Source organism: Schistocerca serialis, chromosome 7 (genome assembly GCF_023864345.2).
Source record: "Schistocerca serialis cubense isolate TAMUIC-IGC-003099 chromosome 7, iqSchSeri2.2, whole genome shotgun sequence".
In the NCBI taxonomy this organism is placed as follows: domain Eukaryota; kingdom Metazoa; phylum Arthropoda; class Insecta; order Orthoptera; family Acrididae; genus Schistocerca; species Schistocerca serialis.
The window spans coordinates 521,602,882-521,891,239 of record NC_064644.1 but is presented as its reverse complement, the minus strand read 5'-3'; the positions used below and the strand labels follow the sequence as shown (position 1 = coordinate 521,891,239).

General features: G+C 41.1%; 1 protein-coding gene and 1 pseudogene across 15 annotated transcripts; one reads left to right on the top strand and one right to left on the bottom strand.

Annotated features, from left to right (window-relative positions):
* Positions 1-83,233: 83,233 nt before the first annotated feature.
* LOC126413427 (5S ribosomal RNA) lies at positions 83,234-83,351 on the bottom strand (annotated as a pseudogene).
* A 14,439-nt stretch (positions 83,352-97,790) lies between these two features.
* On the top strand, positions 97,791-288,120 carry LOC126412831 (cytoplasmic dynein 1 intermediate chain-like). Of its 15 annotated transcripts, none has more exons than XM_050082662.1 (15): positions 97,791-97,951; positions 126,152-126,256; positions 128,510-128,730; positions 183,433-183,548; positions 196,578-196,610; positions 223,346-223,411; positions 233,058-233,105; positions 244,227-244,385; positions 246,744-246,900; positions 248,320-248,574; positions 249,579-249,696; positions 249,863-250,094; positions 260,413-260,738; positions 273,294-273,419; positions 286,957-288,120. In XM_050082662.1, exons 2-15 carry the CDS (start codon positions 126,158-126,160, stop codon positions 287,107-287,109), a joined length of 2,109 nt encoding a protein of 702 aa, XP_049938619.1. In that variant the 5' UTR covers positions 97,791-97,951; positions 126,152-126,157; the 3' UTR covers positions 287,110-288,120. The 15 variants fall into 15 exon arrangements, with proteins under 15 accessions (XP_049938619.1, XP_049938624.1, XP_049938618.1 ...); XM_050082667.1 differs by lacking the exon at positions 223,346-223,411 and adding an exon at positions 197,556-197,576; XM_050082661.1 differs by having other exon boundaries at positions 196,548-196,610.
* Positions 288,121-288,358: the final 238 nt, after the last annotated feature.

The window sequence follows — 288,358 nt, the reverse complement described above, 5'->3', positions numbered from 1 at the left end:
CGGCGATGAGGACGAAGATGTGCAGAACAAATGGAAAAAATTCAAAGGCATCGTTCAAAATGACCTAGACAAATTTGTTCCGAGTAACGTTTTACGGGATGGGAAAGATCCACCGTGGTTTAATAGCCGTGTTAGAAAAGCGCTACGTAAACAAAAAGCATTTCATCTCAGATTCAAAAGAAGTAAAAATCTATCCGACAAACGAAAGCTGAACGAAGCGAAAATGAGCGTAAGGAGAGCAGTGAGAGAAGCGTTCAACGAATTTGAAAGTAAGACGTTGTCAACCGACATGAGTAAAAACCCTAAGAGATTTTGATCGTATGTAAAATCAGTAAGAGGGTCAAATCATCTATTCATTCTCTCAGCGACCATACCGGCACCGAAACGGAAGATAACAGAGAGAAGGCCGAAGTACTGAATTCGGTCTTCTGAAGTGGCTTCACCGCGGAAGATCATAACACTGTCCCTCCTTTCAATCGTCGTGCGAAGGTCGATGTGGCAGATATTGATATAACCGATGGCGGAATTGAAAAGCAGTTACAATCACTTACTGGTGGAAAGGCTTCACGACCAGATGTGATACCTATAAGATTCTATAAAAATTATGCGAACGAACTTGCTCCCCATCTAGCAGTAATTTATCGTAGATCGCTTGAGCAACGAAAGGTACCTAACGACTGGAAAAAAGTGGAGGTCATTCCCGTTTCTAAGAGAGGCTGTAAGGCAGATCCACACAATTATACACCTATATCGTTGACGCAAATCTGTTGTAGAATCAACATGGATTCCGCAAACAGAGATCCTGCGAAACTCATCTCGCTTTGTTCCTCCATGAGATCCACAATGCAGTGGACAACGGCGCTCAGGTTGATGCCGTGTTCCTTGATTTCAGTAAGGCATTTGACACCGTCCCGCATTGCCGTTTAATGAAAAAAAAAACGAGACTCAGAGCATCAGAACAGACTTGCGATTGTATTCAAGACTTTCTTGCAGATAGAACTCAACACGTCGTTCTTAACGGAACTAAATCAACAGATCTAAAGGTAATACCCGGAGTAACACAGGGAAGTGTGGTACGGCCGTTGCTGTTTATAGTATATATAAATGATCTAGTAGAAAGCGCCGGATCCTCTTTAAGGCTGTTCGCAGATGATGCAGTTGTCTACACGAAAGTAGCAACTCCAGAAGACAGTAAGAATTTGCAGATCGACCTGCAGAGAATTGATGAATGGTGCAGGCTCTGGCAGTTGACCCTGAACGGAAATACGTGTAACATATTGCGCATACATGGGAAAAGAAATTCACTACTGTACAGCTACACTATTGATGATAAACAGCTGGAGGCAGTGTCTAACATAAAATATCCAGGCGTAACTATCCAGAGCGAACTTAAGTGGAATGACCATATAAAGCAGATAGTGGGAAAAGCAGACACCAGACTCAGATTCATCGGAAGAATCTTAAGGAAATGCAACTCATACACAAAAGAAGTGGCTTATAAGGCACTTGTTCCCCCGATTCTTGAGTATTGTTCATCTATCTGGGATCCCTACCAGATAGGACTGATATAGAGAAGATCCAACGAAGAGCGGTGCGTTTCGGCAAGGGATCGTTTAGCTGGAGAGAGAGCGTTACGGAGATGCTAAACAAACACCACTGGCAGACATTACAAGAGAGGCGTTGTGCATCACGGAGAGATTTACTATTGAAATTTCGGGACAGCACTTTTTCAGGAGGAGTCGGACAACGTATCACTTCCCCGCACATATATCTCGCGTATTGACCATGAGGAGAAAATTTGAGAAATTAGAGCCAATACAGAGACTTACCGACAATTATTCTTCCCACGCACTTTTCGCGAGTGGAACAAGGCTGGAGGGATCAGATATTGGTACCGAAAGTACCCTCCGCCACACACCATTAGGAGGCTTGCGGAGTATAACGTAAATGTAGACGAATTATATACAAGTATATTACCACTGTTAGCAAAACACTACACAAAGTGCACTTCAAAGGATATGTCTTGAAGTTAGCGTCAGATTGAATAATCAGACTTAACGAACATATATCTCAACTGCTGTGCTGTAAATGCAGTTAAAGTAATACAAAATTAGTTGTTGTGATAGATATGTTAAATCTGTGTTCCGAAGCAAATCGTATCGTCAGTACCCACTGAAATGAAAGGCAGTGTTCAGGATATACCGGGTGATCAAAAAATCAGTATAAATTTGAAAACTTAATAAACCGCGGAATAATGTAGATAGAGAGGTAAAAATTGAGACACATGCTTGGAATGACATGGGGTTTTATTAGAACCAAAAATAAAACACCTCATATTGCTAGACGCGTGAAAGATCTCTTGCACGCGTCATTTGGTGATGATCGTGTGCTCAGCCGCTACTTTCGTCATGCTTGGCCTCCCAGGTCCCCAGACCTCAGTCCGTGCGATTATTGGCTTTGGGGTTACCTGAAGTCGCAAGTGTATTGTGATCGACCGACATCTCTAGCGATGCTGAAAGACAACATCCGACGCCAATGCCTCATCATAACTCTGGACATGCTTTACAGTGCTGTTCACAACATTATTCCTCGACTACAGCTACTGTTGAGGAATGATGGTGGACATATTGAGCATTTCCTGTAAAGAACATCATCTTTGCTTTGTCTTACTTTGTTATGCTAATTATTGCTATTCTGATCAGATGAAGCGCCATCTGTCGGACATTTTTTGAAATTTTGTATTTTTTTGGTTCTAATAAAACCCCATGTCATTCCAAGCATGTGTGTCAATTTGTACCTCTCTATCTACATTATTCCGTGATTTACTCAGTTTTCAAATTTACACTGACTTTTTGATCACCCGGTATGTGTTAAAATTAGTTTAATATTCAGATCATTGGAATAATTCCTTCACTGTTATGGATTTTACTGAACAGTAGTTATTTGAATGAATAAGTGTTGGCCGGCCGCTGTGGCCAAGCGGTTCTATGCGCTTCAGTGCGGAACCGCGCTGCTGCTACGTCGAAGGTTCGAATCCTGCCTCGGGCATGGATGTGTGATGTCCTTAGGTTAGTTAGGTTTAAGTGGTTCTACGTCTAGGGGACTGATGACGTCAGATGTTGTCCCATAGTGCTTAGAACCATTTGAATAAGTGTTGGACTCTTATTCACGTGAGTTTTACGTGGTTAGTGCCGTCACAACTTGACTGAGGATAGGATGGCGTTAAGGTCTTTACACTGACATCAAAACTAGCGTTTTAAAATCACTTATATCGTGTCAAGTGACAAACAAATTGAACCACTTGGCGTATCACAGTTCTATACGTCTTTTCTAAACTGAGGCAACTTACGTCTGATGATTGTATAGTATAAAGAAGTAAAAAAAGTTACATTTGTCGGATTACAATTCTATCCGATTCAGCTAGAATTAGGGAGTTCCATCTGATAGCAGCAAATATGTCTCCCTATCAATTCCTGAGCATCAACGTGTCTACGGTGACCGACACGTTGGTGTTTGAAACTTCCTGGCAGATTAAAACTGTGTGCCGGACCAAGACTCGAACTCGGGACCTTTGCCTTTCGCGGGCAAGTGCTCTACCATCTGAGCTACCCAAGCACGACTCACGCCCCGACCTCACAGCTTTACTTCTGCCAGTACCTCGTCTCCTACCTTCCAAACTTTACAGAAGCTCTCCTGCGTTTACTTGCTACTGTAAGTTCATATCTTTTCAACAGTATAATGCAATTTATCACATTACTTTCTGACTGCGGTTCACTTTCGAGGCATTCGCTCTATCTCGCACGATATGTCTCTCATCAAAAAACTGCCGAAAGCCGAGATGCTGGCCGTCATCGACGTCGGAGGTAGGCTGGGGTACAAGGGTACACGTGGTTTCAAGAACACCTGACACAGTAATGATTAAAGAAGCTGCAGGTAGGGATCCTCCAGAACCAAAACCACACAGACAAAGCTGCTTACTGCACACATTGGCTAAAGTCCATGAGAAGACACTCTCTGTAACCATCTTCAGGTTCACAAAGAAATTTATGGCTTAATCAACACCAATTCGAGATTAGACTGTCAAAATGTATTAATGACAGTATACCTCAGGCTTTCCAAATAGTAGAATAAACAACATAGAAGAATACAGTTATGATTCTCGTAGGCCATTGCTACCACCTTTGACAATCATTGGTGACCAGCAATGTGTACACGACTTCGAGAACTACACGTACCTGAATTCCTGTACAGTAGTATCTGAGACTATTGTAGGAACAGACTGATAGAATGGCAAAAGAATAATTGCAAAGAAATCAAAAAGATTACCAAGGGATATCCACAAAGCTCCATCTCCGGACCGATCTTCTGAGATATCACAATCAATCCTCTCTGGTATTTAACTGATGGAGACGAACCGTCTATAGTGGATCGTCGTGTACGCCGACGACCTGTTAGTTAGTGGTGATGTGTGCCCACACAACAACAATGTTGGAGAACAAGACCAGTGGGATGCTAAACACAATTAGAACACTAGTGCAACCCGACCAAATTCCCTATTGCAGAACAAAATTTGGCACACACATTGCTCACAGGTACGCTACAAATATACCCAGCGGTTAAGATTGACAACACAAAAATAAAACGAGTAGTAACGCAAAACAGTGAGGTACACATTGATGAACGAAATAGCTTCAATGAACACGTATGACTGATCGCGAACAAAAGTACTTTATAAGCTCGTGAAGTTCGATTCTGCACGCGTAAGAATGTACCACCGTGCACTCTTGGAGTCAATACTGAGTTTTACAGCTACTACAAGGACGCACAGCCTCGCTCTCGCCCTGGGCTGGAACTCTGTCAGGCAGGGACAGACGACTGTGCCACTAAGGCTACGTCTACGATGCAACTTCGCTGCTGGTACATCGCATCTCGCTGCTAACCGGTAGCGTTGTTGCATTTGTGCCGAAGACTCGTTGCTCGCTGTTTGCCGTGAGCAGTAATTACGGTGCAGCTGCTCGCGTAGATAGCAGGCAAATACGACACTGCTGGAGTGACCTCGAAGCAGCCAATCACGGCCCTAGGTTTCAGGACACACAGAGATAAGCGCAGGGCGAAACACAAATCAAGTTGATATCATCGTCTGGCGAGGATCGTAGCGAGAAATGCTGAGAGCAGCGATGGTACAGGTTTGTTTCTTCATCGTCAGGCCTTGCCAAAGAGCACAGAGGTGGCAGCATAAATGCAACCTTTGTTTCGTAACCTAATATGAACTGATATACACCGAAGAGCCAAAGAAACAGGTACACCTGTCTAATATCGTCTAGTGCCCCCGCGAGCATGCAGAAGTGCCGCAACACGACGTGGCATGAACTCCACTAATGTCTGAAGTAGTGCTGGAGGGAATTGACACCATGAATCCCGTACAGCTGTCCATAAATCCGTGAGAGTACGAGTTGGTGCAGATCTCTTCGGAACAGCACGTTGCAAGGCATCCAAGATATGCTCAATAATGTTCGCGTCTGCGGTGTTTGTTGACCAGCGGAAGTGTTTGAACTCAGGTGTTCCTAGAGCCACTCTGTAGCAACACTGGACGCGTGGGGTGTCGCACTGTCCTGCTGGAATTGCCCAAGTCCGTCGGAATGCACAATGGATATGAATGGATGTATGTCATCAGACAGGATGCTTACGTACGTGTCACCCGTCACAGTCGTACCTAGACGTATCACGGGACCCATAGCAACCTAACTACACACGCCCCACATCATTACAGAGTCCCCACCAGCTTGAACAGTCTTCACAAGGTGGGTACATGGATCTGTGAGGTTGTCTCCATATCCGTACATTTCCATCCGCTCGATACAATTTGAAACGAAAGTCGTCCGACCAGGCAACTTGTTCCCAGTCATCAACAGTCCACTGTCAGTGTTGACGGGCCTAGGCGAGGGTTCAAAATGGTTCAAATGGCTCTGAGCACTATGGGATTCAACTGCTGAGGTCATTAGTCCCCTAGAACTTAGAACTAGTTAAACCTAACTAACCTAAGGACATCACAAACATCCATGCCAGAGGCAGGATTCGAACCTGCGACCGTAGCGGTCTTGCGGTTCCAGACTGCAGCGCCTTTAACCGCACGGCCGCTTCGGCCGGCTCTAGGGGTAAAGCTTTGTGCCGTGCAGTCATCACGGATACAACAGTGGGCCTTCGACTCCGAAAGCCCATGTCGATGACGTTTCGTTGAGTGGTTCACACGCTGTCACTTTCTGATGGCCCTACATTGAAATCTGCACCAGTTTGCGGAAGTGTTGCACTTCCGTCCCGCTGAACGATTTTCTTCAATCGTTGTTGGTCCCATTCTTGCAGGAGCGATGTCGGAGATTTGATGTTTTACCGGATTCTTGATATTCACGGTACGCTCGTGAAATGGTCGTACGGGAAAATCCCCACTTCATCGCTGCCTCGGAGATGCCGTGTCCCATCGTTCGTGCGCCGACTATAACACCACGTTCAAACTCACTTAAATCTTGATAACTTGCATTGTAGGAGCAGCAACCGATCTAACAACTGCGCCAGACACTTGTTCTCTTATACTGGCGTTACCGACCGCAGCGCCGTATTCTGCCTGTTTACATATCTCTGTATTTGAATACGCATGCCTATACCAGTTTCTTTGGCACTCCCGTGTATATAACATTTGTTAACATTACAGGAATAGAACCTAACTGGCGATTTACTCGAATATATTTACTTATTTTTCATCAGTCTTCTGACTCGTTTCGGTAGGACGACGACGGTTCAATTCCGCGTCCGGACATCTTGATTTAGGTTTTCCGTGATTTCCCTAAAGCGCTCCAGGCAAATGCCGGGATGGTTCGTTTGAAAGGGTACGGCCGACTTCCTTCCTCGTCCTCCCCTAACCCGATGAGACCGACGACCCTGCAGTTTGGTCTTTTCCCCCAAACAACCCAACCCTCTTCTGACTCGTGTGATGCGACCAGCCACGAATTCCTCTCCTGTAACAACCATTTCATCTCAGAGTAGTACTTGCAGCCTATTTCCTCAATGATTTGCTGGATGTGTTCCAATCTCTGCCTTCCTCTACAGTTTTTTTTACCCTTTACAGCTCTCTCTAATACCATGTAAGTTATTCCCTGCTATCTTAACAGATGTCCTACCACTCTGTACCTTCTTTTTGTCAGTGATTTACATATATTCCTTTCTTTCCTCTCCTGTTCTATACAGAAACTCCTCATTCCTTATCAGTGCATCTAATTTTCAACACTTGTCTGTAGCACCACATCTCAAATGCTTCGATTCTCTTCTGTTCCGGTTTTCCCAGAGTCCATGTTTCAACGCCATACAATGCTGTGCACCAAACGTACAGTCTTAGAAATTTCTTCCACAAATTAGGGCCTGTGTTTGATACTAGAAGACTTCTCTTGACCAAGGATGCCCTTTTCGCCAGTGCTAGTCTGCTTTTGATGTCCACCTTGTTCCGTCCATCGTGGGTTCTTTTACACTTTACTTCACATCCTTGTGAGCGTCAATCCTAATGTTAAGTTTCTCACTGTTCTCACTTCCGCTGCTTCTCATCACTTCCGTCTTTCTTCGATTTACTCTCGATCCATATCCTGTACTCAGTAGACCATTCCATTCAGTAGATCTTGTAATTCTTCTCCATTTTCATTCAGGATAGCAATTTCATCAGTAGATCTTATCATTGACGTCCTTTCACTTTGAATTTTAATTCCACTCCTGAACTCTTCTTTTACTTGTATCACTGCTTCGACGTATACGCTGACCAGTAGGGGAGAAAGACTATATCCCTGTCATACACCCTCGAGTTTTACCGAAGGGAAATGCTCATTTGGGTATTAGTAACTAGGGTATGACCACTTATCGATGCCGGGCTTGAAGTACAACAGCAAGCCCTCTTACGCGGGTGATGTAGTGGTAGGGACAACTATTTCTGATCTTCCCTATCTTCTTTTTGCTATCTTCTTAAAGTTTAAGACACGTTTGCAATTCGCTACTTCTAATTTCGTGTATATATGAGTACACAGATTTCCGGTAAAACAAACAGTAATGGAGTGGACAAAAGAATTCCACACAGCCCCACGTCCAAGCGGGTGACAGTGCCTGTGGTCTCAAACGAGTGGCACAAGTTTCTTGCATGTTGAGGGCCGTGAGTACCAGCAGAGAGGACTGTGTGCAACACTGCGACCTGAGTAAGCTTTATCAAATGGCAGGCCCTACTTGTCAAAATGCAACTTTCAGGAAAAAAGTATCTAGTGATCATGTTAGTGCTCTCTCAGCAGATAGGAACTTAAGTAAATTCAGAATTACAATTAAAAAGTTTTATAATTGTTATTTAATAAATATTCTAAATACCACGGATTGTTACAGTGTATCTGCACATTAGTATTTCGTGTCAAGCCGTAAATTGTGATGGTTAATTTCAGATGAGATTTCTCGGGAATTTCGTCTGATTAACGTATATTTCATAGACGCTTTTTCCATTTGACGTAGTTGGCTCCACACTATATTTCAAGCACTATATTTCCTGGCAACCAACACAGCATGTCTGTTCATGTGATACATAGATGGACGACATAGTAGTTACTAAGACGTCTGCCTGGTATACCTGCAGAACTTGAATTCTCTGTTTAATTTTGCATTTATCTCATTTTCTTTCCGTCCACATGCAGTAAAAAAAAATTAACAGACGGTAGCACATGGCTTGGAACCACGAAGGACTTCGGTCAGAAGTTAGGCAGTTTAATATTCGACTTACGTCTTCTATAATTAAATGACGATGCGAGAGCAAGTATAAATATTTTTGAAGCTAAGGACAGTGAACAAATTTTGTGCCAGTGAGATGAGTTGTTTAATTTTCCTTCGTCATTCTCAGCAAAGTTCCGAGATTTCATGTCTGTGTGTGTCTTTATTTAACACAAGAACTTACTGCATCTTTTGAAAGATTTTAGTAATAATTACTGTTTCTATTAACTAATTAGGAATGTTGCTGCCATGCTGCAGCAGATGATATGATTTCTTTCTCTCAGCGCGTAAATATATCGATGTGTTTATGACCTTAATCTTTCTGACGCTTAAGCAGTTGTAAGTAGTTACTTCCTTAGTTTCAACTTGTCCTAAGGTATTGACAGATGTGTCTCGTTTTCTAACGGGGAATCTAACCATACATGTGGACAATTTCGCATGTAGATTAGATACCACCTGAAATGACTTGGGCGGCCCTTGTTAGCTAATCAGTTTCATAATTTATTGCATTGTCAGAGATTCATTTGAAGTTAAGGTTACAACACTCCGTATAAGCAAGCACCACTTTATATCTGAAAGGCCCGTGAAATTAAGGGATCAGTCGCTGCTGTTGTCAGAAGACGACGTGGAATTTTACTGAGTTGAATGTCTGTGGAGACGAAGAAGGGAAGCTGCATGTCGACGCCACAACGCGTCTCAGACGCCACCCTCTTCAGACCAGGACGGCTGAGAAAAGAAACACTGGTCCTTGTTGTGAGTGCAATGTAAATGATAAACTGCGGCCAGAGTTAACGCAGTGGTCCCTAGAGAGCAGTTACATGACTCGTAAATCACGCAATGCACAGCACTCGCTGTAACGCATAAATAACATTAAAACGGTCAGCTGGAGAGAAATATGCGAGATGAAAAATGGTTACCTGGTGGTAACCCAACATTTACAAGTGCATTCTATGACAGCTGAATTAGTGCTAATACGTTTTCCGTTGCAGAATGACAAAATCTGAAATAGTAATTACTTCCTCTTTTTTCTCCAGATATACGACTTAAAAACGACCGCCTCCAGTGACTGGCTTTTGTGTCTGGTTCTACCACCCTTGGTCCCTCGTTGTGCACTACAGTGGTTGTGTGGTGGAAGCTGTTGTGACTGTGAAGATATGGGTGTTTGAAATGGTGATGGCCACCCGAATATCTTCTATCTCTTTCGCATGAATATAATTCTTCTATAAAGTATTTGAGACTGTACGAATTTTCTCGAATGTTAACTAATATCTTCTAATGTTCTAGAAACGGCACGTATCGAACTGATCCGCACTCCGAGAAAATCACCTGAACCGATGAGATGTGTAACGTGGTGAAAACAGAGGAACAACTCAGTGGAAGAGTGTATACGCTTATAGGGAGAAACTACGTAAAGAAAGAGAGGATGAGTGATCCAGCAAATATAGAAAAATAAAATCGACGAATGCAAAATAGATACTGCCTTACCATAGCAGTGTCCATGCGGGCGAAGAGGTTTGTGTGTTCTATGCCGGGTGTAGCGTAGCTGCTGAGGGAGTCTGCCAAGACGGGCAGGTCTCAGCAGATGAGCCAGACGAAGTACGTCCCACAATGCCACATCTCTTGTCTCATCTCTTTCCATAGTCCTTTTCCCTGACACCCTAGGACCCAACGGCGAAGCGGAGGAGATAGAACTGTTTCACACCTGAGATTCCCGACTGTCGCATACCAGACAAACTATGTGTGAGGGCGCTGCTCTACTGTCCTTGAGCTCGCGACTGTTTGTTGCAGTTCTGGCGTCTGAGATCACATGACTCATACCCGTGTGCTGTAATGAATGGTTACAGAATCGTAGTGACTTTGCTATTTGCTCGCAGGTTGATATCCACCATAAACAATGCCAATTTCTCCTGCCATTTTCCTGAAAGTCTGGCGGCGTTGGGAAAAGGACGGCGGTAGCACGCTTGAGTGAGGCTGCAAACTACTACTGTGGACTTGCACGCTGGTGGCAGGTATGAGACGGCCGCCTTCCTGAGAATGTGTGTGACTATTCTGACATATTGTCCTGCGCCTGCGACTGGGCAGGTCTATTGAGGAAGCATCGTCAACCCTGATTGTGGAAGGCCTTAGAAAAAGTGGGTAGTCGCACTTATATCTGTCTGGGATTACGCACCGAGGAGGTCACTCTTAATTTGTGGTCGAAAACAAAGAAAGAACAACACACTGTGATATTAGACAGTAGAATATCAGGATTCTTCGTGACTTGAATGGTAACTGCCCAGAAAGAAGAACAGCTCTCGTCGCACACGAACTAGCTGGATTTGATATAGGCGTTGCTGACTTAAGCGAAACCAGACTATGGGGTGAAGAACACATCAGTGAGGCTAGTTTGGGTACACCTATTTCAAGAAAGGATAGGATGCAGGAGAACCACTCACCCTTGGTGCAGGATTTGCAGCAAAAACAAAAATAGTGAAACAACACCGATTAACGCCTATTGCTGACAATGAAAGATTTATAATTCTTCCAATCCCCCTCGCTGGAGATAGCTTCGTCACCCTCGTCTGTGCCTATGCTCCCACTTTAGACAGCGAGCATAATAATGAGTTCTACCATCAACTGAGTGATGTTCTCGTGGAACCGCGTGACCGCTACGGTCGCAGGTTCGAATCCTGCCTCTGGCATGGATGTGTGTGATGTCCTTAGGTTAGTTAGGTTTAAGTAGTTCTAAGTTCTAGGGGACTGATGACCACAGATGTTAAGTCCCATAGTGCTCAGAGCCATTTGAACCATTTTTTTGATGTTCTCGTCATGATACTTACTGAAGATAATTGTTGTTACTTGGCGATTTCAGTGGCATAGTGGGAAAAGATAATCGTTTTTGGTGAAACATTATTAATAATCAAGATGTTGAAAATTGCACTGCAATGGTCTGCTGCATCTGGGTCTCTGTGCTGAGCATGAGCTTTTTACGCTGAGATGACAAAAGTCATGGGACACCTAATATCGTGTCGGATCTCCTTTTTTCCGCCCTAGTGCAACAACTCGACGTGGTGCGGACTCACCAAGCCGCTGGAAGTCCCCTCAACAAGTATTGAGTCGTACTTCCTCTGCTACCCGCCATAACTGGGAAAGTGATGCCGGTGCAGGATTTTGTCCACGAACTGACCTCTCGATTATATCCCATAAATGTTGCACGCGATTCATGTGGGGCGATGTGTGTGACGAAATCATTCGCTCGAATTGTCGAGAAAGTTCTTCAAACCAATCGCTAACAATTTTGGCCCAATGAGACGGAGCATTGCCATCCATCATAATTCAATCGTTGTTTGGGAACGAATTCCATGAATGTCTGCAAATGGTCTCCAAGTAACCGAACATGGACCAGAGGATCCAGCTCATTCCATGTAAACGCAGCCCACATCATTATGGAGCCACCACTAGCTTGGACAGTGCCATGTTGACAACCCGTATCCATGTCTTTGTGGGGCCTGCGCCACACTCGAACGCTACCACCAGTTCTTACCAACTGAAATCGGGATTCATCTGACCAAGTCACGGTTTTCCAGTCGTCTAGGGTCCAACCGATATGGACACGAGCCCAGGAGAGGCGCTGCAGGCGATATCGTGCTGTTAGCAAAGGCACTCTCGTCGGTCGTCTGCCAAATTTCGTCGCACTGTCGTAACAGACGCGTTCGTCTTACGTCCCACATCGATTTCTGAGTTATTTCGCGCAATGTTGCTTCTCTGTTGGCACTGACAACTCTATGCAAACGCCGCTTCTCTCGTTCGTTGAGTGAATGCCGTCGGCCGTTGTCTGTGGTGAGAGGTAATGCCTCAAATTTGGTATTCTCGGTATACTCTTGAGAATGTGAATTCCCTTGTGGTGGTCAGTCCACCCTAATCAGGCAACTGCTGTTGAGCGGGAAGGCCGAGCCACACAAGCAACATTCACAGTTTATAACAACAACACTTTTATTAAAGTTTTCTTTAGGAAATAAAATTTTATCTTTAAAATTTTTATGATAGTGTAAGTTAGCAAAGAATCCTACCAAGCACGGGCAAGCGCCCTATTCAAACAACAACATTAATCTTTAAACAGGCATTAAGTGATTCGCAAGTTAAATTCTGTACACAGTAAAGTTCGCAAAAGGAGACTACAATAATGAGATAAAGTTTAACCAATCATGGATATCACAAATTTTTTTTAAATAAAATACTGACAGATACACCCCTTCGTGACAGATTTTCAAAACAGGTGACGTCACATAGGCACGGGCTAATTCAAGTAGCAGAAACGTGGGGGGAGGGGGGGGGGGCACTGGACACACACCAGAGGCGGTCAGACCCAGAACCCACAGCAAGCGGGCGAGCTGGACAGGGTACCGCACGCAGTACACTATAACACACTGGAAAAAAGGTCTTAGAGCCCGTGGTACTACACAGTTTCAGAGAAATGGTGGGGGGGGGGGGGGGGGGGGGAGAAACGGCAAACATTAATTCCTCAAACGTATAATAACTACGATGTATAAAATAATAGCCTATTTCACGAACATTGAAATAAAATAGTCAAGAGTGAATCAATAACTAATGCCCTTGACGTAACCTTAAAGGTTACCAAGTCAGCTTAGAAATTTAAACTGCGCTAGTAGGTTAACATATGCTCACTGAAACTGGGGAGCTCATTTAAATTACCGCTTAACAGGATACTGATAAACTTAAACAGTAGAGTAAGACTACCATTTCACTGTTTACGAGTGAACAAGTAATGCAATTAGATAACACAGAACGTACAGATTCAATGTTAAGCCTGTGCTTTGAACCAACTATAACAACGTATACGTAGCTCAGTGTATCAGGAAAAATATTACAGTTTCACCATACTGGCTTATGCCGTCCGTCACTCCGAACAGCAATAGCACCAATTAATACACCTCGCTTACTCGGACTGTATCAAATCACAAAATCCAGATAAACCTTTAACCTAACACAATAACACGTGTTTACTTAAACAGCACTAAATAGAGGGGACCTTTTGGTTGGCAAGACAACAGTTTCCAGTCATGGTGCCGATACTTAGGAAGCAAGGATCAGTATAAAATGCGCACCAAAACTATGGCTCAATTCTCACCAAATATTTTATGAGTGTGGCCGAGTCCAGTTCCCCACTACAGGCCAGGTTCGGTCTTGCAGACGTGTCAGACACACCGCAACCTCTGCGTCTTGCCCCGGCCCGCTCAACCACGCTCCCCCTGATTCCCCAGCGCCGCGCGGCTCCCCGGCTGACCCTCTCTAGCGCCACACGCCCGTAGCGGCAAAAGCCACGTAAGACGGCCGAACCCAAAGACCACACAATGCCGACCCGATCGATCAATCGATACGAGCCGGCACGGCTCATCCCTAACGATTTCCAAAACGGAATGTCCCATGTGTTTATCTCCAACTACCATTCTGCGTCCAGTGTCTGTTAAGTCCCGTGGTGAGGCCACAATCACGGCCGGAAGCTTTTCACATGAAGCACCGGAGTGCATATGACAGCTCTGCCAATGCACTGTCCTTTCATACTTTGTGTACGCGATACTACCGCCATTTGTATATGAGCGTATCGATATCCTATGTCTTCAAAAAATGGTTCAAATGGCTCTGAGCACTATGGGACTCAACTGCTGAGGTCATTAGTCCCCTAGAACTTAGAACTACTTAAACCTAACTAACCTAAGGACATCACAAACATCCATGCCCGAGGCAGGATTCGAACCTGCGACCGTAGCGGTCTTACGGTTCCAGACTGCAGCGCCTTTAACCGCACGGCCACTTTGGCCGGCGTATCCTATGTCTTCTCAGTGTATCAGCAACACACAATTTCGCTTACATAATCGTTATAAGGCTACATGGATGCATCTGCGCTCCAAACCCAGGCATCTCATTGGCTATTTCATCACACTGCAGCGTGACAAGTCCTCATCACAAAACCGGCTCGAAATATTTACGGTTGCTAGACTGGTCACAGACTGCTGTTTAGCCATATGAGGATCCTTATCCATCGTAAACCACGATCCTGCTCCTCAAACCCTACCAGCAGAAAATTCAACTTCAACAGCCTGCAGAATGAAGCTGTTCGCTCCCTCTTGAAATACATACTTTTAGATCGAGTTGACGCAACAGATGTTAAACAGGAACCGACCATTTTAAAAAAACAACATCAAAAATACTGCTGAAGAGCTCACTGGTTTCGACTTAAAGAAAACTAATGACTGGTTTGATGACAATAATGAAATGATTAAGAATCTCATAAGTGTTAAGAGGGATGCCTAACCTTGCTCGAGGTCCAGACTCCAAAGAAGAGAAACACGCTTTCAAGGGATAAAGCAAAAATGTCAAACAAATAAGAATAATCAGGAACAACTGATGGCAACCAAAAGTAAGGAACTCCAGTCTGTCAGATGCCAGGTACTCGTGGAGTTGGTTGGTTGGGTTGTTTGGGGAAGGAGACCAGACAGCGAGGTCATCGGTCTCATTGGGTTAGGGAAGGACGGGGAAGGAAGTCGGCCGTGCCCTTTCAAAGGAACCATCCCGGCATTTGCCTGGAGCGATTTAGGGAAATCACGGAAAACCTAAATCAGGATGGCCGGACGCGGGATTGAACCGTCGTCCGAGTCCAGTGTCTAACCACTGCACCACCTCGCTCGGTCGGTACTCCTGGAGTGTTTACGTTGGAATGAAAGAAATAAATGGACATGTTCATTCCTGATTAAGAACCCTAACAGTCGCCGATAGAACGACCAGGCTCACTGACGGTCAGGACGTCTTGAATCAGCGGGAAAGCACTTTAGCTCTCTGACTGATATTTCATTAATTCAGCAAGGCTCTAGGTAGTATGAAACCTAGAAAGGCACCGAGATCTGATAACATCCCCCTCAAGATCATTCAGATTGGTGGGTTGCCTCTAAAAACCAGACTCTTCTTCCTGTTTCTTCTAATGTGGGAAATCTGCAAGGTGCCAGCTGGCATGAAGAACTCCGCAGCTGTCATCATCTTTTAAAAAGGCGACCGAGGCATATGTGGTAATTAGCGTGGCATATTCCTGCTCTCCGTGGCTGGTAAAATTCTAGCTAGAATGCTGCTGAATCGCCACCAGACTCTTTCCGAGACTGTACTTCTTGAATCTCAGTGCGGATTTCGCCCCTCCAGGAGAACGATTGATATGATCTTCCGTGTACGACAACTGCAGGAGAAGTGCAGGGCGCAACACATTCCTTTACTGTTTGTGTTCTATGACCTAGAAAAGGGTTTTGAAACAGTGCCCCGACAAGCTATGTGGAAAGTCTTGAAAGGTTTTGGTTGCCCTGAACACTATGTTCGACTGACACGTCCATGATGACATGTCCTGGCAAGTACTATACCAGAATGAAAGATCTGACGAATTTCCTACTACTGATGGGCCCAAACAAGGATATGTTCTCGCGCCAGCGTTGTTCGCTCTGCATCTTGCAACTATGATTTATGAGACATCTCTGTAAACAATGCAGGAACAGTACTCACATACAGATTTGTCGGAGGGTCATTTAATCAGTCCAGAATGCTTTCTAAAAGGTTCACAAGTCTCACTTAGGAATTGTGGTACCCTGACGACAATTCTTCTTCAGCTCACACACCCGCAGAGCTTCAGCTGCCCGTAAACTGTTTCAGTACCGCATACAAACGGATTGGCCTCACCACCAACATCCAACAAACAAGGATACTCGCACAGCCAGCTCCCGGAGCAGCCTTCCCAGATTCCAATATCTCTATTTCCAGCGCACCTTTGGAACTAGTAGATCACTGCCTCTATCTAGGAACTATATGACCAACTAACTGTTCATCGCAAAAGAACGTGGAGAACAATATTCATGCTACACATGTTGCTTCTAGACGTCTCCCACAGCGGGTCTTCGTGAATAAAGATGCGAATCCTATGAACCAAACTGGTGGTGTTGCTTCTATGGTTGCGAAACCTGGACGCTATATTGCCGTGTACTTCGGAAACTAGAACATTATGAACATCAAATGGAATGACTATGTAACAAACGCTACTGTTCTTGAGAAGACAAAGATGTACAGTACAGAAGACACCGATATTAGTCCCAACTTATATGGACAGGACATGTCCAGAGGATGCAAAACAACAGACTTCTTCAACAAACTTTGTGCGGTTAAGTGAGCACAGGAAGAAGCCCCAGTGGTACTCCTCTGAAGCGCTATAAGGTTCGATCGTGACTGTTCTTCTGACCATAGCTGTGAACTGTTTAAAACAGTGGTTTCAAATGAACGGAGACGTTGAGCTGTTGGACTTGCCTCCCAAAGGTGCTGTCCTCAGTCCCATGGAGGCACTCGATACTCATAAGGTGTAGCAGACCAGCACCAACAACCGAGACAGCGCTGCCCAAAATAGTTCATGATGCATGGGAAGAGTTGACACAGAATAACAGATTCGTCCGGAAACTTGTTACCTCTATTCAACTGCAGCTAGATGCAGTTGTAGAGGAGGACGGAAAAACAAAGCACCAGGATACGCATCCGTGTGATTTCCTACATCGACAATTAGCTAGTGCAGAGAAGTCTTGTGAGGATCACAATCAGACCTCGTGCTGCAAGCATTCGGAGAACATGGTGTTACTACGAATGTCAAGAAATCTGATTTAGGTGCAGTGAGATAAAATTCCTGGGTCATGAGAGTGTCAGCCACAGACATTTCTCCAGATGTGGACAACCTGTGACAGTTCATAAGTACATGACACCGGCATCGAGAAAGTTAAGAGATTTCTATGTCTCGTGACCTTCTAAAGAAAATTCATTGATCGCAGTGTAAAAGTTCCCCAATGCGCAAATTGATGGGAAAAACCAAACCTTGCGAATGGGGTGCACAAGCACAGCAGGATTTTACCACCCTTAAGGACGCGCTCACTGTCTTGATGCTTCCTGATTTAGAGTAAATATTTCGTCATCCGTCTGATAAGTCACGCATGGGCATCGATCTTCTTTTGTTTCAAGAGACAGAGGAGGAGGGATTTATGAGGTAACACGTCAGTCTTCACGAGCCTGGTCCTGAACAAAATTTGAAAAGAATTATTCAGCGACCTTGAATGTGCTTCTATAGGCAAGACCAAAGGGTATTCCAACCACAAGGCACTTCATTCTTTTATGACAGTGAAATTTTCTCACAGGAGGCTAGCTTGCTGGTCATTTTTCCTGCAGGAATTCCAGTTTTCTATCCACTGCCTGCCCAGCAAGGAGAATATTATTGTGATGCGTTATCATGCAAACCTGTGCGTCTGATACAGTGTGATAATAATAAGTCAATGAAAATCATTTTAATGTTATGTATTTACAGCAGGTACCCTTTAAAAACTTTATAGCCTCGGTTCTCATCAACCTTAGTCATGGTCAGGATCAAGACCCGATATGGAAGAACGTGAAAGCGAAGTGGAGGCATATACATCCATAGGTTCTATATTGTCCATGACAGAATACTCTTTCGAAAGTGATGTGTGAGGGACGGCGGCTAGGTAGTGTGTATTCCAGAAGAATTTATGCGCACGTTAATTTGGTATAAGCGTCTCATCAGCGCCCACTTTGGACTCTACAAATGCTATCCAAAGTCGAGACAGGAGGAGTACTTTCCCAATATGGAGAAGTGTATCGATTGTGGGCAGTCTTTCCGGCTTGCTTGTCAAAGGGCAAAGTCGTCAGTGGTGACATATAGGAGTCCAGTGTTGTCTATTGAACCCAAAAACTTGAAACAAGTCACCACAACAGGATTTTGTAAGAAAATAAAACACTTACAGCCGTCTTTATGATGTCGTTTATAGTGTGGCTACCGGTTTCGGTTCTTCAGTGCACCATCTTCAGACCATAGGTGATGCTAAAGGGGTTAACACCATTCGTACATGTGATGTATCAGTGATCAACATAACTGGTTTATGCAGACTACCTGTGACTATGAAGTTGTCTCTCCAACTATCAACTATCAACTGAGCTAAGAGTTAATGAGTTCTTAGTTGATGGTAGGAGAGACATCACAGTTACAGGTAATCTGCGTAAACCAATTGTGTTAACCACTGAACGTCGTGTAAACGGATGGTATTAACCCCTTTAGCATCACCTAAGGTCTGAAGATGGTCCTTTGAACCTCCAAAAGTGGTAGCAGTGCAATAAATGACATCATAAGGACGCCTGTTGGTTTTTCATTTTCTTAAAATAGTGAACGGCTGAAGTCCCCCAGACCTCCGATCACAAGGATGGACATACAAAAACAGGATTTTGTGGTTGAAGTCGTAAGGGTGGAGAAAATGATATCCAGTAATAGGACCCAATTCAGATCGTCACTTTGGCAAAATATATTGCTTAGAAAGAAGATAACTTCTGTTTTCATATCACACTACTTCTAATCCGAATGAGTTTGTTATTAAAGAAATAGTGAAACCAAGTCTACTTTGTTGCAATTGCCAGCACCACCCGTGGGACATACGCCCAAAAGAATTTCAGTGAATCATGAATAACTTGCCACAAGAGTCTACAGGTGAAGCTCCCGTGTAAACATTAAAGAATAAAGATTCTACAGACAGGATTAAAGTATTAGTAAGGTTCCCAGCCGTTCGCAAAACTAGACAGGTGGTTGTGGTTAAGGCAGTCCTGGGACACATTAACAAGAGCATAGGGCGAGATAGAGCGGACCAATGCAAAAAATAACACTGCACGTCAGTCAAAATGTACTAGTTCGGAACTTTAGGCTGTCAAGTACCTTTGCAGCAACTTTTTAAATTTAATTAGAGGGCCACTTAGCGTGTGGCGGGAAGGATATGATATTATAGCAGAATTACGCACTCTGCAAACCAAGAAGACAATGGGTAATCATAATACCACTAATCCGAAGGTCGTCAGAGAAACATTAAATGTTGGCTGAACGTAAATGGCGTAGAAATCAAGTCGTGGTTAACGTTAATTCAATGTTTCTTTCGTACAGGCTAAGTATTTCACTCCTTGCGTCATTCGTATCTGTAATTCTGTTCGTGTGCTCCTGCGTATGGCCGTGATAGGTTGCCCAGTCATTCCAACTGCAAAAAGTTCACTGTGGAAGTTGAGTCGTCGTGAGTTATGGAAAGGAAAAACGAGTAATTAGTAGGCAATCTGAAGATGATGTGTCTGAAAGAGTTTAAGCTAACTGCAAGGGGGGTTGTGCTGTCCATTTTTTGTGCCGCATGTCATGGAGACATGTTGGGCTGCATCGAGGAATATTATTGAAAGACTGCTTCTTGAGAGTTTCAAGTTTTTAAGGTGTTAATGATGACTACACGAAGATATTAAACTATCTTGGAAGGATGAGTGGCATGACCTTAATGTCCTAATGTCCTCTCTCGAGTAAGACCGCTGTCTACGTCTAACTTGATGAGCCAATAACAAAGATTGTAAATGAACTAGCATGAAATTAGAGAAAGGTATAGTACTTAAACCGTGGTAATTTGTATCAGTACTCCCACAGCCTTTTCCTAGCTTAGATTCACTAATTTGTTAGTTTTTTGGTTCTTTTGTCTTTTTGCTGATGTCTATTGTGGTTCAGATGATTACCCACGAATGTAAGGAATTGCTTGAATATCACGAAAACGCGAATCATGCTCTCCTTCAGAAAATCAAAATAGATCCACTTGCCTTAACGGAACGTGCAGGGTGACATAAATAATTGAAGGCCATGTAGGAAGACCACCAACACCAAGTGGTAAAACTGCAGGTTTGACACATGCCTGTAGTTGAGGAGTGCACCTGGTAAGGTACATTTGTAGCAAAGGCATGGAATATGTGACTCTAGTATGGTAGGGGGTGAAACAGGTAATGGAGGCTGTGTCCTCAGTCACTACATCATGATTTGCTTAGTTACTAACAATGGAAGCGATGTATGTCCAAATGTGCATGCGGATGTCAAAAACGGTAGAGGGACTTCCATCAAAATCCTTTCCTCAACCCCTCTGCTTACCTTAAGACAACAAGCGAAATTGTTATGATTTTACTTGCTTGTGTGTCTTTCGTAGTTATTTATTGATAACTGAGCATTTGTAATATTTAAATAACGTGCTTAACAACGCAGAGGTAATACCTTGTATATTTCGTGTTCGTGTACGTGGGCACATTCCTTTCTTTTAACTGAAGATCTTGTCCAGTCATGATTACATTTTTATCATATCAATAATGGAACAGTAAACTGATTATTTGCACTTACCTTGTGTTATTAGTGAGCTACTAAAGTAATTTCATTCATTTTATCGAACTGTTTTTCTAGAGTACATCGCTCAACAATAATTTCCTTGTTCGTACTCTCCTTATGCTAGCGATAAGACCTTTAAGTAACTGTTTTCATTTAATGAATGAAAATGGGTACTTTGCTTTAGTTCTACAGAATTACTTTTATTATATTAACTGGTTTTCGGCTTATGGAAAAGATGTTATACATCTAGATTGAGGCAGAAGCGTACAATAAATAAAGTGTTTGACAGTGTGGTGATAATCCAATGCAAAAAGTAAAAAGTTGAACAGTAAATAAATATAAAGGCAGTAAACAGGAAAAAAAATGGCTCTGAGCACTATGCGACTTAACTTCTGGGGTCATCAGTCGCCTAGAACTTAGAACTAATTAAACCTAACTAACCTAAGGACATCACACACATCCATGCCCGAGGCAGGATTCGAACCTGTGACCGTAGCGGTCGGTCAGCTCCAGACTGCAGCGCCTAGAACCGCATGGCCACTCCGGCCGGCCTAAACAGGAAAAACTTTAACACGAAACTGGAACAGAAAGCCTACGTAACAGTTTATATTAATAAACAAAACTAATAAAGTAAAATAAAATTACTATTTGACAAGGCTACATCAGGAGGTATAAAACATGGTGACTGATGCACAAACCAATTAAAAGAAAGAATTATCGATGTATCAGTATTAGGAACATATGCAATATCAATAAGATAAACAGAAATGAATAAATGTAGGAAAATGGAGGAATGTGAGGGAACATACAGTAAATGCCTTCTTTGATAGTAAGGTGGTAGTCCATTTTAAACAGCAAAAAGTTGAACAATATACAAATATAAATGAAGCAAACAGGAAAAACATTAGCACTATACTCTAAATTACACGTATGTAACAGATTGCATTAAATAAATGAAACAAGCAAACTAAAAACTGTACTGGATGAGACAACTTCAGTAGGTATTAAACATGGAAAGTAATAAAATAAGTGAAAGGAAAACTTAACAAATACGAGTACAGTCTTTATGGATTACATAGACAATTTCGATCAAATATAGAACTCAACGAATACAGGAAAATGGCAGAACGTGTAGAAACAGGATTATGTCAAGTTCAGGAAAGGGGAAGTATAATGATGTGTCTGATTATTTAAGATTAGATATATTACATATGGACTGTGAGCAAGACGTTTGTTAACTTCCAGTGCTTCCAGCAGATTGCGTTTTTGGCCTTTGTTTGCTAATTGAAGAACGTGGGATTCTGGTTGGCAGTTGTGACCCTCACGCAGTACATGCTCAGCAAATGTAGAGTCAAAGTTCTGCAACCTCCATCTGCGTTCATGTTCAGCCAGCCTAGTTGTTATGTCTCTGCCTGACTGACCACTGTGAAATGTGTCACAATCAGAACCGGTAATTTTGTACATCCCATTGTTGGCTAATAACTGGGTCTAATTTTTGCTATTGAAAATACACTGGACTGTGGTGTTCTTGACATAGTAGGAAACCCTATACTTGGAGGATTTCTGAGTTTTTGCAACAATCTGCGATACCTCCCCTAGATACACCACTTCTTGCAGACAGTGAAAGGGTCAGCAGATGGAGCATGGAGGAGGGGTATAATTTTCAGTTTTTGTTTCCTAGGCAAGATGTGATCAGTCATAACTGGATTGTAGTCATTTTTTGAGGCAAGAACTTACTTTTTTATTGCCTCAATCAATGGCTACAATCCAGTCCTGATTGACCACATCTTCGCTCACAGTCCACCATTTTCCTGCATTTATTCATTTCTGTTTATGTGATCGATATTGTTTAAGTTCCTCATATACTGTGTAGTTACATTTATAATTCTTTCTTTCAACTGGTTTGTGTATCACTCTCCATGTTTTGTACCTTTTGAAGTAGCCGTTTCAACTACTCATTTTATTTTGTTTTATTGGTTTTGTTTATTAATGTGAACTATTTTTCAGCCTTCTTGTTCCACTTTTTTGTTAAACTTTTTTCTGTTTACACACTTTATATTTATTTACTGTTCAACATTTTTCTTTTAACCATGCATTACCACCACACTGTCAAAGACGTTATTCACTATACGCTTCTGCTTCAATCTAGATGTGTAACGTCTTTTCCATTGCCGTTTAGAAACATTGTAACTTCTTTGCCGACAATGGTAAATGTCTGAAGACGGTCTTGTAAGCCGAAACCAGTTAACACAATAAAAGTAATATTGTAGAACAAAAACAAACTAGCACTTATCATTTATCATAGTGTTGTTCTACCAACAGAAGATTCCGGTAACATATTTTCATTTACGTTACTATTTTTGTGTTAGGGGCCAATTGAACCAACAACAGCGCAAATTAAAGAAACTTCCTCGGTTTTGTTATTAAGCATGTCATATGTCTGTGAGCGAGAATGGTCTCCACTGCAATTTTGTCATGTTTGTAAATAACTGTTGCATGTGTACCTCGCTGGGGGAGTGTGGATCGTGACATGGGCGGGTCAATGGGGGAGGGGGTGGGGTGTTGTAGGATACACGAAACCAAATTCTGCTGCACAACGGAATAAGTGACCACCCTAAACGAACATGCATATTAACTGACAACGAAGATTATACCGTGCAACGTAAAACGTCTTGTTTAAAGAAATATTAATACGAGTGGCCGAATTAAGTATGAATCAAATGGGTGCCACAACATTCTTGTAGACGTATCAATGGGAGGACGAATCTTCTAGCTAAGAATGGGAACAAATGGACACTACAACAAATAGATTTATCGCCTTTTAACATGAAGGATACTCATCGACATCTTAAAAAGAACCATTAACAATCTAACAAGGGAATACAACTCAGCTTCGCACAGATGAGTATGCAGGATGAAATTCGGTTACGGTAATAATTCGTGGGCGTTGCCAGTGACAGGGTAAATTGTTAATTAGATGCAGAAAGTACACAGACAGATAGGAGAGAAGCACATGAGATTGCCGAAAACGCTTATTGAGAGCAACATGCCAGATGCATGACTTTGGGCTCAATGGCTCTGAGCACTATGGGACAACATCTGAGATCATCAGTCCCCTAGAACTTAGAACTAGTTAAACCTAACTAACCTAAGGACATCACACACATCCATGCGCGAGGCAGGATTCGAACCTGCGACCGTAGCGGTGTACTTTGCCAGGGAGTGAAACGATGTGTTTACTCTTCCATGATCTAAACCGAAGTGTTCACAACAGCATCAAAAGAAGTGTCTTCTCCAAAAGCCATCTGAAACTCGACTGTCCTGCTATTACAACTTGAAATCGCTGCCAATGAGCACAGAGATTCCGAATTCCAACGTGAAAAACACGTAACTGCGTTAAACAGTCTCCTACTTCTTTCTGTCTCTTTATACGTCAGTCAAACGCTCAGAGGTGGGCAGCCAGATCCATGAGATTTCTCTCACTCCATACATGATTCTGAACTAGACAAATGAAAAACTCTGCCTATAGGTAGAGCGCGAAACTGAGGGCTCTCCCGAAAAATAAAAATTACCCAATGAAAAGGCAGTATTCTGAAAATTTGAACTAGACCTTACTCTAAGTCAGGGCTTCCCAACCTTTTCAGCTGGCGGACCCCTTCTTCAGTCGAAAATCCATGGTGGACCCCTAGTCAGTCAAGAGCACAGTAACTTTAGATTTCACAGCGAAACCCTTGGGAACTGAAAGCTTGTTAACGCAATTGCCATGTTCCCAATGACCCCCTCCCCCCCCCCCCCCCTCCGAAGTATCAATAGTCATTGCTTTACAGATGGATGAAAACAACTTGAAATTAACGATCCGATTTGAATTCCCACTGTATCCAGACACTTACTAGTGGATTTACTCCCTTTGTTCAATACACTATAGCCTGATTAAAATTACTTGGTAATTGATATTTCACACGTTGGAGCTGCCTTCCTCCAAGAGCAATTAAAGTTACGTCCAAACTGTTCGCTGTTGACAAGCTCCTACTGTTCACTTCTACTGTTTGGCTACTGTTGTGTAAGTAAGGAGCATGCATATTTCGTAACAGTCGTGTGTGTGTGTGTGTGTGTGTGTGTGTGTGTGTGTGTGTGTGTGTGTGTGGTTTTTCGTGAAATCCGAAGAAAAGCTCAAATGTATGTCAGGTCTATGGGACTTAACTCATGAGCTCATCAGTCCCTACTCTTACACTTTACTAACTTAAGTTTAACTTCCGCTAAGGACAAAACACACACACACACACACACACACACACACACACACACACACACACATGCCCGAGGGAGGACTCGAACCTAAGACGTGAGCGGCCACGCAATCCACGACGACATGGCGCCTTAGACTGCTCGGCCATTTCGCGCAGCTGTGAAGAAAAGAGGCAGACCCATCATTCGGGATACAAACACATCACGAAAGAAAAGAGGCCAAGGAATTGCCTTTGAAGGCCTATTGTGATATCTATTGTGCAATGTGTGGGAATACATTCATCCAGTTTACATGCGTTTCCAAAACCGGATTTCGTAAGCCGATGTCCCAGTTCCTCTTTTGGTTGGTCAGGTAAACACTTAATAATCGATTCTGGAAATTGCTTTTATAAAGCCGTTTTGCAGTTCCACAATCGATTTTCGTGCCCACGTAAACAGCTCGGAAAGTCTAGTTATTTTTACGTCTTTGCGTATCTACTGAACGGCAGCTGTCGGTCCATAGCCAGCAGCTAGCACGCGGCGTTGCAACAGTGTACTGTCAGTTGGTAGCTGGCAACTGGCGGGCGGCGTGGCAACACTTTAGCCATAGCTGACAACTTCAACTACTACTTGCACACTATATTGTGACACTCAGCCTCAACTGTAAACAAATTAGGAAAAGGAGGCAAAGCATTTCACAGGACGTAAGACTTTTTTTCTCAAAGGAAACATTTCTGGCAGAGAAGGTTTACCTTTTACAAGGTGGCACGTGAAAAGTCCTCATTTGTTTACGCTCGCAGCAGTTGCACAATATAGTGTCAGAGTAATAGCAAGTAATTGTAATTCAAGTACAGGCAGGCCATATTTTTAACTGAGAGGACGTAATATATTATAAAGAAAAGAAATTAGCTTTAGAGATCATTTTAATTTTCGTAACAAATAAATCAATGCCAGCAGAATTCAATTAATAATTATTTTGTGAATGATAGAAGACAGAAACTAAATTCCTACAGAGTTATAGTTCAGGTACGTTCACTGAGCATCTACAAAGAAAAATGATTTCTTCTTTACTATAGTTGAGTCTGTAGGAATAATAATGGAATCCTAATGTGATGGTTGAGGGTGCTTCTGGTGACACAATTATGAAAAGTTGGATTCAGTTCTTGACAACTGGAGACAGATGTCTGGTTCCGCATCTAGATAGCTTCGGTACTTAGTTTTGTGGGCAGCATAGATCGAGAATACAGATTTCACATGTATGTTGTGGCAAACGGATGAAGTACACGTTTTGCCTTTTCAACAAGGATTTAGTATTTCTTGTTATCCAAACGGATCCAAAAGTGTGAGTAACCGTCAATGTCAAAACTTGATTTCAAGGTAGGGTCTGTGGCAATTTCTATCAACAACTCAAATTCATTTGATGATAGAATGTTCGGCTTTTAGGATACAGTGAATGGGTTGACTACCCATTCGTATTTCTGCAGCTACTCATCTTCAGATGTTGGGAAATAATGCTCGAACAATCACATCAAGCTTCGGAGAAGTTCCAGGATTTGATGAAACAAATTCTTCCCAAGCGCCAATGTTTTGTTTTTCAAAAACTCTTTGAGAAGAGGAAAACACTCGACCTCCCCCTCCTCGACACTCTCTGCCCAAAACTTGATTTTCCTCTTGAATGCTCGAACTTTGTCAATAGCAGTGACCTTTGTTTCACTTTGTCCTTGGAGTGAAATATTCATTTCGTTCATTTTGGAGAAAATATCTGACGAATAGGCGAGTATACGTTGCCAATTTTCGTCTTTAATAAGGTCTCCTAATTTGGTGTTATGCTCCAAAAGGAAAGCTAAGACTTCCAATCTGAATTCGTACAACCGAGAGAGTGCATTCCCACGTGAGGGCCACCTGACTTCTGTGTGGAGAAGCAGGGAACGAGGGAGGTTTCCCATAAGTTCACACAGTATTGTGAAAAGTCTTGACTTCAACGGCCTTGATTTTATGCAGTTAATGTTTTGAATGGATTCGTCTAAAACTTTCTTGAACGAAACAGGCACTTGTTTCGTAGCTAAAGTGTATCTGTGGAGAGCACAATGACTACTGCTGCAATTCTTGGCGTTTTCTTTTATTTTCGTTATTGCTCCGACTATAGCATCTGTCATAGCTTTTGCACCATCTGTGCACACATCTATGCAATTAGACGACGAAACTTCGTTAGTCCTTAAAAAATCATCCAATAGACAGAATATTTCAGCACCTGTTGTATTGGCAGGTAGGGGTCTGCACAATAAGAGGTCCTCCTCAAAACATCCAGAATGTTCATAACGGACAAAAGCCAATAAAATCGCTAATTCTGCAACATCTACCTGCAGAGAAAATGACTTGTGTTGGATACGAGAAACAAGAGTGTCTTTGACATCTTTTGGCATGTCAACTAAGCGTCTCTTGACGGTATTGTTTGATAATGGCACCGAAGATACAAGTTTTACTACCATTTCGTCTAGCATGCAAGAAACAAGATCATTAACACACGGCTTTATGAGATTTTCTGCAATGGTATGAGCTTTGCCTGTTTTTTCCAATCGATAACTAACCAAGAAAGCAACTTTTAATGAATTTTCATTAATTGTTTTTGTATGAGTTTTCATGCAATGTTGAGAAGCATCTACTTCAGCACTCTTCCTTTTGAAAAAATCAATGTCTTTAGCATGGAAATCCGGCTGAGTACCTTCAAAATGACGGCGCAATTTAACTGGAACCATTGAACTGTTCGGAAGGACGAGCTTTACCCTTCTTTGTCTCCATACAGCCCAGCTTTCGCTGTACTTACGCTTTAAATAGCTTTCGTTGTACTTGCGCTTTTTGGTTATTCCACTTCCACAGGATATTGCAACCAGTGGAGTACTTGCAGCGTTTTCACATAATAAATCCGGCTGTGGAGCTTTTGTGATTGTTCTCCCTTTGTTCGTCCTCCCTCCTCATTCATTTGAACTGGAAACTTCCCTTGTTGTGAAGGCGATGGAGAAACTGCACCCTTCTTCAATGATCCTGACTTCAGCCACTGATCCATGTTAGAAGTAATACACTGGTCAGCGACTTCTGAAATAGGTAGTGCACTGACAAAGCAAGTTTAACATTTAACGATGCCTGGGACCGCATACGTGCCAGCGAGCGATGTGATTGGTCGACAAAGCTCGCTCCGCGCATGCGTAAAGGGTTTCAGCGCATATAGCGCCGTGAGCCGGCGCACAAACGACACTCGTATTGTTGCGAAACAATCAATCAGAGAAGCCGCATTCTCCGGCACGAAACTGTGTATACGTTCTCACTTAGGAACCGCAAAGGCTGCTTGGGGATCACACGAAAAAAAAATAGTGATGAATTTGATTTTCACATTTTTATTCAGTAATTTTACTCATTATTTTACACGATTTGGTGAAAGGTGGCCGCGGACCCCATAGAAAGAGCCGGCGGACCCCTAAGGGGTCCGCAGACCACACGCTGGGAAGCCCTGCTCTAAGTGATCGTCACGAATACTCAGACACCGTAACGGAAGTAACATCTGCCTAGAGGTCTCTTATCTGACTGAAAGGCTTTTGCAATGAATTCCATGTTTCCTTCGATATAGGACTGTGTGTTCGCTACTTGTCTTGGATAGTGACCTGGGGAAAAGAAAAGGTCAGCCACACTACCTGCGACCAGGTAGTTGCCCAGAGTGCAACAGTTTTACAGTGACATTTTCCTCTTAAAAGTATTCTTATATCACGCATACAAATTGTGGGATTTCGAGTCTTCAAAATCTTCACCAACTACATAATAAAGGCAGAATTACAAACACGGTCTCGTAAACTGACATACGGCCGGGAGAGCGGTGTGCTGACCACGTGCCCCTCCATATCCGCATCGACTGATGCCTGTGGGCTGAGGATAACACGGTTGCCGGTCGTTACCGTTGGGTCTTCGTGGCCTGTTTAGGCGGAGATTTTTTATTAGAAGAACAAACAATAAAACCGTTACGTGCGACATCATTCACGATAGTAAGTGGAGGTGGGCCACAGAGCGATGTGGTCACTATCATCCTAGGAAAGCAGGACAGGAGCAGAAATGATTAGAGAACAAGATAATGCAGTAAAGATTTACTTAACTTGCATTTCTCCAGCTGTACAAAGACTCATTACAAAAAATGCAGCAAGAAACTGAGCCCAGCTTTAAATGTTAACAAGGAAGAGGCCCTCTGAACAAAAGTACGAATGACTGTTTTGGAGCCATGATTCGGCGACGTCTGCATAGCATCGCGTATCAAAGAGGCTCCAAGTACAAAAGGGCTTTATGTCTGCCGCTGACTGTCCTTTATTGTGGCGGCAAAGGGCACTCGTAGTACAGAGCCACTAGAGGTGTGGCCAGAGGGCACGTAGGGTCCGTCGAATTCTGCCTGACCGCTATTGGTGTTTGATGGAAACTTGCAAATCCGTTCCAAGTTCGACACCTGTAGAGTGACATCTACATGTGATACCACACAAAAGAAAGCAGCCCCCAGCAATGCTGACCCACATTTGTAATTACAGAACAGTCTTACTGATCGACTACTTGATAAAGGGATTTTGTAACAAATAAATCAATGCCAACAGAATTCAATTAATAATTATTTTGTGAATGATAGAAGACAGAAACAAAATTCCTACAGAGTTATAGTTCAGGTATGTTCACTGAGCATCTACAAAGAAAAATGATTTCTTCTTTACTATAGTTGAGTCTGTAGGAATAATAATGGAATCCTAATGTGATGGTTGAGGGTGCTTCTGGTGACACAATTATGAAAAGTTGGATTCAGTTCTTGACAACTGGAGACAGATGTCTGGTTCCGCATCTAGATAGCTTCGGTACTTAGTTTTGTGGGCAGCATAGATCGAGAATACAGATTTCACATGTATGTTGTGGCAAACGGATGAAGTACACGTTTTGCCTTTTCAACAAGGATTTAGTATTTCTTGTTATCCAAACGGATCCAAAAGTGTGAGTAACCGTCAATGTCAAAACTTGATTTCAAGGTAGGGTCTGTGGCAATTTCTATCAACAACTCATATTCATTTGATGATAGAATGTTCGGCCTTTTGGATACAGTGAATGGGTTGACTACCCATTCGTATTTCTGCAGCTACTCATCTTCAGATGTTGGGAAATAATGCTCGAACAATCACATCAAGCTTCGGAGAAGTTCCAGGATTTGATGAAACAAATTCTTCCCAAGCGCCAATGTTTTGTTTTTCAAAAACTCTTTGAGAAGAGGAAAACACTCGACCTCCCCCTCCTCGACACTCTGCCCAAAATACGATTTTCCTCTTCAATGCTCGAACTTTGTCAATAGCAGTGACCTTTGTTTCACTTTGTCCTTGGAGTGAAATATTCATTTCGTTCATTTTGGAGAAAATATCTGACGTATAGGCGAGTATACGTTGCCAATTTTCGTCTTTAATAAGGTCTGCTAATTTGGTGTTATGCTCCAAAAGGAAAGCTAAGACTTCCAATCTGAATTCGTACAACCGAGAGAGTGCATTCCCACATGAGGGCCACCTGACTTCTGTGTGGAGAAGCAGGGAACGAGGGAGGTTTCCCATAAGTTCACACAGTATTGTGAAACGTCTTGACTTCAACGGCCTTGATTTTATGTAGTTAATGTTTTGAATGGATTCATCTAAAACTTTCTTGAACGAAACAGGCACTTGTTTCGTAGCTAAAGTGTATCTGTGGAGAGCACAATGACTACTGCTGCAATTCTTGGCGTTTTCTTTTATTTTCGTTATTGCTCCGACTATAGCACCTGTCATAGCTTTTGCACCATCTGTGCACACATCTATGCAATTAGACGACGAAACTTCGTTAGTCCTTAAAAAATCATCCAATAGACAGAATATTTCAGCACCTGTTGTATTGGCAGGTAGTGGTCTGCACAATAAGAGGTCCTCCTCAAAACATCCAGAATGTTCATAACGGACAAAAGCCAATAAAATCGCTAATTCTGCAACATCTACCTGCAGAGAAAATGACTTGTGTTGGATACGAGAAACAAGAGTCTTTCACATCTTTTGGCATGTCAACTAAGCGTCTCTTGACGGTATTGTTTGATAATGGCACCGAAGATACAAGTTTTACTACCTTTTCGTCTAGCATGCAAGAAACAAGATCATTAACACACGGCTTTATGAGATTTTCTGCAATGGTATGAGCTTTGCCTGTTTTTTCCAATCGATAACTAACCAAGAAAGAAACTTTTAATGAATTTTCATTAATTGTTTTGTATGAGTTTTCATGCAATGTTGAGAAGCATCTACTTCAGCACTCTTCCTTTTGAAAAAATCAATGTCTTTAGCATGGAAATCCGGCTGAGTACCTTCAAAATGACGGCGCAATTTAACTGGAACCATTGAACTGTTCGGAATGACGAGCTTTACCCTTCTTTGTCTCCATACAGCCCAGCTTTCGCTGTACTTACGCTTTAAATAGCTTTCGTTGTACTTGCGCTTTTTGATTATTCCACTTCCACAGGATATTGCAACCAGTGGAGTACTTGCAGCGTTTTCACATAATAAATCCGGCTGTGGAGCTTTTGTTATTGTTCTCCCTTTGTTCGTCCTCCCTCCTCATTCATTTGAACTGGAAACTTCCCTTGTTGTGAAGGCGATGGAGAAACTGCACCCTTCTTCAATGATCCTGACTTCAGCCACTGATCCATGTTAGAAGTAATATACTGGTCAGCGACTTCTGAAATAGGTAGTGCACTGACAAAGCAAGTTTAACATTTAACAATGCCTGGGACCGCATACGTGCCAGCGAGCGCTGTGATTGGTCGACAAAGCTCGCTCTGCGCATGCGTAAAGGGTTTCAGCGCATCTAGCGCCGTGAGCCGGCGCACAAACGACCCCCGTATTGTTGCGAAACAATCAATCAGAGAAGCCGCATTCTCCGGCAAGAAACTGTGTATACATTCTCACTTAGGAACCGCAAAGGCTGCTTGGGGATCACACGAAAAAAAATAGTGATGAATTTGATTTTCACATTTTTATTCAGTAATTTTACTCATTATTTTACACGATTTGGTGAAAGGTGGCCGCGGACCCCATAGAAAGAGCCGGCGGACCCCTAAGGGGTCCGCAGACCACACGCTGGGAAGCCCTGCTCTAAGTGATCGTCACGAATACTCAGACACCGTAACGGAAGTAACATCTGCCTAGAGGTCTCTTATCTGACTGAAAGGCTTTTGCAATGAATTCCATGTTTCCTTCGATATAGGACTGTGTGTTCGCTACTTGTCTTGGATAGTGACCTGGGGAAAAGAAAAGGTCAGCCACACTACCTGCGACCAGGTAGTTGCCCAGAGTGCAACAGTTTTACAGTGACATTTTCCTCTTAAAAGTATTCTTATATCACGCATACAAATTGTGGGATTTCGAGTCTTCAAAATCTTCACCAACTACATAATAAAGGCAGAATTACAAACACGGTCTCGTAAACTGACATACGGCCGGGAGAGCGGTGTGCTGACCACGTGCCCCTCCATATCCGCATCGACTGATGCCTGTGGGCTGAGGATAACACGGTTGCCGGTCGTTACCGTTGGGTCTTCGTGGCCTGTTTAGGCGGAGATTTTTTATTAGAAGAACAAACAATAAAACCGTTACGTGCGACATCATTCACGATAGTAAGTGGAGGTGGGCCACAGAGCGGTGTGGTCACTATCATCCTAGGAAAGCAGGACAGGAGCAGAAATGATTAGAGAACAAGATAATGCAGTAAAGATTTACTTAACTTGCATTTCTCCAGCTGTACAAAGACTCATTACAAAAAATGCAGCAAGAAACTGAGCCCAGCTTTAAATGTTAACAAGGAAGAGGCCCTCTGAACAAAAGTACGAATGACTGTTTTGGAGCCATGATTCGGCGACGTCTGCGTAGCATCGCGTATCAAAGAGGCTCCAAGTACAAAAGGGCTTTATGTCTGCCGCTGACTGTCCTTTATTGTGGCGGCAAAGGGCACTCGTAGTACAGAGCCACTAGAGGTGTGGCCAGAGGGCACGTAGGGTCCGTCGAATTCTGCCTGACCGCTATTGGTGTTTGATGGAAACTTGCAAATCCGTTCCAAGTTCGACACCTGTAGAGTGACATCTACATGTGATACCACACAAAAGAAAGCAGCCCCCAGCAATGCTGACCCACATTTGTAATTACAGAACAGTCTTACTGATCGACTACTTGATAAAGGGATTTTGTAACAAATAAATCAATGCCAACAGAATTCAATTAATAATTATTTTGTGAATGATAGAAGACAGAAACAAAATTCCTACAGAGTTATAGTTCAGGTATGTTCACTGAGCATCTACAAAGAAAAATGATTTCTTCTTTACTATAGTTGAGTCTGTAGGAATAATAATGGAATCCTAATGTGATGGTTGAGGGTGCTTCTGGTGACACAATTATGAAAAGTTGGATTCAGTTCTTGACAACTGGAGACAGATGTCTGGTTCCGCATCTAGATAGCTTCGGTACTTAGTTTTGTGGGCAGCATAGATCGAGAATACAGATTTCACATGTATGTTGTGGCAAACGGATGAAGTACACGTTTTGCCTTTTCAACAAGGATTTAGTATTTCTTGTTATCCAAACGGATCCAAAAGTGTGAGTAACCGTCAATGTCAAAACTTGATTTCAAGGTAGGGTCTGTGGCAATTTCTATCAACAACTCATATTCATTTGATGATAGAATGTTCGGCCTTTTGGATACAGTGAATGGGTTGACTTCCCATTCGTATTTCTGCAGCTACTCATCTTCAGATGTTGGGAAATAATGCTTGAACAATCACATCAAGCTTCGGAGAAGTTCCAGGATTTGATGAAACAAATTCTTCCCAAGCGCCAATGTTTTGTTTTTCAAAAACTCTTTGAGAAGAGGAAAACACTCGACCTCCCCCTCCTCGACACTCTGCCCAAAATACGATTTTCCTCTTCAATGCTCGAACTTTGTCAATAGCAGTGACCTTTGTTTCACTTTGTCCTTGGAGTGAAATATTCATTTCGTTCATTTTGGAGAAAATATCTGACGTATAGGCGAGTATACGTTGCCAATTTTCGTCTTTAATAAGGTCTGCTAATTTGGTGTTATGCTCCAAAAGGAAAGCTAAGACTTCCAATCTGAATTCGTACAACCGAGAGAGTGCATTCCCACATGAGGGCCACCTGACTTCTGTGTGGAGAAGCAGGGAACGAGGGAGGTTTCCCATAAGTTCACACAGTATTGTGAAAAGTCTTGACTTCAACGGCCTTGATTTTATGTAGTTAATGTTTTGAATGGATTCGTCTAAAACTTTCTTGAACGAAACAGGCACTTGTTTCGTAGCTAAAGTGTATCTGTGGAGAGCACAATGACTACTGCTGCAATTCTTGGCGTTTTCTTTTATTTTCGTTATTGCTCCGACTATAGCACCTGTCATAGCTTTTGCACCATCTGTGCACACATCTATGCAATTAGACGACGAAACTTCGTTAGTCCTTAAAAAATCATCCTATAGACAGAATATTTCAGCACCTGTTGTATTGGCAGGTAGTGGTCTGCACAATAAGAGGTCCTCCTCAAAACATCCAGAATGTTCATAACGGACAAAAGCCAATAAAATCGCTAATTCTGCAACATCTACCTGCAGAGAAAATGACTTGTGTTGGATACGAGAAACAAGAGTGTCTTTCACATCTTTTGGCATGTCAACTAAGCGTCTCTTGACGGTATTGTTTGATAATGGCACCGAAGATACAAGTTTTACTACCTTTTCGTCTAGCATGCAAGAAACAAGATCATTAACACACGGCTTTATGAGATTTTCTGCAATGGTATGAGCTTTGCCTGTTTTTTCCAATCGATAACTAACCAAGAAAGAAACTTTTAATGAATTTTCATTAATTGTTTTGTATGAGTTTTCATGCAATGTTGAGAAGCATCTACTTCAGCACTCTTCCTTTTGAAAAAATCAATGTCTTTAGCATGGAAATCCGGCTGAGTACCTTCAAAATGACGGCGCAATTTAACTGGAACCATTGAACTGTTCGGAATGACGAGCTTTACCCTTCTTTGTCTCCATACAGCCCAGCTTTCGCTGTACTTACGCTTTAAATAGCTTTCGTTGTACTTGCGCTTTTTGGTTATTCCACTTCCACAGGATATTGCAACCAGTGGAGTACTTCCAGCGTTTTCACATAATAAATCCGGCTGTGGAGCTTTTGTGATTGTTCTCCCTTTGTTCGTCCTCCCTCCTCATTCATTTGAACTGGAAACTTCCCTTGTTGTGAAGGCGATGGAGAAACTGCACCCTTCTTCAATGATCCTGACTTCAGCCACTGATCCATGTTAGAAGTAATACACTGGTCAGCGACTTCTGAAATAGGTAGTGCACTGACAAAGCAAGTTTAACATTTAACGATGCCTGGGACCGCATACATGCCAGCGAGCGATGTGATTGGTCGACAAAGCTCGCTCCGCGCATGCGTAAAGGGTTTCAGCGCATATAGCGCTGTGAGCCGGCGCACAAACGACCCTCGTATTGTTGCGAAACAATCAATCAGAGAAGCCGCATTCTCCGGCACGAAACTGTGTATACGTTCTCACTTAGGAACCGCAAAGGCTGCTTGGGGATCACACGAAAAAAAAATAGTGATGAATTTGATTTTCACATTTTTATTCAGTAATTTTACTCATTATTTTACACGATTTGGTGAAAGGTGGCCGCGGACCCCATAGAAAGAGCCGGCGGACCCCTAAGGGGTCCGCGGACCACACGCTGGGAAGCCCTGCTCTAAGTGATCGTCACGAATACTCAGACACCGTAACGGAAGTAACATCTGCCTAGAGGTCTCTTATCTGACTGAAAGGCTTTTGCAATGAATTCCATGTTTCCTTCGATATAGGACTGTGTGTTCGCTACTTGTCTTGGATAGTGACCTGGGGAAAAGAAAAGGTCAGCCACACTACCTGCGACCAGGTAGTTGCCCAGAGTGCAACAGTTTTACAGTGACATTTTCCTCTTAAAAGTATTCTTATATCACGCATACAAATTGTGGGATTTCGAGTCTTCAAAATCTTCACCAACTACATAATAAAGGCAGAATTACAAACACGGTCTCGTAAACTGACATACGGCCGGGAGAGCGGTGTGCTGACCACGTGCCCCTCCATATCCGCATCGACTGATGCCTGTGGGCTGAGGATAACACGGTTGCCGGTCGTTACCGTTGGGTCTTCGTGGCCTGTTTAGGCGGAGATTTTTTATTAGAAGAACAAACAATAAAACCGTTACGTGCGACATCATTCACGATAGTAAGTGGAGGTGGGCCACAGAGCGGTGTGGTCACTATCATCCTAGGAAAGCAGGACAGGAGCAGAAATGATTAGAGAACAAGATAATGCAGTAAAGATTTACTTAACTTGCATTTCTCCAGCTGTACAAAGACTCATTACAAAAAATGCAGCAAGAAACTGAGCCCAGCTTTAAATGTTAACAAGGAAGAGGCCCTCTGAACAAAAGTACGAATGACTGTTTTGGAGCCATGATTCGGCGACGTCTGCGTAGCATCGCGTATCAAAGAGGCTCCAAGTACAAAAGGGCTTTATGTCTGCCGCTGACTGTCCTTTATTGTGGCGGCAAAGGGCACTCGTAGTACAGAGCCACTAGAGGTGTGGCCAGAGGGCACGTAGGGTCCGTCGAATTCTGCCTGACCGCTATTGGTGTTTGATGGAAACTTGCAAATCCGTTCCAAGTTCGACACCTGTAGAGTGACATCTACATGTGATACCACACAAAAGAAAGCAGCCCCCAGCAATGCTGACCCACATTTGTAATTACAGAACAGTCTTACTGATCGACTACTTGATAAAGGGATTTTGTAACAAATAAATCAATGCCAACAGAATTCAATTAATAATTATTTTGTGAATGATAGAAGACAGAAACAAAATTCCTACAGAGTTATCGTTCAGGTACGTTCACTGAGCATCTACAAAGAAAAATGATTTCTTCTTTACTATAGTTGAGTCTGTAGGAATAATAATGGAATCCTAATGTGATGGTTGAGGGTGCTTCTGGTGACACAATTATGAAAAGTTGGATTCAGTTCTTGACAACTGGAGACAGATGTCTGGTTCCGCATCTAGATAGCTTCGGTACTTAGTTTTGTGGGCAGCATAGATCGAGAATACAGATTTCACATGTATGTTGTGGCAAACGGATGAAGTACACGTTTTGCCTTTTCAACAAGGATTTAGTATTTCTTGTTATCCAAACGGATCCAAAAGTGTGAGTAACCGTCAATGTCAAAACTTGATTTCAAGGTAGGGTCTGTGGCAATTTCTATCAACAACTCATATTCATTTGATGATAGAATGTTCGGCCTTTTGGATACAGTGAATGGGTTGACTTCCCATTCGTATTTCTGCAGCTACTCATCTTCAGATGTTGGGAAATAATGCTTGAACAATCACATCAAGCTTCGGAGAAGTTCCAGGATTTGATGAAACAAATTCTTCCCAAGCGCCAATGTTTTGTTTTTCAAAAACTCTTTGAGAAGAGGAAAACACTCGACCTCCCCCTCCTCGACACTCTGCCCAAAATACGATTTTCCTCTTCAATGCTCGAACTTTGTCAATAGCAGTGACCTTTGTTTCACTTTGTCCTTGGAGTGAAATATTCATTTCGTTCATTTTGGAGAAAATATCTGACGTATAGGCGAGTATACGTTGCCAATTTTCGTCTTTAATAAGGTCTGCTAATTTGGTGTTATGCTCCAAAAGGAAAGCTAAGACTTCCAATCTGAAATCGTACAACCGAGAGAGTGCATTCCCACATGAGGGCCACCTGACTTCTGTGTGGAGAAGCAGGGAACGAGGGAGGTTTCCCATAAGTTCACACAGTATTGTGAAAAGTCTTGACTTCAACGGCCTTGATTTTATGTAGTTAATGTTTTGAATGGATTCGTCTAAAACTTTCTTGAACGAAACAGGCACTTGTTTCGTAGCTAAAGTGTATCTGTGGAGAGCACAATGACTACTGCTGCAATTCTTGGCGTTTTCTTTTATTTTCGTTATTGCTCCGACTATAGCACCTGTCATAGCTTTTGCACCATCTGTGCACACATCTATGCAATTAGACGACGAAACTTCGTTAGTCCTTAAAAAATCATCCAATAGACAGAATATTTCAGCACCTGTTGTATTGGCAGGTAGTGGTCTGCACAATAAGAGGTCCTCCTCAAAACATCCAGAATGTTCATAACGGACAAAAGCCAATAAAATCGCTAATTCTGCAACATCTACCTGCAGAGAAAATGACTTGTGTTGGATACGAGAAACAAGAGTGTCTTTCACATCTTTTGGCATGTCAACTAAGCGTCTCTTGACGGTATTGTTTGATAATGGCACCGAAGATACAAGTTTTACTACCTTTTCGTCTAGCATGCAAGAAACAAGATCATTAACACACGGCTTTATGAGATTTTCTGCAATGGTATGAGCTTTGCCTGTTTTTTCCAATCGATAACTAACCAAGAAAGAAACTTTTAATGAATTTTCATTAATTGTTTTGTATGAGTTTTCATGCAATGTTGAGAAGCATCTACTTCAGCACTCTTCCTTTTGAAAAAATCAATGTCTTTAGCATGGAAATCCGGCTGAGTACCTTCAAAATGACGGCGCAATTTAACTGGAACCATTGAACTGTTTGGAATGACGAGCTTTACCCTTCTTTGTCTCCATACAGCCCAGCTTTCGCTGTACTTACGCTTTAAATAGCTTTCGTTGTACTTGCGCTTTTTGGTTATTCCACTTCCACAGGATATTGCAACCAGTGGAGTACTTGCAGCGTTTTCACATAATAAATCCGGCTGTGGAGCTTTTGTGATTGTTCTCCCTTTGTTCGTCCTCCCTCCTCATTCATTTGAACTGGAAACTTCCCTTGTTGTGAAGGCGATGGAGAAACTGCACCCTTCTTCAATGATCCTGACTTCAGCCACTGATCCATGTTAGAAGTAATACACTGGTCAGCGACTTCTGAAATAGGTAGTGCACTGACAAAGCAAGTTTAACATTTAACGATGCCTGGGACCGCATACATGCCAGCGAGCGATGTGATTGGTCGACAAAGCTCGCTCCGCGCATGCGTAAAGGGTTTCAGCGCATATAGCGCTGTGAGCCGGCGCACAAACGACCCTCGTATTGTTGCGAAACAATCAATCAGAGAAGCCGCATTCTCCGGCACGAAACTGTGTATACGTTCTCACTTAGGAACCGCAAAGGCTGCTTGGGGATCACACGAAAAAAAAATAGTGATGAATTTGATTTTCACATTTTTATTCAGTAATTTTACTCATTATTTTACACGATTTGGTGAAAGGTGGCCGCGGACCCCATAGAAAGAGCCGGCGGACCCCTAAGGGGTCCGCGGACCACACGCTGGGAAGCCCTGCTCTAAGTGATCGTCACGAATACTCAGACACCGTAACGGAAGTAACATCTGCCTAGAGGTCTCTTATCTGACTGAAAGGCTTTTGCAATGAATTCCATGTTTCCTTCGATATAGGACTGTGTTTTCGCTACTTGTCTTGGATAGTGACCTGGGGAAAAGAAAAGGTCAGCCACACTACCTGCGACCAGGTAGTTGCCCAGAGTGCAACAGTTTTACAGTGACATTTTCCTCTTAAAAGTATTCTTATATCACGCATACAAATTGTGGGATTTCGAGTCTTCAAAATCTTCACCAACTACATAATAAAGGCAGAATTACAAACACGGTCTCGTAAACTGACATACGGCCGGGAGAGCGGTGTGCTGACCACGTGCCCCTCCATATCCGCATCGACTGATGCCTGTGGGCTGAGGATAACACGGTTGCCGGTCGTTACCGTTGGGTCTTCGTGGCCTGTTTAGGCGGAGATTTTTTATTAGAAGAACAAACAATAAAACCTTACGTGCGACATCATTCACGATAGTAAGTGGAGGTGGGCCACAGAGCGGTGTGGTCACTATCATCCTAGGAAAGCAGGACAGGAGCAGAAATGATTAGAGAACAAGATAATGCAGTAAAGATTTACTTAACTTGCATTTCTCCAGCTGTACAAAGACTCATTACAAAAAATGCAGCAAGAAACTGAGCCCAGCTTTAAATGTTAACAAGGAAGAGGCCCTCTGAACAAAAGTACGAATGACTGTTTTGGAGCCATGATTCGGCGACGTCTGCATAGCATCGCGTATCAAAGAGGCTCCAAGTACAAAAGGGCTTTATGTCTGCCGCTGACTGTCCTTTATTGTGGCGGCAAAGGGCACTCGTAGTACAGAGCCACTAGAGGTGTGGCCAGAGGGCACGTAGGGTCCGTCGAATTCTGCCTGACCGCTATTGGTGTTTGATGGAAACTTGCAAATCCGTTCCAAGTTCGACACCTGTAGAGTGACATCTACATGTGATACCACACAAAAGAAAGCAGCCCCCAGCAATGCTGACCCACATTTGTAATTACAGAACAGTCTTACTGATCGACTACTTGATAAAGGGAATTTGTATATCATGCTCTGAAATATGTCAGTGGACAGTTTCAGAGAAAATGGCCAAGTTACAAATGGCACTGTTGGTGTTGGGGTGGTGGCTTCTGACAGAGACAGATGGCGTCTGCCTGCCCTACCTGTGCTACTACTAACTGCTGCAGCGCCTGGTCCGTCCCTCGGGATGGGCCGGATTTACTTATTAATGGCCTAACATCTGTCAACATCGCCTGCCACCAGGCCAGCTGTTAGCCGAATGAAGGGGAAGTTGTCTCGGAGCACGTTCGCCGACTGCCCCCGATACCTGTTGGGCATTCAGTGTTTCTATACACGACCAGAACTAAGCCCTTCAATCACCCGTTTACAGCACGTGCCATCGACACTTACCAGTCCCAAGCAGCCCGTCTACATACTCTACTGGCCATTAAAATTGCTACACCAAGAAGAAATGCAGATGATAAACGGGTATTCATTGGACAAATATATTATACTAGAACTGACATGTGATTACATTTTCACGAAATTTGGGTGCATAGATTCTGATAAATCAGTACCATCTGGCCGTAATAACGGTCTTGATACGCCGGGGCATTGAGTCAAACAGAGCTTGGACGGCGTGTACAGGTACAGCTGCCCATGCAGCTTCAACACGATACCACAGCTCATCGAGAGTAGTGACTGGAGTATTGTGACGAGCCAGCTGTTGCCCACCATTGGCCAGACGTTTTCAATTGGTGAGAGATGTAGATCTAGGGGTAGCGTCTTTGATTCATAATCAAAACGTCTTCGGTCCCGGGTTCGATCTCCGCCACTGCCTAAATTTTGATAAATAATGAGCATTGGCGGCCGAAGACTTCCGGCATAAGAAGTCAGCCTCATTCTGCCAACGGCCTTGTCAAAGTGGGCGGAGGAGCGGATATAGGTTCAGGGCACTCTCTTTTCCTAGGGGTGGGAGATTGCCCCTAAAGGCGGAAGAATCAGCAATGATCAACGACATGAGGATGCAGAAGGCAATGGAAACCACTGCATTAAACACACGTAACGTGTATCCACAGGACATGTGGCCTGTAATTGAAGAAGTGTCATGACGATCTCTCCATTGGCAAAAGATTCCGGAATAGTCCCCCATTCGGATCTCCGAGAGGGGACTGCCAAGGGGGACGTTACCATGAGAAAAAGATTGAATAATCAACGAAAGGATAACGTTCTACGAGTCGGGGCTTGGAATGTCAGAAGCTTGAACGTGGTAGGGAAACTAGAAAATCTTAAAAGGGAAATGCAAAGGCTCAATCTAGATATAGTAGGGGTCAGTGAAGTGAAGTGGAAGGAAGACAAAGATTTCTGGTCAGATGAGTATCGGGTAATATCAACAGCAGCAGAAAATGGTATAACAGGTGTAGGATTCGTTATGAATAGGAAGGTAGGGCAGAGGGCGTGTTAACTGTGAACAGTTCAGTGACCGGGTTGTTCTAATCAGAATCGAGAGCAGACCAACACCGACAACGATAGTTCAGATATACATGCCAACGTCGCAAGCTGAAGATGAACAGATAGAGAAAGTGTATAAGAATATTGAAAGGGTAATGCAGTATGTAAAGGGGGGACGAAAATCTAATAGTCATGGACGACTGGAATGCAGTTGCAGGGGAAGGAGTAGAAGAAAAGGTTACAGGAGAGTATGGGCTTGGGACAAGGAATGAAAGAGGAGAAAGACTAATTGAGTTCTGTAACAGGTTTCAGCTAGTAATAGCGAATACCCTGTTCAAGAATCACAAGAGGAGGAGGTATACTTTTAAAAGGCCGGGAGATACGCGAAGATTTCAATTAGATTACATCATGGTCAGATAGAGATTCCGAAATCAGATACTGGATTGTAAGGCGTACCCAGGAGCAGATATAGACTCAGATCACAATATAGTAGTGATGAAGAGTAGGCTGAAGTTCAAGACATTAGTCAGGAAGAATCAATACGCAAAGAAGTGGGATACGGAAGTACTAAGGAATGACGAGATACGTTTGAAGTTCTCTAACGCTATAGATACAGCAATAAGGAATAGCGAAGTAGGCAGTACAGTTTAAGAGGCATGGACATCTCTAAAAAATGCCATCACAGAAGTTGGGAAGGAAAACATAGGTACAAAGAAGGTAGCTGCGAAGAAACCATGGGTAACAGAAGAAATACTTCAGTTGATTGATGAAAGGAGGAAGTACAAACATGTTCCGGGAAAATCAGGAATACAGAAATACAAGTCGCTGAGGAATGAAATAAATAGGAAGTGCAGGGAAGCTAAGACGAAATGGCTGCAGGAAAAATGTGAAGACATCGAAAAAGATATGATTGTCGGAAGGACAGACTCAGCATACAGGAAAGTCAAAACATTAAAAGCAACGGTGGTGACATTAAGAGTGCAACGGGAATCCCACTGTTAAATGCAGAGGAGAGAGCAGATAGGTGGAAAGAATACATTGGAAGCCTCTATGAGGGTGAAGATTTGTCTGATGTGATAGAAGAAGAAACAGGAGTCGATTTAGAAGAGATAGGGGATCCAGTATTAGAATCGGAATTTAAAAGAGCTTTGGAGGACTTACGGTCAAATAAGGCAGAAGGGATAGATAACATTCCATCAGAATTTCTAAAATCATTGGGGGAAGTGGCAACAAAACGACTATTCACGTTGGTGTGTAGAATATATGAGTCTGGCGACATACCATCTGACTTTCGGAAAAGAATCATCCACACAATTCCAAAGACGGCAAGAGCTGACAAGTGCGAGAATTATCGCACAATCAGCTTAACAGCTCATGCATCGAAGCTGCTTACAAGAATAATATACAGAAGAATGGAAAAGAAAATTGAGAATGCGCTAGATGACGATCAGTTTGGCTTTAGGAAAAGTAAAGGGACGGGAGGGGCAATTCTGACGTTACGGCTAATAATGGAAGCAAGGCTAAAGAAAAATCAAGACACTTTCATAGGATTTGTCGACCTGGAAAAAGCGTTCGACAATATAAAATGGTGCAAGCTGTTCGAGATTCTGAAAAGTAGGGATAAGCTATAGGGAGGGAATATGTACAACAACCAAGAGGGAATAATAAGAGTGGACGATCAAGAACGAAGTGCTCGTATTAAGAAGGGTGTAAGACAAAGCTGTAGCCTTTCGCCCCTACTCTTCAATCTGTATATCGAGGAAGCAATGATGGAAATAAAAGAAAGGTTCAGGAGTGGAATTAAAATACAAGGTGAAAGGATATCAATGATACGATTCGCTGATGACATTGCTATCCTGAGTGAAAGTGAAGAAGAATTAAACGATCTGCTGAACGGAATGAACAGTCTAATGAGTACACAGTATGGTTTGAGAGTAAATCGGAGAAAGACGAAGGTAATGAGAAGTAGTAGAAATGAGAACAGCGAGAAACTTAACATCAGGATTGATGGTCACGAAGTCAATGAAGTTAAGGAATTCTGCTACCTAGGCAGTAAAATAACCAATGACGGACGGAGCAAGGAGGACATCAAAAGCAGACTCGCTATGGCAAAAAAGGCATTTCTGGCCAAGAGAAGTCTACTAATATCAAATACCGGCCTTAATTTGAGGAAGAAATTTCTGAGGATGTACGTCTGGAGTACAGCATTGTATGGTAGTGAAACATGGACTGTGGGAAAACCGGAACAGAAGAGAATCGAAGCATTTGAGATGTGGTGCTATACACGAATGTTGAAAATTAGGTGGACTGATAAGGTAAGGAATGAGGAGGTTCTACGCAGAATCGGAGAGGAAAGGAATATGTGGAAAACACTGATAAGGAGAAGGGACAGGATGATAGGACATCTGCTAAGACATGAGGGATTGATTTCCATGGTACTAGAGGGAGCTGTAGAGGGCAAAAACTGTAGAGGAAGACAGAGATTGGAATACGTAAAGCAAATACACTCCTGGAAATTGAAATAAGAACACCATGAATTCATTGTCCCAGGAAGGGGAAACTTTATTGACACATTCCTGGGGTCAGATACATCACATGATCACACTGACAGACCCACAGGCACATAGACACAGGCAACAGAGCATGCACAATGTCGGCACTAGTACAGTGTATATCCACCTTTCGCAGCAATGCAGGCTGCTATTCTCCCATGGACACGATCGTAGAGATGCTGGATGTAGTCCTGTGGAACGGCTTGCCATGCCATTTCCACCTGGCGCCTCAGTTGGACCAGAGTTCGTGCTGGACGTGCAGACCGCGGGAGACGACGCTTCATCCAGTCCCAAACATGCTCAATGGGGGACAGATCCGGAGATCTTGCTGGCCAGGGTAGTTGACTTACACCTTCTAGAGCACGTTGGGTGGCACGGGATACATGCGGACGTGCATTGTCCTGTTGGAACAGCAAGTTCCCTTGCCGGTCTAGGAATGGTAGAACGATGGGTTCGATGACGGTTTGGATGTACCGTGCACTATTCAGTGTCCCCTCGACGATCACCAGTGGTGTACGGCCAGTGTAGGAGATCGCTCCCCACACCATGATGCCGGGTGTTGGCCCTGTGTGCCTCGGTCGTATGCAGTCCTGATTGTGGCGCTCACCTGCACGGCGCCAAACACGCATACGACCATCATTGGCACCAAGGCAGAAGCGACTCTCATCGCTGAAGACAACACGTCTCCATTCGTCCCTCCATTCACGCCTGTCGCGACACCACTGGAGGCGGGCTGCACGATGTTGGGGCGTGAGCGGAAGACGGCCTAACGGTGTGCGGGACCGTAGCCCAGCTTCATGGAGACGGTTGCGAATGGTCCTCGCCGATACCCCAGGAGCAACAGTGTCCCTAATTTGCTGGGAAGTGGCGGTGCGGTCCCCTACGGCACTGCGTAGGATCCTACAGTCTTGGCGTGCATCCGTGCGTCGCTGCGGTCCGGTCCCAGGTCGACGGGCACGTGCACCTTCCGCCGACCACTGGCGACAACATCGATGTACTGTGGAGACCTCACGCCCCACGTGTTGAGCAATTCGGCGGTACGTCCACCCGGCCTCCCGCATGCCCACTATACGCCCTCGCTCAAAGTCCGTCAACTGCACATACGGTTCACGTCCACGCTGTCGCGGCATGCTACCAGTGTTAAAGACTACGATGGAGCTCCGTATGCCACGGCAAACTGGCTGACACTGACGGCGGCAGTGCACAAATGCTGCGCAGCTAGCGTCATTCGACGGCCAACACCGCGGTTCCTGGTGTGTCCGCTGTGCCGTGCGTGTGATCATTCCTTGTACAGCCCTCTCGCAGTGTCCGGAGCAAGTATGGTGGGTCTGACACACCGGTGTCAATGTGTTCTTTTTTCCATTTCCAGGAGTGTAATTGAGGACGTAGGTTGCAAGTGCTACTCTGAGATGAAGAGGTTAGCACAGGAAAGGAATCCGTGGCGGGCCGCATCAAACCAGTCAGTAGGCTGATGACAAAAAAAAAAAAAAAAAAAAAAAGAAAAAAAAAGAAAAGAAAAAAGAGAGAGAGATGTGGAGAATGTGCTGGCCAGGGATGCAGTCGAACACTTTCTGTATCTAGAAAGGCCCGTAAAGGACCTGCAACATGCGGTCGTGTATTATCCTGCCGAAATGTAGGGTTTCGCAGGGATCGAATGAAGGGTAGAGCCACGGGTCATGACACATCTGAAATGTAAGGTCCATTGTTCAAAGTGCTGTCAATGTGAACAAGAGGTGACCGAGACGTGTAACCAATGGCACCCCATACCATCACGCCGGGTGATACGCCAGTATGGCGATGACGAATACATGCTTCCAATGTGCGTTCACCGCGATGTCGCCAAACACGGATGCAACCATCATGATGCTGTCAACAGAACCTGGATTCATCCGAAAAAATGACGTTTTGCCATTCGTGCACCCAGGTTCGTCGTTGAGTACACCATCGCAGGCGCTCCTGTCTGTGATCCAGCGTCAAGGGTAACCACAGCCATTGTCTCCGAGCTGATGGTCCATGCTGCAGTAAACGTCGTCGAACTGTTCGTGCAGATGGTTGTTGTCTTGCAAACGTCCCCATCTCTTGACTCAAGGATCGAGACGTGGTTGCACGATCCGTTACAACCATGTGGATAAGATGCCTGTCATCTCGACTGCTAGTGATACTAGGCCGTTGGGATCCAGCACGGCGTTCCGTATTACCCTGCTGAACCCACCGATTCCATATTCTGCTAACAATCATTGGGTCCCGACCAACGCGAGCAGCAATGTCGCGATACGATAAACCGCAATCGCGATAGGCTACAGTCCGATCTTTATCAAAGTCGGAAACGTGATGGTAGCATCACAACAACGTTTTGTTTGTGTATGAGAAATCGGTTGGAAACTTTCCTCATGTCAGCACGTTATTGGTGTCGCCACCGGCGCCAACCTTGTGTGAATGCTCTGAAAAGCTAATCATTTGCTTATCACAGCATCTTCTTCTTGTCGGTTAAAATTTCGGGTCTGTAGCACGTCATCTTCGTAGTGTGTAATTTTAATGGCCAATAGTGTATTTAACTTGTCATGCAACTGTGTGTCTCCCCGAACTGACTCAAATAAACAGGTTTGTGTCTGGTATTCACCGACACAGCTAAAGACATTTTGTGACTTTTCTCTTTTGAACAGTTCTAAGAGGCTTCTCTGAATCAATGTTAAGGTACCTTCTCCCAGCCATTAGGTCACTTTGATTCAAGTTTATGTTTGATATACGAGAACAAATAGGTCAGCCTCGACGCCTTTTGCTGCTTCCTCGCAGAGCAACAATATTTTTGCCTTGTAGAAGTAGAGTTAACTTCACAGCAGCATTGACATTAGGACTCTTATACTTGCCAGTAAGGCATGCTGTCGGAAACAATTGGTGATTCTGATCTTTACTATTAGTACAGATGTGTCACACTATGGACAGCAGTAAGCGCGATGATAATACATATGAGTGACACCATCTTGAGGAAAGGGATATTGTGGGTTCTGGACAGAGAACTTGTGGGAATTTGATGAGGCTTGGTGGATATGCTGTTGAGGTGTGCTATGGGCGAACTATACAAGGTAGCATGTAAGGCGTAATTTAAAATTTCAAGTCCAACTTAAGAATGGACTGTACTACACGAACCCCACTTATGTACTATCATGCTCTTCCCCAGCTACGAGACCTGCTTCAACTACCCTTTTGTCACATCAGTAACTGAAGTAATGTGCTACAGAATAATTGTGATGAGGTTATGTGTGTAACTGAGTATCTAGACTTTGCATGTGTCTTTTAAGGAGCAGCATGCCCAGGTCCATCACTACTTTAGTTTCTAAGTGCTATGTTTATCATGTCAATTTATTCTTATGTAGCCCCTTATCTTAACCCTTATGAGTAGCTGTGGAGACAATACCTTGACCACTTATTCCATACTTCTTGCTTTGCTTATCTGTGAACTCATTTGTGTGTCTTATATATTTTTGGTTTGAAGTTTTTCAATATTATTTTGTGTTTGTCCATCTCAGGTATTTTTTATGTCATTGTATCCAAATCAGTCACTTGACCGAGCATTTCTAAATGCCCAGTAGTTGACATCAGTATTTATCATCTGAATGTTTGTTATAGTCGTTTTGTATTTTTATGTTTGTTGCACAATATCCACACAACATAGCTATTCACGAGCATACTGCCCTGATGATAGTGAGTTCCTATTTGCTATTTTTGTGATTTTTACTGTTCTTATCATCAAGCTATAACTTTTCGTGTGCTTTCCACTCAGTTTGAGATTTGTCTGGCAGTCACTCTCATGTTTTGTTTAAAGTCATTAGGCTCCTGCTACTATTTCTATCTTTACAACCACTCAGTAATTTACACTTGAACAGTGCTCTGAGATGTGTGTGTGTGTGTGTGTGTGTGTGTGTGTGTGTGTGTGTGTGTGTGTGTGTGTGTGTGTGTGAATATTGTGTGTAAAATGGAATATAACTTCCTCTAATAGAAAATTAAGGCAACGGCCTTGCCGCAGTGGATACACCGGTTCCCGTCAGATCACCGAAGTTAAGCGCCGTTGGCCATGGCCGACACTTGGATGGGTGACCGTCCACCCGCCATGCGCTGTTGCCATTTTCCGGGGTGCACTCAGCCTCATGATGCCAATTGAGGAGCTACTCGACCGAATAGTAGCGACTTCGGTCAAGAATACCATCATAACGACTGGGAGAGTGGTGTGCTGACCCCACGCCCCTCCTATCCGCATCCTCCTCTGAGGATGACACGGCGGTCAGATCGTCCCGGTAGGCCACTCGTGGCCTGAAGACGGAGTGCTTTTTTTTAATGGAAAATTAAGAACTGCCCCACCTTTCTTTCCCTTAAGCACTCAAATTTTGCGTAGTTGACATTTATAGAGTTCTGTCTGTTCTTGTCTCAATATTAAAGGCAAGCCCATACCATACTATTCTGCTTTAGCCCAGGAGTGATATGAGGGTGTTGTAATCCCTTCTTACATATAATTATTTTATTGGCTTTGACCTATTCCTTGCTCTTCTATGTAGCATTTCAAAACTGGATTTTTTTCCTTTTGCTGACTACTGCCGTTAGGTCGCTTGTTCGAACACAAATAGTGAATCACATGCCGTGTTGAGCTCGCACTTCTGGTAAAAATTCAATTTTTAGTCTCGTGCGCTGTAACTGATTAGTTCTCAACTGCCTCTCCATGCAGCATCGGAGGAAGAATGCCAGAGATGTGGCCACTTTAAAGACACTGTTGTTCCGGTCGTCGGTGGAGATTATCATGAACTAAGAGCACCACTAGTTTAGACCATTTGCGATGCGGTTTCCGTATGGAATCAGTGTTGATGGCGTCAGCATCGTTTGTTGATGGTGTCATCATCGTTATTACCTGCCCCTTTTTTTCTAGTGAAACGTGTTATGCTAATTTTGCATGTGAATTTTTGATGAGGATTCCAACAATGCATTTTATAAGCCGAGGGCTCGTTCGTTAGGTCATCCTGCCCACCCCCCCACGTGCTAATGGCAGGTTTCAGAGCGCAGCTGCAGCTCCTTCCTAGCTTTCAATTTATCGGTTACATGAATTTCATTTCTATTCCAAATGTATTCGAGTGAATCATTATAGCAACAGGTTACAGTTGTGTAAACCGATTATCCCACGTGTGTCCCTCTTGTTCGCATCTCTGCCTTCCGCAGGTGGTGTGTGGTACAGTCTTACAGATCTCCGAGCTATTTTCTTATCGGTAATGCATGCACAGAGGACAAGGCTCCCTCAAGTTCGATTTCCTCGAATTCAGTTACCGCCGGTATGTCCGCCATCTTTCGGTATCTCGTGCAGCTATGTGTAAAAGAGGACTACATTCGCCAAACATCGATTTCTTAGCCGCTCTTCGATCATTTTTTCTTGTTCTAGTATATGAATAATAAATTTGTGGTGATGCTCATTTCTCTCCCTTTTCAGTTCAGAAAATTTAACCCCTATCCATTGAGTAGATCAGTCCCTCTATCCCTGGTGAAACCGTAGATGATTTTCCCTTACTTGAATAAACTCCAGGCTGGTACAAATGGAGGCACGTTTCCCTTGTGAATTGAAATTTAGTCTCAAGTAGGACCCGATTCTCTGTTGTCTATTGCATGTGCGAGAGGGTGAATAACATTTATCTTTTCTCCCCCGTATTCGGAGTGCAGGCGTCTGTATCACACGTCTCTCATACCTAATTCCATTTAATGCGGTGTATGTTAAGTGCTCGACCACATGGTTCTGTTGTAGCTCCATTACGGATCGATTTGGTAGAGGACAGCGGCTACGACAAATGTCATGCAGCACCGGTTAACTTTCACGGATTAGAACACATTTCACAATATACAAAAGAGGATCTCAAAACACGGTAACATATGGATTGACACGTACCAGAACGCACAGCTGTAGTCTCTAGGAACGTGGAAGAGGCCAACGAGGAAGAGCAGGATTATCAACACACAGTGATTAGTGAATAGGAGAAATGACTGATTTTGAAACAATTTGTGATTTACCATTAGGTGGACATCAAGGGATCAGCCGCACATATGACCGACTTCAAAGGTGTAGATCATGGAGAGGTATGAAGAAAGACGTAGAATACATTCAAAATTGTGGGAGTTGTCAGAAGAACAAAATTACACAGAATAAGGTCAAGATGCCCTTAGTGCTGACCGAAATACCTAACCAGCTATCCGCTCTTCGTGATACCGATGTGCTCAGTCCACCTCAGGTATCAGAGAAAGGTAATAGCTAAATCTTAACGTTTCATGATGACGTCACGAAATTCGCTGTAGTAGAGCCTATAGCACAACACGACGCTGGCGCTATAGCGCAGGTCTTAGTACAGAAAATAATGTGCAATTATGGAGTACTATCAGTATTATTGTGCGATCAAGGAAAATTTCTTAAGTGACGTCCTAAAGAGAACTTTTCATTTACTGAAGATTGCACGTACCATCCCCAGACGAAGAGAGCACACAAAAGAACACACCGATCTCCAACAGAATAGCAATGTCATTCTTTCGAAACGAAACAAGAAAACTAACACACTGCATTCATAGACTGGTTTCAAACTATTAGAATCATATTTCGGGAGTGTATGTAATGTTATTGGGCTTCTACAGTGATATCCAGTCAAAGTACTTTATAACTATGATGATTATGTAAGGAAAAGAATTTCGGTTACTATGACTGCAAGCATAACCCTAAGGAATTTAAAGCAGGAGACAATGTATTATTACATGACAACGTGCGAGATAGGGTCTTTCTCCTTGTAAAGACTCAAGAATCGAATGTAGTGCTCAAATTAATGAATAAGAAGTTCGTAACAGTGCATGCAGACAGATTAAAGGAGTTCTTTTAACTTTAGACATGGAATGCTGTGATAAAATCACCTTGATTTACGAAATATATTGGCAAGAAAAAAATCGTAAGACCAAAAAAATAATTAACGAGGAACAATGAAACTTTGCGAAAACATTTGTCAAGGTAACATATTTAAGTGTTTACATAGCAAGATCAGAGGTTAATTTAAGCGCGAGTAAGCACATTCAAAAGAGATTTGAGTAAACACGAGATTAAGGGGAACAGGTTACAAATAGCGGCGTGCGTTGACAATTTCGTTCAAGGGGTATAGAAATACCATATGGTACAATTGTGGCCATTAGTGAGGAGGTTGTAGAGAGTAAAGTAGCAAGGCCAAAACAGGTTAAAAGAAAGAAAAACAAGCAATTATCAGTAACGAAGGTTGCGCTATAGCACTTTCGTTAAGGGATCAGTTAAAGAAGAGGTTGGCACATTTGCCAATGGCACAGCGAAATCTTTTATACGCAGTTTTAGAGGCGTATACGTGGTTGTTTGAGGAAACGCAGTACTTGCCAGCTACTGACTTTATACAGTACGAAATTCCCACAGGAGACGCAAGATCAATCGCGCAGAAAGGATATCGAATGTCATTCCACCTACAGTCTGTTGTTGAAGGTACTATTCAGCAGCAGCTGGCTGCAGGAATAATTCAGCTCTCAGCAAGGTCATGGTCGAGTCCTAGTGTTGTTGCATGGGGATCACAAACAACACCTGACTTGACCTTCGTTACAGCGGGAGCAACAGTAGACGTGCTCAAAGCGCAAAGAAGGGTACTACCAAAGTTCCTTAGAAGCCAACACCGACCTGTGATCGTCGTAGTGGGACAGTCAATTCCTGTCGTACAAAGCCCTCCAATCCCAAGACGGAATCTAAAACAGGCTGACTGGGAGACATTTCGGACTCTCACAGAGAGAACAGTGAACCGTATTCCTCCACTACCAGAGAACTATGAGCGGTTCTCTATTCTGATATATAAATCTGCACTGCAATTATCCCACGCGGTGCGAGGAAAGAATATACTCCGTGCTGGACGAGAGAGTGTGAATCATTATTGGAAGAATACCGGGAGATGGAAAACTATGAGGTTGCGGAACAACTGGTTCAAACAGTGAACGAAGGACGCAGGTGTAGATGGATGGAAACGATGGAGAGCATGGATTTCACCCATTCTAGCCGCAAGAGCTGCTAAGAAGGTTAGAAGGAGCTACAACCCTACACAGACCACAGACGAGAATGACACCCACCCAGATAGCGTTGCACATAAAACAGACCTCGAAAATCCATCTAACAACATCTGAAAAGAAAGACTTCGATTGTATGATAAAAGAGGTAACGGGAAACAAACAGGAGAATACAGATCTGATAAAAGGTGTAGAGTTTCAAGAGATCAATAACGTACTGACAGGAGTGAAGGCTGGAAAAGCAGGAGGAGTAGATGGAATCCTACCAGAATTCCTTAAAAATCTAGGACCAGCAGGAAGAAACTGGCAAGCAAAACTCTTCTCTGAGTGCATCAAGCAGAACAAAATACCTCCTATATGGAAAGAAGTCAAGGTAGTCGCTCTCCTGAAACCAGGCAAGACTGGGGAAAACCCCAAACATTTTAGACCAATTTCTATTTCATGTGTTGTGTATAAATTATTTGAGAGAATTCTGATGACCAGACTCTCCCCATAAATAGAACCCTTCCTGCCAATGGAGCAAGTAGGTTTTAGGCCTAAAAGAAATTGTTGTGATCAAGTCCTTGCCCTCACAACCTTGATCGAAAAGGGCTATCAGGATAAGAAGAAAACTGCCGTTGTCCTGTTGAATCTAACTTCAGCTTATGATACAGTGTGGAGGGATGGCCTACTTTATAAACTGCTATAAAAAATTCAGAGCAGCCTGACCTATAAACTTATGAAGAACACTCTAACTGGAAGAAAAATTACAGTAGCTCTTAATGGCAAAACTACCAGATGTGTAGCGCTCAACAAAGGACTCCCACAGGACTCAGTACTGGACCCCTTATTGTTTAACTTGTACACTGCAGATACGCCAGAAACAACGTCCCATAAATTTATATACGCGGACGATGTGGCAATAGCTTATCAAACCAAATATTTTGAAAAAATAGAGCGGAAATTGAACGAAGACCTAAACCTTCACGGCTTCACGTGGCCGAACTTTGGCATGCAATAGTTTAGTGTCAATAGCTTCAAGAAGGCCAAATTATTTTGACTGAAACCTAGGTAAAGAATGGTTTCTATTTGCAACTGAGGCTGACGTGTTATATGTCCACTTACTTATGTTGTTGAAAACTTGTATCCAGCGACCGACCTCTACTTCACTATAGTGGAAAGTTCAATGCAGCGCCGCTTCTCCATGGCGATAACATCTGCTGATTATTAAATAAACCTGGTCATTGTATCCATTCCTCAACCCTGATTACAACCTAGGTCATTTTTGTGTAAAAATTTATATGCTTGATTAGCACGAGATATAAGGTATTAATGGTGTTTCACTTCTTGAAGACTGATGTACAGTTTCTTTTGACATCTGTTATAGACACGAGCGCCATCATTCTGCTTAGTCTTTGTGAGCCTTTAGGCACACTAGCGCTAGCTGCTTCTTATGTAAGTGAAATCTTTTGTAGTCAAACTATCAATCTGTTGGTGCTAGTCATCATATGTATCGTGGGTTTTTAATATGCTACTTGTGATGCGAAAGCTATTTTAGTCACCATTCCTTCGCATTTTTACGTTACTTTTTAACTGCGTGACAATACTATTTAAAATTTTAACGTTTATATTCTGTTTATTATTGTACAGTTATTGTTACTAATCTGCTGTTAATTGTGTTCTAACCTGGTAATCACAAAATTTTTCCCCTGAGGAGCTCAGCATTCGTTTGCTGAGTACGGCCTTGGCGAGCTGCGAGTTCCTGATTTAGGGACTGGTAAGCGCCGCTAGTCCCCTGTCACTGTAAGCTCTGGGCATGCTTGAGCGACCACCTTTCAGTGCATCAATAGACAGCCCAGATGGCGGGGATAGTAAAAGCCTCTATAAAAAATCCCGCGATCTCAAGGTGTGCTGCTCGCTGATGAGATGCACGGCTGTTGAGGTGGAACGATACCTAGGCACGCAGGGCTCTGTCTAAGTGGGACCAGCATAGATCCTTCAAATTCTTCTCTTCTTCCTCCCAGCGGAAAGGGTGGGACGCTTATAGGTACCAACATCCAATCAAACAAGGGGGCTCATGTAGCCAGACTTGATCATTACACAGACTCTGTCAGTACCGACTAACAGAAAGCATTCTGGTGATCAGAATGTGTTTCTTATAATTAAACAGAAAGAGGAGAGTTTTGAAAAAGTTTCACCTTTCTGTATACGGAAAGGTCTAGGGAGAATCTCTGGAAGTTTAAAATCTGTCAAACAGTTGCGGAATGTTGCCCTGTTGATAGAAACATCCAATTCCCAACAAGTGAAGAACATCCTGAAAGCTCAGTACCTCGGGGAATTCGCAATTCAAAGTGAACTGTACAACACCTTAAACTACAGCACAGGTATTGTGACTTGCAGGGATCTGGTTGACATTCCTCAAAAAGGACTGATAGCTGAGTGATCCCAGGAAGGTATCGTTGATGTACAGAACGTAATGAAATAGATGGATGACGATCTCGTGAAATCTGACTCATTTATACAGACTTTCGACAGCTCAAAACTTCCAAAGCATGTCAAGGCTGTTTTCCTTCGTGTCTGCATGTGGCATTATTTTCCTAACCCAATGCACTGTTTACATGCCAGCTCTTTGGGCACACCACCTTAAGTTGGAAGGGGAGCAGCCACTTGTGGCAAGTATGGTAAGACCACCAGTGAAGGTGTTGGTTGTTCATCTCCAAAGTGTGTAAACTGCTCTGGCAATCACCGTGTCTGGAGTAGAGACTGCAGTGTCTTTCTTGAAGAAAGGAAGACACAGGAAATGAAAGTAACTAAATGCATGTCGTATGGAGAGGCCATGCAGCCCCCAAAGTTTACTGCCTCATTTGTGTCTTCTCTTAAACAACCAGATCAGAAGACCGAGGCTGCTACTCAAATGGAGGATGCTAGTTTCAACACTAGCACCTGCGTTTACCAGTGCACTTGTCCTGCTGCAATTCCTTCAAAGCCTACTTTTCCTCCCAAGACATCAGAGAAGTCTGTTGTCACTAATGATGTGGAACTCCCTGCTCCTCCAAAGGTTCAAAGTGGTCTACCATCCAGCACTGCTGTAGTTTTAACTCCCAAGCCCGACCAGAGCAAAAAATCTAAGCGTCCAACACTGACGGGGAAGAAAACAGTCTGACGATGTCATACTCTCTGACGTCTTCCTTGACTCTTCAGTAGAACTAATGGACCTTGATGTCGGACTGAAGCAATTATCTCGCCCCAAGACTGAGCCCCAACCCATTACGAGCTCCCCTCCCCAGCAGAAAGACAGGGTGAAACCGCAACCCTCGTGATAGATGGCTCCCATATTACAGAAGAATGTTAATGGGTTCAGGACACATGTGGACGACCTGAAACAGCTAGTGCAGGAACGCCCCTGTGCCTCTGTTTACAAGAAATACATATTAAGCTACTGATATTCCTGTGCTATGTGGCTATACCCTTCAATGAAAGGATGACCTGACTGGGGACAGACCCAAGGGAGGTGCTGCTGTGTTTGTCAGTAATGTACATCACTTCACTGCTCTCCCACTGGCTACCGACCTGCAAGCAGTTGCTGTCGAAATTCACGGACGTCGGAGGTCCACTGCTTGCTCGATATATCTACCTCTGCGAGATGCACTAGCTTCTGAGGCTCTCATAGATCTTGTGGAACAACTCCCACTACCATTTCTCCTGCTGGGAGACTTCAATTCCCATCATGTTTAGTGGGGCTTGACCTTTAATTGTTCTCAGGGTAGGTTTTGGAGAGTCTGATGCCGTCTCACGGACTGTGCATCCTCAACCCAGGTATTCAAACTCATTTCTATACTGCTACAGGGGTATTCTCGGCCATCGAGCCGGCCGCTGTGGCCGAATGGTTCCAGGAGCTTCAGTCTGGAACCGCGCGACCGCTGCAGTCGCAGGTTCGAATCCTGCCTCGGGAATGGATGTGTGTTATGTCCTTAGGTTAGTTAGGTTTAAGTAGTTCTAAGTTCTAGCTGCTGATGACCTCAGATGTTAAGTCCCATAGTGCTCAGAGCCATTTGAACCATTTTCGGCCATCGACCTCTCTTTCTGGTCTCTAGCCCTCACAGACTCTATTCAATGGCACTTCATTGATGACCTTCATTCCAGTGACTACTTCCCAATCCGCACTGACCTATTGGAGCGTTACCTGAAAAGAAGCCACCAACATGATGGTCAATAGGGCTAATTGGACACTGTTCAGCCAGCTGCCTGTGTTTGAACATCGCAACAGCGTCCAGAAATGGGTGGACCACATCATTATAGTGATCCATCATGCCACTGACTTATCAGTCCTAAATTCTTTGGGTCATCTTAGAAGGCTACCTGTAGCTTGGTGGACATAAGAGTGCCATTCAGCAATCTGGGACTGGTGCGTGGCTCTTCGACGATTTAAATGGCACCCTGCAGCAGACAACCTCATAGCCTTTCGAGTCGCGAGGGCCAAGGCTCGATATGTAATTAAGGTGAGCAAGAAAAGGTCATGGCAACCGCTCCTGGACTCTGTCAACTGTTCCACTTGTTCTACGAAAGTATGGGAAACCATCTGAAGGATTTCCAGTAAACACAGTCGTTTACCAATACAGCAGTGCAGAAACAGTGGTGTCTCCAGACAACGCCCAGAGACAACGCTCAGACGCTGGCAGAGCATTTTTCAAATACGATTGCCTATTCCAGCCAGGATCTGGCGTTTCGACTTTACTGTTGCTGTAAAGAGGGGCAAGTTGGACTGCAGATCCAACAGTTCTGAGGCCTACAACTTCCCTTTTTCTGTGTGGGAGCTGGAATCTGCCCAGTCTAAGACTCGTGACACTGCAACTAGTCACGACCGAATCCGGTACACATGCTTTGACATTTGCTAGCAGTGTGGAAAAAAGCCCTTCTCAACCGTTTTAATCTTATATAGCAGGCCCGTCACTTTCCCAGAGGCAATTTTGATACCTCTCCTCAAACCAGGAAAGGACTGCACATGTCCCAGTAGTTATCCGACGTCTTAACGAGCTGTGTAGCAAAGGCACTGGAGCAAATAGTTAACAGTAGTCTGGTCTGGCTGTTAGAGACCAGGCAACTCCTTAGCCGTTCTTGGTGTGGATCCTGGAGACTTTGGTCCACTGTCGACATTCTGACCCTGCTAGAGGCGACTGTTCAGCAGGGTTTTTCTACATAAACATCATTGTATCAGCATATTGTTCGATATCAGTAAAGCTTACAATGCTACTTGGACACATAGTATTCTTGCACAACTGCATCAGTGGGGCTTCCGTGGCCACCTCCTCATCTTCATACTCTCTTTCCTATCTCAGCAGTCTTTTAGAACCCGAGTTGTTGACACGCTGTTCCATCGTTTTGAACAGAAGAATGGTGTCCCTATGTGCAGTGTTTTTAGTATTATCCTCTTTGCCACAACCATAAAGGGTATTACGCCTACGGTAAGGAGTCCTTTACAGTCCTCCTTATTTGTGGACGATTTTGCTGTTTTCTGTTCCTCCTCCAGCGTTGCAACAACCAGCCGCCATATGCAACTTAATTACGAAGGTTAGAGGAGTGGGCCACACAGATGGGTCTTCAGATTTCTGCAGGTAAGTGAGTATGTGTTCATTTTAATCGTCCTCGTCGTATTTTTAATTTACCTGCCTTGCTTATGAAGGACACCTTTCTACATTTTAGTGACTCGGTGAGGTTCCTGGGCCTCATTTTTGCCTCAACATTGTCGTGGTTCCCACACCTGAGAGACCTGAAAGTCAGAAAACTAAACATCATAAAGCGCCTTATCCACAGGTCTTGGGGATTGGACAGGGCGCGTCTGCTCAGGTTGTATAGGGCTTTCGTGGGTTCGCAGGTTGACTATGGGTGCACGGCGTATGGATCGGTGCGGCCATCTTATTTGAAAATAACTGACGCTGTCCACTATGAAGGGATTCGGCTGACCATGGATGAAGATCAGTCCTATAGCCAGTCTCTGTGCTGAGGCTGGGGAACCGCCACTCGCCGTACGGCGGCAGCTGCTCATGGTGCGTCAGGCATGTAAGTCCCCTCACAGCTCCAACTTCACCCGCGTACCATACTGGTTATCATCTGCCTCTGGAACACCTTTTCTCCAACTGTCCACGAGCCGTAAAGCCTTTTTGCGATCCGTGTGCAGCCTGTGCTGGAGTCACTCGGTGTGGCGCAAGTACGACCCCAAATCCAGAGTTTTAATCGCCTGCCACCCTGCTTGTTGGAGAGGCCCAGAATAATTTTAGATTTTGTGCAGTACAGCAGACATTGCACTCCTGCTTCTTTTTTCCGTATGATTCTGACATTTTATCTGAGCACCACAACTATGCATCTGTCTGTACTGATGGGTCGAAACAAGGGGACTCTGTGGGTTGCTCTGTTGTTTTCCCAGATCGTGTCCTCAAGGTCCGGCTGCCTTGACGCAGATTTATATGCTGCTTTGCGGGCTCTGGAGCAGATGAGACGTTCTTCCGGTGCTAAATCTCTTATCCGTTCCGATTGTCTGAGTGACCACCACTCTCTACAACGTTTGTATTCAGCGGATAAAGTAGTCCAGAATATTCAGGATGTCCTCCTCCAACTACAACGACTGGGGAAGGAGGCGTCTTTCAGCTGGGTACCAGGGCACATGGGTATTGTGGGGAATGAAAAAGTGGATCTAGCTATCAGGGAGGTGGGTCGTGATACTCAGCTATTTCAGTGTGCCATCCCCCCTGCATGCTATCACCTCGCTGTTGAGGTACCAAATCATGCATCGATGGGAAGACGAGTCGCTGGAAGTGATAGAAAATAAGCTCCGTCTTGTAAAATCCACTTCCAGCCACATCGACTGGACGAGGTCCTCCTTATTCGATTAAGCGAAGGCCAGAGCACTATAACGCAAGGCATCTTGCTTCAGCCAAAGGACCGTCGAATGTGTGATGCTAGTGGCGTACAGGTGACAGTGGGTCACTTTTTATTGGACTGTGTTTTATTTTCCGTCTAGCGAGTCGCGGCGGATTTGCCGCCGGATCTGCCCTCTATTTTAGGTAACGTTCAAACTAATGTGGTTCGAGTTTTAAAGTTTTGTGAACTGTCGAATATTCCTCGCAAGATTTAAGGGGAATGGTTTTAATGTGTTCACACGGTGACAACCTCGCCCATGTTTTTTGTAAGTGATCGGCCAGTCACATTTCCCTGTGCCCATCATTTAGCCTTTGTCGTTCTGCTCGTCTTTTCATCTCCCATATAGCTCATTTTAGTATTTCTTCGTTGTCTTGGCGCATATGTTAACATTTTCGCTATTTTATCCACATTAGTTTTCTTAAATGTGTGTAAGGACGCTGATAACCTCGCCGTTGAGAACCCATAGGCTCCAAACACAACAGAAACAACTAAGTTCTTATTCTATACCAATTTTTTTGTAGGACTCTATTGTCCAGAGTTTGCCTAACGATTGCTTTCTGAAGATGGCAAATTAATTTGTGGCAACTAATCAAGAAGTTAATTTAGTAAAAATTTGTGCAGCTGACGACTGATTATTTCTATTCTCATAATGTGCTTCACAGCTGACAGATGAGTGACAGCAATGAATAAAAATACAGTATGACTTAGTCACTGTACACCAAGACTTAATGACAATAACATCCTTTGTTGAAATGACCAGAACTCTGCAAACCTTAATATACAATACACATCCGCTTCAGCTGATATCAGTACTCTACATACCATTATTCAGTTAGGCCTACAACAAAACTCAGTCCTAACTTACTACCAGCAAAGATGTTTTTGCGTACTCTTATTAATATCTATTTCCACTTGATACCATCCATACAAATGATTTATCTCATTTGGGAATTCACTTTATCTCACTATTATTTAGTTAATCTGAAGCGTGAATTTACTTTCAAAACCTTTTCTTAAGAATCTACTTTATTTACTAGCGATTCATCAAGAACATTAACACATTTAATCACACTATGTGTGCGTGGAAGCAGTTGCCAGGGAGTAACTGATGAAATCAAAATGAAATTGCTTTTAACAAATGGGTATTTTATTCCTAAAAGCCTTTTCTTTACAAACAGATTTAAAATTATAAGTAGAAAGCACCCTCTAAATATCAAGTTACAATTTATTCAGAGGTAGAAAGAAACAAATTTTTGAGTGTATGAGCTTTTGGGCTGAGAACCTTGCCGCTCCCTTTTAACACGGCCGTAGTCACGACCGCTCACAACAACCTCTGAAAGACTACACAGGTGCCAATCTGCAACATACCAGATTACCTTAAAGTTTTAACAATTCACATAAGCACACAAACATTGCACCCCGTAGGAGGGATGGAAATGGTACACAACACTAAAATTAAAAGATTAACTTGCCACCGAAGGTGCAACTTGATTTTAACTTCCAAGAAAAGTCTTATGGTGGGTGCCAACTATATGTACTAAAATGACCATTTAAATAAAAGCCCACGAAATGCAATCTTACATAAAATTATACAAGGTTGGCCAAACATGCTCCTCTCAAGATGATAGGCGAGATAAAAACATATTTCAGGAATTAGGCCGTTACATTCCAAGTAATAAATTCGTTAACATACCGAATCCGACAAACATGACAGAGGCAACTATTAACGTACGGCAGATTGACAGGGAGATTACCGAACCCGAACCGCAGGTTGATCTAACCCGCTCCTACTCCACAAGGGAAAAACGGACCACCCAATTCATAAATAACCACCTTCCCGCGGGTGGGCAAACGGAGAAGAATGGTGGGACGACCCCAAAACCAAGCGGCTGGTGACCTCACCAAGAAAACAAGTAGAATTTAACAAGTAAATCAAACAAGATATCACCAACCACTTAACTTCTAATAAACTGCGATTTCTGGCGAAGACCTGGCGCAGCACTCCCAAAATGCTCTCCCGAACCGTCCGCTGCCAGCCGCTTCAACGGACGCAGGGAGGCGCGCCGGTCTCCCGTCTCACGGCGTCGCAGCTCGCACCGGCCAGACCGATGTCGTGGGTTGACTCCCGTTGCTCTCGTGTCGGCCGCGAACCCACTACCCCTCGCTATACGGCGCGGCCCACTGGACTCACTTGGCGACCTCACATGCGCCGACGCTCAAGGCGGACAAGTCATCTCGTGTCTCAGTGCGCGACCGACCAACCGATCGATCCAACCGCCAATGACCGTTGCCTGAGCAACTCGAGCAGACTGGCGTCCTAACGCGCAGACTCAGATGCAGGAAATAAGCCCCCGACCGAGCGACCACTCTTTGAGTCCTCTCACAGCGCCACAAATTCGGACGAGATACAGACTAGCAAGCTGGGGATGAGAGACTGACCCCAGACTGACACCAGACTCACCCAGACTGACCAACTCACGAGCTGATAGCGCCCCTTAAATACACGTGAACAGGCAACCTTTCCCCTTTCTCACCAGAGGGAGACACCAAAGCTGCGACTGCCACAACGGCGTCACCGCCAGAAACGGAGGGCGACTGCTTCACACAACGCGCTGCAGCGCGCTCTTCAAACCAGCAATTTTTACCACGGGTCATAATTACATTTGTCGCGTTCCACTGCCATGCTGCATGCACAGATATTACCAGTTACTTGTACCACTGCGAATTTGAGTGTTACCAGTTACATGCGCTCCTAGTTGCTGTGCCTACAACTCAGAAATACGTTCAAATGGTTCAAATGGCTCTGAGTACTATGGGTCTTAACATCTGAGGTCATCAGTCCCCTAGAACTTAGAACTACTTACACCTAACCAACCTAAGGACATCACACACATCCATGCCCGAGGGTGGATTCGAACCTGCGACGTAGCGGTCGCGCGGTTCCAGACTGAAGCGCCTAGAACCGCTCGGCCACAGCAGCCGACCAGAAATACGTACTCTGGCAAACTTGTGACGTTCTAATACTCGTCAAAGATCGTCAAACGCACGACACCATGCATTTAATGAATTACAATTCTGTATACATAACAGTTACTACATGTGTCCTACATTATCACTCACCACTGGGGTGAGGAACTGCAAACTTGCACTATTCCTAGAGAAAACTCTTAATCCTCCTTACTCTCGTATTGTTCCGACAGTGTACGAACCTTGGTTCGTCCCTATCAGCTTGCTGTATTCCGTTCACCAGCCCACTACAGTGTTTTTGATTTGTTATCAACCCATTGTCACGTCCCAGACATTATAGGTCGCTTTAGTGGAGAGTGGTCTTTTGTTCAACTTCGTGCGATATTATCGCCCCTGCTATTAAGCTCTCAGCACATTTAGTTTATAGGCATAACGTTAGCCTTAGGCCTTCCCTTTTGTACCTACCTGAAGCGCCATCCTTGTCACAACTACATAATTTTCTGACGTTTCGGAACGCGTCTTGGTGTTGCCTCTTAGAATCCATCAATACACTCCTAGCCAAACAGCAGGGACAAATTTCTCTTGATCGTATTACCACACACCTTGCCGAATGGCACACTCAAAATTATTCCAACTGAATGGTCATTCCGAACTTTACGTCTGTGCCTTCAGCTCTACTTGTCATTGGCTTTATTTTATGAATCTTATTGAAATTCGGCTACCGTAAATCGCGTGAGCCAGCAATGCTGATGAATATCGGGGTTAAAAATGTCTCTTCATAGGCATGGCTATCCTTTAGGTTGAGATACGAATTATGTTTCTAGTAATTCAATTCTGCTGCAGGTCTAATCAGACCAGATTTGTCAAGTGAAAACATACATCTATTTGTTAACTTTAAATATCAAGTGTTTACTAACTAACATGAGTTAATCCATTTCTTTTTTTAACCACGCCCTTAATGGCAAACTGTTGTACTTCCGATGATAGTCATTATTACTCTTCTGCCCCCGTTCTATAAAATGTAAACTGCTTGAACCCCGACTGATGCGACTCCCGTCCGTGAGTTTTGCAGACACTGCAGACACCGGTTAGCGACACACTTGCTGCACTAAAGCCATTACACCGGGGCCTCATCACTGCGCACCGACTCAGCTAGAGCCCGGTTGACTGCCGCTACCACGCTCACACCCACGCCTGGGTGACAACCGGCCAATGCGCTAACTCTGACAACGTCGCACATTTGGGAAGTAGCATTTTAAACAAAATTGTTAAGGAAGACGCTTCAAGAAGTAACGCTTGTGAACATGATTTATTGCAGTACTGAAACTCTGTACGGCTTCCCCTAATATGTTTTTAACATTTGATTTACACAGTCCATTAGGGTAAGTCCCCTTTTCTTAAAACATTAAATGTTGACCAACTTCCATGGAGCCACATCAACAGTTATACATTTCTTGATCATCAAAGTTGATGTAAATCAATTAACAATCCGTACATGACTCTCACGGAAGGGGGGAGGTAATTGTGCAGCCCAAAGTGATGTTAAGGGGACCACACCCTGCCTATCTAACCCATGTTAATTTAGGTCAGTATTTGACCGATTTCTGAGAAAACTATTTGATGCAGGACTTTAATATTTGTACTGTATATTACATGATGCTAATAGAGTCAACTGTACTAAAATCTACTTTATAGATTTTATAGTTTTTGAGAAATCCTTTTTTAAATTTATTAACAAAAAATATGAAGTTTTTATGCAGAAAATATTTTTTGTGAACTTCCTAATGGGGGAATATTAATGAATGTAGTACCAGAGGTGGCTTTTTATGTTATGCAGTCTCCGAAAATTTCATTCATTTATCTATGATAGTTTCTGATATAATGAGGCATATATAGTGAAAATTTTAGTTTGCGATAAATTGACTTTAAAGAAAAACTTTTTAAATTTGTTACTTACAGTTAATTAAAACTGTCCTGCTGCATATGATGGCCCTTCTTTGGCCTCTATCAGGTCTTCCATCTTCTTTTTCAACTTCCTGGATGTTTGTCTTGCTTTCTTGGCCATATTAGATGCAGAACTAAATGAGATTTTCACTCTGCAGCGGAGTGTGCGCTGATGTGAAACTTCCTGGGAGTTTAAAACTGTGTGCCGGACCGAGCCTCGAACTCGGGACCTTTGCCTTTCGCGGGCAAGTGCTCTACCATCTGAGCTACCCAAGCACGACTCACGCCCCCTCCTCACACCATTACTTCTGCCTCGTCTCGTTTAAGTTTGGAAGGTAGGAGACGAGGTACTGGCAGAAGTAAATCTGTGAGGACGGGGCATGAGACGTGCTTGGGTAGCTCAGATGGTATCCGGCACGGTAGCTCAGCGTATTCGGTCAGAGGGCTGCGTGCTCTCTGTAATAAAAAAAAAACTGAGTCAAGTCTTCAACGATCAACTTGAACGGATGTCTTGTGACATCCGCCCAGACCAAACGCAACGAACTATATCGAAAAAAAAAAGAAGATAGTAGAACACTTGCCCGCGAAAGGCAAAAGTCCCGAGTTCGAGTCTCGGTCCGGCACACAGTTTTAATCTGCCAGGAAGTTTCAAATGCAGACCTGACTGCATCGGCTATCCCCATTTTACCGCAGTGATGCAGCCCGGTGATCATATTTTCACCAGGATTAATTCCCAGCTTTTTCAATACCCAACACTTACCAATATTACCACAACTGAACGTAATAACAGCATCATGAACTCCTAGTTTCATTGTATGCATGCCTACAAATACAGTTTTAGGAAGGCGGTTCCAAATTGTGCTGTTTAAACATTCATTTGGGTTCTGTTTCTGCCCATGCAAGCATTTCGTTAGAAGGTCAGATGAGCCAAGTCTCAGAAAATAGGTTTAATTGCTGTAATAACAGCAGCAAGAAGAGAATGCTGGTGAGAATAAGATTCTCCACTTGCCTGAGCCCTACTGTATTTGCACCACGAATTTTCTCCTGATGGACACAATCCATGGCATGGCTTATCATCAGTAGAGGACTTATGGAAGAATATGGCCCAAACATCTCTCTTCATTGCCTCCAGATTTTCTTTATTTCTTCTAATTGCCTGCCCGTAGTATACCTGCAAGTTTTCTGTAACAACTACTGGCAATCACACTTGAACAAAACTAACTGTGTGTTAGAAAGCGTGTTGTTTACAAACAGCAGAAACGAAAGAATACCGACCGTTGAGTTCCAAGGATAGGCAACACACTCGGGAGTAAAAACAAAATCCCTAATGTGCAATGTAGGGGATGTAAAGGTCTAAAATATATGCAGAAAAGTGGGTGACAGAAAAGTGGGCGTGGCACATAAACATACGTGGTAGGAAAATGCTCTTTAAATGTTCGAAAAAAAAATTTTCAGCAAAATCCTTTTCAGAGTACTTAAATAAAACCTTGATCCAACGAAATATGATGAAAATCGAAAATCGATTTTTTTCGACCTGAACCACGATGTGGTCCGCTTAAGGGTAAGAAAGAGAATTATTTTCTTTTTCAAGTTTTGCGATATTTTTCTTGTGACTGCCATTGCGTCTCAGTGGCGCTGTGTTACTTACGCGGCTCTGCAGCATTGGGGATGGATCCCACGGTCGGTTCCGCTGAGCTAGGGACCTGTCCACGGAGCTGCTGAGCAAGTAACGCTTTCAGAAGGTTCAAAGCCAACCGATGGCAGAGCAGAGATGGGTCGCGTGGCGTGTGCAGGTTGGCCGGCCACACAGCGGCCGCACCAGCGGATCGCTCTCTTGTCTACCAGACCTCCTACCCTACGGACGTCTCCGCCTGCTGCTCCTATCGAGGGCGGAATCCTCTCCACCACCACGCGCGGTTCTCTCTGCGATCGTAACAGACGATAGATCAGATGTACCCCGTAGAATAGGAGAAGGAGGATAAATCTTCATTTTTTGGGATCTCTCTTTTTCATTCCAAATGCTTAACTGAACAGGATCAGTCCTGTTCAAATAACTTACGGGTTTGCTGCCGGCTCACGTCGTCGACCACCGCCGATATTTCGACAGGAGCACACCCTGTCATCCTCAAGGCACAACTGCAAGGGGAACACAGTGTGCCTGGGAATTTAATACCTCGGTTCACAGAGGTACCACGCACAGGACAAGGACAAGTAACCGATGAGTCAACACACAACCAAAGACAACCAACATCACAAATATCGATAGTGACTAATTAATCAACAGGTGAGGTAGCACTAATTCTGTCCCTCTGTTTTTAGATGAGAGACAGAGCCGGATTCCAAGCAGCATTTAAACAAAATCCACCATCTCTGTTCATAAAGTTGCTTGATAGTTTGATTTCAACAGCTTCCTTAATAACATTATCCCAATAGCTGCACGTGCAAGCCAGAATCTCCATGTTGTTGTATTCCATAGGATGACTGCTGTCAAGGCAATGTTCTGCAATAGCGGCTTTGCTCGGCTGTTGTAAACGTGTGTGACGCTTATGTTCAATACACCGGTCTTCTACAGTCTTGATTGTCTGACCAATATATGACGTACCACAACTGCAAGGAATACGATAGACACCAGCCTTACGCAAACCAAGATCGTCTTTTACGGACTCCAACAGGGCTTTAATCTTAGAAGGTGGTCGACAAACACATTTAACATCATATTTCCGCGAGTGAAAAGAGGAACCAGATCTTTTCACTCGCGTTCCTCTCTCTGATCCGTTGCAGCTAATTGAGGTTAAGTTTGGCGTCGAGTAACAAATTTGTTCCGGCATATGCTGACTTCCACTTACTTTTTATTCAGTGGTCAGTACTACGAACAGACTGATGGAGTTGCAATGGGAAGCCCGCTGTCACCTATTGTGGCCAATTTGTTAATGGAGGACTTTGAGGAACGTGCATTGGAGTCAGCGACCTTGAAACCTGAGTGTTTTTTCAGATATGTAGACGATACTTTTGTTGTTTGGCCTCATGGTAGTGAGAATTTAAACCGGTTTTTGGAACACCTGAATTCAATCCACCCAAATATTCAGTTCACTATGGAGGTGGAAAAGAATGGATGCCTTCCCTTCCTTGATGTGTTGGTCAGAAGGAAGACTGATGGTACGTTGGGACATTCTGTTTATAGGAAGCCTACTCACACTGACTTGTATCTGCGAGCTGATAGTTGTCACCATCCAGCTGAGCGTACCTTGGTTCACAGGGCCCACGTTATCTCAGACCCTGAAAGTTTAGCAGCTGAGCTATTACATCTCGAAGTCACCTTTCGTCAGAATGGTTATAGTGAGAGGCAGATGAAACGTGCGTTGCGCTATCAGTCTTCTGTGCAACGGGCGAGTGATCATAGCAACACAGTGGCACCTAAGTCTACGTCATTTTTGCCTTACGCAGGAAGCATTTACAACAGGCCCTCTTTTGCGGAAATATGATGTGAAATGTGTTTTTCGACCACCTTCTAAGATTAAAGCCCTGTTGGAGTCCGTAAAAGATGATCTTGGTTTGCGTAAGGCTGGTGTCTATCGTATTCCTTGTAGTTGTGGTACGTCGTATATTGGTGAGACAATCAGGACTGTGGAAGACCGGTGTATAGAACATATGCGTCACACACGCTTACAACAGCCGAGGAAAGCCGCTATTGCAGAACATTGCCCTGACACCGGTCATCCTATGGAATACAACAACACGGAGATTATGGCTTGCACGTGCAGCTATTGGGATAGTGTTATTAAGGAAGCTGTTGAAATCAAACTATCAAGCAACTTTATGAACAGAGATGGTGGATTTTGTTTAAATGCTGCTTGGAATCCGGCTCTGTCTCTCATCTAAAAACAGAGGGACAGAATTAGTGCTACCTCACCTGTTGATTAATTAGTCACTATCGATATTTCTGATGTTGGTTGTCTTTGGTTGTGTGTTGACTCATCGGTTACTTGTTCTGTGTGTGGCATCTTCCTTGTTTCTCCTCTGTGAACCGAGGTATTAAATTCCCTTGCACTTTGCTTCCTCCTTGCAGTCGTGCCTTAAGAATGACAAAGTGTGCCCCTGTCGAAATATCGGCGGTGGTCGACGACGTCATTCGGCAGCAAACTTGTAAGTTATTTGAACATTCAATTCGCCGGGAAAAGTTAAGGTCTCACAGGATAAGTCCTGGGTACCCACTCGAGCTCCATAACCTATCCTGACACGTACATAACTTGCTGTGTCCAGCACGTAGACACGTTGCCTGCAGGCGCTCAAGTTGCCTCCTTCTACCCGACACCCGACCGTCACTGGCACCGAGGGAGAGCTAGCTTTCACCAGCAAACACACCAGTCCTCCCCCCTGCCCTCCAACGAGCTCTCGCTTGACACCACTGAAGTCGCAAATGGCGATGGTTTGAGGTGCGTGTAATGCACGCTGTAGGCGTCTGACTCGGAGCTGTCCTTGAAGTAACCGATCTATGCAGTGCAGTGTTTGTTCCAAAGTAGGTAATTTTACCTACTGCACTTTTCACTACGTTTATAAAATATGCGTTAAATTCACCCAGGCCGGCCGGAGTGGCCGTGCAGTTCTGGGCGCTACAGTCTGGAACCGAGCGACCGCTACGGTCGCAGGTTCGAATCCTGCCTCGGGCATGGATGTGTGTGACGTCCTTAGGTTGGTTAGGTTCAATTAGTTCTAAGTTCTAGGCGACTGATGACCACAGAAGTTGAGTCGCATAGTGCTGAGAGCCAGAGCCAAATTCACCCAGACTGCAAGAATTAGGGCATGATGTGGACTTTTGCACGCGTTCGTTAACCAGATCCCATAATGCCTTGCAGTGATTGTGAGTTTCTTCAATAAATGCAGCATTGTAGCACATCTTTCCTTCTTTGCTTTCTCTGCTTCTTTTCACTAAATCCTTTTGGCCTGTAAACAATTGCAGCATAATTGTACTTAATGTCAATATCAGTCCCCTAGAACTTAGAACTACTTAAACCTAACTAACCTAAGGACATCACGCACGTCCATGCCCGAGGCAGGATTCGAACCTGCGACTGTAGCGGTCACGCGGTTCCAGACTGAAGCGCCTTGAACAGCACGGCCACAGCGGCCGGCTCGGGAACGGTACACAGAAATAACAATTAAATTGGCATCAAATTATTTACCTCAATCTTATTGGCACTGTGCTTACTACATGCGTACACAGATACATCACCATAGATAGTACTTTCTCTGCACCACGCATTCAATCACATATACATAATACACTGAGCTGACAAAAGTTATGGGCTAGTGATATTCACATACATAGATGGCGGTAGTATCAAGTACAAAAAGTATAAAAGGGCAGTACATTTGCGAAGCTGTCATTGTACTCAGATGATTCATATGAAAAGGTTAAGACATGATTGTGGGCGTGAGCCGGGAATTAACAGACTTTGTACACGAAATTATTTGGAGCTTGCCGCATGGGACATTCCGTTTCGAAAATCGTTATGGAATTCAATATTCTAAGATCCACAGTGTCAAGAGTGTGCCGAGAATACCAGATTCCAGATATTACCTCTCACCATGGACAACACAGCGGTCGACGGCCTTCACTTAATGACCGACAGCAGCGGCCTTTGCGTAGAATTGTCAGAGCTAACAAGTAAGCAACAATGCGTGAAATAATCGCAGAAATCATGTGGGACGTTCTCGCGTCCGTCGGCCGTCGTAATTTAATATATAATTTATTAGTAACGTTGATTGTTGCCGACTTACGTGGAGGACCTTAATCAAAATGATACTTCTTTTTAATTTTGATATACAATTAAACACTTTTGTGAAATTCTCTTTTTTTTAACAATATTGATCTTCAGTGGAATTAGACTCGCTGAATCTTAAAACATGAGTATATTAGTTGAACAATGGAATAAACTTTTCATATTAATTTCCACGGCTAGTCAGCTCACTTTAAGGCAAAAAATCTTTAGTTATTAATTACAATTGCGGCCCACACACGCGCAAGAGCATTTCTTGTTACCTCCTTCGGCTAGGCGCAAATTGAGACGCGTATAGCACGTGCGACGTGACACGACACTACAGCGTGACACGCACGTGCCGCACGAGTCGCGCGGGTGCAGCGCATATTGCGACGCGTACACCATACTTCGCACGCGCCGACTGGCGATGCTCTGCGCTGACTGAACCGAAGCGCCAGCAACCTGTTATCTTTCACAAACGATTTTACAGAAACTATTTACTGAAAATATATGATTTTTGCCTTACTTGTAGCGTTCTATGTCAGCTTTGTGGCGAAGTGTCCATCGCCTCCCAAATGACCATTCTTACTGTGATGTACTCATTTTAGTAAGACACTTCGCAAAACTCAAAAAGTTTGCAACGAAAATTAGGGGTTGCTATCATTTTGCGTTTGGTGCGTATTACACCATATGTTGCTGCGTATGAAATTTAGCTAACATTCTGAATTTTTGTTTACACTTGGGAAGAGGTCTCTATCTGCCTCCGATCTCGAGAAAATGGATCCCATGTAGCGCGCTCACTTCCGATCTCACGCGAATGATAGCACACAAGGAGGAGAGTGTTTAGCCAACTCTTAAACACACGAAACTTTCTTATCTATGGCGATGTATCAGTACTTATACCTCCCTTTTCATTTATTTCACGCCGGTGACTTCATTTTTTAAGAGTTATCGACAGCTAGTGAAACAAGAGCTTCCTAGTATGAAAACAAACATTCTTTTATGTTACTGAAAACCGGCACTATGAGGTTTCTCTTAAGCTATTGAGCTCTGTGATTGCCAATTACTTGTTTAATGAGGCACCCGTTTCGGAATTCTGTCTCAATAGCTGCTGTGAGATGAGTTTGGCAAATTACACTGTGACAAAGGAAGTACAATTAAACCAGTCACCAAGAGAAATACGGTCGTACCTCACAAACGGTGATGCTTCTTTGAATGAGAAAAGGTTAACAACTCTCACAAAAATAGATTGCCAATTCTGTTGGAATTTTGATGGAATCCCCGTAACCCACTGAACGCCTAGAATGGAAACTTACCAAAGGATTTTATTCCTTCTCTTGATCTGAGCAGTATTAAAATAATGACGAGCGTTCCTTCAGGCGAAATGATAGGCACATGCCATATACTGGTTACTCAACTACTGCTTGCCAAACTGCCAATGAGTGATCGCGTATAAAATAGTTGTTATTGAGAAAAATAAACAATTGATCTGTCGCACAACACAATGGTCAGTGTATTATCAGCAGCGGAGGATAATGCTCGCGACAGGAATGCACAAACTAGACATGTGTGGCCTTGTGAGTTGGAGTTCGAAAAACATTGTCATGAAAGTAGGTCTGGCTTTGTCAGCAGTACATTTCAACAAATTAAATATATCTAATCATAACATTTTTTAAGATATTCCTACTTTCATAATAATACCGACCATTTTCTTCATTTGTATAGCCTGTTGTATAATTAGTTTATTAATGCTGATAATGTGCATACAACAATTGAAATGCTTTTTCTCATCGCGGCGAACCAATTAAAACAATGTTATTTGTGACTGCTTTCCCACTGTTCCTAGCTTGCAGTGGAAATGGGATGTTCACATGCATGAAGTACAGTGTGTCGTATTACTTTATTACATCCATATCAGAGTAACCACAGTGAGATTTCTATACCTCAGATCTTGGACGTTTTTTACCAGGAGCACAAAGGGATCACACTTGTGGAGATCATCCCTTTCTATATTTTTGTAACAGATCGTACAGAAACGCCAGCATATTAAGCAGCGAGAGGATAACCTTGTTTCACTTTTCAGTCTTGCTTCTTAATCACATGATTTTATAATATTCCTTGCTTCCTTATTCAGTACCCTCTGTCCCGTCTTGCAATCTAAAAACATCGCGGAGGCATATGATACAATTCCAGCGGGCAATGGCTCATCGGTTACTGAAGTATGCATTTTTCTTGACAGGAGAAAAACAAAACAAAACAAAACTACACAGATATAAATAACAGAAAGGTATAACGTACTAACGAAGAAAGCCGGAGTATTTAAATGGCGAAAAACGAAACACTACCCAAAGGCAATAAAATTTAGTACACAGTGAGGCAAAATTTATCGTATGGGCAATACTACCACTGCTCATATGCGCCGTTCCGATGTGAGCATATGGCCAGGCTACTTTTCCGCTCCCCGCCTCAAATTCCCACGGTGCTAGCGAGCACGCGCGACGCGAGAAACTGTGCCTCAACCACAACGCCGCGCGACCTGGCGCAGGCGCGTGTCGCGTCCCAGTCGCGTCGCGTCGCAATTTGCGCGGCCCCATTTGAACCTGAGATGTTACAAAAACGCGCGCTGCGCTGCATCGCCCCACACGCGCTATACGCGTCTCAATTTGCGCCTAGCCTGCACCATTGCATTGTAGTCGGGGCATTGTAGTCGGAGTAGCTCTGGCTCTCGGCTGTGGTACTGAAAATAAGAATCTTAAAGCTACGTATTTTCTGCAACGTCGGGCGGCTGTGGATAAAAATGTATATTATGTTAATAGCGGGCGAGTTTTTCGCTTCCACTAATTTTTTATAAGTTAATCACACCACGTAATGGCGTCGTTGGCTGCATCGGCCGCTGCGATTGTTAAACTGTAAATTACTCGAATGCAGGTTAATTCAAAGGAAGGCGGACATGAAATCGGGGTCACCTCTTACAAATTAAAAGTGAACAATGATATTAAATCAATATATTATCTGCTTAATTAGTACAAATACGCTTACATTGGCCAGCACTCGCAAGATGTCCGTCTACACGCAACCAAGACAAGAGAAGAAGTAAAGACGACTAAAAAATTAACAAAAGAGCGTATCTTGTCGTCCCTTTAGATAATTTTGTTATATTTCTTTGCCCTCGAAACTTACACAGAGAAATTATTATAATACGGATACATGAGAAAAATGTATATTATTCAATTTTTGAATGTCTCTTCATTATAAATAGTGTCTTTTAAGTCTTTTCTTATTATTTCGCTGGGGACGCTATAACCTACGACAAACGTATCCGTTAGGAAAGTGCGACGAAATTGGGCGTTAATAGGCTATGGCAGCAGACGACCGATGGGAGTGCCTTTGTTAACAGCACCATATTGATTGCATGCAGTGCCTCTCCTGGGCTCGTGACCATATTGTGGACTGTGTTTACATGGAATGGACTGTGTCCTCTGATCCAGCTGAACCGATCATTAACTAGAAATGGTTATGTTTGACTGCTTGTTCTTAAACAACGATGAAAGATTTATAGAAGACAACGCACCATGACGCGAGCTCACAAATGTTCGCGATTGGTTTGAAGAACATTCTGGACACATGGAGCGAATTATTTGGCCATCCACATCGCCCGACATGAATCCCATCGAACAATTACGGGACACAATCGAGGAGTCAATTCGTGCACAAAATCCTACTCCGGCAACACTTTCGCAATTATGGATGACCAGAGAGATAGCATGGCTCAATATTTCTGCGGTGGACTTCCAACGACTTGTTGAGTCCGTGCTATGTCGAGTTGCTGCACAACGCAGGGCAAGAAGAGCTCCAACACGATATTGAGAAGTATTCCACGATTTTTGTCACCTCAGTGGACATCAGGTCTCATTTCCACGTCAAATAATGTCCTAAGATATGGCACATTTGCGTTGGCTGTGACTAAAATTACATTTTTTTCAGAGGAGACATTCCTTTTTCTTCTGGAGTATTCTTGACCTTGGGAGTTTTATCGCAATGGAACTCCGGGCATCATCGGAATAAAAAACGTCTTATCACAATGTCCTTAGGTCACATATTTTTATCCATTATTTCATCTGTTAACTCGAAATTAACATCAATTTTCATGCTGTTATTTAAGCCCTTCGTTTCCGGTTTTTCACTGTAAATATGTTGTTTTTTTGTAAGCAGTTATTACAGTTTCAGTTGTAATCCCACCTTTTACTTTGCTCCAACTTTTCCATTTTGTAGCACCGTCTTTTACAACAGTTTATTTTCTTTTACTGTGTCTGCAGTGGTTTTAGTCAGTTCGTTTTTTGTTTCGCTACAGTTTTAATTTTTCTGCCTCGCCGCTTGTTGTTCACTTCCTTCGTCTCTATTAGAGATGGGTTGTTCGCGAACTAACGGACCCAATGGGACGAGCAAGGAACGAATTCTAAGGAACGGTCTTTCATAGTTCACTTCGGTCGCGGTTCATAGTTCCCGGGAACGGTAAACGGTCGGTCTCGTTCCCGCAACGGCACGTCGGCCGATCTCGTTCCAGCCTCGGTCCCGTTCCCGTCTGTCTCGGTCTCGGTCTCGCTCGGCCGGACTCGTCCTTCTTCGCGTGGCCACTCGTCGCAGTTCCACTGCCGACTGCTCATAGTTCAGTATCGAGTTGTTTGTCGCTTAGTTCGCTTCGTACGCCCATTCTAGATCTGTTTCAAACCTTTTTTACACTCTGAACTTCTGGTTCTTTTCGTATTCTATTCAGCATCCACGACCGGTAATTAAAATGTATTTTATAGTTACGTAAATTACATAAAAATTACGTGGTATGTAATACATACATCTTTTCAGGTAACAAAACGGCGTATCGGCTTACTTCACTGTTTCGATAAACAGCAGAAAAAATACTTGTAAAAAGGCAATATTTTTTGTTATTACACATGCAAAGGACGTCGGCATGGTACATACGAGTGACCATTTTCCGTCTTTTTTTTGAGCCAGGGTAAAAGATCATGTTCCTTGTTATGGAAGGCCGACGACTTACAACCGAATGCAGCCCGCGCTTCATAATCGAGTGCATGATGTCACATTTTGTAAAGATAATATGTTAACTCCTACAATATTATTTCAGTGGTACAGGGTGGCACACGAAAAATCGGCCTGGAGTACTAGACTGCTCATTGTCGCTTACCAATCGTCATCTATTGTTTCGAAGTTGTTTGCATTACCTTATTTGTTATTTCTTCACTGCCTAATTATTACATGTTTATCTATTCTGCTCGTAGCGGTCAACAAATCGTGCGTAATTGGCGAGCAGTCTGTACTCGGGGCCGGTGTTTCGTGCGCCACCTTATATTATTTCACTGCGATCAGCCACATAACGCTACAGTTGGTTAAACGAGATGTTTTGCAGAATCACGAAAATTACAAGTGTGTGAGAATTCTGTTATGAATAAAAACTCTGTACTTCAGGGGGGAGCATAACCACTCTGCCCCTTCCATCTTCAGTCACCTACGCCACTAATTTTCAATTTTTCATAAGAACCATATATCAACCACAATGAACGGTGAACGAGTAAAAATGAACGGTTCCCAAAAAAGAGCGATCACCAGTGAACTAGTTCCCAAGGATGAACGAGTTTGCCCATCTCTAGTCTCTATTTATGCATTCTGTAGAGTTTACGTCTATCAGCTTGTATACGCCTGTATTTGGTTTGTTTTCAATGATGGCTTTTGTTTCACTGAGGCACTCGTTGTTTATACTTGAGATGGATGTCAATGCATCAATATTTGGTTCTTCACCAACGTTAGTTTTCGTTAGAAAATTACCTCTTGATGGTTTCGCAGGCTGTCTACAACTGTTTTGATTGGTGATAGTGATAGGTGCTGCTTATCTGATGCACTCCAGCCTTGCATTTGGATTTTGCCTCAGATTAGCGATATTTGCGTGTTCAATGTCGGTCGTAATACACGCCACATTATTGTCAACAACTTCTATACATTGTCTTTCCACGTTTCTCGGAGGTTGAGACGCTTCTTCAGTTTGTGGTAACAACATTTGAGACCTATAGTTTATAACAGTTAAAGTATCTACTTTTCGTTTTGTTTGTTTGTCATGACTGGTAAGTTATTCACTATTTTAGTAATGTTACTCACTAACGCAACTAAATCAATGTAATCTTGTCGGCGAGCGCATAAAATTTGGTTATGTTTTTCTGCTTTAGCGCCTTCTGAGATTTCGTCATCTAATCGAATTTTTGAGCATTTTACAACGTATCTTGACTGTTGATGAGGTCTACACATTCAATGTGAAACGATTTACGCATCAGGGACGACAACATACACTAAATTCCTTAGCTCTAACATACTTTCACTGCACGCCATCAAAAGCAGACCAAAAAGCAACACAGAGTCGGATTCCGTATTACCACAATATCTGTCTCCTTAGCCAGTCATACGAGTCCATTTGTGCTCTCTCTTCAACCACCGATATCTGAACAATCTCAGCTTGACCCCATACCGTCTCGCTCTTGCACGTAGCCACTCGTGCGCCTGAGACAGATGACCTCGAGTCCCACGTCACTTCAAACTGATTGTGATATTTAAAGTAAGTACACTGCTTGACAATTGCTAAAGAACAACTGACACTTGCTAAGCAACAATTGCCACCTGTTGCAGAACAGTCGACAATTGCTACGGAACACCCGACGAATGGCTCAAATGGTTCAAATGGCACTGAGCACTATGGGACTCAACATCTTAGGTCATAAGTCCCCTAGAACTTAGAACTACTTAAACCTAACCAACCTAAGGACATCACACACACCCATGCCCGAGGCAGGATTCGAACCTGCGAACGTAGCAGTCCCGCGGTTCCGGACTGCAGCGCCAGAACCGCACGGCCACCGCGGCCGGCACCCGACGAATGATAGTAAAAGGAAGTGTGCAGTATGGGACAGCGAAGCCAGTGCACTCGTCGGTTCATTTAGCACAGTATCTGACGAAGATTGTTGTGGAACCAACTAGTGCGACATTTCGTGTGGCATGACATGTATGCCAAACATCATTCATGTGTTTACGATCGCGGACGAGCAGTTGCACTGCTCGGAGCTGGTCGCAGTGTCACTCCTGTGGCCACAGTAATAGGTGCGTCCAAAGCTGTGATCTCGCCACTGAAAAAGGCCACTGAAGATGAAAGTGCTAGGCAAAAGCATCCCGTTAGCCGTAGACGCGCCGCCACACCGCACAGGGTTATCTGGATCATTTACACAGAATAAGAGTAAGAAACTTAATAAGACACACGTGAATCGATAGTAACAAAGCTGACCTGAATCATATGATATTATCATACAACAAGCTGCATCAAGCGTTCGATGTATTTCATAATAGACTGATTTAATTAGAAGTGTCATTGTCTGCAAGCAGCCAACCTCCTGTGCACAGTTTTCAAGCACAAAAAAGATAGACAGTGGTGTCGTTGTTGAAAGCAGCAGATATATGCATTTGAGATGGCCAAGAGTAAAATATAAATTGACTGGCTACTGATGTTGCATAGAATAGTTTGAGTAATATGTTGTCAGTATTGTTCAAAATTCGTAAACGTATTGACTATTTTCACATACACAGATTATTGGTGTCAGATAATCTTTCTTATTATTAGTAAGATCATCGATATATAATTCTCATACTATCAGGATTTTGTAGACCTTGTATAAAATGTGAGTACTCTCTGGTGAATCAGTACCAAACTATCTACAACCCCACTGGAAAACACTTAGTTCAACAATGTTTTTAGTACTCTCAGGTGTTTTACAAATGAATAAGTTACATTGTTCTGTGTATTTACGTTCACTAATGAGGTATGGAATCAATTTTTGGAGAAACTCGCCTTACAGAGACGGTATTTTCAGAATACAGAAGCATGTTGTAGGAATTATATCTGATGTTAATACTAGGACGTCCTGGAGAAATACCTCTTACTTTGACAACTAGTTCACAATATACCTATATTCTTTCATGTCCTATCTCATTACCAACATTTCTCTTTTCTCGAGAAACAATGAAAAGTAGAAATACAACGCTAAGACCAAACACAACCTACATGAAGGCTTCAAGAAGTTAACATTGGTACAAAAAGGAGCTGTACACATGGGTACCCACATATTCAGTAATCTACCATAACACTTTAAATGCCACATAGATAATGTGGTGGAGATTAAGGCTCAGTTACACGACTTTCTGTTGGATAACTTCTTCTATTCCATGAAACAGTGTCTTCATAGAAACTATCAAATTTAGTGATTTAGTTTATTTCATAATTAGGATTGGCAATGTAATACAACAGCCCTTCTTAAAGTCATTTAATTGTGTTGCACTAAAATTAAATGTAGGTCATCTTTGGCTTTGTGAAAGTAGGATACTAAGATGTAGTGGAACCACTACTGAATGATGTACGACATGGTTATACATGAATTGTTTACTACGTAGAGCGAATTTACAGAGCTTCTATACCCTTATAAAGTCAAGAACGTACTCTAGGGCGGACTGCACCAACGTAGATTAAAAGTTAACTGCGGTTGAGTCAGCTTTTAACCCTGGTCAAAGCCAAATTAGATTGCACGAACGTCAGTTAAAGTTAAGCGCGGAAGTTGGTCATGCTTAATCTTGACCAAGGTCACAGGCTCAATTATCTTGAACTGATCATGGCTAAAATATAGTATGGTGACCGTATAATTGACTCTAACAAATGACTTCAACTGGAAAATGTGTCATCTCTTTTATACTTTTGATCTTTAACGTCCCTCTGGGTCTTAGCGCCTTTTCCCGCTAACATTCCGGTTTTGTGCTCTTGTAACTGTGCTTGTAATAAAAGTGTACACTGCTATCCAGGGTGTTTTCATCAAGCACGCCATTGCATTAAGCAATCATACAGTGCTGATCCTGATCAGAACAATAAATGTTGACGCTACTGGACAATTGAAGGATAAAACGAGAGGATGACGCCAACGGGCTGCCTCCACACCCCAACACCAGTACACGTACCGATGCCCCACAACAACAGCAGCAAAAGAATCTATTATAGCCAACAGCGCAAGGTAGGATAGCACAACCCATGAAATTACCTGCGTGCTGGACGTCCAGACCAGAACTTTAGTTCTTACATGCAGAAAATCGATAATTGTCATATCACACCTAAATGAATAGCAAACAATTATTGCTGAAGTGGTTTTTCCTTCCCGCAGCTACAGGGAATCAAAAAACTGTCTCATAAGAAACTTCATCCCCTCTCTTAAGCTCAGGTTGAAGACGTCGATGGCAGACAACTGTTTACACAACATGTTATCATGTCAACTACTATGTGAACTTCGCCCACTATCAGGGCAAGAGTTAATGCCAGAGTATGCTACAGCTTAAAAGATTTCCTGAAAATATGAGAATTGTTGTGGCTGCAGACAAAAATGTACCTTTGCACGTGCTGGCAAAAAGAGCAAAAGCAATGGCGGCATGCATGGCAGTCAATGCAAGCAACGCTACAGATGGCATTATTTTGGCTAGGGGCCCTGGACTAAGCAAGTCGGAAGTAAGTGAGTGCAGTCGCCCCATATCAAGCGTCATGAGCGAGGTGCAAGCTATTACAACAGGATAGCTAGCAGAAACAGTTCACAGTTCAGCTGCGCAGGTGGTATCACTGCATAACAAACAGCATGGAGGAGAATCTAGGGCCAGCAACGGATGTCATGGAGGTTACATGTAATATGACAAACCATTGCAAACAAACAGACGCTCATGGTCTTGGTTTAAGGAAAATTCGGCGATAAAGCTAGCAAATGCTCCACACCATGTCAGTACCCAAACACATTCTACGACCTCTGAAGGATGCTCCAGGACCTCACTTACAAACATTAAGTCGCCCACAGAAGTAAGTCATTTGTTTTCTTACTGCGTCTTCTGCGCTACGTTTACAGGATATGTGTTCAAACGGTTATGTCCATGGAGTACATCCAAGCATGCAACACAAAAAGATGTTACGTTAATGTCGTCATCTCAGCGTCCGTCAAGCGTACATGTGGCAAACATAATTTCTGAATGGGATATTATGCTGAGCTGACCTCCCAATACCGTGTCGGACCTCCTTTTACCCAGTGTAGTACAGCAACTTGACGTGGCATGGACTCAACAAGTCACTGGATGTCCCCAGCAGAAATATTGAGCCATGCTGTCTCTATAGTCATACATATTTACGAAAGAATTGCCACTGCAGGACTTTGTGCACAAACTGACTTCTCAATTAGGTCCCATAAATGTACAATGGTATTCATGTCAGGTGAACTGGGTGGCCAAATCATTTGCACAAATTGTCCAGAATGTTCTTCAAACCAATTTAAACGATTGAGGCCCAGTGACATGACACATTGTCATCCATAAAAATTCTATCGTCATTTGGAAACATGTAACCAAACATAACCATTTCCAGTGAATGATGGGTTCAGTTGGACCAGAGGACCCAGTCCATTGCATGTGAAAACAACCCATACACCATTATGGAGCAACCACCAGCTTGCACATTGCCTTGTTGACAACTTGGGTCATGGCTTCGTGGAATCTGTACCACACTCGAAACCTACCGTCAGTCCTTACCAACTGAAATTTGGACCCATCTGACTAGGCAACAGTTTCAGTCATCTAGGGTCCAACTGACATGGTCATAAGCCCAGGAAAGGCGCTGCAAGCGATGTTGTGCTGTCAGCAATGGCACTTGAATCAGTCGTCTGCTGCCATAGCACATTAACGCCAATTGTGCCACGATGTCTTAATGGATATGTTCGCTGTACATCCTACACTGATATCTGCAGTTATTTCACTCAGTGTTGTCTATCTATTAGCAATGACACTTATACGCAAATTCCGCTGATCTTGGTCGTTATGTGAAGGCTGTCAGCCACTGTGCTGTCTCTCATAAGAAGTAATGTCTGAAATTTAGTAGTCTTGGCACGCTCTTGACACTTTGGATCTTGGAATATTGGATTCCCTAACGATTTCCGAGATAGAATGTCCGATGCATCTAGGTCTGATTACCATTCTGTGTTCAATGTCAGTTAATTCCCGCCATGCAGCCATAAGCACATCAGAAACTTTTTCACATGAATCATCTGAGTAAAAATGATATCTCTGGCAACATATTGCCTTATTGTACCTTTTGTATGTGAGACTACCGCCATCTGTATGTGTGTGTATCACTATCCTATGACTTCTGTCACTTCAGCATATGTTGCACATACTTGAAGCAACAGACGAGGAGCTAGGCATCTTCGACTCAGTAGCTGGTATAAAAGTAATATGCACAAGGTCCCACCACATCACAGCAACACTAGCTTATGAAAACGTCAGCTTTGAGGAGCTCTTCTTTTATGGACACTATTATGATCTGAGGGTAGGATTCACAACCTTGACGGACCAGGTAAAGTAGCTGTTCGTAATAGATAGTTGCTCTAAAAATAAGTTTTTGGTAGATATGGGATCAGATGTCAATGTCTTAGCTAAAGCATTGTTCCAACTGGACATTTAACAGCAGCAAATAACTCAGTAATCAAAGGGTATGGAAGCAAATCGTTAGTGTTAAATCTTGGCTTTCAAGAGCACATGACATGGAACTTGTTGATATAATCGAGGCAGTTCTAGTCGCTGCTTTTTTGCACAACTTTGACCTTGCAGGAGACATTAAGAGAGGATTACTGCAGAAAGCAAAAGTCATCGCAGTGGACGAATGCGATGAATGGCACAGCATATTACAAAAATTTCGAGGCATCCTATCAAGAGCAAAGGCAGGGACATATGTATGACTCAATACACAACCTTTCATTTTCACCACACAGGGGCAGCAAGTAGCGGACAAACCACGACGTCTCACACATGGAAAATCAGTGGCAGTTAAGCAAGATGTGGAGTGGCACATGCACGAGGGTGTGACAGGGACGTCAGATAGTCAATGGGCGTCGCCTCTATATATGGTCAAGAAACGAGACAGCACATGGAGCTTGTGCAGAAACTATCGACTTTTAAATTCCGGAACTGTCCAGGATAGATACCCTACTCCACATTTCATGGATGTGAACAATTCAATGGCAGGCGTGCATTTTTTCAGTATTATCGATTGCACACAGGTGTATTCACAGGTTCCTCTGAACCCATTGGACACTGACAAAATGGTGGTCACCACAACTTCTGTTTTGTTTGAGTATTGTTACATGTTCTTTGGGCTGACAAACACTGCACAAACATGGTGGCGGTTTAGTCATCAGGTGCTCCATGGCTAGAATTTTATTTTTGCTACATGGATGCCATCCTTATTTTTCCAGAGTCTCGGAAGGAGGAATAAATGTCCCTCACAAAGTTTCTCACAACTCCAAGATGCTGGCATGGTGGACAATTGAGACAAGTGTGTTTTTTGTCAGAACAAAGTAAAGTTCCTCAGTTTTTGAGATATCAGTAAACATGTTAAGTCTACTGACAGATCATATCTCAGCCATACAACAGGTTCTATTCCCTACAACATTCAAAGACTGAAGGCAGTTTCTTAGAATGCTTAGTTATTATCACCGGCGCCTTTCCAAGCACTCCGTCTTCAGGCCACGAGTGACCTACGGGGACCATCCGACCGCCGTGTCATCCTCAGCGGAGGATGCGGATAGGAGGGGCGTGGGGTCAGCATACCGCTCTCCCGGTCGTTATGATGGTATTCTTGACCGAAGCCGCTACTATTCGGTCGAGTAGCTCCTCAATTGGCATCACGAAGCTGAGTGAACCCCGAAAAATGGCAACAGCGCAAGGCAGCCTAGATGGTCACCCATCCAAGTGCCGACCACGCCCGACAGCGCTTAACTTCGGTGATCTCACGGGAACCGGTGTATCCACTACGACAAGGCCGTTGCCTGCGCGTTCCCTAGGCAGCGATGTTATTGGAACCGTTAATAGAATTACTCAAGGCCAAACATACAGCTGGTGCAATAAAGGTTCCTTGGAGCGATGAGCTGGTATTGGCATTCGACAGAGTAAACAAGTATGCTACGAAGACAGTACTGCATGTATGCTATCAGATTAATGCGCCACTAGCCACTATGATAGACGCCAGCCAGAGAGATTGGCATGTGGCATTCAGCCACTTTTCGATTGCACTTGACAGCCTCTCTCGTCTTTATTTTCCCTGTTGCTCACACTCATACAGAAGCCGTTTACATAAACCATGCACTAATAACATCGACCCTCTGCAAGGAAACTCCAAAAAGCCGAAATTCCTCAGACATGCAGATTTTCTTTCACATGTCGCTATGGATGTCCATCACATTAGTGATAGGAAGAACATTATGGCCCATTGCTTATCATGATGATGTGCACATGCAAAAGTGGTAAATTGGAACCACATTGCCCACACACAGACTCTTGACCCAGAATTAAATGAATAGTGGGAAAATGGACGCTCGAGTCTGACACTCAAGTGTGTAAACAAGTTAGTAGAAGATTTAATATTATGGTGTGATGCCACACACAATATGACGTGTTAATTCCCAGAAATTTACGCTGATCAGTTTTCGTGGTGTTCTGTGGCTTTTTACACCCAGGAGTGAGAGCTACAATGCAACTGCTGACGAGGAAGATGGTGTGGCCTGGATGGAATAAAGACAGCCACAAGTGGGCACAACACGTGAGAGACGTCAAAATTACAAGATGAAAAGACACATTGCTGACCCCACAGGAAACATCATCATGCCTCGGCAAAACTTGGTCACATTCATGTGGATTTGGTAGTGCCAGTACCTTACTCATACAGCTACTGCTATTTAGTTACAGGAATGGATCAGTTTACGAGATGACCGAAAGTACTTCTGGTTGCAGATATCACTGCTGCAACAGTGGTCAAGACAGTACTCAGTGAATGAATAGCAAGATTTGGAGCGCTGCACACTATTACAGTTGACAGAGGCAAACAGTCTGAGGCGGCATTATTCTAAGAATTCCTTCAGCTCTGAGGGTGCAACCACATTCATACAGAACGGTGGCGAGATACCATTGTGCTCTGAAGGTGGCATTGATGTGCAGTCAGGATACGTGGGTGGACAATCTACCACTGGTCCTGGTAGGATTGAGATAATCAGTCAACGAAGACTCAGGACACACTTCTGCTCAGTTAGTCTATGGTGATAGCAGAGCTGCTATCTGACCAACTGATAGATCTTTCCGCCACACCGGCAATTTCAGAGTGTGGGCGCCATGTACATGAAACGATCGCTCTGAGCCTCATGGGGGTGACCCATTTTTGTGCATAATGAGTTGCTCAGCTCCTCCTATTTGTGGTTTCACGATGACTCAGTCCATCCTCCACTTACATCGCCTTATACAGGTCCATTTCCAGTTGTACAACGTCGCCTCCTCACGTTCAGGGTACAGCGCAATGACCAGGAGGTGATGGTCTCCATTGAGTGTCTTAAATCGGTGCTCCTGCAAATGGACGAGACAAACACCACTACTAGTAAACATTTTCATTGCGCTCAAATCTTTCTGCCAGTCCGCACATGGCCGACTACCAACAACAGTAGCACCAGCCCAAGCAGTGAATGACAGCCACAGCCACCAGAAGTACCAATGTCGAGTGGTAAAACACCATTTTCCTGACATTCCAGGGGATCTAGGTTTTAAATAAATGGAGGGAGGCTGGTGTGTCGACTGAACAATCACCTGTAACAAATGACTTCACCTGGGAAGTTTGTCATCTCTATTTTATATTTGATGTTATTCTGGGTTTTATCGTCTTTTTCTGTTAATGTTCTGATTTTGTACCCTTGTCACTGGCACTGCATCAAGCTCGCCGTAGCGTTAAGCACTGCTGCAAAAGCAAATACGTGTCGTATTATTATGGCAGATGGCACAGAAGATGATAAATATTTTATCTTGACCACATAAATCGTCACCACAACCATATTAGTGTACTTGTGGAAAGGGTACATCCTTTCGAAGGTTACAGGGACAGGAAATTTGAAGAGACATTTCGTCTTCCAAAAGAAATGTTTGGTGGCTATTAGGTCGAGTCAACGAGAGGTTGGAATTTCTTACTTATCGAAATAATCCTGCCTTGCCCATGAACAGACTTCTTATGAAATTAAGGGCATATGCAACTGGTGCATTAAATATACTCGTAGTTATTGTTGCCAGTACTAATGTACAAAGTAGAACTGTGCAAAGAATAATCGGTGCAGTATCGGTGGTCATAGCAACAATATCGCCACAACACATTAAATTTCCTCTGTGATAGGTAGTTTCAGAGTATTGGGTGGATTTCCTAAAGTCATTGGCACAGAGAATTTCAATGTTACTGCGCAATCATTCTATCAAAAGTGTGTGGTTTTGATACAATTTTTCGAACTTAAATATCAAACAATAACATTTCCAGATACGGCCTTTACACAGTGTATAGCGATTTGGAGAGATGTCTGCCCTGTTGAAGCTGTAGCCTAACAACGAATAAAGTTCATTCACTCTTCAAGACTAGCTTTTTCTCATGGTTTTTGAGGTAACTCGAATTTGACCACTTTGGTAATAAAGAAATATGAGCATTTTAATCAAGTAACCATCAATAGATCAGTGCCAAATAACATATGAAATACGTGAAAAAAATTGATAGCATCATGAGCTGTGACGTGGTAAGTAGCAGGTTTATGTCCACCTCCACCCAATTTTTTTTTTTTTGTCCGCAGTTTCCTAAAAATTCTGAGTCTTTCTTCTTAATGTAATAGTGGTATTACATGGACTAGTCGATGTACATTATTGTAAATAATGCATCTGATGTAATTCTTGTTGCAAAGGCCAGCGTCTCGAATCTTACCACTGTGGGCAGAAATCTTAATGTAACAGTCAGTCTTTGTCAAAAAGTAAGCACAAGTTACACACTGGAAGTTTTTGTTAATGTGGAGCTTCGTGTAAAATATCTATATAGTACCTATCTCTTGGTTTTATGGACCGCCTCGTGTTTGAATCTTGCCAGGAAACATCTTTTTCATTGATGATGGGCTGTTTCGAAAAAATCTCCTCTTCCATTCAAATGAAATTACGAATCGAAACTCGATCTTGAAATCTATGTGATAAAGTATGTTACTTCAGAGCGATGATAGTCAATACAACAATGGAAATATAGGTATTATGCATGTATAAAGTGACATTAGACACTACACATAGTTCAGCTACATTCAGTTTAAAACTGATAACAGGATGAATATTCAATTAAGCTAATGAATAACTTCTACTGCTATATATATCTCTCAGACCGTTGTACATCACTATTTGCAGTTCATGCCATCAATGAGAGTCTTGAATCTCCTTAACACTGCACCAGTCCACTTTCCTTTTTTTGCATTCTAAAATTTTCGCGTTACTGCCAACCAGCTATAAAATCATTTAAGTTTCGAATTTTGAGAAATGTTATTCATAGCGCAATAACTATACCCTTGTTATGATAACAAACTGAAAAGCACACGTAAATACCACAGGCAGTAATTATCATCATCTTTGCATGTATAACAGACGCTTTTCTTGGTAATGCAAGGAGTTAATCAAGGTCAAATTCCAAGTTAAGGCCGATTCACAATGGCCATCACATCACACAACCTAATCTCGCATTAAAACATTCTGCAGTGCATTTCAAATGGCGGCATTCACAACGTAATCTCGCATTAAAACATTCTGCAGTGCATTTAAAATGGCGGCATTCACAATTAGATTAGATTAGATTAGTACTTGTTCCATAGATCATGAATATGACACTTCGTAATGATGTGGAATGTGTCAGGCTAATAAAAGGTGTCTATACAAGATATTACATTACACAAAATATTACATGACACTTAATATTTTTAATTTTTTCTTTTTTTTGTGGGGGTTGGCGAAATTATCCACTTATTATATCCAAAAATTCACCTAATAAGTAGAAGGAGTTGCCATTAAGAAATTCTTTTAATTTACTTTTAAATGCTATATGGCTATCTGTCAGACTTTTGATGCTATTAGGTATGTGACCAAAGGCTTTTGTGACAGCATAATTTACCCCCTTCTGAGCCAAAGTTAGATTTAACCTTGAGTAGTGAAGATCATCCTTTTTCCTAGTGTTGTAGCCATGTACACTGCTATTACTTTTGAATTAGTTTGGATTGTAAATAACAAATTTCATAAGTGAGTATATATATATTGTGAGGCTACAGTGAAGATCTCTAGCTCTTTAAATAAGTGTCTGCAGGATGATCTTGGATGAGCTCCAGCAATTATTCTGATTACTCGCTTTTGTGCAATGAACACTCTTTTACTCAATGATGAGTTACCCCAGAATATGATGCCATAGGAAAGCAGAGAATGAAAATAGGAATGGTAAGTGCATGGGGGCATAATTATTTATTATGAATGCAAATTCTTTTTTAATTTTTAGTAGCTGACTGTCCCGTTACGAAGTCTCGTAAACGGTTGGCCCTGACTAGTTTTAGTATGCAATCTGACTGCATAGAATAACAACAAAGAATGAAAGAAAATTTTCGTTAACACAATTAATTAATTAAGTCCCCAGCAACTATAAAACCTACGAAACCAAAACACAAGTGTAATTGTTCTGTGTGTGGGAGTGTGATTCAATGTACACATCTGGCACAGTTCTTCTTCAATAAGACAAGAAATTTGAAATATAATTTATACTGAAGTAATTAAAAAATATATAAATACTATAATTGCGTAAGGAAACCAGAATTACACTCTAATACAAGAACACAAGCTAGATACTTTGTTGACTGAACCTGTAATGACGCATTATTTAAGACATGGAAATAATGAAAAAAAAGGGAATATTTTACCTTCATATATATTGACGAAAAGCACTCTGATCATTACAATATCTCCATTCGAACAACATCTGCTGTCTAGCCCATCAAACAACTGCATAAAACATAGAACAAGCACTCCCTACTACAACATGTCAACACCGACTCACTACTACCACATCTCAACAAGCACTTCTCGACAAGAACTTTTCACTACAACATCTCAGCAAGCACTGACTACTACGAGTTCTCGACAAGCACTGCCAGTGGAGGCGGCTGAATAATACTCTTTGGCGCAATCTCTGGCACTGTGGCTCAGTGTAGCCACCTTTCATAAGCTAATTTACTCAGATGTATATCGCCAAAATTTGCAATGACCCCAATAGCATAAGTAGCTGAACTCAAACGTTTCAGCAGATCCTCAGTGTGTTTTTTCCAGTTCAACCCCTCATCAATGCATACACCTAGAAATTTTGAATATTCTACCGTAGCTACCGATTTCTGATCGAAGTCTGTATTTATAAATGGTGTCATTCCATTTACTGTGTGGAACTGTATATACTGTGTTTTGTCAAAGTTTAATGAGCCGTCCATCATGTCACATCACATCCACATCAGACAGCTACCCTCTGCAAAGCACCGTGAGATGCATGGCAGATGATATGTCCCACTATGCCAGTTATTATGGTTTCTTCCTGTTCCATTCACATATGGAGTGTGAGAACAACGTCTGAATGTCTCTGTGCGTGCAGTAATTATTCTAATCTTACTTTCATGGTCCGTATGCAAGCGATATGTAGAGGATTGTAGTATATTCCTAGAGTCATCATATAAAGCCAGTTCTTGAAACTTTGTGAATAGATTTTCTCAGAATAATTTACGTCTGTCTTCATGCGTCTGCGCTTCAGTATCTTCGGCGTGTCTGTGACACTCTCCCAAGCATTAAACAAACCTGTGACCATTCGTCCTGCCCTTCTCAGTATACATTTAATATTCCCTGTTAGTCCTGCTTGGTATGGGTCCACACGCCTTAGCAATATTCTAAAACCTGTCACATGAGTGATTTGTAAGCAATCTCCTTTGTAGACTGAATGTACTTCTCCGAGTAGTCTACCAATAAACCAAAGACTACTACCTGCTTTACCCACAACTGAGCCAATGTGGTAACTCCCTTTCTCATCCCTATGAAGCGTTACTCCCACATATTTGTATGAGTTTTCCGATTCCAACAGTGACATTGATATTACAGTCACAGAATACTAAGTTTCTTCGTTCTGTGAAGCACATAATTTAACATTTCTGAATATTTGAAGCAAGTTGACAATCTTTGCACCATTTTGAAATCTTATTTAGATCAGACGTAGTGTTTAGGTGGTTTCTTTCAGAGAGTACTTCATTATAAATAACTACATCATCTGCAAAATGTCTGAGGTTACTATTAATATTGTCTACAAGGTCATTAACATACAACATGAACAGCAAGGGTCCTAATGCGCTTTTGTAGAGCACACCTGAAGTTACTTCTACGTTTACAAAGACTCTCCATCCAAGATAACATGCTACGACCTTCCTTCCAAAAAGTCCTTAATCCAGTCACTGATTTCGCTTTGTACCTAATATATCTGTACTTTTGACAATAGGAGTGGTACTGAGTCACATGCTTTTCTGAAATCAAGAAATTCTGCATCTGCCTGACTACTCTGAGCCAAAGCTCTCAGTACATCGTGTGAGAAAAGTATGAGTGAGGGCTCCACATGACCGATGTTTCTGGCACCCATGCCAGTTGGCAATAAGAAGGTCTTCTGTTCAAGATCCCTCATTATTTTTAAGCTCGGAATATGTTCTAATATTCTAAGAAAAATCAATGTCAAGGATATTGGATGGTAGTTTTGTGAATCACTTCTACTACCCTTCTTGTAGACAGATGTGACCTGTTCCTATTTCCAAGAACTGGGCACAGTTTTTTGTTTGAGGGAACTATGATAGATTACAGTTACAAGAGGGTCTAACTCAGCCACAAATTCCCTATAGAATCTGACAGGGATTCAATAGGGCCCTGTAGCTATGTCCAATTTCAACGATTTCAGCTTCATTTGTCTCGCTACTGATCAGGTGTTTCTCAGCACCACTGACACTATTACTTTTTTCATTCATCTTTTCAGTTGTACAGGGATTAATTTGGGGCAATTCTCCTCAGTGTTTCTTTCTAAAGGAAAATTTGAAAATGGAGTAAAGCATTTCAGCTTTTGCTTTGCTACTCTCAGTTTCAGTTTTTGTCTTATTCGCTAGGGATTGGGAACTTTGGTGCCACTAACAGCATTTTTGTGTGACCATAATTTGTTTGGGTTTTGTGAAACTTCATGGCAATGAAAAGGTTCCTCAGGAAAAAGTTTTGAGGGCTGATATTCTTACAGACATTTCCATATTTTGTTATGTCATATTTTTCGTGCCTGATATCAATTGTTTGTTGTTCATTATTTTTGTCATTTGTTACAAATTGTTTCATTTCGTTCTTTCTTTTGTTAAAATATATAGTTTTCTAATGAATGACAAAAGATTAACGAAGCAGTGAGGTAGCAGTCTGAATTGTACTATGCGAGGGTTCAAATTACTTGTCATCTACTACATTTATAAAGTAGATTTTTGTACATACTGCATTTAATATTTTAAAATGAAACTGACTGCATTACAGCTGCAACTTGAAGTGAAAAGAGAAGTCTGGATAGATTCAGACTGATTAGCAAGTGCAATTTATTTGTATGTCATCAGGCTTTTGTAATGTTTCATAAAAAAAATACACTGAAACCTTAAGACACTGCAGCAATGGAAAAATGATTTGGTTGTGAAGTATACATCAAGTAACATATTAGAGCTGTTTTTTTAAATGTGTGTTGTGGTAGCCTTATTTATTGCTATGTAGCTCTTAGGATTGTGTTTCAAGCAGTTTTTCAGGGATCAATATTTATGGGGTTTCACTAGCTAACCCCAGTACAATTAAGACACTTGAACTATTAAAAGTCAAATACAAGATACAAAGCAAAATTTAAATCTTGAAAGGAAAAGTGTTGAGGGAGATATGACTATTGCACAAAAATTTGCACTGGACTGGCAACTAAACTCAACCTTAAACAAACAAATTTTCATGGGATGTAATGGCACCTCATAGCACTATGTCTTTTAGTAATTCTGGATGCAATTTAATCTAACAAAGGAAAAAAACTGGTGCTTCGACTTCCTAAAATATTTATAAAATGAAGATTACTCTTCCTCGAGCTCCTTGTATATTGTGCGAAATTTCCTGGCTGTACCACATAATGACGTTTTTGAGACCTACACTGTTTTTTGCATTGTCTTGCACTTCTATGTTCCTTCTATACTATATAAGCTATTCCTGGAAGCTGCATGCCATCTGAGTCGAATAGATGTCATTTTTGTACAAATTTGGACTCCAAAATCTGTGTATACAAGTTCATGCATTGTATATGTGCACTTCACGCATCACAAAAATTGAAAATTCCCCTGGAAACAAACGGTTGATGGTGCCGTGATGGACAGTGTAAATTAACATTTAGCTGAACACATTTTGCTACCTCGTGTTTAACATTGATACAGTGCAGAGACAACTTAATCATAAATAAGCCTTAACAATGATCACGGGACCCTCAGATATCTTTTAATCGACGATGGTGCAGTCGGCCACTGTACTTTATTCGTCATAAGCATAAACTTGCTGTAACAGACCAAACATGATGATTTGTAGCAGCTGTAGCACACATACACTGGTGTTACTGCACTCTTGGAAGTAGGTCCTACTAATGTAGTAGGTATCTACTATGTTACTGCACGTTAAACTTTAAGATATTCTAATGTGCTAAGAGCCACTTCCTACCTATGTAGTTTTCATTTTAAAAATCATGTATGGCTGTAGTCTCTATAAACGCTAGTAGTGAAGTGAGTGTCATAGTGTTAATATTTTCTGTGAAAACAGCTGACACTGCTTCCTGCTCTGTAGTAAAAAAGTCCATGGAATACTGTTAAAAATGGCGAGAAGCGGGATGTTCCCATTTTTTTTCACAAATTTACACTTAAAATAACTTCTGAAGTTTTCTAATGATGTTTGCAAAGTAAAGCTAAGATGTAATTGGAAACAATACACTTGGCTTAATTAGTAGTGTTGAAGAATAAAAAGTGGGTATTTTGCACATCACTGGATCGAATCCCAGTTTGATTCTATATTTTTTCGCGTTTTTTTCGTTCAGTTCGAATACTTTCATAACTTAAAAACAAAAATTCTTGAATATATGCTACCTAACAGATATTTAATCATAAATTCAATGAAAAATCCACATCTTCTTCTTTCTGATTTAACAGGGTGAATCACCTAAAAGATGCACCGCAAATATTGCGAAAATGGAAAGCGCTATTGATGTGCGGTTTTCAAGATTGGGCTGGTAGTCAGGACTTGCAATGTTAACCAATAAACGGATTGTAATAATACTTTTTTGAAATGCAGCGATGCCTACTGACATAACACACTCAAAGTAGGGTAAGTTAGAATGTCAGTGGTGTTTTATGCAAGATTCTAGTGTGAGGCATTTACGAAATACCGTATTTTGAAAAGGTTCCATGCTGACACTCGTTTCTACCATTCAACCTGCGTAGTTGCTAGGTATGATGTTGTTATGTTTGCTTACTGTCTACTTGTGTGTAATTGTGTGTTTATTGTATTGTAACTTGCTAGTCACTTAGTGTATGACAGTCCAGGCAGTAGTTCATGAGTTGACAGTGGGAGTTCCCAATACAGAAAAAGCCGACATTCTCATGGTGTGTGAAGAGTGTAGGAAGAATGCAGTTTGTTCCTGTACGATGGATGCAGCAAGATATCCCAATAGAAGTCAACCATCTCAGCAGTTATTTATCAATCTCTAAAACCAGTTCTTTGAAAGTGGTAGTGGAACACCTAGACAACATGACAGAAGGGAACCAGTGACGACAGAAGAAGAGCAAATTAATATCCTTGCTCCTGTTGCAGTTGATACATACATTAGATCCAGCCCAATGACACAAGGAAGTGGCATGGGTTGGGCAAGTGTCCTATGCTTTCTCCATCGACATTTTTCATCTAGAGCTGCATGGAAACGATTATGAGAATCATGTTAACTTCTGTACATGGGCATTAAGGTAAGATACTCCAGATGTATCTTGTTTAGTAATGAAGCCACATTTAGCCGGCCGAAGTGGCCGTGCGGTTAAAGGTGCTGCAGTCTGGAACCGCAAGACCGCTACGGTCGCAGGTTCGAATCCTGCCTCGGGCATGGATGTTTGTGATGTCCTTAGGTTAGTTAGGTTTAACTAGTTCGAAGTCCTAGGGGACTAATGACCTCGGCAGTTGAGTCCCATAGTGCTCAGAGCCATTTGAGCCAAGCCACATTTACCAATCATGGCCAGGTAAACGGCTGAAACATACATTATTGGACTGTTGAAAATCCCCATTGGCTTCGTCAGATGGAATGTCAGCGTCCATGGAATGCCAACATGTGGTGTTGTAAACTATCAGCCATAGGCCCATTTTTATAGAGGAATACTAAACACGTTCAAGTATCACAGCATCCTAACAGACCATCTTCCATGGGCAGTAGAAGACGTTCCTCTTCAGACTGGGACTAACCTGTGGTACCAATGTGCTGGCTGTCCAGCCCACAGTGCACGAAGTACTACAGCATATCTTCACGAATTGTTTCCAAATCGTTGGATTGGACGCAGAGGACATGTACCTCGGCCAACTCATTCCTTGCATTTGACGCCTGTAGACTTTTTTTCTGTAGTGAAAGCTGAAAGAGGCTGTCTACAACGACATACCTACTACACCCAATGGTATGCAACTATGTATTACTGTAGTTTGCTCGGACTTCTCGACTGAATATGCAGCAGTCTTTCCATACCAGGCTGGAAGCGTAAATTGCTGCTGTTGTTGGTCATTTTGTACATAACCTGTGATGGTCAGATGGTCATTTGTGTCATTACTGGCCAGACGCCTCATAACTAAAGTTGTGTTGTTCTTTGGTGTGTGCTACACCAGGTATTGTACAAGTTTTAGTGTGAGAACATCAAAATACGCTATCTCGTAAACGACTCGCGCTACAATCCAATTCAGATGGTTCAAATGGCTCTAAGCACTATGGCACTTAACATCTGAGATCATCAGCCCCTAGACTTAGAACTACTTAAACCTAACTAATGTAAGGACAACACACACATCCATGCCCGAGGCAGGATTCGAACCTGTGACAGTAGAAGCAGCGCGGTTCCGAACTGAAATGCCTAGAACCGCTCTGCCACAGCGGCCGGCGCGCTACAAACCTGCAATAAACACCACTGACATTCTAATTTACTCCATTTTTATACTGGTAATGTCAACAGGCATTGTTTCATTAAAAAATTGTATGTTTGCACAAAAAATACGTTTTCTAAGTATTATTACAATCTGTTGATTGTCTAACAACACAAGTCCCTGATTACGAAACTATTCTGTGAAAATTGCACATCAATAACACTATCCATTTGTGCAATATTTGCAGTGCAAGTTATAGGTGATTAACCCGGGTCTAGTGAAGCAGGGGATACAACCCGTCGGCTTTGACCAATGACGTCATACATTAGTCATAGATAGTAATGTCTTCACTTCGAAGCATAGATAATAAAGCAGTTCTGTGTTCCGGATAAGCGCTATCATCGTACATTAAAATAATTATTCGTAATGATATTGAGGTAATTCGGAATATTAGTTTGTTATTGTAGAACAATTTTTAGTGTCTTATTTTCGTTTATAGGAATGGATTGTCTGTTTGTGGGTATGTAATTTTCGTTACTGTCTGTCTAGGCGAGCTTCGGTTATTAATAGATATTTCCGTGTGATAAGTTCACTTTCCCGTTAGCTTCTTTCACTGTATTTCACTATTTTGACATAGTTCACTGTTTTTTTTTCCTCCAATATGTGTATTTTCGTGTTGTGAAGTACGTAACAGAAATTTCTCGGCTGTCGATCTTCTTTCGTTTCCCAGCAATAGTATGAGTACGACATTTTCGAATGTGTACTTGCTATATTACAGGTGAAACCCCTGACACAACTACAACTTGTATCTCGTCCTTCACTTCGCCTTTACACTGACGACACACCTAAATTTGTATCCCGTCCTTCACTTCACCTTTACACTGACACTATATATGTCAATTGGCGAGCAAGATACAAATGTTGCTTATAGCTATATAGCTCAAGTAACGAATGGGATACTAGCACCGTCCAAGGCAACAAGAAAACTGTACCCCATAGTGAAGTACGGGATACATATTGTACATGTGTCGTCTTCTTGTCTCCGTGTAGTTCAATTGAGGTACAGGTTGCAAATGTAACGTACGTCTATTTCCACCTTTTCGTTACCAGTGTACATATATAGAGGTCAATGGAAGTCTGGTATACATATATTACATACGTAGGTCCTTCTGTCATCAGTAGTTCCTGCTATGTACGTAAGAAAAGACTGTTAGTAATAGCGGAGACGAAATAAACAACACATCTACAATTTGTATCCCGTGTTCCACTTAGGGTTTACTGAAGCGGAGGATACATCGTTCAAGTGAAGAACAGGACAGTAATGCTAGTGAAAACGAAGAAATCGACTTACGACAAACTCCTATTCCGTACTGTACTTAAGCAACACACTTCGAATGAGCTTTCAATTTGTATCCGGTGTTTCATTTACGGTTTAGTGAAGCAGGGGATACATAGTTCAGGTGAACAACAGGACAGCAATGCTTGTTGAAACTAAGAAATCGACGTACGCTGAACTTGTATCCTGTAATGCACTTAAGCAATACAGTTCGAAAGAGTTTCTAGATACAACTGACATACATGTAACGTGATGTATTCTTTGCTAGTAATATATTTCATTCATTTTTTTCCATTGTATTTTGCGGAGAAATGCTAAGATACAAACGCGATATCGTTAACGGGAAAATACTACTGGCTCTTATATATGTGAAGTACAGTTTTTCTCTCTTGCATTCCTTTGTTTCTGAATATTCTTCTCAGCTCTTTCATCTCTGTAATACATGATCTCTGGCCAATTCTGACGTCATTGGTCAAAGCCGATGGGTTGTATCTCCTGCTAAACTAGACCCGATTAACCCTGTATATCACGTGCAAAATTCTAGATTTCATTGCAAATATAAGTTCCTAGTTATCGATATTTTATAAATGATTGTTGCTAAAGATAAACTAAGAAAAGATTACCAATTAAATTTTTAGAACAAGAATGAAAAATGAAGTATCCTTTGTTTGGATTATGTCCATTGTTTTATACCAAAGATGTGATCTCGTACAATCTAGAGTGATAAGCGTTGTAGAAACATGTAAAACAATAATTTTCGCAGCATCGAGCAAACCGTACAAACACTGCATTTTTAAAGTAGCTACTGTACCACTGCAATCTGCACCCAATAGAACTGATCTAGATCCAAGTTACAGATATTGTCGCGATAAATAACAAGACATTTAAGCTGCCAAACTTACTTGAACCAATGCATCAAGCTTCGCACTCATCAAGTCTGAATGTTCAAGGGATGAATAACAGCACTTAATGAAACAAGAGCAGAAAATGTAGCGCTTGGGTGGCTTTATGGATTCTGTTGTTGGTGGCCTCGTTATCAACATAGAAAATGACAGTTCCAGTACTGAAATGGATTCTTCGGATTCGGATATCGAAGAACTTCGGAGATTACCAAATGACTAATTGTCCCTAAGAAGCATATTGCCGAAGTCTTGCCGTATGTTATATCATTCTTCTACTTACAAATTGAATGACATTCCAAGCTATATTATTTCGCTGCTCGTCTGTCTCTGCTTTTTTTTTTCAGGGCTCCTCTCCCTGGGACGTCAGAGAGTTTTCGACCTCTCCATGTTCCCACAACTTTCTCCTTATCCCAGAAGTCTTGTCCAGGATCCATGGAATATAACTAATGTAACATACTGTGGGTTGCTTCATTGATCATTGGTTCCTTTGATCCATGCGAGAGCGTCGAGGAAATACTGAAAAATTTGAACCTGAAAACGCTTGAAGATTGCCGTCAGTGAAAATATATTTAAAAATTATCATATATTTAAAAAGTATTAAGCATCATATCTAGGAACGTACTACAGCCTCCTTCCCCCCCCCCCCCCCCCCCCCCCCCCAAAGAATCCCGTCCATAGATTGCAAAGACGATGTTAGACCATTGACACAGTGCACAGACTTAAGTAATTATTCTTCCCGCACACCTTATGCCAATAGTACAGGGCGAAACGCTCATATGTGTGACAAGGGGAAAAACCTTCAGCCATGCATGTCACAGTGGTTTTCAGCTGTGGCTGTAGATGTAAATTTCCTTGACCTGCCTCAATCGGAAGACCGCAAGTCTATACCTATATACGACACCACATACTGCATGCGTAATCCAAAGATGTTTCCATTACCAAAGATAATGATGTCTTTAGGCCTGGGCGTAGAGTATTGACTTACGAGCGTGACAGGTTGCGAAGTAGGTATATGCACCAAGTTTTTGCGTGGTGTGTTGCAGAAGATATTTGAAACACAAGAAGCAGTTTTTCAATATAACGAACTGGACGACAGGGGTATCTTACTTAAAAAGGTAATATTAATTTCGTTACGGTTCTTTAACAGGCACTGACCGTGATGAGAAATTGTTTGTGACAGATACATCCATAATAATAGCTGTTGTGTCACTGGTGTGAACATCGGGAACCCTCCTGGTGTTTTTTATTTATTCGCATTCCAGTAGATTCAGCTGTGTTATTTTCGAGTGATACTTTCAGGATAAGTGTATCTCGAGGATAGCCAACAGCTTCGAGTGAATACTGCTTCCCTAATACAAAGGCCTATGTCAGTCTTGAAAATCAATTTTCGTATTTTATAGGAAAAATATTCTATTTTATTTGTCGTATACATCATCAACACCTTATGATGTATTTGCCTTTAAAAAAATGCAGAACTGGGTTCATCAATTTATATGGTCTGTGTTATTATTAAAATAACTCTCATTAATTTTTTTTATTTTCAAATTTGTAAAAGCTACTAGTAGCGAAATACGTAGCAACTAATTTTCATTAGAAAAATGTAATTGAGAGGGACTTTGGATAACCATTGATTAGTTTGCAGACCACTGACTCACTGTACAAATAGGTTTTGCAATTCTGTTCGAATTTTCCACAATACTTATATTTCTAAACATGGTAGATTCATTGTTTGTGAGATTAGGAATGTAAAACTTCTGTCAGCATATAGTTTGTAACATTTTATGTAGCTTTTCAAGATGCCGATGCAGACTCTGATTGATTTATTGGATATGAAATGGAGATTAAAGATGAATTTCAGAAAGGTAGGAAACCAAAGAAAATGGGACCTAGATACATTGAATCCAGAGACCGACTGAAATTCTTGAAGTTATCAGAGATAAAACACAGAGAGAGAAATTTATAAAACTGAGCAGAAACCAGATATCAGTAAAAAGATACAATGCGAAAAAATGTTAATACAAAATCCTTGGTTTGGTAACATACTGATCTATAACATACACTTGAGGTCTAGGTTACAATGAAAAACGATAGTTTGGTAGAGTTTTGACAAAGCAGCGTCAAACACTTAAGTTGATCTGGTAGTAGTTGAGAATGTAGTGAGACTATATTGCAGCCTATCCCCCATATTATCCAAATTGTGCACAGAGCAAACAGTGAAGGAGTAGAGGGAGCCAAGGAAAATTTGGGAACGAAATTAAAGTTCATGAAGAATAAATAAGTTTTAAGGCTTTCCAATGACATAATTCTGTCAGTGATGGCAAAGGATTTGGAACATCTGTTGAATGGAATGCATAGGGTCTTGAAGGGAGATTACAAGATAGATTCCATAGTGACTGAAGTTACATTCACGAATCAGTGTTTTATGATGTTGACATGTAGTAAAAAAGTTCCATTAGATTTCCGTATTGTGGAACGATTGAAGTTGATGTGCAGCAGCAGTAAAGTATTCATTTTTAAATTGTTAGGCAGGTTCATCTGACCAGATCTAAACTACCTTCACATTTTCAGGTAGAGTTGACAGTACCTTGCTAATGTATGCAATCATGGTATCTTTGGAATGGGTTATGTTGTCTGAAACAACATCCAATGGGGTGATGAGAACCTGAATGCCACAGTGACAGTGAAAAACTAACTTGTGCTTGTGCCCAGTGTGCACTTTCCACCTCATCTGGATAAACACATGTGTAATTTTCAGCAAAATCATTATGCAGCAATGCAAAGTCTTTAAAATCTTTGCTCAAAACCATTTCTTTTTTGCTGATAACAAGGTGCAAACTGAGCTCTTTTTGTAGCAATGAAGGAGAAACTGAGGAAATGATGTATTTCACTATATCAGCTGTAGAACCTTCTTCTTGGGCTTTAATAATTTTAGAGATGTTTCCTTCCATCTTCCAAACAGACCATAAATACACAAATTCCAGCTCGTCAGTTTTATAGGATGTGTTGAAACTCCACCATTCTGACACGTGTTACATTCATTCTGCCAACAAAGCTCACTGGGTGGCTGGAATATTATTTTTCTTATAAAGGCTACTGATAGGTAATGTTTGTGATATTTACACTAACATAAGTTGTGGGGTAGTTTGCTACTGGTGGCCATACTTCTGCAAACTTAAAATTTCCAATTTGAACTTAAGGGTGTTCCTGTTTGAATGCCTCATGTGTTTCCATGATGGAGATAAGTGACAGATATGAACTGTCTTTCTCATTATTTTCTCTAATCACTGTTGTCCTTCCTGTCAGGTGACTGGTGACTAATGCCATCACAACAGTGGAAACCAGTTACCAAGTCTGTAGTTTCAGAACTGAGGCCTCGATTTTGGGACTGCTGCCATGAGTGGGTCTTTCAGACTTTCCATCTGATGGATTTCCACACACGTCAATGAACAGCTCACAACCACAACTTTGTGTCACGGTGAAGATGGCAAGAAACGATTGGCTTGAGCCATGGCTTTACCTAGAGCACTATGTTTATTTTTGCTAAGTTTTTAATGGGTTGCTGATCTTGCATCTCAATATGTTTTCTAACTCCCCCCTCGTCTTAGCTCTTCTTTCTTCTAATAAGTCATTGCTTATGTTGACTCAACTTTGGAAATTTTTGTTTCTGCTGCTGTTGACTTTTCTAGCATCTTCCAGGTGCTTCTTCATATATAAAACTGTGACTCAGATTACATGACTCACATTACACATTTAATTTTCTGTTTTTACAATATTGGTTGAAATTGAAAAAATTTTAATACTGAAATTAGCTACACATTCACACAAAGAAATAAATTACTGAATGAGGTAAAGTTAGCTCTAACATTCCTCTTAATATAAAAACTTATTTATGTGAAAGTGAATCATGTTACATGAAAGTTCATGCTGTTGCATTATATTAATTATCATAAACTATAATTTACCTACTTCAGTTTTATGCTTTTTATGCTATGTATAAGGGTATGTAACTATAATAAAAATGATATACTAATTCTTACCTGCAAATTAATTGAAACGTAGGTCCAGAATCTCGCCTAATTCAGACTCTAGTCACATGAAAAATAAGTAACATAATAAAAATGGCTACAAATTATTGAGGGAAAGCAATGATGGGCAACAAACTGTTTTTGCCATACAGTAAAAAGTCTAGCCTTTTCAACAATTTGTAAGAAATAGCTAATTTTAAACTTATAAAAAATCATAAGTGTGTCCTACTTTGCATGGTATATCCCAGATGATCAACAAAATTAAAATTAGGTAATGAAACCTGAATTGAATCAGAAGATATTGAAGAGATGACATTAGAAAATGAAACACTAAAGGTAATAGATAAGTTTAGCTATTTGTACAACAAAATAATTGATGATGACTGAAGTGAATAGGATATAAAACACACATGTGACTATAAGCTGCGTTCCTGAAAACAGATTTCAATTAACATTAAACATAAATCAAAGTGGCAGAAAGTATTTTCTAAAGTTCTTTATACAAAGGGTGGAGAAAAATTGTCACACAATTTTTTATCCTGGATAGTTGATGCCAGTAGAAACCAAAATTACTAATGCTATGTGGGTCAACAATGCACAATTTTTAAACTACGGAAACTTGGCGCCATGCAGTCTGATTGGCCACGGGATTGCCCTGTTGCTGGATGCTCTGGACAACGTGGATGCTTTCCTGCTGGAGATCGCAGTGTATCCAAGGCGGCCTGCATGCTCAGTGGTTGTGCGCCAACCTTCCACTCTGGGGGCCTGGAAGTGAATACGCCGGGGTCCTGGTACATCCATTTTAGTTTCTGTTAGTGTGCATACAGAAAGTATTTTACAAATTGTCGGTCCCGAAAAGGACCTTTTTTTGTAGCTACGCCGTTGTTTACTTACAGCAGGTGCTTGAACTGGCAATCCTCTGTCACGACACAACCTTGTTAATGTCAAATCGTGTTCTACCGCATTCGTTAAAAGATTCCTGGCATTGCCCTGATGTGATTGGTGACATGTTGATTGCAATCCATTAATTTTCATGCGCGTTATTGTTGGCTAGTCCATAAAGAAAAACCATATCTCGTTGTTCTTCAGACGAATACTGTGCCACCATGCTTACCGTACGACTAAATTGCAGGAGATGTGTGTGTGCTCCGGATGTCCTTTAATTATTGTTGTTGGTAGTTTAGACCATTTTTATATAAGACATATGTATGTCTAGTGGATATGGTGAGGTTACTGTTCTGGTTAATACTTCTTAAAAATGGCAATTGTGGTGACAGACTGATGTGTAGCATAGCCTGAGATCGAGATTAGAATGGAAGGTGATTGTGATTTGGCGAGACGCCTGTTTTGCTAATATTTTCATTTTGTTAGTGATACCCTCAATCCGGCATTTCTTGTGATTCATACCTCTATGTCGATGTCATTGGTCTGTCAGAATATATCGTGTACGTTATTAACCATATTTTTCCCAAATTGAGATTTTTTGTACTAAACGATAAAAAAATTGGAACGTCAGTGTTTCTAATATTTAGCCTTCTGAATGTAATACAATCACCTTAGTTTGATGGTAAAGAATTAAATACTACTTTTTCCTTGGTTAAATATTTCTTGTGTTCCAGTCTTGGAGTTCGTGTGTGACTCTACTCTACTCGTTGTATTTGGTAAAAGTTACATAGTGGTCCCTCATTGCATTTTATTTTTAGTAGTTCTTGAGTCATATATGTATATAATATCCATAAAAGTACTTTTGGGACTGTCTCGTTGTGTAAATTAGTTTTATGAATTTACATTACAATTTTAGCTTGTATAATGAAAAATACATTAAATATGGCACAGACTTAGACACCAGGCTACGGTACAGATCAGTCTGTTACCAATAACATTTTACATTCTCTAGCTTTGCCAACTCAACCAAATAATCACTTTACAACATAACCTGTAACTCGAACACGCTACACCCTAGTGTGTCACTGGAGCTAATATTTCAGGGCACATCCACTGTCAGTCATTATATGTGCTGTATTTCTGATTACCATCGCTGAAATTTATTGTAGGTTTGACAGTTGTTGTGTAATGTGAGTGAGGGGAAGAGTCAAATTTACAAAACCTTTTCGGCCTGTATCAAATTTTTGAAAAAAAAAAAAATTAAAAAAAAAAGATGAAAATGGGCTAAGAAAGGTCAGTGGAGTTGGAAAAGTAATTAAATAGTACCAAGTGACTGGATTGATAGCAAAAGAATCAGAGGAGTGAAAACGATGTGGAGAATTTCGGTAAACTAAGTAGTTTTCAAAGCCAAGCTTCCAGTTTACCAAAATTGGAAGTTTACAGTCATTGTGTACTACCAATTTTTATTTAGTGGCAGTGAGACATGTATCTGTAATGCAAAAACTACTGTATTTAGTAACTGAGGGTCGCAGTGAAGAGATGTGTCTTGCAAATTGTTCAGAAAGGCAAGAAAACAGCAAAAGTATTGAACAGACTTGAGTGGAAGACATATTTATTGCTGAAATGAAACAAAGTGGAGTTGGGCAGGGCATGTAGTTGATGAATAATGGATTGTTGAAGGGCCAAGAAAGTGTATTTGGTTGAGTCAATGAAATGGAAAAATGGCTGAGGCCGCTACCTAATGGGATATGGGTGGATGATATGAGGAAATATACAGGTACATATGTTGCAGATAATAATGCATGAAGTAGCCCTTAATCATACTGTGGCTTACAATGATGAAAGTATTGACGCATTTGCTCAAGTAAATGTGTCTGTAATGTCATGAAGAACCTACTAGCAAAATTTGTGGATCCAGTGGGATCCCTTCAGCCCCAGCTTTACCACAGAGTTGGTGCTAGAATAGAGAATATCATAAGTCAGTGTATAATCACAGTTATCTAAGAGTAGTTTCTCTTTGTGAAACAGTGTGTATGATAGTTTCAGGAATTAGAAGAGATTGCTCACTGACCTAACCGTATTACTGGCCATGAGTGAAGCATTAACAGAATCGGATAAAGATGTTAAATTATGACAAAATGCAGTGTGTGGAGGAATATGATATGGTGTCTAAGATACTACTGAACTCACATTCAAGAGCAGCACATGTAATGTTTATTTATTTTCCATGTCCATATTAACTAAAAGTTAGTAGATAATTTTACAGTAAATATTAAAGAGAATATCAGTGAATTGGTTCAGTGGTTTTGTAGACCAAATGTGGTAATTATCATCCATCTGTGTCTTCCTTCATTGGTTTCCCTCTTTCCTAGGAATTGGATAATGAATCCAGAGTTCAGTTGTAGTTGCCATTGAAACGGGTCATACGCATTCACTTTCTAGTCCTCCATTAGCGTATCTGATGTATGGAAGCTTTAATCTGTCATTACATGCAAATCTATACAGTGGTATATGCAATTATAATAAAAATATGATGGGGAAATTATCATTCAAGGTCACATAACAGTGAAAAAATGCAAACTCTTCAGTGCTTTTTCAGTTTTGTCAAAATATGAGCTTTCTTTTCTCAGACCTCTAAGGTAGGCAAAATTATTTACAGGGACTTAATTAAACAAAATTTGCTATAAATGTTTGTCTCTGTGATATGGTTCTCCCTGTGATAAGAACAAAACTAATTTTCTCCCCGTGTTCAAGGTATTGACCAGTCTCCACCAACCTCATCATTGATGGGATGTTAAGCTCAGATTTTTCTTCTTATCTACCTTCCTAAAGATGAAATGAAAATGGATGTTTGTGTATTGTTGTATTTATTACAATTTATATTCTCTGTAGTGGCTCGTGCAACATCCAAGTGACCTGCTTGCACTTATAGATCTAAGGAATATGTGTGCCATACGTAAAAAAGTAGATTAATTGTACCAAGAAATGAAATGGTCTTGAGTCCTAAACTGTTTTAAGTATTTTGTAGGTGATATCAATGTGGTTTTTGATTTTATGGTGATAGTGCCCTCCTGCCTGCCCAGAATCTTGATTGTGGCTGCAGTGTAGCTCATGGTCTGTTGCTTTTGGAGGTAACAGTCTGGTCATGAGTAAACAGTCAACAAATGTGGATGTGAAATATAGATACAGATTCACTCATAGAGTAGTCAGAAGGCTATGCAAGCAACATTTGCTTCAAATTTAATGTCGTTCTGCTGAAATCTGAAGCATATTTTGTTACCGCTTCAGTCATTTCTGATATCAAAAAGCATCCATTGTAGCTACACTGGCTTCATATTTTACACGTTTATTTATCAATGTAACTAAAATTATTAAATTTAAAATTATGGTATTATGTAATAGAGAAATCACCAATGAGTGTCTTGGAACATGTGGGGTACATATGTTGTACATCAAAATTTTTAATGTATCTAAAAACACAGATGATGTGACTTACCGAACGAAAGTGCTGGCAGGTCAATAGACACACAAACACACAAACACACAAAATTCAAGCTTTCGCAACAAACTGTTGCCTCATCAGGAAAGAGGGAAGGAGAGGGAAAGACGAAAGGATGTGGGTTTTAAGGGAGAGGGTAAGGAGTCATTCCAATCTCGGGAGCGGAAAGACTTACCTTAGGGGGAAAAAAGGACAGGTATACACTCGCGCGCGCGCGCGCGCGCACACACACACACACACATATCCATCCGCACATACACAGACACAAGCAGACATTTGTAAAGGCAAAGAGTCTGCTTGTGTCTGTGTATGTGCGGATGAATATGTGTGTGTGTGTGTGTGTGTGTGTGCGCGCGCGAGTGTATACCTGTCCTTTTTTCCCCCCAAGGTAAGTCTCTCCGCTCCCGGGATTGGAATGACTCCTTACCCTCTCTCTTAAAACCCACATCCTTTCGTCTTTCCCTCTTTCCTGATGAGGCAACAGTTTGTTGCGAAAGCTTGAATTTTGTGTGTTTGTTTGTGTGTCTATCGACCTGCCAGCACTTTCGTTCGGTAAGTCACATCATCTGTGTTTTTAGATATATTTTTCCCACGTGGAATGTTTCCCTCTATTATATTCAAAATTTTTAATGTCATTGACAACTCTGAAAAGTATTTTGTATTATTTTTGTATTGTAGATTTTGGCAGGCCTTCGTTCTTAACATCCATTTCAGATATTGTTGGTGACTTTTGTTTCAGCAGAAGAGAACTTTATTTTTCCATTGAGAGTATAGAGTCACTTTTTTTTAGTCTCACTGGGCACTTGGCACTTACTCATTATTGCAACTGAACAAATAACACAGCATGAGATGTGCCTATTTTAAGATTTGGCTCTAGTTTTCTAATGCCGTGACAGAGCACTTACGCATGTCATTTGAAACTTGAGTACTTTGTAATTACATACCAGTATCATTAAGCAGGTAGGACATAGTTGATGATCAAATATGTAACTAAACTGTACATTTGAGTTCTAAAATTTTGGGTAAGTATGCATCAATTTGTATGTTACCTGCTAAGACCTTCTTCTGATCAGTTGGAAATTGTCATTTCTCCCCAGATTTGCTGCTGAATTTCAGTAGTGCATTATAGGCATCTCATTATGAAATAATAGTATTTTACTTTTTTATGCCCACTATGTAATTGTCTACATAAGACTACATTTTTGACACCGTTCCAACATTAAATTATAAACAAACTGTGGAATTACACTTTGGTATGCGGATGGAGGTCAGTCTTTTTACAGATGAATCCATGAGTGTCTTTAAGTATATTTGTGTAAATTTTGCACCTATTTCCACGTTTACATTTTCCTGTAGGTATTTTCACTTAGATGCATGTATAGTATAGTGCTGTATGGCATCATACATGCGTAAATAGAAGCAGAACACTGACCGTAATTCTTTTGTGTCAAAATTACTTTCAAGAGTACCAGTTATGGTGAGAGACTGATCTGTAGTACAATGTGAGGTCTAGGTTATGTTAGGTAACAGTGTGGTTACAAAATGGTAAAGCCAAAGTGAATACAAACTCTTCGATGTGGTTACACATATCTGTAGTGTAAGTCGAGATCTAGGTTAAGTTGAAGGGTGATAGTTTGCTTGTGATTTGGTGAAACAGTGTTGAACATTTCAGTTAAACCAGGTTTTTTATCTTTGATAAACCTGAGTCCCAATGCCACAGAATTATATACTATCTTGTAAATATATCAAGTAAGCAGTAAACGTTGTTGGATCTCAGCTGCTTGTTAACTGTGTAATTGTTTATCCCCGTAACACCAAATTTAGTATCAATACTTTGATAATAGTATAGCAATCAGCTAGTTCAAAACTTACAAACATTTGAAATGGCAGTTTTCATTTGTCTAAGACTGGAATATTATCAGCATTAAAGGAAAAATTGAATATGTTCTGCAGATATTTGGATCATCATCATTATGCTGCAGATCTGTCAACATTTAAGTGTAGAATGTCAGGGTAAGAATTGTGATACACACTCTCTTCTTATATTTTTCATGTGCAGTATTTATATAATATATACTAAAATTCTCATTGGAGATGATGTTTTATATAACACATGCATTTATGAATTTGCACAACAATTACTGTTATTGGATGAGGAATTCTGTCTTGTGCAAGACACCTTTAGAGTTTTGCTTTACCCGGACATGTTTCAGCTCATTTAGTGCTGTCTTCAGGGGTCACATTATTTAATTTCTGTAGAATATTTATTAAATATTAACTTTTTGCGAAAACATTTGGTACAGAATATTTACATTTGTGAATGAAGTGGCTGTTGTCAAATATTATACATGGTTTGTTTACAGATCATATTCGAGATATGTATCACTGGGCTGATGCATTTTATGTTTTTTACAAATCTCTAAAGTTCTAGTTTTATAGCTTATTTGGGAAAAGTGGCATTAGTTTACATCCCTTGCATGAAGGCCGGCCGGAATGGCCAAGCAGTTAAAGGCGCTACAGTCTGGAACCGCGTGACCGCTACGGTCGCAGGTTCGAATCCTGCCTCGGGCATGGATGTGTGTGATGTCCTTAGGTTAGTTAGGTTTAAGTAGTTCTAAATTCTAGGGGACTGATGACCTTAGAAGTTAAGTCCCATAGTGCTCAGAGCCATTTGAACCTTGCATGAAGCTATTGGCTACTGAATGTTCATGTTGATAGCTGTAAGCCTGCTACACAAGGAACACAATAACATCAAAGCCATAAGAAACACGCAAAATAACACAACACACATTCATTTTCGTTCAGAAATGCGTAGTAAACAAATATAAAAATTACATTTTGCAGTTTGACGATGACAAGTTGTAGATTGTAATATGTAATAACAATTTTACAGAAAGGAAAGCCACAGAAGAAAGCACAAAAACTACGGAAACGTGTCTGGGTAAAACAAAACTTCAAGAGTGTCTTATGTTAGGCAGATACTTTATCCAGTTTTCTTAGCAAGCATGGAAATAAGAACTGCAACACCACAAGATGATGATTATTATGATTATTTATTTAAAAAATTTTGTTAAATATGGAGCAAATGTTACCAACAATGGACTTGGATCTCAGATAACACTGTTTATCATTTGGTTATCACAGTATTTATTTCATATTCTCAATTATTGGCTTCACCAACTCGCAACCAGATTGTCACCTTCCAAACGATCTCTGACATGGGTTATGCTGACTGTCTTAAAACAAGGTTTTGAAGGATAGCAGCAATACTTAATGCTCTCCAACCAGTAAGATCATTTAAAGAAGCACCTGGGACAGAATTTCTTAAATTCCATGTAGAACTGTATTCATTTTATTACTTCTGAAGATACGTAATGTTTTCCTGAATCTGAAGATAGGTACAAGCACTGTTGTGCTGTACGAGGAATGATCCTGTTGGAGGTGGTATGCCGTTGCTCTCCCCCAACCTTTGAACTGACTTACCCAGCTGGTCATAGGGGGACCCACAGTTTAATGAAAACTATGAAACCTATTGCCTCTTGGCATCTTTGCTGTGTACAAATCATTGTCAGAGGTGATAAAAGATAAGTGACTATGTGAGGATTGAATCGTAGACTTTGATTCATAGTCTATCACTTTCCACTTGGAAAAAATAGCTCGACAAATGGTCTTGACATTTGTAATATTATACTAAACTATAAAAATTTGTTGACTCAGTCCTTCTAATGTGTTGTAAACGATTTTCCCTATATGAACACACAACACACATTATCGTATATGATATTTCAGGCAACTTCCTCATATGAGTGTAATATTTACTACTGCAGCAAAAGAATGTAAAAGTTCAAACCAAAGGCCATAAAGTAAGGAACATGTGTATTGTGCAAACCTTCGTAATTTAAAGACTGGGTACTGTAACTTGTGCAGCTGTGTGCTTGGTTTTCTAGCAGCATTGCTTTACAATCTATGTATAAATTCATTAAAAGAACGCCTTTACTACTGCAGTATGTTACTACTATAATTTATTGCAGACTCGGTGTTCTCTGATTTTGGGCTTTGCATTCGCTACTTTTCCACTTTTTCCACACATTTCTTTGTCCTACTCTATTTTCAAAACTGAAAAGTCTTATTCTCAGTGTAAATACTGTTTCCCAATGTCATTTGTTGCTTGTGTTTGTGATTCAGATGCTAAAACAAGCACTAAAAGGAAATATTTTAACTTTCAAAAAGCTTTTAGGTTATTGACAGTGGTGTGTAGAGTGAACTGATAGGGCATTGTTTGCATGTAATTGTAGTGTTTATTTCTTTTTTTTTACCATGAAAAGTCATAATTTGTGATACTTCATGTTATTTTCCAAAAGTAAAATGCTACAGTGTAACAGACAAAGATTACTTCTGCGTCTCCTTTTTTACCATCTGTCGTTCAGATCCACATGGAACCAACATTTTTTTAAATTTCATTTGTTTACTTTACCTATAAATTGCATCCCTCATTTGGGCTAAGGATTCTTTTGTATGTGCCTGCTGAGTACGGAGCCTCAAGCAATTGCAGTGAGCACAGGTCCCCAAGCTATTGCAGCACCTACTTCCTTCCTTGCAGTGCAAGCTCACATCTCAGACTACCCTTCCTACTTCTATTTCTTTCTCTTGCTGGCAGCTTTTGATATTGACTGGCTATTTCCACAGGTTCCACTTTATTTCATTGACAACTTTGTTCATTTCTCTTGCATCACTTTTTGGAGAAATAAGTTTGGTCCACTTCTGGCTTTCACATCCATGTTCAAATTTTTTGCTGTAATGTGTGGACTGACTATGGAAGAACGTATTAAATAGTGCCCAGTGCCTACAGTGTCAACTACTCTCAGCGCACAGTAACTACGTAGACTCATATATACATTTACAATCCAATGTGGTAGCCAATCTAATGTCCTGGGATCTCATTTACCTTTTAAGTTTAACCCCCTGGCAGTACAGGGATTACACTTGTCTGTGCTGCTATCTCCCAACACATACCAGGAGGAGATGGCCATCTTTCTGGGGCATGAGAACTCCTGGCTGTGGTCATCAGGCTAGATGACCTTTTGCTGCAGTTGGATCCCGTTCTTGTCACCTGGGCCTGTGGAGAGAACCCTTGGTCAGAGTTGGTGGCGTCAGGGTGACATTACGTACATGAAACACATCAATTGAACCAGCACAAGGCCATTTGGATTTGGAGCCGTAGCCTCTGTGTTTCAGGGCTGCTCCAATCTTCATCCAACCCATGCCTACAGCAGACATGCCCTCACTATTTTCGGCCATAAAAAGTTGCAAAGGAGCAGGAGGAGGAGGAGGAGGAGAACAATTGGGAGTAGGCTACTCTGGTGACCCTGGAATTGCCAGACAGGTGCCTTCCGCACTAGTCCCGTGACTAGCCTTCTTGTAGAAGCTGGAATCCCTCCCCTACAATTCCGCCTACAACAGTTGCTTGCATCATACATCGCCCACGTCCATGCCTTGCCCGACCACCCAAACCATTTTCCATCTTCTGCACTCCCCTCCCCACGACAGCGGCCTAGGTCGGGTCTCCCAATTGCGGTCCACATTCATTACCTTCTCTCGTCGTTAAGTCCTTTCCCCTTCCTCCATCCTTCCGGTCCTCTTCTTCTACCCCTGCTTCGTCCCTCCCTTGCTTGCGGCTTTGCTTGGATTTGTCCTGTGACTCCAAGTCCTCCGTTCCACCTGCCAGTCTTTGTCAACAATTCATGGCTCTTTTTGCCTCGTTTTGCAATGCAGATGTAGTCTACACCGATGGTTCTGTGGTCGATGGATGCTCTGGGTTTTCTTTCATCCACGACAATTACATTGAGCAGCATTCCCTACCTTGTGGGAGCAGTGTTCTCACTGCGGAGCTGGATGCTCTTTATTGTGCACTTGCTCACCTTTCCTCCTGTCCTGGGGAGTCATTTGTCACATGCAGTGACTCCGAGTGGATTGCAAGCACTCAACCAGTGTTTCTCGGGACTCTTTGGTGTGCGGTATTCAAGATGCTGTTTTTGCTCTCGCAGAGTGTGGATGTTCAGTGATGTTTGTGTGGACCCCGGGCCACATCGGCATTCCAGGAAACGAATGTGTCGATCGGTTGGCCAAGCAGGCCACCACTTCGCCACCCCTGGAACTTGGTTTCGTGGAAAGAGAGCTCTGGTCAGCCCTACATCGCAAGGTCCGCGATGTCTGGAGTTCTGAATGGTCTGTCTTGAACACGCAAAATAAGCTCCGTATGGTAAAGTCGTCCACGGCCGTATGGAACTCATCCTTGAGGAGCACGTGTAGGGGCTCAGTTGTTCTCTGCCGTCGCTGAATTGGACATACGCAGTTGACCCACAGCTATCTCCTTCGCTGTGAGAACCCGCCCAAGTGTCGCTGTGATGCAGGGCTGACAGTGGTCCATCTTCTGATGGACTGCCCCCTTTTAGCCCCCTTCCGGCAGTCCTTTAATTTACCAGCTGCACTTCCTTTAATTCTAGGTGATGATGCCTCTATAGCTGACTCAGTGTTACGTTTTATCTGTGCAGATGGGTTTTATCACCCACTCTAGTGTGGGCACTCTCGCATGATTTCTCAGGTTACACCCACTCCAGCGATTTTTAATTTTGACGTGGATACCAAAATAGTGTCATTTATGGTAACAAATTGTGTTGGTACCTCTATCAACACTTTCCACCTGGAGGTTCTTCATTTGTAGTTGAGTGGTTGACCTTTTCCCTAATCCATTAACCACTGTAGTCTGTTTTACTCTAGTCAACTATTTGCTCTGCTCCTTTTAAGTGTCCTCTATTTTGTGTTATTGCAGTTTTCATTTTAGCTCTGTACCCCTTGGTGTTCCTTCCCTCTGGGTGCAGAGGTTACACTTTTACTGTATAGGCCTTTTACAAGTATGTGTGTTTGGAACAGGGGACTGATGACCTCGATGTTAAGCTCCCATCAAACCCCAAAACCAATCAACCATGGATTGGAATTTTTATGAATGACAGTCCTCCATGTCCGTCTTTTGCGATTGCGTAGAAGAACGTTCTGGACTGTTTGAGTTAGTGATTTGACCATGCAGATCACTCAATACAAATCCCAGCAAACATTTATGGGACATAATTGAGAGGTCACTTGGTGCACAGAATCCTGCACTGGCAACACTTCTGTAATTATGGGTGGCTATGGAAGTGGCATGGCTCAGTATTTCTACAGGGGATTTCAAACAACTTGCTGATTCCATGCCACATAGTTTCTGCACTACACTGGACACTGGACACTCAATAGGGGATATTCCATGAATTTTGGCACCTCAGTGTGTATGCCTCTTTCTGACAGGTGTTGGCCAGTCTGTAGTCTTCTGGGCTACTAAAGATAAACAACTGTTCCATATCTCATCCTTCTGAGTGATCTTGTATCAAAGCATCATTTCTTACTGAGCATCTTGTGGCCCGCCATCTCACTTCCCGACAGTGTCAGCATCTTTTTCGTACCCGGCTACCTTTGCAGAAACGACAGGTTGACTGCACTCCTCTATATTTCACTCCCCCCCCCCCTTGACAGGTAACTGCTTGTGACTCTTGCCTCATCTCAGGATATGGCCCAAGGCACTGATTCAGTTCATAATCAGATGATCTAGCATCTGAATGTTACTAAAAGGCTTCATCTACTCGGGGTCTTGAATCGTAATTGTCTCGAAGGTGTTTTCCCTTCACAGTGGGGAGATACTATTATTGTCCAAATCCTTAGGCCAGGCAAAAACCCAACATCTGTTGACAGCTAATAATTGATTAGCCTCACCAGTGTTCTCTGCTACTTGCTTGAAAAGATGGTTGTCTGCAGATAATCCTGGGTTCTTGAACTTCGGGGCTTTTCGTCCCGCTATTAGTGTGATTTGCAGGGGTGAGGGTGGGGGATGGGGAGGAATATCCACAACTGACCATTTAGGTAGGTTGGAAATGGCAAGCCGACAGGCGTTTTGTATGCACCAACCCCTCATTGTAGTTTTGTGACCTACATAAAGCATAACACACAGCCTGACACCATCGCATGTTATGTACCTCCATGACAGGCTTTCGAGGCCCCGTACCAATTTTTGTCATTTTTATCCCACCAATTGTTCCAGGTTAACATTGATACTTCACTCAGCATTACGCAGACCACCATGCTGAGTGTCCACATTTCCTATTCACCATCGATGGGCTAGTGACCTCTGTCAGGTCACTGAAGCCATCCCTGCACCGTATATCAATGAGTTTTACATTTGGTATAGCTCCCACTCTGTAGCATTGGCTGAATGCCAGATTCAAGGTATGACTGAACAGCAACTCCTAGGCACCATGCAAAGAACCTCTGCTTGAGCCCTCTGCTGTGGTTTCCAACTGTCTCCTGCAAAAATGTGGGTCATCCATTTGTTGTCATAACACAGTCCATAATGATCTGGAATTCTACTTGTGTAACCAGCACATGGATTTTATTACCCAGTCCTGATGTTTGGGCCTCCTTTTTGATAAAAATCTGACTTGTCTGCCTTACATTAGTCAACTAAAGAGTAGCTGCACACGGAAGCTTAATGCCCTCTGTTCATTGCACACACCTCTTGGACTGCAAAATGTGCTGCTTTGCTCTGTATGTACTAGGTCCCAATCACTGATGGAAGCTTCCCTCTTCAGCTCTGACAATACCAACTGGTGCTCACATAAAAGTGCCATCTGAGAACCTGCCCCTGATCTTTTCACATTCTTTATGTATACAATGGTCGTTGACCCTCTAATACCCCGAATGGGATTACTAATTGGTATGTGCCTCACATGCCTCTGCCGGGACCTCCATCTAACCTCCTTAGAATGTGTTGTTGCTGTTGCACCGCATTTTGAAAGCTTCTATTCTCCTTTTGTCTAAACTGTTTATCCTCCATGTTTTACTTCCATACATGGCTACACTCCAAATACCTTCAGAAAAGACTTTCATCTATATTTGATGTTAAAAAATATCTCTTCTTCAGAAGTGCCTTTCTTGCCATTGCCTGCCCACATTTTGTATCCTCTCTACTTTGGCCATTGTCAGTTATTTTGCTGCCTAAATAGTGAAACTTTCCTACTGCTTTGAGTGTCTTGTTTCCTATCTAATTCACTTAGCATCACCTTATACAATTCTGCTACATTCCATTATCATTTCAGTACACTATCCATTCCATTCAACTGCTCCTCCAAGTCTTTCGTCGTCTCTAACGGAATTGCAGTCTCAATGGCAAACCTCGAAGTTCTTAATTATTCTCCCTGGACTTTAATTCCTACTCCAAATTTTTCTTCGGTTTCCTTTACTGCTTGCTCAGTGTACAGATTGAATAACATCGACAGTAGATTACAACCCTGTCTCACTCCCCTCTCAACCACTGCTTCCCTTTCTTACCCCTTGGCTCGTATAACTGATGTCTGATTTCTACACAAGCTGTAAATAGCCTTTCACAACTTGTATTTTACCTCTGCTATTTTCACAATTTGAAAGACTGTTCCAGCCAATAATGTCAAAAGGTTTCTCTAAGTCTACAAATGCTATAAATGTAGATTTGCCTTTCCTTAACCTATCTCTTAAGATATGTCATGGGGTCAATATTGCCTCATATGTTCCTACATTTCTCCAGAATCCAAACTGATCTTCCCCGAGGTCGGCATCTACCAGTCTTTCCATTCTTGTGTAAAGAATTCGTGTTAGGATTTTGAAACCATGATTTACTAAACTGATAGTTCGGTAATTTTCACACCTGTCGGCAATTGCTTTTTTGGAATTGGAATTATTACATTCTTCTTGAAGACTGAGGGTAACTCGCCTGTTTGATACATCTTGCACATCAGATGGAAGAGTTTTGTCATGGCTGGTGCTCTCAAGGCTATCAATAATTCTGATGGAATGTCATCTACTCCTTGGGTCTTGCTTTGACTTAGAACTCTGAAAGTTCTGTCAAATTCTTCTCATAGTATATCATCTCCCATTTGATCTTCATCTACATCCTCTTTCCTTTCTATAATATTGCTTCACGTTCATCTCTCATGTATAGACCCTCTATATACTGCTTCCACCATTCTCTACCACCTGTGGGTCCGGGGGTTGGAATAGGCCCGAGATATTCGTGCCTGACGTAAGAGGTGACTAAAAGGAGTCTCACACATTTCGGCCTTTATGTGATGGTCCCCTGTAGTGTTTGGCATCCATTCTTCAAAATTTCCTTGAAGAGCGAGCCAGTTGGGGAAGGGCGTTTTACATGGTGTATCTTGTCCATCATGCTCTGAGACCTATCCTTCGTCAATGTGGATCTGTACTTCTGCTCATTCTCAACTGTTGGGCGAGGTCACCCTCCTCGGTGCGTATTTTTCCATCAGCTGTGCAATACTGTTTTCTACACTGACAATGATAATGGACTTGTTTGCTTGGTTGCACCTGATACCCAGCGTGGTAGCCAGTCTGTTGTGGTGGGGCCTCCATGTACCCTGTTGGTTGTAGCCCCTGACCACACACGGATCACTCTGCTGATGACTGTGCCATTAACTCCCCATGTATGCAGCAGAGTAGATGCCCTTCACCCTGGGGCATTCGTACTCCCGGCAATGGCCATCCTGCCAGGTGGCGTTTGCTGCAGCTGGGTGGCGCCCATGGGGAGGGCTCCTGGTCAGAGTGGGGGGCATCAGAGCAGATGCCATGTGATGAAACATAGTACATCCACCCTTGTTGGTGGTCAAACACCAGCAGTCTCTTAAGCATTCACGGGCCCAATTCAACACACAGAAGTACGACCCTAAATCGGTCGCATCCCTGGTCACACCATGAGGGGAAAGTCAGGCTAAGGATGGCAGCAGCACTTATTCGACCTGGTACCACGTATGTTCAAGAACTGATGGGGAATCTTTCATGACAACGAAGTCTCAGTTTTTTGTTCAGCATTTATAGGACAAGTTTGGGGAGGTGGAGGGCTTGTCCAAAATGAGATCTGGGTCTGTCTTGATCAAAACAGCATCCTCTGCCCAGTCACAGGCATTACTTGCTTGTGACAAGCTGGGGGATGGTTCTGTAACCATCACACCCCATAAGAGCTTAAATATGGTCCAGGGTATCATATTTCACAGGGACCTTCTTTTGCAGTCTGACGATGAGCTGCGCACCAATTTAGTGGTGAGGTGTACATTTCATTCAGCATGTCTACTGGGACCCAAGGGATAATAAGTTTGCCACTGGTGCCTTTATCTTGGCCTTAGAGGGTGATACATTACCCGAGAAGGTCAAGGTGATGGTCTACCGGTGTGATGTAAAACCCTGTATCTCTCCCCCAATGCAATGCTTTAAATGGTCGAAGTTCGGTCATAAGTCTTCCTGCTGTACTTCCAGCACCGACATCTTCCTGCTGTACTTCCAGTGCGCCAGTCGAGATTGCGGATGCCCGTCTCATCCCAATACTCCATGTGCCCTGCCTCCCATCTGTGCCAACTGTGGAGAGCACCATTTGCCTTGCTCGCCTGACTGCAGGATTCTCCAGAAACAAAGAAAAATCATGGAGTACAAGACCCTGGACCAACTGACCTACACTGGGACTAAGAAGAAATTTGAATGCCTACATCCTGTGCAAATGACATCGTCTTATGCTGCCGCTACAACAGTTCCAGCCCCATCAGCTCTGTCAACCCCAGTCACCTCTCAGAGCCAGAAGACTACACCTGCCCTCTTGATGGTGGGGGCACTTCCCTACTTGTTGCTCCGGCACCACCTACTTTGGGGGCAACAACCTCCGCCCCCCCTCAACCATCAGGGATATCAGTCCCCACTTCTGCACTGGAGAAGTGTAAGTCTTCTTCGGTCTCTCTCGCTAGGAAGGGGTCTCTTGGGTCACTCCCTTCCCAGGTGTTTCTGCTAGTGGGAAAGATGGCACCCGCCAATGGCTGAAGAGCCCAAAAGCAGCTGGTCATAGAACTTCATGCTCGTCCTCAGTCCTGGAGACTGAATCATTGAAGTCCTCCCAGCCAGGGAAACCCAAGGAGCAGCGAGAGAAATCCAAAAAGATCTCCAAGACAAAGGGAATTGCGGTAGCACCCACTCCACCGCTACCAACAAGCTTTGCATCTGTGGATGAGGTGGAGATCTGGCGTCCACTGAGGACCTAGGTCTCACCGGACCCTCACACAATGGATATACACTGCTCAGGCGATAAGTTGGTGGCAGCAGGTGACCCTGAAGTGTAAATTGCCTCATTGAATGTTCCATGCGTTTCCAGTCTCACGATGACATCATCCTCCAGTGGAATTGCGGCAGTTTTTCCACTGCCTAGCTGAGCTACGGCAACTGGTTAAGCTTTACACCTGCTTTTTGCATTGTCCTTTAGGAAACCTGGTTCCCAGCAATGCGGACCCATGCCCTCCGTGGCTATAAGGGATATTACAGGAACAATAGCGACTATAATAGAGTGTCAGGTGGAGTTTGCATTAATGCCCTAAACTCAGTCTGTAGTGAAACTGTGCCCCTTCAAACCCCTCTTGAAGCAGTGGCTGTCAGAATAAGGACGACGCAAGAAATAACTGTCTGCAATGTATATCTTCCTCCAGATGGTGCAGTACACCTGAATGTATTAGCTGCACTGATTGATCAGCTCCCTAAACCTTCCCTACTTTTAGGAGATTTTAATGCCCATAACCTGTTGTCGGGTGGCACCGTGCTTAATGGCCGAGGCAAAGATGTTGCAACTTAAGTGCCTCAGTTTGACCTCTGCCTCTTAAATACTAGGGCCGTCACACATTTCAGTGTGGCTCATTGTGGTTACTCAGCCATTGATTTATCAATTTGCGGCCCAGGACTTCTCCCATATATCCACTGGAGAGCACATGACAACCTGTGTGGTAGTGACCGCTTCCCCATCTTCCTGTCACTTCCCCGGAGTCAGCCACACAGATGCATGCTCAGATGGGCTTTAAACAAGGTGGACTGGGAAACTTTCACCTCTGCTGTCACCATTGAATCTCCCCCTTAGGGGAATGTTGATGTTATGGTTGAGCAGGTGAGTACAACAATCCTTTCTGCAGCAGAAAATGTGATCCCTCGTTTTTTCGGGTGCCTCCGGTGAAAGGCAGTCCCTTGGTGGTCGCTGAAGCAATTAAGGAGCATCGGTGAGCTCTACAGTGCCAACCCTGGAGCACTTCATAGCCTTTAAACAACTCCGTGCCTGCATTCGCCAACTTATCAGATGACGGAAGCAGGAGTGTTGGTAGAGATACGTCTCGACCATTGGGTACCATACATCGCCTTCCCAAGTCTGGACAAGGATCAAACATGTTTTCGCGTACCAGACCAACAGATGTTCCTGGTGTTAACATAAATGGCATGTTATCTACTGACACACTTTGCCCCGAGCGCTTTGCCCCGAGCGCTTTGCCCCGAGCGCTTTGCCCCGAGCGCTTTGCCCCGAGCGCTTTGCCCCGAGCGCTTTGCCCCGAGCGCTTTGCCCCGAGCGCTTTGCCCCGAGCGCTTTGCCCCGAGCGCTTTGCCCCGAGCGCTTTGCCCCGAGCGCTTTGCCCCGAGCGCTTTGCCCCGAGCGCTTTGCCCCGAGCGCTTTGCCCCGAGCGCTTTGCCCCGAGCGCTTTGCATCGGAGAATTACTCCCCAGCATTTCGCACTCTCAAACTGCGGCTGGAAGGAAAAGTCCTCGTTTACTTCATGGCACAGTGAATCCTATAATAATTTAGAGAGTGGGAGCTCCTCAGTGCCCTTATTCATTGCCTCGACACTACTCCTGGGCCAGATTGAATCCACAGTCAGATGATTAAACGTCTCTCATCTGACTACAAGCGACATCTCCTCATCATCTTCAACCGGATCTGGTGTGATGGCGTCTTTCCATCACAATGGTGGGAGAGCAACATCATTCTGGTGCTCAAATCCAGTAAAAACCCACTTGATGTGGATAGCTATTGGCCCATCAGCCTCGCCAATGTTCTTTGTAAGCTGCTGGAACATATGGTGTGTCAGCGGTTGGGTTGGGTCCTGGAGTCGTGTGCCATGCTGGCTCCATGTCAGAGCAGCTTCTGCCAGGGTCACTCTACCACTGTTAATCTTGTGTCCCCCGAATCTGCCATCTAAACAGTCGTTTCCAGACTCCAACACCTGGTTGCCGTATTTTTTTATTTACATAAAGTGTATGACACTACCTGGCGACACCATATCTTTGCCACATTATATGAGTGGGGTCCTTGAGGCCCACTCCTCAGATTTTTATCCAAAATTTCCTGTTGCTTTATACTTTCAATGTCCAAGTTGGTACCTTTCATAGTTCCCCACATATCCAGGGGAATGGGGTCCTTGAGGGCTTTGTATTGAGTGAATCTCTATTTTTAGTGGCTATTAATGGTCTAGCAGCAGCTGTAGGGCCATCTGTCTCACCTTCTCTGTATGCAGATGACTTTGCATGTTGTACTGCTCCACCAGTACTGGTGTTGCTGAGCAGCACCTGCAGGGAGCCATCAACAAGGCGCAGTCATGGGCTCTAGCCCACGGTTTCCAGTTTTCAGCCGCAAAGTCATGTGTTATGCACTTCTGCGGTGTCTTACCATTCATCCGGAACCAGAACTTTACCTTAATGATGGTCCACTCCCTGTAGTGGAGACATATACATTCTTAGGACTGGTTTTCGATGCACGATTGACTTGACTTCCTCAGCTCCGTGAGCTTAAGTGGAAGTGTTAACAGCACCTAAATGCCCTACGCTGCCTGAGCAAACCAACTTGTGTGCAGAGAGCTCTACACTGCTGCAGCTCTACAGAGCCCTTGTTCAATCCCGCCTTGACTATGGGAGTCTGGTTTCTGGTTTGTCGGTGCCCTCAGCATTGTGTTTATGCTACCCAGTGCACCACTGTGGCGTTTGCATAGCAACAGGAGCTTTTAGCATGAGTTCGGTGACCAGTGTCCTGGTGGAGGCGCCAGAGTCCCTCCATTGCAGGTTAGGCGTGCATAACTGCTGGTCAGTTTTGTTGCACTCGTTCGTAGTTCTTCTGCGCATCCGAATCACCGTCTCCTTTTCCCACCCACGGCGGTTCATCTCCCGCATCGGTCACCCAGTTCAGGGCTTCCAATTGCAGTTCGTGTCCGATCCCTTCTTTCCGAACTGGAGTTCTTGCCTTTACCACCTCTACTTGAGGTTCATTCATGTACACCTCCATAGTGTACACCTAGGCTGCAGCTACTTCTGGAACATTCACATCTCCATAAGGACTCAGTTAACCCCGCAGCTCTCTGCTGCCACTGCCTCTCAATTCTTGACATGTACCGAGGCCGTGAAGTGGTTTACACCGATGGCGCGATGGCTGATGATCATGTTGGCTTCGCATATGTCCATGGAGGACATATTGAACAGCTTTCCTTGCCCGATGGCTGCATTGTTGAACTGCCGAGCTGGTGGCTATATCTCATGCTCTTGAGCACATCCTTTCATACCCGGTGGAGTCATTTCTTCTATGTACTGACTCCTTGAGCAGCCAACAAGCTATCGACTAGTGTTACCCTTGTCATTCTTTGGTAGCGACCATCCAGGAGTCCATCTATGCCCTGGAACAGTCCAGTCATTCAGTGGTGTTTGTCTGGACCCCAGGTCAAGTTGGAATCCCAGGCTACAAACTTGCTGACAGGCTACAAGGAAACCGCTTATGGAGATTGGTTTCTCTGCAACTGATCTGTGTTCAGTACTACGCCGCAAGGTTTTGCGGCTTTGGGATGCAGAGTGGGATAACCTCAGTATGCACAACAAACTTTGTGCCATTAAGGAGACTATGAATGTGTGGAATACCTCTACGCGGGCCTCTCGCAGGGACTGTGTGGTAATCTGTCGGCTCAGCATTGGCCACGCTTGGGTGGCATACGGCTACGTCCTGCGCCATGATGACCCACCTCAGTGTCAGTGCGGCACCTGGCTGACAGTGGCCCATATCTTGGTGAGCTGTTCTTCTTTGGCTGCCCTGCGACGGAGTCTTCAGTTTAGTTTTCGTGCATGTCTTTTGCCCCTTTGTGTTCTCCACTCCAATGCTTTTAGGCTGGATGTTTTAATGCATCGTAGGCTGGATGTTTTAACGTGTCACAGTTTTGCTGGCTTTTCCTTTTTATTCTCGTGGTCGGCCAGCCACGTGTTTCTACTGCTGACAAAGGCCTTCATGGCCGAAAGCTTTAATTGTGTGAATCTTTTTATTGTGCCTATCGCAACTCAGCATCTCCGCTATATGGTGAGTAGCAACTTTCCTTCTCTGGTATTGTTACATTCCATCCTGGATTTTCCATTGTTTGAACTATCACTGAAGTAATAAATGTTCTTAATTTTTTCAATCTTTGTCTTTAAGTATGCTATTAATTTTATTTGAAAGGCATGAACAGCAGTGGTTTCATGATGGAGACAGTTGCTGGCCATACAAATGCTAATACTCTGACATTCTTTGTCCCCAAAATAGACAACAAATGGATGTAATGTGGCCTGCCTATTCTCCCAGTGAAATGCTTGCACAGCATCTTGAACAACAAGTAAAATTCTCATCAAAGTCCATCAATATAATTAATTCATTTTTTGCAAGATTTCTTTTTAGCTGCATACGGTGTAAACTTTGGTGTTTTGACACAAAGTGATGGCTTCTCGAACTGATAATTTTCAAAATTAGTGCCTCCATGAAATTTTCAACAGTAATCTGACATGTCTCTAATGTATCTCTGTCAGTATGGACCCATTGCTTGTATTCTGCTGATTCTTCAGGATTAGTCTTTAAAAGCATCTTCATGAAAAGCCCCTAGTTGCATGTTTCCTGGACATTCCTCACAACCTGACAATGTTGCAGCATACAATCTTTTGATTCCAAACTGCATACAGCTTTTTTTTTTCATCAAATTCCTGTTAGTCAAATTGAATAGATGTTGCTTAAGCCATGATTAATTTGATGAATTGCTCATACACAACTGAATGTGATCCAGAAGCACCAATTGTAGTACACCATTTCGGCCTGAGCTCACAATATTTTGAGAATCTTAGTTGATTTCCATATTGTTTACAATAAGCAATGAACATTTCTTTCAGGTTACAAGGGAGCAGGCGTTTCTGCTTGTGAATCTTTTCCCCATTTATTCTTACTGCAACACAATCCTTTTTGCTGGCACATAAATGAGAAAACTCATAATCTTCAAAAAAGTGAGGACATTTTGTTTTACTTCCACACTGAGCTTTTTTCTTTTCGGTTTGCAGGTGTTGCCAAAATCCCATCTTCCTTCTTTAGTTTCCTAGTCTTCTTCACCATTTTAGTTGAAACAGCAAATTCTTTAGCCGTTTCTTCAATAGTCCAGCTATTTCGGACCAGGGTCAAAATTTGAACTGTACTGCAATTATTTGAAGTCTGAAGCTTAATCTTAAGTTCTTCAATTAAGATGTCCATATCTTTACAGTTTTGGCACTCTTCTGTTTGTATTTGTGCAATATCTACTTGGCTCACACCAACAGCTGTGGCATTACCTTAGTAATGCTGCTTTGGGCTTTCAGAACTTTGCACTTTATGTATCCCATTGAATCCCTTTTGCTGATCCATTGAAGCTTTAATGGTGACTCACAAGTGATGGTAATGAAGTATTAGCAGTAAATGAAGCATCAACAACATCTATATCTTCAGTGGATGATGATTCTTGCTTATCCTGGTGGGATGATTCTTTTTGGGCCACTTCATGTCTACATTAGGTACAAATTTTCTGGCCAGGTTTAAAAACTTCATTAGTCAGTAACTTCAGCCTGTCAGACATTGCAATGGTTACTGGTGTTAAAGCCTTCTTGATTACACGTTTTTCTTTACCAATCAGGTTGCAGCAAGTTTTCTGTAGGAATTAAAATTTTGTCATCATAAGGCATTATGGTAGGGACAAATTTGGGCAACTTCAGTAAAATCAACTCCAGACCTACATTATAGAAGCTCTTTGTCCACTGGTGACTTTTCCTTAACTGATTGTAGTTGACTTTTCCCACAATAGAATGGTGATGACTTATGACAATCAACTCCATCTGATCCACCAAAGTAGCAGACTGCAAGGGTCTCGTGGTTCATTTTATACAATAGTTGATTACCCTATAACAAGCAGTTTTGAAAGCTCATGAATATTCTGGTTTGAAGCATAGCAGATTCAGATTTCTTTGTATAAAAAATATCAAAACATATTGTGTTAGAGCCTACCTTCAGCTACAACGATTATTGATTATTCAAACACTCAGTATACAGCACTAAGAGTGAACAATGTCAACACCAGCAATTACACTGCACAGAAGACTGACACTGCGAAAACTGCCAATAATGAAAGCAGCAATTGAAAGTGGTGATTCAGCAATGTATCACTGCTGCAAGAATATAGCTGTACAAAAATATTGCTGCTTTATAATGCAAATGGAAATTGGCTGACAATGTATATATGCACCATCATGCCTTGTAGGATTGAAACATTCTAAAGCAAGATAGCTTTCCGTCATGATCTTCTAGATCTTATAATCTGAAGAGCATTTTCTAAGGTTTAACTATATTTGTATTCTATACTGGAAAATAATGTAAAAACACTTCTTATTAGCATAGTTACTATCCATAAATCAATGGCAAATCTTACTATAAAAAGACACTACAATTACACTTTTTTTTTAAATTTACTACTTCAAACTGTTAATTTTTGTATTTATTGATAATTCATTTTCCCTACTTTGATAGATATTCTTACTTATGAATATGCAAGATCCAGAAATTAAACAATATAGCTTGGAATGCTTAAGCATGATCTTTCAAGCTGTAGCAAGCAGAAAGGATTGAACAAGACACAGTTGAGATATTGCCTCCCAAATATGCCCTAAAATTTGCACTTAGATAATTTTGACAAACTTTGCAGATGCATATCTTTTCATCTAGGCATCCATTGCTCTTGGAATAGCACGATGAATTTTTTTAGCCACTTTAGAGACTTGTATCTATAAATTAGGTGTGGCTAAATCCCTAATTTTTGCCAAGGTGTGATTCAGCATAAAAAGTTGTCTATGTATATTAAAGCAAATGATCAAATGTCTGCTAGAACTTTTAGAAAAGCTTAGGAAACTTGGCACATTTGCACCTTTGTATGTGATGTGAAGATTAGTAGCCTCTCTTTAAAAGCCCCCAAAAATTCAACCACTGAAGATACTGGGTGAAAGTTGCTATATAACCATCAAAGACAATATAGAACCTTCACACCAAATTTCATTTGATTCGGAGAGGGTCGAGTGGGGATACTTTTTAATATTGGTCTCCTTGGCATGGAATGACCCCGTAGGCTTTTGTGGGATAGTTTACGCCTATCCTCAAGAGTCTTCCAGTTCGGTTCCTTGCAGTATCTCTGTGACACTCTCCCATGGATTAAACAAGCCTGTGACTATTTGTGCTGCCCTTCTCTGTATACGTTCAATATACCCTGTTAGTCCTATCTGGTGTGGGCCCCATAAAGTTGAGCTATATTCTAGAACCGGTGGCACAAGTGATTTGTAATCAGTCTCCTTAGTATATTGATTGCAGTTCCCCAATAGTCTACCAAAAATCTGAAGTCTACCATCTGCTTTATCCATGACTCAGACAATGTGATCAACCCATTTCATATCCCTACAAAGTGTTACTGTAAGGCATTTGTATGAGTTGGCCGATTCCAGCAGTGACTAATTGATGTTGCGGTCATAGGATACTACATTTTGTTGTATTGTGAAGTGCACAATTTCACGTTTCTGAACGTGGAAAGCAATTTGTTAGCCTCTGCATCATTTTGAATTCTTACGAAGAACTCAATGAATATTTATGCAGTTTCTATAACATTGTCTGCGAAGTCATTAATACACTACATGGACAGCAAGGGTCCCAACACACTTCCCCGGGGTGCACCCAAAGTTACTTCTACATCTGATGATGAATCTCCATTGAAGATAACATGCTGTGCTTTCCCTACCAAAAAGTTCTCAATCTAGTCACAAATTTCACTTATTACCCCATGTGATCGTACTTCAGACAGTAAGTGTAGGTGTGGTACTGAGTAAAATGCTTTTCGGAAAACAAGAAGTACAGCACCTACCTGATTGCGCTAATCCAAATCTTTCAGTTTGTCATGGGAGAAAGGTGTGAATTGGGTTTCACATGATAGATGTTTCTGAAATCCATGCTGGTTGGCATTGAGGAGGTCATTCCATTCAAGATAGCTCATTATGTTTGAGCTCGGAATATTTTCTAAGATTCTATAACAAATCGATGTCAAGGATATAGAATGGTAGTTCAATGGATCACTTCCACTACCCATCTTACAGATGGGTGTGACGTGTGCCTTTTTCCGAGAACTGGGCACAGTTTTTTGTTCAAGGGATCTGCAACAGATTACAGTTAGAAGAGGGGCTAACTCAGCCACAGTTCCATATGCTAATGTTGTCTCAAAACATTTTGCTCTATCCCTGAAATGTCATTCTGTTGGTGGCAATAAAGCTGTACATCTCAGTGTACTTCAGACTCCACACCTTGTAGTGATCTCTATAGGTCTTAAGAAGTCTGTAATACTAACTGGCAGCATTATATCCTTGGCAATTGCCACAGTTAAAACTTAGATGTCTTTCAGTCTTCCGATTGTTTTTCAAAATTTTTCCAAATATATTTAGTGAGGCACATCCTGTCTTGATCACTGTGTGATCGAGTATTTGACACTAGTGATCAATTTGGAGTGTCACAGTATTTGAATTAGCCGCCCACACTGTATTCACCCATAATTATGATTTATGTTTGTTGTTTGTACACTTATTGTGTTTTTAGCATACAAAAATAATTGCTGCTATTTGGAAAGTATCTAATTTATTTTATTCTTCTATATTATTTTTTGTTGTAGATCACAATGTCAGATCGTAAGGCGGAACTTGAGAGGAAGAAAGAGAAGCTGAGACTGATACGTGAAGAAAAAGAACGACGTCGGAGAGAAAAGGAACAAAAAGATGTAATTATTTGCTTTTTTTGCCTTTTCTGTTATATTTTTCTTAAACCACGATTCTGAGACATGTTGGAGTATAGTCATTAAAAAAATCAGGACATCTTATTATTGTATTTAAAATACCATGTACCTTTAGTAAATGACGAAGTTCTGAAAATAAATATGTGAAGGTAGTGATGTTAGAAAGGAAGCTTTGTTAAAGTTCATAGTCAATATGTTACTATGTCACATTTTAAAAAAAAAAAAAAAACAAATTTCTGCAAATTCTCATAAATTGTGATCAAGCCATTACAAGTGAACTGTTGTGTTGGTATCACATTAAATATCTCAAATTTGAGGATGAGTTACAACAACACTACTGAAGACAGTTGTTATACTGAAGACGGTTTTTAATAAATAAATGACAGTAAACATATATCCTTTGCACATAAATACAATGAATTCTGATGCTACATTGTTTGTTACTCCAGGCAAAATTATGCTATCACATGCAACACCTAGCGATCTCCTTGCTGCCTTCTTTCAGTGTCCAATATTCTAATAAGGGTATGTGAGTTGGAATTGATATCTTCACAATTTTGTTCATTCACACGAGAATTCCTTTTAAAATAATTCATCATAGATTTGTCCTCATTCTGAATGTCTCTTCCCCTCACCCGCCTGCTTCCAGATTTGTTCAGACAGTGGACTGAGTGAACAGAACATTCTGAAGAGTACTACCAGACTGTGACACAACCGAAAATGATTTCTTGGAGATGAAAATATAAAATGTGAGCAAGTGACTTGACCCACAGCCCAAATCTAAGATGACCTTGGAACACAGACTTTTTTTGTATGGTAGCAAGCGGCAGTAAATTGGGGGTCTGTTTCCCAGCTTGCAGAATGAAAATGGTCATTGAAGTCGTGGGTGTCTGGGCAGTACATTAGGTGCTGAAGCCATGACACGCTATGTTGTTTCTGGGGCCCAAAACAGTGTGAGAGATATACTCTCTTTACTGTTATTTTTTCTCTACAAATGAAACAAATCATTCCATAAAATTTTACTCAGTCTGTCAGCATTATTAGTATTAACAAATTCTCAGAAAATGGTGTAAGCTATTGGGAAGGATGGGTAATATACCAGTACAACATATATGAGCACCAAAAAGGAAAAATAAGAATAGAATACCAAGAATGAGCAGCTCTCATTAAAAAGGATGCAAAACAAGGATGCAGTCTTTATTCTCTACTCCTCAATCTCTACTTCGGAGAAGCAGTGATGAATTTAAAAGAAAGATTCAGGAATGGGATTAAAATTCAAGGTGAAGAGATATCAATGCTAAGATTCACTGATGACCTTACTGTTCTCAATGAAAGTAAGGAGGAATTGCAGGACATAGTAAACGGAATGAACAGTTTACTGAGCACGGAATATGGATTGAGAGTGAAGAAAGATGAGAGTAATGAAGAGTAGCAGAAATAACCTTAGAAACTTGCCATCAATATGGGGACCAGGAGGTAGATGAAGTTAAGAAATGATGCTACCTAGGAAATAATTTAACACTTGATGGAGAGTGCAAGGAGGATATAAAAAGCAGACTAGCACAGACAAGAAGGAATTCCTGGCCAAAAGATGCCTCCTAGTATAGACCATCGGCCTTAATATAATGAAAACATTTGTGAGGATGTATGTTTGGAGCACAGCATTGTTTGGAAGGAATCATGGACACTGGGAAAACCAGAGAAGAAGAGGATAGAAGTGTTTGGGATGTGGTGCTGTAGAAGGGTGTTTAAAATTTAGCGGCCTGATTAGCAGTCCAGGTTCTCTGCAGAATCGGCAAGGAGAGAAACGTGATAAGATGAGGGATCAGAACGACAGAACATGTTAAGACATTGGGGAGTAACTTCCATGGTACTAGAGGGAGCTGTAGAGGGTAAAAACAGTAGGAGAAGACAGGTATTGGAATATGCCTAACAAATAATTGTGGGCATTGGGTTCAGGTGCCTCTGTGACATGAAGTGGTTGGCACAGGAGAGGAATTCAGGAATTCATAAAGAGCTACATCAAACTAGTCAGAAGATGACACTCTTGAGCAGTAAATGAAGCTACATAATATGAAAATATCCTTATTACCTTGTATTCTTTAGTTTTCTCTTTTATGACCTAGTTAACAAGAGTGTCTGGCCTTGATAGCCAGAGACAGTTGTCCGACCTTAAAGATGATGGCTTGCTTTATTGCACTAAAGTAATTCAAGGTGAATTTTTATTTTTTTTCTCAGGTCGAGGAAGCTGCTCTACGGACTGCTGTTGGAGGCCTAGGAATCGAAAAGGACCAACGAAAGGAACTGGATCAAATGTTGTCTTCACTAGGAGTGGCACCTGTCTCTGATGTTCTTTCCAGCCTTTCAAGCATGTCAAGTCTTACTTCTGAAACAGGAGGCTCCAACAATGCTCAAGACTCCTCCCAGCAAAATACAGCACCACCACCCACTTCACACAGGTATATATATATATATATATATATATATATCTCTCTCTCTCTCTCTCTCTCTCTCTCTTTCCTCCCCCCCCCCCCCCCCCCCAACACTTCAGTCCTTAAGTCCCTATAGTTAAACTTTCAGAAACAACAAAGAACTACACTTGCACTAAATTATTGTATAGTACCTACAAGTAAATTACATAAAATTGTTGGTGAAGTACATGGATGACCTGGTATCCCTGTTCATGATCTTTTATAAAAAAGCAGGATTTAGGTCATTTTTCAGATTAAGTTCAGTTGTGTATCTTATATAACAACATTCTGATATACACTGATGAGCCAAAACATTATGACCACCTACTCAAAAGTATGTTGATCCACCACTGTAATGTAATTCAGCATTGATTCTGTGTCTGTGTGCCATGGATTTGACAAGTGTTTCATAGGCTTCCAGAGGTTTGTGGCACCAGATACCTACTCACTTTCCATAATTTTTGGGTGGTTGGTTTGTGGATGTGCCTGATAGCATCCCAGTTTGGTTTCATTGGATTCAGATAAGCTGAATTTGATGCCAAAGACATCAGTGTGAGTTCACTATAATGTTTATCAAATGATAGCAGCACGATTCTGGCCTTGTGGCATGGACAGTTATCATAATGGAAGATGCTATCACTGTTAAGGAACCCCCCAGGGGTCTTGCCACTCTTTTGCAGGTTTGTGCTTGGCTATCATGGGGCCCCAGCCTTTGCAGCACTTTTTCCCTTTCATGCTGTATGTGTATCATCTTGCTATTCTTCTTCCCCTTCCTTGGGAAACATGTCTTGGGGCATTATTGGGAATGTTCTGCATTCTGTGGCTGACCTGCGAACAGTCTTAATTTTCTTTTTGGTTCCCTTCTCCTTTCTTTGTTTCCCTTCTCCTCTCGTTCCTCCACTTTGGCGTTTGAGGATCCTCTTTTTTCTTCTTCCTCCCTGTGCGCTCCTGAAGGCTCTGAAGGTGACTGGGTAACGCATAATTCCCAGCCCTGGGTCGACAGGTAGGGTTCGCACATACCCCCTGGTACAGGCCAGGCCCAGGGAGGGGTGATTGCCTGAGCTGCAACCTTCCAAGATAGGCCATTGGTCCCTCTGTCGGGTGTTTGGGAAGTGTGACCTGAGGTGTGAACAGTCACCATAGGTGGGTGTGCCCGCCTTGTGAATGGGGCCCCAGTTGGAAGCCATTGAAGACACTGGCCGTAATGGGGATTTCCTCCTAATGAGTTAATCATCCTCTCCATCGATGTTGACGTATGAGGCTACTGATTCGAAGACGCTTCCCGCTGCACCGCGGTTCTGTGTGGTATCATGTACTGAAGACGGTTAGTCCTTCACCAGGTCAATCTGTTTATTACTCAGAAAGGTGTTGATGCCATTGCTGGCCCTGTGAAATCCTGCTCTCGTTTACGGAATGGCACTTTGCTTTTGGAGACGGCTTCTGATTCTCAAGTACTACTACTACTACTTTCTACTTCGCTTGTCTACAGCTACCCTGTTCGTGTCGAGGCACATAGAACTTTGAATTCTTCCCGTGGTCTAATTTACACCAGGCTGCTTGACCATCTAACCAAGGCTGAAATACAATCTTCTCTCTGATGATGGGTGACATTGCTGTCCATTGTGTAATGAAAAGGCAGATTCCTCCTTGGTGCCCACCCGCACTCTTTTCCTCACCTTTGGTAGTGTGGTGCTGCCATCCATGATTAAAGCAGGCTATGAAATCATCACAGTCTGGCCATAAATTCCGAATCCAATGCGTTGCTACCAGTGTCATTGGTTCAGTCACACAAGAACGTCTTGTTGACACGCAGCCACATGCATAACCTGTGCCAGGGATGCACACGAGGGCAAATGTCCGCCTCCTTCTCCCCACTGTATCAACTGCAATGGTGGCCATGCCACCTCCTCCCGGGATTGTCCTGTGTATCTAGATGAGCGGGCTGTTCAAGAGATATGGGTAAAGGAAAAAGTGCCTTACCCAGTAGCTCGCAAGTTACTGGCTAGTCGCAAACCCTTTGTTCTTCCATCCTGCACGTATAGTTCAGTTCTTGTTACCCCTCGCTCCATGAAGGACATGGCCACACAGGCGTGCGCCCTCAAATTTGACTCTGAGGTTGTGAAGTCGCCTGGTGTCAAGATAGCATGAAGACTTCCTCCGTCCCTCCAACCAAACAACACCCATGTTTTCCTCTAACCGGAAGAGCTCGAAGAAGTCTGCTAAAGACAAACGGTCGTCTCCTTCACCAACTCGAAGATCCTGCTCAACGGTGTCGCCACATGGTCACTTAGTCCGGTTGGCCTCTGTCTCACTGGTGCGCACCGCCAACCATTTTTCAGCGTCTGACTCCACAGACTGACCACACAAGCACAAGAGGATTTACGACTGCTTCTAGCATCACTGCATCCCCTTGTACTCAGCCTTCAGGAAACAAAATTTCGCCCTCAAGACCACATTGAGCTTTCACATTACTTACCAATTGGTTTTGACCTTGCCCCTGAGGGTGGCATCCCATGTCATGGGGGCATTATGCTGCTCATACAGGGTGACCTTCATAGTCAACCCACCTCCCTGACTACCCGTCTTCAAGCTGTTGTTGTTCGCCTTTTCCTTCCCCACCTGACTTTCTCCCTCTGTACCAATTATGTACCTCCATCCTTCTATGTCACCGGGGCAGAATTCCTTCAGCTTATTGGGCAGCTACCTCCCCCACTTTTTGCTACTCGGTGATTTTAATACACATCATCCTCTTTGGGGTTCTCCCAGGACTTGCCAGAGAGGTGCCCTGTTGGCTGACCTTCTTAACCAACTCAACCTCTTCTGCCTTAACATTGGAGCACCGCTTTCCTTTCTGAGTCTTCGCTCACCTATTCCCATTTGGACCTATCCTTTTGCTTGCCCATCGTCTTGAGTGGCCCGTTCCTGTGTGCTGTCCGTCTGCTGACTTCTACCCCATCCCCCAAATGGCAGCTTACTAAGGCTGACTGGCAGCATTACCCCTCCCTGGCAGCCTTCGCCGAACAAGATTTCCTCAGTTGTGATGACCAGGTGGACTATCTCACCAATGTTATCCTTACTGCTGCAGAATGTTCCATTCCTCGCACTTCCTCTTTACCATCTCATTTCCCAGTCCCTTGGTGGACTGAGGTATGCTGCGACACAATTCGTACACTGATATGTGCCCTCCATGTATTTAACTGCCGCCCTAAGCTGGCAAACTGCATTCATTATAAACAGATAGGTGCAAAGTGTTGTCAAGTTCTTCGGGATAGCAAAAGAGCTAGTTGAATTTCATTCACTAGTTCTTTTAACAGTTCTACACCTTCCTTTGTCGTGTGGGCCAACCTCCAATGGCTCTCTGGAACCAAGGTCCATTCCCCCATTTCTGGCCTGACAGTTGGTGCTGATGTCATCGTGGATCCTGTTGCAATCTCCAGCACCTTGGGCCACTATTTTGCGGAAGTTTAGAGTTCTTCCCACTATCAGCCTGCCTTCATCCATCGGAAACGAGTGGAGGAGGCTTGGGCAATCTCTCAGTTCATCCCGGTCCTCCGCCGCAGGGCCAGATGCTATCCACATTCAGATGTTGCAGTACCTCTCTCTTGCAGACAAGCACTTTCTGCTTAACACATACAACCACATCTGGGCTAAGGGCACATTTCCTGGACCCTGGCATGAAGCCATCATCATACCCATACCTAAGCCCGGTAGAGACAAAAACCTTCCTTCTAGCTACTGCCCAATCTCTTGTACCAGCTGCATTTGCAAGGTGATGGAACGTATGGTATGGTGGTTTCTCCCACCATCTCTACATCTTGGGCCTGTTGCCCTGCCATTCATTGACACTATGAAATCCCTGGGGCTCATGCTCGGTAGGAAACTCTCATAGTCCTCCCATGTCTCTTACCTGGCAGCCCATTGTTCACAGTCTCTGTGTCCTACATGTCCTCAATGGTACTCCTTGGGGTGCCGATTGAACCACCCTCCTCTTTTGGTACTGGTCCTTTGTCCACTCGAAACTCTGTGGGTTCTTTGTTTATGCATCTGCTCTCTCATCCCTCTTACGCTATCTCAACAGTATCCATCATTATGGCATCCATTTAACCACTGGCACCTTTTACACCAGCCCAGTTGAGAGTCTGTATGCTGAAGCTCCTGAACTGCCACTGTCCTACCGCTGTGACTTTCTCCTCAGCAGGTTTGCATGCTGTTTGTCTGCCATGTGTGGCCACCCCTCCTATGCCGCCTCCTTTGATGATTCCTTAGGTGGTCAGTATGGGGCTCATCCCTCTTCTCTGTTACCTCCTGGAGTCTGCTTTCACCACTTGCTATGGTGGCTTAACTTCACGCTACCTGCAACTTTCCCAGTGGGTGTGAACCTTTCATCACCTTGGCTTCTTGAAGAGGCCCATATCAACCTTGGCCTTCATTCACTTCCTAAGGACACTACTCCAGCCTCGATCTATCACCTTCAGTTTCACGACCTTTGCATGGAACTTAGTGATAGTACCTTTGTATACACTGATGGCTCTCGGACTGACCGTGGGTCCAGGTGTGCCTTCGTCATTGGCACCTATGTCGTTTGATATCAGCTTCCGGCACGCTCCTCAAGATTTACAGCAGAGATTTTCACCATGGATTACATCCAGCGACACAGCCTTCCCAATTGTGTCCTCTGCTCAGACTCACTCAGCGCCCTCCAAAGTCTCTGTACGCTGTACACTGCTCATCCCTTAGTGCAGCAGGTCCAGTAAAACTGCACTTGCTCATCCTTGGTGGAGCCAATGTCATGTTTCTGTGGATCCGTGGTCATGTCGGTCTGCCACGAAACGAGGCTGCCGACACTGCTGCCAAGGCTGCAGTCCTCGTACCTCAGCCCGCAAGTACCTCTATTCCCTCCGATGATCTCTGCGTTGCCGTCTGTCAGGAGGTGGTGTCTCTTTGGCATCACCAATGGTCCTCCCTTCACGAGAATAAGCTTCAGCTCATTAAGCCTCTCCCGGTGCCTTGGACGACCTCCTCTCACTCCTCCCGCTGGGAGGAGATTATTTTAACTCAGCTGCATATTGGGCACTGCCTTTTTAGCCATCGTCATTTGCTCAGTGGCGCTGCTCCACCACTTTGTACGCATTGTGCCCAAATTTTAACTGTCCACCACTTCCTGCTGGAATGCCCTTTTTTACATTCTAGCGTGGGTTTTCCATCTGGATTTCTCAGCTGTTTTATCAAATGATGCACAGGCTGTCAACCGCGTTTACTTTTTATCTGCAGAAGCAATATGGCAAAGGCCATTTAATTTTTAGTTTTGGACATCCATTTTTACATGGTGTTTTTGTAAGCCCTTTCTCCACATGCGTTGTTTAGCTGTCTCCTATTCCGTCCATTGGGACTGACATATTGTCGTTTCCCGTGTCTCTGTGTTTCTGTTCTATAGTTTTGACTTGGGCACAAATTACTGCAGTTGTTTTTTGCACACTAAAACAAAACAAAAATGTTGAGGAAGACATCAAGCATAAGGGGTTACAGGCGGTCCCCAGTAATGTTCATGTAGACCACAACTGTCAAGGTGCCTTAAATTACTACTGCATGCCCCATGAAATCCAAGATGAATGTTCCCCATAACATATTATTGGTCCCACCAGCGTGAGTCTCGGGCACACTGCATGTTTCAGGCAGCCATTCTCCTGCATTATGGCATATCTGGACGTGACCATTAATGTGGTTTAACAATAAACAGGACTCATCCAACAAGGTGACACAATACCTTGATTCAGGGTCCCATCTCGATGATCCCGTGCCCACTGTAACCATAATTGATGATGATTTGGGGTCCTCTGCTGCAGAACACCGTGTTCAACACTGTGCACTGATTGCTGTGCTCCAAAATACTTGTGGCTGCACCAGCAGTGTACTCTGTCATCAGTTCTGCTACAGAACATCACCTATCCTGCTTTAGAGAGCAGTTTAGTCTCTGATCTATATGTTCCATGATTAGGTATGGATGCCCAACTTCGTCGGCTACTCATGGTTTCAGCAGTCTTTAACCACTTTCTGTAGATGCTCAAGACAGTAGTACATGAACAGCCAACCAGCTTCACCATTTCCAAGCTGATCACTTCCAGGCACTGTGTCACAACAATCTGCCTTTTATCAAAGTTGCTTAAGTCAGCTGATTTCTGCATTTGCGCCACTTATCATTGCTAGAATGATTCCCCATTCATATCTGCTCAGCTCATATACATCTCTTTGCATATCACTTGCCCTCATTACCACCAGGCAGCATACAACCTTATTTTGGGCAGCGGTCTTTATTTTTCAGCTCATCAGTGTATAAATGAATAATTTGTTTTGTCTTTTAGAAACCACATTCAGAATACATAGGACAATAAATAATCAGAGGAAATAAATCTTAATAAGCTGAAGTCAGTCTCTCTCTCTCTCTCTCTCTCTCTCTCTCTCTCTCTCTCTCTCTCTCTCGCACGCGCACATGTGAAAGCCCACTTTTATTTTGAGTTCTGTCATTAACAAACCTGAAAATGAATTCACTGTACTTTGTTGATCTTGCAATGACACCATCACAGACATAAATAGCAATAAGTAATTTTTCTGTTTTGCACTGGCAGATGTAAATTCAAGGATCTGCTGTTGAACAGATAAATCCAGTTTTCTTCATGAATTGCTGAAACTTATTATTCCAGAAATGAGGTATTGCTTGAGCCCATAAAATGATTCTTTGTTACAATAGACAGAACCTGGCTGTTATTAAAACCTTCTGGTTGAATCATATATATTTATGTGTCAAGATCACAATGCAGAAATGCGGTTCCAAAGTTAAACTGACCAAGCTTAAAGTGTCCTTAAGCTGCAATTACTATTAAGGTACGAATAGCATGATAATGAGCAACAGAAGTTCTAGATTTGCTTATTTTGCTGTTGGCTTCTTTTCGTCTGTGCAATCTTTCACTAATTGTATAAATACCCTTTTTTATTGTGATGTATTGTGCGATTTCAAACATTCTCCAGTGCCATGATAAACTAGTGCTGTTATTGTCAATTGTATGCTTAAAGTAGTTTGTACTCTTTTCAAATTTGTGAGGACAGTTGGCCTATCCTCATTTAAAACAACCTTTCTCTAATTTAATTGTGCAATTATGAGAGAAATATTTTAGTTTCAGTATTTTCGGACACTTACAAAACTATATTTTTGTCAGATAGCTCTGAGTGTTTCAGATATTCGTAGCAAATCAGCATTTATGGTTCACAGTTTAGCCAAAGTATACATCACACCCTGAATTTTATTGTACAGGGTTATTACAAATGATTGAAGCGATTTCATAGCTCTACAATAACTTTATTATTTGAGATATTTTCACAATGCTTTGCACACACATACAAAAACTCAAAAAGTTTTTTTAGGCATTCACAAATGTTCGATATGTGCCCCTTTACTGATTCGGCAGACATCAAGCCGATAATCAAGTTCCTCCCACACTCGGCGCAGCATGTCCCCATCAATGAGTTCGAAAGCATCGTTGCTGCGAGCTCGCAGTTCTGGCACGTTTCTTGGTAGAGGAGGTTTAAACACTGAATCTTTCACATAACCCCACAGAAAGAAATTGCGTGGGGTTAAGTCGGGAGAGCGTGGAGGCCATGACATGAATTGCTGATCATGATCTCCACCACGACCAATCCATCGGTTTTCCAATCTCCTGTTTAAGAAATGCCGAACATCATGATGGAAGTGCGGTGGAGCACCATCCTGTGGTACGTTTAGCTCCCTGCTTGCTTTATTCATTGACTTCCGTTGGCTACGCGTGAAACTTGCCCACACGCGTTCAACCGTTTCTTCGCTCACTGCAGGCCAACTCGTTGATTTCCCCTTACAGAGGCATCCAGAAGCTTTAAACTGCGCATACCATCGCCGAATGGAGTTAGCAGTTGGTGGATCTTTGTTGAACTTCGTCCTGAATTGTCGTTGCACTGTTATGACTCACTGATGTGAGTGCATTTCAAGCACGACATACGCTTTCTCGGCTCCTGTCGCCATTTTGTCTCACTGCGCTCTCGAGCGCTCTGGTGGCAGAAACCTGAAGTGCGGCTACAGCCGAACAAGACTTTGAGTTTTTCTACGTATGTGTAGTGTGTCGTGACCATATGTCAATGAATGGAGCTACAGTGAATTTATGAAATCGCTTCAATCATTTGTAATAGCCCTGTATATAAACGCAAATAAAGATGTGTTTTTGAGAAATTTCATAAGCTACTATTGTCCTTTGCATAATCTAAGAGCAATTTGTAAGTAATTGGCATTTGTGATGTAGTTACTGTAGCAGATTTGCTAAGTAACATTTTGTGTTACATCTAGTATTCCCTTAAAGAGGAGTAGCTCTATATATTATCTGCATTTATTGTATATTAACTCTGTTTTTGAGTTTGCTAAAAATTATAATCAACATAAAAAAATTTTAGGATACACTAATTTTTACCACAGGTTTTTGGGCTCCCTAATATAAATCTTGTTTTGTGTATCTGCTTCAGGTATTATTGAGAATTAAGCACTTTGCTACAAATTGGTGTGTGGGAAGGGCTCCCAAGAGTCATGTACCTGTGATACGTGTATCCTGTCTAATCTGCAGAAGGTACAGAATCTATCATTACCTGTCTGCTTGACTGCAAGTGGCATGTCAGTGGTAAATCTAAATGTCCCGTACAGTGTGGATGGGGACCAGGGAAAACTCATGATGCTATCTCAGTTCCCCTAACCAACAAGTTTGAGGTGCTGTCTTTCACTGAATTGTTTTGTCCTGTGTCAGAGCAAGCAAATGCAGTAGTGTAGGGGTCTATTAATGTCGGCAATTTAAATGTACGGCGAACAATGGTCCACTTAGGGAAATCACAGCAAGGGACACGAAAGGACACTAGGTGCACTCTGTGTGTATGCCTAGGGGGCCTAATTCAACATGTTGAAGAGGCTACTCTGGCAGCCATTGAAAGAACAGGATGCCACCATCTGAAGATTATGGCACACATTGGAACAAATGATGCCTCTCGTCTGGGCTCTGAGGTCATTCTTGGGTCATTCCAGTGACTGGCAGAGAAGGTTGAGAAGACTAGCCTTGCACGTGGAGTTTTAACAAATCTCACGATTTGCAATATTGTCCCCAGAACTGGTTGTGGCCCTTTGGTTCTGAGTGAAGTGAAAGGAGTGAACCAGAGACTTGTAAGGTTCTGTGACAAGCTATGCCGTGACTTCCTGGACTTGGGTGTGGGGTTGAGAAATGTAGGGTTCCCCAAGATAGGTCAGGTGTGCACTACACATCAGAGGCTGCTTCTCACTGTGTGTGTAGGCACACAAGGGCTTTTTAGTTAGATGACTCTCCATCCAATCCTTATCACAATAGCTGTAGGAAAAACAGAAGTATTAGTGTAAGATGGAAAGAAGTGCCTCCCACAGGTGAGAGTATTAAAATCATAATGGTAAACTGCCAAAGCATTCGTAACAAAGTGCCAAAGGTTGAAGCACTCATGAAAAGCTATGAAGCTCACATAATACTAGGTACAGAAAGCTGGCTGAAACCTGAAATTGATAGCAGTGAGATTTTTGAGGAAAATTTAAATGTGTGTCGAAAGGACAGGCAAGTGGGTAATTGGGGTGGTGTATTTGTCACAGTAGACAAGAAACTCAAATCCACCAAGACAGAAGCTGCATGTGAGATTGTTTGGGAAAGACTCAGTATCAGGTGTGGGCATAAAATGATAATTTTATCTTTCTATCGCCACCAGACTCGTTCCTGATTTAACCGAAAACTTTAGAGAAAACCTCAGTTCACTTGTACATATGTTCCCCAGTCATACTGTAATCATCGGTGGCGACTTTAATCATCCAACAGTTAATTGGGGAATATTACAGTTTTGTTAATGGAGGTTCTGATAAGACTTCTGGTGAAACTTGACTAAATGCCATTTCTGAAAATTACCCAGAACAGACAGTTAGGAACCCCACTCATGATAGAAATATATTGTATCTAATGGCAACAAACAGACCTGACATCTTCAAGGATATCTGCATTAAAAGCATCAGTGACCACGATACAGTTGTAGCAACAATGACTACCAAAGTGCAAAGGACAACTGAAACAAGCAGTAAGATATATATGTTCAGTAAACTAGGTAAAAAATCAGTAATGTTGTACCTCAGTTAGGAACTTGAAACTTTCAGCACAGGGTAAGAGCATGTAGATGAACTATGGCTCAGGTTTAAAAGAATAATTGACCATCCATTGAATATATATGTACACAGTGAAACAGTTCATAATGGGAAGGCATCTCCGTGGTATACAGTCTCTGTCAATAAACTTCTAAAGAAACAGAATTACTGCATAATAGATGTAAAACAAGGTGTAGGGCTAAGATAGAGAGGTGCTGAATGAAAAGCATTTGGCTGTCAATAGGGTAATGTGTGTGCATTTAATGACTACTGTAACAGATTGTCAAATGACATTTCACAAGATACAAAGAAATTCTAGTCTTGTGTAAAGGCTGCTAGTGGCACCACAGCTAGTGTTCAGTCCCAAGTGAATGAGAAAGGAACTGAAATTGAGGGTAGCAAAGCAAAAGCTGAAATGCTTAACTCCATTTTCAAGTGTTCCTTTACAAAGGAAAACTCAGGAGAATTGCCCCAATTTAATCCTTGTACTACCAAAAACATGAATGAAATAGGTAATAGTGTTAGTGGTGTTAAGAAATAGCTGAAATTGTTAAAACTGAACAAAGCTCCAGGCCTTGATGGAATCCTTGTCAGATTCAATACTGAATTTGCAAGTGAGTTAGCCCCTCTCGTAACTGTGATCTATCATAGACCCTTGAACAAAAAACTTTATCCAGTTCTTGGAAAAAGGCACAGGTCACACCGGCCTACAAGAAGGGTAGTAGAAGTGATCCACAAAACTACTGACCAGCACCTTTGACATCGATTTGTTGCAAAATCTTAGGACGTATTCCAAGCTCAAAATAATGAGGTATGACTACCTCAGAGCCACCCAGCATGGATTTCGAAAACATTGTTCATATGAATCCCAACTCGCAAGCGTTGGATCAAGGCAACCAGGTAGATGCAGTGTTTCTTAATTTCTGAAAAGTGTTTGACTCAGTACCACACCTACACTTATTGTCAAAAGTATGATCATATCGGGTATCAAGTAAAATTTGTGACTGGATTGAGTACTTTCGGGTAGGAAGAACACAGCATGTTGTCTCGGATGGAGAGTTGTCATCAGACGTACAAGTAACTTTGTGTGTGCCCTGGGAAGTGTGTTGGGACCCTTGCTGGTCATGTTGTGTATTAATGACTCTGCAGACAATATTAATAATAAAGGTGGTTTTTTTTCCGGATAATGCAGTTGTCTTTAATGAAGCACTATCTGATAGAAACAGCATAAATATTCAGTCATATCTTAATAAGGTTTCAAAGTGGCGCATAGATTGGCAACTTGCTGTAAATGTTCAGAAATGTAAAATTTTGTATTTCACGGAATGGGAAAAAATGTAGTATCCTATGACTAAAATATCAGCTGTTGGAATTAGCCAACTTGTACAAATACCTGCGTGTAACACTTTGTAGGTGCTAGACTTCGGTTTATTTGTGGAATACTTAGGAAGTTCCCCCCCCCCCCCCCCCCCCCCCCCCCCCCCCCCCCCCCATGGACCATGGACCTTGCCGTTGGTGGGGAGGCTTGCGTGCCTCAGCGATACAGATTGCCGTATCGTAGGTGTAACCACAATGGAGGGGTATCTGTTGAGAGGCCAGACAAACGTGTGGGTCCTGAAGAGGGGCAGCAGCCTTTTCAGTAGTTGCAGGGGGCAACAGTCTGGATGATTGACTGATCTGGCCTTGTAACACTAACCAAAATGGCCTTGATGTGCTGGTACTGCGAATGGCTGAAAGCAAGGGGAAACTACGGCCGTTAATTTTTCCCGAGGGCATGCAGCTTTACTGTATGGTTAAATGATGATGGCGTCCTCTTTGGTAAAATATTCCGGAGGTAAAATAGTCCCCCATTCGGATCTCTGGGTGGAGACTACTCAAGAGGATGTCATTATCAGAAGAAAGAAAACTGGCATTCTACGGATTGGAGTATGGAATGTCAGATCCCTTAATCGGGCAGGTAGGTTAGAAAATTTAAAAAGGGAAATGGATTGGTTAAAGTTAGATATAGTGGGAATTAGTGAAGTTCGGTGGCAGGAGGAACAAGACTTCTGGTCAGGTGACTACAGGGTTATAAACACAAAATCAAATAGGGGTAATGCAGGAGTAGGTTTAATAATGAATAGGAAAATAGGAATGCAGGTAAGCTACTACAAACAGCATAGTGAATGCATTATTGTGGCCAAGATAGACATGAAGCCCACGCCTACCACAGTAGTACAAGTTTATATGCCAACTGGCTTTGGAGACAAAGAACTTGAAGAAATGTATGATGAAATAAAAGAAATTATTCAGATAGTGAAGGGAGACACAAATTTAATAGTAATGGGTGACTGGAATTCGTCAGTAGGAAAAGGGAGAGAAGGAAACATAGTAGGTGAATATGGATTGGGAGTAAGAAATGAAAGAGGAAGCCGCCTGGTAGAATTTTGCACAGAGCACAACTTAACACTTGGTTCAAGAATCATAAAAGAAGGTTCTATACATGGAAGAAGCCTGGAGATACTGACAGGTTTCAGATAGATTATATAATGGCAAGACAGGGATTTAGGAACCAGGTTTTAAATTGTAAGACATTTCCAGGGGCAGATGTGGACTCTGACCACAATTTATTGGTTATGAACTGTAGATTAAAACTGAAGAAACTACAAAAAGGTGGTAATTTAAGGAGATGGGACCTGGATAAACTGACTAAACCGGAGGTTGTATAGAGTTTCAGGGAGAGCATAAGGGAACAATTGACAAGAATGGGGGAAAGAAATACAGTAGAAGAAGAATGGGTAGCTTTGAGGGATGAAGTAGTGAAGGCAGCAGAGGATCAAGTAGGTTAAAGGACGAGGGCTAGTAGAAACCTGTGGGTAACAGAAGAAATATTGAATTTAATTGATGAAAGGAGAAAATATAAAAATACAGTAAATGAAGAAGGCAAAAAGGAATACAAACGTCTCAAAAATGAGATCGACAGGAAGTGAAAAATGGCTAAACAAGGGAACCTCCTCATCGCACCCCCCTCAGATTTAGTTATAAGTTGGCACAGTGGATAGGCCTTGAAAAACTGAACACAGACCAGTCGAGAAAACAGGAAGAAGTTGGTGGAACTATGAAAAAAATAAGAAACATATACAAACTGAGTAGTCCATTTGCAAGATAGGCAACATCAAGGATTATCTGAGTTCAGCAGCGCCGTGGTCCTGTGGTTAGCCTGAGCAGCTGCGGAATGAGAGGTCCTGGGTTCAAGTCTTCCCTCGAGCGAAGAGAATAATTTTATTATTTTCAGACAATTATCTGTCCGTCTGTCCGTCCGATGCGAGGTAACTGCGTAGTATGGGGACGCTACACCTAAACAGTCGTCGAAACACACATATTCCTGTCATGTGACGCACATGCCATCACCAGTGTCATATAGAATATATCACACTGTTTTCCTGTGGAGGAATCGGTTGACCCATGACCTTGCGATCATATGTTTTCATTTCCCATTGGAGAGGCACGTCCTTTCTTCTACTAATCGCATGGTTTTGCAGTGCGGTTGCAAAACACAGACACTATACTTATTACAGAGAACAGAGACGTCAATGTACGAATGGACAGATCACAGCTGTGCGAAAATAAAGAATGTATACTTATCGCTTGAGGAAAGACTTGAACCAAGGACCTCTCGTTCCGCAGCTGCTCACACTAACCACGGGACCATGGCGCTCGTGAGCTCATGCTATCTTTAATGTTGCCTATCTTACACATGGACTACTCAGTTTTTATATTTTTCTTATTTTTTTCATAGTTCCACAAAACTTTTTCCTGTTTTCTCTGTTGATCTGTGTTCAGTTTTTCAAGGCCTATCCACTGTCCCAACTTGTAACTAAAACTGAGGGGGGTGCAATGGGGAGGTTCCCTTGTAAGAAGAGATGGCTAGAGGACAAATGTTATGATGTAGAGGCTGATCTCACTAGGGGTAAGATAGATACTGCCTACAGGAAAATTAGAGAGACCTTTGGAGAAAAGAGAACCACTTGTATGAATATCAAGAGCTCAGATGGAAACCCAGTTCTAACAAAGAAGGGAAAGCAGAAAGGTGGAAGGAGTATATAGAGGGTCTGTACAAGGGCGATGTACTTGAGGACAGTATTATGGAAATTGAAGCGGATGTAGATGAAATGGGAGACACGATACTGTGTGAAGAGTTTGACAGAGCACTGAAAGACCTGAGTTGAAACAAGGGCCTGGGAGTAGACAGCATTCCATTAGAACTACTGACAGCCTTGGGAGAGCCAGTCCTGATAAAACTCTACCATCTGGTGAGCAAGATGTATGAGACAAGCGAAATACCCTCAGACTTCAAGAAGAATATAATAATTCCAATCCCAAAGAAAGCAGGTGTTGACAGATGTGAAAATTACCGAACTATCAGTTTAATAAGTCACGGCTGCAAAATACTAACACAAATTCTTTACAGATGAATGGAAAAACTGGTAGAAGCCGACCTCGGGGGAAGATCAGTTTGGATTCCGTAGAAATATTGGAACATGTGAGGCAATACTGACCCTATGACTTATCTTAGAGGCTAGATTAAGGAAAGGCAAACCTACGTTTCTAGCATTTGTAGACTTGGAGAAAGCTTTTGACAATGTTGACTGGAATACTCTCTTTCAAATTCTGAATGTGGCAGGGGTAAAATACAGGGAGCGAAAAGCTATTTACAATTTGTACAGAAACCAGATGGCAGTTACAAGAGTAGAGGGACATCAAACGGAAGAAGTGGTTGGGAAGGGAGTGAGACAGGGTTGTAGTCTTTCCCCGACTTTATTCAATCTGTATATTGAGCAAGCATTGAAGGAAACAAAAGAAAAATTTGGAGTAGGTATTAAAATCCATGGCGGAGAAATAAAAATTTTTAGGTTTGCCGATGACATTGTAATTCTGTCAGAGACAGCAAAGGACTTGGAAGAGCAGTTGAACGGAATGAATAGTGTCTTGAAAGGAGGATATGAGATGAACATCAACAAAAGCAAAACGAGGATAATGGAATGTAGTTGAATTAAGTTGGGTGATGCTGAGGGAATTAGTTTAGGAAATGAGACACTTAAAGTAGTAAAGGAGTTTTGCTATTTGGGGAGCAAAATAATTGATGATGGTTGAAGTAGAGAGGAGGTAAAATGTAGACTGGCAGTGGCAAGGAAAGCATTTCTGAAGAAGAGAAATTTGTTAATATTGAGTATAGATTTAAGTGTCAGGAGGTCGTTTCTGAACGTATTTGTATGGAGTGTAGCCATGTATGGAAGTGAAACATGGACGATAAATAGTTTGTACAAGAAGAGAATAGAAGCTTTCGAAATGTGATGTTACAGAAGAATTCTGAAGATTAGATGGGTTGATCACATAACTAATGAGGATGTATTGAATAGGTTTGGGGAGAACAGAAGTTTGTGGCACAACGTGACTAGAAGGAGGGATCGGTTGGTAGGTCATGTTCTGAGGCATCAAGGGATCACCAATTTAGTACTGGAGGGCAGTGTGAAGGGTAAAAATCGTAGAGGGAGACGAAGAAATGAATACACTAAGCAGATTCAGAAGGATGTCAGTTGCAGTAGGTACTGGGAGATGAAGAAACTTGCACAGGATAGAGTAGCATGGAGAGTTGCATCAAACCAGTCTCAGGACTGAAGACAACAACAACAACAACTTAGGAAGTGCAAGCAGTTTACAAAAGAGAATACTTTCAAATCATTTGTGCGACTGAACTTAGAATATTGCTCAAGTTTGTGGGAGCCGTACTAGGTAGCACTAACAGGGGATGTTGAATGTGTACAGAGAATGACCGCACGAATGGTCACAGGTTTACTTAATCCATCGGAGTATGTCACAGATTGTGAAGGAACTGAACTGGAAGACTCCTGAAGATAGGTGTAAACTATTAACAAAGTTTCAAGAACCAGCTTTAAATGGTTGTTATGGGGATATATGACGACCCCAATGTATTGCTCACATAGGGATTGTGAGGATAAGATTAGAATAATTGCTGCATGCACAGAGGCATTCAATCAATCATTCTTCCCGTGCACCACACACAGATGGAACAGAAAGCAACCATAATAACTGGTACAATAGGATGTACCCTGTGCCATGCACCTCAAGGTGGTTTGCAAAGTGTAGATGTAAATGCAAAGTTTCATTATAATAGAGTGCTGGAAATTGAGGCATACCACAAACAACGAAGCAAATGAGGTACGGATCAGTCAGTCCATCAGGTTTATATTTTACATGAAGTATCCAACTATTATCAAGAACATGTTTCCCTTCAGGAAATTCTACCAACCCTCATGTATCATTTTCTTTGAATACCTTCATTTCTTCTTTCATTGGATTAAATCATTTATTGGAATCACAATTTCCCATAGCTCCATTGATGTTATTTGGTGCAAGCCATTCATGGATTGCTTCTGTCAGGCAAACTAATAAGTATGTTTCTTTAGAAGGATGAGCCTGAGAAGCCAGTTCGTAACCAATAAAATTCACTAGCAGGTGTATTTTACAAACTGGATTATAATTTAGTAATTCATGCAAACATTTTTGGTTACTAGTCTCAATTTGATTAATAGTAAATTTAATTTTTTAGAATTTGATCGAGAATTAGTAATAGTCACCTTCCTTTTCTATTTCGTCGGATATAAAATTAAGAAGGAACCATCAGACCTGTTAATCATGGATTTTGATGAGTCTTCGATATGTTGTAGACGGGCCCGTCCTCAGTTCCTGGTTAGCAGCTTCTCATGAGACAGTTTCTAGTTCCTGAGGAAAAAATGTAATGTTAGTCAAGTGTCAACCAAGCACCAGGTTAAAATTTTCACAAAATTAAAAAAAAATTTCAAAATGCTCCCGACATGGTGAAGCACAGCACTTAAATGTTCACTGCTGTCATGCTCTTGTAAGGGTACAAATCTGACAGATGCCTTCTTCCCCCCTCCACCCCCTTCCCCAATTTCATGATACAGAAATCATTAATAAAGCTATCTCTGCAGCAAACTTTTTACAAATGTATGTTCTGTTGGTTACAGAATAGATTACGGAATTGTCTTGCTCGCTATTGCTTGCTCTGCTAGAACAACATTCCAGATGATATTTGTCATAGAAGCAACTGAAACACAAGTTTGTTGAGCACCATGCGCATTTAACGAAAGCTACTGCCTTGCAGCATATAGTTTTCAAAAGTGATAACAGAAAGCTTTGTTCATTTAAATTCAAAAAGATTGTTCTCTGTTTGATCAACTTTGATGCGAACCGCAAGTATTTGATCATTCCTGTGAAAGCAGGTGCATGAAATTGACGCAGAATTAAAGAATGTATGTTTATGGAGTCTTTTCTCAAAGTAATTTCTCTGTTAGTCTTCACCATGTCGGGAGCATTTTGAAATTTTTTTTTTAATTTTGTGAAAATTTTAACCTGCTTGTAATAGTAAACATCACAGGGTTGGCAAAGTGGAATACATCCAGGTAGGATAGTTACTTTGTGCAGCTGCTTGCTTATGTTTCATCTACAAAGATGTGATCGTAAAGTGTCTTTATCAGTTGCCCTTCCCATGAAGTAAGAAGATATAGAAATTTTTCTTGCCCCACACACAGAAGAGACACCTTTATAAAACTTTTCATACAGCACTTTCATGAACAGTTACATTTTTCAGTGTATAAGTCAACTTGTCAAACCTTTCTTGAACAATTCAACCAAATTTTCTGGATGGTTCTTGCAAGCATAAGAAAATGCAAAGGGATATCTTTCCTGGCAGAGTTATACTGTCCGTGCTATGAAGAAATGACTAATCTTGTTCAAACCTTTTTTTGTGCAGAGGGATCATTATCACTGCTTGTTCCACAAGGTATCTATTGCATGTTGATTGGCACTGGCAGCCGGTATGATTGGTATTTATTGTGCAGTCAAGATCAAACTTATAAACAGAGTATTTTGATCCAAGAATGCTTTTCCAGTCTACGACCCAAAAGGTGTTTTATCGTGAATAGTTGACTTTCCAGTGTGATTGAGTACAAAAATGGCAGTGTCACATGCATGAGCACAAAATGATTTAGGTAACCTGTTAGGTGATAATATGGAGAAAGCTAATTCTACTACTTGATGATTTGCTTGTTCAGCAACATCCTTTTGCTCGGGTGTACCTGGACACTGCAGGTATTGTGTTACAGTTGAACTCTTGTCCACCATCAAACTGAAACACTCTTGCGTTATGACCAGCATTATCATACTCCTTCAAAAACGTTTACAAATTGTCAGCTACTTCAGATTTATTTCACATGAAGTATGTCTAATCAGAATGAAAATAATCATTGTCGAAAATCTCATAGTAATGAAAACCATTAGTCAGTTCACTAACAGTTCATGGATTATCTCTATGAGGTCTGATTGGGTTGCGACAGTGTTCGCCAAGAACATATCCATCACAAAACTGCTATTTTGGAATGAGAGAGCACATCTCGTGTTTTATGTTTGTTTTGATGACCAAGTGTGTCTTGCCTTTCTTGTAATTGTTCTTTTGGAGTTGCTAATTTCATGTTTATTTGTGAATCTGTATTACAAACGTGCATATTCATAATGTATAGGCCTATTGAACCATAAAGTTTTCCTGTTGTGACTGTTCCACTACATCACTGAATGATGCAATCTTTCTTATGGTAAATCACTTAATGTCCACATTGTGCAACTTGACAAACAGAAAATTTGGTGTCTGGTATCAAGTACCTACTACATTATCTCTAGGAAAGCAGGTATCTGCTTGTTGTTTATATGTACTTCAGTATTAATGCTTCCAATCCCATGTGTGTTAAAGAACATTGTTGCCTGTTTTCTGTACACATAGTGGAATCAGAAACATTTCAAATATAATGAAATGCAATGTATTTGGTGAAATGTAAAGTGTAGTGCGAGAGTCAGAAATCCAAGAATCAGTGTTGTCAAAATTAGTATGAACTAGCAAACCAGTGGTGAAAAATGTACTTGGTCTACTCTTTACTTTTAAACTGGAACTAGAACTATTATTGTTACGTGTTTGCAATAATATGTTCAACGTTCTTGCAATATAGACATGAAAGAGTATCTTTCTCCTTTGACTTATTCCACTCTGTTGTGAAGTCCTTGTGTTTTTGCTGTTGCTATCTGATTTTGTTCTGGCATGCCTGAGTGTTTCCATGTGTAGCTGGTGAATTCTCAGTGAAGCATAAATTCTCATTGAGAAGCTTTTTTATCTGCTCAGCTTCAGAAATATGAAACCAGGTCAATGAATGAAACTGATATTGAGGACCTATGTTTTGAAAATATGATGATGAAGCTGCTAAAGAGGCAAGGTTGCATTTGGATTACTTTTTCTGTTCCTTTTGTGAGTCATTGAAAATGTTTGCAAGTAGCAACACATGTTTTGTTGCTGACATGTCATATTTTGTTGTTTCAAAAAAAGATGGAACAGCTGGTATAAGTGTTGCAAAGAAGATTGTTCAAACACTGGTAAGTGTCCCAGAGTTCTTTTGCATCCCTCTTCTTTTGTACACAAATAGCAGGTTCCCCATTAAGTACTGTTCCGGTGATAAGAGCTGTCCATACGTTGTCCCACTGCCAGTGCCAAAATATTTCAGTTTATCTCCTTCCGCTACTGATTTATGTTGACATGTTCCACCTATAATTGAATAAGGACAGTGAGTCTGCCATTTCCATGTTTCCCATTGATCTTCATTTGACAATGTGCGAATGTTTGTATATGTTTGACTACTGTCATCATTCTGCAAATGTCATGTCAACTGATAGAGAGCAAAAGGGGGGAGGGGGGAGGGGGGTTGCAGGTCTTACTAAACTACGCATTAAGATGTTTTATATTATTGTTCCATTTTACTTTGCTTTGCAGCTGTGATAAGAATTTGTTCTGTAAGTGATCAGTTCATCATTGATAGAGGGAAGTGGGATGTACGTATCATTGTTTAGAGCACTGTGAAATTTTAGCGCAATAGTTTTTTACTATTTATTAAGAGCTAATTATGCTGTGCACAGTTACTAAGATGTTTTGTCACAGTGTTTACTAAGTGCTGTAATTCTTCTTTACTTGGTGTCATCTGCAAATATGATTCTTTTGTGAGCATCCTTGGTTAAGGTTAGACCGCGACTGTACAAAAGCAACAGAATGGTTGCATTACTGAGCTTTGGCACACATCATATTTAATTATACTGTGACAGTCGTTCAGCATTAATTTTAAGGTTGAAATTGATGTACTTGATACTGCCTGCTTAAGAGTGCTCGGGAAGGAAATGAACGAACTGTTGGACAAACTTCAAATACCGTATTCCAAGTTTTGACAGCAGAATCCTATGATCCACCATGTCAACAGCTTTTGATAAGCCAATAAATACTCCTGTTGATTTCTTTTAGTTCCAGTTAAGAGTACAGACCAAATAAATCCGGGATATTCTTTTGACTGACTTCCACTGGCTTGAGGTGGCAGCTGTCGGACATGTATTCGGCAGAAAAGTATTGAGTGCTTCAAACCAAAAAGGTTATAATTAGGCAAGCTTTTGGAGCCATTGGCCCCTTCAGGGAGAAATGTTGGAGGAGGAGGAGGAGGAGGAGGGATGAAGGAAAAGGACTGAAGAGGTCTAGGAAAAGGGTTAGAGATGGGAAAGGTCACACAGAACTGTAGGTCAGGGGAGACTTAATGGACAGGTGAAACAAGCACTGAGGTCACGGTTGTCATGTTGTAGAGTGTGCTTTGCAACAGCATATTGTGTGTTGCCAGTATACACCCTCTGCCCGTGCCCATTCATCCTAATTGATGATTTGTTGGTAGTCATGCCAACGAAAAAGGCCAAACATTGTTTACATAACAGCTGGGATATGTGTTGTTTCACAGGTGGCTCTCCCTTTGATAGTACATCTTTTGCCAGTTACAAGGCTGGTCTAGGTGGCAGCAGGAGTGTGCGTAGCATAGGACTTGTTGCCCCACAGGCGCCAACTAGGTTCTTCCCCCAGACACCAGCTTCTCAGAACTCTGCAGGTGGGAACTACCGCTACATGTCCTTGGTTCTCGCCACCCAAAAGGCCTTAATTTACATTAATTTCTTCCATCTCAACATTTCTTCACAGTAACTACTCCTTTCTTCACTCCATTTTAGTTCTATCTCTTTCATTTTCTTACCTGCTTATTTTCTGCTGTCCCCCTCCCACCTCTGTTACATACAGTGCACTTAACTTCTCACTCTTATCAAATCGTACAAGATGTTTTAGCAGCAATCTATGTTGCATATTACTGTCTTCCACCTCTAAGCTATCAGTTTTTCAAATCTCATGCGGTGCAGTCCCAACAATCAGTTTTTCCTTCTCATCCTGTCTGATAAGTCTCCTCTGATCTGCAGTTCCGGGTAACTGCTCCAAAATCTATGGCTTTTCCTAGACCTCTTCAGTCCTCCTCAATCACCCCTCTTGCTTCCCCTTCAACCCTTCTGCCTGAAGGAGCAGCCATTGGCTCCAAAAGCTTGTCTAATTATAACTTTATTTTATGTGTGTGTTCTGCTGCTGCTTAGTGAACAATTTTTTATCTATCCTATTACATTATATTGTCAAAATTTATTGTTTTGTTATATTAAATCAAAACTGTTGTTTGACTGTGTTCAAATGATTCCTTTGTCTATTCCAAATGTTGGGGGATAGGGACATCCAAACTGCTAATATGTTACTGCTAAAATAATTGTTGTTGCTTTTAAGTCAAGTTGAAACAGTAATTTTTAAGTGACAATCATTAGATTGAAGCATAACCAATGTCTATCTGTATCCACTGGGGATCATCACGTGTGTTATAGCCATCTGCATCATTCGAAGGTGAGTAGTGCTGTTTGCTACTGCCACTGATGGGCTGCTGTATGTCCAGCAAGAAGACAGTGTAGTGCTCATTTACAATTCTTGAAGACACTGACAATAGTAAAACATGGCAGTGCTTGAGAAGTGAGTCACAGTGTGAAATCTTGTGGGTTGCGAGATAGGTGGTGTGACTAATGCAGTGTCCTGTGATATGGCATTTTCAGCATTCTGCAGCATTTGTATGGATCGATAATTCAGGGGGAATTCCTTGAATGATGCATCACCCTGGTCAGTGTATTCACACCTAATTGATGATCAGTGGCATCTAATAGGATGTGACCTGCACACCAGTGACTACATCCCAATTGATGTATCTTAAAGAACGTTGTTAGTTTGAGCTCTACACAGGCTAGTAACCAAACACTTGTTAACATACCTTTGTGGATTCCTATATATAGATACACATCTCTTTTTGATGTCATGACTGAAGAAGTGAAATGGTGTGTTATCATTCTCATTAGTTGCAATGGTGAACTAACACCTCGAAGAGTTTTTCTAAATGAATCTGCTCAGGAGAAAGTTCTTAGAAGTAGTTGAGAGGAAGTAATCGTGGCATCTCTCTCTCTCTCTCTCTCTCTCTCTCTCTCTCTCACACACACACACACACACACACACACACACACACACACACGACTTTCCAGACATCTACTGTGGACATATTATTTCATCTGATATTTCAGCCAAGGAGATAGAGGTGTAACAGATAAAATTATAGAACTTGGAGCAGAAGTCATAGCCCATGCTGCAACAATGCCACATCCAGACAACAGATCTGGTCACTGAACTACGAGGGTCAGTCAAAAAGTAATGCCTCCTAATTTTTTTTCTACGTTTAATTGTCAGGAAATTTAAATGCAATTACATAGGTTGAAAACCACAACATTGAGGATCATTTTGTCATTTTTCAATGTAATCTCCGCCCATCTCTACAGTTTTGGTCCATCTTTGAACAAGGGCATGTATCCCAGCACGGTAAAAATCACAGCTCTGCTTCCTAAGCCATTGACGCACGGATGTTTTGACGGCCTCCTCATCTTCAAAATGAATCCCACAATGAGCTTTTTTTAGTGGCCCGAACAGATGGAAGTCTGATGGTGCCAGGTCAGGGCTGTATGGGGGATGAGGCAAAACTTCCCATCCAATTTTGACAATCTCGTCAGAGGTGTGACGACTGGTGTGTGGTCTTGCATTGTCATGCAAAAGAAGAACATCTGCCATTGATTTTGTTGGGCGAACTCGCTGAAGACGTGCTTTAAGTTTGTTGAGGGTTGTGACGTATTGAACAGAATTTATTGTGCATCCCTGCTCCAAAAAATCAACCAGAATCACACCCTCTGTATCCCAGAAAACTGTTGCCATAACTTTCCCTGCCGATCGCACAGTTTTGAATTTTTTCTTCCTCGGCGAGCTTGTGTGACGCCACTCCATTGACTGCCTCTTTGATTCGGGTTCAAAAAAATGCACCCATGTTTCGTCCCCGGTCACAATTTTTTTCAGAAACTCATCTCCCTCCAAACGGAAGCGCTGCAAGTGTTGGGAGGCTATTGTTTTCCTTGCCTCTTTATTCTGATCGGTTAACATTCTTGGAACCCACCGTGCACAAACTTTTGAGTACCCCAATTGTTTAATAATCGTGATCACACTGCCTTTACTACGAGAAATAATGCGACACACTTCATCTGCAGTCACCCGACGGTCACCACGAATGATGTCATCAACTTGCTGAATGTTGTGTGGAGTCACTGCACTCACCAGCCTGCCGCTCCGCTTTTCGTCAGTCAACGGTGTTTGCCCTTCAGCTTCCTTACAACGACGAACCCATCGTCTAACAGTGCTGACATCCACTGTCACAACACCATACACCTTCTTCAGTCTTTCATGAATGCGTATGGGCGTTTCACCTTCTGCATTCAAGAATTCAATCACACAACGCTGTCTCAAACGAACATCGATGTCGGCCATCTTACAAACTTCTGCTGTGCTGCCACCTGTTGACACAGAAAGTTACTACTGCAGTGGATTGCAGAAGAAGGTTTGAGGAATGGCGCCAAATTCAAATTTTTCACTTAACTTAATTTCTTTAAGTAGAAAAAAAATGGGAGGCATTACTTTTTGACCGACCCTCGTACATGATCAGTTCCTGTGTCATCAGACCACAAGCACCAAAATCAGGCCACAAGCCACAGACATCAGCCACAACTGACTGTTGCCCATGCTGGATCAGCAGCAGCAGCAGCAGCAGCAGAGGCAGCATCAGGACTTGTGTGACACCGTTCCTAGTGTCAGCACCTTGGACTGGCGGCAGTACCCTGGAGCCAACCTTCGAGGAACCACTTTGGTTTCGCCGATCTCTGCGTCATCAGCATGCAGTGCTCATTATGCCAGATGCTGTCAATCACCCCAATCCAGATGGTTCCAAGTGACACTGAAACATTGTGCCTTCCACAACTGTCAGCACGTGGAAGCAGTATTTAACCACGGCCGCACCAGCACGTCAGTGTGTTTGGCCACCTGGGCTGTGACATCCAGTCTGTGCCATCTGTTCCACCGCCATACCTCTGCTGCCTTCAGACTGCAAAAGAGGGACCTTCGTCTATCTGCCCAGCTCGAACAGCCGACACCACACCAGCTGTTGCCTCCTCGGGATTGCTTGCCATTACCAGAGTCCAGCCAGCACTTAGGAGTTGGATTCTGGACAACATTGTGAACTTGTGCTATGCTGGCCAACACCACCTGCTGCCTTTTCTGCACCACAGCCGGGCCATGTGCAAAATCTGGACCATCCCTGAGTCTGCACACCATGTCAACACCCCACTGTGTAAGCAGGTCACCTGTCTGTGTCTCCTGGCATTACCTCGCTGGCAGCTACAGTGCTGAATATTACGTGAAGAAGATACTATGCTTGACTGACTGTACTAACCAGATGAAATAATAAAGACACATTGTTTTCCTTCACATGCCTCTCTATGGCCACTTCTGACCAGTTTCATTGTGAAATTCCAGCAAAATACATTACCATAGAGGCAATGAACAAATATTATACCCTCGGCTGCTGTCTACATCCGCTATCTTTGGCATAGAACCCAACTCATGACTGACCAGATATTTCCCATATTACAGTTGGTGTATGGGTGTGTTTCAAGCCAATGCCCATAAACATTCTTGTTATTACAAGTGGTGTCAGGAAGGCTGTTGAAGGAAAAGATAATGGACAGCCAGAAGACCACAGCCAGCACCATAGTTCATAATTCTGTATAAGTGCCTTTCTTCAGAGGAAACCGAAGTGAGTGGAGATTCAACAGGGACAGTAACAGAAATGTGTAACTGCACAGACTTACTCTTTTTTTTTTTTTTTTTTTTTTTTTTTTTTTTTTTTTTTTTTTTTTTTTTTTTTTTTCAGTTATGGAAACAGTGCATGTTGTAGCTTTGTATCCATGTTGTTCAATATGCTTTGAGTAGACTCATTAGTAGAATTTGGCAAAGGCCCAAGAGCTGGACCTCTTATGTCTGAAGTTGCAAGCTAACCAGAAGCATGCCTTGTGTCCTGCTGCGTGCCACATAACTCTGGGCTAAGGTCTCTCATACTGCACTACGAGTGCACTCTCATCTCAATGCAGATGTTGTTGCCATGGATTCATGGATGTCCCTAGTATTACTTAATTTGCAGGCCAATCTTGTCTTGTATAGGAATTTCACAGAAACTTGTATAAAGCTTTCCAAATTATATCTTTGTGCTTCAGCTATTTTACTGTACTCCTCATTCTTACCACAGGTGTTGATTTTCTTATAGTTTACTAGCCCTTTTGCTTTGACTACAAAATAGTCATTCCACATTCTGCACTTCTTGTGTGTTCGATTACAAATTTTCAAGTGTAATGTATAATCTATTACAGATTTTAAATTACTTGCAGGTTGCATCCAGATATGTTTATTTCTTTGTGAGGAAAGTAGTCCTTCTACAATCTTAATGAATGTGCTCCACAAAAATCAAACCACTTTTGGGCGATTTTGTTCTGTATTGCCTCCCCATATTTATGTAAGACTTCACTATTTTTAGTATTTTTTGCCTGTGCATATTAAAATCTCCCATAAGGTATATATCTTTCTATTGTTTAATGTCACTTACAACATCTATCAGGTCTTTATAAAAACCCACGTTTGATTATGTTATCAGCATCATACGCTACCTCACCATGGTTCCAAATTCAACTTTTGCAGACAATGTTCAGATGACAGCTGAACAGGTTTACAAGTGGTTCACAGCTAACAAATTTGAGTCTCAATCTCACAAAGACTGATATGAAAATAATCTTGGTCTTGTAAAGTTCCGAACTTGACTGGCAATATTAGTGTGTATTTTCATGTTTTTGGGGCATAATTACAAATAACTGAGCATTAGAGTTAATGCTGAGTAGCATGCAATACAAGTTTGTCAGAATGGATGTATTTGTGAAATATTAGAAGAAATTTAATGGATCACTAGTGCTAATGATTGATGAAAACCACCACAGCTGTATTAATATACATTTTCAATAATGATATTTAGTGTGTCGTGACCAGTTTTGTTCTTTTAAAACATCAGGTTGCAGACTTGTGCCAGTGAAAGGTCTGTTTGTGTCTAGTGCACACTGCACGCCATGTGCAAGAATATTATGTAATGCACATTTTGCACAAGTCTTTAAGTATCTTGGAATTCTTACACTCACTTCAGAATAGATTAACTCTTTATTTTCCTTGTTGATTGTAAAAGTCAGTTATAGCTGAACTGTGGTATACACAGTCACAGTACAAGAGACACAAATAGTTTCCATGTGGACTTTGCATCCTCATTCATGTTTCACAAGAGTGTCATGTACTCTGGTAGTAAGAGATTCATTTGAGCAGTTGCCAGCGGGCCATGCGCATGCGCAGAGCTGAATTCACGTATGAGCAGTGCCTTCCTCCCACTTCTGGCTACTTGAAGCATCACTGTTTGCCGTATGAGCAGTAGCAGCAAGTAGCCAGAGTGCTACCCGGAAAAATTTTTCCAGCGCGCCCAAGCTGCCAGATTCGCGCATGCGCAGAGCAAGCTGAGTTATAGATGGGGGGGGGGGGGGGGGGGGGGGGGGGGGAGAGGATATATAAATGTGCAATTAGAGCGGAATGAAGCATTTTAGTATGGTTTATGAAACTCCAATGTTGCTGGAGTAGTCTCTGATGGCCTGTTCCTTTTATGTCACTGTAAGATCTCTTAATGCTATATACATATGAACATACATAAACATTGACTTGAATCTGACTAAGTAGGCAAATTTGGTCAGTAGTTTTAAACTAAATACTTTGTTTCAAATATATTGACAGCTGTAGCAGAATTTTAGAAATCTGCCTTGTGTGAAACAGTGTTTTTCGATCACAAGGCACTTGTCTAGTACTTTCTTTAGGCCTGAAGTTATTTCTTAGTTTGTGTTTACATCTTAAATTTATAGAATGCCATTCTACGCTAAATCGTAGACTGGCAGCATACCGTTTTTTATTGTTTTAACTTCCCACATGAATTTATATTTATTCCTAGAGTAGAATATAAACTGTCAGTTGTACAGTTTCTTTGCCTCACAGACAATCTTGTTAATTTTTTTACACATTTTGAAATAGTCATGAAATTTATTCTCTCTTATTCTGGTGTAAGCTACACAAGAAACTTTTTTGCCCAAGAAATTTGTATTCCATCCTACTAGCTTGTTCCAGTGCTGTATGGATGTGAACCTGATTGGTAATGCTACACAATAATATTGCAGAGTACGAATTAAAAACTGTCAGTCACCACATTGCAAAATGTTATGGTAATTTGAGCTGTGGAGTCTAATTTTGAAATGATATTATGCCAAGAGCCGCTTCCTTATTTGCATCCTTTATCTGGATGGGACATGATAAAACAATTGCTCTAAGCACAACTCTGTATGTCCTCTCAACAACATACTGCAGGGCTGCACATGGTCACATGATGCCCCACCACACACGAAATTCCACACAGAAAAGCGTATGAGCAGAGCAAGCACCAAGCACAGGCTGCCTACGTCATCGTAGCTGCATATGCGCAGTACAGCCTGATGATGTCTGGCGCTGTCTGGTAACTGCTCAAACGAACCTAAGCTATTCAACCAGCTCGCATCTAACAAAGGAAGAAATCGTGAATCCCAACTAATTCAGAAGAGAATTGAAAATGTACATCATTAACAACTCCTTTTACAAATTATCTGAATATCAAGATTCTATTAGTTACATGGCAAGTAGCCATGTGTGTTACATAGCTGCATGACAGTAAGATACTGTAAATCAAAACCAGTGTTTTAAGATGTGAAAATACATTCGTTGTAAACTATTGCTGTAAGGAAGTAGATATTAACACCAGCAATTCCGATGCTCTTTCTATAATGCACATTACCCATCCTACAAAAACCTTTATTTGTTGTTGACTTATATCAACACTATAGTTTTTAAAGACGTATTGATATGTAAGTAGGGCCCAGAACCTGAAAATACCTTTTAGCTCACTCTTAACAGTATCAACACGCTTTCAGTAACATGTACTACCAATAGGAGAAGAGGGGTCTACTTTATGCACACAGAAAAAATTTTAAAAAATGCAAATTTTGTTAATTGTTGACTTTTACTCACAACATACTATTTAAAGAGATACTGATGTGTAAGTGAGGTCCTCAACGTGAAAATATTGAATATGGCATTAATCTCGGAAGTGACACACTCCTAAGAGTTAAATTTTAGGGTTAACTTTAACTGAAAATTTTTAGAAACATTATGGAATCTGGCAGACGAATTCAGCAAAAACAACAAACATTTTTTTCAGAATTTTAAAATATGAAATAACTGACTAGATTACACATAAAATAAATTTGCAATTGCAAATGAGGACTCTGGCAATGACGAGTTATTGCAAGGAGTTGGCTGCTGGAGTGGTGTTGGCTGCCCATGCTAGCAAATATGGAGAGGTCCCTCCTTCATGGCTTGGTGATGGCAGAGTTACAGTGATGGCACAGACAGACACTGGGTATCACTTATTGCACAGCTGGCTGAGCACACTGACTGCCTGGGAGGGCCGTGGTTGAATACTGCTTCCATGTGCTGACAGTTGTGGAAAGCATGACATTTTGGTGTGACTCGGAACCATGTGGGACAGGGAAATGGCTGGGGCCTGGTTTAATCGGCAGCACGTTTTGATGATGAGGAAGTCAGTCTAGCCAGAGCGGCTTCTCAAAGGATGGCCCAGGGTATTGATGCCCAGAATGGTGTCACAAAAGTCTTACTTCTGCTGAGGTAACTGTATATAACATGTTTCCATTCCTGGTTCAGCTTATCTTTGTCACTGTTTACATCTCTCTTCCTTATTGATTGTTCCAGCACTTGGCTCCAGCTGAGTGTCTGTCTGCATCTGGACATTCTTCACCTCAGTTCACATTTTGAATCGACTAGTAGCTACATAATGTCACATTGTGGGAAAGAAATTGGGTTCAGGAAAGGTATCCTACTTGCATAAACTTGCTAGCATTCCCACTTAATGCTTACATTGCATATATCCAGTTATTGAAAAAAGAGGTGGTGGAGGAGGAGACAAAATTCCTGTAACAGTTGCTTTTCAGTTGCCCTCCTGTGCTCATAATACATTTTACGTCTCAGCCTGAGCTATTATTTTTTGGGCTACCTTCCTGCCAATAATTTGCCTTTGAAAAGCATCGCAAAACTCTGCTGTCACATTCTCCCATAGTAACAAATTTTTATAGACATCAGTGGTGGATTTAGTGCTATTATGTGCACAGTATCCTGGCGAACCGAGAGCAGTGTAGTTGGTGTCACATCTGTCAATCACCTTGCATCCATGTAGTGCCTCAGCATATTGCTGCTTTTGGTCAATCATGAAAAGTGTAAAGACAGAAAATCTGGATCATTCAATTCTGTTGTGACACTTGAACAACACTGTACAGCATCAGTGCTGAGCTACCACTGGTTCCACCTACCTTATTGCTAAAGCCTCTAGGTTCCAAATATGCACATATTCCACATAACCTGAGTCTAATCGAAAAGCGTCTCTAACCTCTTACCTAAACTATTAAAGTTCTCATTTTACCCTTCAAAAACAAAGCCTACTCCTCTAAGTACTCATGGTTTCCCACACCTAAACCAGGCACACTCCCGGCACTAGCTCGTGTAATGATCTATTTGATGCCAAACCCAACAAATTATATCACATGACTCAATGCATGGGGCAATGTCCTTGCAAATTACACTGCACTGGAATGTATTCAGTTGCAGTCTCTACTGAACTGTAGTGACTGTTCAGTCGTGCCATGCCACAACGCTGCCAGATGAATGCATTATGTATCACTTTTTGCCGTGCATTGCATCTGTGCTGCTTACAGTCAACAAATTTTTCTGATTTCGTTGTAGAATTGTCTCTGTACCCAGGGAAATGAGAGATGATCCTGAGTTAAATATTCATTTCTGTTGGCCTAGTGGAAAAATAGCCATGTACCATCTCAGTAGTGCTGAATATAGCACATGGAAGCTAAAAATAAAGCATAAGAAAATACTGCTAGTGAAACATCATAGACAAAAGCAGTAATTGGAGTTCATTTAATTTGTTTGTGGAATAAAATTAAGATATACAACTACACAAAATTTCATAAGGTGGTTGGCTATAAAACATGCTTGTAAATCTGATTACCGATTTGCTGGATCTAGTATTATATCAGATCCTTTTGGTATGTAGCTGTGTACATACTTAGTTCTGAAAAGACAATACTCCACTTTGACTGTGAAAGAAATTACAAAGTGGATTACTCTGTTTCATAGCATAGTTTGTGGGTCACTGTTGGTTTTCTGGTTTTTGATGTGAGTTCTTAGTAGGGTGATTTACATTGTGCTGCACAGACAACATAGAGTATACACCATCTTAAATCCATATAAAGTTACAAACCACATGAGTAGCTTGAACTATCACATAAATTTTATTCATGTCACAATTTATTGATGCATCCAACTACTGGATATTCACCACTAACATACAAAAAGAACATTCTACAGACTTTCTTCTACTGGATAATCCATAGTTAAGTATAGCATATGCCTTTCATCAGTTAATTTTCCTTGAGGATATAGTTTCATTTATGTGTTTTGTGAGAAGGAAACACAGTCCTTATTTGGCAAAGGTTTAGGTTCCAGCAGTGGAGGAGTGTCTGCTAACAATGCTTTACTAAAACAGTTTTCTTTAAATACTCTCTCATCACTCTTATAGTGATACTCCCATGCATCAGCTGATAAAAAATTATCCGTCTGCATGTAAAACCAGTAAGCAAGGTTACGGACTGGAATTTTAAAATGTTTATCCCATTATAGCAGGAGTTTATATGCTTTCCGACAAAGCTACCAACACTGTTCGGCTGATACCATACTTTGTACTGATGATCAGCTGTTTCATTCCAGAATTATTGAGTTGAACTTGGTAAATATTCAGGCTGCTTATGTCCTCATATGGCCTCTGACATGCCTGACATAGTTCTTCAAATGATAGTGAGTCCCCAGAAAAATGAAAGGAAAGCTGGATACATGTTAAACTCTTTTAAAAAACTGAAGGCTGGAAAGGGCACCCACCATACATTGCTATCTGACAGTCAAAACTTCACAAGGTGAAAGAAGGCTGAAAACAGAGACAGTTATTTTGGTGTAAATGCCAACACCCATTAGTTTCTGAGAAAATTATGCTCGAAGTTTCTTATATATATTGACACTGTGAAATTATTGATTAAGAAGAAAGCATTTCAAATCTTGTTAACAATGGATTTTATCATCACAAATCTTACATAATCTCATATCAACAGCAGTAAATGAAAATGAAAAATATGTAAATTCAAGTATTTCAATTCTTACTTTCATACTTAGAGAACCTGTGCATTCACCATCACAATATCTATCACAAAAACGTTCAAAGAATAAAAATTAGGAGCATCAGATGCAACGAGCGAAAGCTTATACGCTGCGGTAAATTTGTTTAGTGTGTATCTTCTTGGGAAAAGCAAGCTCGTTAACATTGCTAAACATGTTGTGATCTGGCAATAATTTTGTGCCAAATCACCACATATATTGAATCATTTTCTTGAAAGTAGGAGCCTTCAGTGAATGATCATTTATGGCATGTAATTTAATTCTATCACTGCCATTTGTGATTTGCTTGCGCTATGCTGTGCTTTGGCAATAGGGCACTTCGTAATCAGTGAACATAATTCTTCACCTGCCTGTAAACATACATGTCATAGGGTTAACAGAACGGTATACACTTTAGTGAAATTAATTTTAATGAACATGAACATGTTGGTATTCAGATTTATTGACAGACAATGCAGTGTATAAGCTGCTTGTAAACCTTTTGGGATTTGAGATCGTGGTCCAAGAAACTCTTATGTTCCTGATGTTTCGTCTAGGATGGCACTGGACATCCTCAGAGGCACTCCTCTGCTGAGTCTTGCCGACTGACCGATCTGACATCTGAGAGAGACATCAATACTGTAGGAAAGATATTGGAACTACCAAGAGGAGTGTAAATACATGGCTAAAAGAGCACAAAAGTCTTTGCCAACTAGGAAAAATTGAGAAATTGGCTATAGCAGAGCATGCTCTTCAGTCAGGAAACCACAAAGTGAAGTTTTCTGAAACAGAAATTTTATCTACAATATCAAATTATTATCCACGACTATGTAGAGAAGCCATTGAAATTTATAAGCATCAGGATAATTTTAATAGGAAAAGGAGGCAATGAAACCCTAACGACATATGGACAGCAGCTCTGCAGAATCGCTAGACATTTTTATCTTTGACAAGATGACATTCAGTAGTTAAGTTTTATCTCTGACAAGGATTATCTCTGCTCATCATGTGTTACTTTGAACATGCCCCCCTTTCCTACAGTATTTATTTCACTCTCAGACATCAGACTGGTCAGTTGGCAAGAGGAGCGCGTCTGAGGATATCCAGTGCAGGCCTTGGTAAAACATCAGGAACAGAAGAGTTCCTTGGACCATGACCTCACTCCCAAAATGTTTACCAGCAGCTATGTCATCTGGTCATGAAAGCCTTCATTCCATGATCATTGTATAAGGAAACTGAAGTATTAGAATTTATATCTTTTCATTTTTAATTAATTTTAAAAGGGTTATATAAGATTTCTGGTGATAAAATCTATTTTTAATAAGATCTCAAATGCTTGTTTATTCTGTCAATAATTCCATTCTACATCACGATGTCACAAAATGTATTCAAGTCACATACTTCCACAGCAACAAAAGGTAAACAAAAAAAAAATGATTGGATTTGAATATGGGGACCAAAAATGCAAATCTGTGCTACCAACTAAGATGCCACCACCTCACTTGGTTGTAAAACATGTGAGAAAACTCATAAAGTAGCATCAAAACTCAAATTATCACTTTCTCAGAAACTATAGTGTGTCTGCACCGAAGCTAAAATAGGTGTCCCTTTGTCTTGATGCTTCTGTCACCCTGCAAATTTTCATCAGTGTTTGAGTGTGGCCTATGGTGGGTTTCCTATGTGAATTCACATGAGTGGAGCATTTGCAGAACGTCAGCTGCACGACAAACTGTTGAGAAACTCCTACATTTCTCTTAATGTTGACATGGCAATTTACCAGTTTCAATTACAAAATAAGTAGCTTTTGCTTCTATTTCTTATTGCTGACACATTTCTCCTCCTTTCAACCAAGTTCGTGGCAGACTTGGACCCTTTTGCAGTAATGTGACTCCAAGTTGGTGACATCCAGAACACAGTATATTTCAGTTATATCAGTAGCAAAATCCCATTTCAAATTCATTGCTTGCTGGAACATATGCCATTAATGTAGTATGTGAACAAAAAGTGTTACTGAATGTTTTGTGAATGTAATGCAAACAAGAAAAAATTTATAAATATAGTATATAGCTAACTCTTGCCACTTAATCTGGGGTTCTCTAGTTTTTGAATGAAAATAACTTTTAACACAATTTTAATGTAAAATGTGTGTGTAACTGACCTTAAAAACCACAAACAAAAGAGAAACATGAGCAGCAACTGCGCATAGCACACGCCCATAGCGTGAATTGTGGTGTATCATAGCTTATTGTGGCAAAACATCAAAATATATCACTTATTTAGTTGGGACTGGAAAGAGATATAGCTCTCCTTCCAGTGTGTTAAAAGCAATTTTGAAATATTAACTTTCGTTTTTTATGCAGAAATGTGACCTAAAATGCACCAAACATAACTGATCACTGGTCACATTTTTCACTGCAATCTTCTTGAAATATGTTGCAGTTCTTTCTTAGTTTTGAAATATCAAAGGAACTATAAGCAATATCAAAGAGAGCCACTTCATTATCAAGCTGCAGATCAGACTATAAAGTGTGAAAGAATCATTGCATTTTTTAATAGTTTTCTCAAAACTGAGAAAGATTGCATGACGGAGAATGCATGCAAAACCCAGAATGGTGGTTTTCAATTTTTTGCTCAAAAGGTAAAAGTTTTACTGCAAAACTAACTCCAGATGGATGGAGCTTTGCTTCATCTATATAAAACATTGATTAAAGCCAGATAACTTCCATCAGTCACTACTTAATTGGGTGCCCTGCCTTAGTGATAAGAGTTATATGAATCCAGACTGGTGGGCCAAAGGGTAGTGAGGAAATGATGAAAGAGAAGAAACTATTATACAAGAAGTGATTAAGCACAGAGGATAGTCAGGGTAGAAGTACTATGCAAGATGCAACAGAGAGGTTAGAAAAGAAATTTCAAGAGCAAGGCATGTAATGTGGGACAAAGTCTAAAGAGATCAATAGGTATCTGAGAGGTATCAGTGTAAGAGATGCTTGGAAAATAATAGAACACCTTAGAGCAGATAGTTGAAGCAGCTAATGTTTCAATAATTAGTGTCCCTCCAAGGGACGCGTATCTCTCACATATCTCTTGTGAGTAAGAGCTTGGTCGCCACAGGCCCCAGCCCTTGCAGCACTACTTCTGTTTCTTCATTTATCTCCTATTCTTTTTTTCTCTCTACCTTTCTGCTGGATGGTCTTCTTGGTGCCGATTGTGCTTGGATCCCGTGTGTGTTTTGGACACCCAGTTTTACCTTCCAGCCTTCTACAATTTTTCATTATTAACTATATGTTCTCCTTATTGGACTTGATTTGCTGCTACTTTTCTAAATTGTACAGAAGTGTGGGTGATACAAGAAAGCATATAGCCCACCTTTCGTACCTTTCTTTCTTGCAACAATACTTACACCCAAAACCCATTGTGGTAGCCATTCCGTTGAGGGGATTGTCAAATACCCGCATGGTGGTAGCCCCCAAAGGGATCACACTGTCAGTGCCTGAGATGGAAACTCCCAATGCAAGCAAAGCGGTATGTGCCTGCCATGGCTGGGCCATGGGGACCCCAGCCAACTGTTCACTGCCAGGAAACAGTTGCTGTGGTGCTCATGGGCAGAGCCCCCATTCAGAGTGGGTGGTACCATGGTGGAAGATTTGCATATGTAGTGAATTAAACTTTCTTCTACTGGTGACCACTTGGTTTCAGCAGTCTTGTCTGAAGCCAAGACATATGGAGAAGGTTGTTCCCTTCACTGGCTATGACATGGGAGGAACATGGAGCTCAGACAAGGTGAGAGATACTCCCACCCAATACTTGGTTTGTTCTTGGATGAACGAGAATTCCTTCTTGACTTTGAAGTCATTGTTCCTCATTGAACACCTCAAGGATGGATTGGGGAAGTGAAAAATGGCTCCATTCCACTTAAAATAGCCTCTCCTGCACAGTCACAGTACCTCCACTGCAACAAGCTGGCCAACATTCCAGTCACTTTAACGACTGCTAAAGGTCGGCATATGGCACAGCATATCATTTTCCATTAAAATCTCATTTGACAGATTGATGACAAGTTGCTGCTAGTTTGGGGGCAGCAAGGTGTGCATTTTGCCCTCGTGTCCAGTGGGGACCAAATGACAGCAGAGTGGGTACTGGAGCCTCCATCTTGTCCTATAAAGGTGGCTTGTTGCCTAAGAAGCTAAAGGAGATGGTGTATCACTGTAATGTCGAGCCTTACATTCCTCTTCCCATATGGTGCTACAAATGCATGCGATTTGAACACACCTTGGGTTGCAACACCAGCCGTAATTGTATAGACTGTGGCCAGCAGTTGTGCATGAACACCCCTCGTGCCCCTCTCTCCATCTGTGTCAACTGTTCACCAGACTACAACATTTCCAAATGAGAAAAGAAAATCCAGGAATACAAGACTCTTGATCACCTCACATAAGCCAAGAGGAAATATGATCACCGAAATCCTACATGTGTGGCAGAGCTGTATGGTACTGCTACGACACCTTCATCCTATTTAGTGACGGTGCCATTGCCATCTGGGTCTCCTATGTCTGGCCCTTGTGGCTGCTCGTCTACATCTGGTCCCCTAGTGCTTGTGTGTCATGCTCCTATTGCTTCTCCCACAACCCCTTTGGAAGCGACTGAGAACATCAGTCCCTAACCCCTAGTCAGAGAAGCAAACCCCTCCTCTGGCACCCCTCACCAGGAAGGGGTCCCTCAGAGATTGCCTTCCTAGGAAACTGCTGACCTGCAACTGGACACCAGCCTGTGGCTGTAGGAGCGACACTTTGCTGGTTGCAGTATTTCATGTTCCTCCTTTGTCCCAGAATCTGAAGCGGACAAGCCCTGACATAAGTCTAAATTGTCTAAGAACAAGGACAAGAAGAGTCCTCCAAAAACAGGGAGATTTTGGTGGCTCCTAATGCTTCTGTATCCGAAGCAGCATTCTTTGTGGCCCCTATGGTCCCGGATCTCCCCCCCCCCCCCCCCCCCCATGCATGCTGATTTGGAACAAATGGGTATTGGTATTGATGGTATATCTTCACAACCTGTGGCAGCAGGCAGCCTCAAGGGAGGCATGAGTATCCTGTCTCTGCACATCCCCACAGGATACTTACAGTGTGATCTTCCAGTGGAACCAGAGGAATTTTTTTTCCCCCGCCACTTGATAACACTACATTGCCTTTTGTACATTTAAAGTATTTTTTGCTTCATGCTCTAGGAAATTTGTTTCCTAACAATTCGGGCCACTGTCCTAGAATGTGACTGTCAGGGCTATTTCAAGAAAGTCTGTAGGGTGGTGTTTGCATGTATGGTCTAGATTCGATCTACAGCAAACACATGCCATTCAGCCCAAATTTGGAGGCTATGGCAGTTTGTGTGAAGAATCCCTGAAATTTACCTTCTGTGACATCTCTTCCCCTCCCAATGAAGAAGAGCCCTAGAACATGTTGTCTGCACTTTTTTCTCATCCCCGCCCCCCTTCCTATATTGGGTGAGTTCAATGGTTGCAACCCTCTGTGGTCTGTATCTACCACAGTAAAGCTGTCGAAAACGTGCTCACATAGTTTGATCATTGCCTCTTGAATACTGGTGTTTCCACAGACTTCAGTATGGCCTGTTGGTCTTATTCAGCCATTGATCTTTCCATTTGCAGCCTGGGTCTTCTCCCATCCATTCATTGTAAACCCCAATACCTGTGCAACAGTGATCATTTTGCCTCACTTGCCTGGATAACTACCCAGATGGGCTCTTTCCAATGCTGATTCAGATGTTTTTACTTCTGCCATCACTCTTCACACCTCACCACATTGAGGTATCAGCTGATGCAGTGATCTGCTCTTCCTTGGGATACTGTTGTCAGAAGACATTACCCTGGTGGACCCTTGAAATCACCATGGCCATTAGAGGTCACAGACAGGCTCTCAAGTGCCATAAGTGACACCTGTGAATGGAACACCTCATTGCCATTAAATGGCTCTGTGCCCAAGTCCAGCACCTCTTAAAATGGCAGAAACAAGAATGCTGGGAGTCATAAGTTGCTACCAGTGAACCACATACCCATCCTTTGCAGGTTTGGGCAAAGATTCGACACCCGTATGGACAGCAGTGCCTCGCGGGTGAACCTGCTATCTCTGTGAATGGCGATGTTTACACTGAAACTTTTTGCTTTTAATTATACCTGAGCATCTGCATCAGAGAATTATTAGCCTGCATTTGTCGCCTCAAACAGTGGGTAGAGTGACTTCCTTTACCATTTACTACAGTTCACCTGGAACTTTATAATTCTCCGTACAGTGAGTGGAAATTCTATAGTGGCCTAGCCCTTTGCTCTGGCATGGCTCCAGGCTAGACTGCTTCCACAGCCAAATTCTCAGACACTTATCACTTATCAGTGGATTGCCAGTGTCACGTTCTTGCCATTTTCAACTATATCTGGAGGGAGGGCGAGTTCCTGTCTCAATGGCAAAAATCGTGATCGTCCCAATACTGAAACTTGGGTGAACACCCCCTTGAGATGGACAGCTACCACACAATTGGCCACACAAGTGTTCTCCACAAGTTCCTCAAACATACGGGTGAGCCGATGGCTATGTTGGCACCCATGTCTCAAAGTCTTTTGGCTTCCTCCCAGGGCAGTTTTTGCCAAGGCTGTTCCAGTTCTGACATTTTGTCTGCCTGGAGTCTGCTGTTCGGTCAGTCTTCGCCCAGCCTCAACATCATATCATTGTATTTTTCGATTTTTATAGGGATTCGGACATCTCATGGTGTCACCACACCCTGTTACCCTCTATGAGTGTGGTCTCCAGAGCGAGGTCCCTATTTTTGTTTGGAACTTCTTGTCAGAGTACTTTCTGGGTTCAAGTTAGTGCTTCCCACAGTACTCTCCTTGCATTTGAGAATAGGGCCCCACAGGGCTGTGTACTGAGTATGCCCCTTCTTCCAGAGGCTATCAATGGTCTAGCTGTAGCTATGGAGTCTACAGTGTCAACCTCCTTGCATAGTGAGGACTCTTTAATCTACTATTGCTCCTCAACTGTGAGTGTTTCTAGATGCTGGCTTCAGGATTCGCCCATAGCCTCTGGTTTCTCACCACAAAAACATGTCGTGGATTTCAGTTGCCACTGTACTGCCTGTCGCCAACTAGAACTCTTCCTTGATGACCAAAGGCTCAGTGTTGTGTGGTCTCATCATTTTTGGGATTGGTCTTTGATGCTTGGTTGACGTGGCTTGCCCATCTTCACCAGTTTGAGTGAGTCTGCTGGACACATGTTAATATTCTTTGCTGTCTCAGTGACACCAGCTGGGTTCCAGACAACTTTACACTTTGAGAGTCTAAAAATCTCTGATCCTTCAGCATTGTGGATGCAGGACCTGATACACAATTGAGGTCCAACTTCTGGCAGGTGCCTTTTAGACCATCCCTGTGAACAATCTACTCACTGAGGTTTGTGTCCCTCTCCTACAGATCACCCTCCAGAGGGCTTGCCACTCTTTGGTGAGTTCTGTGCTTGGCTACCATGGGGTCTCAGTGTCTTTGCAACACCTCTTCCCTTTTTGTGCTGCATGTCTGTCCTTCTGCTGTTCTTTTCTCCCTCCCTTGGGTATCATGTCTCGGATATTTTTGGAATGTGTTATGAAGTTTTAAATGCTTTACATGGGAACAGCCCCTCATCAGTTCTTTCTTTCTTTCTTCACTCTCCATCTCCTACCCTTCCTCCGCTTAAGCATTTGAGGTTCCTCTGTTTCTTCTTCCTCCCTGTGCATTCGTGAAGGTCAACTGATGCATTTGACACTAACAGGTGACTGGGTAGTTTGTAATTCCCAGACCTGGGTTGATAGGTAGGGTTCGCACGGACTCCCTGATACAGGCCAGGCCCAGGGAGGGGTGATTGGCTGAACAGTTACCTTCCCAAACTGCCAATTGGTCTCCCTGCCAGCAATTCAGGAGGTAATTTTTTTTTTTTTTTTTTTTTTTTTTTTTTTTTTTTTTTTTTTTTTTTTTTTTTTTTTTTGTGGCGCAAAACTTCTATGGTCATTAGCGCCCAAATTCAGGAGGTGTGACCTGGTCTGAACAATCACCTGTGGCAGGTGAGCTTCCTTCTAAGGGAACCCCAGTTGGAAGGAGCGCACCATCGGAGATGCTGGCAATCATGAGGGTGTTCTCAAAATGACCCAATTACCATCTCAGTCTACGTCTAATAAATGTAAATGTAAGTAGAATGAGGGTAAAGCTCCAATAAATCTCCCGGCTCGACCTCAGTTCTTCGCTACTGTTAATCTGTTTATTATTCAGAAAGATGATGCAGTTGCAGACCCTGTGAAATCCTGCTCTCATTTATGTAATGGAACTTAGCTTTTGGAGACCAATTGTGATAAACCCAACAGCTGTTTGCAGCTTCTCTCCTCCACTGCTATCCTGTTCGTGTTGAGACCCATCGAACGCTGAATTCTTAGCGTGGTGTTATTTACGTTCAGCTGCTTGATGGTCTGACTGTGGAAGAAATCCAAACTTACCCCTCTAATCAGGGTGTCACTGCAGCCCATCAGGTAATGAAAAAGATTGATGTAACCTTAGTGCCTGCACGCACTCTTTTTCTCATGTTTGATAGAGTAGTGCTTCCATCAAAGATCAAAGCAGGCTATGAAGTCATCATGGTCTGACTGTACATTCCAAGCATGATGCATTGCTACCAGTGTCTATGTTACAACTACACTTGCATGTCCTGTAAAAACATGGCCAAATGTGTTATTTGTGGTAGGAATGTTCACAAGGGCAATTTCTCACTTCTTTCTCCCCACTGTATCAACTGCATACCAGCCAAGTTTTCTCGTTTTCCCAGAAGATTTCTGGATTTTGGGGTAGTCTTCCAGTTTTCCGGATGAACATTGTTTTTTTCCTAATTTTCAACTTCCACGCTTGTTCCCGCCATCTGCATTCATATCACATTCAGTTTTGACTTGTAATAATAGTTGCTATTCTGAAATGTGAAGTTTGAAATTCAACTGAAAGTCGACTGATAATATTATCAATAATCCCTTCTCGCAGAATATTGCTGCGCTTTTGTCATTAACTCTGTGTGTTCGAAACACCACTGGTGAAAGTCAATCACACATTCTATCTTTAATCACATCTCACAGGTTATTGCTGCATATTCTTTGTGCTTCGAGTGCATGTTAATGGGAAAGTTTTGTTTATGCTTACTTTTATACGGTGTTTGCTGTGATTCTGGTATTCATGCAATTGTGTGATGAGTTTTTGTGCAATTTAATGTTTTCGTGGTGAGTTCAAGTAAGGAACAATATCATCAGTCTTTCAGGGATGCATATTCTGCTGAATTTTCGTGTATTATGCAATCGCAGAAAGGTGAAACATTCACATTCTGTTCCATGTGTTCGTGTGATATAAACATTGCTTATGGAGGAAGAACTAAATTAATAAATCATATTAAATCTGTTAAACACGTCTCCAATATGAAAATGAAGAATAGCAGTAGGAAAATTGATTCACTTTTTACTAGTCCCGGAGCTGACCGTGACATAATAAGAGCAGAATGTTTATTCACTTCACTTTTAATTTAACAAAATATCCTGTTAACTGCTGCTGATCATGCTGATGCTCTCTGTAAGAATATGTTTTCTGGTTCAGAAATCACAAAAAAAAGATTGGTTGTGGTCGTACAAAGACTTCACAGATTTTGAAAGAAATGGCTACAGATTCAAGAAATGAACTCATTAGTTGCAAGCAACATGAACCATTTACAACTGTACTGGTGACCATGTAGTCTCATCGCGAGAATGTCCTGTGTTTCTCAGTGAGTGGGCCATCCAAGAGATCCGGGTGAAGGTAAAAGTACATTACCTTATCGCTTGCAAGTTGTTGGCTAGTCAAAAGCTCTACATTTACTGTCTGGCACTTAGAGTACCGTTCTTGCTATGCCTTGATCAATGGAGGACATGGCCACGCAGACTTGCGACCTTAAATTCAGCACTACAGTTGTAAAATCGCCCACTATCATGGTAGCATCCACATCACCTCCTCCTCTTCCTCCTCCTCCTCCTCCTCCTCCTCCTCCTCCAGCTGCGCAACAAGCTACCAAATCTTCACCCCAGTGGCAAAACCACCTGCTTCACAATTGGCAGACTGGACAAAAGGAACACTTCCACCAAGACTTCTTACATCCCTCCAGCCAACAACCTGAGTCTTCATTAAACAAAGAAGGTGTTGCCATGTGGTATCCTCACCTGGCCAACTTCCATTTCGCCAGTGCACACCGCTACCACTTATTGTTTTTCTGCCCTGGAATCCGCAAGCTAACCTAGAGAGAATGCTAAAGCCTCTATGGATCTCATGGAATAGCATCCACCAGCCTCTGTAGCAGAGGGTCTTCGAAGGCTGCCACTCGGCAGCTACTGAGGTGACAACCCCTCATTTGTTCCCTCTTCTTTCCCTGTCATGACTCCTCCAATGGCATGTTCGCGGCATTAGATCCAACAAGGAACAATTACACCTGCTCTTGAAATCGCAGCATCCACTTGTTTTCGATCTCTAAGAAACAAAATTGCCTCCTCGTGACCTCTTCGATCTCTCACATTTCCTCCTGTTCTGCTTTGTCTCTCCCCTCACCCGATGACAGCATTCAATTTCACTGAGGAGTCATGCTGCTCATCTGGAATGACGTTCATAGCCAGACTATCTCACTGAACACTCGGCTGCAAGCTGTTGCAGGACACATTTTCCTTCCTCGGTCCAACTTTCTCTTTGCATCTGCAGCTCTTAACTTAGTGCCTAGCATTGCTGCCTCTGGATTCCCAGTTAGGTTGTAGATTTTCTCTGCCTGGGGACTGGGTGTTGTGTTGTTGTCATTATTTTATGATCATTTGGGGAAGTGATGAGACTGGACAGTGAGAATTTTGGGAATTTGTATGTGCACTGATAACCACACAGTTGAGCACCCCACAAACCAAACACCGCCGTCGCCGCCGCCGCCACCACCACCACCACCACCACCACCACTACTACTTTTCTCTTTGAAATGTCTACATCCCTGTCATTCAGTGTCATCAGGGCAGACTTCCCTCAGCTTATTGGTCAACTCCCTCACCCCTTTTTGTTGCTTGGTGACACCAACCCCTTTGGGGTTCTTCCAGAATCTGTCCAGAGGTGCCCTCTTAACTAACCTTCTACATCAACTTGACCTCATATGCTTTAACACTGAAACACCCATGTTCCTTTCTGACTCCATGAACACCTATTCCCATTTGGACCTCCCATTCTGCACTGCCCAGCTTGCCCTTCATCTCGAGTGGTCTATTCTCAGGGTGTATACACCCCGGGACAACTGGAAAATGCAGGAAAAACCCAGGACTTTTTTCATCCAGGAGAAAATTGGGAAAAACCCGGAAATTTTTTAGAATTCCAGCAATTTTTCTTTGTTTTATTTTTCAGTTAAATTTTTGTAGTTTTGACTGGTAAGAACTGATACTGTGACAAAGAATTATACTGTATCCCGCTACTGCAGAACAATACTGCTGCTGTAAAACATAAACGAGACAAAAAAATTAAAATAAAACTGAAGTTGCAAAGGAAATACGCCATTTACAACAACAAAACACAGTGCACACACTAGCGTCTGCCAACAGCGAAACGTGTCAAAGGCTATAGGACGAAGACTATGCAGTTCATCATCATAACAAACTGCTTCCGATCAACGTGACGTTACAACTTTTCGCATGAGGTTTGTTTGAAGAGTTGTTAGTGGGCTCATGCCCGTGCACTGTTGAGTCGCGTATGATTAGCACCTTCTACTGCATCTGTCTACTTTTAGGAGTGCGAGCTGTATCAGCAATACCAACAAGCAGCCAAATGCTACCCGGAGAAATTTTGCTGGCGTGCCCAAGCTGCTAGATTCGCACAAGAGCAGAGCGGTCTGAGTTGTAGTGGGAAGGGTGAATAGTCTCCACTTTTAGTGATTTTGCTATTTACTTTTATTTAGAGCTTTAATGTTAAATGAAAACAAAATATAATTCTGTGGCCGGGAGCTATCAAGTGAATTAAAATAATTCACATAATTACAGAAGGCTAAAATATGTTATTAGTTTCAGTTTCTGATTTTATTTTATTTACTTTTTTTTGGCAGTCAAGCATTAATTGCCTTGCAGAACAATGAAGTTATTTTTTTCGATCTGCTAAAGAAATTTGCCTTTTATTTGTCTTTTTCGCAGAGGCAGTAAATTATTTGAAACGAAGTATTTCATTCCACACCATTGGCTAGTTTCAACTATTCCCTAAATTTCTAATGCACGTTTTCATCATCCGGCATGTATGGCATTACGCCATAATAAAGAACCAAACGTGAGATAATACAGTGCCGGTACTCCAAGAAAATTTGCATCCCGAAAACTTTATATCAGGTTGAGGCCTACATCTTTGTGAATCTGGGCACACTTTAAGCCAAATTATGTAGTTTAGTATTATTTATGAAATTCTGATGTTTTCGCAGTATCATGTGAGGTCCTGTTTCGTTTATGATGCAATGTAAGATTTCTTAATGCTATGCAAGATCTGTAAATGCTATAAACATACAAGCTTCCTACGTCATCACTGTTGCGCATGGGCAGTAACACCTGTTTTCTGGTGTTGTCTGTTAATTGGTGAAACGAATTCTAATAGCTCACGAGAAAGTATTGTGAATGGTGGTTTGAAAAGCGTTACTTTCAAAGTTAATTTAATTTTATGCAAGGTGAATTATGTTATGTACGAGAATGTCCTTTGAATTTCTTAAATCACAGTGTGTTTGGCTCTCGTTTAAAGCTTAACAGTTCAGAGACCAGACATTTACGTCATTATTTAAAATTTTACTATCACATTTGCGTGATGTATTTTAAAGTGTCACACGCACAAAGGAGACAAATACTATATGTGAAAGCTTAGCTTTTCTTGTAGCTATACTATGTACATTAATTTAAACCATTAATTTTTCCTATTTGTGTTAACGCTTCATAATAGTGATGTTGCTATTGGCTGACGTCACATGCCCTGTTCTCTGAAGATCTGCTGTCATCGCCTGGCGAGATCACGTGATATGAACTATGACTGGCTTCAAAGCATCGCAACCTTGATTTCACTAAAGTGCTGTGATTGGTGGAACTCGAATACATACTTTCGTAATACGAAAATAGGCAGCGTACAAGTTGCTACACATAGAAGCTTATCCCAAAACGTGTGTGCGCTGTGTGTTTGTTTTCTAAAGCACCCGGAAGTTCTACGCCAGTCTGTAAAACCTAACCCATTCAAAGATTTATAAGTTTTACAGTTCCGAGGGAAAGTTTACTGTCAATTAAACAGGGAAAAAGTGTATTTTCACCCAGGAGAAAGTGTACTTTTAACCGGGAAAAACCCAGGATATTTTTTTCCCTTGTCCCCATATACACCCTGGTACATACTCGAGCAACCATTTGTTGTGTGCTATCACTATGCTGACTCCTGCCCCACAAACCCAATTGGCAGCTTTCTAAGGCCAGATGGAGGCTTTACTCCTTCCTGGTGATCTTTGACAAACAACATTTCTTCAGCTATGACAACCAGACAAACATTATCCTTACCACCATGGAACATTCCTTACCTCACACTACATCTTTACCGAGCCGTGTCCCAGTCCCTCGGTGGTGTGAGGCGTGCCGTGATGTGATTCATGCATGGAGACGTGCTCTCTGCATTTTTAACCATCATCCTATGATTGGTGAACTGTATTCATTATAAACAGTTGCATGCACAGTGTCATCACATTCCTGAGAATAGCAAAAAAGCTAGCTGAACTTCATTTACTAGTTCTTTGAACAATTTCAGTTCCTCTTCTGTCATGTGGGGCAACCTCCAACAGCTTTCTGGGATGAAGGCCCATTCCCCAATTTTGGGCCTGACTGTAGCAGATGATGTCATTGTAGACACTATTGCTATCTCCAGTACCTTAGGCTGCCATTTTGTGGAGATTTTGAGCTCCAACCACTATCTCACTGTTTTCCTCAATCGAAAACGAGTGGAAGTGGCTTGTACCATACCCTTGTCCTCGCAGAATCGTGAATGCTGTGATGCTGCCTTTACTATGAGGGAGGTGGATCATACTATCTTCATCCTGATCTTCTGCCCGAGGGCTGGATAATGTTAACATTCAAATGTTGCAGCACCTTTCTGCTTTCTGTTGCAGGAAAGCAGTTTCTCCATCATACATACAATTTCATATTGGCAGATGGCGTGTTTCACAGGTGCTGGCATGAAACCACTGTTATACCCATACCTAAGTCCAGTAGGGACAAACATCTTCCTTCTAGCTACTGCCACATTTCTGTCACTAGCGGTGTTTGCAAGTTGATGGAAAATGTGACTCGTGGCCAGTTGATATCATAGCTCGACTCTTGCAATCTACTAACCACTGCACAGTGTGGATTTCGATCGCACCATTCTGCAGTTGACCAACTCATCACTTTGTCAACCCATGTTTTGAACATAATAAAATGGAACACTTACAGCTGTCCTTAGGATGTCATTTATTATAATGGCTACCAGTTTCAATGCTTCAATGCACTATGTTCAGGCCTTAGCTGACTCTGACAGGTTAACACAACCCATATACACAGTTCATCAGTGGCCACCATCTATAACTGGGTTTTGCAGGCTACCTGTAGCAGCAGTGTTGTCTCTCCAACCAGGTATGGAGATGGTAGTTGATGGTTGGAGAGACAACATTGTTGTTACACGTAGTCTGATGAATCATGTATGCAGATTGTGTTAACCAGCTCAGTGCCAGTTAAAGCCTGAAGATGTGCACTGAAGCACCGTAACTGGTACCACATAATAAATGAAATCATAGGGACAGCTGTAGGTGTTCCATTTTATTACATAAATGAACAGTCGAAGTCTCTCAAACTTCCAATCACAAGGATGGACATTCAAAAACATGTTATGAACCGTTTTCTGCAGAAATACTGAACTGGTTTTTGAGTTGGAGAAAGGACTGGTATCCTTTGTAATGTATACACGTGGGGCATCTGAGGCCACCTGCCTGTTTCCTTCAGGAATTTTTAAAAGGCAGAGTTTTCAAGGTATGTGTGGGTTCGACTTCATCGGACACATTTACCCAAAAAAACCCAGTGTGTCAGGGGGTCTTTCCTGAGTGTTCTCTTTGCTGTAGCCATTAACCCTATTACGGCCTCTCACCCACTGGGCCTGTGCGGCTCCCTTTTCTTCATCGACTTTGTGATCTATTGCAGTTCTCGATGGACTTGTCTACTTGAACAGCGCCTTCAGCGATGTCTCGATCATCTTTACTCGTGAAACGTTGACAGTGGTTTTCACTTTTTGAAGTACAAAACTGTTTGTATGAATTTATGGGCGCAGAATGGCTTTTTTCCACTGTCTTTATATCTTGGGCCTGTTACTCTTCTGTTTGCTGGAATTATGAAATTTCTGGGGCTCATGCTTCATAGAAAACTTTCTTAGTCCTCCCATATGTCTTATCCGGCTGCCCCCTGTACCCGGTCCCTCAATACCCTACGTGTCCCAAGCATTGTAACAATCCCTTGTCAATTCAAAACCAGACTGTGGGTATTTCGTTTATGTGTCTGCCTGTCCATATGTCCATCGCATGCTGTCTCAATACAATCCACCATCGTGGAATCGGGTTGGCCACTGGTGCCTTTTACACTATCCCAGTTGAGTCTTTATGCATAAACTGCCGAACTACCAGTCGTACCGGAGTGATGTCATTCTCAGTGGGTACAACATGCCATTTGTGTGCCATACCCGGCCACCCACACTGTGCCTCTTTGTTCGATGACTTACTTGACTGTCGTATGGGACTTGTCCTTCTCTGTAATCTCCCAGAGTTTGGTTTTGGCTGTTGCTCTGGCAGCTTAACTTAAGGCTACCTGCCACATTCCCGATGGGTGGGAATCCTTCGCCACCTTGGCTTTGTGCTGTGGCCCATGTTCATCATGGACTTCATTCGCTTTCTAAGGAAACTACTCCAGATTCAATCCATTGCTATAAGTTTCTCAACCTTCACACTTGATTTAGTGATAATACCTTCGTGTACACCGAAGGCTCAAAGACTGACCGTGTTGTTGGATGTGCCTTCGTCATTTCCACTAAGAATTTTTGGTATCGGCTTCCAGAACACTGCTCAATATTTAGAGCAGAGCTTTTTTCCCTGTGTCAGGCCACACGGTACATCCAGTGACACAGGCTTTTTAATTATGTCATGTGCTCTGATTCTCTTAGTCACTTTCAGAGCCTCTGTGTGCTGTACACCATCTATCCTTTAGTACAGTGATCCAAGAGAGCTTCCACTTTCTCACCCTTGAGGAGGCCGCTGTGATGTTTATGTGGGTTCCTGTTCACTTCTGTCTGATGGGTAATGAGGCTACCGATGCGGCTGCCAAGGCTGCAGACCTCCTACCTTGACCTGCTAACTTTCCCATTTTTTACAGTGATCTCCATATTGCCATCTGTTGGCAGGTGGTCTCATTTTGGCATCACTACTGGTCTTCTCTTCAATAAAACAAGCTCTGGGGAATTAAACCTTTCCCAATGACTCGGCCAACTTCCTCTCGGCCCTCTCACTGTGAGGAGATAATTTTAGCTAGGTTGCTTATTGGGCACTGTTGTTTTTGCCATTGTCATTTGTTAGGAGGTGATCCTCCACCCCATGTGCTCATTGTCGTCTACCTTTGACTGTTCGCTAGTTCCTATCTGAATGCCCTTTTTATAACCTCCTTATGTTCTAGTGTATGTTTGCCATCTGAGCTATCAACTGTTCTAGCGAATAAGGTACAGACTGTTGATGGCATTTTACTTTTTGTCCATCGTGGCAGTGTGGCAAAGGAAATTTAATCTTTAGTTTGGGACCTCCATTGTCTCTACAGCGTATTTTATGGACCTTTATCCAAGAGGAAGTTCATGTTCATAGTTCTTTTCTTCCGTCAGGTGGGCTTAATGTGTAGTCGCTTTTAACTTCTTTTTTGTTTTAGTGTTCTAAAGTTATGGCATGGGTGCATATGACCTCAGTTGTTTTTGTGCCCTAAAACAAAACAAAGCAAAGCAAAACCTCCATACTGTTGCTGAGCTGTGCAATACACCTTCAGTGCTACTCTGTGCATCCAAACTAACATGTCCGTTTTCCTGGTAGGGAGCTCTACCTCCCACAGTAGAGGCCAAGGTCTGGAGTCATGATTGCATTTCACATTGTGAGTGTCTGCTCTGAACCTAACTTGCTCTACTGTTGCCTCTCATCAAGGAGAAATCACGTGCACTCTAATGGTGTGTACCACATCGTCGGATCTTTCTTGACCTCTCCTTCATGCTGAAAGACTCAATAAACCCTGTGGTTTTTCACTGCCTCTTCCCAGATGTTCTCAGCGCATTTCTGTGCTTGGATATGGTATACACTGACAACTCTACAGATGACGGGTGAACAAGTTTTGCCTACACGCATCCCAGATGCACTGAACTATACTCCCTGCCAAATACATGCAGTGCATTCACAGCAGAATTGTTAGCCATCTCTGGGGCCCGCAGTCACCTTCGTTATTGCATTGGTGAGTCATTCTTAATCGGCAATGGCTTCTCAAGTAGTCTTCAGGCTGTCGACTAGTGCTTCACATCCATCGGGTGTGACTACCCAGTATCTCCTGTATGACCTCCACCACATTGGAAGGTCATTCGTCTTTGTATGGACCCCTGGACACATCGGGATCCCAGGGAATGATTGGAACTGGAGCTTTGGCCGACTCTACACAGACAATTGTCAGAGACTTGGAATTTGAATTGATGTGACCCAGTTTCTCTAAATAAACTATGAACGAGACCAGACTGTTTCAGTCCTCCCTTCGCACCTCTCACAGGGAATCTACTGTCTTGTCAGCCTCACATCAGTCACACTTGGTCAATCCGTGGCCATATCCTCTGATGTGAGGATCCGCCCCACTGTCAGTGTGCTGCCCATCTCACTGTGGTGTCTAATTTGGCTGCCTTATGGTGAAATCTTAAACTTGTTGTCATGCTACCTCTGGTGCTAGTGAATGATGCCAAAGGGACTGAATTTGTTTTACATTTTACATGTGAAAGTGAGTTTTACTCCTTTCTGTGCTGTAAAGCATTTAGCCTCGTCGGCCATGTAGAGGGATTGGGGGGTACCCCATCACCTGCTCCAACCCGAGGGGTCCCATGGCTGCCCCATCTGGGTGCCCTAGCCTGAACCCTTCCCTTCCCAACTTTTCAATTCCTCTTATTCTTTTACATCTGTCATCGGTTGATAGACTTGTCATCATTGTTCTCTTTCCTGAGAGCTTCTCTTGTCTGTGTATCTAATTATCTTGCAGCAATGGAGGGTGTGCCTGCAGTCGCGTAACATGTACTGGGGGCTACCAACTACTTTCTCCGTGGGACAGCTCTCCCACCTTTACCCTTTTACCCCTCTAATTGCTTCTATTTCTTGGTTTCCTTGATTCTCAGATGCAGTAAAATCCATTTGGATTTGTCCTTTGTGTCCTCCTCTCAGGGGACTGTTCCTGGCTTGACACACACAAGATTAAGGGATCAATGATCTCAGGGCTTGGCCCCTTTAACCCCATCAGTCCATCCATCCAGTAATTAGTATTCAGTAATGGGGGTAGCCTTACAAAAAGATACACAGTATGAACAGATATGAGTACATACAGGCAGTGTATCAGCTGAAAGATGCAGATAGTGTAAATGTGGAACCAGTGACACAGAATGAAGTAGAATGGACTTTAAAATGGATGAAACATAATAAATTCACTGGACCAGATGATGTTCCAGCACTTGAGCCAGTGAATTACGGACCAAGTATTTTATGGAAAATGCCGGCATATTTCTTTAATCAACTGATTAGAGTGAAGAGCTACCAGTGGATTTTAATATTTCTGTAATAAATTCCATTAAATAAAAAAGGGAGGGCAGACAGACAGGATGGGTAATAATTATGAGGCATCAGTGTAACAAACTTGATAGAAAGGTTGTATGACCAGATTTTGAGAAACTAAATCAGTGCAGAAATTGTAGACATTGAAGAACAGAGTGAGTTTAGAACTGCCTGATTGTGTATTTACAGTATATTCTCCCTGTGCCAGTTCATAGAAAAAACATCTGATTAAAATTTGGAAACCCATTTAGTGTTAATAGATCTCAAAAAAGCGTATGACATACCACCAACCAAGCTATACTGTTGCCTAGTAGAACTGGAGAAAAAAAATGCAGTAAAATGGGAATTCAGTTAGAAGACCAAAGTTTATATGCAATTTTATTCACAGACAACTAGGTGATGGTTGTGATTAATGAAGACATCTCACATATAGTGAGAAAATTAATAAAAGAATGTAGCAAATGGGGACTGAAGTTGAACATCAAGTTGACACAATACTTAATCATGGGAATGCAGTTGGTAGATCTTGAAATAGCAGACAATGTAACAACTGGTAATTGAGAAACTTACAAATACTTAGGGAGTATAATTAGTAAAGACAAATCATGTGAGGATGACTTGAAAAGTAGATTGAGCTTGAAAGGAGAGCAATATCAAAATTTATTTCCCTTTTATAATACACAAAAATTGGTTTCAAAACAAAACTTCATATATGTAAAGGTATTATGGAGCCAATTACCTGGTGAAGAACTACAAGAAGATTAAAGATGTAGAAATGGACTTTCTGAGATGAGCATCAAGGATCTCTCATGTGGAACATAGAATAAATGAGTATGTGCTGAAAGTAACACACAAGCAAGGTGGTACAATGAATGAAATAGAATGCATATTTTATGGTTTAGACACTTCATAAGAATGGGACAAGAAAGAATACCGAAAAATATATTTGAAAATATAATATAATTGGATAGATAAAAAAATGTACTTACCAAGAGGCTGCAGGAGAACAAATATGAATGTACACTGATAGACTGAAGGTGCAGAGGAGACCATGACTTAAAATTTATTCAAGAGATAGAAAAGAGTATAAGAAACAGAAATTTGATTATTGAAGACACTCAGACTGGTTATTGTTGAGGCTGAGATGAGTGATGTAACAGGACGCTTAGGACTCTTGCCAATATATACACTGAAAGATATTAAGTCAAAACAGTGCCCCTGAAGTAGACAGTTTTCCCTCAGAACTACTGATATCCTTGGAAGAGCCAAATGACAAAACTATTCCACATGCTGTGAAAGATGAATGAGACAGAGATCTACCCTCAGGTTTCAAGGAGACTGTAGTAATTCCAATTCCAAAGAAAGGAGTCGCTAACTGGTCTGAATATTACTGAGCTATTGGTTTCATAAGTCATGGTTGCAAAATACTGATGCAAATCACTTACAGAAGAATAGGAGAAGCTGATCTTGGTGAAGACCTGTTTGGATTCCAGAAAAATCTAGGAACACATGAGGCAGTACTGATCCTGCAACTTATCTTAAGAGATAGGTTAAAGAAAGGTAAACTTACATTTATAGCATTTGTAGACTTGGACAAAGCTTTTGATATAATTGACTGGAAAGTACTTGTCAGAATTCTGAGGGTAGCAGGGGCAAATTACAGGGAGAAAAAGGTTATATGCAGTTTTATGTAAATGAGATGGTGGTTATGAGAGTCTAGGGGCGTGAATGGGAAGGAGTCATCGAAAAGGGAGTGTGACAGGGTTGTAGACAATCTCCAGTGTTGTTCAATCTGTACACTGAGCAATTGTAAAGGAAACCAGAGAAAAATTTGGAAAAGGAATTAAAGTATAGGGAGCAAAAATAAAATGTTTGAGGTTTGTCAATGACATTGTAATTCTGCAGATACGGCAAAGGACATGGAAGTGCTATTGAACAGAATGTACAGTGTCTTGAAAGGTGAATATAAGATGGACATTAACAAAAGTAGAGTTAAATCAGGCAGTGGTGAGGGAATTAGATTAGGAAATGAGAAACTAAAATTGAATTTCAAATTTGAACAGTAAAATTACTGATAATGACCAAAGTAGAGAGGACATAAAATGTAGACTGCTAAGGCAAGATGAGTATTTACGAAGAAGAGAAATTTGATAACATTGAGTATGGATTTAAGTATTAGGAAGTCTTCCCTGTCAGTATTCATTTGGAGTGTAGCTTTGTACAGAACCACAATGTGGACAGTAAACAGTTTAGACAAGAAGAAAATGGCAGCTTTTGAAATGTGGTGCTACTGAAGAATGCTGAAGATTATTGAATGGATAGATTGTGTTGCTAATGAGGAAGTACTGAATAGAATTGGAGAGAAAAGAAATCTGTAGCATAACTTGACTAAAATAGGGGTTCAGTTGATAGGTCATGTTGTGAGACATCAATGAATCATCAGTTTACTATTGAAGGAAGTGTGTGTAAGAATGTTCAAAGAAATGTGGATTCCAAGAGGTACTTGGAGACGGAGAGGCTTGCACAGGATGGAGCAACATGAGGAGCTGCATGAAATCATCTTCAGACTGAAGACCGCAATAAGAGCGGCCTGATTATTGTAGTATTATTATATAAACTGACAGTTTTGAGTATTTTATATGAATTGATAACTACAGTTGCTCTAACTTGTGACATATATTTATGATAAGACTAGAAAAAACAGAATAATAATAATAATAATAATAAACACCAGATATTACAGCAAGCATATTATTAAAGATCCCAATACCACAACAGATAAATGCAGACTTTGCAAACAACAAATAGAAACAGTAGATCACATCACAAGCGGATGTACAATACTAGCAAATACAGAATACCCCAGAAGACATGACAATGTAGCAAAAATAATACATCAACAGCTTGCCTTACAACATAAACTTATAAAACAACATGTTCCCACATACAAGTATGCACCACAAAATGTACTGGAGAACGATGAATACAAATTATACTGGAATAGAACCATTATAACAGATAAAACACCACATAACAAACCTGATATCATACTCACCAATAAAAAGAAGAAATTAACACAACTAATCGAAATATCCATACCCAATACAACAAATATACAAAAGAAAATAGGAGAAAAAATTGAAAAATACATCCAACTGGCTGAGGAAGTCAAAGACATGTGGCATCAGGATAAAGTTGACATCATACCAATTATACTATCAACTACAGGAGTCATACCACACAATATCCACCAGCACTTCAATGCAATACAGCTACATCCAAACTTATATATACAACTACAGAAATCTGTAATTATTGACACTTGTTCAATTACCCGAAAGTTCCTAAATGCAATGTAACATATACCATACAGTTAAAAGGAAGTCACGCTTGATCAAGGTCCACGTCACCTTCCATTTTTAACCAGACATAACGTCTGAGACAAGAAAGAAATAATAATAATAAGTTAGGTTAGAATAATAATAATAATAAATAATAATAATAATAATAATAATAATAATAATGATACACAGGACAATAACTGAGGCATTTGAGATTAATGTTAATCGCAAATGCCTTGGTTATTGTCCTATTGCTCACTCAATATTGTTTTTGTCCTTGTGAATTATGATCTGTTTATTTTTGGTTGTTATGGGTTATACATATGTAATGGAATAGACTCATAATATTCATTATGATTCGAAGCATAGATTAATTATTGTCGTTACTCTTAGGAAACGGGTGCCGCAGCTGAGTGTTGTCAGTGTACAGAGCACGAACATTCCTCCTAAAGAGATCGTCACATATGCTAAGCAGACACAGACAGCACATACAGGGCATGAAAGAGACGGTGAGTTTGTGGCTTCTCATTGCTAATTTGTTGTTGCACATGCTATATTTTTATTCATTTATTTTCATTTGGCAGCTTCAATAGCTTATTGGTAAAACACATGTTGCTTGCAATAACAAGTTTTGCAACAAGATTTTTATTTTTATAATCACAGCATTTGTTTCACGAGTGTGTACTATACAAATAAGGCTTTGTGGAAGGAAGTCAACTGAATTGTGTGAGAAGAAAGATTCTTTTTTTTTTTGATACAACTAATATACTTATTTGCTACATAGTGTCAACAATGCCAGTTGATAAAACATAAAAACAAGAGTATTGTGGGAAGATCTAAAGATAAGAGAAAACTAGAAAGTTGGTCTACTGAAATAGAATCAGAAGGGTTAAAAAAGACAGACTTGGAGCGAAGAGTGAGAGTGAAGTACCCAAGACTAAAATTTGATCACACTAAATAAAAACAAATGAGAGAACTCAAAGTGCACAAAACTCATTAAATCCTTAATAATTTTTAGAACTGATTCTTCTTGTTCTGAATTGTTTTGCTTTGTCAGTTCGACATGTAATTACTTTACTATGTAACTCATAATTCGTATTGAAGGTACACGAAGGTTAACCCTCTTTTTCTCCCTATCTCTGTAAGAGCCCACACACTCCCATTCTCCCTTCCCCAACAACATATCATATACCTTCATCTTCGTCCTTGCTCCCTTCATTCTCTCTCATCAGTTTCAGTTGCACAGTTGCATGTGGTGAGTCAAACTGAGTTCAGGCACTAATCAGAATAATCATACAATGAAGGTTTTCATGACCAGATGTCTTAGCTGCTGTTGATTCTTCCGGGTTGCATGGCAGTGTTCCATGAAACTTTTTCGTTCCTAATGTTTCATCCAGAGCTGTACTTGGACATATTTATGTGATCACAGAGATAATTCTTGTCAGAGATAGAATTTAACTACAACTGCCATCTGTAAAAAGTAAAACTATTAATCAATTCTGTAGACCCACAACCATATGTCACTAAGTCTAACATGTGTAAAATATGGGAATAATTTTAATAGACAAGAAGAATCCAAGAAACTCTGTGATACACGGACAGTAGATCTACAGAATTGATAGATAAGTTTTATCTTTGACAGACAACAGTCAGTAGTTAAGTTGTATCTCTGCTGATCACATGTATACTGTTCTGTATTGACGACATTGATTTATTCATCCTCCAAAACAGGAAACCAGGAGGTAGGTGCAGTGGTAGTGTTTAGGTTACATGAAGAAAACAGTAACAGAAGAAATTTGTGAATTTCAGATGCTGTGGGCAGCTGCCCCAGGATAAAAGTTTTTCCAGTGAATTACCTGGTAACTCCATTTGCCACCTAGGCACTGTTGTAACTTGCCACAGCCAACTGAAAACTCAAACTGGCATGTCTTAGCATATGCAGCAAGCATGATCCTTGCTCCTTATAAGTGCAACATCAGTGGACTGATACAGGTTAGAGTGAGTTGGGAAATGAGTAAAACTGCTGAGATAGTGGTCCCCAACTGCAAGAGAGAAGTATCCACCATAAGAATGTCACAAAATGATGCGAAACACTTGTTGCTAACCTTACAAGGGAGGACAGTGGCATTTAGCTGTCAACTGAACACCGTTTCTGCCAAACAATGAGTTTGCTAATATGTAAAGGCCAGGAACAATCCATCTAGAGACTACGAGAAGGTGAAGGATCCAAACATGTTTGTCCGGACACACCAAGGAGATGCAAAGCCAGTTGCCAGATTGGTCGATGATAGTAAAGTACCAGTAGGGTTGGCGAGTCGACTGCAGAGTGGGAGAAGCATTGGGCTTCCAGAACCATTTTACAACCCCACATTTTCGTATTCAGAGTAGTCTTTAGTAAGAATGTTCAGACGCCAACTAGTTGCTAAATGCCAGCTCGGATAAGCTCCGTTTAATTCTCCTTTCTCGCTTTCTAATGTTTGCATTTTAAGATGCTTCTAGTGATTGCTATTTTTGCTAGTCAGACACTAACTTCTGTTGTAGCAACAGTCAACCCTTTACTTTTTCTCATGTTTGTAAATAGCCTTCAGTGGAATAGTCTATTCCAAATGTAATAAATAATTACTATTCAAACCCTTGAGTTCTTTGAGTCTCATACAAGTATTGTTATCGAGTCCCAAAACCCCCCTCTAAGTAGGTGATCTGTGGCAGTGTTTGCCACTGAACCGAGAAATCACCTGCCACAACTGGAAGTTCGTCACTCTCCGTTTGCTCCCTGACTGCTTGGAAATTGTACACTGAAGTGAACCCCCTCAAGTCCTCACACACTTCTTCTAGTCTATGGCAGTACTACACGATACTTGTGCCACACCCCTTTTATGTCTTTCTCCAACACCCGACCAATCGACAAGACTCAGTGTAACCGAGAGCTGCTCTGAAAATATCCAGTACAACTCCAGACAAAATGTTAGAAACAAAGATTTCATGGGCCACAACCACACAACCCTGAAGAATCAACAGCAGCTAAACTGAATAATACACTGATGGAAAGAAATTGCAACACCAAAAAAATTATTGAAGTAGAGCATGTTTGTCTGTGTAACATATTTAAGTGATTAACATTGTAAGATCACAGGCTAATGTAAGTGCAAAATAAGCCATTAAAAAGGTAAAATGCTGGTATTTTAGCAACTGGTGTAACCACCAAAATATTGCATTCAAAAATTCAAATGTGCATTTATTGTGTTGTACAAGTGCCGGTTGTCAGTTTGTGGGACGGAGTTCAATGCCTGTCGGTCAATACGGGGACGGTCAGTGCTGTTTCTGGATGATGCAGGGCTTGACGTTCAATGATATATCGTATGTGCTCGATTGGAAACGGATCTGGTAATCGAGCAGGCCACGGCAACATATCAACACACTTCAGAGCGTTATTGGGCTACAAGAGCGGTATGGGGGCGAGCATTATCCTGTTGGGAAACACCCCGTGGAATACTGTTCACGAATAGCAACACAACAGTTCGAAGCACCAGATCGGTGTACAGATTTTCAGTCAGGGTGCGTGGGATTACCACGAGAGTGCTCCTGCTGTCATACGAAATTACACCCCAGACCATAACTCCAGGTGCAGGTCCAGTGTGTCTAGCATGCAGACAGGTCGGTTGCAGGTCTAACGAACACACAGCACATCAGTGCCCCAAGGCAGAAACAGCTTTCATCAAAAACACAACAGACTTCCATTGTACCCTCCAAAGAACTACCACTTGACACCACCAAAGTTGCACATAGCGGTGTTTGGAGGCAGTGGAATGTGTGATGCAGGGTATCAATTTGTAACAGTTCGTTGTGTCACTGAGGTGCCAACTGTTACTCAAATTGCTGCTGCAGATGCAGAGCCATATGCAGAACACAATGGTCTTCCCCCTTGGTAGTGCCACGTGTCCATCTGGAACCTGGTCTTCTCGTCACTGTACATTCCCATGTTAACCACTGCCAGCAGTCATTTACTGTGGCTACGTACCTGCCAAGCCTTCCTGCAATATCACAGAAGGAACATCCAGTTTTTTGTAGTCCTATTACACAACCTCATTCAAACTTGGTGAGGTGTTGATAATGCCATCTTTGTCACCTTAAAGGCATTCTTGACAAATGTCAACTGCAATACAAGTGCTGTTGTTACGCATTTGGGATGAGATTTGAATAGACATCATCTCTCAGATGTATAAACATGCTACCAACTTTCGCTTAAATTGCACAAGTCCTTCTTGGTGTTGTGATTTTTTTTCTGTCAGTCAGGTTAATGAACAGGCTTTTAACAATAATTAGTAGAAACTTACAAGCATAGACTACATTGACAGTAGATGAGAATCTTTTGTAAACAAATTATTTCACAAACTTTCTCAAACTTGATGTTACTCTTTGTACCTCCGATTTCCCTCTCTGCTGTGTGTGTGGCATGTAGCTCATTTATATCACCTACATTCCCACCTGGCTGGTTGGAAGTGCTATTTTTAAATGGGATTTGTTACCAGTAGTACAGTGGCAGCTGTGCTTGCAGTTAAGCATTTCATACTGGGCTGGAATGTGTGCAGTATAAATTATTTGGCTTATTTTGTAAAAAAGTTCTCCTTTGATGGGAAAACACTAGGTCTGAAACAAAAATATTATGTTGTAAGTGAACATGTCACAACAAATTATGTCCAGAAAAAAAACTATCCATATGACATAAATACATAAATAACCAAACAGTAATTGCCCTTATGACCATGCAGGAATGATCTAATTTGATAGAATTTACTTTCATGCATCAGTATCAAACTGTTTGTTCATATTTGTCTGCTTAATTCAGTTTGCAAGAACTCTTTTTGACATTTCTGTGTTTCCTGTGTGTAAAGGGATAAGGACATTTTGTCTGCAGTCAAATCTGTCTTGTGTTACTTTTTAGCTGTAATAGGATGAGATAATAACTAATACCAAGAAACTGTTTTAATTTTTTTTTTCACTAAACATTGCTGGAACTTAAATAATTATTCTACAAATTCTCAGAAAGGCTATCCTAAAGCATGTAACAAGTTTGTGTTGCATGATACAATAAATTATCTGATGGTGTTATAATGTGTTTCTGTATTTTCTCCTTACCCTTAAAACTACAGTATATAATATAACATACTTGCTCTGATTAACTGCTCATATGATTGTTTTCCAGATTCTGACCTACATTAAGATCTGAACAGTAACACTAACATTGACTTTTATCGCTTTGCTTAGAAGGTTATAACGAAACAGTGGAAATACTCCCAATGAATATATGCCTTTATCACAGTCTGCTGTAATTTTTGAAGTACAAGTGTCCCCATACATTCTGCATTTTTTTAAATATAACTGCAAAGTATTATAAGATTGTGCCTGTATATTTGTGTCATTATTGGTGTTTCCTGTCCCACTATTGTTTCATCTGTCACATGCTAATGCTTTCCTTCTGTCAATCTGTGATGTCACCTTAGGATTTCTCTCTTGTTGTGTTTGTTGCTAACATTCCTCTTTCTCTACCTATTTGTAGTGCTTCATCACTGGTTGATTTTCTTTCAGTTTTTACTTTTCTTCTGTACATTATTTTTGAAGTATGTTAATATGTTGGTAGGATGGCATCAACCTATTGTTGTTAAGCTCATCATACATTAGGAGTATTGTCCCCTTACCCCAGTCAGCAAAGACTAAAAAAAGGTCAACTGGAAGAAAAACAATTAGTGTAGTCACAAATTTTTGTGGAGTCTGAGGAGGGAGCACCACGAGCGCACATAAAAATCCTGACTGATAGAGTGGAGTATTGAAGTGAGATAGTCCGAGGGATTTAAAGGTCACTCTCTAATGTTTTTCTTCGAAAACTGCGTCCTCTAGCAAAGATGTTTCCCAGTACAAAATTAAAATACATTAAATTTCCTACAACAGAGGTCTTATTTATTTTTTCTCTAGGACAAATACTTTGTGTTGCAGGGGATGGGATAATCACAGATTATTAAAAATATTATTTTTAACAATATTACTATTTCTTTAAATGAAATTACTTGAAAATAAATATTAAATGAACATACCATATCTGAGTGCAAGAGCCATATTTAGGGATACATTATGTTCCGGGTGTGTAAAAGTAACAGGGTGGGGGGGTAGAAGTCCAAGGGAAGGTAGCTCACTGGATTGTGTTCTTGCACTTCCTTCTTTCATAGGTCTGCAAACTGGAGATCAAGCAGGTGATTATCTGCTGCACTGTCACAAGAGGCAGGTACAGGGTGTTTGACAAAGTTGTACTGTCCTACACAGTGCACCTTCTTGGTCACTGGCTATGCCATGCATAGACGTGTAGGGGGGACAGGGGTGATAATTTTCCACATAGAATGCAGATATGAGTTAGTAGTAATACTAGTGCAAGAAACACATACACTTTATTAAGTGGTTACCTTTTCACAATTTGAGTGAGCTGTTGTCTAAATAGCTCAACAACTGGTGCTGTCAACGTATTAAACGATGTTGATTTCATTGTTAGCACTGTCACTGGCTGGAATACTTTTGACAGCATGAGGGGTATCAAATTCATCACCCCAGCCTCATCTCTCCCAATGTTTGGAGAGACCAGCTGCATAAATTGTCTCACTCTGTGACAGAAGTAGGTCATTTAGGTGTTAGAACTTCAAATATTTCACCATAAGACAGGCAATGCATTACAGCAGATTACTGTTGGAGACTTGAATGTGATCAGTCCCATTCATCAAACATACCCACACCGTTGTAGAAGATATATTGTGGGTGTATGATAAGTGGCTCCACTTAGTGCAGCCCACTCTAAAAGTGTCAGCAGTTCCTTAATGCACTGCAGTGTATCTATAGCACAGTCACGGGTGAAAGAAATTCAATAACTTCCTGGTCATTCATTAATTCACCACCAGGTGACTAAAACACATTTACATGGCTTTATAACACACTGCATAGAAAGCAGCATTTACCAATCAGCGACATCACAGTTTACATAAAAGCTCACTTAACAACTGCAAATAAGTACTCATTTAATAAACTAAAAATAACTTCACCTGTAAACACATGCACAGTATGGTTATTTTGGCTATTCGCATAACAGAACTGACAGATAATGCTGAGTAGGAATAGTTTGTCTGTAAACTGAGAACTGAGCAAGCGCTCATGCTGGAGGAAGTTGCCTTTCCCGGAAGAACCTTATAGCTGACATACAGGATGACAAAGAATCTATTTCCCCCCCTAGCACTGTAGAACAGTGGGCAGAAATATATGTAATTTCTGTCCGTAAGTGTTACTCGTGTTAGTATTATTAGCAACTCATATCTGCATTCCATGTAGTTTTAACATACCGTATTTCCTCGATCTAAGCTGCACTTTTTTTCCGGTTTTTGTAATCCAAAAAACCACCTGCGGCTTAGAATCGAGTGCAAAGTAAGCGGAAGTTCTGAAAAATGTTGGTAGGTGCCGCCACAACTAACTTCTGCCGTCTACATGGGCATGCTTTACAGGCGCAAAGATAAATACTGGCACCAAAACCTATGCGTCAGTACATAAATTAAAAGAAAAGGTAGAAGAATGTAAACATTATGCCATGAATTCTTTCTCATTTAAATCCTGTCTGCCTAATAAACTACGAAACTAGAGTGAGACAACAGCAAATTCGGAAGAATATACATATCATGTCATGTTTATGTTTGTATTATTCTTATGCTGAACAGTGATACAGTCAGAAATGAAGCACAAATCTAAGATGACTAATTTCTGTGCAGAATATAATGTACTAAAGAGGCATCTGCAAAGATTTTCAAACGGAGAAAAACTTTCGTTAACTCTCGTTTGGAACATCATCTATCATACGCAGTATATTATTTGGTTCTTGTTGATCATTATCAAAGAAAGCAGCAGCGTAAGTAACAACAAATAGCAGTCTCTTGCCGTTGTTTCACTTATGAGACAATTCCTCTCTTTTTTTTTATTTTTATTGTAAGGCGCGGTAGCGCGTACAAAAGCAAGACATGCAATGAGCGGCGACAGGTCGTAAACACTCATTACCAGAATGCGATAAACAATGCATGACACAGTACAATAATGCATTTTCAGCTTAGAGTGACGTAAACACCTATAACAAAGAGAACGGCACTTATCGGATCAAAGCAAAATAAGCAATTGATTCAAACCAGACGAAGCACGTGAAAAAGTAAGGGTAACCGTATAAAAACGGACACACAGCAATGGCTACTTGGTAAAGCTTAACTGTTAAGCTTAAGACTAGAACCAAACTACTGTAACTGTATCTTCATCCATTCGACCTCAATTGTGTCTCGTGTTACAATGGACCAACTTTGTTTCTATTTGGAGGGGCGGTCAAAACTTTTCTCTCGCCTTGAATTTGAAGTCTCATTTTTCAGGTGCAGCTTAGATTCGAGTAAATATGGTACTTTGTGGTAAATACCCCCCACCTCCCCCATATATATCTGCCCAGAGTCACCAGTGATTCATAAGGCATATGGTGGAGGTTTGGTATATAGTTGCTTCTTGTGACATAGTGGAGTAGACAGTGGGGAATCATCTACTTGATCTTCAGCTTGCAGACCTTTGAAGAAGATAAATGCAGACCTTTGAAGAAGATAAATGCAAGAACACAATGTGATGGCCTACCTTCCATTGCACTTCTATACCCACTCCCCAAACAATTTATTCCTAAATATGATATATGGCTTTACTGCCCTTAGATGTGATGCACACATTCAATATTTGTTTTTAATCTAGTTTATTTAAAGAAAACCATTAACTTTACACTGTTAAACCAGTATTTTTAATAGTCTTATTCGTTCATCATCTGCAATGTGGAAACTAACGGTCCTAGAGAAAAAAATAAATAGGAAATTATTTGTAGAAAATTATATATAGCTCAATTTTCTATCAGGAAATATTTTTACTGGAGGTCACAATTTTAGAGTTATTGAAGAAAAACATAGAAAAGTTAGTTTTAAACACCTGCCACCCCAATGCACACATTCCGTCGATCAGGAATTTTAGTATGTTGTTCATAGTACGCCCTTCTACCATTGTACAAGAATTTGTCACTACACAAAGTTTTCCTCTAATTTTCCTTCATTAACTGACTATATAATGTATACAATCAGTGAGCTTGCAGATATGTGTACTTGGAAGTTTAAATGTAAGGTTTATATCGCGTCTTCGCTGTGAAAAAATACTTTACTGCGAGAACTATAGAAAATGACACTAACTGCATATGTAATAACTTATCACTTCAAAATTTGGTATGTAGAAGCTAATTTGTGCCATGTCCAATATCTTTTACTGAGAAACAAATTTGATGGCAGTGGACCAGCATACAATCCTCCATATATAGCTGAACTGGTCTGAACAGTGTAACAGATGTGAATTGTGAACATTCTTGGGTAAGGCAGCAATTGCTTTGATGCCTGTGTAGTGGCTAGCCATATTCTGAACAACAGTTAAATATACTGTTACATCTACAGAAAAGATAAGCTTATTGAAAATAATTCGATCTCCATTTTTAAGTACATTGAAAAGTGTGAGGAAAAATGTAATCTTTCCCTGTTCTGCAGTTACCAACCCCATAGGCATTCATGATATTTGATGTTAAGACATTGACACCGTGTGTGTTCATATTTCAAGGCAGATGCTGTCTTGTTTTAATTTACTGGGTGTGTTGGTACATTAATGAAACCACATAAAGGTTGCACATTTTTCTTAGTAGGTATAGAACCTCATATCTGTGATTCTACCCAGTACACCTTTCAACAGAAATAAAGGATGCCATTATGTGTTGAGCTTCCCACACCGCTTTGTGGCTTGTGACACCCTGACAAAATGTAATACCTGTGCAGTGTTGCTTGATAAAGTCCAAGGGGACAAAATTAGGTAATCATCAATGAAATTAAGTGCTTGTTTTAAAGAAAGAAACCTTGTACAGGAAATGACTACTTTCAAGAAATTTTCTGTATTCTTTCACATCAGGAAATTGAGTTGATACAGCCCTTTTTGCTGTGCACATTCAGTGTGTGGATATCACAGTAATCAGTTTTATTCTTGGGCTTCCCATCATGTTCATCATTAATAATAGTGTTACAAATGATTTTTAGCTTCTGGGGAAAGAGAGGACAGTGAGCTAATGTGGAACAATTTACGCTGATTCTCAGCAGAACTGAACAAATTTCAGGCTAGCATTGTGGAAATACCTTCACTTATAGTCGTTAATAGGAAGTTTTAAATTATGATGCTTCGTAATGAAGGCATTGCTGTTTTTGTATGTGTTTTGTCATGTTATGCTGATACCCTTGTTATGATGATCATTTTTAGTTCCTTTAATACCAAATCACTATTTTCCATTTACCTTGTTAAATTTTTTTTTAACCCGCATTCCTTTTCAGACAATATTGCAAAATGCTTTAATTTGCATTCAACTTGGAATGAATTACTTCACTTTAATTGAGTATCACATATCACCTTTATCATCCACTCTTTGCAAACACATTTAATGATCTGCATTTAAAGTGTTTGTACTTTTCAATCCTACATAAAATCCAACTTTAGTTTCTGTGTTTGGTTTCATGACACATTACTGAAATGTTTTGAGCTAGTGGGTTGTATCATTTGTGTGTATCACTTCAGTTACATCATCCTGAATTGAAAGCAGTTCCATTATATAATGTGTTATATTTACAACACATCAATATATAAGGTGAACAAAGGGAAACTATTAGAGGAGAAAAGGTTGTTAGTTGCCAGGAGTTAAAGTTTACTTTTCTACAACCTTATGTGGCGCAAAGCAGTGGAGTTGTAAGAAACACTTCTGAAATTTGGACAGAGTACCAAACGATTTGAACTCGGAGAAAGGGTTGGTAATATAATATTAGAGTTGTTAAAAGTATTTGATTTGGTGTCCAGAATCTATGAAAGAAAAGACTATCAAATTTTTTCAGAAAAATAATACTGTCTTAAGTGACGGGTAATGTGGAAAGTATTGACTCTCATCCTGACTTCACATTCTCGCACATTGCTGGCTAGAACAACAAGAAGAAAAATTGAGAAGCACTAGACAGAAATCAAGTATCAGCTCCTTGGGCCAAAGCCAGGATACCTTTGTGGATCTAAAGAGAAACTGCAGACAGTGTAAGATGTAATAGGATATTTCAACTTCTGACAATCTTTTAAATTCAAACAGAGGTGTAATATACCAAAGGAACAAGTAAACATGAGGTTTGTATGTAATCCCCATTGGATTGAACTTGATTGTCAAAGAAACAGCAAACAATCTAAAATAAAATTTCAGAATAGATGAAAGATGCAAAAGGAATGGTGCTATCATTCAATTTTGTATTCAGCATATCTGTTCTCAACAAATCTAACAAAGATTTATTGAAGGAAATGCACAGTCTGCTTAGCAAAGATTTTGGGATAAAGGTGAAGAAAGTAGAGACCAATAGTGGGGAAGTATAAAGAAGAATAGTGACATCCTAAGCATCAAAACTGGAGGAGAAACAGTAGACACACTTAAAGATTTATTATGTCGGAGGAGCAAGATTTGTGTGATGTCAAAGCAAGGAACAGTAACAGTCGTCTTTAGATAAATTGCTCTGCGGGTGCTGTGTATTGATGTGGAACTGAAAACATTTCAGAACAGTGTGTCTGAAACAGCACAGTATGGAAGTGAAACTTAGATTTTAGGAAAATAATAAATAACCTGTGTTAATTTAAAACATGATGTTATAGAAGTTTACTAAATATTATGTGGCCAGGTAAAATGAAAAATGAAGAGCTCAATGAAGATTAATGAAGACATATGTGTAAATGTCTTACAGGAAGAAACATTGGTTACTAGAAAGTCTGCTATGGCAACTAATCGTAGTTAACTTGAAACTGGGAGAGACAGTGGAATGAAAAACATAGAAGCAAACGAGAAGACATAAATCAGATTTTTATCGATATTGGCTGTAAACAGGAAAGCCTAGCACGAAACAGGAAGAGGGTGAAAAGAACACATCGGGGAAATAGTGACTACATGTCTGTCTGTATTGAAAAGTTACCGTAACCACTAATGCCTTAATAAGTGGTGTGTTGCTGCAAATTATGAACAGAATTTTAATTATGAAGGGACTTTCAGGTTGTACAGACATACAACAGTGGCTATAGCTATAAGATAACTTATTAATGTTGTCATTTGTAGTTACAATTCACTTGTAAGTTGATGGGCTATTCCTTGTGTATAGTTTAGGTATCATGTTGTAACTTTCTTGATTTTCTTACTTAATTGTTTTTCTAAATCACCACTATCTAATACTGAAACGCATTTGTAATTTTACCTTATGTGTATTTCAACTCTTCTTTCATTTATCTCTAACACTTATTGTTATAAGAATTCATATCATCATCCTGGAATGCAGCCATATAGCACAACTTGTAGTAAGTTGAAATCTCTGTTGCCCATTCATTTTTCATTTGATGTTCCTCAGAATTTTGATATCCCCATTCTATTCTAGATATTTTCCTTCATTTATCATCAGTCTTGGAGAACCTTGTTTTGAAAGCACTTGTTTCAAGTGTACATCATTTTTGAAAAGCTTCTTGCAATTTACCCTGTAGTTGATTGTGTAGTCAACATCTAATCAAACATTATTCACAAAAGTTATTGAAGTAATGAGTTGTACACAGAAAACAAGTATCCGTGATTGTAACTTGTTCCAGTCTTTGTAGGTATTATACTTTTTGAATGTCTTTGTTACTGTTGATATAATACTTGTTTCGATTTACCTTTTCCAATAACTGGTTAGGAAAGTGTCTGCTTTGGCTATATGGGCTTCCAAACATGTAGCATTGATATAAACGTATTAGAAATTTGTCATAAGTCCAATTAATGGATTGAGCTTTTATTTCAAATTTAGTCTTCCTGGTATTGAAGGAATTGGATTGGAAATTTATACTAAACCTATTTCAATTCAAACATTAGTGGCATTTCTTCAACTACTCTAAGGTTATCACATTGTTCTCTCTCTCTCTCTCTCTCTCTCTCTCTCTGTGTGTGTGTGTGTGTGTGTGTGTGTGTGTGTGTGTGTGTGTGTGTGGGGGGGGGGGGGGGGGGGGGGGGGCGGGCAGGCACATGCGCACATATGTGCTTAGAAAAGACAGCAAAAATATAATTTGAAAAGAAGAGGAAGTGTCATTTCAGTTTTGTATCGGTGACTTAGTTTTTCAATAGATATTATATGTAAAGTTGATCAGGTGCTCATAAGTAATGATGAGATAAAATTGATCTTTTTAATATGTGACATAAATTTTGCTAGGTGATTTTCTTTCAAATATTGCATCAGCACTGACACCATCCCAAAAGTGTGTTATATGTAGCACCATGTAGCCAAAGTGGACAGTAAGAATGTTAGGGAGAACATTATCCCATTGTGTTTCCTTTTGTTGTGCTTATTGTGCGTTCCTACAAGGATGGTCTGCGTCTTCTTCCCCACTCAAAGGCTACTATGAAGACTGGTGGCGACCACGAAAAGGTGGGTGTTAATGTTGGACATTGTTGATGGAAATGTTTAAACGGCTAGATGCTTTTGGTTTTAGATAATGGCACATAATGAACTGTGTATTATTTGCCATTACAGGTTGTAAAATAAAAAAATAAAAAAATATCTTGACAACCTTGTGTGTGATGCCCGTGTCAATTTATTGTGAGAAACTGAAAAACTGTGTTGCTTTTTAATTAAATTCTTTAAGGACCCAGATTATCTATCATACATGATTGTCATACATGCAAATTGCTAGCCATTTAAACAATTTTAAAATAGTAATAAAATTGTAAACCTGTTCCGTCTCAAACTGTATGTTGTGGCTTCATCCTAAAACATGTTGTGTATAACATTTCTATTCTTGAACTGATGCACACTAAAATTATCATACACACATTTAAAACTAACAAGCTTAAGTGTACCCATACTTGATAAATAACTGTTCTACAGGTAACCTCACTCTGAACTCTGTTCCATTTTGAAGTTAAGGTTAGAGATTAAAAGAAAATTAGAACTTTAGTTTCAGACCAGCTAAGTATCTACCTGTTTGGGAATATTTATCACATTTATAGCAGTATTTACATGTGTTAAATAAAATTTCGTTGTTTGACCCTAAGCCCACACGCATGTAGTCCTGCCATGAGCGAAATGCTGCAAGAAACAACATTTTACAAAGTAAATTTGGGAAATAATTTGTTGGGCTGTTCATATTTCTCCTTCTTCCCCTGTTCCCACAGTACATTTTAATGAGAGCATTTGAATAAATTTTATGGTGGCAAAAATAGTGATGATGTCCATGCTTGGCTTCTATCATGGTGTGGGACTAGGATCATTCGTTACCAATTGGTTATAAAGATACAAAACACAGATGTTCATCTGTATTATAAAAAAATTTTAGTACACTTGTTTGTTTTCTTTTTCCTGTCCCCCATCCAGCTCACGCATTCGACTATTACGGTAAGTTTTGAGAGTTGATTTTGTTTTTTTTTTTTTTTTTTGCTTTGGGTATTAGTAGTTTGCAGGGAATGTCAAATTTGTGTTAAACTTTAAATTTCGCTTTTGCCCCTATACTGCTCTGACCCTTATCTGAGACAAACTGCAGCTTTAAGATTGCATACTATGAATGCTTTGTGCAGTTACCTTTATGCAGATTGCTAAATTTCTCTCTTGTGTAAAATGATGTGTGTACACAGTTTGGCATTCCCATAGCAAAATTATTCCAGAATTCAGTGTTTGCTCTCCACCCAAAAAGTGTGTCTAACATTAAATTACAAACTATAAATCGCATGTGTGAAATCATTACACAGGTCATGTAGGACACACAGTTGTGCCCATTGCAAACCTGTTGTACAGTCCTAATGCAGCTTTATTGAACTTCATGAGCCAACAGTATGGAATCAGGAAAGGATGGATTCTCATGCATGTCTGTCTGCATGTAATAAGTATTAAGTGGGTTGTTCATCATATGAATTTTGCTGATATAAAAGCTTTTGTGAAAACGGGGTTCCCAGGATGTGCTGTATTACTTATGTAGACCAGTCAACATTGAGATCAGTGCTGCACATCATCTGAGAAAGTGTGTATTCCAGACATGTCTGCCAATTGATTCTAGTATCTTAAGATGTAATGTTCATATTTTATTTAGTTTCTTCTCCATCTTTATGTACTACAGTAGACAGTTGTGCCCTGAAGTGTTACTTCATCTGCTCGTATTTAAACTTTGAAGTGGTAAATACAGAAAATGCAGCACTTGTCACAAAGCCTCAGCATATTTCACTCTGTGTTGCCACACAATTTACAAATAATATATAAATTGTAAGCTTAATTAACACTCTAATGTATAACACAGTATTTCATTTTTATGTTATTTATTTAAAGAACACACACACACACACACACACACACACACACACACACACACACACACACACACACACCTTCCTCTTCAATTTGTAGACTGATAGTTTGTCCATTCATTGGGAAATATAGTGTCATCATGTTTTTCTTAGTGTCACTATTGTGTTCTTTGATTCACTGATCACTCTTGTTACATTACTATGGTTCTTGATGTAAAATTTGCAATAATTTTGGAAACCATCTTACTTATCATTTATTGTATGTTAGTTAATGTTAGGGAAATGATTTATCTTAACTTAGACCTTCTTAGTGTTGAATTCTGTAATATAAGTTTCAAGTATGTATCTTGCAATTACTTTTTTTAGTTAATATGACTGATATACATATTGTAATCATTTCCATTTTCCATGTAATTGTAGAGTCCATCAGTGAAATAATCTGAAGGACTTGGTGTACGTAGATGATGCAAATAGCTATTGGTTGAAGTTTTCTGTTTTGTCAGATATTTCCCATTAAGTAAATAAAATTCAGGGAAATAAATTTATTACTGCCAGATAAACTGAGCTTCACTGAACACTATGTTTATCAATAAAACCACATTGTACACCAATGATTTCTTTAAGTAAATTGTGTAGTTCTTCAGCATTGTGGTAAAAAAATCAGTGCATTTCTTAATCTTAGTATAAAACTTATACAAGATTTGTTCATTGTGATGTCAGCATCCTTTTGAATATTGCTGTTACTGCACACTCAATAATAAGTACACAAGAAGTGTGAATAGCATACTATATGAAATTAGTAGACTTCATTACTGTGCAGTAAAGATGAATATAAAGTTTTGTTCATTGGGTTTGGCAATTCTTGTTGAATTAATAGTAGATATTTTGTTCCAACAGCTTATCTACAAAATCTTTGTGTATTGAAAAAAATATAGGAACTCATTAAAAGTAGAATGATTGGAAACCTCGTTTATGCAACATCATAATAATAATAACCAAAATAATTCAAAACACAGAGCTATATCTCGCTTTGTATTTACATCAAGATATTTACTGATATTTGGAAAAATACTGAAATCATTTCTGAATTTGTCCATTGTCCTGTTTACACATTGTTGGACATATCATAATACAAAACAAGGTTTAATGATGAAATTATGAGAGATGATAAGCACTGTTAAAGTGGCTGTATGACAAACATTCCAAATATAGATAAGCTGTTTTGTGGCTATCAGTCTCTATAGCTGAATCTTCATGTTGCAGTTCTTCAGAGCTATATGTTTAATGCTTAAATTATTTCAAATATCTCCAAAACTTGTTGCAGTGGCAGCCACTTCCCACATAAATAAGGTATAAAAAAAGTGTGATTACTACTGTAGATTCCATGTTCCTAGATCTCTGAAAAGCATTTGACACAGTGCCTCACTGCACATAGTTAATGAAGGTCGGAGCATATGTAATGTCTTCTTAGATATGTGAATGGCTTGAAGATTTATGAAGTAATCCAGTGTGTTGTCCTTGACAGTGATTGTTCATCAGACAAGGATACAATCAAGTGTGTCCCAGGGAAGTTTAATATGAATGTTCTTGTACTCCATAAACATAAATGATCTAAAAGGCAGGGTGAGCAGCAGTGTGCAACTTTTCGCAAATGATGCTGGAGTACATGGGGTGATTGACTATATGAGTACAGGGCGAGTTGGACACAACTTCTTTTTCGTGTGGTGAATGGCAGCTTGGTCTAAATGGAGAAAAATTCAAGGTAATGCAGATGAGTAGGAAAAAACAATCCTGTAATGCTCAAATACAGTATTTGTGATGTGTTGCTCAACACAAACATATTGATTAAATATCTAGGTGTAATATTGCAAAGCAATATCAAAGGAAATGAGCATGTAAAAATGGTAGCAGGGAAGACGAATGGCTGACTTCTGTTTATTGTGAGGATTTTAGGAAAGTGCTGCTCATCCATAAGAGACCTATACAGCCTACTTGTGCTATCCATTCTCAAGTACTGCAAAAGTGTTTGGGATCCCCATTGGGTGGGATCACAAAAAGACATTGAAGCAGTTCAGAGGCATGTTGCTGGATTTCTTACCGGTAGGCTCAATCAACACAAAAGTGTTATAGACATGCTTAATGAACTCAAATGGGGATCCTTGGAGGAGTGTTATAGAAACAATTTAGAGGAGTGGTGTTTGTAGCTAACTGCACACTGATTGTGCTGCTGCCAATGTACATTTTGTGTAGGGACTGTGAAGACTAGAGAGAGTAGGACTCGTATGGAGGCATATAGTCAGTCATTTTTCCCTAACCTATGTGCAAGTGGAATAGGAAATGGCTGGTTGTTACATGGTACCCTCGACCATACACCACACAGTTGCATGTGGAGTATAGATTTAGATGTAGAAAGTGACTATTATAGAGCCACTGGAGTACACAGAATCCAGGATGAGTCTAGTTGCTCAGTTTGTTTTACATCTAGTTGCATTGTGAGCAGATTGTTACGATGACCATTTCACTTTAGTTGTAACACAGTGTGTAACTGTTAGTAGAGGTACTATCTAGTTTGGAACTGAATCACATTGCCATTATTATCCTACAGAACACCATAGTGGCTCCAGTTAAGATGCAGTGATGAGACACTGGACACACATTGGGGAGGACGGTGGTGTAAATTCCCCTCCAGTCATCTTGGTTTGGAATTTCCACAATTTCCCTAAACTGCTTGAGATGGATGCTAAGATGGTTCTTTTGAAAAGGCATTTTTGGTTTACTCGCCCAATCCAAGCTTGTTCTGCCTCTTTTCCTTCCCTTTTCCAGGAACATTCACAATTTACATTTCGTAGATGGTACTCAAAAGTGCTGCAGAGGTCTTTGGACTTACTGTGGCTGTTGTGATAGGTTTCACTGGAACTCAATAGTGTTCTGCTTGCTCCACTTCCCCAAGAATTGTCACACATCATCCTCAATCTAGTTGATTGTGTTTCACATTTTAATAAGTATTAGGAAATGAAGCTGTGCTACTGATTAAACTGAAAGTAAACCAGATTGAAAATGCAATTGTTTCTAAAAGGAATTACATCACTGGCATAGATATTGAACTATCACACAAAGATTAGGACTTGTTTGTAGAGTTGTGAAGAAGCCAACGTCAGACACTCTGCATACATTTGCAAAATGATTCATTAATATTGGCATTTTCCCTTTTTTTTAACATGGTATTCTTTTAGCTTCATTTTCATTCTAAAGAAGTGAAAAATTGTAATTCCCGTAGTAACTGCTGGTCTGCTGAATAAAGTGTGCCTACTGACTGAAATTCAGAAAACCGGAAAAAAGATTTGTACAATATTGTTTCTAAAACAGTATTATGTATACCTCACAAGGTACTGTATAGCACTTCAACGGTATTTTCAACCAGTATTTGAGATTTTCTGTTCTACCTCACTTGTTAATTGAACAAGGGAGAGTCGCTGTCAGCCTACCTGTGATACCTCAGTGCACCAAAGGTTGCTGAAGTGTGTACTTTGCAGAAGAATTGCAGATGTGGCTGGAGGAGTGTTGGGAATGCCTGGGGAAGTGTACACTGCTGCATGACCTGTCAAAAGTTCATTATATACTTTCCACCACAAAGACTAATCTAAATGCTTAGGCTTGAGGAAGCATTTTCTTTATAATGAATATTGCAGTGGTAGCTTAGTATAGTTAATAATATAACACTATAATAAAAGATTTGTGTCAGACCTTTTCCTCCTACGAAACTTATCACTTGTGATGTGTTAATCCATTTATGAAATGAAATTATTCACAAAACATTTCCTAAACAATTGAGAACCTCAGGAATACTTATGTAAAGGATGACAAGAATGACAAAATGTCATGTTCAATACAAAGTGAAAGAAGTGACATGCATATTTTTGCGTTACTCTCTGCGTTCTAATATATGGTTTCTTTTTCCTCAGTTATTGGTTTATTGCAGCAACTCGCACATAGTAATTCTATTTGTACTGCTCGAAATATACCAAAAGAAATGTCATCAATAGAGGAAAGATGCTCACTTTTATTTTTATTCAGGAAAAGTCACAGAAATTCACCCAGAACCCTCAATAGACTTTGAGGGAAAATTTTATCTGTGGGGACGTAACTCTGTGGAGTCACCTGGAACAATATTGCTGCCCTGAGGTAGTTCAATTAACCTCTCTGGACCTGCAGTTAATTTGCTCTGATCCACGCTTGTGACAACGTGCTTTGTACGTGGTAGGACAGCAAAAGATATATGTATGGAATCATACGACCTTTTAGTTGGTATTATACATAACTAGTGTCCTGAGTACCATACTTCCTACAGATCTATCCATGGACTTAAGTCTCAGGTGACATTTCCTGTGACTTTTCCTGTATCCTGAATGGCTGGAATGGAAGTACCTCTGTGTTTGTTTCCTCTCTTCTACCAGGAGCCCCTCGATCAATAAGCTGCCAGTTTTATGTTGAGTGTGTTCCCATAGAGTACAATTCATGTAAACAATGCAATATAGTTATTCAGACAGAGGCTTCTGTTTGTCTGGGCAATCTAACACTGAAAAAAGTAGTATTCTGCATTCTGATAGTTGTATGTTGTTTCTCTAATTCGTTTATGCTCTGAAAGTTGTGTGCAGTCCTTTATGCACTATGAGTGTTGCAAGATGTCTTCTTGATGTAGTAAGAGGACTAGTGAACATATTGTAATGAAATGCTATTAGCATCTTGTTTCAGCAGGTGGATACTAACTGGTCTGCTGTTGTAATAATTTACTTTTAATTATTAGATAGTCTTCTGGCTTCAAAGTGTGAGAAATGTGTGCTTTCAGAACATTCAAGTGTTTTTATTACTTGCAAATGTGAATTAACTTCCCTTAAACTACAAATTTAGATCATTTACTTTCACTTGCTGGAATCTGTTATCTGTTGGTCTTTTGGAAACTGTTACCTAGTATTATAGTCAAAAAGGGCAAATTTTGGAAAGTTACGTGACTGAATATGACAATTACATTAAAAGTTATGAAAATAAATAAAATGACATAAATGAACTAATGATTGTGTTGTAGTGTTATTGTTACTGTTATGAAAATGTAAGTAGAATTTATGTATGTGAAGGAATGGAAATAGTTAAAGCCATGGTATTAATTTGTAGTCTGGTACTTCTTACTTGGAGCTAATCTTAGATTGCTTTAAATCTTTTTCTAAATACTAGTGATGCCACTACTATTTCTTTGAGTATTTAGAATGAATGTAGAGCTGCAATTATAAAAATATTTAGATAATTAATGTTGATGCAACACTTTTCATTTAAAAGTGTAAATAAGAAGTGTGTGTTTAATGTCTTATTTAGCAATTGCTAGAAGTCAGGCCCCAGCAAATAATATACTGAATATTTTTAGATTGTAATATATCCACTGAATAAGCTATGTGTGGAAATAGAAGATTATCTTCAAGAAACTAAATGTAAAGTTCGTCTAGTATCAAAATTATAGGTGTCTACAAACTGTTACAGTATTTCATTGATTACAGAGGGTATCCAGAACATAAGTACTGTCAGTGAAATAGAACTGAAGTTTGTTATAAAGATGCATCACATTTTGTATTTGCATATTGAAGCACTGTCACCATTTATGACAAATTGTTTGACAGCATTATTGTCTGCAAATATCTTGCCAGCAAGAAGAACTGCAGTGTGAAAAAAAAATTTTACATCTTGTTTCTTGTTAAACCTAGTTTACACGATGACTGTAGGTTGCAGGCAACTGTGCTACTGGCCACAACGTGTTCGTGCAACTCATTGGTGAAACTAAACAGTTTTGGAGTGTTCCAGCTTTGGCGGCACTAGTTGCATGAGTTTTGAGGTTATGTGAGTTTGTAGCGTGTAGACAAACTGAAATATGAAGCGGGGAATGGAGAATAATGTTCGCTTTTCTATATCTATGCTTTGCATAGGTGTTTGTGAGATTTCAGTGATGCTGATTACAAAAATAAGCAATATACTGCTGCTCCTGAGACCGTCACGTGTGATCAGAACATAGAAAGTTTGACAATATCTGAGCTGCAGTGCAAAATTTATTGAATTAGGAGCACATATACAAATGCATTAAGAAAAATAAAAGCAAATTTAATTCTAGCTGTAGAAATGCTCTTGTCTACAAGGCTAAAATCCCATCATTCGAGTTGGCCGACTCCTTCTTCTTCTTCTTCTTCTTCTTTTTAAAATGTCACAGCAGTGCTCCCCATTGGCATATGTTTGAATTTTGAAATATTGCCACTACAAATCTGTCTTCAAGAGAGTAGTTTGCAAACCACTCTCTTCTTATTGCGGCCTGCTTCGAATAATTACTGCAGTGAATGTTAATAATCATTACTGTTAATAATTATTGTTGTTAATGAAAAAGCGTCATCACCAACTAAAACCACATCTTATAGTATGCAGAGTGTTCTCGATTGTAATGCATGCAATGTGATATTTAATTTCAGTTCTGGCGACGGTGCTTCATGCATTACAATATCTTTATTCCTTATCACATAATTAACTCTTATTTAGGAGAAATGTGAACAGTTCTGGTGACATTCTAAGATGATTAAAAGAACTTCTTGGGTCTTCCATTACAAATTATTTCAGTATGGATGCTGAGCAACCAAGCTGACATCTTTTCTTCACCCAGTCACGAATCGAAACACGTTTTCTTATTTTTTTCCTTATGCAGCGATTCCATGTAACAAGCTTTAACTTCATCACAATTTGTGCAATGTGCAGCTGCCAAAACTTTCATTTCAGACACGACTCAGGGACCCACAAAACGATGAAACTTAAGTGTATACTGGTTTCGCTATATCTACAGTCAAATATGAAACCATTTGTGCGCAACTCATTCTACGCAACTAGTGGCGCAACCCAATGTCGTTGTGTAAACTAGGCTTAGATATTGTGATACAGCTATGGTGTCTTGATACAACGAGTATGTCAACGTGATAGTTATGTTGAGACATATTCAGAAGGTCTCCATGTAAACTTCGTGAGCTGTCTACTTCTGTTGCATTCTGTGTTGAGCAGTGGAACTTATGTTCTGGAATTTTGTCGTACCTTGCTGGGTGATAATGACAAGCTTACAAAAAGAGAAATGAAGGTATTCTGCTAGTAGTGCAACAGTAAAGGTGTATGAACTTATCCATCAGAGCGTACTTATAGTGAGTCAAAATTAAATGAAAGACCAACTTAACCATGGTCCATAATGCAACTGTAAAATTTAACTTTTGAAAATGTTACTGCCCCACTTTGTCATTTGCTCTTTCAACGGGTGTTTTATTGTGGAAACACAGTGAACAGTTAAATGTCGTATTTAGCCAGAAACATCTGCCCTGATCTTTTTTGTTTGAATTTTCACTCATTTTTATTAGTGTACCACAAATGTTAGAATGCAGTATCAGGATACTTGTGTTTTACTTGCTTGAGGCAGACCTGTAGGGCTGTAGGAAAGTGTGTATGCTGCTGACTAATCAGCAGTCTCTCTTTATTGATTGGCGACTCCATATCTCTCTTTAGATCACTGTCCCTTGTGTTGGTTCACTGATCAATGAAAAGTAGTGTGAACTTGGAACATCCAGAATATTCTTATTATATTGGATAAAATATTCTCTGTATAAGACATGTGCCATGAATGTGGGAAATCCACTCAGTCCTTCACATCGTTGAGAATCATTGGTGTAAGGATGAGTGACATACTTGTCTTCTCCAGAAAGGTAAGTCTAGAAGAAGAATGATGTGATAGTACTTCTGTTTACAAAGGAGATTAGTAACAGACTGAACCTTTGATTCAGTGTGAGGCATATTGCTTGATTAGAAACTGACAATATCAGGTTTCCTTTGGCTTCATTAAAGTATGTCAGAGCAATGATAAGAGTTTTCTTCAAAACTGCAACTGGTCAGTTGCATCAGCCTTGCGTAATATGAAATTGTTCTCTTTTTCTAAGACCTGTACAATGGTATGTGAAACTCCCAACTTGCTTCCCCCCTCACTGGACTAGTATTGTGCATAAAAAATAATTTGTATGCAATGGATATTCAAACTATTTTTTGAAATAACCAGTTTTCCACTGTTAGTAGTTTCGTTTACTGATATAACTCATGAATGTTTTGGATGCCATCAGTAACTAACTCTATACTGGGTTTCTCAGGAGAGATGGTCTACATTCAGGGATATTACAGGGATGATCATTCGAAGAAAGAAGTTCAGTAAACATTGGCTCTAAAATGCATACATTACAAGCTAAGAGCACTTTTTCATCCCCACCTGCAGGTCTGGGGGTTAGAATAGGCCCGAGGTATTCCTGCCTGTCGTATAAGATGACTGAAAGGAGTTTCACATGTTTCAGCCTTTATGTGATGGTCCCCTGTAGGGTTTGACCTCCATTCTTCAAAATTTTCGTGAAGAGCGAGCCAATGGAGAAGGGCACCTTACAAGGTGCATCGTGCCCATCATGCATTGAGATCTTTAGCCCACTTTCTTGTCATCGCATTGCAGTCCTGCCCATTCTCCGTCTCTTGGGTTAGCACACCTTCCTGGGTGTGTTTTCCACCATGCACTATGCAGTGTCGATTTCTGCATCAACAATGACCATGGACTTCTTTGCAGCTGATATCCAGCACGGTAGCCAGGCCGTTGTGGTGCGGCCGCCATGTACCCTATTGGTTGTAGTCTCTTGACCACACAGGGATCACTCTGCTGATGCCTGCGCCGTTAACTCCCCACATATGCCAAGGGGTAGATGCCCATCCCCATGGGGCATTGGGACTCCTGGCAATGGCCATCCTGCCTGGTGGCCTTTGCTGCGGCTGGGTGGTGCCTGTGGGAAGGGCCCCTGGTCGGAGTGGGTGGCATCAGGGCAGGTGACACACAATGAAGCGTAGTCTATCATCTCTTGCTAGTGGTGAAACACCAGCAGTCTCTAAGCGATCACGAGCTCAATTCAAGAAGTATGACCCCAAATCATTCCCCTCCCTGGCCACACCATGGGAGGAACGTCAGGCTAAGGATGGCATCTGATCTTATTCGCCCCGGTATCTTGTAAGTTCGAGAGCTGATGGGGAATCTTTCATGATGATGAAGCCTCAGTTTTTGTTGAGTATTTAGAGGACAAGTTTGGGGAGGTGGAGGGCTTGTCCAAAATGAGATCTGGGTCAGTCTTGATCAAAACAGCATCCTCTGCCCAGTCACGGGAGTTACTCGCTTGTGACAAGCTGGGGGATGTTACTGTAACCATCACGCCCCATAAGAGCTTAAATATGGTCCAGGGTATCATATTTCACAGAGACCTTCTTTTGCAGTCCAACAATGAGCTCCGCACCAATTTAGAGTGGCGAGTTGTACATTTCATCCAGCATGTCTACTGGGATCTGAAGGATAATCAAGTGCCACCGGTGCCTTTATCTTGGCCTTCGAAGGAGATACATTGCCCAAGAAGGTCAAGGTGATAGTCTACCGGTGTGATGTAAAGCCCTATATCCCTCCCCCGATGTGGTGCTTTAAGTGCTGGAAGTTCAACCATATGCATCCCCGCTGTACTTCCAGCATCACATGCCGAGATTGTGGATGCCCATTACATCTCAATACGCCATGTGCCCCACCTCCCATCTGTGTCAACTGCTGTTAGCACCATTCGCCTTGCTCACCTGACTGCAGTATTCCCCAGAAAGAAAGGAAAATTGTGGTGTACAAGACCCTAGACAGATTGACCTACACCGAGGCTAAGAGAAAATTTGGCATCCTGTGCGTATGACATGATCTTACGCCGCTGCTACAACAGTTCTGGCACCATCAGCTCTGCCAACACAGGTCACCTCTCAGAGCCAGAAAACTACACCTGCCCCCTTGATGGTGGGTGGCATTTCCCTCACTGTTGCTCCTGCACCATCTACTTATCTACTTCAGGAGCAACACCCCCCCCCCCCCCCCCCCCCAAACCATCGGGGACATCTGGGACATCTGTCCCCACTTCTCACTTCTAAGCCAGAGAAGCGAGGGTCTTCTTCGGTTTCTTTCGCTAGGAAGGGGTCCGTTGGGCCACTCCCTTCCCAGGTTTCTTCTAGTGGAAAAGACAACGCCTGCCAGTGGCTAAAGAGTCCAAAAGCAGCTGGTCCTAGGGCTCCACACTCATCCTCAGTCCCAGAGACTGAGCCAGTGAAGTCCTCGCAGCCAGTGAAATTCAAGGAGCAGTGAGAGAAATCCAAAAAGAAAGCCCCGGAGACCAAGGAAGTTGCTGTGGCAACCACACCACTATTACCTACAGGGCTCTGCGGCTGAGGATAAGGTGGAGATTTTGGAGGACCTATATCTTGCGAGACCCTCAGACACAATGGATATAGACTGCTCAGGCAGTAAATTGGTAGCAGCAGGTGACTCTTGAGGCATAAACTGCCTCATTGAATGTTACATGCCTTCCCAGTCTCACAATGTCATCCTCCAGTGGGATTGCGGTGGTTTTTTCAACCGCCTGGCTGATCTACGGCAACTGTTAAGCTTTACACTTGCTATCTGCATTGCCCTCCAGGAAACCTGGTTCCCAGCAGTGCGAACCCCTGCCCTCTGCGGCTATAAGGGATATTACAGGAACCATAGCGACTATAATCAAGCATCAGGTTGAGTTTGCGTTCATGTCCTAAACTCGGTCTGTAGTGAACATGTGCCCTTCAAACCCCTCTTGAAGCCATGGCTGTCAGAATAAGGATGACAGAGGAAATAACTGTCTGCAATGTATATCTTCCTCCAGATGGTGCAGTACCCCTGAATGTATTAGCTGAATTGAATGATCAAATCCCTAAATCTTTCCCACTTCTGGGAGATTTTAATGCCCATAACCTGTTGTGGGTTGGTACCATGCTTACTGGGCGAGGCAGAGATGTCGAAACTTTACTGTTGCAATTCGACCTCTGCCTCTTAAATACTGGGGCCACCACACTGTTCAGTGTGGCTCATCGTAGTTACTCGGCCATTGATTTATCAATTTGCGGCACAGGACTTCTCCCCTCTATTCACTGGAGAGCACATGACAACCTGTGTGGTAGTGACCACTTCCCCATCTTCCTGTCACTGCCCCAGCGTCAGGCACACTGGCACCTGTCCAGACGGGCTTTGAACAAGACGGGTTGGGGAACTTTCACCTCTGCTGTCACCGTTGAATCTCCCCCACACGGTAACATCAATGTAATGGTTGGGCAGTTGACTAGCACAATTGTTTCTGCATCAGAAAATGCGATCCCTCGCTCTTTAGGATGCCCAAGGCGTAAGGCAGGCTCTTGGTGGTAACTGGTAGTCGCTGATGCAATTAAGGAGCATCAGCGACCTCTACAGCAGCATAAGCGGCACCCTTCCCTGAAGCACCTCATAGCCTTTAAATGGCTCCGTGCCCATGTTTGCTACCTTATCAAACAACAGAAGAAGGAGTGTTGGGAGAGATATGTCTCCACCATTGGGTGCTACACGGCACCTTCGCAAGTCTGTGCAAAGATCAAATGTCTTTTCGGGTACCACGCCCCAACAGCTGTCCCCTGTGTTACCATAAATGGCGAGTTATGTATCAACGCAAACGCGATTGCCAAACACTTCGTTGAGCAGTTTGCTCGAGCCTCTGTGTTGTAGAATTACCTCCCAGCCTTTCAAACACGCAAAAAGTGTGTGGGAGTGAAATTCCTCTCGTTCACTACACGCTGCAGTGAATCCTATAAGGCCCCATTTACAGAGTCATAGCTCCTCAGTGCCCTTGCAAATTGCCCCGACACAGCTCCTGGGCCTGATCACATCCACAGCCAGTTGATTAAACATCTCTCATCTGACTACAAGCGACATCTTCTCGTCATCTTCTACCAGCTCTGGTGCAATGGCATCTTTCCATCGCAGTGGCGGGAGAGCATCATCATTCTGGTGCTCAAATCCTGTAAAGATCCACTTGATGTGGATAGCTATCAGCTCATCAGCCTCACCAGCGTTCTTTGTAAGCTGCTTGAATGTATGGTATGTCGGCAGTTGGGTTGAGTCCTGGAGTCACGTGGCTTGCTGGCTCCATGTCAGGGCGGCTTCCACCAGGGTCGCTCTACCACTGATAATCTTGTGTCCATTGAGTCTGCCATCCGAACAGCCTTTTCTAGGCGGCAATACTTGATTGCCTTCTTTTTTGACTTACGTAAAGCATACAACACGACTTGGGGACATCATATCCTTGCCACATTGTATGAGTGGGGTCTCCGGGCCACTCCTGATTTTTATCCAAAACTTCCTGTGGCTCCGTACTTTCCATACCCAAGTTGGTTACTCCCATAGTTCCATCCTTATACAGGAGAATGGAGTCCCGCAGGGCTCTGTATTGAATGTGTGTGTGTGTATTTTTAGTGACCATTAATGGTCTAGCAGCAGCTGTCGGGCCTTCTGTCTCACCTTCTCTGTATGCAGACAACTTCTGCATTTCATACTGCTGCTCCTGCACTGTTGTTGCTGAGCAGCACCTCCAGGGAGCCATCCACAAGGTGCAGTCATGGGCTCTAGCCCACGGCTTCCGGTTTTCAGCTGCAAAGTCGTGTGTCGTGCACATCTGTCGGCATTGTACCGTTGATCCAAAACCCGCACTTAACCTTAATGACTATTCGTAGTGGAGACATATCAATTCCTAGGACTAGTTTTTGACGCTCGATTGACTTGGCTCCCTCGTCTTCGTCAGCTTAAGCAGAAGTGCTGGCAGCACGTCAATGCCCTCGATTGCCTGAGCAACACCAATTGGGGTGCAGATTGCTGTACGCTGCTGCAGCTCTACAGAGCATCGACTACAGGAGTGTGGTTTATGGTTCGGCAGTGCCTTCAGCATTGCATTTACTTGACCCTGTGCACCACTGTGGGGTGTGATTAGCGACAGGAGCTTTTAGGACGAGTCCGGTGATCAGCGTATTGGTGGATGCTGGTGTCCCTCCACTGCAGATCAGACGTGCGCAGCTGCTTGCCAGTTATGTGGTACACATTCATAGTTCCCCTGAACATCCGAATCACTGTCTCCTTTCCCCACCCGTGGCGGTCCGTCTCTCGCATCGGCAACCCAGATTGGGGCTAATGATTGCAGTTCGCATGCGGTCCCTTCTCTCCAAACTGGAGTCCTTCCCTTTACCACCTCTACTTGCAGTCCATTCACATACACCTCCATGGTGTATGCCTCGGCCGCAGCTTCGTTTGGAGCTTTTGCATGGTCCTAAGGACTCCGTTAACCTCGCCGCTCTCCGCTGTCACTTCCTCTCGATTCTTGACGTGTTCCGGGTCTCTGAAGTAGTTTACACCGACGGCTCAATGGCTGATGGTCACATAGGCTTTGCATATGTTCATGGAGGAGACATTGAGCAGATCTCCTTGCCAGTCGGCTGCAGTGTTTTCACTGCAGAGCTGGCGGCCATATCTCGTGCTCTTGAGTACATCCGCTCATGCCCTTGCAAGTCATTTCTCCTGTTTATTGACGCATTGAACAGCCTTCAAGCTATCGACCAGTGCTACCCTCAGCAACCTCTAGTACATCCATTTAGGAGTCCATCTATGCCCTGGAACAGTCCCACGATTCCATGGTGTTTGTGTGGACCCCAGGACATGTTGGAATCCCCGGAAACGAACTTGCTGACAGGCTGGCCAAACAGGTGACGCGGAAACCGCTTCTGGATATAGGCATCTCTGAAGCTGACCTGCGTTCTGTCTTACACAGCAGGGTTTTCCGGCTTTGGGAGCCGGAGTGGCATAACAGCACACATAACAAACTGCATATCATTAAGGAGACTAAGAATGTGTAGAAGTCTTCCATGCACGCCTCTCGCAAGGAATCAGTTGTCCTCTGCCGGCTCTGCATTGGCCATACGTGGCTAACGCATGGTTACCTCCTCCATCGCGAGGACCCACCTCAGTGTTGCTGTGGCCTCCAAATGACAGTCGTCCACCTCTTGCTGGACTGCCCACTTTTAGCCGCTCTGCGGTAAACTTTTAACTTTTCGAGCACCCTGCCTTTGGTGTTGGGCGACAATGGCTCCACAGCAGCTTTAGTTTTACGTTTTATCCGTGAGAGAGTGTTTTATACTTCAATGTAGGTTTTAGCAAATGTCCTTTGTCCCTCTGTGTACTCCACGCTAGTGCTTTTAGGGTGGAGGTTTTAATGTATTGCAGAGTGGCTGACTTTCCCTTTTTATTCTCGTGGTTGGCCAGCCATTGTAATCTGCTTTCATGTTTTACTCTCTTCTGTTTCTAGCATATCTGTTGTTTTGTTGTCCTCTTTTGTTGTTTTTAGTGTTTGTTGCCTCATCTTCATTCTTGTGGCTTTTCCTTTCTTTCCATTTTGTGTTATATGTTTCATCCGTTTTCTTCTCACACTTGCGGCATTGTTTTATTAGGAACAAGGGACCGATGACCTCGTAGTTTGGTCCCTTCTGTCGTCTTTTAAAGCAACCTAACAACTTATTCATCTTTGCTACTGTCAAGCAATCTCTTGTACTGAACAAGTGCTCATAGCTCTTAAGATAGTTTAGAGCCCATGTTTACTCAACTTTTTCACTTCAAGTGATGGTCCCCGTCATATCCCTGAATATCGACATTCCTCCTGAGACATGCTGTAATTAGTACTCATGTCTTCTGTCTTCCTTTCCTCCCTCCCTCCCTCCCTCCCTCTTCACTCCACCCCACCTCAGTCCACATCCCATCCCTTTCTTTAATTGATGTTCATGATTTGTTATTGGAAACTATGCTGCCTGACCAACTGATAGCATCATAATATGTGATCAGTGAAAAGACAATTCTTGTGAATCTTTCAGTACATCCTTTTTTTGAGATTGACATAAATAATTTGCTTCCAAGCACTGGGAGAGTCCTCCAAAATTTCATTGTTATGGGATGTTTGTTGTAGCAATAATTAGCTTTGTTGCTATTTCCAAGCAGAGGGATCAACTTTTTGAAACTATCTGTCTGGTGATGTAGTCTGAGCTCCCAAGTACACTGCAACCATTCATCCTGGTTGGCCATCGTTTGTGAGTAACTGACGAGAAACAAAATTTTGCAATTTTGTGTGATCTCCACTGTTTTCAAATAGTAGTGTTATACAAATTGGTTGTGCAGCATAATGATGATTATACTAGCCTCATATGCAAAAGGATGTAATTTTGATTCTCATTAGGGGCTTTGAAATCTTTGATTCTTAAATCTCTATTGAAATGATTTTGATCATTATTTTCAGTACAGATTTAAAAATATAAGATTTCAAACCATCTAATGAGATTTGAACCCATAATCTTTTGCATATGAGGCTCATGTTATAACCTTTATGCTACACAACCAGTTTGTAAAGCTGTAGAGCATCACGCAAGATTCTGTTGTTCCCACCAGGGTAAGCCAGGGTAAGTGGTTGCAGGGTGTAATAACTGGGACCTACATCACTGGACAGATGGTTTCAAAAAGTCAATTCTACCACTGGGGGGCCTTTTTCTTGTTAGCATGGAATTAAAATTTCTGTCCGATTAAAGATCCTTTTATTAGTCATACAGTTGTATCTCCTCACAATTCTGCAAATTGAGGCAAGACTTTTTTGCTACATGTAAGGTGATATCTGTTCTTCAAATTGAAATCCAGTTATCCAAGTTTGTAATAAAATGCAATCTGCATATTATTGATAAATAATTAACCATATTCAACTGAGAAATGTTGGGCATGTATCAAAGGCCTATGTGATAGTATTTGTGTGCAGGAAATTGAGGGAAGTATAGTGACACAAATGAGACACATTGTAAAAACTGACTTATTACCCTGTTTTCCCAAAAGGCCTCAGATCATGTCACTCTTATTATGTCTATCCCTCATTATCACCAGTTGTTCAAGGAAGCCTGATGAATACATCTAATTCCCCAATTATCAGTGAGTTTCACCGGACCCATTTAAGCACTTAAACTTTTGAAACATCTCACTTGATTTTAGTAGATTTGTGAATCTTGACTGTTTTTGCCCTGTGCTTTCACTATTTTCTGGTTATCTTTTCATTGACATAGTGCTGTAAAACCATAGATGAACAAATCACCTGCTTCAAAACTTCGAAGCACTTGTTAAAGAATAAGGACCACAATGACAGTACATGGCTTGCTGGATCCTGTTCTAGCAGCTAGCATTTTCACTGTACACTGACACGTCAACTGGGCAGATTGTTCCTATTTACCGTGTTATCTCACATTCACATTTTTGCCTTTTACTTAAGTGTTTTTCCCTCCTACATTCTCTGTGTATGGTTCTTTACTTTCTAAAAATAAATTGTCAGATTCAGAAAGCCAACTACCTTATTAGTCCTTACAACACACAATCAACTGACCTGCAAATGAGTTTTACATAATTTCCTTTTTGTTGCATTTTGCCTCTCTTAATAGTTTTGGACATCTTCAAATTAAGTTCTGCCTTTTAATTTATCCTTGAATAAATGGGTGCAGAGTGCCCTAATTTGCTAACAGCTTGACCTGTCTATTGGAGAACTCTCATTACCATTCTCTGCTAAGTAATGAAATTGTGATGATGTGTTACTCCAGCTTTAATTGCTGTCAATTTGCTTTTTGTGAAAGGCACCAGACAGCTTCTTTCTTTTTTCATATGCAGCATTTATGAATTTTTCAACAGACATTCAGAGTTCAGTAGGCATGTGTACATCGTAGATGTTTGAGACTTGAAAAGGCCTCTGGTACCATATAGTTTCATTTGATTAAAGCACCTGTGCCTGGGTTTCAGGCAGGATTCCCCATTTTGTTTGGTGCTGAGGTGCTATTCCAATACAGTTGGAGAGCCCATGCAATGCTGTTTGAGTTTTGGGGTAATACAAAATGAACTGCGGCATGAATGAGAATTTGGATTGAGGAGGGAGGTGTGCTAGGGTAGTCCTCCAATTATTCAGAGCCACAGTACCAGAGTGGCATAGTGCTTAGTACATCTGCCTAGTGGGCAGGAGACCGACCCGGCTTTGGTACAAATTTTCATTCATCGCTTCAGTCTACATATTTATCTTATTATTTGCTTTCTGGTCTGTCTGTCTAATCTTCAGCATTCTTCTGTCTTATCACATTTTGAAAGCTGGTCTCTTCTTGTCTGAACTATTTATCATCTGTTCATCACTTCTGTGTAATGTTACACTCCAGACAAACTTGTTAAGAAAATAATTCTCAATGTTTAAGTTTATATTCGAAGTTAACAAATTCCTCCTTTTCATGAATGCTTTCCTCTGCTACTGCCAGTCTGCATTTTATGTCGTTTCTAACTCAGTCATCAATGAGTTAAAAGTATTTTGCTGCCCACACAGCAAAATGTATTGATTACTTTTAGTGTCTCAGTTTGTAATACAATTCCCACAGAATTGTTCCTTTAATTTGAGTAAATTCTGTTACCCTTTTATAACTTGTTGTTGATGATGATGATGATGATGATGATGATGATGATGATCTTGTCACCTCTTATCAAGACACTATTCATTCTGCTACTCTTTCCATGTTTTTTGCCATATATGAGAGAATTACAATCAAACCACAAAGTTTTTACTTCTTCCTCCTTAAATTTAATCCCTTACCAAATTTCTCCTTTGTTTCCTTTACTAGATGCTCAGTGTACAGATTGAAGAGCATCAGGTAAAGGCTACAACCCTGTTCACTCCCATTTCAACCACTGGTTCCATTTTGTCCTGGGTCTTACCACTCCACCCTAGTTTTCATACAAGTTGTAGATTACCTTTCACTCTGTGTGTGTTATCCTTGCTATCTTTAGATTTTCAAATAGTGTATTCCAGTCAACATTGCCAAAATTTTTCTTTAAATCTTCAAATGCTATAAATTGATGATTACCTTTCTTCAACCTATCTTCTAAGATGAGTCATAGGGTCAGTATTGCATTGCATGTTCATACGTTTCCCTGGAACCCAAACTGATCTTCCCTGACGTTGCTTTCTACCAGTTTTCCCATTGTTCTGTATATAATACAGGTCTGTATTCTGCAAACACGATATGTTAAATTGATGGTTCAATTCTAGTTATTGCATTCTTCTTGAAGTCTGAGGGTATTTTTCCTGACTGACTGTGATTTGCCATTGATTTGTCTCATAACATACCTATGCCAATTACTCGATTAGAGTACAGGAGGAACGTCAAAATTTGGTTAATACAATTTTACTCATATAAAACTATAGTTAATAAGATTGAAGTGTTTTTAAACATTAACGTAACTCTCTTCTTTTTTTTTTTCTTTTGAAAAGATACCTTTACATGTTCACATAACAAGACAACTACATCCTGCTCAGATATTCAGTTCATCGTTCATGAAATCTTCAGCTTAGTAGCAGCATCACTAAAGAAGAGTATCGTGTAGAGTTATTTTCAGTGAATCTAGGTTCATATTCAGAAGGTTCTTTGCTTTAAGTTTGTTGTAAATCTTCATTCCCTTATACTGATGACTCTGAACATATAAATTTAAACGATGTGCAGGGAGCATAAAATTTTCCTTATTGTTGTGCAATAAGTTCTGCTATACAAAAAATGATAGTACCATAAATAATTTCAGGTTTTTAAATAATTGATAGCATGACGACATTGGATGCACAGCACGTTCTAATAATATTGAGTTGCTTGAAACCCCCCCCCCCCACCCCCCCCCCACCCCCCAAAAAAAAAGACAGTACCATATAACTGACTGGAAGTAACTATGGAATGCAAATTTCCTTGTGTCCATGTCAGTGGCATTTGCCAGTATTTGCGTTTCAAATACAAAACTAGAATTTGTTTACTAGGTATTCCATATGTTTGTTCCAATTTAAATTCTTGTGTAGGTTTGATCCAAAAAATTTCACAGAATCCACTACTTCTAGATTTTTTATTTTAATTCCCTGATATGTTGACTGTTTTGTTCTGACCTGGATCACATGGGTTTTTTGGATACTCAGGGTTAAACCAGTGAGACAAAACCATGCTCTTCAATTAATACAGATTTGTCATCTGCAAATAAAATGGATGGGGGTATTTAAGATGATTGATATGTCCTTGATGTAAAATTGAAACAAAATGAGTCCTAGGATATAACCTTGAGGGATACCTTGTGTCTTGCCATTCAGATCTTGTTTCTTGTTTCACCTATGATTTCTTCCTTGCTGCTGCCTCAAAGAGAATTTGCCCCTATGTGTAGGAATACAGCTTTGTAATTCCTGTTGGATTCGTCATTTGACATTTCTTCTGACCATAATATGTTACTGAGATATTTACTCAGTTATTGGGACTTGATTCCTGGATATATGTAAATTTTTGCATTTGGTTCTTCATTGTTTTTCAGCTACTGTTGCCGATAATGAACACTCGTCTTTGACAGTATTTTCTTCACTACTGCACTGATTATTTATTCTCTTGTTTTATGCCACTTTTTTCCATTTATATCTGTTCATTGATTTACAGTCTTCAGTTTGTTCCAAAACTGCTACTCATTCTCTTGAGGAATGAGACATTGCATCACTCCACTGATTTTTGCGTCCTTGTCCATTATTAATGTTTTACTCATTTTCTTGTTTATTGTCTGCAACAATTGGTATTTTCACACAACTACAGTTTGCTTGATGCTTAATAATTGTATCTCACTTTTCAAGACGGCTATTTCTCTTAATAGCACTTTTATAATTTAGTGTTTCGGCTTCACTTCTGATGCAATACAAGCATTTTCTTGTTCTAAGCAGTCAGAAAATGACCACTAAAATCTTCGCTAATGAATTTTAAACATACTTTGGTGCATTGTTCATGTGACCAGAAGTTGCATTTAACACACAGAATTCCCTTAACTAGACATTTTTGGTACTTCTTACATGATGCACTGTTTATTTTATTCTTTTTCAGGAGTGATGCGACTCTGCCCTCTACACCCGGCACCATCTTGTTGTGCACCAGATGAAACAGTTTTGCAGTGGCTGGCTTTCCCAACTAACTAAATAAATGTGAGGGTATGTCATCTGCTCCAGACACCTTGTCTCAACTTCGGTGTTTCAGCAGTCTGTCAAATTCTTCATACAGTATCATACCTCCCATTTTGTGATCTACTTTCCTTTGTTTTCGTATAATATTGACTTGAAGTTCATTTACTTTGTATAGCCCTTTGGGCTTTCCCTTGTTTACTTAGTACTGTGTTCACATCTGAGCTCTTGATACCCATACAGTTGTTTCTCTCTTATCCAAAGGCCTCAGATTGTCATACAAGTGGCATCTATCTTTCCCATAGTCATGCATGCTTCTACAGTGTAGCATTTGTCCTCGAGCCAAAGTGGGTAACATTTCAAAACAGATTTTGTGTATCTTAATTGCTTAAACTTTTTAAGGTGACAAATTTTGCACTCTCTGTCTGTATAATTTTTAGACATCTGTTTTTTGTCTGCTTCATTTGCCGCATTTTTCTATTCTCACATCTTTTCAGTTAAATCCAGTGTCTCAGTTGTTATCGAAGAATGTCTACTAGACTTCATCTTTTTGCCTTGTTCACCCTTGCTCTCTTTTCTATTTCATCCTTCAAAACTACCCATTCATCTTCTATTGTATTCTTTTTCCCTGTTTAATTCAAATGTTGCCCAATGTTTCAAAGGAAAGTAACAGCAACTCCTGGGTCTTCCAGTTTATCCAGGCCTAATCTTGATTTCCTACATTTCTGCAGTTTCTTCAGTTTTAATCTGTAGTTCATAACCAAAAAATTAAGATCAGTTGATTATTGGCCCTTGGAAATACTTTACAGTTTAAAATTTGGTTTTGAAACCTATGTCTTACCATTTACAATCTATCTGAAACATTCTGGTGTCTCTTAGACTCTTCCATGTATACAGTCCCAGAGTTGCACCAGACAGTTTCTCCTTTCATTCCCTTCCCCCAAATATTTTCTCCCATTTTTCTTTCCATTCCCACTTTTCAGTTTCAGTTCCCCAAAACAAATTTCCAAATCCCTTAAATTTTTTTATCCTCACCTGTAGATAAAGTTGGCACATAAGCTTTAAATATCATGTTCAGTGTTGATTTCATACCTATCTAGGTGATGACAATGTGTTGAACATGCTGTTCATAATAATTTCTCCACATTTCTCTTTTCTTTTTATTAGACCTACTTCTGTATTAATGCTGTTTGATTTTGTATTTATAACACTTGTGTTGTACAAAGAAAGACCAGAGATCTTCTTTTTCCTGCCGCCACACTTCAGTAATTGTATCCATTGCCACTTTTAAATTCTCTAACTTACCTAACTTACTAAAGTATCCAACATTCCACTCTGCAACACTGTCACTAGTTTTCTTTTTCTGATGACATCATCTTCCTGACTAGTTGCTGCCCTGGGGTATGCAATTATTATTAAGCCATATAGTAGGATTTCACATCCTGGGTTATATAATAGTAAATAATATTGTGTATATTATATAATAATAAATAATGTGTTTAGATTCCCCTTGCTTTCAGTCATTTACAGTACCAGTGCAGCAAGGCCATGTTGGCTAACATTTCAAGGCCAGATCAATTATTCATCCAGATTTTTGCCCCTGCAACTACATAAAAAGGCTGCACCCTTAAGGAACAGCAGTAGTTTATTGCATAAAATTCCCAAAAGTGATGAAAAACGAAGTTAACATCTGATGCGGAATATGTTAGCAAATTCTGGGTATCGTAGCTTGTGGTCTAGTGATTGGCATCACTGCCTCTGAATTACAGGGCCCCATGTTCGATTCCCAGTAGGGTCAGAGATTTTCTACACTCGTGGACTGCGTGACTGTTTCCCAATCATTTTATCTCGTCTTCATTGTCGCCAAAGTGATATTGTATCGAAAGGCATGCACCAGGTGGCCGAACAACCCCAGATGGGGTCTCTCCGACAGAGCCATACTGTCATTTCAGTTTTCATTGTACATTTCTCCAGTTGTACCCCATATTGTTGCAGATGTGAAATGTGTACATATGTATTCCTGGTTACAGGTTTAAAAAATTTATTTAATATTTTTGTGTCCTGTTGTAAAATTTCCCACCACTAAACTTAATTATCTGTCTGGGATTAGGTTGTCAACATTATCATTTTTATGTTAAGATCTTTCTGTAAGTGCAGTTTAGTAAGTTATGCTGACCTTTCCTAAGGGAGAAATCTCCAGCAATACATTACATTGGGCTCACTTAAATATGTTCTGGGTAGTGTCATCACTGATTTTTCAACAATGTTATGAAAAGGAGAGAGTGCTGCTCACCCTATGGAGGAGATGTTGAGTTGCAGACAGGCACAACAAAAAGACTGCTATACATTTTAGCTTTTGGCTGAGAGGCTTTCTTGTGAAGTAGAAAGCACACTCACATGAGCACAGTCCCTGCTGCTGCAGCCGCAGCCTGTCTGCGACTCATTGTGCCCTCTATGTGGTGAGTAGCAATCTATACTTTTCGTAACATTGTTTTTACTTCATCCTGGACTTTCCATTGTTTGATTTTGTCTAACAGCTATATTTCAGTTATTCAAAGAGAAATCTGAAAATTTTCATTTTAATTTGTAACTTGCACTTTTTACTGACCACATACGTGATTGAAATTTCTGTGGCTACACTGAATGTAATTTCTGTTCCCCATATTGGATGAATTACTCGTCAAAATGTCATCATAAACTAAACCATGAATCCTCTTCTAATATTCACACTGAGTTCTGATTACTGTTACTTGTGTGACAATACTTCTTTCCTGAGTATTCTGTTTTACCTAAATACTCTGTATAAACACATCAACAGATGAATATTGTATGATGTTTATATATTAAATGATATACTGTCACAGCTGATCATTTTCTTACTCTTGATTTGTCAGGATTGACTCTATCAATTTGCACCCTAATAACATTGACTGTCCTTCTGTATTGAGTCATACACTAAACTTAGTTGTTGCTCTTTCCAGTGTGCACACTGGTTTGATGCAGCGCTCCATGCTAGTCCATCCTGTAGATGTCTCTTGATCTCTCAATCTGCATCCATTCGAACCTGCTTACTGCATTCAAACTATAATCTCCCTCCATAATCTTCATCCTGCCCTCAATCACTTCTTTCCTTAGTCAAATTGACAATTCCTTGATGCTTAAGAATGTGTTCTGTCGACTGATCCCTTCTTTTAATCAACTTGGGCCATAAATTTCTCTTTTCACCAGTTTGATCCAGTACCTTCTCATTAGATAATCAGTTTACTCACTTAATTGTCAGTATCCTTGTGTAGCACATTTCAGAATCTTCTATTCTCTTCTTGTCTGAACTGCTTATCAACAACATTTCACATCCCTAAAAGGCTACATTCAAGACAAATACCTTCAGGAAAAACTTCCCAACACTTAAATTTATGTTATATGATAGTAGATTCCTCTTTTTCAGAAATGTTTTTCGTACTATCCAGTCTGCAGTTTATATCCTCTCCACCTCGTCCATCATTCGTTATTTTGCTGCCCAAATAGCTGAACTTGTCACAACCTTTGGTGTGTCATTTCCTCATAAGAATCCTTCAGTGTCTCTCTATTTGACCCAACTACATTCCTTTTTCCATGTTTTACGTTTTTTATTTTCATCTTATAGTCACCTTTCAAGGCACTATCAATTCCATCCAGTGGCCCTTCAAAGCCATCTTCTGTTGCAGACAGAATTAAAATGTCTCCAGCATACCTCAAAGTATAAGACTAAATATAATGTGTCCGTTAATCACTCTAAATGAGTTTGTTCATAGAGAATTAATACACTTCAAGTTGGTGCTGTGTCTAATGTCCCCCATCACCCAGTCTCCACCTCACACCTGTCTGCACTGTCACACCATAAGAGTAGAAAGCTATGGAAAAAATGTTTATTTGTATCTGAATGTAAATCGGCAAATGCCAGTAACAAACATCATCTTGAAATTTTAAAAACTATGTTTGATTGATGAGAGAAGCTGGTGATTTGTGGTTGCAGGAATGGTTTCTGTCTGGGGAATTCAGAAACACTTTTCGTTCTTCTGTTTACATGATTGTGTAAAAACTAGCCAATATCAGATTTCCTAGAGGAGAAGAAAGAGGTGGTGGTGGTGGTGGTGGTGGTGGGGAAAGTGGCTTCTAAGTTGGATTTTATATACTGTCTCAGGTTCTTAACAGGCAGTCATACATGATATCATAAGGAAATTCAGTTTCACATCTACTATAAGCGGTCCCAGTAACTGATTCCTTTCATTTAAAATTACGTTAAAGCCAGAAGTAAATAAATAGATTAGTAGTGTAAATTTTCAGTTTTTACTGTCATGTGAAAAAGTAGAATAGTACAGATTATAAATGCGAGTACCACTGCCCTTACACAAAGAAAAGGTCCCTAGCAATGGATTCATTACACTGAACAGATCTCAGAGGCAATACCTGTAAGTATTCAGATATTTTGCTCCAAGCATATAATACAAAAGTCGATGCTTTAACTTACCCTTACCAGGTGTTCTCTCTGTTGTAGTTTGTAGTTGAATTCCCTGTCTTGCACACCAAGTAAAAATTGTTCAATTGAGAAATCAGAATTTCCGATATGTTCACTGTTATTTATCCATTGCTCTCTGCATAACCTCCACCAACTATGAATATAATAACAGTTGCAATGAGCCACTGTTACTTGATTCCTACTCCCTTTAGCACCAGAAATGATGCAAGTGTTTGCAGAGTATATCTCCAGTATTACATTGTTTGCATTCTGCTAAGCCTACACACATTAGTGTCTTTGCTTTAATTTCCAGGCATATTTTGTTTTTTAATGATGGCTTAGTCTGATGTCCTATGTTCCTTTTGATTGATACAACAATTTTCTTGCAAGCTGACTGTGGAGGGTCTCCCCATCATCGTTGCCCACCTGTCTACCTGCGTTCTCTCCGTCTTCTCTGTACGTACTTTCCTGTAACTCAGTGAGCTTCTACCAAAACATTTTTGGCTTCTCATGAAAATAGCTACTGCTACAGCATATCTACATTTGTTGTCATTATACCCAATGCTAGATCTGTAATGTTAGAAGTGGTTATGTAATATATTTGTACCTAACTGCATTGGTTAAAGCTCTAATAAAACTGCACAGTAATCCCAAAAATGTGATTTTTTTTTTTTTTTTTTTTTTTCCTTGAACAATGTTGTATCAAAGATATAACAAAATAATCAGAATTTGAATTTTTCTTAAGATACATAGTTTTACAATTTCCCATTTGAAATTCTTTCATACTTTCTTTTTAAGACTGTCACAATATTTTCTTTGGTTACATAGTTGGCACATAATTGAAACAGTTGGCTTTATCAACTACAGAATGGTGAAAAGTTTCTTTCGTCAACCTCCTCTATATTTTTTACATAATCAAAAACTCAGTTATAACAGGTGTTTAGTCATGAAAATTAAGCTTCAATGCTCTGAACCTAACCTATTGGTAAAGATTTTTTCCTGTTCTTATACCACTTAACCTCAAGCTCTATAAGGCAGTTACAGTAAAAAGATACATATGAGTTTACCACTTGTTCATAATTAATGTGACTAGGTAATATAATTCATTCAGCATACTGGTATACAGTCTAAAAATTTAAACTGATGTCAGTATTCATTTAGTGAGCCAACTAGTTTTTACATGCCACAGCCATCAGCTCATAGTGAAGGTGGCTTTTCATTTCTTTTCTCAGGATGTACTCAGCATTACTTCTTTGATCATTATTAGCAGAACCATATTTATTTTTGAAATATGAAACACATTTTTATCTACATAGTTAATGGTGTAAATGCAAAAGTATTACAGTAACATCTTGAACTTCTCATTTGGAAGTTTCTTTTCTTAGTGTCACTTCCTGATAGTGTTTATTAAGTAGTGGATCTGTAGTGTCAAGCTCACTTAGTACTTAACAAGAGATCTTGTTTACAATATGAAAAAATATATATATATAAAATTGAGTCTCTTGTACAACCCACCTTTACCAAAAGAAATTCTGAGAGTTTTTTGAAAAATTTTCTCTGTGATCTGTTTCTTCTACAAGGAATAATTAAATTTTCTATGTTTGAACAATGAACTGAATTTTCGATTCTGCAGAATTATATTGTGTATAGCAAGTGTATGTGTAATATAGACCATGTCAAAAACTACCAGTATAACTTATTTCCTAAGTATCAACCATTTTGATTACACCGACATCATTGCTTATGAAGAAATATGTACAAAATTAATTTAATAGGTATTCTTTAACACTGTATAATTCCTTTTGCACCAGCTAATTTTTTAGTTTCTTTGGGACTTGAACATTGTGATTACTATCATGTAGATTTTTGGCCAGGCTTCTTAGTAACATGGCACTTGCATCCCAAGGTCCATTTTCAGTGACTGTCAATCACTGGGATGTGCTTCAGATTTGTTTTTCCTGTGGAAAATCCGAGATGGGATAACAGTAGAATAGATTGCTACTCTCTAGCTAGAGGTGGTGTTGAGCAGCAAATGAGCAAATTGAAAGAAGACTGTTAAATATTATAATCGGAGTCCTCCATCAAATATGGAAGTGCGTGCGCGCATACACACACACACACACACACACACACACACACACACACACACAGTTACCTACAGGCGCTACAGCCTGACTGCAGTGAGCAGTGATAGTGGCCAGGGGTTGGTTGTGGGGGTTCAGGAGTGGTGTAGGCATGCAGTCAGGCCTCAGTGTCCAGAGACAACAGTAGTCGCACATGTGTGTGTGTGTGTGTGTGTGTGTGTGTGTGTGTGTGTGTGTGTGTGTGTGTGTTTCTACATATGGAGGAGGACTTCATCTGATAGTTTAGGAGATCCTAATATTCTACTTTTAAATATGACTCCTCTGTTTGGTGCATAGCAGTCTGTCCTAATTCATATTGTAGTTTTGTGGTTTAATGTTTGCATTATGAATGATTGGGAGGGAATCAGCTCTATATAACATACTCCTCAAAGTGCACTCAGCGTATCCTCACCCAACAGACAAACCACCATTAACAACTATGATATGTGCATGAGAGACAGGAGAGATGTGGCGAATAATCCAGGTCATTTGCATACAGTCTTATGATTAGGCACAAGCTGTAGGCCACCATCTCTCCTCCCCTTGCTGATCAAATACTGATGATGAAAATTCTGTCCACTGCAGGATTCAAACCAGTCTAAGTCTAGTTTCAGAGCAGTTGCCCCTGTAGACAACCATTCTTCAAGGGTGCATTGATGTCTTCGCTATGAAGAGAATTCAAACATTAGATAACTTGTTGACTCAAATATCTCAATTGCTAACTATTCATTCTTTCCACTGACAGTGTGTGTCCTCTTTTTACTTCCCCTCATTATTAAATAAGATTGTTGCCTTCATGCATATTTTTGTAATTGACACTATATTTGTAAAAGTGCTTTGCAATGGTGGGAAACAGCTTTGTCTGGTGATGGAAATTCCTTGATGTTATAGTGACTAATTTTATTCATTAAAGCTCATCATGGAATGTAATCTGCAGTACTTGTGACATAAGTGTAATCTGGATAATATGGTTTAATATATGGTACTAGTGGATCCTCAATGTACCATCTACATCTCGCCAACATTAGTGCTTTGCTTCACTAAAAGCATCATTTTCCTGCAATGTCAGTACTGTAACACATAGTATTTAATTGTGCTTTAATAACTGTCATTTCCTATTAAGTATTGCTACACTGTGCAAAAGGATTGAAGGTTCATTTTTGTGAAACCCCGTAATAATCTTCCGTTGCAACACACAAGTTGAATTTTGGCTCAAAGGTGCCAACAATCTTACTCTGTAATGTTGCAGAGCCTCTGGGCTCAGTGATGCTTTAAACAGCATGGTGTTAACACATGCGGAGAAAATGCCAGAGCTCAGAAGTTCACATGAGGTGTAAGGTGGGTTAATGATGTATTGACACCAAATTGCACCTCATTTCTGCCCAATGCTACTGTGGATGTGTCACGCGAAGGGAAAGTCATCACAGCCCCTCTTACCCCCATTTCACCCCTTCTTTTGATGTCTCTGTGATGGTTCGCGTGGAATTGAAATGAAAAGGCCTCGGGGTGTCATAAAGGGCATCGCTGAAACCTCCCATTCCGTGGGACATTCATTCCCACACATTTTGCTCTCAAAAATAACAGTTCACTATGCAATGAGCAACAGGCAGATGTTCTTGATATCATTTGACACTGCTGACACCCTCGGTCATTTAAACCTTTCTCTGAGGATATTGTGGGGTTGCATCCCCATATAATGTGATTGTAGCACTTGGGACTGCAGCACTACAATTTTTTGCTCTCATGTGTAGGTTGGAATCACTAGGGACTGTTTAAACCATTCAACAAAATTTGAAACGTGATCTGAAGCAGTAAAGGGCACTTTTGCTTTTTCAACCCATCTTTCTGTCCTCGTGTAGCATGATCGCATGGGTGTGCAACATTAACATGTGCATCAATAAAATGACAGGGGGTCCACCTAAGACCACTCAATTTGGCATCACCCCTGGTACCACCCACAGAACTTCCTTGAGCACATTACAAATGTAGCTGTCGGAAACCTTGACACCAATTCAGCCTGGTGGCAGCTGTATTGCATGAGGGTTAAGCAACCCCTTGAGCACTCTTGAGTGCAGCTTGCCTACTTACGGCACTAGAACAGTCGGCAGGCTGAAATGTTGTCAGTTTTTGACAGCTACATTTTTAACGCACTCAATAAAATTGCATGGGTGGCTCCGGAACAAACTGGCAGTTCTTAAAGGAACCCTTTGTCCTTTTATTGACATGCATGTAATTATTGTACACCCATGTGATCACACTACAGGAGGGCAAAAAATGGATGGCTGAAAAAGCACAAGTACCCTTTACTACTTTGGATCACTTTCAAATTTTGACAAATGGTTTTGAAAGTCCCTAGTGGTTGCAGCGTGTACTTGAGATTGAAAATTGTGGATGTGATCATGTTCAATGGGTATGCAGCCCCACAATTTTCTTAGAGAAAGGTCTAATCATCTGAGGGTGTAAGTAGTGTGAGAGGATGTCAAGGACATATCCCTGTTGCTCATTGCACTGAAAACTGTCGTTTTTGACTGTGAAATTTGTGGGAATCAATGCTCCAGGGCAAGGGATGGTTTCATTGGCACCTATTATACCACATCCTGAGGCCTTTTCAGGTCACGTCTGAGCAGTGAGCAGTGATATGTCTGAAATGTTTTCCTCAGCCACCCATAACAAAACCATAAGATTTCAATGGTGGTTTCATGGTTCTCACCTCCAACACTGAGATAGCAAGAGAATGGCTGAATTGTGCATAAAAGGAGTTGTGGTGACCCTCTCATCGTGTGACACATGATCCATGGCATTGGGCAGAATTGTGGTGCCAATGTGACAACAACAACCAATCTTATAGCTCACATGAACTTATGATCTGTGGCCTTTTTTCTCCCCTCGTGTCTACACCTTGCTGTTTGAAGCATCACTGAGCCCAAGGGTGACATCACAAGATGCCATGATTTTGCCACCATCACAGAGGAAGGTTGCAGGACCTTTGGAGGAAATTTTGCACTCGCATAACGCAGTGGGAAGCAGTTATGGGGTTTCGCAAAAATTATTCTTTATTTGTTTTGTAAATAAAAAAACATCTTCTCTTGCTGCACTGTATTTTATTCTTGGAGATGTTTTTCGCCTTTTTTCACTTTAAGGCATCATCAGTAAGACATATAATGATACAGTTATGATACGCTTTTGTTCTGATATGTATTATTCGTAGATTATGATACAATTCATTTCTTTAATTCTGTGCGTAGTGTATCTGTGGGTAGCTGTGTGATAAGACATGTCTGTTGACTTTTTTCTCTTCGGTTCTTGTACCTCCAACGTACCAGTGTAGCAGGCCCCTAATAATTTTTCTTACCTCAGTACCATATTCTTTTTGGGCTCTGATGGACACCAACTATGTCTGCTTGGCTGCCGACTGTGTTTTGCCCACCTCCTGCTGCCACTGCATTCAGTGCTGCTCCTTTTCCTGCATGTGGGTACCTTCTACAAAAATTATGAGCTCCCTAGAGACATTATTGCCTATTTTTGTTGGCAGTGTTATGCATACATAATGATTGAGGAAAAACAGGCATCCTTTGGTCTTGCACTAAAATTTGATTTAGACCTGATGGAGTCCAAATATGTGCCTGGCATCTCCAGTCTTCCTCCTCATATCAGAATTGTCATACGTTTAGTGCAAACACTGACATTCCAGGGGATAATTCTCAAGGTGTTTTTCATTGACCTACATCATTCACAAATCCATCACAGATGGGAACAGATATGAAGGAATTGCAAAATTATTTTTATCTATTTGGCAAACAGCTCTCCACCACATGAAGTAACTGTAAATCCCATTCTGTTGCACCAAGATATCTGAGGATGTCTTGTTGTGCAGAATGTTCAAAGTTGGTAAATAAAAATGAGTGATACTGAAGCTTACCAAAGCATCACATGGAGACATCTTTATTGCTGTTGTATATGCACTGTTTGTGTTGTGTCTCCAACAAATGAGTACACCTACATGTTTCTGACTAAGTTGTTGAGATGTGCTACCTTATAAAACGGCTAACGCAGCTCGTGGGGTGCGCGGTCCCAGTTGCAGGTTGCCCATCTCTCAGCTTTCATTGGCAATAAAAATTTTGTTTCCATTATTTGTTATAATTATAGCCCAAATCTAAACATTTTAAATGCTGTCATGATCTAAGCACTATCATCTTATGTAAAAGTTCATCACAGTAAGACTAGTATTACAGTGAGAAACTGTGTATGGCTTGAGGCAGCATAACGGTGCGCCACTTACCAGGACTATATTTGTGTAGTATTCAATAATGTGAGCACTTAGCAACTAGCAACAGACTTTAAATATAACTTCATACCTTTATTGAACTTTCTCTCTCTCTCTCTCTCTCTCTCTCTCTCTCTCTCTCTCTCTCTCTCACACACACACACACACACACACACACACACACACACACACACACACACAATGGACTCACAAAACGAAAGAAAAAAAGTTTATCACTTACTACATTTTTGCTGTTCTTGCAAAGAAAACTTCACCATCTGGCATGACATTTTCATTTAGTACATTATTATTAAATCTTTTGTAGCACATTTTGCAGACAGCGTCTACACATACCACCAAATGTACTTGCGAAATTCTATCATTGTATGACACACAGTTCTAGAGATATGCCATAAACATTGAAATGTGTGAAAAAACAACTTTTGTTTAAAAGGAGTGCAAATTACCCAAACTATACTTATCCAGTGTTCGGTGATGAAAACACTGGCTGACTTCCAATGAACATCAAACATAATTTCATACCTTTTCTGAACTTTTCCTCACTTGCAAAGAGGATGGGACACTCAATAGTGTTAAAAGAGAAGATTTCTGTAGTCTTCTGGCATGGTGTAATTGTTAAGATAAGGCCTTTGCATGCTGAGGATTGTGGTTTGAATCTCATCAAGTACCCTATTTTTATTTTTAAATCTATATCAAAATGACTTTAATCATTATTTTTATTCATTTTCTTGGTTTTAAAGTAACTTTTCATCTCTCTTCCTTTGTCACATTTTAATCATCATATGGATTTTAACATTTGTTCTAATTTTTCTTTATATCGTTCTTTTTCCACGGGGAACTTTTATGAATATGAACTTAACTATATTTAAATATTTGAAAATGAAGATCTATCAGTTTAAAAACAAACGAAGAAATAGTCTATTTATAGTGACAGTGCAATGGTGTAAAAAATGTATTTTTCATTACAAGATGTACAATTTTTTTTGTGGATGGTAATCGTCCTACAAACATTTAAAACATAGCCTAAATTCCTATTGCACTATAGACAAAATAACACAGATGACGATTAAAGAGGAAGAAGGGATTGTAAGTAAAACGAAAATCAAGAAAAATGAGTAATAGAAATAATGACTGCAGTAACATGAACAAAAAAAATGGGATGATGAAATAAATTAAATTGAAATTAATACATAAAATTGATTAAGACCATGTGACCAAAGATTTCAAGTGGAAAAGGAATGGCAGGAAGAAAAATGAGAGCAAATGAAGAAGCTGAAATGATGTGACAAAGGAATAGAAATATAAAATTACATTTAAAGCAGTCAATAATGATCAAACTAATTTCAGTAAAAATTAAAAAAATAATAATAATAATTGAAGTACCTGACCAGACTTGAACATAGGCTTTCTCCAAATCAATGTCTTACCCTGTCGATTACACCATGCACCCAGTCAACATGATTGTAGTATATTAATGGTATTGAGTGTCATGCAAAAATCTGAATTTTTCTTGTCAGTAACACAATTGAGGGCCTACCATGGTGAATGGCTGGAGGGTGTAATAGCTGGGATATTAACCTACGTCACAGTATAGGCGGTTTCAAAAAGTCAATCCCATTGCTGTGGCTCTCTCCTTGTTAGATGTGTAATGTCAAAAATTTAAGACATTATCTCATTTGCAAAGTAATCAGATGTCTGAAGCTGTTCTGTACTTTGGAGTTTGATTCTTTAAAGAATCTGGAGTTTACTAGTGCATACTTAATAAATCAAAATACCTAATCATAGAAGAACACTACATTATTTTCAGAGATTCTGCAAATAATATGGATTTCTTCATCAGATGTAATGAAATACTTTATCATTTTTGAGAACAAGTTTTTATCAATATATCTAAGAATTACTTGGAAACGAGTAGATATATGGAATTGTTAGTGCAGAAATTAATGTACATATGAGAGTGTGTAATTGTGATAAACAGACCATGAACATTGCCCTGTTTATGTACATAGGAGAAAAGTGCTCCTTGCGCGCGCGCCCACATACACACACACACACACACACACACACACACACACACACACACACACACAGTGAGAGAGAGAGAGACTAAAATAAAAGTATAGCAAGTTATCTTCCTTACCTACATGGCTGACTTCTACTCTGTGCTTATTCTTTTTCTTAGAAAGAATACTTTGTCCTCAGATACATAATACCGTTCATTCCAAATTTTTCACCAATTTAAATTTGGGTTATTCCATTTCGTATGTATGGATGCAGATATTACAGCACTGATTTACTATACTGTTACACACATTTTAAAAAAGGCTACTCTAATGTTATTCTTATTTCTAAATCTCTCTTTGTCCAAATTTACAGTTATGTGCAGTGACAGAACTATGAGATCTAAGTGAGAAACAGTCATGTCAGAACCTGATAAGAAAGTAATTTGTAAATTTATAGTTGTACAAGATCAGACAACCATTCAAAAAATAGTATACAAGCGTATAAAATTAAGATCATTGTTGTAACTCAGCTTTCACACACATCCTCCATATCCTCCATGAAGAATGCATGCACTCTGTGATGGAGAACATGGGTTTAATATTTTACCTTGAATAAACACCAGGCTTTTATTTGCCTATTGGTCACTCAAATCTTATCCAGTTATACCTTTTCTTATTGTTTGCTTAGAATTTTACATATTAAGACAAAAACCATTAATATATATAAAACAAATTCTCTTCTGAACTGCAAGTGGTTATAAAAGAAAGTTGAATACATCTTTGCGTTAAATTTTTCTAAGAATGTACTAAAAAATTGCACAGTTATTTGTATAGTCAGCTTGCTAAATATTCATTTTCTATTACATATTAAGAATTACTGTCAAGTGAATTAGCATAGTGTGAACTATCACATTAATTTAAGAGTATAAAATATAGAAAACAGTGAGAATAGGAGTAGAGGTATTAGTTTTGACTCATTTAACAGAGAAACTAGTTTGGATGCTGACAATATGAGGTGCTTGGCACATTACCTGCTAAATTCTAAAATCTTTTCACTGATTGGATGCCTTACTTGTGTTCTTCCCACATTTGTAACAAGCATTGAGTTGTACACTCACTTAAACAGTCAGTCTGCATGTTATTCGTGCCGGATTTAAAGGTACCTGTCATTCAAATTTTTGTCTGCTGGCATTCATTCCTGCAAATTTCTTTTCCTCTTATGAAGCATTGTATATTTCACTTGCCCTTTTTTTTCATTATGAATGTCAGAGAAATAATTACATCTTCCTGATACCACTGTTATGGAGCTGTAAAAAGATTTTATTGCAATTGTTCCATTTGCATCGTATTTTTGTGGTAACTTTGATGGAAGAAGTGATAATGCAGCTTTTGTAGAATGGTGTAAGACAGGAAGAAAACCACCTTTGGAAAGAGGGCTAGACGTTACACCCCATAGATTGCTTTTCTGTTTATGGGAATATGTGGATGACTTAGCACTGCAATTACTTAATCACTTTTGTTCCAGTAATACTAATGGGAAAGCATGATTTCATGCAGTTTGACAGCATGTGGTATAGATAGTCATGAGTGGCTTTTTTACAAAAACAAATGCATTGTGTCCTACTAAATTAAATTTTAACACTTCATGTTACAGTGGTATTGATATGATTTTTCTTTTTCATCCTTTCAAGACGAGTACAATCTAAATCCTGGTTTAGAATGGGAAGACGAATTCACAGGTAGGTCCCATAGGACATGAAACAGATTCAAAGCATGTGCACGACATTATGCTGCACGTGGAAGTATCACAGGCAAGACATAAGCTCAGCTGAGCAAAGCTGTATTGCTTAGATTGCTTATGAAGTCTCCTAAGTTAACTGCTGAAAGTGGTTGATCTCTGCAAGGAAAAGGCATCCTGTGGCATTACAACATCTATTTGTAGGTACAAATCAGTTTTTCTTTAGTTTTTTGTGTCTTGTAACTCTTTGTTTGTCGTGTTCCTTTCTTAAGTAACACAAATTTAAAGTATGCATCTGTCAAATGGCAATTTGGTTTTTGAGAGGGAAGGATTAAGTTAACTGAGAGAGAAGCAGTTGTGGAACAGATGTCGACCACAACATTATAAAATATTAGTAACCCATTGACAAAAATCTGTACATAGAAAAAAAACATTCTGTTCAACCTTGTGAGGACAAACGGTTCAATTTTGTGGGCTGCTTATAGCTGTTTATTTCCTGGTAGCCACATCAGTAGACATCTAACTGATACAAGGAGGTTATATCATAATTACATGCTCAACATTGAACAGAGATGAAAGACAATGTAATGTATCAAATGGGGAATGAGTGTACAGATGTCCAAATATTGAGGAGTTTCTTGTTAATATTTCTCTACAGTGATGTAATGGTGTCACCATATTTCGGGTGATGTCGCTAAGCTCTGTTACAACCACACGGCTAACACAAAACTTCTATATGGAAAGGTCAACTCTTGTGGCTTCTTAAAGATCCTCCACTTGCGCCCCCCCCCCCCTCCCCCCCCCCTCCTTCGCCTGATCCAGCATTGAAAAATGCAAAACCATCATTGTTAGCACATGCTTGGGACAATTAAATAATAGGAGAGGTCATGCAGAACTGATAAATAGTTCTGTAATAGCAGAGATGAAAGCAGTTTCTAATGAAGTTCAACAAATTGAAAACATTGTGTTTTTTGTATTAAACTATGCTGTATTTAAACTGGTAGGACACTGTAAATTACATGAAAATAAAATTTGAGGTTCATATCTATTTTCTGAGCAGTAAACATCTGTTAGAAAAAAGTAAAACTTCTTTCCCTGTCTGTCTTGTAAATGGGATACTTCAAAATATAGGTTTAATCTCCCTACATTAGCAGTGTTTATATTGTAAATGTTTCTTTCAGAATGCTTGTGCACTCTTTTTTTACTCACACACACATTCCAAAACAGAAATCATTAGGATTTTCCTCTTTAACGTTCAATAACTGGTGAGACATGTTCAGATTATGCTCACTTTAAAGCCTTTGTAGTCTTGGTTTCAAAAATTTGAGTATAGTTACAATCAAAAGTATATTTCATACCAGACCCTCACTTACAGAATTATTTTGAAGGTATTAACATATTAGCATTGGGCAGTATCTGAAGAAACTTTGTGAACCCATTTTTGTTGTTAATCATTTTTCAGTCCACTCATGAACTGCAGTTAGTCATATATTGTTAATATTGTCATACTCACAGCTTCGGCTGCTGGTTTCTTACAACTAAAACTACAATTTTTAACATGTTTTATATTTGTGAATGTTGCCTCTAGCTTCTACAGAAGCTGGAGATTCATGACTACTTTGGTGTCATGCTGGTACTATTCAGCAATGCCTCTGCTGAACACCCACCATGTCCTTCATTTTTCTACAGCACTGCTGTGGATTTGTAGCAGTCTGAGTACTGGTCTGTGTGTGTGTGTGTGTGTGTGTGTGTGTGTGTGTGTGTGTAATAAATACTTTTAATTAAATTTCCAGTTTTTCCAATACATTTTCAGTACATCAGAGTGCTGTTGTTTCTGAACTTCTGGCCACTTTGTTCCAGATTATATATATCTAAAACCTTCTATGAAAATGTATCTGTGTTCAAAATTTCATATTCTTTAATCTCTCTCTCTTTCAGAGAGCAACTTGCACCAGGAACATTTTTTGTGGTTGACATGTTCAAAAATTCTCTTGCAAATCCTGCTTCCATTATTCGAGCCAGATAGCTGAAAAACATCATTCTAAGTTTCTCGTCATTACGTTTAGTTGTTCAGTTTTCTTGTGCAGATCTTCACTACACCTGCTCTTGTATTCACTGTTGTGTTTTATTGGCCCCTGTACTTGTCTTAGGATTTTCCTCCCTTTCTTTTCCATCTTTTCTATTTCTCCTGTCTTCGTCAAATCCAGGCATTTAGATACTTATAAATGTTCTAACCTTATTATTGTAACATAGTGATCAAGATATTCAAATTTATTGACATAATTAATCATTAATTTATGTTCATGAAATTTTGGAGCATCTTTTGCTTATCAATATATTGTTTTTACATAAGATATTTGAAGGCCTGTTTTCTCTGTAGTTCTTTTCAAAATGTTAATTTTCCTTTTTACCATTGCAATGTCTCCAGACAGTATTGCAAGATTGTTGGTGAAAACCAAACACTAAATCCTAAGATTCTACATCTACATGACTACTCTGCAATTCACATTTAAGTGCTTGGCAGAGGGCTCATCGAACCACAATCATACTCTGTCTCTACGATTCCACTCCCGAACAGCGCGCGGGAAAAACGAACACCTAAACCTTTCTGTTCGAGCTCTGATTTCTCTTATTTTATTTTGATGATCATTCCTATCTATGTAGGTTGGGCTCAACAAAATATTTTCGCATTCGGAAGAGAAAGTTGGTGACTGAAATTTTGTAAATAGATCTCGCTGCGACGAAAAACGTCTTTGCTTTAATGACTTCCATCCCAACTCGCGTATCATATCTGCCACACTCTCTCCCGTTACGTGATAATACAAAACGAGCTGCCCTTTTTTGCACCCTTTCGATGTCCTCCGTCAATCCCACCTGGTAAAGGTCCCACACGCGCAGCAATATTCTAACAGAGGATGAACGAGTGTAGTGTAAGCTGTCTCTTTAGTGGACTTGTTGCATCTTCTAAGTGTCCTGCCAATGAAACGCAACCTTTGGCTCGCCTTCCCCACAATATTATCTATGTGGTCTTTCCAACTGAAGTTGTTCGTGATTTTAACACCCAGGTACTTAGTTGAATTGACAGCCTTGAGAATTGTACTATTTATGGAGTAATCAAATTCCAACAGATTTCTTTTGGAACTCATGTGGATCACCTCACACTTTTCGTTATTTAGCGTCAACTGCCACCTGCCACACCATATAGCAATGTTTTCTAAATCGCTTTGCAACTGATACTGGTCTTCAGATGACCTATCTAGACGGTAAATTACAGCATCATCTGCAAACAACCTAAGAGAACTGCTCAGATTGTCACCCAGGTCATTTGTATAGATCAGGAACAGGAGAGGTCCCAGGACGCTTCCCTGGGGAACACTTGATATCACTTCAGTTTTACTCGATGATTTGCCGTCTATTACTATGAACTGCGACCTTCCTGACAGGAAATCACGAATCCAGTCGCACAACTGAGACGATACCCCATAGGCCCGCAGCTTGATTAGAAGTTGCTTGTGAGGAACGGTGTCAAAAGCTTTCTGGAAATCCAGAAATACGGAATCAACCTGAGATCCCCTGTCGATAGCGGCCATTACTTCGTGCAAATAAAGAGCTAGCTACATTGCACAAGAATGATGTTTTCTGAAACCATGCTGATTACGTATCAATAGAGCGTTTCCTTCGAGGTGATTCATAATGTTTGAATACAGTATATGCTCCAAAACCCTACTGCAAACCGACGTCAATGATATATGTCTGTAGTTCGATAGATTACTCCTGCTACCCTTTTTAAACACTGGTGCGAACTGCGCAATTTTCTGTAGGTACAGATCTATTGGTGATCGAGCGGTTGTATATGATTGCTAAGTAGGGAGCTATTGTTTTTATAGTTGAATTGCACCTGTCCATTTACTCCATTCTCTGTGAGTTGTTCTTCCCATTCTTGGATCATCTTTTCAAGAACACAATTGAATAAAATAGGGGATAGACCATCTCCCTGTCTAACACCTGTTCACATACCAAATAACTTTCATAATTTAGCTGTTGTTGTCATTGTCCTTAGCCCAAAGACTGATTTGATTTGATATAGCTCTCCACACCACTTTATCCTGTTGGAACTTCATCTACAAATGCGTATTGCAACTAACATCTGTTTGAACCTAATTTCTGCATTCATCCCATGGTCTCTTTTATAGTTTGGACATCCCCCCCCCCCTTCCCCACTCCATTCCCCATGAACTTCCATCCGTTACCAAACTGATCATTCCTTCACACCTCCAGATGTGTCATATCAACTAAGCTTTACTTTTAGTCAGGTTGTGCCACAAACGCCTTTTTTCCCAGTTCGATTCTGTACCTTCTCATAAGTTAATGGATCCACCTGTTCAATTTTCGGCATTACTCTGTAGCACCACAGTTCAAAACTTTCTGTTCTGTTCTCATCTGAACTATATGACTTATAGATTAACTTCTGTCCTTAAAATATTTGTTGTTCAAGATTGTGCCTCTGTTCCTAAGATTTATTATATATGTGCTAAAGATAGCTTTCTATTAACTATCATTATCCAGATTTCGAAATTATAGTGAATGCTCTGTATTTTTAAAAGAAAATGAGTTAATATTACATGTAAATTTCTCTTAGCATGGCATAGTGCAAATAACATTACAAAATAGTTTTGAGGAATGTACTGCAATGACATCCTTATAAGTAGCAGGATGCTCATTCAAATTCATTCTTAACTTTCCTTATTTGGGAGACATTGGTTTGGATCCCTAGACAGGAATTAAGTTTGCCATGCCTACTTCATTGCTTGTTCAGCTACATGAATCTCTGTTGCCAAGAGTATTGCTGCCTGCAGAAATTAAACCTTAACGGCAAAGTAGTAGAAGAATTTATGAACATTAATAACTGTGTTGAAAATAAGAGAAAGAAGCACAAAGTAAAAACTGCTGAAAAATCTTTTAAAGGTAGGACAGTAATGAGTCTATTACTAAGAACTATGTAGGGATTGATTTTGGATGCCTGATACGTTACAAATAATCAACAGAATGGTGAAATGCAAATAAAAGGTTGGAAAGTGGGAGGAGAGGTTGGCACATGAGACAGTGGGACAGAGGCATCTGAAGTACTGCTTTTAGTGGAAAGAGCTTCACACACACACACACACACACACACACACACACACACACACACACACCAGTGCGCGTGCGGTATACGTCCTCTTTATCATCTTAGCTCCATGCAGCATTTCAGGTATCCAAGGAATTATTTTCTAAATATATAACTTTATGTACCCTTGCAGAGATAAACACCACTGAATATATTAAAATTAATTTTGTGATAATGAGTCAAGTACTGATCTGACAGCATGCATTGTATTTGCTCTGGCTTAGCTGTGCTTGCCTGTGAGTTATTTTATGCTGCTTCTGTTCCTACAAAATCGAGATTTGTGCTAGGATGTAATTGCAAAATGTTTACTTTTTTTACTCAGATAGTATTCAGATGGTTACCTATATTGTGTACCTTCATTAATATGTGTGATGATTGTTGTTGTTGTGTTCCTGTGCTATTTCAGACTGTAATTATAATTAGTTTAAATAAACCAAACAGTTATGTTAACATAATATTGAAATTTTCCATGCTTGAATGCCAACAATTTTGAAAATATTATGTATTAGAATTGTTGTTTTGTGTTATTGCTGCACTTATGTTTCTAATTTTGTTCATGGTATATGTTAATTTGTGCCAGTACTGATTTCTCTGCTAGAATGATTTCTCACATCTCATTACAATAGTTCATTATTCTTTCCATGCATACCTGGGAACCCTTACCAGGAAATTACAGCAGTACTGTGTTTCCATGGACCTGATATTCATGCATGATCACCTATTATTAATTTTTTTTTATGGAATGTTATTTTCTCTCTTTACTATCAATCATTAAAGCCATGCATGAGGATTTCCTCAGTATTAAATGCCATCCCATTCTGTGTTGATTGTTATACTTTTTGTACAAGCATGGCACTGAAAAGCGGGACAATCAGATCAGTTAAGTGATGGTAATAGAAAGATGAAATGGCTTTCTGGTAATAGAAACACAGAAAGTGTAAACCCAAATGTTGTTTTGTTGTAATGGAGTAAAAGGACACAGAGAAGATAACATGAATATTATGAAACATGTAAACCAGCAGACATGTAACTAAATTTGTAAACTTGCCATTCTATTCATCTTTTTCTGGTGTCTGCTCCGCTTCTGCTCTTAGCTCCACAATTTGAATAAAAGAATGAATTAATTCATGAAAATTTACAATTTGGGTTTTCATTTTTATGAACTATTATTAAACTCAGTTTTCTATGTTATCTCTGATCGAGTCGGGCTTTATAGCTCCCATTGTTGTTGTGATTTGTTTCTCATTTGTTAAAGCTCTGCATGAACCCAATGGCACTAGTATTCTCTGCATGTTAAAAATATGAGAATGAATAGAGTTTTTACAGCCTTTAAAATTTTTGCGTTTACTATTGATGCTGTAATGTTTGTTTCAATTATCTAACCAAGTTTATCTATTTAACAAAAAATTCATTTTGTATGGTCAGAGGGCACATCATTCCTTAGATCATTATTTTTCTGTTCCTATAATTGGCACAGTTTGATGTAGCAAGGCCATGGAACATTAATTATTATACTTTATTTTAATTAGAAACATTTGAAAAATCGTATCAGAAACAGTGGCAAATGAGTTTCTCGTACTGCTGTGTTGTCTCATGTGGGTAGCTTTTTGCATGAAAGAAAGGAGCACATAGCATGATCGTAGGTTCTTCCTTTTTTGTCATTCCCCCCTCCCCCAATCCACTTCCTGACTGCTTTTGTGTATCCCACCACAACTTCATCTCCTGTGCCAACCTCTTCATTTCAGAGAAGCACTTACACCCAATATCTCTGATTATGTTTGGATGTTTTCTAGCTTCTGTCTTCTCCAACAGTTTTTGCCCATTATGGCCACCTCTGCTACCATGGGAGTTATTCCCTGATGTCTTAACATATGTCCTGTTGTCCTATCCCATCTTGCTGTTAGTGTTTTCAACATATCCCTTTCCTCACCAATTCTTTGGAGAGCCTTCTCATTTCCTACCTATCACTCAACTCCATTTTCATCCTCCTTGTATAACACTATTCAGACATTTGGATCCTCTTTTCTAGTTTTCCCACAGTCCACAATTCACATCCATACAGTGCTGTGTTCCATATGTACATGCTCAGAAATTTCTCACTGGAACTAAGGCATATAAAGAAGAATAATTTGTTTGGTATTTTCTTTTTTAATTTGACCATATTTCTGCAACAGTTTACATACAAATTTGGTTTTCATGTAATTGTTTTCTGCGCAACTTAAAAGAACAGATCATGGGTTTGTGATATTACTAGCAGTCCCAAAATGTTTAAAGGGAGACTTTGTGCATAACATTTGGTACCCTTGTCTAGAATGGCACATACAAAGTGCACATTATTAATTTGCTTTTTGCATCAGCTTTTAGCTTTTTGATGTTGCACTTTCTCTCTGTTACCTGCTGATGCTTTCCGAACTAGTTGAATGTATTCATTTACATATAATCATCTGCCTCCAATTTTTTTGCATGCCTTCGGAATGTTCAACTGGAGAACTGATCTAAAAATGTAGCAACATAATTATGACTACTAAGTAAAAGTAGAGCAAAATTTTCCTTTATGCAGTTCTGAAGAAAAGAATTGTGCTGTATCCAATGTTTTGATAGCAAATTATGGCTTTTCCTCCCTCGATTTTTAAAGATCTTTCCACTAGCTATTTTCTCTATTGGCATAAATAAAACAACCTATTCCAGCATTCGTGTGTGTGTGTGTGTGTGTGTGTGTGTGTGTGTGTGTGTGTGTGTCTGAGAAAGAGAGAGAGAGAGAGTGAGTGTATGTTGGTGCATGCATCTTAAATATACAAACATGCAGAAGACATTGCATGTGGTTGACAATATTTTAGATTAAAACTGAATGTTCATAGAAGCTGCATTATTCTGTACTACCACACATAATGCTTAAATTTTATGCTTATTTGCACGCACAAGTGTTGCATTTTAACACTTTTTTTTAGTTTATCAGTGAAACCAGTATAGAGTTGCAGATCAGTTATCTAATTTTGGCAATCTAAAACACACACATTCATTATATCAGTAGTTTCAGTGTAAGTCAGTTGGAAATTGTTCAATAATAAGAAATTTGCAGCTGAAATGTTCAAGATACTTTAATTTTTTCAACATAAGTTTTATACAGAAATAGTCTTTAAAAATATTAAACAAATCTGATCTCCTTTTGCAGTAGTTAGTTTCTTTTGTCAGATGGATATATTAACCTACATTGAGTATGAGCACCAGTTATTCTCTTTCAAAACAGTGACAAGATAAATGCTTCTGTTTCACATTGCAAACTTATATGTGCGGCTTACTTTGAAGATGAATGTTTCTGGCTGTTTGAATTTGCAATGTAATGGTAGTATTTTCCATTATTGTTTATATAGCTACCTAATATTGGTAAAAATAAGATACCTGGTGGCCATACAAAACAAAAATTTATTAAATGGGTGGAGAGTACATCTGGCCCATGTTTCCATATTTGTAGCTTGTGTAAGAGTTAATAAATATTTATTGTTAGAATGACCGCTGTCTCAGATTTTTTAGGGATGTCAATGAATATTTGTTTAATCGCAGTACCTACCTCTATCAGGATAAAGTTTTTAGTGTTACAGAATATTCATTTGTCAATACAATCATGCAGTAAAATCTTCTTTTATTTCACCGTGTCATTTCACAGTGTGTCTGCAACATTTCAGAAAGCATATATATTCTCCTTCCATTTTCTGCTGAAGTACTTGTATTACTGGCACTTTGCCAGAAGACATCAGGAAAGTATGTAGCCTCTCAAATGTCTCAGACACACTGAAGATTGATGTGGCAGGATATGTGAGCAGATTGTTGCATTGACGTGCTGCAAAAACATTCATTTATTTGTGTATGATATTGTTTAAATTGCAAACTTTGAAGGTAAATATTATAGTAAACATTGCAGCATTTAGGTTTTCAGAAAATGTAAGTCATTAAACCTTGATATTATAAACAACTACTGCTGAACTGTAAGTAAGATGTAGCCCTACCAATAATCAGTCTCGCTCTTCAAAAATAAACATAAGGGAAGTAATAAGTGAAGAACACATTAGAATATCTCCAACAATGGGAACTCCAGGTAGGAATATCAACAATGTTGTAAAAGACAGATTCCAAGAAGGCATGTCAAGTTCCAGTGAGGCATAATCAAAAGACACACACATATAGCTTTTGGCTTCTGCCTTTCTCAGTAACACACACACACACACACACACACACACACACACACACACACACACACAAACAATCTCATGCACATACAACCACCAACGACTTGATGTGTCTTCTTTACAATAAGCAGCAATCTGTCTTTTTCCTCCATTCGAATCTCTGTATGTCTCGATGGTGATTGTTGTGTGATTATTCAAATTCATCTGAAATCCGAACGGCTGTTATATATCAAAGTGTTTAATTAAACACTACATCATATGAAGCTTGTTTACTCGAGCACTCTCTAATGTAAAGGGAAGAAAATCCGTGCCAGTACTATTTGACGTCGGTAAATGGTATATGGTTATAGATTGGAAACATGGGCCATTCTGTAGCATAAGGTGGTGGGATATTCTCCCTCCCCCTTTCCCCCCTTTCCTTCCCCCTCTGCCCCCCTTTCCTTCCCCCTCTGCCCCCCTTTCCTTCCCCCTCTGCCCCCCTTTCCTTCCCCCTCTGCCCCCCTTTCCTTCCCCCTCTGCCCCCCTTTCCTTCCCCCTCTGCCCCCCTTTCCTTCCCCCTCTGCCCCCCTTTCCTTCCCCCTCTGCCCCCCTTTCCTTCCCCCTCTGCCCCCCTTTCCTTCCCCCTCTGCCCCCTTTCCTTCCCCCTCTGCCCCCCTTTCCTTCCCCCTCTGCCCCCCTTTCCTTCCCCCTCTGCCCCCCTTTCCTTCCCCCTCTGCCCCCCTTTCCTTCCCCCTCTGCCCCCTATCCTTCCCCCTCTGCCCCCCTTTCCTTCCCCCTCTGCCCCCTATCCTTCCCCCTCTGCCCCCCTTTCCTTCCCCCTCTGCCCCCTATCCTTCCCCCTCTGCCCCCTATCCTTCCCCCTCTGCCCCCTATCCTTCCCCCTCTGCCCCCTATCCTTCCCCCTCTGCCCCCTATCCTTCCCCCTCTGCCCCCCTCTCCTCCCCCCTCCCCATACTCCCCCCTCTCCTCCCCCCCTCAGCCCCCCTCTCTTCCCCCCTCTCTTCCCCCCTCCCTTCCCCCCTCTCCTCCCCCCCTCAGCCCCCCTCTCCTCCCCCCCTCTGCCCCCCTCTCCTTCCCCCCATCTGTCCCCCCTCTCCTCCCCCCCTCTGCCCCCCTCTCCTTCCCCCCATCTGTCCCCCCTCTCCTTCCCCCCTCTGCCCCCCTCTCCTTCCCCCCATCTGTCCCCCCTCTCCTTCCCCCCATCTGTCCCCCTCTCCTTCCCCCCATCTGTCCCCCCTCTCCTTCCCCCCATCTGTCCCCCCTCTCCTTCCCCCCATCTGTCCCCCCTCTCCTTCCCCCCATCTGTCCCCCCTCTCCTTCCCCCCATCTGTCCCCCCTCTCCTTCCCCCCATCTGTCCCCCCTCTCCTTCCCCCCATCTGTCCCCCCTCTCCTTCCCCCCATCTGTCCCCCCTCTCCTCCCCACTCTGCCCCCCTCCCCTCACCCCTCTGCACCCCCCACCCCACTGCCCCCCACTCCTCCCCACTCCAGCCCCCCTCCCCTCACCCCTCTGCACCCCCCACCCCACTGCCCCCCACTCCTCCCCACTCCAGCCCCCTCTCCACCCCCTCTGCACCCCCCAACCCGCAGCCCCCCTCTCCACCCCCCTCCGCCCCCCTTTTCCTCCCCCCTCTTTCCGCTCCTCTGCCCCCCCTCGTCCACCCCTCTGCCCCCCCTCTTCCCTCCTGTGTGGTTGTGAGGTGAGGGGACTAGTATGGGCTGGAGAAGGCCAGGCTTATTCACCGCAGTTCTGACCTTTGACGATCCGCAAGCGGAAGACGAGGAGGGTTCGCTGCCGCATTTGGAAGGTGGAGGACTTTTCCAGAGCAAGCTCCCACCAGGCATCCTTCCACACGGTCTGCCACGAGTGAAGGAAGTGCAGCCAGCAGTGACAAGCCTTGAGCACGAGGCAACCAAGCAGCAGGAACAAGGTTAGTGGCTATGATAATTTATTATTATTATTATTATTATTATTATTGATTCTTCAATTTCTCCAGGCATATTTTATTACGAAATAAATCTCGGGTGAACAGCCTGGTATCAGTGTACATAGGACACAATATTTCGGCACGTTGCCATCATCAGGTTCGCTGATGTACTGACCGGCGATGGTCTGGCACCAGGTATATATAGGACAATCCCCCTCCTGCTCCTCCCTCAGTCTCCTCCCTCAGGCACTTTGTGTGAGTTGGTGCGGTCCGCACGCGGTCGAGGCACAATGTCCGTTCTCCTGCCGTTTGGGCGCTCCGTCCTATGTCTTCTCGTTCAGGAGGGTCTGCCGGCACCGCTCTCGTTATTCTTCCCTCCTCCCCCAAAGTCGGTACACTTTGGAAAATAACCTTTTTTTTCTTAATCCAGGTGATCGCGGGTTCCCACGCCTTGCTAAGGATGTAACCGCTGTCATGATTTAGTTGTGGCTCCCTTACTCTGATCTCTATGGCTCCTTTGATGACACAGTCCCAGTATTTGGAAATCTGTGTCAGGACTTTGGTTTGGTCATAATCCATGCTTTTGAGTTCCGACAGGCAATGCTCAGCAACTGCCGACTTACTGGTCTGTTGCAGTCGAGTGTGCCGTTGATGTTCTCGGCATCGGTTCTCAATGGTACGAATGATTTGACCTATGTATACACTACCGCATTGGCAAGGTATCTGATAAACCCCTGATTTACGTAGACCAAGGTTGTCCTTGACACTACCAAGAAGGCTCTTGGTTTTGCTAGGAGGACGGAAGATGGTTTTGACTTGGAGTTTACGTAAAATGCATCCAATTTTTCTGGATAAGGCCCCACAAAACGGAATAATAGCCAAGGCCACCTCCTCCTGAGGTTCATCCTCAGTTTCCACCAGTGCTGCAGGTGTGGGATGTAGAGCCTTCCGATTTTGCCCTTCCTTGTAACCATTCCTCCGAAACACGGTCTTCAGATGGTCCAATTCTTGTTGGAGACTATCGCTGTCGGAGATGGTGTGAGCTCTGTGTACAAGAGTTTTGAGCATGTCATTTTTTGTGCTGGGTGGTGACAGCTATCCTCACGTAGGTACAAATCGATGTGCATCTTCTTCCTATACATGCTGTGGCCCAAAGTGCCATCAGCTCATCTTCTAATCAAAACATCTAGGAAAGGGAGCATCCCATCTCTTTCAATATCCATGGTGAACTTAATATTCTCGTGTCTGGAGTTGACATGTGTGAGGAAGTCTGCCAGTTTATCTCTTTCATGTGGCCAGATAACGAAGTTATCATCCACATATCTAAAGAAACGGATGGGTTTGAGATGTGCTGATTCAAGAGCTTCCTCCTCGAAATGTTCCATGTTCATATTTGCGACAATGGGTGAGAGTGGACTCCCCATGGCTACTCCTGTCTGCTCGTAGTATTCACCGTCAGCGCATGTCTGAAAAGGTTGGTGGTCTCTTCGTCAAATTTCTCGGGTGAACATCCTGGTATGAGTGTGCATAGGACACACTATTTTGGCAAGTTTTCACTTTCTACATACCACCCTCACTCCCCAAGTTCGAAAAATGTAATGGAATAATTTATTAATACTGAGTGTTGATGAAAGTTACATCAGCAACATTTAAAAAATGTTCAAAGAAAAGGTAATTTTTGTGTAAGAAGCTCATTACTTCAGGATATGGTGCTCATAAAGAGCATAGTTAAAGATATAAAACAGCAAAATTTGTAAAATGCAAAGAGTGTAAAGCATTCAGTCAAAAATGTGTCTGCAGAATGTTTCTTCAATTTCAGATGAGTTACCTGTTGACAAATTTGCAATTGTGATTTGTGCAAGAATTCATTGGCTAAATTTACTTCTGTAATCATGGAAAAGAGTTGTCTTTACATTATCGTAGCTAATCTTGTGATATGATACTTCTGTGAAGTTCCAACACATCCTGGTAGCTAAACTCTTGGTAGTGTTGGTAAAGTAACAACTACCAAAAATATCGTTTGGTGCCATTAGCAAAAGAAAAAACATTTCGCAGTCACATACAACAAAGATAAGTTATGGGAAATTCAGGATTGCAACCCGTAGTAATCTGAATCTTGAACAATTCTTTTGAGTCCTTTGAGCAGATAAAATTGTCACACTGTCCAGTCTGAGTACTTCTCATTTACTTAAAAGGACATAACAAATGACAAGACCTTTCCCGTCAATGTATTTTTGTTAATAGCCTTGTGGTTTTGGTGATAAGGTAAGTGGTTTTCAACTAATGTTTGTTTTGTTATCAGCTGTTATTCTTAATTCTGAATAGTATTCATTGGTTTATTCAAATTATTTTGGTTTTTAGTGCGTGAATTGTCAGAAGAAGAGAAACAAATGATAATACTTTCAGAAGACTTCCAAAGATTTTTTGATCGTTCTGCTCGTATAATGGAAAGAGCATTGTGTGAATCCGTAGACATATACACAGATTACACAGGTGTCACAGATAATGAAGAAGGAACGTAAGTATTCAGTAAAACTGATTTTAAATTTTACATGTTTTATGAAGAATGTGCATTTTCGGCTGTAACTCTATGTATGGCATTCTCATTAAATGACCATTTTGTAGAAAGATAATAAAACATGTAATTTAAAAGGTAGTGTAGTATGCAGAGATCAAATTTTAGGTATTAACATGTATTTTTGAAATGTTTTCATGTTTCTTGCACATTACTGTAGGCAAGGTGAGAAAAAGTACATTTTTAACTCTCTTCGAGATAAATGAGTGTCTACAGGAAACTTGCAACTGAAGCTCAGCTACAATGAACCATTCCTATCATTAGCCTTGTGATACAGAATACAAGTGACTTGTACACTTTGTATTGTCTGCTGCACATCTTGCTTACAAATATTGATGTGCAGCTGAGACTGGATCAATGGGACCTTAATCTTAATCTCAAAAGCAGCTACAGGGAAAAAATGAAGGATGAAAGGTATAGTTTGAAGAAATAATGAAAAAAGTGTCAAAGTGAGACAGATGCTCACAAGGAGAGGGAAATGTTGCAAAATGTAATGAGAACATGGTAGAAAATAAAAATATGTGAAAGAATGGAAATGGCACATGTATAAGAACACCTTTTGAAATTAAGATTGTGTGAATGGCAAAAGTCATATACATACTGGGGAAATTCTCTTATCTCTGAAAATTCTAGTTGTTAAAGAACAACCTAGGTGACTGGGATGGTGAAACAAATGTCCAGATCCTTTCTGTTATATACCAAAGGGTACTCAACAGCAAATTGTTGCATAGAAAACTCTATGGCCATACATTCTTACTGAAATGGTACTGGTGACCATGGATTTTCTACTTTTCATTATTTTAGTTAACAATTTCTGAGACTATTGAATTTCTTGCTTTGTAACCTTTTGCATTGCCTGTGATTATTATTGCATTGTTGGTACCATTTGAGATATTCTGCTGATTATGAAGGCAAAATCAAACATGAAAAGAATATGTTGCAACTCCATACTTTCTCTATGTGGTGGGTAGCAGACATGCTAAATGAAAACACAGCTAAAAATTTAAGCTTTCAGACAAAAAATCCTCCTCACAAAATGGAAAATGGTCACACTTTCATACAAGTACAACTTGCACACATGTAGCCACTTTCTCTGGCTGTTGTGCTTGGAGACAGTGGCCGTGTGTGTGTGTGTGTGTGTGTGTGTGTTCTGTTTTCAAAGAACATTTTTTTTTTGAAAGCTTAAATATGTAGGAGTCTTTACATTGTGGCTTTCTATGATTCAGTGCTTCCTCTTATGTGGTGAGTAGCAGTCTGTCCTTTTCATAATATTGTTGATTATGAAGGCATTCTTTTGTAGTGTTGTTTTTAAAAATGTTCTGTATGTGTATTCACCTACAAAGCAGCAATCCTCATTTACAGGGATGAAAAATCTAATGCAAGGCTCTCCCTTAATCGTTGGTTCTATGATGAGCGCTGGTCTCGTAACAGATGTGTGACTTCAATGGACTGGTCCCCACAATTTCCAGAACTTCTTGTTGCAAGCTACCACAATAATGAAGATTCACCCAATGATCCAGATGGTGTATGCCTCATATGGAATACAAAATTCAAGAAAAGAACTCCTGAATACATATTCCACTGCCAGTCTCCAGTGATGTCATCTATTTTCGCAAGGTAATTTTAACTTGACCAACAGTACCATTTTAGATGTTCTTAAAAATAAGTACAATAGAAATATAAAAATGTAACTGACAGTTGAGTTCCTTGTGAGAAGTATCAAACAACAGTTGATACTATGTAAGTGTTGTAGATTTTCTCCGGGTGCAGTACACATAAATTATCAACTATCATCTCATTAAAATATGTTAATAGTTTTCATTCATTTAATTGACAAGTTGACATTGGCACTGTTTCACAACTGCTGATAAAAAATCATATTGTTGCATAAATGTCAATGTATAGTTGCAGTTTCCATTAAAAAAATTCTCAAGAATTTGTGATATGGAGGGAAGTGTCATCTAATCAATGTTGTTAAAAACCTCGTGTGTTTGGATCATAATGTGAAAATTGCCACCTGTTTATTAGAATATATGAACAAGTTTCAACATTCTTGCATCAAATGTTTTAACCCACACACCATACATTTCTACTACTTTGTGGTTTGTATTTCTCCCTGTGCCCTGCTTACTAAAATTGTATAAGAGATGGATAAATTGCTAACTTGAGCTTCTTTGAGCATTTGGAAGGGAGAAAGGGTGTTAATTAACGTCCTGGGATAATGCGATCCATATAGCTAAACCTGCAGTCTGTCAACATAGTGGGGGATATGCTCACTTCTACACGCACTATGAATACCTCTGAAATAATTAATGTTGATTGGTGTAAAAGGGAAGGACTAAGAAAAAACTGAAAGTAATTGCGATTTGTGATTTTTCTGCCCATGCTTGTGAATCATTATTTAAACTCTGAGTAAATACAAATTTTTAAATGCTACTGGTTGTATACCTCTTTATTGCGCATTTGTTTACCTTCCCTACTTCTCTTGTGGATACAGTGCTCATGTTACTTTAAAGACACAGGTACATTGCTACTTTAATCTACTTGTAACCCAATATTTACAATTAAAGTGATGAAACAATGTTTTAAAGTGTTTGTACATTCCCTTTGTTTGATGCCAGATTCCACCCAAATCTCATTCTTGGGGGCACCTACTCTGGACAGATTGTGCTATGGGATAATCGTGTTCAGAAGAGGACACCAATTCAACGAACCCCATTGTCATCAGCAGCTCATACAGTGAGTTAGATTTTAAGTCATACCATTCTCAAACACTATTATCCTGTGTTGTATAAGCCTAATAAAAATGGTATACAGCTTATTGAAATATTCTGTATTTAATCTAAAATGCTGCAAACTCATTAAAACTGGCAAATACATAGGTCATTATTGTATTTTTTTCTAGCATCCTGTATATTGTTTGAGTGTAGTAGGCACTCAGAATGCCCACAATCTCATCAGCGTGTCTACTGATGGAAGATTATGTTCTTGGAGTCTTGACATGCTGTCAAAGCCACAAGAAACACTGGAACTGCATCATAAGCAAGGAAAACCAGTTGCAGCTACTTGCCTTGCATTCCCACATGGTGATGTCAACAACTTTGTTGTTGGCAGTGAAGAAGGAGCTGTATATTCAGGTGAATTCCATTAATGTTTTATTTACTAATATGTTCAGATAATTAATGTTTGATTTAATTGAAAGAGTAATGGTTTGATAATTTCTCAGCTGTGTTACTAGATGTATCAGACAAATTACTTTCGTCAGGCATTAAAATATGAGCTAAACACATACTTTCCCTCAAATATATTGTTTACGTATGTTCCTTGTTCAGAGGAGAGGAAGGTACAGATGGGTGACAAGACTAAAGTAGCTAGGAGCATGAGGTGGGAACTGTCTCTGTAACATGTCCTTTGTTCACATAACCCCCATGACCTCAACTCTCACTATTTCCATTACTCCACCTGCCTCTGTCCCCTTCCCTGCTCCCACTGTAGCCTTCTGTCCCCCAGACTCACCTCTGCTTCCCTTCCCCCTCCCCCCACCACCCACCAACAGGCATTACAGTGTCTTCCCCACATATAGTGCTATTTGTCCCCCTCCCTGTCCACACTTCTTCTGTATCTCTACTATCCACATCAGCAGAAATTGCTGCTCACTCCAGTGGGCCACAGCACCTGAAGATGACAGTGGCATGTATGCATTAGTTCTGCACATATGAACCTGTGGTTGTACGTTTCTTCATCTGATGAATGACTGCCATCAAATGCCTCCTCCATGTAGGGATTAGCACTCTCTATTTTACAGTTCACGTGAAAAAGTAGAACTACAGACAAAGAAATGGTCCATTCAGACACATGAAAATCTATGCTGCAATCTTTTACATGGAGAGAATACGCCAGAACAAATACACCATCGATATTTTAGCTGCTAAGACACACTTTAAGTGTTTCAAAAAAGTTTCTTACTAATTTTTGCTGCATGAAGGACTGCTAAAAGCAGTAGTTTGTACAGCCCTTTCTGCCTTGTGCAAAAATCAGCAGAAGCAACCATGACAAAAGGCTACAGTGCTGTGAAGAGTAAAATCCAGAGTACGCTTACAGGAAATTGAAGTACCTAAACAATACCTAAAAGTAACATAATATTAATTTGTTGAGTAATTTCCAGTTCATATTGACAGTCTCACTGTTCAGGTGTGATTCATAGAAAGATAATGGTAGAAGAAAAAAATAGTATCCCATAATAGTCAGTTCCCTTCAGTTGGGATGAATTTATTGAAATGGAATATGTCGTATTCATATATCCTTGTATAACGGTTCTTAGAACACACTTCTTATGATAATTTTTGACGGTTGTATAATTTGCTAACAACTAAACAGTTCCTTTTCTATTCACTACAGTTGTCACAAAAAGATATCGTGTCTGTTGAATGACGAAAACAAAAGTTTTTCTTACACCATGCACGCTTGAGGAAAGTTAATGCATTCAGGCACTTCACAATAATTATTAGTTTTATTTAGACATAATGAATGAAATAAGAAATTATCCTGGTCATTGTTCTACATATTGTCCTGCATACCAAGCATACTTGATCATTCATAAAACATAGTGATAATAACTGATAATGTAAAAATGACTGAATTTTAGGAATGCTGCTCCACTGATAAACCTCATATGTCAAAGAGCTGTTGCAAATTATGTTGCCTGACAATTTCCTCATAATTGCATCCATTGTGCGGATCAATTCTTCAACAAGAGATTGAATCACATTACGTGTTGCAGGTGGAATCTGCATTATTTCAGCAGCCTTTCCATCGTCCTCCTCAAAAACAGATTGTTGTTATTTCCAAGCCATAAGTACAGCAAAAGTAAAGAATTGTTTTCTGCAATTAGTCAGTTACTTTTTTTTTCCAACCAAGCAGTCCTTTTACAATTTTGTGTCCTAATTTGCCCTGAATGTCCTAAAGAAGATATAAAGATGGGGATACACTAATCCGTTCATACTTGGCACTGGTGTTATTGAATGAAAATGTGTCACAGCGTTTATAGAGGCACAACTAACTGCTTCCCCCCCCCCCCCCCCCCCCCTGAAAGATATAGTACAGTTTGCATGCAGATCATTCATGAAATCCCCCTGCAGGTTCATGGTTTAGAATAGGTTCGAAGTATTCCTGCCTGTCTTATGAATATAAGGAGTCTCACATGTTTCGGCCTTTATGTGATGGTCCCCTGTTGGGTTTAACCTCCATCTTTCTCAATATTCTGAAGAAGGAACCAATTGGGATAGGGCACCTTACATGGTGCATAGTGTCCATCGTGCATTGAGATCTTTAACGCACTTTCTCATCGTCACATTGCAGTCTTGCTCATTCTCCATCTCTAGGGTGAGGACCCCTTCCTGGGTGCGTTTTCCACCATGCCCTATGCATTGTCACTTTCTGCACAGACGATGACCTGGACGTCTTAGCACCTCATATCCAGCACGGTAGCCAGTCTGTTGTGGTGGGGCCGCCATGTACCCTGTTGGTTGTAACCCCCTGACAACACAGGGATCGCTCTGCTGACGCCTGCTCCGTTAACTCCCCACGTATGCCATGGAGTAGATGCCCGTCTCCCTGGGGCATCGGGACACCCGACGATTGCCAGCCTGACAGGTGGCCCTTGCTGAGGCTGGGTGGCACCCATGGGGAAGGCCCCCTGGTTGGAGTGGATGGCATCAGTGCGGATGACATGGCATGATACGTAGTACGTCATCTCTTGCTGGTGGTCTAACTCCAATGCTAAGAAATATGACCCCAAATCATTCCCCTCCCTGGCCACACATGGGAGGAACGCGAGGCTAAGGATGGCAGTAAAGCTTATTCGCCCCGATACCTCATATGTACGAGAGTTGATGGGGAATCTTTTATATCCATGAAGCCTCAGTTTTTTGCGGACCATTAGGAGGACAAGATAGGGGAGGTGAAGGGCTTGTCCAAAATGCGCTTTGGGTCAGTCTTGATAAAAACAGCATCCTCTGCCCAGTCATGGGCTTTACTTGCTTGTGCCAAGTTGGGGCATGTTTCTGTTACCATCACACCCCATAAGACCTAAAATATGGTCCAGGGTATTATATTCAATGAGAATATTCTTTTGCAGTCTGATGATGAGCTGCACACCAATTTAGAGTGACGAGGTGTTCATTTCGCCCAGCATGTCCATCGGCGTGCGAGGGATAAATCAGGTTGCCACTGGTGCCTTCATTTTGGCCTTTGAGGGTGACACATTGCCCAAGAAGGTCAAGGTGATGGTCTACCGCTGTGACGTCAAGCCATATATCCCTCCCCCCACGTGGTGCTTTAAGTGTTGGAAGTTCGGCCATATGTCTTCCCACTGTTATTGCAGTGTCACGGGTCGAGATTGCGGACGTCCTTCACATCCCAATATCCCATGTGCCCCGCCTTCCATCTGTGTCAACTGCGGAGAGCATCATTCCCCTTGCTCACCAGATTGCAGGATTTTACAGGAAGAGAGGAAAATCATGGAATATAAGACTCTGGACTGACGGACCTGCACAAAGGCTAAGAGGAAATTTGAGCACCTACATCCTGTGGCTATGACCTCCTCTTACGCCGCTGCTACGGGAACAGTTGTTGCCCATCAGTTCCTCACATTCCTGTTGCCTCTCAGAACCAGAAAACTACACCTGCCCTGTTGATGGTGGTGGGCACTTCCCTCCCTGTAGCTTCCGCACGACCTACTTCGGGAGCAACACACGACCTCTCCCCCCCCCCCCCAACCAATCATCGGGGATATCAGTCTCCTCCTCTTGCTGGGAGGGGGTCCCTTGGGTCACTCCCTTCCCAGGTTCCTTCTAGTAGGAAAGACGACACCCGCCAGTGGCCGAAGAGCTCAAAATCAGCTGGTCGTAGGGCTTCACGCTCATCCTCAATCCCACAGACTGAATCAGTGAAGCCCTCCCAGCAAGGGAAACCCAAGGAATGTCGAGAGAAGTCCAAAACGAAGGTCCCCAACACCAAGGGATTTGTGGTGGCACCCATACCAGCGCTACCTTCAAACTCTGTGTCTGCGGATGAGGTGGAGATTCTGGCATCTGCTGAGGACCTAGATCTAGCAGGACCCTGAGACAAAATGGATACAGACTGCTCAGGCAAAAAGTCGGCGACAGCAGGAGACCCTGAGGCGTAAACTGCCTCACTGAATGTACCATGCCTTCTTAGTCTCATGATGACATCATCCTCTAGTGGAATCACAGTGGTTTTTTCCACCAACTGGCTGAGCTAAGGCAACTGGTTAAGCTTTACACCTGCTTTCTGCATTTCCTAGCAATACGGACCTCTGCCCTCCGCGGCTATAAGGGATACTACAGAAACTGTAGTGACTATAATCAAGTGTCAGGTGGAGTTTGCTTGTGTGTCCTAAACTCAGTCTGTAGTGAAACTGTGCCCCTTCAAACCCCTCTTGAAGCTGTGGTTGTCAGAATAAGGACGACACAGGAAATAACTGTCTGCAATGTATATCTTCCTCCAGATGGTGCAGTATCCCTGAATGTATTAACTGCACTGATTGATCAACTCCCTAAACCTTTCCTACTTTTGGGAGATTTTAACACCCATAACCCCTTGTAGGGTGGTACAGTGCTTATTCGCTGAGGCAGAGATGTCGAAACTGTACTGTCTCAGTTCAACCTCTGCCTCTTAAATATTGAAGCCACCACACTTTTCAGCGTGGCTCATGATAGATACTCGGCCATTGATTTACCAATTTGCAGCCCAGGAACTCCCATACATCCACTGGAGAGCACATGATGACCTGTGCGGTAGTGACCACTTCCCCATCTTCCTGTCGCTGCCCTGGCATCGGGGCCACAGACACCTGCCCAAATGGGCTTTAAACAAGGTGGACTGGGAAACTTTCACCACTGCTGCCGCTGTTGAATCTCTCCCATATGATAACATCAATGTGATGGTTGAGCAAGTGACTACAACAGTCGTTTCTGTGGCAGAAAACATAATCCCTCTCTCTTTAGGGTGCCCCAAAGAAAGGCAGTCCCTCGGTTCCCAGAAGTTGCTGAAGCAGTTAAGGAGCGTCGGTGCGCTCTACAGTGGCAGAAGCGGCACCTCGTAGCATTTAATTGGCTCTGTGCCCGCGTTCACCAGCTTATCAAACAAAGGAAGCAGGAGAGTTGGGAGAGATATGTCTCAACCATTGGGTGCCACACATCACCTTCCCAAGTCTGGGTAAAGATCAAACATGTGTTCAGGTCCCAGATCCCAACTAGTGTTCCCAGTGTTAACATAAATGGCGTGTTACGTAATGATGCAAACGTGATTGCCAAGCACTTTGCTGAGAACTATGACTATGCTCGAGCCTCTGCATCAGAGAATTACTCCCCAGCCTTTTGCATTCTCAAACACTAGCTGCAAGGGAAAATACTCTCGTTCACTACACGCCACAGTGAATCCTATAATGCCCCATTTACCAAGTAGAAGCTCCTCAGTGCCCTTGCACATTGCCCCGACACTACTCCTGGGCCAGATTGAATCCACAGTCAGATTAAACGTCTCTCGTCTGACTACAAGCGACATCTTCTCGTCATCTTCAACATGATCTGATGAGATGGCGTCTCCGTCGCAATGGCGGGAGAACACCCTCATTCTGGTGCTCAAACCCAGTAAAAACCCACTTGATGTGGATAGCTGTCGGCCCATCAGCCTTACCAATGTTCTTTGTAAGCTGTTGGAATGTATGGTGTGTTGGCGGTTGGGTTGGGTCCTGGAGTCATGTGGCTACTGTCTCCATGTCAGGGCAGCTTCCACCAGGGTTGCTATACCACTGATGATCTTGTGTCCCTCGAGTCTGCCATATGAAAAATCCTTTTCCAGACGCTAACACATGGTTGCCGTCTTTCCTGATTCATGAAAAGCATATGACACCACCTGGCAACATCATATCCTTGCCACATTATACGAGTGCGGTCTCTGAGGCCCGCTCCCAATTTTTATTAAAAATTCCCTGTTGCGTCATACTTTCCATGTCCAGGTCGGTGCTTCCCATAGTCCCTCCCCCCACCCCCCCATCTAGGAAAATGGAGTCCAGCACGGCTCTGTGTTGAGTGTGTGCCTATTTTTAGTGGCCATTAATGGTCTAGCAGCAGCTGTAGGGCCGTCCGTGTCACCTTCTCTGTATGTAGACAACTTCTGCATTTCATAATGCTCCACCAGTACTGGTGTTGCTGAGTGGCTCCTACAGGGACCCATCCACAAGGCACAGTCATGGGCTCTAGCCCACGGTTTCCAGTTTGCGGCTGCAAAGTTGTGTGTTATGCACTTCTGTTGGTGTCATACCGTTCATCCGGAGCCAGAACTTCACCTTAATGATGATCCACTCACTGTAGTGGAGATATATCGATTCTTATGACTGGTTTTCGATAACCGATTGACTTGGCTTCCTCACCTTCGTGAGCTTAAGCGGAAGTGCCCTCCGCTCCCTGAGCAACACCAGCTGGGATACAGATCACTCTATGCTGCTGCAGCTCTACAGAACCCTTGTTCAACCCACCTTGACTATGGGAATCTGGTTTATGGTTCAGCAGCACCCTCAGCATTGCGTTTACTTGACCCAGTGCACCTCTGTGGCATTCGCCTTGCGACAGGAGCTTTTAGGAAGAGTGTGGTGACCAGCGTCCTTGTGGAGGCTGGAGTCCCTCCATAGCAGGTTAGCCATGCACAACTGCTGGCCAGTTATGTTGCACACGTTCGGAGTTCTCCTGCACATCCGAATCACCGTCTCCTTTTCCCACCCACGGCAGTTCATCTCCCACAATGGCGGCCCAGGTCAGGCCTTCCAGTTGCAATTTGTGTCCGATCCCTTCTTTCTGAACTGGAGTCCTTGCCTTTACCACCTATACTTGAGATCCATTCACGTACACTTCCGTGGTGTACACCTAGGCCACGGTTTCGCCTGGAGCTTTCACATAGCCCCGCGGCTCTCCGCTGCCACTTCCTCTCAATTCTTGACATGTACTGAGGCCACGAAGTGGTTTACAGTGATGGATCAATGGCTGATGCTCACGCCAGCTTTGCGGATGTCCGTGGAGGACATACTAAACAGCATTCTTTGCCTGATGGCTGCAGTGTTTCCACTTCTGGGCTGGTGGCTAAATCTCATGCTCTTGAGCACTTCCATTCATGCCCTGGGGAGTAGTTTCTTCTGTGTACTGACTCCTTGAGCAGCCTACAAGCTATCGACCAGTGCTACCCTTGTCTTACTTTGGTAGCGACCATCATGGAGTCCATCTATGCCCTGGAATGGTCCAGTCGTTCAGTTGTGTTTGTCTTGACCCCAGGTCACGTTGGAATCCCAGGCCACAAACATGCCGACAAGCTGGCCTAACAGGCTACGGGGAAACTACTTATGGAGATTGGCTTCTCTGCAACTGACCTGCTTTCAGTACTACGCCACAAGGTTTTGCGGCTTTGGGAGACAAAATTGTATAACCTCAGCATGCACAACTAACTGTGTGTCATTAAGGAGACTACAATTGTGTGGCAGTCCTCCATGCTGGCCTCTCGCAGGACTGTGCGGTTCTCTGCCGGCTCTGCATTGGCCGTGCTTGGGTGACACATGGCTACCCCTGCACCATGATAACTCACCTCAGTGTTGGTGTGGCACCCGGTTGACAGTGGCCCACATCTTGGTGAGCTGTTTTTCTTTGGCTGCCCTGTGATGGACTCTTAAGTTACCAGACTTGTTGCGATTAATTTTAGCTGACAACGCCTCATTGGCTAATTTATTTTTATGTTTTATTTGTGACGGTGGGTTTTATTATTCTATATAAGTTTTAGTACATGTCCTTTGTCCCTTTGTGTTCTCCACTCTAACATTTTTAGGGTGGATGTTTTTGCTCTCTTGTTTTTACCCCATCTACGTGTTCCTTGCTTCTCTCTGTGGTTTTCTTTTCCTGTTTTGTCCATGGTAGTGTTGATTGTCCGTCTATCATTCTTCTGGTTCCTTCTTTCTCCTGTTATTGTGCTGTACATCTCCTTTCTTTTCCTTGTGTAATTATTTTACGAGGAACAAGGGACCAATGACCTCGCAGTTTGGTCCGTCCCCTCCCCCCCTCCACCCCCCCTCCTTTTAAACCATCCCCTCCCCCTTTCACGAAACCCAATTGATCAGTGTTATACACAGTAGTTGCAGAGAGAATAGCAAGCTTCACCTTCACATCATTTGTGAATTTCTCTTTAGTATTGCTTGTTAATGGTTCTCCTCTACATGTTTATTTGAACATGTAAATTTGCAACTTCCTGTACTATATCATTTTTGAACTCTGTTTAACCAGTAGTTCTCCACTGATAATTGTGTGTAGTATCTGACAAGTCCCCTCCCCCCCCCCCCCCCCCCCTCTCTCTCTCTCTCTCTCTCTCTCTCTCTCTCTCTCTCTCTCTCTCTCTCTCTCTCTCTCTCTCTCTCGCACAAACACACACATTTTCATTCACGAATTTATTTTGGTGACTAATTCTTACTTCATGTAATTCTTTCTTCCATTTATACACTCCATGCTTAGACTTTATGAAATGAAGCTGGCTTTGCAAACTGCTTAACTTTAAACATTTTCTTTCTCCTGTGTTCAATCAAAAATTAGAGTTTTTGTTGTCACTGAAAGCTATTACAGTAAAAGTTTTCTTTGGGCTAGTAAGGTATCCTTGTTTTGGAACCTTGATGGCAAAATTATCATTGTTTGAACCACAATTCATGGAATTGCCAGAACTGTTTCCTATTTTGTCCACTGTTTCCATACTTTTAATGAAATGTCAACATTGTTAGACTGACTGTCCAAGAAGTTCAGTAGGAAATAATACCTATGTAGTTTTTCAGGAGGAATAGGTGAGTTCAATTGTGTACCACATTATCACATTTCATCTTTGCAAGATTGAAAACGTTAATTTGATTGCACATTTCTTAAAACTCTGGAACTTGGACAGATACAGATGCTGATAGCAGACACACATAAAGAAAGCACAGTGTATATCAATTGAATTTTATATCCACTGTTAACACTTATCAATACTGCAAAAGCATCTGGTATCTTGTTGACTGTGGGTAGTAAGTGAATTACAGATATGAGTGACCAGTATTCACAATTGCGTTAGAGAATCTGAATTTTGCTACTATATCTGTTCATTGATTCTCTGTCAAACAAGGATATGCTCTGGCCATTTTGTACTTGGGCAGTCTGCTAGAATGCTGGTAGTGGTGCACAGTACTCCAACCCTGTAGTGGGCTAAAAATTTGACAAGTTTGAATATTAAAAAACTTTATAATGCATCTTAGCAGCTAAAATTTTGCAAGTGCGTATCTTTAGGTGTATTGTTCCAATGTAAAAAGTTTCAGGGCATGTTTCGACATGTGTGATTGGACCATTTGATTGTAAGATTAATAAGGAAAAAGCGTTAAAGGGTCCAAACTCTGCCTTATGACCCACAACTCAGATGATAGCTTAACAGGCTTACAGTTGATTCACAACATAGTTTGTTTTAATCTCACAGAAACACATTACATGATTTTTCTGAAGAAGAAAAAGCCAAGGTAATTTTTAGTTAGTATTAATACATCATGCAAGAAGAGAAATGTTACTAGATTGTACTTGCCAAAGTGAGTTCATTCCCATAACAAAATGGAATTAAAGTTTTATGAATTTCTCTCATGTATATGTTCATGCAGCTGGCAACAGTTGCAAACTTCGATCAGAAGATGGTTGTTATCCACCGACATCAATAGTCTGATGACAATATGTGATCATTGACTGGAATTAAAGAATGAGATTGAATTTTTATGGTTTAATAAGTAAAATAAGGTAAAGGTGCCAGTCACCTATATTGGACCCATGTATGGTGCATGTAAACACATTACAGAAAACAGTATTCACACTAGCTTTTGAGCTCTGTATAGTTCTGTGTGTAAATGTTCATGACTACCTGCCATATTCACTGTATTTCGTAAATAGGCTATCGTAATTAACAATTTTGTTCCACAATGTTTTAGTTCAGTTACTGTTTAATGCTAATGTTCTTCACATGTAATTAGAATTTGACTTTGAAAGATATTTTACATACATCACTAAAACATTGCATTTTTAAAACTGTCTTCAAATTTGCTAATGGAAAAAGACTGCTGAATAAACTGTGGTTGTAATTTTGTATCTTCTGTCTTATATTTATGTCCATGAAAGTTGTATCTTTATCACTGAAAAGGTAATTTACTAAAAATACATATTGGGATACCATTTGCTGAATAGCAAATAATGTAGTACTGTCTTCATATGAGAAAAAACTAGGTGGGGGAGGGGGGGGGGGGAGGAGCATGACTTGCTTGCTATCGTTTGACTGTAATGTAGTATGACATGAGACTGTAACTAAGGAGCAATGAATTTAAATAAACAAAATTCTTTTCAGCATGTCGGCATGGCAGTAAGGCTGGAGTTACAGAGTCCTATGAGGGTCATCAAGGGCCTGTTACGGGAATCTCTACTCATTCAGTGCAAGGAGGCATAGACTTCTCACATCTATTCCTGACCTCATCTTTTGACTGGACTGTCAAGTTATGGAGCCAGCAGGCAACAGAAGGGAAAGAAGGAAAGGACAGGAGACCATTGTACTCTTTTGAAGACAATGGTGATTATGTGTACGATGTTGCATGGTCACCTATCCATCCAGCATTGTTTGCTACTGCTGATGGTACTGGTCGGCTGGATCTTTGGAATCTCAATCAGGACACAGAGGTAACTTCAGTGCTTTCAGCTCTGAAAACAGTAAACTGTTCATATATCTTGCTGTTTGATACAGATCTACTGAGCTTAAAGCCTGTGTAATGATCCCACTAACAATGACCATTCTCATATGTAAGAAGAAACTCATAATGGAATAAAAATATCCCTAGGTTTGAGGCCACGAAAGCTAGAAACATTTTGATGTGGAGATTGATTCAGGATGATGGATTCAGTTTCATACTTTTATGTATCGTGAGCTGGACATGAAAGGGGGCTGATGTAATCTAAATTTTGATACACTGATATGGCAGTCTATGATATTCCATTGTCTCTGTTGGGTTTCGTGACTTACATCTTGGTGATAACTGAACTAATTCCACACATGACAGTGTGTCTCTCATGTTACTAAGTTCATTTCAGTTGATACATATTTTTAGTTCATCCAGTACTGATTGTGGAGGGAACGTAAACAGCTACTTTGGCAATTCACCCCTGCCCCCATCCACCCACACAATCCATTCATTTACTAAGAAGTCATCAACAACAACAGTCAATGAGGAAGATGCTGTTCTCTACTCCGCTAAAACTGTTTGCATATTAAAATGAAGTCTGTAAACTTTCTTCAATGATATTGGGAAAACATTCATATCCATACTGTCCTTTTTATTCTCAATTAATGCAGGGTATTTTGCAGTCTCCAGATGCAGACATTGTATCCAGTGTGAACATTTGTATCTGTTAATTTTCCCACCTTTTTGCTAAAATTTTGTGTGACAGAGAAACAACATAGTAAGTGGTGAAATTATATACTTCTCAACTATGGAATCGAAAGCTTGAAACATTCCTTTGTTTCTTCTCTGACCCAGGAAAGGAATCACTAACATAGTAGGAAAATGATTACCTCTTTCTTTGTATTGACCAGACATATAACTACTGTTCATTCCAAACAAGCATTGTACATATGTGACTTAGTGTCAGGAGACAATTAATGTGTGTGTAAGGTGGTAACCTATTTGTAGGTCGGGGTGAGGAAAGTGGTAACATGTAAGCAATACTCTGGAATTGGAGATCTTAAATGGAGTGAGTACAAATCTAATGGTGTGGGTTACATACATTAAAAATCAAAGCATAGCTGTTACCTCAGTGCTATAACAACTTCCTTTCTGCCATAGTTCTGCAAGTATGACAAGTCTAAGAACAGTAACACTGCAGTTTCTATATTCTAGTCAAGTTGTTCTCTCTTACTGAAGTGTGCAAGAGTGTAAGGGTAATCATGAATTACTATGATCAGTTGTTGGGGTCAGATGGCCTTCAATGATACTGAATAACAATATTCACTGTAACCTTTCAGTGATTGTATTGGTATATAATAATCAAATTCCCTGTGATTGCATAAGTAGCAGCAGTGATGCGAATCCTGGGTTATATTTGCAAATTTGTGTACTTGCTCTCCATTCTACACTAGTATAGCCTTCGTGTTTCCAAAAATGGATGCAGATGAGTTTCCAGTCAATAGGCAGGAACAGAGACTTGACACTTCAGACGTGAGAGCTGAGTCACCGAACCTAAGGGCATGATTACTTCAGAGATGTCATAGGACCTGTTGGCAAGTTTAAAGTGAGTTAATAGAGCTCACTTCTGATCACTACTCTGGAACACATGGAGAAATTTCAAACAAAATTGGCATGAATGTAATTTGTCTCAAAAATAAGGAATCAGGAAAAAACATATTATTCTGTAAGATAGCATTCCACATTCTAGATAGGTAGGTGCACAGGAGAATTGAGAAAAAGGAGCAACATAGTTGAAGTTAGATATAGTGGGAATTAATGAAGATCGTTTGAAATTACAGTGGGGATTAGTGAACTCTGGTGGCTGGAAGAACAGGAATGAATGGTGAGATATGGTCAAGGGTCAGGTCAATACAGGGTTACCAAAACAAAATCAAATAGGCATAATACAGGAGTAGATCTAATAATGAAAAAGTGAATGGGCCTGTGAGAGAACTTCTATGAATAGTGTAGTGCACACATCTTAGTATTGAAGGTAGAGGAAGCCAATCCCCCCCCAGTATTACAAGTTTATATGCCTACTAACTGTGCAGATGATGAGGATATTGAAAGAATGTATGACAAGATAAAAGGAACTCTTAAAGTAGTAAAGAGAGATGAAAATTTAGTTTTCATTGTGGCTAGAATTCAACAGTAGGGAAAGAACAAAAAGGAAAAATAGTAGGACGTCATGCACGGGGAAGAGAAATGAAAGAAGCAGGCACCAGGGGCCAAACCGCACAATAACCCTGAAAGAGTGGTTCGGTGTGGGGCGGCAGAGGGGTGAAGTGGACTGCAGTAGTCGTCATGGGGTTGTGGACCACTGCAGCTGCGGCAGGAATGGAGCCTCTCCATTGTTCCTAGGCCCCCGGTTAACATACAATACAATACAGTATGTACGTAGTTCAGGGAGGCAGTATAGAAGTTTGTAGCTGTCCTCATTTACGTGTATTGAGTTATAATTTAGAAGATAATATAAGAAGGTGAATTGATCTCACTTCTTGATTATGTGGAAGAGTGAATGATAATGAGAAGGTAATTGTCAACACCTTTATCTGCAGTTTGTAAGGAGGCAAAGTCTGAGCCAAGGCATACGGATTCAGGTTACAGACTGGCGGGACCCTGATTAATAATATGTAAAGGCAACCAAATATTCAGTAAACAACATTCATTATATGTAAAATGAGTGTTAAGCCCAAGCCAGCCTGATACACTTCAATGGGAATGCTGAAAGATGGAAAGAAAATGTAGAGGGTCTGTATGAGCAAAACAAATGGGAAGACAATATCATAGAAAGAAAAAAGGAAGTAAATGAATATCAGATGGGAGGTAAGATACTGCAAGAATAATTTACATGTGTCAAAAATGTAATTATTTCTGTATCAAAAAGAGAGATGCCAACAATGTTAATATTATTAAATCATCAGTTTAATATGTCATAGCTGTGGAATTCTAAGAATAATTAAGTACAGAAGAATGGAAAAACTTGTAGAAGTTATCTTGGGTTCTAGAGATGAGAGGAGTGCACTAGGCCATCCTGACCCTACAACTTATCTTAGAACTGGAGTGTTCACCTATCTGTGAGTATGAGCTCGCTCACACTCACACTCACGCCACAGCAGTGAGGGACCTACCAGCTCGCAGCAACTAACGGTGGGGAGGGAGGGGGGCTGGAAGTGTGGGAAGAATCAGAAGGACGTAGGCAGCTGTTGTCAGTGAGTCTATTCTGTGTTAATTCTTCATAGATGTATCACTTCATGCAGGCTTTAAGACTATTGCATTGATTATAAATGACGATGAAATGAAATGTACATTTCTTTCAATTGATGACGTGAGGAATGTGGTGCAGCTAAGTATGAAGCCTGTCATTTCTTACAATCAATGCAGACTTAAGTCAGTTTTGTTTTTAGCCAAAGTTCAGATGGCCATTACTTGTATTTTGTGACTATTTTAATCACACATTAAAAATTGAAATACTGCGTGTCAGTTAATACTGCTTATTTTGATTTTCACTAAAGCATCGATGTCTGGTGCCACTTCTGGAGCACTACTAATGTGAAGATAAGTTTTTAGATTGAAGTCTGTCATTGTAGTAAAAAATTGCTCAAACTTATTACTGTAGCTAGACATCGTACTCTAACAAGTTGTAAATTTATGTTGGTGTGTTTGACCGTCACTTCGAAGTTCCTAACCTGGCCCTTATGCTGCTTTTCATCAATGCGCGTGTGCATTTCCTTTTCTGATTAAGGTTTTGGTCAAAAGCTAATGTGTAAGTGTCTTTCCGTTGTGCCTCTCTGCAACGTAACATCTCAACCTTACAGTAAGTAGCAATCTGTTGATATTCCAACATGGAGTTCCCATTGTTAAATTTTACTTTAATTGTTTATTTGAATGTTATGTTTTGTTAGTAACTTACACACTGTAGGGCTTGCAGCATAATATATGTCAGAGTATGAATTCTATATTAAAACTGATGATAGTTAGCTGCTGAAGGGTTCATTGATTCTGTGCTGCAGGCCTATTTTGGCATTAGTGGCCTTGTGTAGTACAACTTACCATTAATATGAGCGATACTGATACTTCCTACTTCATGGTAGGTTAGAAGATGTTTGACAGTTTTACTTAATGTCTTGTACAACAAAGCAGGTGGATCCTATCCATCTGTTGTATTCTTCTTCCCCTCCCCCAATATATTCAGTATGATCTTGTATATAGAGTGTGCACAATACCTAACTTTATTATTTGTTACATTATTTTGTTTACTTATAACCCATTAACGTGACTTTTTACCAGGAAGCTGTGCTAATTACAAAATAACACTAATTTAAAACGTTGTTACCATTGTTCATTTGTAAACACTAATCTAAACCTTTGTTACCATTGATAATGTTGGAAGCTGAAGAAGTGAATTAAAATTTGTGCTGCGGCTGAGACTCGAACCCGGATCTTCTTGCTTACTAGGCAGATACGGTGACCATTACACCACCATAGCATTATGATCAACATAGCTGCACGAACTACCCAAGTCAAATACCCTCCGCAACACAAACTCCAATTCACATCTCCCCTTATATTGTCACTATTACCAGGGCTCTCCGACACTGGAATAGCACCCCAGCATTGGACGTAATGGGGAAGTGCTGTACTACATGTGATCGTATAGATCTTAAATTAAATTTCCCCTGCCGGCCGCTGTGGCCGAGCAGTTCTAGGCACTTCTGTCTGGAACCGTGTGACCGCTATGATCGCAGGTTCGAATCCTGGCTCCGGCAGGGATGTTTGTGATGTCCTTAGGTTAGTTAGGTTTAAGTAGTTCTAAGTTCTAGGGGACTGATGACCTCATATGTTAAGTCCCATGGTGCTCAGATCCATTTGAGCCATTTTTTAAATTTTCCCTCAGACATTTAAGTCTCTAATTTATCTATGATAACATTCGTTTGTATAGATATATTTGATTACTAACTTTCTGATGAAGTAGCTAAACCGTAGCAGTTATACAGCTAATATTAGCAAGATTTGTGCTCATTTGTTTCCACAGTAATTAATGTCCTTAGTTAACACATTATTAGTGGAATAGAATTCAACATTTATGCGAACCAAACAACATAATTTAATAGAGATTATTGTTCTATCTAAAAGTCCTTGATGAGAGAAATCTTAATGTACTATTAATTTTCTCAGAAACATAAATTACCACTTTTACATCTATATCTACATCTATACTCTACAAACCAATATGAGGTGCATGGCAGAGGGTATGTTCCATTTTACCAGTTACCTGCTCCATTCATGTATGAAGTGCGGGAAGAATGATTGTTTGAATGCCTGTGTGTGTGTGTGTGTGTGTGTGTGTGTGTGTGTGTGTGTGTGTGTGTGTGTGTGTGTGTGTGCGCGCGCGCGCACGTGCAGTAATTATTCAATTATTCTAATCTTATCCTCATGATGCCTGTGTGAGCAATGTGTAGGAGTTGTTGTATATCCCTAACGTAATCATTTAAAGCCTGTTCTTGAAGAATTGTTAATAGACTTTCTTGGCATAGTTTATGTATGTTTTCAAGATCTGCCATTTCAATCCCTTCACTATCTCTGACAATCTCCCCTGAATTAAACAAACCTGTAACCGTTTGTGCTGCCTTTCTCTGTATATGTTCAATATCCCCTGTTAGTCCTAACTGGTACGGGGCCCACACATTTGAGCAATATTCTAGGGTGGGTCACTCGAGTGATTTGTAAGCAATCTCTTTAGTAGACTGATTACACTTCCCCAGTATTCTACCAACAAACTGGAGTCCACCACCTGCTTCACCCACGTCCAAACCTACGTGATCATTCAATTTCATATCTCTACAAATTGTTACACCTAGGTATTTGTATGAGTTGGCCGATTCCAACAGTGACTCATTGACATTATAGTTGTCATAGGATACTACATTTTTTCATTTTTTGAAGTGCACAGTTTTACATTTCTGAACATTTAGAGTGAGTTGCCAATCTTTGCACCATGTTGAAATCTTATCAAGATCTGACTGAATAATTATGCGTTGTTGTTGTTGTTGTTGTTGTCTTCAGTCCTGAGACTGGTTTGATGCAGCTCTCCATGCTACTCTATCCTGTACAAGCTTCATCATCTCCCAGTACCTACTGCAGCCTACATCCTTCTGAATCTGCTTATTGTATTCATCTCTTGGTCTCCCTCTATGATTTTTACCCTCCATGCTGCCCTTCAACACTAAATTGGTGATCCCTCGATGCCTCAGAACATGTCCTACCAACCGATCCCTTCTTCTAGTCAAGTTGTGCCACAGACTCCTCTTCTCCCCAATTCTAATCAGTACCTCTACATTAGTTATATGATCTACCCATCTAATCTTCAGCATTCTTCTGTAGCACCACATTTCGAAAGCTTCTATTCTCTTCTTGTCCAAACTATTTATCGTCCATGTTTCACTTCCATACATGGCTACACTCCATACAAATACTTTCAGAAACAACTTCCTGACACTTAAATCTATACTCTATGTTAACAAATTTATCTTCTTTAGAAATGATTTCCTTGCCATTGCCAGTCTACATTTTATATCCTCTCTACTTCGACCATCATCAGTAATTTTGCTCCCCAAATAGCAAAACTCCTTTACTACTTTAAGTGTCTCATTTCGTAATCTAATTCCCTCAGCATCACCTGACTTAATTCGACTACATTCCATTATCCTCGTTTTGCTTTTGTTGTTGTTCATCTTATATCCTCCCTTCAAGACACTGTCCTCAGTTCAGCTGCTCTTCCAAGTCCTTTGCTGTCTCTGACCGAATTACAATGTCATCGGCAAACCTCAAAGTTTTTATTTCTTCTCCATGGATTTTAATACCTACTCTGAATTTTTATTTTGTTTCCTTTACTGCTTGCTCAATATATAGATAACATCGGGGAGAGGCTACAACCCTGTCTCACTCCCTTCCCAACCACTGCTTCCCTTTCAAACCCCTCAACTCTTATAACTGCCATCCGGTTTCTGTACAAATTGTAAATAGCTTTTCGCTCCCTGTATTTTACCCCTGCCACCTTCAGAATTTGAAAATGAGTATTCCAGTCAACATTGTCAAAAGCTTTCTCTAAGTCTACAAATGCTAGAAATGTAGGTTTGCCTTTTCTTAATCTTGCTTCTAAGATAAGTCATAGGGTCCGTATTGCCTCACGTGTTCCCAATATTTCTACGGAATCCAAACTGATCTTCCCCGATGTCGGCTTCTACCAGTTTTTCCATTCGTCTGTAAAGAATTCGCATTAGTTTTTTGCAGCCATGACTTATTAAACTGATAGTTCGGTAATTTTCACATCTGTCAACGCCTGCTTTCTTTGGGTTTGGAATTATTATATTCTTCTTGAAGTCTGAGGGTATTTCGCCTGTCTCATACATTTTACTCACCAGATGGTAGACTTTTGTCAGGACTGGCTCTCCCAAGGCTGTCAGTAGTTCTAATGGAATGTTGTCTACTCCCGGGGCCTTGTTTCTACTTAGGTCATTCAGTCCTCTATCAAACTCTTCACGCAGTATCATATCTCCCATTTCATCTTCATCTACATCCTCTACCCTTTCTATAACATTGCCCTCAAGTACATCACCCTTGTATAGTCCCTCTATAAACTCCTTCCACCTTTCTGCTTTCCCTTCTTTGCTTAGAACTGGGTTTCCATCTGAGCTCTTGATATTCATACAAGTGGTTCTCTTTTCTCCAAAGGTCTCTTTAATTTTCCTGTAGGCAGTATCTATCTTACCCCTCATGAGATAAGCCTCTACATCCTTACATTTGTCCTCTAGCCATCCCTGCTTAGCCATTTTGCACTTCCTGACAATCTCATTTTTGAGACGTTTGTATTCCTTCTTGCCTGTTTCATTTAGTGCATTTTTATATTTTCTTCTTTCATCAATTAAATTCAATACTTCTTCTGTCACCCAGGGATTTCTACTAGCCCTCGTCTTTTTACCTACTTTATCGTCTGCTGCCTTCACTACTTCATCCCTCAAAGCTACCCATTCTTCTTCTACTGTATTTCTTTCCCCCATTCTTGTCAATTGTTCCTTTATGCTCTCCGTGAAACTCTGTGCAACCTCTGGTTTTGTCAGATTATCCAGGTCCCATCTCCTTAAATTCCCACCTTTTTGCAGGTTCTTCAGTTTTAATCTACAGTTCATAACCAATAAATTGTGGTCAGAGTCCACATCTGCCCCTGGTAATGTTTTACAATTTAGAACCTGGTTCCTGAATCTCTGTCTTATCATTATATAATCTATCTAAAACCTGTCAGTATCTCCAGGCTTCTTCCATGTATAGAACCTTCTTTTATGATTCTTGAACCAAGTGTTAGCTATGATTAAGTTGCGCTCTGTGCAATATTCTACCAGGCGGCTTCCTCTTTCATTTCTTATCCCCAATCCATATTCACCTGCTACGTTTCCTTCTCTTCCTCTTCCTACTATCGAATTCCAGTCCCCCAGACTATTAAATTTGTGTCTCCCTTCACTATCTGAATAATTTCTTTTATCTCATTGTACATTTCTTTAATTTCTTCGTCATCTGCAGAGCTAGTTGGCATATAGACTTGTACTACTGTCGTAGGCGTGGGCTTCATATCTATCTTGGCCACAATAATGCATTCATTATGTTGTTTGCAGTAGCTTACCCGAACTCCTATTTTTTTATTCATTATTAAACCTACTCCTGCATTTTGTATTTATAACCCTGTATTCACCTGACCAGAAGTCTTGTTCCTCCTGCCACCGAACTTCACTAATTACCACTATATCTAACTTTAATCTATCCATTCCCCTTTTTAAATTTTCTAACCTGCCTGCCCGATTAAGGGATCTGACATTCCACACTCTGATCCGCAGAACGCCAGTTTTTCTTTCTTCTGATAACGATGTCCTCTTGAGTAGTCCCCGCCTGGAGATCCGAAAGGGGGTCTATTTTACCTCCGGAATATTTTACCCAAGAGGACGCCATCATCATTTATCCATACAGTAAAGCTGCATGCCCTCGGGAAAAATTACGGCCATAGTTTCCCCTTGCTTTCATCCATTCACAGTACCAGCACAGCAAGGCCGTTTTGGTTAGTGTTGCAAGGCCAGATCAGTCAATCATCCAGACTGTTGCCCCTGCAACTACTGAAAAGGCTGCTGCCCCTCTTCAGGAACCATATGTTTGTCTGGCCTCTCAACAGATACCCCTCCGTTGTGGTTGCACCTACGGTACGGTTATCTGTGTTGCTGAGGCACGCAAGCCTCCCCACCAACGGCAAGGTATATGGTTCATGGGGGGTGGGGGGGAGGGGGCCATTTGTGCCCAAAATGACTGGAAATGTACTGCAGATGATTTAGTATTAGTTACGAATCGCAAAATGTATCGCCTTTTTCTAAACTCTGTAACTGAGAATACATTCAGTGACTGAAGACATCATTTCAAGAGTATAATTGTGGGTCTGTTTTAAATATTCGTCTGCAACATGTGAACTGTAGGGTTACTTCAGGTTTAGGTTACTGCGCTCAGTCAGGTTTTGGGATATCTACAGAGTGTAAAATGTGGCTAGCCTTTTTTTCTGTACTGTAGTTACAGTGAATGAGAGTTGATCTAGTCATAAACCACAGGTTATTCAACAACCAAATGCAAATAAAGTTTTTAAATTGCATATCTGTTCTGAATCATATCCTCACCACCAGCTTTGCTTCCATATCTAATGGGGTGCAGCTAGCGATGGCAAATTTGTATAGGTAAATAAAGTTATGCTATACAAGGTTTTCGTAATGTATATATGGCACATCTTTGTATGGTCATTTTTTGCTGTCTTTGTTTATTGTGAAACGTTATTTATTTCATGTAATTGTGACAGTTGGTTTGAAGTTTGACAGCTGTTTCACATACTTCAAAGATGTTTACATTTATTTATATTTATCATAGATGACGTTTAGGTTGTCTGCAGTTTTGTGTAACCTATAGTTGACAACCCAAACTTCTTCTATGATAAATATAAATAAATGTATACATATAGCATCTTTGAAGTGTGTCATACAGCTGTCAAACATCAAACCAACTCTCAAAATTACTTTAAACGTATAATGTTTCACAATAGTTAAAGACAGCAAAAGACGACCACAAAAATATGCGATATGTATGGACATCAAGAAAACCTAGACATAAGTGAATCTGTCAAACATCAGTTACCACCAAGTGGGCAAGATCTATACAGTTCATATTAATTGCAGGTTGTGCTAGAAAATGGCACTAATGCTGAAATAAGCCTATAATACAGAATCAATAAACCTTGTAGCAGCTAAATGGAATTAATTTTTATATTCTACACTGAAGTGACGAAAGTCATGCGATAGCGATATGCACATACAGATGGCGATAGTATCGCATACACAAGGTATAAAAAGGCAGCACATTGGCATAGCTGTTATTTGTACTTGGATAATGCATGTGGAAAGGTTTCCAGTGTGATTGTGGTCTCACATCAGGAATTAGCAAACTTTGAATGCAAAATGGTAGTTGGAGCTAGACGTATGGGACATTCCATTCCAAAAATTGTTAGGGAATTCAATATTCTGAGATCCATAGTGTCTACAGTACACCAAGAATACCAAATTTCAGGCATTACCTCTCACCACAGACAATGCAGTGGCAAACTGCCTTCATTTAATGACTGAGCACAGTGGCATTTGCATTGAGTTTTCAGTGCTGACATAAGCAACACTGCATGAAATGAGCATAGAAAACAGTGTGGGATGTATGACTAATGTATCCAGTAGGAAAATGTGGCAAAATTCGGCATTAATGGGCTATGGCAGCAGGCAACTGACGCAAGTGACTTTGCTGAGAGCATGACATCGCCTAGAGAGATTTTCCTGGGCTCATGACTATATCATTTGGAGCCTAGACAGCTTGAAAACCATGGCCTGGTCAAATGAATCTCAGTTTCATTTGATAAGAGCTGGTCGCGGGGTTGAAGTGGAGTGGAGACAACACTAAGCTGTGGACCCAAATTGTCAACAAAGCACCTTGCAAGCTGGGTGGTGGCTCCGTAATAATGTGAGCTTTCTTAACAGCGAATGAACTGGATCCCCTCATCCATCTGAACCGACCATTAACCGTTTGCAGCCATTCATGTCACTGAACAATGATGGAATTTTTATGAATGACAATGTGCCATGTCATAGGGCCCAATTCAAGTGAATGATTTGGCCACCTAGATCATCCAGCATGAATCCCATCAAACATTTGTGGGACGTTGTATTTTGTTTGAAAAGAGGGGAATAATATCCAGAAATATTTAGGAGGAAGCATGGTTTTTTGTACATTTTTTGGGGAGTGTTTGTTATAAGAGTCACAGAGACCAGTGGGTACTTTGAAGAACAATTTTGTGTACACAGTTGAAAATATAACATTTATCTATCAACTCTGTTGTCACTTTCTTTGCATCAGATTGAAATGCAAGACAAACCAATTTAGTTATTGTGGCAGAAAAAAAATTGTTGTAAAGCTTCAACTTTCATTGGTTACATCACTTATCATTACTAATCATTAACCATGTTTGTGTGATTTTAAGAGTTTGTGGAGCAGTTTAGTCTCTGTATTCTGTGTGAGACTGTGGCCAAGTTTGTGTCAAACATGCATGCTGCCATTGCTGTAATGCACAATAAGTGTCTCTTCACACAGCAAAGGGGGCAATTTTTGTTTTCATTTTCCAATACAGCATTGCCATGTTCAGGGGCTGTCACATGTAAAGGACAAGAATCTAGCTTTTAAGAAGCAGTACAATGGAAGATTGCATCTGTACACTCGATGTATTGTTCATTTTTATCAGTAAATGAAAATACAAAATGTGGTTTGCAGAAATTAATTACAATAAATTTAACTAAATGGATAATAATCATGTAAACATTTTCCTGTTGTGACAATGTAACATGTACGGTTTGTCTTTTTTCCTTATGTTCAATAACTGCATGTCTAATTAGCATTTACTGCTTATTTCCTCCTTTTTAATTCAATTAGTTAAAGGAAATGAAATATTGTATGGCATTACTGGCCAGGAAACGCCATCCGGGGTTGTTGACCTCCTAGTCCAAGTCTGTCTGAAGCCACTTCGGTGACTTGAAATTCAATGATGATGAAATGATGTTGAGGACAATACAACACTGAGTCACTGGATAAAATCTCCAACAGTGCTGGGAGTTGAATCCTGGCCTCCCACCTGGCAGTCAGGCACACTGGCCACCCAGCTGTGTAGACAGACCATTATTTAAAATTACGATGCATGACTAACAAATTTATGTACTGAGGACCTCTTGTTTTTTTGGAATACAGTATGACAGTTGATGCATTTAGTGGTGTAGTATGAACCCTTGAGTCAGTTTTCAGTTTGAGCTGCTGGAAACTTTTCTGAATTGGACTAGACTGATTCACAACTATTTACAGTATTGCTGTGAAGTAAAGAATAACTTTCTTTTTGCTCTTTCTGCAGGTACCCACAGCCAGTATTACAGTAGATGGAAATCCTGCTCTCAATCGTGTTTCTTGGACTCCATCTGGTTTGCATGTAACTGTTGGTGATGATATGGGAAAAATTTGGGTTTTTGATGTTGGTGAGGTAGGTATTTTGCAACATTTCTTTAAAACTTTGTTTGTAATTTAGGTTGTAGCTGCTCTCTCTCCTAAATAGAGGTCTTCTTGTACACCTCCCCCAGACAACAACATCCAGTGTCATAGTAAATGAGAGAGGGGGGGGGGGGGGGGGATAGGTAGGTAGGTATAACAACTAGGAGAAGAATAATAGCTCAAGAGCTAGGGTGCTTTTCTGGGTTTTTAAGTTTAGTTACATGTAACCAACCAGTCATCTGCAATTGAGTAGTTGACTGGCATAATTCTAATACAGCATTATCCCTCTTCCATATATCAGGAAGTAACATTTTCTTCCACTTTACGTCATTTTTCTATCGGTTCTGCAGTCACTCTTATGGTCATAATGTTAATTCACATTCCCTGTTGTGTTAACACAATTATAAACTTTCCACCATTTATGCTTAAAGAAACAATATTGATGGGTTAACCTATGTACATGGCATAATATGATGGCAAGGCTTCCTTGAATCCTAGGCTGTCTAGTTCTGAATCAGTAGAACTCAAACTCATTACAAGTGGAAACAATTCAGGCTGCTACTGCTTTCCCTCTTAACACTGGCAACTTAATAATAGCTATACTATGTGTAGCAGTGTTCATTGCCATGTTAATGCTAGCGAACTAACCGTTGTGTTGAATGTAAGTCCAATCAGAAGGAAACTTAGCAATGATAGACAAGCAATGCTAGCACCTCTTCCGGACAGCATTCGAAGAAGTTTGAACCATTTCACGTCAGGTGCCCTTGTTGAGATACATGAGGTTTGTTGGGAAGTAGTGTTGTGAGAAATAAAATAACTCTAATTTGCAGGGAGATGTTATGAAGTCATGTAGGGAGTAAAATTACTGGGTGATTCCCTGCCCCCTCCTCCTTCACAAACTCCTTTGCTGTTGCTTTTGTCCATCGCGTTAATAACCTGCCTTGTATTGTGTGTGCAATTCAATGCCCTACTCTTTTAAGAAGAAGCTGAAGTGCTTCTTTCTGTCATCCCCATTAAGTTTCCACAAAAATTAACTTATATGACCAATTTTCCATCTGTCAAATAGTAAAGCCAATGCTCCTATCTTCTCCCAGTTATGCTTCTCTCCATTTCCCTTCCTCCAAGTCACACTGCCTTCTCTTCCCCTTATATTCATTAACTGTGAGTTAGCCCATTTCTCTCTCTCTCTCTCTCTCTCTCTCTCTCTCTCTCTCTCTCTCTCTCTCTCTCTCTCTCCCCCCCCCCCCCCTCCCCATCTTCCACCCTTTTGTCATGTCCATTGCTCCTATCTCTCATAATTAAAAACGTACTTTGCCATAATTTCTAATTATTGTTGTACTTATGTACTAATAGAAACTGTGTGCATGTGTGAGGGGGGAGGGGTGGGGGGGGGCGCAATTTTTATAAGAATAATGGAAATTGCTGGATGGAACAATATGTAAAATAAGGGAAAAATAAACACTTGTTCTATGGAGCATAGAAACACATAACATAAAACAGTACTGACCCAAGATTTCGAGCTCTTACAGACCCTTGAGTGTACGTTTGGGTGTCTTTGTTATTGTGTGTGAGAATTTGTGTACTTTTACTATAAAAGAGCAAGAGTTTGAAAGCCTGTCCTGATACATGTTATGTCGAATACCTTGTTAGATATGAGAGAGGCCTGATGGCCCTAATCTTGCCAAGTTAAATAAATAAATATGTAGGCACCATATGTCAGAGTCTTCTAACTGCATTGGATTTCTGCTAAATTTTTGCCAAATACAGCTGTGAATATAAGAAAGAAATATATTTCTGCAATGTAAGAAAAGATAGATTGCCATTTAATGTAAAGAAGACACGTCAAGTTGCAGAGAGGCACGATCAAAAGACACGCATGTGAAGCTTCCAGCCACAGCTTTCATCAGTAAAGACACACACACACACACACACACACACACACACACACACACACACACACACACAAAGCAAGCACACCTCATGCACACATTACCGCCAACTCCAACATATGAAACCAGAATGCAACGTCATGGGGGATGTAAGTAGCGATCTTATCTTTTACTACATTGTTGGTATTCCTACCTGGAGTTTGCATTGTTTCAAATATATTTCTGCTATAGACGTAACATCAAAACTTTGGAATATATTTATGAACTAGAAAACAAGTTAGAAAAGTATTCCGCCGAAGAAATTGAAATAAGTTAACAATTCTGAATTGTTTTGGAAGAAAAGTGGAAACTATAACATGTTTGTTAAATATGAAATACATATAAAACAGAGGGTTTCCAATTAAAGGTCAATACAATTACTAAAATGGCTGATGTTTTATGAAATATGTATTTAAAAAGTAATTCTCCACCATTACATTTTCAAGTTCTTAGAAAAGTGTAAAAGGACTTTCACTTATTATTTCTGTATTCTCATTAATATATGATTTTCATCATAAGTAATTTGAATATAAGTGGCTTCAATATATATTACAAACAGAAGGTATGGAGCTTGGCCAGCTTTCGAAATGCACTTCCTTTTTCTAGCATGTAGTAAAAACATGCACACAGACACCCACACAGTCACTCACACGCCTGTTGCCATACATTGTGCTGAGCACATTGTAGCCAAGCTCCATACCTCTTGTTTTTGTGCCTATCCGCGATGCAGTGCTTCTGCCTTTTGGTGAGTCATCTCCTTTATGCCTAAACCATTCATGATTTTCAACCAGAACTTGCGAATGTTTTTGTTGAAGTAGATAAAATGTATTGCCAATGAATAATGATAAATTACCTTTATAACAAGAACAGGGGCTTCTTTTTTCTGTCGAGTCACCAACTCTTCGTAGATCTATAACTTTCGTAACATATGTCTTAACCATACAGTTTGCCTTTAGGTTGATACTATGACCTTACTTAGCCCTTAATTTACCATTATCAAGTAAACATCACATAACAAAAGTTCCAACAGCGGATTCTTTTTTGTACTGGAACTCAGTCCTTAGACTGTCCAGACAATGGGATAAGGAACAGAACAGATTCAGAAACATCAATATGTTAAAAAGGTAGTGCTGGAGAGAGTCCAGGGATGAGTAAGTTGACTGCACAGAACAAAAAAGATGATGATAAAGTGCAATCCATAATCTCAAGAAATTCTGTTTCTGGTGAATATGTTAAATATAATGAACAGTTTTATATGTTGCCTCCCATATTTACATCTCTCCTATAAATGAGTTTTCCTCAGATACAAAGAGACCGAACAGCTGGGCAGTATTTATCTTTAAGAGGTAAAATTCCAGTATGTCAGTAGACATATTTAAAAGAATACTACAGCACACGAGGTCATCCATTATACACACAGTATTGTTATACTAGATCTTTGTTTCTCCTTATCCTCGCAACAGATGAGTCACTTTCTTCCTGGGTTCTGTGTGGTCTCCCTCCTCCATTCCCACCTTTCCGTATGTAACAACACTCTTGCCCCCCCCCCCCCCCCCCAATAGTGTAGCAGAACTGGAATTCACATGCTACTCTCAAATACAAATGTCTGAGGGATATGTTGTTTACATATTTTGGCAGTGTGTATGGTCTGTGAAGAAAAAATATTTGAAACTGGTTTCTACTGTATTGTTGTGAGGATGGATGCGTGTGCACCCACACACGTACACATACACACACCCTTCTTTATGAGACAGAACGAGCAGACTGGATGAGACACTGGGAAGCAAGTTCAGATCATTTTTTAGTGTCAAAGAACAATTTGGAAATAAGGGAACTATTATTTAAAGGGTTAAATGAATTTAAAAATATTCTGGAAAATATTATCAGATAAAGGGGGGTGGGGGGTTCGGCTATCCAAACAGTCACGGTAGCTAAAGAAGAAAATATTGAACAATAATATGTAGCTGCGATTTAATAAACCGCCTGAATTGCATTCAATCTATTTATGTGTTCTACTAAAAATTTCAAATTTTGGGGTTTGGGGTATAAATGGACCAAACTACGTGGTAAGCAGTCGTATCTGATTATTGAGCGTGTGTGTATAGCATACAAAATCAGCTATATGACATGTGTTATGTGTACAGTACTATTATGCTTGTAATAGAATGTGCCATGCTGAAAAAACAGAAAGGTACCACTCAAGAAGAGGTACAACAACCAATTGATCATGCGAAGATCAGCTAACTGTTAAATGCATAACAATACCAGATATAAGCTGTGTGCTGTATTATTAAGTTCAAGTTATATCCAGCTAACTCGAAACAGTTAGGTCTGTCCCACCCTAGCAGTCTGAGAGAACTGGTCTTCCTGTCTAACCATCACCAACATATCAAAGTCTCCTAGGCCTTTTAAAGTAAGTTCCATCACAATTTTACAGTTTTCTTAAGTAAATTTTCCTTGTTATACATATTGTATATGAGACCGGATGACAGTCTGGCGTAGCAGTAATATCTTTCGTGGGACACTGCATAGAGTTAGGATTAAATATGAGAGAACAGGTGACTTAATTTTGTTCATCAATAAATCATAAACATTACATAACTGAATATCATCACTTTCTTATAAATTAAATGATATAAGTACCATATGCCACTTACTGACATACTGCAGTGCCTGAAGGCGTGAGTGGGGCTGCCAGACTACAACCGGCCAACAACGTGGGTCATATGTCAAACTCACTGCATCTCCACAGCCACTTGGTTTTTGGTGAGGATGTCGCACCAGTCAGCTGCGAGTATCAAAATCCTTACAGTAATTCTTGAAAATAGCCTTCATATACACACAGGAAAAATAGTTCAGCCACTTTGCACCAGATATTTATGAATTAAGTAAACCAATCTTCCTTGCAAATCAATGTATGCAATAGTGGAAAAAGTAATCAAGACCTTTACAGTAGTTGTGTGAGACTACCTTCATATATAGGTAGAAGAAAGTAGCAGGGGCTTTGATAATGAGCCCACAACCTTTTAGTTTTCAGGCACACGCTAGACCAGCAGGACCGACTCAGATTCTGCTCAAGCTTTGCTGCTGTCTGGAGTTGTGGTGACTGTAATGCTAGATGGTAATGCCATAATTTTCACAGCAGCAGACTTTAATTCATGATAGTTTGGCCAATTTCAATGAAAAATTTATAAGTTGTATATGTGAACCTTCCTCAAGAATCAATCGTTTGCAAAACTCAAAAAGTAATTAAAATGCCATCTCTTGGCAATATAACTTGCGACTGCTTAAATTTTGGATAAAAATCAGAATTGGTGGCTCAAGACTTCCAGCATTAGAAGTCACCCTCATTCTGACACTGGCCTTGGCAAAGAGAGTAGATGAGTGGATAAGTTAAGAGTACTCTGCTGCCCATGGGGTGTGAAACTGCCACTAAAGGTGGAATAATCAGCAATGATCAATGGCATGAGGTTGCAGAAGGCAATGGAAACCACTGCATTAATGACACGTAATGTGTATCCACAGAACATATGTCCTGTGATTGAAAGAGTGTCATGGTGATCCCTCTAACGGCAAAATATTCCGGAATAGTCCCCCATTCATATCTCTGGGAGGGACTGCCATGGGGGAGGTAGCTGTGAGGAAAAGATTGAATAACCAATGAAAGGATAACATATTACGAGTCAGGGTGTGGAATGTCAAATGCTTAAAAGTGGCAGGGGAGTTAGAAAATCTGAAAAGGGAGATGCAAAGGCTCGATATAGATATAGTAGTGGTCAGTGAAGTGAAATGGAACAAAGACAAGGATTTCTGGTCAGATGAATATAGGGTAATATCAACAGCAGCAGAAAATGGTACAACAGCAGTAGGATTCATCATGAATAGGAAGGTAGGGCAAAGAGTATGTTATTGTGAACGATTCAGTGATAGGGTTGTTCTCATCAGAATCAAGAAAATGATAGTTCAGATATACAGGGTTATTACAAATGATTGAAGCGATTTCACAGCTCTACAATAACGTTATTATTTGAGATATTTTCGCAATGCTTTACACACACATACACAAACTCAAAAAGTTTTTTTAGGCATTCACAAATGTTCGATATGTGCTCCTTTAGTGATTCGGCAGACATCAAGCTGATAATCAAGTTCCTCCCACACTCGGCGCAGCATGTCCCCATCAATGAGTTCGAAAGCATCGTTGATGAATCTTTCAAATAACCCCACACATAGAAATTGCGTGGGGTTAAGTCGGGAGGGCGTGGAGGCCATGACATGAATTGCTGATCATGATCTCCACCACGACCGATCCATCGGTTTTCCAATCTCCTGTTTAAGAAATCCCGAACATCATGATGGAAGCGCGGTGGAGCACCATCCTGTTGAAAGATGAAGTCGGTGCTGTCGGTCTCCAGTTGTGGCATGAGCCAATTTTCCAGCATGTCCAGATACACGTGTCCTGTAACGTTTTTTTCGCAGAAGAAAAAGGGACCGTAAACTTTAAACCGTGAGATTGCACAAAACACGTTAACTTTTGGTGAATTGTGAATTTGTTGCATGAACGCGTGAGGATTCTCTACCGCCCAGATTCACACATTGTGTCTGTTCACTTCACCACTAAGAAAAAATGTTGCTTCATCACTGAAAACATGTTTCGCACTGGACGCATCCTCTTCCATGAGCTGTTGCAACCGCGCCGAAAATTCAAAGCGGTTGACTTTGTCATAGGGTGTCAGGGCTTGTAGCAATTGTAAACAGTAAGGCTTCTGCTTTATCCTTTTCCGTAAGATTTTCCAAACCATTGGCTGTGGTACATTTAGCTCCCTGATTGCTTTATTTGTCGACTTCCGCGGGCTACGCGTGAAACTTGCCCGCACGCGTTCAACCGTTTCTTCGCTCACTGCAGGCCGACCCGTTGATGTCCCCTGACAGAGGCATCCAGAAGCTTTAAACTGCGCATACCACCGCCGAATGGAGTTAGCAGTTGGTGGATCTTTGTTGAACTTCGTCCTGAAGTGTCGTTGCACTGTTATGACTGACTGATGTGAGTGCATTTCAAGCACGACATACGCTTTCTCGTCTCCTGTCGCCATTTTGTCTCACTGCGCTCTCGAGCGCTCTGGCGGCAGAAACCTGAAGTGCGGCTTCAGCCGAACAAAACTTTGAGTTTTTCCACGTATCTGTAGTGTGTCGTGACCATATGTCAGTGAATGGAGCTATAGTGAATTTATGAAATCGCTTCAATCATTTGTAATAGCCCTGTACATGATGACTTCCCAAGCTGAAGATGACGAGATAGAGAAATTACATGAGGATACTGAACAGGTAATGCAATGCATAAAGGCAGATGAAAATCTTATGGTCTTCAGGAACTGGAATGCTGTTGTAGGGGAAGGAATAGAAAAAGGGGTTATGGGAGAATATGGGCTAGGTTCTAGCAATAAGAGAGGAGAAAGGCTAATAGATTTGTGTAATAAATTTCAGCTAGTAATAGCGAATACTCTGTTTAGGAATCGCAAGAGGTGGTGGTATACTTGGAAAAGGCTGAGAGGTATGAGAAGAGTTCAGTTAGATTACATCATGGTCAGACAGATTCAGAAATCAGGTACTGATTGTAAGGCATATCCACGAGCAGCTATAGATCCAGATCACAATTTAATAGTGATGAAGAGTGGCTGAAGTTTGAGATTAGTCACAGAGAATCAATACGCAAAGAAGTGGGATATGGAAGTACTAAGGCATGAAGAGATACATTTGAAGTTCTCTGAGGCAATAAGGAATACCTCAATGGGCACTACAGATGAAGAACAATGGACATCTCTAAAAAGGGGAAAAACAGAAGTTGGGAAGAAAAACATAGGTACAGAGAAGATAACTGCGAAAGAACCATGGGTAACTGAAGAAATACTTTAGTTGGTTGATGAAAGAAGGAAGTTCAAAACTAGTCAGTGAAATTTGGGAATATAGATATGCATGTCACTGAGAATGATACAAATAGGAAGTGCAGGAAGCTAAGATGAAATTGCTGCGTGAAAAACATGAAGAAATTGAAAAAGAAATGGTTGTCCAAAGGTCTGACTCAGCATATAGGCAAGTCAAAACAAACTTCAGTGAAATTAAAAGCAAGGGTAGTAACATTAAGAATGTGATGGAAATTCACTGTTAAATGCAGATGAGAGTGGATAGGTGGAAAGAGTACATTGAAGGCCTCTGAGGGGAAAGATTGGTCTGATGTGATAGAAGAAGAAATAAGAGTAGATTTAGAAGAGATAGGGTCTCCAGTATTAGAATATGTATTTGAAAGAGTTTTTTAAGACTTCAGATCAAATAAGGCAGAAGGGATAGATAGCATTGCATCAGAATTTCGAAAATCAGTGGTGAAGTAGCATCACAACAACCATCTGTGTTGGTGTATAGAACATATGAATCTTGCTATATACCACCTGACTTTTGGAAAAATATCACCTGCACAGTTCTGAAGACTGCAAAAGCTGACAAATATGAGGATCAGCGTAACAGTTCATGAACCAAAGTGGCTGACAAGAATAATATACAGATGACTGGAAAAGACGATTGATGATGTTTTAGATGATGATCAGTTTGGCTTTAGGAAAGGTAAATGCACCAGAGAGACAATTCTGACATTTTGTTGATAATAGAAGCAAGACTAAAGTAAAATCAAGGCGCCTTCATAGGATTTGTCAACCTGGAAAAAGCGTTTGACAGTGTCAAATGGTGCAAGATGTTCCAAATTCTGAGGACAATAGGGGTAAGCTATACAGGGAGAGACAGGTAATATACAATGTGCACAAGAGCCAAGAGGGAATAATAAGAGTGGAAGACCAAGAATGAAGTGCTCAGATTAAAAAGGATGTAGGACAGGAATGTAGTCTTTCACCCCTACTGTCCAATCTATACACAGAAGAAGCAATGATGGAAATAAAAGAGAGGTCCAGGAGTGGAATTAAAATACAAGCTGAAAGGATTCAGTGATATGATTCGCTGATGACACTGTTATCCTCAGTGAAAGTGAAGAACAATTACGTGGTCTGCTGAATGGAAAGAACGGTCTAATGAGTATAGAATAGTGATTAAGATTAAATTGAAGAAAGACAAAAGTAATGAGAACAGTGAGAAACTTAACATCAGGAGTTGATGGTCACAGAGTAAATGAAGTTGAGGAATTCTGCAACCTAGGGGCAAAATAACCAATGGTGGATGGAGCAAGGAGGACATCAAAAGCAGACTAGCAATGGCAAAAAGGGTATATGTAATCAAGAGAAATCTACTGGTATCAAACTTAGGCCTTAATTTGAGGAAAAGATTTATGAGAATGTACGTTTGAAGCGTGGCATTGTACAAGGGCTATCCACAAAGTACATTACGTTTTGGAATTAAAAATAAATAATCTATCTTGCACAAGCCTTTAAAAATGAATGGGACTGACAGAAGAGGGGAATGAGAATTCTCAGTACATATTATATAGTCACATAAGACATGAAATTATATTACAACACCATGCAGAAACATCCCCCAGCTTGTCACAAGCGAGTAACTCCCGTAACTGGGGAGAGGATGCTGTTTTGATCAAGACTGACACAGATCTCATTTAGGTCAAGCCCTCCACCTCCCCGAACTTGTCCTCTAAATGCTCAACAACAAACTGAGGCTTCATCGTCATGAAAGATTCCCCATCAGCTCTCGTACAAACAAGGTACCAGGGCGAATAAGATCTGCTGCCATCCTTAGCCTGAAGTTCCTCCCACGGTGTGGCCAGGGAGGGGAATGATTTGGGGTTGTACTTCTGTGCATTGAATTGAGCTCGTGATCACTTAGAGACTGCTGGTGTTTCACCACCAGCAAGAGATGATGGGCAATGCTTTGTCACGTGTCATCCGCCATCATGCCACCCACTCCGACCAGGGGGCCTCCCCACAGCGCCACCCAGCCGCAGCAAAGGCTACCTGACAGGATGGCCATTGCAGGGAGTCCCGATGCCCCAGGGGGATGGGCATCTACTCCTTGACATACATGGGGAATTAAAGGCGCAGGCATCAGCAGAGCATTCCCTGGGTGGTCAGGGGGCTACAACCAAGAGCGTACATGGCAGCCCCACCACAACGGACTGGCTACCGTGCTGAATATCAGGTGCAAAGAAGTGCATGGTCATCGTCGATGCAGAAATCGACACTGCATAGTGCATGGTGGAAAACGCACCCAGGAATGTGTCCTTGCCCAAGAGATGGAGAATGGGCAGGACTGCAATGCAACAATGAGAAAGTGGGCTAAACATCTCAATGCAGGATTGGCATGATGCACCTTCCCCAATTGGCTTGCTCTTTGGGAAAATTTTGAAGAATGGAGGTAAAACCCTACAGGGGACCGTCACACAAACGCCGAAACGTGTGAAACTCCTTGTAGTCTCCTCATACGACAGGCAGGAATACCTCGTGCCTACTCTAACCCCTGGACCCCCAGGGGGGACAAGTCATATGCAGTGCAACTGCACTGACATTTAAATGCAGTGTGTTCAGAATTTCCCCCTCCCCCCACTCTCTCAGTGTGGCGTGGCAGTGGGGGAAATGTGCAGCAAGACTGAGCACTATGGTACTTATGCCAGGGCATGGGTTATGAGCTGAAATCTTGGCCACTCCTGAATTACATGGGTAAGTGCCAGCAGTGTTGTACTGTTGGATGCAATAATTACCCGTAAAATGGGAGTCCTGGTTTTTTTTCTAGGACAGCATACCTACTCAATTTTATGAATCTTGAGTCGTGTGTCCACAAACAAGTACCTTCTACAAGCACTTTCTGACATGTTTACATTAGGACTTGTACAAGTTTACTTCTGCAAGTCACTTCAACAAGTTAATTCCAGGAATTTGCTCCGCATATTTCTAGTAGCGTTTCCAATAGAGGTGTCATGAGACAGGCAAATGGAAGTTTACTGTGTCACAGCTAAAATCAGAGTAGGCACTAAAAACAAAGTTCAGAAAATATTTGGGTGAAGAAATGGATACAGAGACATACATATTTAATTTATCACAAAACACTATCAAATAAAATAAAATCAGTGGACTTCACTCAGAGTAAAAACTTTCGGAGAACGTTGTTTGCTGATTTCAAACATCTTGTGTCAATTTTTTTTGTGCTCAGTCTTGCTGCACATTTCCCCCACTGCCACGCCACACTGAGAGAGTGGGGGGAGGGGGAAATTCTGAACACACTGCATTTAAATGTCAGTGCAGTTGCACTGCATATGACTTGTCCCCCTGGGGGTCCAGGGGTTAGAGTAGGCACGAGGTATTCCTGCCTGTCGTATGAGGAGACTACAAGGAGTTTCACATGTTTCGGCATTTGTGTGACGGTCCCCTGTAGGGTTTTACCTCCATTCTTCAAAATTTTCCCAAAGAGCAAGCCAATTGGGGAAGGTGCATCATGCCAATCCTGCATTGAGATGTTTAGCCCACTTTCTCATTGTTGCATTGCAGTCCTGCCCATTCTCCATCTCTTGGGCAAGGACACATTCCTGGGTGCGTTTTCCACCATGCACTATGCAGTGTCGATTTCTGCATCGACGATGACCATGCACTTCTTTGCACCTGATATTCAGCACGGTAGCCAGTCCGTTGTGGTGGGGCTGCCATGTACGCTCTTGGTTGTAGCCCCCTGACCACCCAGGGAATGCTCTGCTGATGCCTGCGCCTTTAATTCCCCATGTATGTCAAGGAGTAGATGCCCATCCCTCTGGGGCATCGGGACTCCCTGCAATGGCCATCCTGTCAGGTAGCCTTTGCTGCGGCTGGGTGGCGCTGTGGGGAGGCCCCCTGGTCGGAGTGGGTGGCATGATGGCGGATGACACGCGACAAAGCATTGCCCATCATCTCTTGCTGGTGGTGAAACACCAGCAGTCTCTAAGTGATCACGAGCTCAATTCAACGCACAGAAGTACAACCCCAAATCATTCCCCTCCCTGGCCACACCGTGGGAGGAACTTCAGGCTAAGGATGGCAGCAGATCTTATTCGCCCTGGTACCTTGTATGTACGAGAGCTGATGGGGAATCTTTCATGACGATGAAGCCTCAGTTTGTTGTTGAGCATTTAGAGGACAAGTTCGGGGAGGTGGAGGGCTTGACCTAAATGAGATCTGTGTCAGTCTTGATCAAAACAGCATCCTCTCCCCAGTTACGGGAGTTACTCGCTTGTGACAAGCTGGGGGATGTTTCTGCATGGTGTTGTAATATAATTTCATGTCTTATGTGACTATATAATATGTACTGAGAATCCTCATTCCCCTCTTCTGTCAATCCCATTCATTTTTAAAGGCTTGTGCAAGATAGATCACTAGACTGCCTCTTTGCAAACATCTACTAGTTCAATTAACGTCCTTGATTTCACAAACAAATAGTGAAGCATAAATTGTGCTGGCACCATGATTTGCTGAACTGAAGAGAGTTGTGCTGACCAAACAATGCCACACTGCGATAGTAAATGAAATTTCATGCTGTACTGAGGACTTCGGGGAAGGACAAGCAAAGCCAATACAGGTGGAGTCTTGGCTCAAAGCGAATAATTAGACTTTTTCTGTCACTCATATCACTCCATCACTCTCTGATAAGTGATTCAGTCCACAGATATAAGCTTTTCAAAATTATGTAATAGATAATTTGAAAAATACATGTGCAGAAGGTTGCTGAAATATTTTCAGTGGTTGATATACAGACCTATGTAATTGAATTCTGAAAAATGTGAAATGGGATAAAAACAATACAAAACTCTTCAATTTTGATTTGTAGCTCATAACCAATAAATTAAAGTCAGTCACTTATTTGCCTTTGTAAATATATTGCAGTTTAAAGTTGGATTCCAAAATATGTCTGACCATTACACAGTATACCTGAAAACTGTAGAATCTCAAGGTCTCTTCCACATATGTAGTAATTGTTAATGGTTCTTAAACCAAGCGTTAGCAGTGGTTAAATTATACTCTGTATAAAATTCTATCAGGTGGCCTCCCCTTTCTTTTCTTTCCCTCAATGCATGTTCTATTGCACAGCAAGAAAGTGGTTCTTCATGACATAGCTATCACCAGTTGTTGTTCTCCTGTACTGAATTCACACTTATTTGCACCATTTTAGACCCTCCATTCATTGTTAGAATCCACAATATTTGATAGTAACTCCTGTCATTGTAGTGGCACTCAATGCAGTTTTTCCTGAACCAAGATACTTACAGTACATCCTTTACACTGCGGCATGTGAAAGTCCCTGAGCTTGCAAGACTTCAGAACGAGGCATTCCTCCGTGCATCTGGTGTCTGGCGAACGGAGTCAGGCTGTGATCAAAAGCATTGATTGCATAGGAGTGTTCTCACTCCAAGATAGCATCTCTAATACAGTTGCTCATGTGGATACAAGTACCTGGCAAATTATTATTATTATTATTATTATTATTATTATTTTTTTTTTTTTTTTTTTTTTTTTTTTTTTTTTTTTTTTTTTTTTTTTTTTGCCGGGCGGGTTGGGGGGGGGGGCAGATATTTTAATCACTTCCATTGTGTTAATATATAACATATTACTTAAAGACTTTTTTCAATTACAGCAATTGGCACAACCACGTCTTGATGAATGGAGCAAATTTGTTTATACACTGCAAGAACTACGCAATAATCAAGCTGATGATGATATTGACAAATTGAGTGTCAACTCCGGTCCAGGGAGTCTGTCGTCGCTGTCATCTTCTCCACTCCGTTGAGGAAGTCGGGAGTCTTTCTTGTTCCCAGAATGTTTTTTTGAAATTCAACAAGAGGCACCTATATGTGCAATTTTCTGTGTACATTATTTATATAATAGGTTTATTTGCAATGATTTTTGTGTTGTGTGATTGTGGGCATAAAGCCATGGGCAGATAATGATGTAATGCTGCATTTAGCAATTATTTAAAGAACATACGCACAAAGTGCAAAATTTGGCATAACACACTAAATTTAGTAGTAGCATGAAATCGCAGCCCTATCAGTCCACAGTTCAGGAAAATTTTATTGGTAAACTCAGAACTTTCATTCATTTCAGTTTTTATGGTGCATCTGACAGTAAAACAGTAACTTTGACTTTCTCAATTCAACTTTCTGGGTGGGGGGGCTGTATAATATTACTCCAGTATTTTGATATTTTGCAGTATTAAGATATAAAGTTTATGAAGGACATTCAACTAATTTGCGAGCTTAAAAGAAATGTAAGCTACTACACTTAGGGAAGAAATGAAATATGAAATTTGTGTCTGTACTTGTTACCAGTATGCTTGCTGCCTAGGCTTGTAAATTCTTTTTTTTAAACAAAGCACCATGAATGGGCCATTATTGTAAATATCTCGAGAATGTATATATAATGCTGTGATATTTATTAATTATAATAATTTCTGATTTCACCTACTTTTAAATAATTTGATACCTTAGCAATGACTATTGGTTCAATGTTTTCATATTACATAATTTATTAAATAATTTAATTTTCTTTAAGTAATTTTTGTAAATTTTCAAGACGGTAGCCTTGGCTTAAGTTGTGATTCACGTTTTTTCATTACCGTAGAAGCCATGTTGCTTTTTATATCATTTATTGATATATTTTAAACTTATTTTTCATACCTTGTCTTTCAGAAGCTATTTCTCACTCCTTGTAAAATGACATAAGTTGTAAATATTCTGTATGTATCGTGCATTTGCCCATGCTATCAGGTCTTACCAAATAAAGAGTTTGAAACAAAGAACTATTCTCCTTTATAAATTTATTTATTGGAAAATTTAGAGGAGAAAATGAAACATTAATCGCAAAAGCATTTCCCTCATAATTATATGCACTGGGAAATACACAGTTTCCTTTTTTGGAAGATATATAATGCTCTCTTCCACTGTATTCACTTGTTTCATGTGATGCTGGAGTACATTATATTATTTGGTAGCATGGAAAGTGTTTCAAATTATTAGTAATGGTATGGGTATGGGTAT

Bases quoted from the DNA above. Each gene is read 5' to 3' on its own strand.
- LOC126412831 (XM_050082661.1), top strand. From the start codon at position 126,158: ATGTCAGATCGTAAGGCGGAACTTGAGAGGAAGAAAGAGAAGCTGAGA. The intron at 183,549-196,547 runs GTGAGTTTGTGG...CGTTCCTACAAG, and splicing joins TACAGGGCATGAAAGAGACG to GATGGTCTGCGTCTTCTTCC. The intron at 249,697-249,862 runs GTGAGTTAGATT...ATTTTTTTCTAG, and splicing joins TGTCATCAGCAGCTCATACA to CATCCTGTATATTGTTTGAG.